General features: G+C 36.0%; 1 protein-coding gene and 1 long non-coding RNA gene across 2 annotated transcripts; one reads left to right on the top strand and one right to left on the bottom strand.

Moving 5' to 3' along the window:
• The first annotated feature begins 125369 nt into the window (after positions 1 to 125369).
• Positions 125370 to 278439, top strand: ANGPT1 (angiopoietin 1). Its single transcript, XM_021546436.4, has 9 exons — positions 125370 to 126139; positions 195327 to 195482; positions 196365 to 196486; positions 205167 to 205399; positions 222599 to 222726; positions 228140 to 228241; positions 242133 to 242299; positions 267895 to 268025; positions 276131 to 278439. The coding sequence occupies exons 1-9, from the start codon at positions 125843 to 125845 to the stop codon at positions 276289 to 276291; spliced, it is 1497 nt and encodes a 498-aa protein (XP_021402111.1). The 5' UTR covers positions 125370 to 125842; the 3' UTR covers positions 276292 to 278439.
• On the bottom strand, positions 160222 to 183480 carry LOC146768448 (uncharacterized). The gene is made up of 3 exons (XR_014953023.1): positions 172991 to 183480; positions 163307 to 163453; positions 160222 to 162924 (listed from the first exon to the last, which is right to left on the bottom strand). It is a non-coding gene; the product is annotated as an uncharacterized LOC146768448 (long non-coding RNA).
• Positions 278440 to 278699: the final 260 nt, after the last annotated feature.

The following is a 278699-nucleotide window of genomic DNA, read 5'->3' as shown; positions in this document are numbered from 1 at the left end:
TTAAAATATGGTCAGCTAGACCAGAGTGCCCAAGACTTAGTCCAGCCAGGTTCTGAGTATTTAAAAACATCTACAATATCTCTATTGGATCAGGTTCTTAAAAGTGTTCAAGAACAATTACAATGAAAAAAAAAAAAAAAACAACCCAAAACCCAAAAACCTTACCCTTTTTTTTAAGTCTAAATGGAATTTATTTATTTCTGTTTGTTCTTGCTGTTTCTTGTTCTTTCACTACATACCCCTCAAGATTCTGGCTACGTAATTTTTAGTCCCTCTTATTGGATGTTTATGTATATTTACAAGATCCTTCTGAGCCTTCTCTTCTACAGGCTAAACAGTACAAGCTCTCTCAGCCTTTCCTTGTACAACAGATACTTCATAGGATCATAGAATATCCTGATAGTCATAGGATCATAGAATATCCTGAGTTTGAAGGGACACAAAAAGATATCAAATCCAACCCCTGGCCTACACAGGACAACTCCCCCAAATCACATATTTATATTCCTATGAATGTCCTTTCACTGGACTCACACCTTTATGTTCATTTGCTCCTTTGCAGGGAAGGCCAGTGCTCAGGACATGCCTCGAGAGTGCTGGTTAGAAGGACAGAGTCACCTCTGGCAATCACTTGTTGATTCTTTTCCTGAGATAGAACATGATGCTGTTGACATCCTTTGGTTCAAAGGTATGTTACTGACTCATGTTCAACAAGTTTACCAGCCTAACTAAAGTCAAGACAAAAAACATCCATTGCTATCCTCTTGTCTATAGAAACATTCTTTGTGGAAAGGTGTCAGGTTGGTCAAGCATGATTTTCACTTCATAAACCCATGTTAACTTCTTCCGTTTATGTCCTTAAAATGTTTGGCAGCAGTTGTAGGGTTTATTTGCTCCATCACCTTCTCAGTAACTGAGGTAAGCCTGAATAAGCTATAAGATACACTTTCTCACTGTTCTTTAAGAGAGGAGTGACATTTACTTTCTTCCAGGGCTGACATGTACTTTATTCAAGTCACCAGGACCCCTATTCCATTCAGAAGTGGGTCTATGTTTCTCCTACTCATATCTTCATTTTGCTACCAATAAATTGGTAGAAGTTTTTCTCTGTGATCTTTACACAGCTCACCAGATTTAACTCTAGAAGTGTTTGTCTTGCCCAGCTCTGCATGTTCAGACTGTTTTTATATTCCTCCAGTTTCATCTGTTCTTGCTTCCACCTCTATAATTTCCTTTTATACTTGTATTTTGTCAGGATGTTCTTGTTCATCCATGCAGGACTCCTGCAAACTGCCTTTTCTTGATTTCCTGCACATGAGAATGATCCATCCTTGAGTTTGGAAGAGGTGATTCTCAAAAATCAACCAGCTCTCCTAGGCTGCTCTTCTCTCCAGGACAGTATCACATGTTATTTCTCCAAGCAGATCCCTGTAGAGGCGAAAGTCTAATCTCTTGAAGTTGAGAGTTGTGATCATAATATATTACATTGTGTAATCCTGCTCTCTACCTTGATCTTTCTCCTATGCAAACAAATATACTTGGAACAGAGTGTAGATGAATCTCATGCTGGTTACTGCATTCATATATGGTATCAAAATAATAATACTTCCTTTTTTTTTTTGGTCAGATTTGTCTGTTTTGAGACCTGTGATTCATCTATGATCCAACTACCTTACTATAACTGAGACTTCTACACTTCTTTAATTAAAAAAAAAATACATACATGTAAATTATGGATTAAGGAAAAGCCTTTTACATAATTTTTACATTCCTCTTACTTAAATATCAATTTCATTTTGAAAAGCATAACCTAAACACAGATGTAAACCAAAAAAATATTGCCTTTCTCCTTAAAGTGCTGAGTGTATTTTTGGCAGTCTGACACTAAGAACTGTCTGCAGAAGGCAGAAACTGATGCTTTTTCTTCGCTTTCTCTCCTCTTAAGTTTTACCACAACTTTGTTCATTCTGGCAACACAGGGTGAATGCACAGGTGACACGTATATACATATATATATATATATCAGAAAAACTTGTCTTCAGGGCAGGGACATTGGCTGCTCTAAGTATTTAACAATAATTGTACCATTAATGTTACACCATTAGGTGTAACAGCAAAAATGAAATTTTAATGCAGAAATGTGCTTGAGAAAATATGAAAGAGCCAGAGGAAAGTTAAATCCCTTTCTTTCCTCTCCCTTTTTCAATGTCAAGGACATATGAAAGTCAACAGGGGGGAAAAAAGTCTAGTATCAAACAATGAAAAAAGCTTTGTTTAAGGATGCTTTTTTCCTGTATTTTCCTTTTCAAAAATCCTAGGCAAAACTGAGGAGACAATATCATTCCTCCTATCCCATGCCAGAAATAATCAAAACCCAGAACCCAGGGAGATAAGGAGTTTCAGAGCACCTTGACAAGGAAATTGTTAAGAGAGTCACAGAAAATCAATGTTTTCCAGAGCTTTTCACAGAGGTGTAAAAGAACAAAAGAGATGGGAAGCAGCAGGCCAGTAACAATGTGAAAAGAAACAGAAAACCTGGTTCTAAGCAAGAGAAAATCTTTGGCAGGCATCAAGAGAAGGACAACAAACTTAAATGTTGTGACTCCAGCCAGGACAAATCAAATATTCAAAATACTCTGTCTACTTCAGGGACAAGCTTAGATATAACCTAGTGAGAGGACACTGTTCAAATCTGGAAATCCTTACAGCTATACAGTTCACGGATAATAATGTTTCCAGAGAGAAACTGTTGGAGGATGGATAGCACCAAGTCGTAAAATCAAAGGACATTTATTATCCTTCTTTTCATCATGAGAGAAAGCATTGTGAAAGATGGAAGGTCTGTTTTCTGCATATTTTGCTCCACATCTCATGTTAAGCAAAACTCTGTAGATGTACTGGCTAGCATCATCTCGAGGAACTGGACTAAGTCAGAGAAGAGCCCTTGACCCGTCTCCCCATTAGAAAGTACAGCTATGACCACCTCTTCACACTTTTTATTATTTCCTGGCGATTGATAAGATAAATGCTTGCTGTCTCAGCTGGAAGTGTGGCTGGGCAGATGAGGGATAGGCTGGACTCTGAAGTACTAACTTTGTATTAGTTAGTGACAGGTGAATGTCTCGGAGCACTGAGCCTGCAGGAGGACATGCATTGCAGGAATCAGACAGGGTCTTTCTTTCCTATGACACTGTTGGGACTACAAGGGACGAACTTCATGGGATAGCCATGGGAAATACAGTCTTATTGTAACTGCTGGAGGTGGACAGAAAGTAAGTGTCCTGCAAACTATTCGTGCTAAAGGCTAAACTTTTGTCCCAAGTCATTAGAAAAAGGAATCAAAAATCTGAAGCTCCTGTTACTCACCAGAATTATGGTATGATCCTAACAGTTTGGGAAGTGAGCCAACTCTCTCTTCCAGACTGGTCATAAAATGACAGACAGGTTGGTAGGCCACTGGGGATTGTGTTTCACCCTGCCTTGCACAGACGGTTCTCCGAGACCCCGCGGAGCAGCCCCACCATGCTCCTGTGCCAGAGCCCCCGGCGCTGTGCGGGGACAAACCCTGCTAGGGACACAAGAACACACTGCTGGAAGGCACCGGGAGAAAGACAAGTCGTGTGGTGAGGTAGGATTATTTAAGGTGGTTGTGAGAGGAACATGAGAAAATTCCAGAGCACAGGTGGCTAGAGAGCCTTCACAACGCCAGGGAAGGAAGGCACCGCTGCAGGCACAGGATCAGTGCCTTGCAGAAATTACCTCATTGCTGGAATACAGCTACTGCTGCTGTGTACTCTGCTGCTAGTACCACATTATACTGGCAAATATTTTATCAATGAGGCAGCTACATGCAGAGGTGACAGCATCCCAACCAAAGGCAGCTGAATCCATCTGCACTTGTTTTGTTTAATTTTGTCTTCAATGATTTCATTCAGCTTTGCAAGTCATTGTTTTAATGTTAAAAGTGTGTCTGGTCTTATAGAATATTATCAAACTGGGCTTTTCTTAAGACAAAAATCAGAAAGAAAAATCTCAGAATAATTTGTGAGAATAGTAGAATTTTATTTTAAACACAAGGTAAGGAAAACTGTGTTGTACCCTCTAATAATAATGAAATATATTTAAAATGTTTTAGGTTGAGTTTAATTACTGGCAACCATATTAGCTTTAGACAAAGAGATAATTAAAGACACTTGGAGTTTTGGCGTGTATAATTAGTAGTTCTGCCAGAACTATCTGTATGAGAAATGAAATAAAATATACTGAATCTTAGCTGTGGTTTCATTAAATGAATTTGGTTTGTGTATTTGCAATAAATCTTCCACAAAGTCTTCAAGGAATAACTTGCTGCTTCTTTCTTTCTTTAAAAAATAATCTGGTTTCATTTGTAACATAAAAGTGATATGCATCCTTTTAATTTCAGCTAATCTGGCAGCTGGCTCTAATTTTTGTGTTTATAGGAGTAAATGAAAAAAACACAAAATATGCTCTTCAATAGTTGTACATGGTACTAAGTGCTACTTTAGTTACATCCTGAGATTAGCACAGTTGTTTAGAGCATGGTGCTAATAACACCAAGGCTGGGGGTTTGTTCCCTGCATTCATTTAAGAGTTGGATTTGTTGATTCTTGTGGGTCCCTTCCAACTCAGATTTTTCTGTGAATTCTTGTTAGAGAAACTGATTTTACATAAAAAATATTGTACTTACAATATAACTGGAGAATTGGTGATGTTAGAGCAGACACTAAATTAACAAAAGCATAACGTGACACTTCTAGTGTTCCAGCCTCAGTGCAAATGCTGTTGATTTAATACAGCTTTTGCATGGCTGATGTAAGATTCATTTCCAGCAGTGTATTCTGACTGCTCCACGTGTGAATATTTGTGAGTCCTTGTTGGTGTGATGACTTTCAGAACTCAAATCTCCTGGTGGTCTGCTGGGATTTTCTTCAGCTCTGGTAATTTTCTCACTTTTTAAATTTTTTTTTTTTTCTCATTTGTAAAAGCCAGCAGAACTTTTCAAGGACATCTCAATTTAATGAGATATTTCTCATAGGAAATCTTTTTTCTTAGGTAATTTGTTCAACAGTGGAAAAAGCTGGAAATATCACAAGTTAAATGGAAAGCATTTTAATTTTTGTGCATTGGTTAAAGGAACAGTTACACTATTTTCCCTCTTATTTCTTCTTGCTAGTTCTAGGAGAAAATATACAAACAGGCTATTATTTTGCTACAAAGGGTTTCTTTGCTGAGTTCTGTGAATGACTTAATGCCCAAATGGGAAAAAGCACATGGTTCAGGCTCCACAAACATTGGCAGTTATAGCATTTGAAACATGAATCAGATGTCACAATGCAATGATCTTCCCCATTACACGAGTAAAAATCTGTTTTGGTGTGGTTTGATTTAGTCAGTTGGTTTTATCAATGTTAGTTATCCTTTATGCTCCCCCATTTGTCCCCTCAGAGTTGGTTTGATTCAAGTTGTTCACCCCAAAAGTTCCTGCCACTTGGCTCCCCAGTTACCTGACAATCTTCTCACCTCTCCCTGTTTTCTCCTTATTTGGTTCCATCAATCTGTATTTGTTCATACCCCTTTGGTTCTCAATCCTGTAACCACCCCCAGTTTCTATAAGAAAGTTCTGTATCAATCACCCCAGTTTAGCTTTTCTATTTGTTCCCTGACCTTGTGCCCACCCCTGTTTTATTTTATCATAGGTTGTTGTAATTGGTGTCATCCCTCTCTGGTTTACCCCCATTGGGCAAGACAGGTTTGTGCACCCCTGTCCACCCACCCCCTTTTTAAGTTGCTGTAATCTTTGATTTCTTTGGCATTTGTTCCTGCAGCCCCTCAGAGAGCACGTTTGTTCTTGCCCCGCCTGGGGAAATGAAGCCTCTTCGGGCTGGCAGCCAAGTGTCCTTCTGCCATCCCTTGCCCTCTCGGCGCAGAGCCGCCGGAGCTGCGCCACGAGCAGCGCTCAGCCCCGCCGGGCGGCGGCGCCGGCGCTGGGGCCGCTCCCGGGGCTCAGCCCGCCTGCCCGCGGCCGTGGCACCGAGACACCGCAAAAATCCATTTGTTAAAAACCAAAAGTATTGTTCTTCTCAAGCCTAATAGGAACACTAGAAAGGAGTCCATAGTTTCAAAACTTAATCCTACAATTCAAACTCATTGTCAGAATTTCATATCAGACAAGAAAGGAAATTAAATACAGATGTTGTCACTTCTCAACTTGCTTAACTAGATTTTTGATATTTCTATCAGAAATTTTTGTTGGAAAACAAATCTTACCTATTCATCCATCCACTCATTCTTCTATCCTTTCATTCATCCCAGGATGGGACTGAACAGTTGGGAAGAGGAAGTCTGCTGGTGAATGCTGGCTGAAATTTTTTTGTTAATTCCCTTTTGCCCTTAAACTGGTACTGAGAGAAAAATTGTTGAAGTTCCTGTCGAGCTCTGGTCTCTCCTCATACACATCCCTCCCTCTATCTTCCCCTTTCCTGTTGGGTCTTTGAAAATAGAGTGGTGATGCTGATGTTCAGCGTTAGGAAACAGCAAAACTTTTTCCAGATTGGACCATATTTTGAAGCAACAGTTGTTGGAGTTGTCTGTGCAGTTTCCTCACTCCCTAAACAACAGCTAATTCTTGTTGTTCCAGGCTCAGATTTACTATTGAAGTAAATGGAAATTTTTAATTAGGAAATGAAACTTTCTCCTTTTCTTACATTACAGTTATAAGCTTCCTAGAGAAAATATAAAAACAAATTTTTATGCAAGTTAAGAATTAAAGGGATCCAGTGCCTTTTAAAGCTTCTTTAATCTTTAATCTTTAGTTGATTATCAGCTGTATGTCTTACACAATCCTTTAAAAAGTATTAATCTTACAAAAGGTAAAAAGAGTTGGGAAACAATGGGGAAAAAAACACTTATGCGCAACACTGACAGCTTTGAATAGCAAGAATTGTTAAACTTCAAGTAACCAGACCATGAAGTCAACTGCAGCATCCCTAGGCTCTTTTAATTACTTTCATGAAGCAACCATATTTTTAATGCAATGTTGTGTGAACAAGACTATCATTTCTCCACATGGTCTCACAAAAAAATGACTGATTAAAGGGATCCCAGATGTACAGAATAAACTGGAGCATGCAAATACTCATTTAAAACACTTACAGAATTTTTAGAAAAGCATATTTTAGAAGACAGATAGTTCTTCCCAGAAAAGCATAAAATTTAGAATACATTTTACATTGACACAGGGGAAGAACTTTTTAGCAGTGCTGTTCACCAATGTATATTCTTTTAATAGCCTTTATGCAATAATAGTAAAAATAAATTTAGAACTAAAGAAGCAAAACACAGCAACATTTTTATCATTACTCATAAAATCACCTAAATGGTTTCAATGTTTAAGCATCTCAGTTTCCAGGGTATAATCTGTCAGCATTTGCCTTGGGATCCCAGTGTAGGTACTTTATAATAGGTACTTGAAAGAGTAAAGTCAACCCTTTTTATGCTTGTATTGGGGCGCCCTTAAAACTTACAATGGATGCTGAACCATACAGCATTTAAGCACGTTCTGGGTCTTATGTTCCTTCATAATATCAGTGAACTTTCACAGAGAGGCAGACAAACATGAATATAGCCACTCCTTAGGGTTTTTGCATGTATTTTCCAGATCAGTGTATTCTGAATTCATAACAGTGCATGAGCATCACATGCACTTGGAAGCTTTTTCCCCTCACACAACTTTCAAAATTTTATATAATTAATAGTTTAATAGGTGCCTGCCTAAATAAATTAGATTTCTACAGCTATATGAATATTTCTGGAAATAAAGATTTCCAGGATTTTCTGTATTCCTGGTCATTGCATTAGCCCCTCACAGGTGTTAACTATTTTGTTAATTAATATTGTGACCTCATCTGACTTTCCAGTAGGTCATTAAAAGTGTTGTTATCTTTCCTCTGTTTGCAGAAGAGCAGGCAAAGATTTTGATTTACTATAACTTTTCAGGACCCAGGGTTTTTGCTAACAAAAAGAATGCAAATGCATAATACTTTGGCCATTTTTCAGCCTAACTTGCTGCTCCGCTCTCACAGGAACCTTTCAATAGAAGAATCAGTATGCTCTTCAGACATTTTAGGGAAAGTATTGTAAAGAGGACTCACAAAAGGACAAGAAAACTCTCAAGTAATTTTGTCAAGATACGGCTAAGCTGTTATATGTTACTGATGAAAACAAATATTTGCTCTTTTACAAATTAAGGGAACTGGGGAGGGAAAAGACACTAGATTTACCACAGGCGTTAATAATACTGGTAATTAGTGTAATTGATATACATAATTAATTGTATATGTTTAACTCCTTGTTAGCTAGTTCTCTGGGAATAAATGTCATGCCTATGTCATGTTTGGGGACAACATATGACAATTTTGAGACATAATGAGTTCAAATGTGAATTAATATAAAAGTTTAATTTGAAAACTCAGTATTTTGGAAAAAAAAATGGTAGTGTTTTTCAACACTTAAAGCCACCTTGGATGGTAAAAAAAAATAAGGAAATCCAGGGCATTTATTTAAAAATTAACAATAAATGGCTTTTTTGAAGCACTTTCCCTTCAGTTCCTGTATGAGATAAGTAATTTTCTTCTTGGCATCAGGAAATCTATGAAATAAAAACTTATCTAGTTCTAGTGCTAATGGCTATTCCATATGGGTGTTCACCAACATGGGAAATGATCAAGAGGAAGGAATTTGTTTCAAAAATTATAAACATGTACAGAGTGGATGGTGCAGCAAGATACCTGTGGCTGTGTCAGAAAACTCCTGCTGCTTCTGGGCTCAGACATTCCAGGAGGAATGGCACCCCAAACTTAATAAACCACTGAAAGCTGGTTAATTGCTCAGGAAATGTCTGTGGCCCACACAGGACAAGGTGGTGATGAATTAATGTCTCACATTCAGTTAGATATGTACAGCATACTCACGCTGCAATATTTAAGATATAGGTTTTGTGTAAACTAGGTGTAAGATCCATACTTCCAATGAAGTAATAGAATTCCAGTCACCAGGCTTTGGAACAGAAAGCACATGTGAAATCACCTACAGTTTTTTTCTGATGTGCATCATGCCACCATATTCTTTGTGATTTACAAGTCCAAAGAGAGTTTTCTTTGTTTATGGATATGTTATTCAGTTTGTTCTGACATAAGAGAGGAGTTAAACTGTCACATTACAGGAACAGAAAAAAGCCCCACATGATTTACAAAACAATCCAAATAAAACAGTATGCCTATTAATCACAGCTCTTAAAAATTGATGTTCTGTACTTCAAAGACTGTTGAAAAAATAGATGAACTTAATAAAATATTTTAAATTTTTGTGACAAATTGTTGGGGAACATCTGTTTTAACATCTTCTAATAGTAATACTTTGCATATTTTGCCAGTAGACTTAACAGATTTAAGATCCTGCTCCAAAATATTTAAATCTGCTTTTCAAATAGCTGCTTAAGTAGTTAATGAGTGTATGTTGCCTAGATTTTCTTTCTGTCTTTGTACTTTTTTTAAAGTTCCATGGTATCTTTAAAAAAATCACCTTTTTTTGTTCAGCATGGGATGATTTCAGAGCCTCAGCTTTCACTTGTTAAAAAAACAAGAAAGTTTGGGGTTTTTGTTGTTAAGGTAGTAGGGCACATGAGATTTAAGTCTATAAATTTTACTGATTTCATTATTTGTGTCTCAACACCTATGCACTTACCAAGTACTTTTGAAATAGTATTTTTCTATGTTAATTTAATACATGTGTTCTTCTCTTAGTCTCACAACTTTTTCCTGATTAGGAAATAAAACATTTTTTATGCTTGTTTTCCATGTATTTATTATTACATTAATATAAAATTCCAAAATAGCTTTATTGTCTCTCAACAGAATGGGCAACTCTGTTCAGTTACTAGTAAAGAAGAGAGATTCCCTTCACATGAACTTCTTTATCTTGCAAATTACCCTTAAGTACCAGATTTTCCTCCTGCTAATTACAGGAATAGACTTCCCTGAAGTGGGATGCTGTTATGGCTCTTTCAGCTAAATGGGTTTTATTTTATTATGAAGGGAAAAATAATAAAATCATAAATATAACTCTAAACTTAAGCTTGGACTTACATCCTATGTGCAAAAGGCCTTTAATGCATAGGCTCCTCTCTATAGTATTCAACATAGGCTGAGTTTTTGACTGTCACTCTCTGGGTTTAAATTTAGTCATTAAAGATGAAATCTAGACAAACTCAGATGGTTCATAAGATAGGTAAACTGCATTGGAATATTGTCTTTTTTTTTTATGTGTATCTATCTGAAGTCTTTCTTATATTCCTCCATAGTTTGTGAATGAGTTGAAAAATATGAAGTGAAAAGTAACATTAAAGATCTGACATACGATTTCATAGAATTTGTGAGCAGAATATTGTAAGTCTTTTGCCCTTGATCCATCCCCAGCCTCATCAGTGAAGGACTTCAAGATGGCAAGATACCTTTTTTTTGTAGTTAAGTTTTCAAATATGCCAGAAGAAAGATACTGAATATTCCTTTTTAGATTGTCTCTTTACCCTGTATATCTGTAGTTTTCATATCAAAATATTTACTGAGTGTTTGTAAATAGATGTTGCTGGGAGACAGAATGGAGTAGAAATTGTAAAATAAGTCATGCTTTGTGGAAATACTGCATAAAAACTGAACTAATGTAAATTTAAAAATGTCTTAAGAATTTATAGCACTAAAGCCTGCCTCAATGAACATCTAATTTAAAATTTAAGAATAATCTGAATTTAAAGCAAAAATAATTATTCTCACAATAAAAATGTTAGTGCTAAAGTCATCTTTTAACATCCCATTTTAATAAAACAGAGCAATTTGCCTGTAAGAACTAGGTCTTCATTAAGTCCATGTACACCCTGGTAGCTTTAGTTTAGAGGGTTCTTTTATTATTGTAATTCCTTATAGCTTCTTATATACTTTTAAATATTTAGAACATTTCCAGATACAGTTTCATTTTTATCTGCAAAATGAAAACCAAAGTTCTTGTTGACAAGTAGAAGTCTTTCTTATTCCCATTGAAACACTAATTTTTCTAGTCTCTCTGTTCAAATGTCCCATAGCAGGCCCTGGTTTGGAGGGCCAGATGGAATGCTGAGGCCATCCAGCAGTTTATAAATGAACATTTAGTGTGTAATAGTGCTTACTTTTATCTTGAATTCCTGGAATTTCCTATGCCTCCAATTCAAACACTTCAGTCCCCTAGTGAACTTAACTAATACAGTTTGTAAATATAGAAAGATTGTCACCAGCTATATACAGTGAGGAAGACAATGTTGAGTGTTAAGTCATGTTGAAAATAAACTTGTGCAATGGGAACTACTTGTATCTATTTGTAGCATTCCCCTCTTTCAGAGGGAAGGAACTGATAAAGTACACGGCAATAATGTGCTTGGGTATTCTCAGCTGTTTTTCAATATAGACATTTTCATTATCAGCTCTAAAACAGAAAAAGCTTTTCATTATCTTCCTAAAAGAAACAGCTTTTGTATGCCTCTGACCAGTTGTACATCATTTCATTAGAGCAGTGATTGTTCTGCCTTCAATAACTCTGTGATTCTCTCCTGTAAGAACAGCACCCACACTCAGATGAAATGCACAGCCTATGTCAGTTCATCTTTCGGCACTCATCTTATTTTTGTGTAGATGCCTTGAACTTGTCACCATGAGTGAAATAAATACACATTCTTTGGCTCTTAACTAAAGATTTTGAGGAATTTCAACTCCTCTGCCTTTGACAACTTTGCTAGCTAGCTGCATGGTTTCAGTGTTTTCACTCTTTTCAGTATTCCTGCATTTTATTTCTTGACTTCCTTTCATATGTTTAGTTCGTTTGTACCTTTCACTTTTTAAAAAATTAATTCAGTGTGTCTGGCAGTGTCAGTATGAACCTTTCTGTTGGCTGCAGTGGGCACTGCACTGGCATCTTTCTAACGTTCACATGGTGTAAGTAGTCTACAGTAGCATTTTCCATTGGTGTAGTATCCTCAGAGTGTTTGACCAGTTTCTTTTAATTCCTAAGGACAGACATGGACAAAGTATAAGCAGAACATAAAAAGGTATTCAATCAGGTTTTCCTGCTTTTTGTATGGGTAAATAGTTTGATAAAAAACTATATCCATGAAAGAAGCTGAGTGTCTAAGAGTCAGTTCAAAAAGGACATTAGGGAACATGTCAGGCCACAATTGATATCCAAATAGCTAAATGTTCCTTTTCGTATACCCTATGTTATTCTCAAGTTGTTATCAGATGTTCGAGAGCTTTTTTGCATGAAAAAAACTGCCAGGGGAATTTCTAGTAAATAAACAATGTGAAGAGTTGCGTTTGTTCCATAATAACAGCTCTCAAACAAAGAAAGTAAATTCATTCATAGAATATTTTGAGTTGGAAGGGCCATAAAAGGGCCACTGAGTCCAAATCCAGTCTCTGTGATGGTCAGTCCTAAGCATGGTAAATGAAATCCAGAACCAACCTACATCCTCATGTAAGGCACTGGAGAATTTAAAATATCTAAAGGCTAGTCAAGAAAACTTGAGTAACCATTGATTTTTAGAACTTGCACAGACTTTTATAAAGGCTGTGTACAGGTATTTTGCCCATTTAGTTACCACAAAGCAAAGGTATCTCCTGGGACTGCACATCACAATAAACAAATTCTTTATTTTCTAGAACAGTAGAGGCTGTGTTTTCTGACTGCAATACTGAAGCAGTTGGAGCTCTTGCTGGAATGTGGGATTCTTAAAATCAATATACTTTTCCAACCTGCTAGGATTCAAATTCACAGAAATATACCAGGTTCTCAGACTATGGCAACAATAGTGGGTGAAGAACATCACCCACTGAATCACACAATTTATGGTGTTAGGGACCTCCAGAGGTCATCCAGTCTGATCCCTTGCTCAAAGCATTTCTAATTAGACCATATTTCTCAGGGCTGTATTCAGAACACCTCCAAGATGGAGATTCTACAATCTTTCTGGATGACCTTTCCCAATATTTAATAGAAATACCAGTTTTCTAATATCTAAGCAGATGTTTTTATGTTCCTAACTTGTGTCTCTTGACTCACTTTCACTGTGCATTTGCAAGAGTTGTCTTCATGGTAGTCCTATCTACTCAGGAACTTGTAGACAGCAATAAGATCTTCCCTTAGCCTTGCTTTAAGGCTGAGCAGACCCAGTTTCTCAGCCTCTGCTCATGGGTTCTGTTGTCTGCCCTATTGGCTCCGTGCCCCCACTGGACTTTCTCCTGAGTGTCACTGTCCTTGTGCTGAGGAGCCTCCCACAAGCCACACTACTCCAGATGTGTTCTCACAACTCTTGGAGTTGGTAAGGACGTGCATTTTAGTCTGTGTTTAGGTATAAAGGTTCCATTTCAGAAGTTGCAACATTTTGAAACTTCATAAATCAATGTATTTTCTCTTATGTGAAGTATAATTTCCCACAGAATTATATCTGAGAGCTACCATTATCACAATATCTGGTTTATTTTCTGAGAGTCGGAAGAGTAACATTTTTAAATGGCTTTAATTAGTTTTTAAATATCTCCAAGGCATGCTTAGAAGCTGCCTCTGTCCTCATCTTGGAAGATAGAAAAGTGGCTGTCTTCTCATTTGTAAAATGATTGGAAATATAGAACATCTGTTGAAATAATGACTCTAATATTTCAAGGATGCTGGTATGACAGAGATAAATACAGTTTAAAGTATTAATGAATGAATCTGAACTACCTTACAGTGTAAGACTATGACCATATACACTTCAAAGAGTTAGAAAAGAAGTTCATAAAGTGGTTATATTTTTGTTACAGATTTCTACTCTATTGGTTTTGCAGGAATTGTCTAAAGTAATTGTTTTCTAATTTTCTTGATAGACTTAAGGAGTATTTGCAGTTCTTCTCAAGAGATCCGTATCAGCTAGTCTATGAGTAATACTAAAGGTGTCAAATACTTATACTTTTACCTTCAGATTTTCCAATAGCCTGAATAAAACCTGGAGATACTGCCACTTCCAATAAACAAGAACTTCTCTATATTTCAATACCTATCTGTATTTCATGTTTTGTAAGTGACAAGGACAATTCAGACAAAATTTAACCATGTTGGAATTTTATTGTGTTAGACTTCTAGAGTGTAAATGAAAAATAATTCACTTTTGCACTGAAACTCACTTAAATAATTGTTTTGCATAGCTGTAGCTATTTAATCCTCCAAGTTTGCCATGACAGAGAACCGAGCTGTATGTTGAAGAGTCCTGAATCCAAGTGTTACACATGTCAGATCTTTTGCCTTAGCCTTTAAAATAAATCACACAATAAAAAGAGAAGAGTTTCCATGTGCCCTCCCTGTTCAGTCTATCAGCAAATATGGATGGGTGAACTTCTCATTTCAGAAAGGCAGCCTTTTGAAGATGTTTAGAAAAGAAAGGGGGAGGCTAAGATCAAAGGACCCTAGAACCTGTTCTGTGTAGTCAGTAAGTACTGTTCTTGTACATCTGGGTCAGTTCAGAATGTTTTTTTAGAGGTAATGAGAGCTTTTTACATACTACATTCTCTTAAATTTATTATGTGAATTCAATGTTATATTGAAGTTAATTGGTAGTGACCTTAAACATACACAGTCTTAGACAAAAACTATGGTAAGCTCAAGTTAAGGTCACAAGATGTAGCTATAATTTGAAGTAATAAAGATATCCAAAGGGCATGCAGAACAAATACAAGAAAAAGAGCTGTGTAAGAAACTCAGATGAGTTTGATGAAGAAAATGCACAAGAGAGACATTCAAGCCTCCTCCTGCCTCCCTATTTTTGTAGTGATGCCATGTGGCAGTAGTTTGATTTTTTTCATAGCAGCCCAAATATAATTGAACTCTTTTAAAGAAATATGTTTCCTTTAGTTATTTCATCCAGCAGATGTGAATCACCTAAAATCATCCAAAGTTTTTTCCCACTAGTGCATCATTGCCAATGAACACTAAACCTTTTCTTGTTACTTTCTCCCTGAATAAAAAACAACCTTTGACAGGTTTACATTTTCACTGATGAAAGAAACAAACAATACAATCAGCAAATCAGCATGTCCAGATAAAGCACTCAAAAAAGCCAGCATTGCATTCTTCTGTGAGCATTACTGAATACAAAACCTCCTTCATTTGGGACCTTCTTCTTCCCAGAAGGAAGGCACTGTAGCATGTTCTGAATGTCCACAGTCACTGAGCTGGGCCAGCAAATGGGTCTATCCCACATCTGGCAGCCCCTGCCAACCAATGGACCTCCCTAGACTTCTGTTCCAGTTAAACAGGGTACATCCAGTCTCTCTTCTTCATTCTGGACCAAATAAATTTGATTTCCCTTGGTTACAATGTTAAAGATCAGTTGATTCTTTGGGCAAGTATAAAACCTCTCTGAATAGATCACTGGATTTTGCTGGGACTCAAGAAGCTCCTGGGTTCAGTTCAGTTATTTAGGTAGTGCAGCCCTTGGATTTTACAAATTGATACATATTGTACCAAATTATAGTACACCTATAAAGCAGATGTAAAAGAAGTCAGTGTTTCTTGTCACCTTCTCAGGTCAAATACTTCTAGCCAGGAATTTCATCTGAGTGTTCAAACTGCCAAGAATTAGATTTGTGGCATTGACTTTGATGGGAAATTGTTCTACAACTTCAGGATTTGTTCCTATAGCTGATGATTCTCCAGGGAGAGTAAAAATTTTTCAATCACTGAAATAAAGTTACATTTTTTAATTTTCTACATTTTCTCCTTCATGAGCCCTTCAGAAGACAGTCAGAATTTGTTTCATATTGGATGGACTTCATAGAAAAGATTCAAATCTTCTGTGCAAGTTTAAGTTTTTCCTGTTCTAGCCCCAGGTCTACCTCCCTACACTAAACTACTTTTTACAGCTCTGTAAACCATGCCTTGTCTTTTTAACCTTAAACAGCAGAGGGCAACCTGAGAATGACTATTCCAACTATTCCTACAGTTTAAGATGCTGGAAATACAGCAGTTTAAAGGCTGTTACCTCTTAATGGCATATTAAATACATGTCAAATAACTACAGTATCCAGTATTGATTGTGAATATGCTAAATTAGTTGTATTTTTCAGAGCAGACTGACATTTCATTCTACATCAGCTGGCTATGTGGTCTCATGCTTAGCATAGTCTGTCATTTGCTGAATAAATTTTTTCAAGTAGGCGGAAGAACTGTGTATAAGAGATGGAGAAATGCCACCATGGAAAGCAAAAAAACCTTACTGAAATATTCTTAAGTTAAAAAAAATAAACCAGTGTAATTTATAAAGCTATTATATATTTTAGTAAACATTTACTGACTTATAATACTGTGTTTAGTTCTACAGACCTGAGTAAAAATTCTGTATTTCTTTTTAATTAAAGTTCTTGAAATACCATACTTGGTTTAAGGGACTTGTACAACCTTTGTCTAAACTTATTTGAAAGTGTTATTAGGCTAGATTAAATTTAGAGACAGTGAGATACTGGAAAACATGAAAAAAGATCCCAAGAGAAAAGAACTTATGTAATGTTAAATATCATGAGTGCTGGACGGCAGTAGTTGTGTTTCTGCTCATAGCCTGATCCAAATACTGTAGAAAATTTCTTTAAAAGCTGTCCTTTAGATCTTGAAAATCATCTTTCCACTATATTTTAGCTTATTTATAGTCATCTGTGTTTCAGTGCATTTCTTTAAGGAAAGCTTTGAATTTTCAAACATGTTACAACAATATGTGCAAAGAACATTTGCTGGTATTGTTTCCCTTGGGACCTTGCATGCCTTCCTCCCAGGCTCTTTACAGGACTCATCCCTTAATCCTACTTCCCCTTCTGTGGATCTTTGCAAAAAAACTCCAGCTAGAAGATGATGTCAATGACTCACAGGTATAGTTCTTCACTCAAAGTTAAATTAAAATTCTTTTCCAGCATTCTCAGTGTTACTCTATACCAGAGCAAGCTCAGAACGCCCAAAACAATTCTTAACCATTCCCCTTTGGTTTTCTTTGTTACATTTGCATGATGTCATCACTGTCCTTCCTGGGCCTGATTCCTGCCAGGAGGAGATTGTGTTAACCTCAACCTTCTTTCTAGAGCTTCAGGTTCCATTTCAGTGAAGAATCATCTCTTTTCATCCATGTGAAAGCAAATCTTGAGTTTTAACTCTCACATCTTTGAAATATTTGGTTTATATCCATTTAAGATGGTGTTGATGTGCAGAACTTGTTCCCTAATACATTCCACACCTTCATATTGTAGAGCTTCCATTTTTCCAAGCAACAAAAGGGAACAAAATGTTCCCTATCTTCCATTGCAGGGAACATTTTGCAACCCTTCCTATCTCTTCAGTAATGCTGAGCTTCTGAACTCATGTCTTTTCTGCCAGTGTCTCCCCTCATCAACCCATTGCTACATATTTTTAAGCCAAGGTTATTTTATGCCCTTTGCTCTAAATATTAGAAGTTAACTCTCCACTTAGAATCATTTGTGGTTGTTAATGCTCATAAAAGTCTTGGAGGAGGTATTAAACCTTCAACTTCATGTAAACCCTGTTTTTTCCCATTCTTTTTCAAAGCATGATTAATTTTCATCAGAATTGGCTTCATCATAAAAATAAAGTCATTATGCCCATGTACTCTGTCCTGAGTGAGGAGTCAGTAGAACATGGAAAAGAGTTGAAGCTCTTCCATTCCTTTGTCTTGGTTTTGAGGCTGAGCCCTCACAGTTTCAAGGGATCCCAAGCTCTGCCATTCACCTGTGTAAGAGACCATCCAAAGTTTCCTTCATTTGCCTCACAACCAAGGACCCTAAAGACACCTGACAGGAATTGTGTCCTGGCCGAGGTGGATGCTGGTGCTTGCCAAGTGCCTGTTAGCAGCTGCACTCGCTCTGCTCCTATAGAACATTACACTTGAACAGGTTGTGACAAGCGGTGGCTTGTACCTGCATGCCTGCACCTGCTTCACAGACCAAGGGGCTCTTCCTAATGGCCCATCAATCTTCCCCACCTTCTGGCCAGATGCCACTCACTTTGGCTAAAGGCTGTATAAACTGTAGCTTTCTGAGAAGACTTTGGTGAACCCCTACAGATGATGACGAATCCATGTGGCTAGACCATCAAGGACCTTGTCTCAGACAGTGGTAGCTATAATCCCCTCTCCCCTGTTTTCTCTCTATCCTTTATTTCCTTTTCTGACCCCTCTATCGCATTTGCTATTAGTACCAAAATAAAGGTGCATCTGTTGTGATTAAACTGACAGTTCCCCTGCCATTTGCCTTTTTGCACTTCTGCGATCGGTTAATGAACCATCATGACACCCTGCTCCTCTAAGTGGATCGTGACAACATTGGCTTGCAAGGCCCTTTTTTTCTGCATGGAGAAATTGAAATTCAGGGATTCATTCTGCATCAGAATTGCCCTACATTTTAGTTCTTTGCTGGCTTGCATTGCCTCTCTCAGTGTGTTGCTGAGAACATCGTAACTGTTTTATGTGTAACAGTCTCTGTTTCTGTTAAACACATGTCAGAACATACTACTTCTAAATTAGAACATGCAACAAACAAGAGAGTAAAGGGAAGGAAAAAGTGATGAACTCACTATGATTACTGACCTGGCTAGTGTTGTAGAATTCAGTATCATCACTCTTTTTTTTCTTCCTTTACTTTTTTTCCGTATGTTCATGTCTCTTTAGTGCTTGTCTTGTAGACTGCTAGGGCTTCATGATAAGGACATCATGAAGACATTATGTGAGGATATTTGGGTGACTGAGAGCAAATAATGATATTTTGTATTCATTATTTCACAGGACAAAAAGCAAGACTCTTTGTCATATGAAATCAGAATATACTCCAGAGGCCTAGTTCTTGGTTTGTTTTCTTTCTTTATCCAGTGGTATGAGATACTGGACAGACATCACTTTTCATAAAAGTCTGCTAAATGTTTGTATTTTTTAGATGTCCTTCTTAATATAATATTGGCAAAACCTATCAATATTTTGTGAAAATATTGGCAAGGCTTCCATTGGTATAAATGTTAAAACAATATTACCTAGAAAGAAAGCAAAACTTAGTGAGGGATTAACATGAGAGATTAAAATAACTTTTTGCTGTCATTTGTGGAAGGTGCAGTCATTATGACCACCAAGAATTTTTCCACCCACCTTAAACTGTATTTAAAACAAGCTATTCCAAAGCTTTTTGGCATAGAGCTATAAAACATCATGGAGTTTGAACTTCTGTAAACCAGCAAAGGTGGTCTGATCACAGCTAATCTCTTGTTGTGCCACTTTGTTTATTCTGAGATTCTAGCACTCTTGTCTAAATTGTGTATTACTGTCACTAATTTTCTGATGGGAAATTACTAGCTGCTCTGTCTGGCTGACTTTAGAACAACTTATTTAATTTCAGCCTGCCTTGCCTGCAGTCAGCTGTGGATGCAGGTCTTGTTTCTACACATATAAACCCTTTTTTGCTCCATTTCCGAGCCATATATCTTAGTGGTGGCTGCTTTGAATTGAGATCCACTGTGACATAAAAAGGCACCATGCTATGTGATAACTTTTTGCACAATCAGCTTCTGCTCCTTGCTCCTATCCCAACCCCCAGTGTTAACAGTGATCTGACTGTCTTTTTCCCCAGTTGCTCCATCTCTCTTGCCTTAAATGTCCATGGGAACTGCTCTGGCTGTAGCCCTGGGAGCTGTGACTGATGGTGACAATGCTTTGCTAGTCTATGATCCAAGCTGGAGCCAGGGGATTCTGCTGTACAGTTCTGGTTGCACCCAAGTTATGCCCTTACCTGTAAAAACTTCTATTTCAGGCTTCGCATTTGTAACCCTGCCATTATCAAAAATCAAATTTGAATTTAAGTTTCATTATTCTTTAAGATCTGTTTTGAAAGAAACAAAATATTTTCAGTACATTTTCAGTACAAGCATTTAAGAGTGGGAATTTTCAAAAAGCAATTACTGTAGCCTTATGTTGGCCAGACAAAGGGTACTGTTAAAGATAGACTTGGATGGATGATGTGCTCTTATTCAGAATGATCATGATTTTCTTCACCAGTTGAATAAAGGCTTTATAGGACAGAAAAAACACAGAAAATTTTAATGAAAACATGCGTGTAGTCTTAATTCACTGGCACCTTCTTGTAAATACTTAGTTTTTGAGGAATATTACAATATAAAAGTTTAATAAAATACAATAATACAAACAGACTAATGCCAAAACCTGAAATTGAATAACTTTTTTCTGAAATTCTAGAAGTTTAGGATATATTAAAAATACTGTTTCCTTCTATATTTCTACATTCATTTACTGAAATGCTCAAATAGTTCTTTTCTTTGTATATGTTCAAGTATAGGTATATGTTTAGATATGTTCAAGGCTCAGATACAATGATCAGCATATTGGGCATAATGTGATCAGTAGCTTATTGCTTGCTTCTTGAAACTGTGCCTTCCTCACAGCTTGGGAGGCTGGACTACTATTGATTCAATTCAGTTTTTATGCTTATTTTGTCCTATATCTTTATTAACTAGAACTGTTTATCACAGTGTATTGTACATCCACTTTTGCAATAAAAACTGAGCTAACAGCATTGATTTCTGGCCTTGGGTCAAACCTGGCTGCAGACAGAGGGGTGAATGAATGGTCAGTGTAGAGAAATCCATACCAACCAGCCAGAAGATTACATGGCAACAAGAGTTGAAGTGAACCATAAAGTAAACCCTTGTACCAAAAGCTTACAGTGTCAGAAAAGAGGATGGCATGTTGGTAGCACACTTTAAAGTGATCAAAAGTAAGTTTTTAAGTACATTTGTTTGTGCTTACTATGCCTTCTGTTTTGTAGCTTTTCCAGAGTTAAAGTTTTCATTTTGTGTATTGGCTCTGGACTTTGGGTTGATAAAGGTTTTTTTTTGCCAGATGCTTCACAATACTTTCTGGTACAGTTAACAAGTGAAAAGCTCCTACAGATGAGAGTGGCAATCCTATTTCACTGAACCTAAGCCTCAGGGTATTGGAACACCAAGCTTGTTGTATCCAGGTGTGTGCTGTACACCTTGTCTGCCCCATACACCCTTGTTTCTGCAGCAGAAAACTCAGGTTGATTATTGGAAAGAAGATGCATTTTTTTCTATGTCCAGATCATTGGTACAGATGTTTAAAAATGGGCTTCATTACTTCTGAGGGGTTTGCTGTGAACAAATTTGCATAGGATTTCTTAGATTATTCTGTAGTTAAGTCTACACATCTCTACTTAAGCTTTTTCAAAGTGTCCCAAATAAAATGAAAAAAGGCTAAATACCATTGGACTAGATAAAAATATGTGTTCTGCACTCTTGTCTTACTGACACATAACAAAGTAACATCAACATGTTGCTGTGTATTGTCAAAATTGTGTTAAAGTTGGGTGAGTGCCTGACATGTGCACGTGCACTAGTCTGGGTCCATGCATGTTATTGTCATTCCTCCAACTTATGAAACCACCTGTCTGAATCATCTCTTCTCTGGAGAACAAAACACTGCAAGTCTAACTTGCCTACCTGGGTCACATTGGTGAAGTCTTCACATTGCATCAATGAATCCACTTGCAGAAAAATGTGGATATTGAATAAGAGAAAACTTTAAACACATCAATGGAAAGAACTTCCACTTACCCACTAGCCTGAAACTGTGAGGAGCCTTTCTGATAATTTCAAAGGGTGTGGAAACAGAACTGTGGTGGCTTATAATCTTAAAATTAGTAAAATAGGCTTAGCTATCATCAACTCTGAGGTCTCCCTGTGTGAAACTTAGTAAAACCATGTGACACTTAAGTCAGAGTATGATCAAATTCTATTGGAAAGACACTTAAATTGATTTAATAGTCTGTGAATAAAGTCTTTCTACTCAATCATTTTCCTAGTCTATGTAACAGAAAATCTTGGAGGAAAAAAAAGAATTTATTTTAATTCGCATTGTTCTTGCTAATCAAGTCCAGATGATAGTGATAATGATTACTGCTTTTACTACTGCTATTATTATGAGTTACTTTTAGCTAGCTGAATTTTTTGCATTGTACTTTGACATAAAAGCTGTAAACTTCCCACTGTACACAATGCAAGCATAATTTCAGGTTGAAGTGGCACAGTGGGCTCTGCACTGGTCTTTGATGTCTGGAGAGTGGAACTCACATTCTGCCTTTGATCTCAAGTGAAAATAAGTTTGGTGAGTCTCATTTTAGCCTCTTCTCTATAGTATAAGTGCTCCCACAGTTCAGTACAATTGGCATTCTCAGTGTAAGAGAGGCCCTAGAGATGGGGTGTTGTGGGGTCAGTGCTGAAATTTGCTGGCAAAGCTGAATGGAGGTGCTTGCATAACAGCTTGTGTGATGCCTGGTTTATATTTAGCACTGCAGTACAAAATACATTTGTGTTGTTAATATAAAATAATATAGTTCCAAAGCAGCTTGCAGATGAACACCTTAGTTATATTTTATTATATTATCTTATTTAAAAACCTTCTTTCTCTTCACTTGACATGCAGGTATTTAAAATCTCTCCATCATATGATCACTCTAACAGTAACCCTTTGGTAAATCCTTTAAAGCTCGTCAAGACCACACATACTCCATAGTTCTACCTAATTACAAACACAGTGAAACAAGATTAATTCTGAATATTCAGTCATTATTTTAGCTTTACTTTTACATCATTTTTTTCAATCAGTTCTTCAAAAGTCACAGTCCAGTCTCCGAACCTAGTTATTCTTCAGCAGGTCACTGAAGATCTGGTATGTATCCAGGAAATCCTCAGATTTAGGAATTGTGAATCTTGTTTTATTGCTCGTCTGTATAAAAGCACCTGGCATAATTTGACCCTGTTTTCATGAGCTATGATGGTATATAAACAAAGAAACAAACAAACAAACCCCCACAAATTAAATATGTAAGTGAATTATAGCACAGATAAAATTAGAAATTCCTTAAGACTCTCATTGTAGAGCTTATTTATCAATACAGACTCTTAAATACGGGGAGAAGTTTTGTGTGTGCATATTTCAGAGTTCATTCTGCTATTTGCTGAGATTCAAAGGAATTAACAAAAAATGAAAGTACAGAAGCAATAATGAAGACCTTATTTTTTTGTTTAATGGGCCAAAATTCAACTTAGCTCAAATTTGTTTATGATTTCCCTCTCATTAAATAAAATCTGTGAGTCACTGTTGCCTTTGTAATCCTTTGTATTGTTCAAAAAATGAACAATATTTGAATATTTCACAATGTGTTTTGAAACAAAGTAATTAACCACAACTTCAATCTGTGCCTCCTCCAATATACTGCTGAGTTTCTTGTCATGCTATTTTATCTGTTTTTTTTCATAAACTCAGAAAGTGGATAAAACTGAGGAACTTCCAGAAAAAAACCTTGAAGTTCATCTTCCCCATTTTCTTAGTTTTAATATGTGCCTAATAATGGTTGCTTACATGGGTTAATGAATAGGGGCTAAAGATAAGGTGAATATGTTCAGGCAACCAGCAGCTGGAACTAGAGGTTCTGCTGGCCATGTTGGCAATGTTGGCTGTGTTGGCCGTGTTGGTCATATTGGTTGTGTTGATGGCTACTTAAAGACCTTTCTTGAGGTCTGCCTGAAGTCCTGGCTCACAGCATCATGGTGTTGACTCAGCCACTTTGGTGGAGAATATACTGCTTTTTGAAATTTTGATGGTATTTTTTTCAGACACAGCAGGATTCCAAGAACAGGGAATTGGTGTTTTGCTAACCTCACAAGATCAGGAACCAGATCCCAGCAAGCTTTCTCAGGACCATGATATCATCACATTGGTGTCTGATACCTTTTTCTCCCATTCTCACTGGGGGTCTCTTCACTTACTTTTGTAGACATATTGTTCTTCACACAAGAACTTCCAACGATTCTTCCAAACTCACCCATCCCTCATGTTACTTGGGCTTTGTGCCATGAGGTTTTCGTCTAGTGGGGCACCTAATTTTTTCATCTCTCTGGTTCCAGGTGGTACCACAGCTGCTCCTGACATGGCCAGATGAAATGCAAATGAAAGTCAGCAATTTTATTCATGATAATAAATTTTAACCCAAAGCTGTAGTATTTGGAACATTTCTATTTGTCGCTTGTGATTATAAAATTATTTGTTTGCACACAGTAAAGCAGCAACCTGCCAGAAGGCAGGAAAATAAACAGCCATGCCTCATCCCTTCATCTTTAACACACAAGCAGCAGGTCAAACAAAGATAAAAATCTAAGGGCTTAACTCTGTCAATAACAGTTTCTGTAAAATTCTTTCCAGGCAGGAACTTTTCCATTCATTATAAACATCTGCTGAGGAAACCACATTCATTTCCTAAGGAAAAAGGTGTGCAAACATTCACCTTTTACACTTGCTAATGTATACATAACTTTCAACCTATTTATATTAATAAAAGGGTTTTAAAAATTAATCACAAAACCAAGTATCATGCTAAGTTCATAACACATGTTTAGAGCAATGTAAATATTTAAGTAATTTAATTAAATCTATTAAACCTTTCCAAATCACGTAGCTACCTATTAGCAGTTAATTATAAACCACTCTGGCTTTTATGTCATTAAAACTAATTTCAAGGAGTTATTGTTATAGAATGGGGAAGGGACCTGTCCAGGTTTAAAGGTTAATCAGCTGTTCAACATATTTTAGAAATATAATCTATGTCTCTGAATATCTAGGACAGGAAATGTATGAACAAATACTCACCAAACCAATACTTGGACTCCAAATAACTGCTTCACTTCAAATAGGTTCAAACCTTTCTCACCTTTGCTGTGTAGACATGCCTGAAATCTGTACACTCTGTGGTTGACACAGAGTCTTTGGATCTTGGTAATTATTTCTTCCTAAGAAACTGCAGCTTCACTTGTCCCCAAAGAGAGGACTGTGAGACAGTATAATAGATCCTTTGACTCTCCTGTGGGCTACTGGCTTTGTGAATCCCAGTGTGAGCACCAGGAAGAATGGCTGTGCCTTCTTTTCCCCTGAATTTCTGGGATCTGTTGGACCTGAACCCTTACCTGAGCCCAGATCCCTTCAGTTCTGCAGGACATCAGGTGGCTGGACTGCCAGAAAGGGAAGACTAGCCCATGGACAGGTGTAAGGTGGTACTGGTGGGTATGGGTAAATGCAGGAAAGTTTTATCTGTCATGCCAAGTTGTACACAAACAGGCTGTTTCAGGATGTGTGAAGCTGTGCCGGTATCGTACCATTATCAGAGGTAACAGATTCTCATCAGAAGATGGACATATTTGTTTATTGAACTATCAGATCTGTTTAGCTTCTAAACCAGAGCTGTCTCATCTGACGGACCATTTGTATCAGTCTTGGGACAGGTCGAGAACTGAGGACTATGGTTAGTCCTCAATTCCCTGCTCTTTCCTCAGAGCAGATAACAGGCTGTCAATTGTACACAAGTGTGAGGTTTGGGAACAATCAAATTATTTATTGGTTGCAGCTCTGAAAACACTGAACAAGCTTTTCTTTATTTTTTTTTTCCTTTTCACCCCCTTTTTCCCCCCTTTTTCCCCCCCCCCCCAATTTGTGAATTTTGCCCACTTTGAAATTTACCTGAATGCTCTTGTCTCAGGTTTTTTATCTGTGGCATTGACATCCCAACATGCTGATGAGTGTTGATTCTTACAGACTGAATTCAGCAAGGAGGATTATGGTGCCAGGGAAGAAAAGAGTAGGAAACAAAGGAGAACCTGTCAGTCTGCTGGCAGGAGACTCTGCTAATCCTCTTTGGGGATATCCATGCTGCTTTTCAAATAACTTGTTTGTGGTAAGAGTGATTTTGTTAAAGATAATATATAAGGCATTTTCTCATAAGCAGTGGGTCCACTGAGACATGGAGACTTAGGAACTAGCCAAATAAATATTAAGGAAGGAGCACTAGGTAGACAAAACTGAGAGATAATGTAGAGGACAGATGACCTGGTAGCTTTAGTGTTGATATAAATTTGCAAAAGTCACTACCCTGCTCTGTCAAAAATTTCCTGTGTGACCACATGCAAACTGCCGAAGCCAGGTATTACAAGGAGATTATGGTTTACAGCTTAACCTTAGGCAAACACAGTCTGTCTGCAAATTTCACAAGAAATTAGGTACCTAATTAGGAGCAGTTGTCTAAATACCTTTGTGAACATTGCCTCCAGCATATTTGTGCTCTACTGCTGAATGCACTTCTATTCTTCTCAGACACATTGGAGGAATGAAGACCTTAAAGTGTAGGCTGACAGGGAAACATGTCAAGACAAAATTATGTACTAGATGCACTTATTTTTGTGGACTATAATGGCAGATTGTAGAGATGTCACACTACAATGTGTATTAAACACATGCCAATGTTATGGCACATAAATACTGCATTTTGTGGTGGAAAAGCTCCTAGAGGTTAGTATTATGACTTTACTTTCAGAAAAAGAGTAGTGAATAAGATCTAGCGGCATATACCCACTCCACTCTGTGGAGTGCAAAGATGTAGCTAACAGATGTCACAAAGAACTTTGTAGAACATCCACATTTTAATAGTATTTCATTCTCCCTTTTTATTGCTTGAGCATTAACCCCAAGTGAATGTGATTAAGGAGAATCCTACCTGCTTTTTTATCATCATAAATTGGATTTTTTTATTTCCTGCTGTTACAAGCAGAGGGTGGCAAAATGTATAGGCTGCAGTTCAATCCAAGTTATAATGAGACTGAGCTGGTGATTTACTAAATTCTTTTTTTTTTAGCTTCTTGTGTGGAAATGGCCTTGTTTTCTATATGCTATATATTGTCTTGACATAAAATGCACACAGTCTACTTCATGATAAACCTGACAAGTCAGATTAAGATGCAAGTTTGTGGCTATTCCAAGGCTGTTATTAGAACATTTATGTTGCCAGAGTGTAGTCTCATTCATATTTAATACCCAGCAGACCTATCTCTGACAGACCCAATTCTACTGGTGTTTTAGATTGGTTTGTACAATAGTCCTCATCATCAGGCCAGGTCCTAGTTCCTTGACACAAATATACATTAAGCTTTGAGAAAAACACACTCCTTATCTGTGAAACGAATGTGAAGAGCCAGAGCAATGGAATAAACAATATTTAAAATATAACAATATTTTAAAATGCTTTTTCTGGGTTTACATGTTTTTAAGTTACCTAGTGGACATGCACTCATCCATTAGTCATGGATGGTTGCCCTCTGACAGGCCCATATGTAGTTGTGCCTATATGAAAGATGGCAGATTAAATTTGCACGCTCACTGTTTCACATTTCTATGGACACCAACAACTTTCTTAAGGGAACAGTGAACTTCTAATTAGCTGATTGACAGGCTTGTATATTCATCCCTGCCTTTAGTAATGAAAGTAAGCTCTGCCTAGTCCACATTATCAGGCTCTGCATTTCAGATTGCCAGCACTTCCTGAGAGTTGCATCAAATACAGAAGATCTGCTAACAGGTTTGGCACTACAACTACCTACACCTCCAGGGCTTATAGACCTATGTCTGCTAAAAACAAGCATATGGAAAGGCCTAATTCAGAAAGGAAAAAGATTTGATAAACAACTAGATGCTGATTAAATCCAAATCACAATGGCACTTCTAAATGAACAGTTCATTCTGAAACCTGGGCTTAAAATCCTAGAGTCTCAAGGTGTTTTGACTAACCCAAGAATTTTTTATCTTTCTATATTTTGTTCTGAACATTGCAATACAAAAATTTCTTAGATTTGGAGACCAAAGCCATCACTAAGGTATATTTGTGGTAACTATTGGAGTGTATCAGGTTTGTCTCATTCGTATAATTTAAAATGTATCTTGAGACAGGCAGCTGATCATTCTCTGCTCTTTCTAAGAAATGAGAAGGTACCAAAACATCTAGAACATTTTGCATTCTCACACGTAAAACTTAACATAGAGTCAGCCACCTGCTAAAAGGTTTTGGAGAGTAGTAAAATGGAAGATGAGAAAGGTCTGGAAAGGCAAGGAAAAAGATTGAAATGGATTAAGTAAAAGCTACTAAGAAATGTACATCAGAAAAACAATGTAAAAACCAAAGTTATCAACCAGTTTTTTAACATGTTATAACCACAGTGCAGCATAAATTTCAGATAAACAATAAACAGCATTAAGATACTTGACTAATCAACTTGGTCACTGCGTAAGGGGAGAAATAAAACATATGAATACTAATGATACCTACTACTTTTAGCCAAATTTCTGTAGTTTTTTTTAATTAAGTCCTTTTACAAAATACTCAATGAAAGAAGTATACCTTATACTAATAATCAGGATGTATTTTGCAAAAAATTCAGGTCTATGAAGCATAAGCAGTTATGAGAGAATTCATTATACTTTCTTTTCCTTGTAAACCTTTGTGGTCAGAGAAGACCTTTGTAGAAACCAGAGGAATTTTACAAAAACCAGACACTTCTATTTCCCTGGTGTCTCACTCTTCAACATGCCAAGAGGTTTTAAAAACATGCATGTATTCTTTGCTTAAAATAACAGTGTTTATTTCACCCTAACAAATATGTGCCAGTTTTATCCTCTAAAAATATTAGAGAAATCTTTAAGTCAGAATCAGCAGAGGTGTGTAGAAACTTGTTTGGATTAAATGCTGCACAGATCTTTTACTTTCTTCTCCTGTCCCTACTTTCTCTCTCCTGTTCTCTTTCAAAAAGGTAGTCCTGCATAAAAATTTTACTAAGAAACATCTCTGTATTAGCAGAAAGTGAGGCAGTTACTCTGATATGTTCTTCTACTGATTGTGCTAGTGATATATTTGCTGTATTTTGGCTGGAAAAAAAATAGACATAGCTGGAAATATTCAAACACTTGACCCATTGCAGTAACAAAATATACACATATGTACAACATACGTGTGCACACACACACATATGCATATGCATATGCATATGCATGTGTTCTCATGTATTTGCACACTGCAATGAGGACCAGGGCTTCTAAATTCTGTAAGGTCTTTGTACAGATTGTAAGTCAACTTATTATGAGCTTTTCTGCTTCAATGTTATGAAATGGAGCCAAAAGTTTTTAACATAATATGATGTGACTTAAGCCAAACATGGAAAAGCATAAAAAGAATGTTCAGCTGGGAGAGAATTCGTGAGGACCAAACAAGAAGTGCTTTTGAAAATCTGCTTGCATGTGTTAAGAGGAAGACAAAATTTTAAGGTCTGTTCAAGTGTAAGGAAGCAATATTTTGCACATGTAAATATGGCATAGTTTCATTGTTAAATGATGATATTAAGGGAGAGAAGTAAACAGTGCAAATAATAAACGTCCCAGAGATGATGAATGCTATCACAGTGGGCTAGAAACAACCTCAGAATAATGCATGCTCTGCTGGACTCTGTCATGGAGGGTGTAGGGCTTGCTTCCATTGGCTGGAGGAAGCTGGAAAAGGAAGGGTTGTGAAGGCTCTGCAGTGAGCAAAGGCAGATGAAGAGTGGCAGCAGGGACGTGCCAAGTGTGAGCATAATGAGCCACCCTTTCCTGCATTACCAAAAACATTCACCTCAAAGCAGGGTCATAATAGATGGGTACTTTAAACCTTCAATGAAGAAAAAATAGAAGTTTAAAGAACTTATTTCCTCAAATCTGACAATAAATCAAGTGGAAGAACCTGGAGCTCCTTACGCTAAACTTACATTTACACTCCTCAAAGATAATACAGAAAACATCTGGATGTTTGCATTCGAAGTGATTCCAAAACTCAGGTTATTCAATGTCAGATTACTTGCATACTGTGTCTAAATTTTGACGTGCAAAGATAGTCCACAGCTAAGCTCATGGCTTATTCTTTCCTTCTTTGCATTTGTTCAGCTTTATACAGAAAATTTCATCAACTTTCAGAGAAAAGCTGAAAGTGGAAAGCAGATTAAAGTATATTTTCAGTGAAGCAGTAGATATAAACCAGAAAACACTGCGTGAAATGCTGAAAATTTGGTGACAAATAATCTGAAAAAGGCAGGAGAAAATACTTCTAGAACATTTTCCAGACATGCTTGCTCATGGTGTGAAGTGCAATAAGTTGCTGAAATCTATTTATTAATCTATTTATTTTATTGAATGGTATATGACTTGCAGGAAAATTTTAACAGTAGTAAAAAATATTTTAGAGACAAGAGTGAGTGGAAGATTATGGTGCTTAAGGAGGAAAGACTGTCTTTAGATCAGTGCTTTCTCTTGCCTTTTGAATATCAAGATACACTCTTGAACTCTCCACAAGATGAAGAGGGATCTTCCTGCAACTTTTTACCTCTTGTAGTAAGAGCAGCCAGCACATGGGCCTGCTGTCACAGTGCAGAGGGAAAAGGAAAAGTAGCTGATATGGGGTATACAGCTGTGTGCTGAAATATGGTAGAGCCAGCACTGCTTAAGGCCATCCTGGATATCAGATATAATGGAGAATTTTGGAAAAGCTCAAAGGTGAAGATATTTTCTGACAAAATAATGATAATGAAGAATAGCAATTGGGCAAAGGGCCACCAACTTAAACTGAAAGGGGGTAAATTTAGTTTGGATATTAGGAGAAATCCTTTACTGTGAGGGTGGTGAGGCACAGGAACAAGTTGCCCGGAGAAGCTGTGGATGCTCCATTCCTGGAAGTGATCAAGGACAGATTGGCTGGAGCTTGAAGCAGCCTGGTCTGATGCAAAATGTCACTGCCCATGGCAGGGGATTTAGAGGTAAGTGATCCTTTCCAACCCAAACTATTCTATGATTCTTAAGAATAGAGAAAGCAACTTACATGAAAGCTTTTCGGAGTGCATTGAAAGATTAGGTTCAAAAATGGGTTCCTGTAACACCTAGAAGTTTGAGAATGCTTGACTGATTTGAATTGTGTAGATTATTTTTTTTTTCTATCAGATTTTTAATATTCATTTGAGGTTAAAAAAAAGGTTAAATGGATTTCCATTGCTTAGTGGTTGCGAGTCTATGGATTGCAATAAATTAAATACACTGGTTTTAAGAAAAGCATATGTATGAATGTATATGTATGAACATATACATACAGGTATACAACATATACATACATATATGAACATATGAATAGCAGCATGTACCCATTTATGGTTGGAAGACAGACACAACATTTTAAAATGTCTTAACTCACACTTAAGGAGTAGGTGCAGAATTATTTCTAAGAACCTGGTTTAGAAAGCAGAGGGTTTCTTTATTTGTGTGCTTATGGCAAATTCCTCTTGGCTTATTTTCATAGTTCTCAAGGTAGATCTTCTACAGAGAAAATGAAGATAGCTCTGTAAAAAGACAAAAGATCATTAATGAGCTTTTATGTTTCAAAGTGTCTGTAACGGATGATGACAGCTTTTTTTTTTTTTTTTTGTGGTTCTGTGCAATAAGAATGGGATTTCACTTAAAAAATAAGGCTTTGTGATGGATCCAGTCAACATTTCTTCTTGTTGTGGTCTTTCAGATGTTCTAGGTTTAATTGTGATGACATAGATTTTTAAAAAATCATATTTGTCACAGCAAACTAGAGGAGACCAAAATGCCCCTCCTGCCTTTAGAATTTAGAAATGAGTAAAAATACTCTCCCTGTCTCCTCTGCTTCCGTGTTCAACAGTCATATCTACATTCTCACACATGTTATCAATCACTCCACATCCATCTTAATAGAGTCAAACTTCACTCTCTTGCCTTTCAGCACCATGCATACTCTACATTTTCCTGTAGGTCATCAACTTTCCTAACTATCTTGCAACTTAAACCTTCAGCTGAAGTCCACTTAATTGTAATTGAATAATGGCCCTAACAACCAAAACCAGGCATAATCTGTTAATGTGTTTCTCTTTTCAGTAGAAAACAATAAATGATGTCAGGGTTGGACATACTTTTTGAAATGACCTGTAGAGATTATACTTTCTGAGGTCCAGAGCTTTTTAACAGTAGTTTTCTTGCCCATTTCTTCATATCTTCATGCCCATATTTCCCCATACATTTAAACAGATTTAAATATAACATTGTGCCTGAAATATTTCAGAAACCTAAGGTCTCTTGTGTAAAATGTTATTATTTTTATTTCATTGTTCACATCACATTACAAGCAACAGTGGCAGATGACATGCTTGAAAGGAAAATCTTTTTAAAAAGATATTAGATAGATACCAAACAGAAAATGTCTTTTTTGTTTGTTTTTAATTGTGAGTTACCATCAGAATATTCCCATGACCCTACCAACGCTCTGTTGCTTATGCTACAAGAGGAAGTGCATTTTCTAGTGTATCCTTTTTGATGCTATTCCTTGGATGAACTATTCTAGACAGACTTGGTTTTGCATGACTGAATCCCCCTTTAAACAAAGTGTACCGGATGTGGGATGTGCAGGCACACACTCAGCTGGATCCCAAGATCTGACTTGCTGTAATCCCAAGATTATACTTGCCTCAAAAATTAAAACCTAAGATTCAGAACGAACTCTTTGTTTTATAAATGTAGCAGCTGTCTGTTCACACCTTTCATGGCCTTCTTGGGCCACCCAGATGAAGCAGCCACAAATCAAAATGGAACTCCCATCATGCTGTTAAACACTCCCCAAAGATAAGAGCAACAGGCCTGTAACATCAATTATCTCACCCGCAAGAGACAGCAGTGGGGTTTCAGAGTATCTTGTTCTTCTGACGTTTCGTGTTAAAATAAAACAGATTGAGGGACAAAGAAGTTCAAAAGTAAAAAAATAGTCAAATCTGTGTGGCTGTTGTACAAAAAATGAGAGTTGTACTTGTGACTCTAGCAAACTCAAATTGAACTGTTTTTACGACTGGTTAATGATGTGGCAAATGCATTTAGCTTTGGTGATGGGCTTCTACTTCAATAGTAAGGAAAACCACTGAATTGTTTTGGGGGAGATTTGGGCTACACATGAGTTTGTTTTATATTCCCATGACTGGTTTTGGAAAAAGGAAAACACCTCTACACTTTTGCTGCGGGTTAGAAGGACTTCTCCTCATCCTTTTCTTTGGAATTTTGTAAGTTAAATCAATCAATTTAATTTACTTAGGAGACAAGCAGGAATGTAAAAAAGAACTTAGATGGGTGGGAGAACTAATACAACTTGCCCATCCTTTCATTAGCTCAATGATGTGATTCTACCTACTTCTCTTGCTATGCATGAGAATGCACAACCAATGTTCCAAAACTCCAATTAAGTCTCAGCTGGGGGTTTAAATTACAGTAATCTTAACCTGTGTTTCCCAGAACAATAGGCTGGACAGTGGCAAGGTTTTCACAAGGCTGCTGTGAACAACATACACTACCCTTCAGGTTTATTTAAAAGCATTTCAAGACAGAAAGTACTAAGTAAGGGAATACTCTATGAGTTTGCCTTTTCTGTCTTTTTTCACTTGTACTGTGTACATCAAATTAGGTGCTGAGAACTGACATATTCACAGTGCTGGTAGTAATGGAGCACATTGTCATTGTAGGACACAATGAGCAAATTTCAAATCATTTGGCAGTAATATTCCTAAACTCACTGCTTTGTATATGTATTTATACCTACAGTGGTGCCAATAATATTTTTTATTTCCTGTTCATGTTGCTACTTTTTACTATGTTTTATAGTCTTCATTAAAGTAGAAACATTGTTATTCAGTAGTAGCAAAAGTAACCAACCTTGACCTGTGGCATAAAGTAGGAGTAGTAATAGATAATACTGCGTATGAAAGAATAAATCCACCAGTGTTGCAAGAAAAATAATTAAGAGGCTATTTCCTTTCTGCTTTTTCCAGATGAGCATAAGCCCATGATGAAGAAAGGTTAGAAAATCAGCATTGCATATTCTATTTCAGCTTTTCTTTAACAAAACCCGAAATCTAAACAAATGAAGCAGAAGTAATTTCTAGTTTTTATCACTAGTGTTTTTGTTATGCCTAAGGTTCAGAGAACAGAAAGCAAATAAAAATAACCAGACATTTTAATTAGAGGAAGGATTTCCTATTTGGAATTTTTTGAATTCTCAACATTTCCAGTGACTCTCCAGAGTAGTAATTAACACCAAAACACTACTTTTAACTGCAACTTGAAGAATTTATTGTACAAGATCTAATGCCTTAATTGCAAGGTTCTTTGATACCTGGAATAGTTTATCTCTTCTTTTTTTACATTTAGCAGGGTAAAATATCCTTTGTATGATCATTGCATGACAATGTGTTAACTTAATCTATTAATAAGAGAATAATAATTATGTCAAAAAATGTGACATTTCTTAAAAAACCTGTTCATTCTTCACTTTTTCCTCATTAACATTTGAAAGATTTTGATCTCAAATAATTATAATTTTTTGTAGCTGGTTCTGACTGTGGCTGTAAGTGGCAACTTTTGTTGGTCTTTGCTTTCGTTCAGCCTTTTCTAACTGCTGTGTTTCCCTTTCCACTCCAGTGTAGCAGTAGTTACGTTTCTTTTAAAAGAAGACAACTTGACACTGCAGATCTGACTAGAAGCCTGCTGCAGAGACCCTCTCTGCATTTGTTCTCACTTGTCAGGGTGATTTTTACCATCCACATTCAAAGCCTCTGCAATCTACATGGCCTCCCATGCCACAGGTCGGTGTTCCCAGGCATGGTTATAAGAATCATACATAAAGAACAACCTTCCCTAGTTTTTATTAAATAATATGATAGCAGCACAATCCTGCTTCTTTTTTTTCCCTCTGGGGAGGATTTAATAAGCTTCCTATCAGTGTTTCTAAGTCTGTATAACACTAGACAGCCGTGTGGCTCTCCACTTTCAATGTGATTTTGAAGGCAGGCTCTGGAAAGCTGATAACGTGTTTCACAACCTTCGTGTCTGGAAGCAGTTTCCCTTGATTGAAGTCATATAAGTTCAGCTAAGTTGGAGTGTGTTGTAAATATTTATCTGGCAGTCTGACATATAAAGTTGTTCTGAAATTACAAACTACATTCCTGGCTTTCATGTATTATTACCACTTTTTTCAATACACTTGTGAGTGATATTATTTAGAGAACTTTCTATAAGTGACTTATCATTGCTTGTTAAAGTTCTCACACTCTGTTGTAGAGTCATTTTTTAGGATGGTAGCACTTGAGTTGTATTACTTCCCTATCTTCTAAAACATAAATGTGTGATTATTCCAGAAGTGCAACAAGAATTTATACAATGAGGTAAGCATGGTTTGCACATCTGATTTTGAAATCTCATTTTGTGGCACCTATTTCCATGTAGGGATACAGATGTTTCCTATTGCTGGCAAATGGATGGCAATGACAACTCTCTAGTTATTAGGTCATTTATCATTACCTGTCAAATAATTATATAAAGTAATGCTTCTGGGTAGAAATTCTTTCCCAGAAACAGAAATAATTCAACTCCAACTTCTGTGATTTCTTGGGATTTTTTAAACTTATATTCAAAAATGAATTTTGTGCTCTACAATGTGCTGTACCTGAAAAGTACAGATTTCCTTACAGAGGTGTAAGGCAGGTTCAATAATGTTAGGATAAATAGCATTAGGATGAACAATACACAGCTGCTGAGCTCTTGTTTGGATCCTTTCAAGTCCAAACATAGTTTTGTTGCAAAGCATATTTTGCAAGTTTTCTTATTGAGTTTAAATGTGAACTGTTTCTCTGAGTTTGTGAATAGCTTTTATGAAAAAAAGGAGAAAGAGAAGTGACAAATGAGCTGATTTCAACAAACATTTATGATTTCTACCTGTTTCAGTTGAAATCAACTGTGATAGATTGAAATAGCTGCAGAACAGCTTCCGTAACACCTTGTTTTCCCAGGCCAGAAGCCATTACTGCCCCTCAAACTCGTCATTCCCAAAGCCTCGTCACTGAGAGCTATTAGGATGGAGTTCCTCACTGTGATGTGCAGTTCCCCTGAATGTTAGCACTGGGGATAGTTCATCCTTGCAATAATTAATGTCAGGAACAAAAAATTGGCTTACATACATTGGAAAAATTTTCACTTATAATACTGAGTTAAGGTTTGTTCTAGTTTTGGTGTTGTGGGGCTTCTTAAACATTTTTCTTAATTTAAAAATTTTAAATTACCTAAAAGCCAGTAATTACTCTTAGAGGCCTACCTCAGGCTGAATTGAAAACATTGCTGCTTCTTCTATCCTGATTGGCAGCAAAATAAAAAATAATCTGGGAACATTAGGAGGAAATATTAACAACTAAATACCCCTCACTTCAATGTTTTAAATTTAGTCATTAAGGCAGATGCAAACTCAAGAAACCTAATGCACAAGAAAAAGTTTTGTTATTAATTTGCAAAAATTAATCCCAACCCGACAATAATTCTTTGTAGATAGGATACAGATTCTCACATTGCATGTTAAAAAACATTTAAAACATAGTCATATAGATCTGACCATTTAAGACCCATGTTACCCATGAAAACAAACTAGTTGTAGTGTGGTAACTGTGTGCAGAAAAATAAAGACTTTCCTTTGGTCTTTTAGTATTTATATGAGACAGCTGAATAGCTGCAGAAGGAAACTAGTTGGATAACAATTATTTGGACCAGCCAAAGAAAAAAATTGCTTTCTGCAGCTTGGGACAGCTGGTCAGACTGATCCCTGAAACTAGAAAAAGTATGAAAACAGTACTGGAAGTAGAAAGAAGTTAAATTATTTTCTTGTTCTATTTAACAGCAGCCAAATAGGCACTTCTGAGACAGTATAATGGTATTCAGTGTTCTAGACTGATGAGCAATAGTGTAATTTGATGTTTTACACTCTGTATCGAGTCTTTCTATTTTTGTAGCAAAAAAACCCATAAAGAAATTACCTGCCAATATATATGTAAACAGATATATAAAGAACACATAAACCCATAAAGAAACTGCCTGCTAATATGTATGTAAAACAAACTTTGTGTTCTCTCAACAACAATCTCTTGTAAATGGTCAAACAAATATTTGACCATTTGCAAGAGATTGTTGTTGAGAGAACACAAAGTTCCATAAAGACTATGCTGTCTCCCTAGCTGACAGAAGTCTTTGTAAATGTACCAGAATATTGTGTTTTGATTTAAAAATATCTGCATTTAATTTTAAAAGTGTAAATGAAAATTGCTGTTTTTTCAACATTTGGACAGATTTTTACTTTGTATTTTAAGTCTGAGTGCAGTAAAGCACTTGAGTCTTTATAAAACCATGATTTCAGAAATGTCACTGTTAAAGTCTTTAAACTCTTCAGTCAAAAAAAAAAAAATGTGTAATTATCTGCTGTATGGGTTTATAAAAACATGTGTGCTGTGAGGCTGGTAACTCACTGATATCTGATTCTGCAAAGGGAATCCCTATTGTGACATCTTTCTTCACCCAGGAATTTTTTAAATTCTGTGGAGCAAAGCACACTTGATAACTTATTTGCATTGGAAGAAACCATGTGTGTGTGTGTGTGTGTGTAACAGACTGCCATTTGATCGAAACCACCAGTATGACCCAGCTAAATATGTGGTCTTATATGAGCAAGAGTTGAAAACCTATCCTCCAGCATATATCTGACAGGAATTCAACAAGATCTTGATTCAGTATGTTATGGTAGTTTCACTTTCCGTGAAGGCATCGCTCAATGACCTGAATATAATCACATTAGCAAGACCACAAGCGGCTTAAAGCAGAATGAATCACATTGACTTTATACCCAAGAGCTGTCATATAGCTAAAGGTATGTGTAAGGAAGGCTTCTTAGAAAGTATTTAAATGTTAAAATTGAAAATTTAAAACTAGGAGCTTGGTGTTCTGTTCTTGGCACTGTTAAGTGTTGATATGGAGTGTTTGGCCAGACACTAAACCTATGTTTTTCCTGCACCTTTCATTAGCAAGTTTGAGTGAAGTTTCATTTTTTTCTCTTATTGTGTTTATGAAGTACTTTGCAACTCATACGAGGGAAAATTAGCATTACAAGTGCAAAGTCGAAAGGTCATTATTGTATTTAAGTAATTATACCAATTTATTTTAATCAATAAGAGCCTTAGAGGGTAGCAATGTATTTCTTTCAGCTGAGGTAGTAGATACAGTGTGACAGGCAGAGCTTGCATGTTACTGTGGTTCGTATCCAGTTTACTGAAATGATCAGATCTTGCTTTTTTTGTCAAAAACTGATTATAGAAAAGATAGAGACAGTTTCATCCAAATGGCTGATTTCTGTATTCCAAAACCTAAGATTTTCACATGGGGGTGGCAAAGACCAATGGATTTGTTGGCTATGTTGGCAGCTGTTTTGCCAAACTACAGTATTTACAGTATTTTGGCTTGAACATTATGCAGAAGTGTAATACAGAAGGTACATCCAATAAGTCTACACTTTGTATTGACACTAGCATGAAATTATTTTACTTACTTCAAGTAGTAATTGAAATACAAATATTTTTCTAGGGAGAGTAAGGCTTGTGTATGGTTCATTACACAATGAGTGTGTAACAGGAAAGCATCTTTGTTTCTGTAACTTAGATCTTTCCACTTTGGCTGGTGCTAAGATTTCAAGCCTTTGGGATTGTCTTGATGTAAGTGAAATACTGCCCAAATTACTCTCGTCCAAAAATTAAATAATTCACTGCTTTATGCAGGTATTCTACTGGTTAAAGGAAAAAGTTATAATTTTTGTATTATCATTTTTGCTTCTGCTAATCTTTTAGTTGAAGAACTATACTGCTAAAGCTGAGGTTATGGAAATCACTAGAACAAAGTTGGCTTGAGTGCTGAAGAAAGAATAAAGTCAAAGTTTTGCCTACATTTCACATGGGATAAATATTTGGATATCTATCTCTCTGTTCCAAGAGAGTTCTCATAATAATACAGACATCTAGAAATACACATTTTTGTACTCTGGGTTTTCCTGTTTTGTTTGTTTTCCTCTCCTACTTTTACTCTTGTTGGTATTGCATTAGCATGCTGTGATTTAACACTTTTCACATCAGACGTGGTGATACACTCCATTCCTGCTGCATGCAGCACAGAACTGACTTATTCCTAAAGGGGAAAAGAAAAAAAAAAAAAAAAGAGACTCAATAATTTAGTCAGTTAAAATATAAAAATCTATTTACATTAGTAATAGGAGAGGTTAAAACATACCTCAGAGATTTGACCACTGTTTTTAAATGTGTGATCTAGTGATTCCTTATGGCTGTAGTACTCTTGTCAACAAAAAGCTCCACTTGCCCAGAGAAAACTTACCTTGCAAACAAATTACATAGCAACATATTAAATAAATACAGCAATATATTTATATTACTCAAATAAAAACCTCTTGATATAAAATATCCTTCACAGAATCTAGTAAAACTAAATTTACACCTATAAGATATTATGTAAATTCTATTTATTTTGGTTCTGTTCCTCAGCATTAACGGGATACTAAGTTAAGAAGAGGTACTGTATGGTACTCTTCATTTCTCAAATCTTTCAAGGCATATTCCACCTTAAAATCAAGTCTTATTACAGTTTGAAATGCCAGAGATATGAGATTTGTGGCAATGTAGGTGAGAAACTCAATTTCAGTAGAAGAAAACATAATCTATCTTCCCTCTGTACTCTTGAGAACCTGTCCCAGCTGGATCTTGGCAGCTTTAAAGATATCCATCACTGTTAACTATGCTTGTCTGGAAGCAGCACACCAATCTGTCTGTTTTAGAAGCCCTAATTTAAACATTTCCAGTTCATCGCCACACCTGAGTCTCCATAATGAAGTCCCAAGCGTTCTCCCAGAGAAGCACTCTGCAATCACATTAGTGCTGAGGCTGGTGGAGGTGGACATGGCTGTGTGCCTCTCCCTCAGCATCTCCAGAGGGCTGGCCTGAGCAGGTTTTGTCAGACACAAGGAATGCTGCTGTGAACTTCACAATTATTAGTCCAAAAAATTACAGACTCTGTAATTTTGGGCCTGTCACCCAAAATACAGCAATTTACTTCTGGTGACTAATGTTCTGGTAGCAAACTGCACATAATCTATTTTGATTTACTGTGATTATGGTATGTCCCCTTCAATGGCTTTTTTCTCATTTTCAATGAGCTTATATGTATGCTTCTCCCTGGATCCCAGAAGTACAGCCATGAGCAGGAGAGACATATGCATGTGATTAATCAGTGCATGATGAAAAATCAGTACCCTGCATTCATTATTTAACGGTGATTAAATCTTCCTAGTTATTAAAGAAAGATGCAAAGAATGGCTTTGAGGTATGTAGAAAATTCAACATCTGAATAACAATGGGCATAGGTGAGTGAAGAGGAGGCTTTCTAAGGGAAAGTTTTATTTAAGTCTTCCTTGAACAGAAAATGAAAGCTGGGGCTATTGTTTGCAACAATAGAAGGCTGTTTGGATCAGATTATCACAATGGCTGGTTCTGTTGTCTCAGCCAAAAATAACTTGGAGGAGTAAAAGAATTAAAATGTTAACCTACCCAGAGAAATAATAATAATCTGCTATCTCTACAAACAGCCTTTCACTGTCTCTCTGCAGCTGCCTCAGCAGTACTCAGTAGGATAAGAAATAGGCTGTAGTTGTTACTGAAGACCATATGAAAACATATGTGGAAGTATCCTCTGAAATATGAGTCTGATTGATTTTCTTTTGTTTTACAAACATAGAGGAATTATACATTACTGCACAGATTTTGAAAGATTCAATGGTGCTATTTACAGATCTTTAGTTATCTTAAAAACACATGAGATGCATAAAGAATATTTTCTTTGGAAATGTTTAAATCTGGAGATGAGGATTTAAGTGCCAAATGCTGAGGTGCTTCTTACCTAATAAGATATAATTATCTGTGTGTTTTAATGTTACTATGTTTGTAATATTTGAACAAGAACAAGAATATTGGTTCTTTTCTTTTGTGAGATGCATATTACTTGCAGCTTGTGCTTGTACATATACACTTGGAGGTATGAATGAATGGGCCTTGGAGCCTGATATGAAATTATGAAGATACATGGCAAAAGTTAAACCTGCAATTAGCAGTGTTCATTTTTTCATCTGCTGCTTCTCTCCTATAATAGAGATAAGTAATGGTTGGGTGAAATATATGGACTGGTTAACCTATTTTCAGATAGAAAGCAATAAGATTACAGGAATTTAGCAAATGTTATTTCAAATGGTTGTTGCATTTTATTTCTAAAAGTTAACTATCTTACTGAAATAAATATATAATAGACTGTGACATTCCATCTGTGAATCTCTCTGTGTCCAGAGTGTTTCCCAGGACCTCTTTAAAAGAAGACTTTTTTATGTCAAGGGTTTACTTGTCATTACATAGCTCTAAATTTTGGAAATATATTCATTAAATGGTTATGGGTCATGGCATCCCATCATTATTAACTAAGAGATGGTTTAGTGAAAAACTGGCTTATTTCTCTCCATCAAATCAAATTATGAACAACAGCTAATGAAAATTAAGTCTTGATTTTCTAATTAGATTGATGTTTAGATAAAATTAATACTGAGGTGGCCAAATATTTTAATGGGGATAAGCAGGGGTTACATAACTCATGCACCAAACTTGGGAGCTTGCTTCTTTCTCTTCCTCTTTTACTGGAGCAGTGGAACCTATTTAACCCACACTTGTATGACCATATTATTGTGATTTAGAGATTATGGCAGACTGAAAACCTTCCAAGAAGACTGCTTTATAGAAACAGTGCTGAACTCAAGGGACGAGGCCTGCAGGGCAGTAAGTGCAGGAGGAAAAAGGAGAGCTTTGGTTAACAACAAGTGATGCTTTTTGCCTAGGAAAAAAATAAGGTGCAGGCATAAAAGATGACATAGTACAGGATGCCACGTCCACAGTGCTCAGTTCTATCATGGCAGTGGAGCCCCCATGTTGCTGTAGATGACAGCCTCATCCTGGCATGAAAAGCTTCTGCAAACACACTAAAAGAAGCCACAATGATATTTTGGTAATTCTGCACTCCCTGATTTGTGAGGTGGGCTACACTGACGTCTCTCCCTGTGGATCAGGGTTTGCTGAAGTCCAACAGCTGTAGTTTTACTGGCTTTTTCAAAGTATTCCTCAAATCTGTATTTTCTTCCCATGAAGACCTGAAATATTGTTCAATTGTTTCCTGTACTAATCACCAGGATCTGGTATCTATGGAATCGGCTTCTATACAATGAATCTGGAGATTAAGGAGTCAAAGAAACATTTCTCCACTTCTCTTAAGCACTATTTTTAGATACCTTTAGTGTTTTAAACTCTGCATTTGGACCCATATCATACTTGAGTTATTCCTGTTTTTTAAAAAATCCTGTAGACTGGACAATCTTGAAAGGTTTTAACCTGTTGGATTTGACTGGCTTCCAGGGAATTATGGCAAGGCATGCTTTAGAGCAAGAAAAAATGTCTTCTGAGGAGGAAATAAATGCTTCAGGGGAAAGAGTGTGTCACTAACCTGTAAAGGAATCATCACTCTTTCCCAGACTATGTAAGAGGCTCTGGAAAACAGGATATTGTATCTAGACTGCTGCACTCAGAATTGGCACAATTTGCAGCAGGGTTTATGGCACCAGAGAGGCATGGAAGGCTTCATTCAAACCAGGACACTAGGTTTAAATGATTCTTCTCAAGACTTTGATGTGGTAAATAAATGACAAATGTTCATCTTTATGAGTAGAAGAAAGAAAAGAGGAACTTAACAGCACTCCAGCTTTATTGGCCCAAAGGCAAAAAAGGTGTTGGGAGGTGGTGTGGCTCAACAGCCTTACTTTTAAAGTCATGATCATTACTCTAGTGACCACAGGCTTAAAACTAGCAGAGTTTAGTATTTCTGCTACAGCTGAGCATGCAGTCATCTCTGACAATACCTTTCCCAAAAATTCTCATATCCTAAGGTAAATTATACATCCCAGCATTTCAGTTATAATTAAAAAAATAGAGCAGGCTGCTCAGAACCTTTACTCTGTTTTAACTTTAGCTCATGAGGTCTGCAGGTGGAAAAGGGATACAGTATTTTTCTAGCTAACTGTAAAAATCATATCTTGCTTAAGTATTTCAAATGAAAGACTAATTTACTTTTTTAAAAAGTCACTTTAATAATTATTTCATTTGAAGGTTTCACACTATTATTATATATTTTATAAATATATATATAAATGCTAACAACCCCTGGACTCCTATAAATGTAATTTCTCAATAATGTAAGGATTTTCTTTTAATAATGTACAGTTATAATGAAATATAGATTTTTTTAAATTGTTAAAATAAACCATTCACTAATCAGAATTTTCTCCCTATTTTATTTCCATTTTTTTAACAAACAATTTGAGTAACACAAGAAATCAGTCTAGTCATAAAAAGTCTTGGACAAAACACCATTATGTGCTTCAAATCCATAACTGCATCTCCAGCTATCTGTTTTTTAAAGATATAAAATTAAATCTTTACATATGCTGAAGAATGGGACTTGTGCTTTGCCAATCAGGGTAGGTCGGCAACATTTCTGAGGACAGATGGGATGTCAGACATTTGCAGTTTACACTTTCTGGCTACAGCTGTACCTGTACATTTGAACAGAAATGTCATTACATGCTTCATGCTCATAGGGGGAAAAAAAATCTTAATAATTAAATACATGAAAAGTTTTTAATTAACATGCATAATGTTCCTGCAATGACCTTCAGTTTATAAAATATTATTGTTATTTTACAGTTAGTTCTTGATTATTCTCTAATCTATCCGGTGTTTCAGAGTTGGTTCATTTCCCTATTATTCAATCTGCTTCTTACGTGCTTCTTTCTAAAGCTACTTTGCAAATAGTAACAATAAATCCCAAAGGAATGATACACACTGAACTGGCATCTTGGTGGCAGACATATGTTTGAAATACACTGTAGACTGAAATAGAAGGTATCTTAATTCGTATCTGCAAAGATATCTCCTTGTTTTTGAGACTGCCAAAGAAAATACATTCTCACAGTGCAGTTATAAAAATCTTCTGATGCTTGCAAAAATAAATGGGCTAAGGCAGAAAAATCCATTGCTACGGGGTTTGACATTTACTTCTATTTGAATTTGAAAGAAAATCTAAAAATTACAAAGGTCTCTGTGGCAAAATGATTTCCTTATGAATTAAATTTCAGACTAACTAAAATATATATTTCAAGAAATGGTGAGTTTTATTTGGAAGCTCAGTAAAAATGCAAATTTTTATAATTAAGAAATATTTTAATACCTAAAAAAATGTTCTTATTACTCTTATATACTCAATTTGTGATTTCATATTAGAAATTATTTTAAATTCATTTACTTAATTACTGTCACTTTTTTGACTTTTTTGAATCCTAATTAAGAAAAATTGCTTTGACATAAAGCTTATGTTATTTTTCTCTTCAGAGTGGTTTTCTTGTAGAAGCTTTAATATAAAGCTTTAAAACTTTGAACTAGAAAATTAGATGAATCCTCATCACACTTTATAGTGACATCTGTTTTTATTACGGCAGTTTGGTTGCATTTTTCTGCAGTAATGAAACAGCTGTTACTGTAACCTGTAGCAAATGATCACCTTATTTTCTTGTTCCAAGTATTTCTTCTCTTATTTGATATTAAAATGGAGCAGTTTTGCCATTGATTCAAGATGTCAAAATTTATTACAAAAAAAGGAGATATATCAAAGTTGAAATTAAAATGGAACATTTAAAATGTTGTTAAGAGCTTCCATTCAGACTTTTCAAGACACATTTTTAAATTAAAAAAATAAAATATACAAGAGCTATGATTTAGAAACTACTGAAACCCAAGGGACCTTGTTGCTGGAGCAGTGTGAAGTATTTTAAGGGCTATGAATTGTGAAAGCCCAGCTGTACTGGGGGGCTGGGATTTCTGTGGCACCCAGCTTTCCAAGCAGGTGGCTTATGATTCCTGAATATGAAGCAGTCCTGCTGCTTCAGGAGCTGGGACAATTGCAGAGAAGGTCTATAAGCTTTCACAAAACAGATTTTCTCTCCTTTCCAAGGGGATGATAATGAAATGGATGCATTCCTACAGCATACACAATTCTTCTAACAATTTGGTGTTTTTTCATGGGAAAACATTGTGTTCCTAACCAGGTCTCACAGGGATGTAGCTGTCTAATCTCTCTGTAACACACAGCAAACTTGTTTCTCTATTCACTGTAGCATAAAGTTTGCCTGTAACTACTACTTGCTCAGGCTATGATTTAATGTGCCTCTCATTACAGCTCACTAGTGTGGACCATCACTACGATTGAAGGCCACACCATTGGCTATCCCACATCACAGCAAGACTGATTCTACAATTAAAAAGAAAATAGAATTCCTGTTTAAAACAAATTTCAAAATTATTTTCTCCAGAGTAAAGTCATAAACATTCCTCTATAAACATTAGAATATTTGCTGTGGGGCTTAGTGTACATTTTTGGCTTGCAGAAATCATAATAGCTCTGTGGTGCTCACCAAGAAAAGATTTCTGATATGCAATGTAAAATATCTACATTTCAACTGAAATTTAATAACAAGATTCAATACCTTGCTCTCAAACTGCAGTGATTTCAACTGTTTTCTTCCAGATGCAGCTCAATTCCAGCTCTGACTTTCAATGTTAAGTTCTTTAGATCGAGAATACACTATTATAACTCTGGAGATCACATTTGGTTCTTGGTGTCAACTGACAAATCATTTGTCACATAAATATTAACCAAAACTTCAATTTCAATTCTTTTATTGTTAGGACTTAGTGTTAACCATTCCTAAATGTAGCTATTGTGGCTTCTTGCTCTTATAAAAATTGGTATTTTATTAAAAGACAGTATTAATATGTAATCAAAAGTCTGGTCTTTGTAGCCAAGAGGCAGTCCTGGTTTTATCACTACATTTGCAAATAACAAACTATTAATTATCAACATGGCAAACAAAACAAAAAAATAAATTGACCAAAAGCCTCACATTACTGATTTTTTGGTGCCCTGATTCTTCAAAGAAAGAAAGTTCTTTAAGATGGCACTATGATGACAATCTCCAAAAACATGACATTTTTAGGAGAGTGTAAATGACAGTCTCTAAAAATCCAGAGAAGGAGGTAGAGTGACTTAATTGGAGAGAATGACTGTCTATTAAAATAAGTTTTACTCCTAAATTACCCTTAATGAGGGCTTGAAAGAGCAGTGAAATCACAAAAGAATATCTACTCTTCATTGTTGTGACACTTCAAGGAAATGTATAACATAATTTCTTCCCAGCAGTCAGCCAATTCTCCAGGCAGTCGTACAAAATGCAACAGAACTCAGCTATGACAAGAGGATAGTAATGTGAGTTCATTAAAATGTAGTGAATGAGTCAGGTTAGGTCCCTATAAATAAAGAAGCTTTTTAAAATGTCATACATATATGTAGGTATAGCCAAAACCTCTGTACATATTATTTATAGCATGTTACACTAGTACGGTGAATCTGACCTCAACTTGTCTGGGGACCACCTTGTACTGGGCCAAAACATTATAACATCCTGTGCCCTATCTAAATAGTCTTCCAAACCTTCTGTGCTTGAAGATCTGCCTCTTTTCAATCAGAGAGAGCTAACAAGCGCTGCTGGTTTATTTCAGATAACTTACTGCTATCATTAACAATTTCCATGCCAATGTTGAACTACTGCCCTATGCTCTACTTACATTTAGCACTCTACATTGTGCTAAAAAAACCTAAACAAATCTAAACTTATTAATTGAAGGTTTTTTCCTATGAATTAATTCAACCTATGTGATGTTTTTTAATTTAGCTTGTTTTCAAGGCTGACATTGAGGTAGCTGTCTTGGACTTTAAATGGGGGGTCCAGTCTAGAGGCAAAGACTCACAGAATGGTTGAGATTGATGAAGAGAACTCTGGAGGTCATCTGGTCCAACACACCTGCTCAGGCAGGGACACTTAGACACAGCTGCCAAGGTTTAAACCCAGACAACTTTTAAAGATCCCAAGGAGGGAGACTCCACAGGCCTCTGAGTGGCCTGTACCAGTGCTTAGTCACTGTCACAGTACAAAAGTATTTCCTGTGTTCAGAGGGAACATTTTGTGCTTCAGTGTGCCCCCACTGCTCTGTTCCTGTCACAGGCACCACCAGAAAGAGCCAGGTTCTGCCCTCTGTACCCTCCCTTCAGACACATGGAGCCCCACTGACTCTTCTCCAGGCCAAACAGTCCTGGATCACTCAGCCTTCTCTTACTGAAGAGATCTTTATGTTAATTGCCTCTTTGGCCCTTTTTTGGACGTAATGAGATTCTTGTCAGCCCATATCTCCACCCAGCTGAAGTCACTCAGGACCCTCTGGCATATCAGCCTCTCTTGCTACTTTTGTGTCGTCAGCAAACTTGCTGAGGATACACTCTACCCCAGAATGCTGATAATTAATGAAGGTGTTAAACAGGACTGGACCCAGTATTCACCCCGGGGTACACCAATTACTAGTGCAAACTAGACTTTGTGCCACTGATCCTCATTATGTGAGCCTGGCTGGTTTGCAATCCACCTCACCTTTTCCCTATCCTGTCCACTCTTTTTTATGATCCTGTAGTTTCCCAGATCCACTTTCTTGCCCTTCTTCATTACATATAATGAAGAAGGGCAAGAAAGTGGATCTGGGAAACTACAGGATCATAAATCAGTGGTGCTTGTTTTCTGCCAGTCCTCAGGCACTTCTAATCATTATTGTTTGAAGATTATATTCCTTGTAATGATATGTGCCAGCTGCTTCCTTCATTACCTGTATTCCATTGGAGTCCATTTGCTCAAGTTTTCTCTGTCCTGATCCTCTTCTACCATGGGTGCATATTCCTTGCTCCAGGCTTTCCCCTGTGTTTCTTGGACCTGGGATTCCTAAAGACTGGTCTTACTAGCAAAGACTGAATTGAAGAAGGGATTCACTACCTTGGATTTTTCTTCAGCAATACCTATATTTTTCCAAGTCTTCCTTTTGTCACCTACATACTCTTAGAAACCCTTTTGGCTGCCTTTGACAATCCAAGCCAAATTGAATTCCATTTGGGCTTTGGCTCTTCTCATTCCTACATGCCCAGACAGAGTGTCTACATTCCTCCAAAGTCCTACATTCCTCACAAAACCTGTATTTATGTTGCTAAATAGAAAACACTGAGACAGACAAATAAACTGTCAGCTATCTGTATTCCTTGTTGTCATGCTTCTACATACTGTCTAGTCACTAATGGTGACTAATTTTCTCTGAGACATAGTCTTGGCATGATTTGTGGCTAAAGCATGAGCCCAGGACCATCCCCAATAGGCAGTATTTTCAAGACTGCAGCAGATATTGAACTTATATTTCCTTGTTTATTCCGAAAGCCTTGTGATCTCAAATGCACTTATATACCTTCCCAACTTACTCCTTGCCATGTAAGACACATTCCAATATTGTGCTGTTAAAAAAAAAACCACTGTAGTAGGCTTCAACACTGCATTTTGAATTAAAAAAACCCAACACATCAAACATAACAACATTTATGTTTGATGTGTTACTCGGAAACAGCAAAGGATTAAGAACAGACATAGGGCCAAGTGCTAGGAGATGTGAATGTAGGTCTGTGCCACTTGGCTCCAAAACTGAAAACAAATTCAGAGTTGAACCATTCAAGAGATGCCTGATGGAGTTGACATCTTCCAAAGACTAGAATGGAATTATTTTAGATATTTGGAGATATTTTGGCATATTTTCCTAAAAAAGAGAGGCTGGCAATAAGAGATTTGTATCAGGTAGAGTTTTCATTAGATTGATTTGATTTTTTACCATAGCTATCTTTGAAGGTTGGAGTTGTAAAAATATTGTTGTGAATGTCTTCTTTCTTTTTCTTTCTGTGTTTCGTGTAAAAGGTGTTTCTTCTTCCACAAAGGAAAGGTCCCAGCCCTGAACTGACAGCACTAGATCAGAGAGTGGACCTCAATTCTACCCATCCCATCTTCCTATTTTAACAGCTAGTAGGTTCAAATCCCCATGTTCTCCACCTGCAACATCTAAGCCATTGCTTCTGAGTGGGATTTGTCAAAAGCTCCATGAAGACTGGGCACCAGCTGGCAATTTATATTAATGTACATAACTGAGAAGTGCATAATGGCAGACATTGCTGACTGCCTGTACTAGCAATAATGGAGAGAAGGAAATTATGAGATTGTGTCAGCTGATGGACTCTGACTTCCTTGCTTTTGGACTCTCAGAATGCCAAAAGTAATTTCCCACTGCTCAAGTTAGTCCTATAAAACAGTGGAATAATACTGGCCCAAAAAGGAAAAAAATCTTTGAATATCTGATCAAGAAAATTGCTTTCACCTTTTACTGAAGAAATACAGCTTCCATTCATAAAAATGATGCAAAGCCTCTGAGCTCTCAATTTGATTCCTCACTGATACTGGATAAGCAGGTAACGTCAGTTTCCAAAAACATTTTTTTTTTTGCCTCTCCAGCTGGCTGGGAAAGTTAATTACCTTCTCTCTAATGAGAATTTTACTAGGGTAGTCTGCAGTTTCTGACTCCCCTAAAGACTTCTTTCACTGTGTGGTTAGAAACAGAATGTGACTGTCATAAGCACGTTCCAGTGGACAAGAAATATGCCTTTCTACCTTCCTTGTTCCAGACACTGAAGAAAAATGAACTTTGTATGGAAGTCCATAATGGTAAGTAACTCCCTCTTTGAGTTTAAGGTCCCCTTTCTGATATCAAAGATCTTGAAGACAATTACCAAACAGAACAGGATTTAAGTTGGCAAATTCTATAACCACACAGAAAATAACAACTTAAAGCTAGGGACAAGAGTTATTTATCAAATGAGGATATGCCAAAGTGAGAGTCTGAACACTTGAAGTGGGCGTCAAGTCTGTCTGTTCTGGTCAACAGATTTTCTTTTCTAGACACATTCTACAATATTTGTAACTTCAAAAAATAATTTTTCCCCAGCCTTCTTATCATGGCTTTCTCTTTTCTTCTAATTCCCAAATGAAATCTTATTTCAAGAGGTTTTTTCTTTCCAAAGAAAGAAGTATTAACCTCTTTTAAAAGTTCACTAATTTCTGCATTACTGTCATTGGTTTTATGGGGAAGGTGAAGAGACATTGACATAAAGTAGAAAATATTTGGTAGAAAGAAATACAAGTGGAGATGAGAAGGATTTTGTTAAGTCAGGCAGAGTACTGTAAAAATATTCAGAGATTGATAACGTACTAAAATAAATTAAGTCAGTGCTATTGCAGTTGGATTTCAATGCTGATAAATATATAATAATACTATAGGGAAAAACTGAAACACACTTTAGAAGAGCCTAAAATGAACAGCACCAGGAATGTTTTGAGAATCTGATGTCATTGCAAATGTTAGTGAAGAGCTTGGTTCAAGACAGTAAGACAGGAATCAGATGAAGGATAACCTAAGTCACTAGAGATTGTAAGATCTGGGAAATTTTATTAAAAAAAGTTATTGCCATTACACAATTCATTGCTATATTTATAATTGTCATTATAGAATTCATTTATAGGTTTGTCTGGGATTCTGGGATACTTTATGTGAAATTGGCCACTCCATCTTAAAGACAAAAAAGAATAATTCAGAACAAAAAGGGAACCAGAATTGCATGAAGAATTTTCAAACATATGGCTATAAAAGCAGTTTATATCAAGAGAAATTCAAAGGCTTTTTTGCTTATCATAGAAGACAGCCTGTTATGGCACTACATAAAAGAATATAAAGAATTAAACAGAAACTGTTTGCAGCTTCTGTTGTCATAGCTCTTAAAAATGTGAAACATGTAAAGAAACTGAAGTCTGAGGAATCTAAAATTCATGAAAGGTAATACTTTTATACATAGTGCATTAAGCACCTTTTTAGACATAGGCTGTGCTTAGCATCCTCAGAGGAAAAGGAAAGGAAAAGATGAGACAAGAAAATAAGATATTTGAATTGGAAAGATTAATTGGATTTGAAAAAACAGCTTCAGAGTAAGTAATAAATATTGTGCTTCAGTGGTTACAATATTTTCTACTACCAGACTCACTTCTGTTTACTCATGTTTTCTTTTAATATTAATGTGAAGTATCAGACATAGTCATTATTGGAAATATATCTGTTTTAATTTTGAAATGCCTATCTTGTATATCATTAATACCAGCACATAATTATTGGTACAGATGGCAAAAAAAAAGATTAGAACTTGCTTTGACACTGATGAGAGATCAAATCTTCTTGAATACAAATCCATCTGTTAGATGCATCTTAATGGTCTGGCATGCAGTGGATAACTTAAAGAAAGAAGAAAAATTTGATAAAATAGTTTAATTTGATTATTTGGTACAATATTCTGAATTTTACCACTTACTTTGTATTTTACACATCAATTATATCTTGCCCTAAATGAGATGGCAGATACAGTGAGATGTCTCCATACTACACATAGAACAATAATTGGTCTTGATTGTCAAAATATAAACAAGCATAGTGAATTACTTTAGTTCTACTTGGAGAACAGAGCATATCTGAATAACAATATTGACTTTGTCTCATGTTATTGCATGTTAAAAGCAAACCTGAACTTTATGTATTACGAATGCTATAATCAGATAAGGAATTTCCCTAAGTCCCATAGCCATATCTGCAGATCCCGTTGAGAGGGCAAGAAGTAAATACCTCAAAACTATTTTTCACTGCTTAATAAAACTGTGATCCAAATCTCCTTGTGTAGGTTTCCAGGGGATACAAGGCTGCCAAATCTTCTTACTTAAGTAAATGATCTTGAAATGGTGGGTCTGTAAATAATCAAAGAGATACTATATTCTTGTCAGTCACTCAGTGAAACAAATGGGGCATTTTAATTACCACGCATAACATTTTTGTAACAGCAAATTCCCCAGCCCTGCCTACTCTGAGATCTATTCAGACCAGTTCAAATGAAAAATGAGATTTCCTACAGTATTTTATTTTAAAGAAATAAGGGACATCAATCCAATAAACCATTTATGCTCCATTCCAGATGTGTAGCATTTAAGACACAATGGGACTGTGTAATGCTGTTAAGGGAATTTGATCAAGAAGCCAGACAAACAAAACATTCAGTGGTAATAACTTGATAATACCCTCCTCCCTCCAAGTCCTGTGAGATTACCTCCCTTAAAGAAGCCAGCTAAATAAGATGGGTATCCCAGGATAGCTATCCTAGAAATGCAGTGAAGAGAAGTTCCTAATCTTTCTTGGTCAGGAAGAAAGAAAATATCTTCTAGAATTTTTTAGAGGTAGGCAGTGTTTTCTCCTGAATCAGAAAGAAAGAAAAAAAAAACAAACCAGAAAAAAGCCATATAGCCATGAAATACTTTCAAAGAAGCCTAAACAACATCACTTAGTGTTTACATGTAAGAATTAGTTTCAGTATTCATCCTGTTACTGAAGGAAAAAAACCTATATCCTAGAATACACCAGATGATGGTAGTATACACAACAAAATTTCCTGAGATTCTGCTGTAATTTAGTTGTAAGTGAACTAACAAAATTTAATATTCAGACAAAACAATATTCTTACCTAATGGTTATAAAAATGACCAGTATGTCATTGGGGCCAAATTCCATTTGAATTGCTCTGGCCATTAACTTTTTTGAAGTCATTTGAACTAACAGTGTAGGTAAGGTAGCTGGGATTTGTTGTCTTTATTACCTCAATGATGTTGTCAATTATTACTTTGAAGAAGAAAGAGAACATAGCTGTTTTATAGTCCCATGGGCAGAAATAAAAGGCATTATTTATTGTAGGAGACACTAATGGCTTTTCATAGGCCAATTAATCTTTTTTATGGAAGGATAACACTAAAGTCAAACTACTGACAAGACCTAAACCCAATGTAATTCTTGAAGGCCATTCCAAATGGTTCTTAAGAGTTGATGAGACAGTCAGCAAAGTAAAAGACACTAAAATGTGTTAAGTGTTTGTAAAGTAAAAGCACAATACATAACAAGATATTTCTTATGGCAGAAATTGGCCTATTGAAATGGATGACAAACCAAACAGAACAAAGAGGCTACAAATAGAACTGAATAAATCTCATTCCAGGATGAGAGCTGTGTCTTTATCCAGGAAGTAAGTAGCAAGTTGCTTTTTTTTTTCAGAAAATGTAAAATTTCATCTGGATGGCTGTGCCCATCTGCTTGCCATGCTATTAGGAATAGTAGATCAACATGAATGAATTGAGAGGGAAAAAAACAAGCATGAAAAGAGGTTTTGAAACAATTAACTGATAGAAAAGGTCAAAAGATTAGAGTTTTTAAAATCCAGAAAACCAAGAATTTAGGGAGGACATATAAGCAAATTCCAGTAAACAACAGATAGTAAAAAGAACAGTGATCAATTTATTCTCCTTGATCACAGGAACTGGACAAATAGAAATAGATATTTGATTCTAGTAAAGGAAATTTCAAATGAAATACCGTGGAATATTGTATTGGAAGTTTTCAGGATCAGCTCAGGCAAACACCTACTGAGAATGGTATTTGTGAGTTCTTCCAAGTAGCAGGGTGAACAGATACTTTTTAGCACCTTCTCTTTTTATTTTGCAATTTACAATGATACTATGTAATAAAAAGTACTATTGACACTATGTTATATGTAAGAACGTGCTGAAAAACACGAAATTGAAATTTCAAAAACTCAAGCACCTGTACATTTCTGCAGATACCACTCTAATGCAGGAAAGTGTCTAGGATCTCCTTAATGTCTATCTCATGTAACTGTTTAAGTGGAAAATTTTAACCACTTGCCTACTGATTTGTGTTACTTCAATGAAAATGACTTTTTATTTCAACTGGTATTTCAAATAGGTATGGCCTTTTTAAGTTTGTATTTTTCATAATTTCTTCAATTGCATTTTTGAATATTTGGTTTTCAACCTCACTTAGAGGAATTAGTTAATGTGATAAATGTAGCCAAAACTCTTTACAAGATTGATTTTCATATTTATATATTAAGGGCAAGCCTACAACACTTTAAGTTTCCTTGAGAAGATATGCAGCCTTGTCTAACAGAGAAATCATGTAGAAATTGTAAAGAAAGCTATTTGATTGAGTGTATGATCATAGAAAGTTTGGGTTGGAAGGGACCTTATAGATCATCTAGCAATCTTCTGACCTCATGTTTGTTGAGTTCAGTTACTGTAAGTATTTTATAAATATTATTCATCACCCATAATTTTTATAGGCTGTCATGTCCCATCCTAAAGGTATGTCCTCAGCTGTGTGAGCTGATAATATATCCTATGTTAATCTTGTCCTTTTAGAATCTTCTGCATGATATAGCGAATCTTCTTAGTACTTATATTTTTGAATGGAAGTTTAAAGGAGATGTAATGTTCTGCTGAAAATAAATGTTTACTGCCTATATAGGAAGACATGAAATACTGAGAACTGCAAGCTGGTCTATTACCTTTGGCAGAAATCTCAGTGTTTTGTATAAAATTTCTTACCTTAAATTCAGTGTTATAATGTTGCATTTTAATTAATAATTTTTAAAAGAGATTTCTCATTTCACAGTAACATTTTTTTTTCAATTCCTTTTCCTTGAGGATGTACATTTGTTTAGTGGGATTAATTTTGATTTAATATAGGCATATAGGCCTTTATAAACACATAGGCATTTATGCTTGGGGATATTTAAAAGATACTAATGAAAGATAATTTTTATTTTGAACCATACTTAAGATTTCTATATTGTTATAAAACTGATTCTTCATACTTTGAAATAATCAGGCTGTTTATTATTGTGTAGCTGATAGATGATCTTAGTAAATTTTGCATTTGCTAAAAGCTAATGCATCTCTGCTGCAGGAGAAATTAATTACTGTCAGAGGAATAATACTGCATTGTCAGAGGAAACTGAACCTTGCAGCTGAAAGTTCCTCCAGTGACTGGGGTGGGAATGTGGAAGAAAACAAGGTCTCATAAATCACTGCACTCAGGTGGGGAGCATAGAGGCAGTGCAGACACGAGTATGCAAGAGATGGTGTCTCTTCACAGCAAAATCTCTCACTGACTCACACCCAGCACTGCAATGAGTTTTTAGTGGCTTTACTTTTTCAAAACTAATACCTTTTTTAAAAAGGGTTTGAAAATTCACATGCAACTCAGGGAGATGTTTGTAGTCTCCTTGTATAACTCAACTGTGAAATGAGAGGGAATGTATGAAAGCTACAGAATATTTGGGCAAGGGAGCAAGGCTGTGTAATGAGCTCCCAAAGGAACACCACACTCATTCCTGCAGCAAGAGAATTCTCAATTAGAGAATATTTACATTAGGAAAATGCTTTCATACCTATCAGTGACCAGGAAGAAGGGGAATATGCTAAATATATGAAACTAAATCTCAGCTCCCAAAACTGATGCTCTTCCACCATGCAAAACATCACATTTAGTACTAATGAAGTTCTTTCTCCATAGCATGAAAAATCTTTTCCAGTTTCTACGTTTCCTTGTAGTTCTGCACCATAGAAAGCAGACTAACAATGAAGTTCTGTGTACAGGACCAGAAAGGAGGATCTGTTTTTTTCTTAGTTACAGTTTACATATTTTTAATTGTGTTGTCTTTATTTGTTAATTTATTTTTACTTTGCCTTCACCTACTAATTTTCAAGCTAACACAACTGCTCTGAGTCAATTTCAGTATTAAAATGAAGGTTTTTATAGGGAAGTTAACTGATAAACTATGGGCAATTTAGTAAAAATGGAACCATATCAGCACAGGCACTTTGTGATTAGCTAGCAGTGATCCCTGGATGGACCAACACTGGGAAAAGCAGTAATATATTCTTTAGTTAATACTTCTGCGCCATTTCCGGTATGAATTTAAAATTCCTTCATGGATTTGAGATATGGGGGACCCTAAATTGTTAGGGAAAATAATTTAGATAAAGTGCCAAATTTTTGTATGTTTATTGGAAGCTTGTTTGGCTTGCTTCATTTTGAGAAATCACAATGGTAATCTTGCAACTGCAGGTATTCTCCTGGGACTATTGATTAAAACAATCTGTCTTTGTTTCTCTGGCTCTTCAGCTTCTAATCCCAGAGAGAAGTGAAGGGAGGAGATAGATTGAAAAGCTACACAAGTCTTTTTCAGTTCAGCTATGTGAGGACACTAGAGTCAGGTCTGTCCTTTGTCTTCATTTGCTGCACATCTGTTTTGACCTTTTTGAGACAAAAAGGATTTCTTTTGTGGTGAGCTTAGGGCCACTGAAGTGGGTAAAAGAAAACTCTTTAAAAGGCAATGGACTGTTGCTGTTTCAGACAGGTCCCAGTCAGGATCCCTTTCTCTCTTCCTTTTGACAGTGCTTGCATTGTCTGTCATATCAATAAAGGCTGGCTGAATCAATCTGAACTGTTGCCAAGGATAGCTGTTGCAAAACAATGTGAAGTCTCCATGAGGACAAATCTAAACAGGCTCCTTCCCAAAGTGGACTAAGCTGAACTGCACAAAGGAGCTCTTGTGAAACACAAGGTTTTCCGTATTCTTTAATTCCCAGCTACTGCCCTGCAGTCTGCCTGGATGTCTTGCCTTGGCTGCTTTCACTACTAAAGGGCTGAATAATCTTGATCTGGCTGCCCTGTGAAATCTTTGTGGATTTATGAAAAGATATGTTTTGATTTCAGCCAAATATACAAACATTAATGACTTCTGCCCACCATTATTAAGCTACCCTGAGAGTTTTAAGGTGAATTGCTAAAATAACTCCTTGAGATATCATTCAAATGTACATGTACACTGAACAGTAGTTAATTAGGCATATTCTTCTAATGACTCTCATTGTCCATTAGTTCCAAATTATTGTGGTGTAAAGCTGGAATCTCATACACTTGTTCCTCTTAGATTTTCTAAAAGGAGGGACTATGATGTTTATGTGACAAGTGACAAATATTTTTGCATTTGTGGATTGTTCAAGTAGAGAGGAAAGAAAATTAAATTTTAGTAACTACACTTTTGAGGGTCAGCTGGCTGTAAATCACCTCGGCAGAAAAGGTCCTGAGGGACCTGGTGGACAACACATTGAACATTAAAGCAAAGGTAAAGGGTATCCTGAGCTGCATAAGGAGAAATGTTTCTAACAGGTTGAGCAAGGTGAACCTTTCCTTCAGCACCACTGATGCCTGTGTGGAGTCCTGTGTCTAATTGTACAATCCCCAGTACAGAAGAGACATGGAGAGACCCCAGTGAAGCGCCACAAAGATGACAAGGGCCCAAAACTTCTATGGAGAAAGGCAGAGAGAGCTGTCACTGTTATGTGTGGAGAAGAGAAAGTTCAGGAAAGATCCCATAAATGTGTGCAAGCCTGAGGGGAGGGAATAAAGAGGATGGAACCAGGCTCTTTTCAGAGGTGCAGTGTGACAGGACTAGAGGCACAAACTGAGGGAGAAGAGGTTCCCTATGAAAATCGAAAACACTTTCCACTATGAAGGTGACTGAGCACTGATAAAGATCGCTGAGAGACCAGTGGATCTTCCTCCTTGGAGATATTCAAAAGCTGTCTGGATATGATTCCAGGCAACTATATCTAGGTGTACAGGCTGGGCACCAAGGGGTATTACACCAGATGACCTCCAGTTTCTTTCCCACCCCATCCATTCTGTTGATCTGTTATGTATATTAGAAATATCACTTGCAAAGGAGTTATAAGGGTTTACACAGGTTATGATGCAAAGCTTCATTTAGAGAAGGAAAAATTACTGTTTTGACTATCTTGGCTCTTGCCAATTCAGTTTATATAAATATATATGAGAATAGATACCTAGTGAAAATTTATTTGAACCAATTATATGATAAAAACCTTATTTTCACTCAGTTTGTTGTTCCTGTCTGAAAAGCATGAGATAGATACTTGAAAAGAGAAAAAAATATTTTGATTGTAGTTCACTTAGCTTTTAACAATTGACATGATTTGAGCTCAGCTTAGCTTTAGAAGGTTCAGTTTTACTCTGAAACTTATTCTATGGCCTGTCTATGCTTCATAGCATATGAAAATGATAACTTACCATATGGTAGAACTTTATTTTATGACTATTGTTGACCTTTTTTTCAACTCCCAGTGTTTGCTGCAGGACAATCCCAGCACTCCTCACCAAGAGAGCAAGTACTGCAAGTTGGACCTGCTTAGTGCACTATGGATGTTTCACCTTAGCGTGCATAAACTATTTACAGCGTGTTTATACAGAGATTATGGAAGCTCTGTGATACAGACCATTCACACATTATGAGCAGATTCCAATGCGTTTCAACCCCAGCAGTTCCTCGGTAGAAACACTCTCACTGAAATCGATGGGGCTCCTCTCGCTGTGATTAGGTGTGACTTGACATAAGGAAAGGCATTTGGAGCTGACCTTGTGACTTTTTATGCTGAAACTAATTATTATTTCTACAGAATCTTTTGTTGTTTTTTATTTTTTGGAAATGATAGTGGTCTCAGTACAACCACAACTGCAATGTATTGAACAAGTACTATAAGTACACCACAAGTACAGAAAAGGCAATTTTCTTCCTGATACTGCCCTTCTACCCCTAGCACAGAGCAGCTTCTATTTATTTCAGTGGAAAACATTCCACTGCTTTAATAGAAACAGAAAACTCTTCATGAGATGAAAATCTTAAACATATTCACAGACATATATGTTGAACTTTAATGAAAGTTTTACAATTAAAAAAATCAATCCATCAATCAATCAATCACATAATTTCAATTCCCCTCTATATCAGCATCTTAGAAAAGAATTTTCCTTCCTTTCAAATTAAATTATGAACAAAGAAGTAAACACTTTAGCTGCATCAGAACTATTTAGTGTTGTGTCCTTCCATTTGAATATTTAATTCATTTATCTTTTTGCTGGAAAGTGATTACTATTGATACCTATCACTACAGAATGTCTATGATGCACTCCCAGTCTTCAGGGGGATTTGAGGAGCCATATAACCTGGAGGGCTTCCCACTCTAAAGCATGCACATTTATCATTCCTCTGTCTCACATAGACAGTTTTTGCACATTATCCAATTTAAACATCCATTTAGAAGCAGTCTAATTTTTATTCCTTGCTAACATCAGCACAGAGACTGTGATGAACTCCAGCAAGATGACTGAAAGAAGGGTTTTCAACAGGAGAGAGACAAAAATGTAACTAGATACCATTGCAGAAATTATTGCAGCAAAATTTGAACACAAGTTTACTGCTTTTTGTTGCCATGACACAAGTTTTATTGTAATGAGTTAAGGATGTCAATATTGCCTTTTAATGCAGTTTTGGGAACTCAAGACTATGAAAGGCTATGCACTAGTTTGTCATTTTAATTTGCCAATAGAAATAAAATCTGGCAAACAAATGTACTATAAAATGAAAAGAAGTCATATTAGAACAAAATTCCACATTGCCATTCAAACCAATGTTGTTTCACCATAAAATTAGAAATAATGCTGCCCTTCAATATCAAACTAACATTTTGTCACTTGGTGTAACTAAGTTTTGATGTCAAAGTAATACATTGTTCTTATAGAGGAAAAATGAAATATTGTCATGGTCAGATTATTGCAGGAATAGAGCTAGAATGACAAATATGTTGTGTCTTTCAAACATAACATTCTCTTGAAAGAATGTGCTTTATTCTGAAATAACTTTATGGTAACTACTTTTGGGACATTAAGTATAAAAGTGGCATATGTATCAGTTTAGGACTTCTTTCAGGTTTTTTAGGGTTTGGACTTAGTGGTTAATTTCTTGCTATTTAACATGCTGAATAAATGATCAGGAAAGTAATTTGAAAAAAGATGAAAGACCCTTTTAGGAGTCATTTAGGAATCTTGGCATCCTGACCTCAGCAGGTCTAGACAACAAAATTTTAGATTTAATTCCATAAGTTGAATTCTCCATGTACCCAAAAGTCAGACTTCATAGAACTTCTTGTAATTATTTTTTAATGCAAAGGTGTTTGTAAGAGATTTTTCAACTAATCCTGTTCTTTTTATTGAATTCGACCTTTAAAAATGGACACCCTCCCCATTCCTGCAGTTACTGGAAAAGTACTTCAGATTTATTTTATTTCTTCAGTTAGGTCTGTTTTCAGTTTCTGAAGTTCTCCCTAGAGAAACCTGAAACTTTCAGAAAGTTTCTGTTTCATTGAGGCAAGCCTGCAATAACTCACATTCATGTTCAAACACACACATACTGTGAGGCACTGCATTTATTAATCACATGGATTTTGAAGGCACTAATCCTAACACACAAAGCTCAGAACAAGTGCAAGTCTCTGCAGGACTGTGGCCACAGCAGCCTTCCATAGTGATTTTCTATTCATCAGAGCTCAGTATTTTCCTTTTGACTAATACACCACTCTTGATAACACATCTGGAGCTGAATAAATTGAGCTTTCTAAGAGATATATCTAAAGAAATGTTTTATTTGTTTATGAGAAATTCATACCAGTGTTGATTATTGAGAAAATGTAAACTATTATATGCCATCCCATCTTCCACAAGTATTTCTGGTCAAAGGCAAAGAAATAGAAGAGAGAACAGAATGTGTCCACACAACAAAGAATGCTGCAATAAATAGGAATATTCAGGGGCAGCTCTGAATTCCTCTTGCTCTTTTCTGAAATACCTGTAGAAGGCACCTGAAGAGTGATCATCTCAGCTCTCAGTTGGAAAGAGAGATAGTGTTTAAATATCAAACAATAGACTGTGTTGTGAAGATTTTTTTTACTTGGTGATTAGTCTTGAACAAGATGATAGAAATTGGGTACTGAAAATGAAGTAAGTTAGGCCCTTTGTGAGGATTTTATGTTCCTAATTTCAGGCATTCAGATGCAAAAATATCTTAAATGGGTGCCTTGTTTACCCAGTCTGTGAGTATGTGTAGACACAGCTGATTTTACATGAAAAGTAATAAAAAATTTGTTTCAAACATGGAAACTACTGCTAAGTATGACATAATTGGTAAATCCATTTATTAGTGTCTAAGACATTAGAATAGTAAAACACATAAAAATACATGTAAGTATATACTGTTTTCTTTTAAAATTTGTGTTTTTAAATAATAAATTAAGTTAACAAAAATAGAAGAACTTGGCAAATTTTGGTATTTTACAAAACTTGTACATCATACAGTTCAGGAATTTTGACACACTGAAGTTTTGTGGGGGTTTTCTGTTTTGTTTGGGTTTTTTTTTTAATACGCAGTCGTAAATGGGGGGAAAAATTGACACATCCATACACAGAGCAAGACTAGAGCAGTTTCACCTTAAGGGGATACTAGAATTTCCACAGTTGTGTGAATTGTATATGTTAATGACATTTTTTAGAAAGGGTTATACATTAAATAATAGTGAACTCTATCTTTTCAGAGTTAAGTGGAATTTAATCACACAACCTTTGGATTTTGTGGGAGTTGAGCACTTAAATTCTATGAAGCTCTGAAAATTTAGGGTTAAAAGGGTCTGGCAAACACAAAAATAAGGAAATTCATAATGATGGGTGACCCCAAAAGACTTGGAATTTGGGTAAGCTGTGGACAAGCGTCTAAAAGTTCAGATGTTTATCTGATCCTCTGGAGCCTACAGAGTTGAGCTGCAAAGACTTTCAGGAGGATGATTACTTTTAAGGTTTCTAGCTCTTCTGCTTCTGGTCATATCTGAGTATAGACCCTAAATAGGTTTTGTTTCTTAGCATATTCTTTTTATTTGCTTCAGGAAAAATGATTTGAAGGGCAAGTACTTTAGTGTAGTGGTCATCTTTCCTAATTTAATCAGCATTTCTTAGGTAAAACTGCAGAAAATAGACCTTACGATATAATCTAAATCATTAATAAATCCAAAGAAAGCGAGTAATAGAGTAATATTAATACTTTGCGTTCTGTCTTGCTAAAAAGCAGACTTCAGGGTATCATGCTGAACAGGGATTTTGGTTGAGCTCTTGAAGGACTAACTTGAGATTAATAATTTTTTCATTTATTGACCTGAACACAGTAGGTAGAAGTTTTATAGTGAAAATTATTCATGTCACAGAGCTGGCATTACTGGTATGATGAATGAAAGAAGAAAATTTCATGGTGATATAAAATAATAGATTGAAAAGGAAGATATAGTCACATATCTAATGTGCTATTTAACTAAAGGACAAAGCAGGAACAAGTGACAATTACATATGGATAAATATAGGAAGGAAATTGGAAAAATGTCCTTAAGTGCCAGAACAAGATTGTGTAACTCTTCTTCAGGAGCAGTGGAGGCAAGAAATAAAACTGCTTTCAAGATGGAGCCAGAGTAAATATTACAGGGAATTATCAACTGCAATTACTTGTGATTGCAAACAGGAAAAAATTATCCAGAAATTTGAGTTACTTTCAATTAAAAAAAAAAAAATCCTGTTGATTAGTATAACACTCACTCTTATGTTTTAATATTTGAAACCTATTGCTAGAGTTTAGATATAGTGGAGCATTAAGAGCAGACAATTAGACAAATAATTAAAAACACTGACCCTGTCTCCCTGATGGTTTGTCTTAACAAGGAAAGAAAATATTACTGACATTTGCTGTAATATGTCACTGTACTGAAAATTCATTAATAATTAAATAATATAGAAATACTATCTGCCTCAGCTTACATGTCCTCTGCTTTTCTCATTGACAATTGCTAAATTTTTTCAGATGTCTTGTGGGACATGATTTGCCTCCTCAGAGCTCCAGCCCTAGGAAATGCAGAACCTAACAGACATAATCTAGGAGAGCATTCAAATTCAATTTTCAAAATATGAATTAATCCCCAGAAACCACACTGAGTCTGGAAGAAAGCCTGTGCATTAGACTTATGCATTAACTGGGCCTATACATTTCCTTGGCATGGGGAAATTCAAGTTGTGACTTTTTTTTGTTTTCCTTTTTTTTTTTTTTTCCCAGATAGATATATTTTGCAGCACTTCTCAACATAGGATCTAAGGATTGGCATGAAAGACAGTTCAAAGCACTGTCAGTTTCAGGTAGGACAACTATTCTTCACGTGAATATTTGTGTCTGTTATTTGATGCTAAATTTTCTCTCCCTGTTATCTGAATAAGCTATCTTTAAAGGTGTGCTAATCAAACATGATGTTATTTATAGTATTGTTACCTGCTTGAAGAAAAACATAAGGAGCCAACACTTATAAAAAGTACTAAAATTCTTTCTCTATTAATTATCACTATCACATAAAAAGAAGATATACTAGAGAAAACAGAATTAATCTTTTTTCAATTTTTAGTGCTTTGAGTCAGCAACATCCACAGATAAGACAGTGATATGTGATAAAAGGTAGAACAGGCTTTTTCCAGCATATGTTACTTTTCCTTTGGGATAAAAATGCACAGCTTCACAACACACTCTGAATTTGACATGCTAGGGCTCTTTCCAAGGCAAAAAATGACACATATAGTCTGTGGATGTTATAACCTTATGGTATCCAATATAACTTTCATCCTTAAGGCTGATCCAGATGATTATACCTATCTTTATTTGCTTATGGTGTAATTTTAAGAAATTCATCACTCCTTGTGTTCCTAGATGGGAAGCAGAATGTCTTTGTTGGAGGAGTAAATCATACCCATACAGATGTCAAGTTCTTGAAAACAACACTTCTTTAAAAGTAGCATCTCTTTCTACCATTTATTTTGGACTTTGTGCATTGCCTCTACAATGTATGAAATGGTCTCAAAATGTCAAGGTATTTTAGATTTTGACCTTAAGTGTCTGAATTACTAGAGACATTTTTGGTTGAGAGAATGGTAGTGTCTTTTAGAGAAGATGAGAGAAAGCCTCAATAAGGTTAGAAAAATTAATTCAGTAGAATATTGCTTATTTATATTTATCATCTTGTGCTTCATGCAATCATCTTTCAGTGAGCTGGAATAATGTGCAGAATAGAAAATAAGATGGAAAAGTGCTATTGAATTAGAAATGTTATGTTTAAAAGACAAATTGGAATATTTTCCTAATTATTTGCAGAATACAAGATTTTTTTCATTGCTCAAAAATCTGATAATTTTTGTTAAAGTATAACTGAGTATTAAGGGACAGATACATTGCGGGAACACATAACATTACCTAAATTTTGACTGCACTCCTCTCCACAACAAGAAATTCATGTGGTTAAAGTTCAAAGCTTTAAAAAGATTTATTTTGATGAGACCTATAGGGTGATAATTATTTAACATTTTATTTGATTCATTAAAGTAGTTATTAATGTACAGATGAACACTGAAAATAGTAAATATTCATTAGAGACAAAATAATATATAACTTTTAATGTACAATTTCTGATAGAAAGTATATCATGAATGATAAATATATTTTTTCTTTTAAATAATGCAATGTAGTTTACAGCCACTGAGACCAAGAACTGGTATCTTAACTAAGAATTCCATTTAGAATTCCAGGCTAAATGGCAAGAAAAATATTCTGTTTAGAGATATACTTTGATTTAATTATTTTTTTAGATGATCATTTATTATTGCTATTATTGTAATAGTTGTTAGTCCCTTTATCAGTTTTTAACTCATTTGGAAGAAATACCATTATTTTCCATCTGAGTTAGGAATGGGTGAACCACCAGATTTGAATATTTGAAAATTAGAGCTGGTTTTGTTTTTCAGCAACAAATAGTACAATCTCAGTAAAATGTACATGGGTCTCCTTTTACTTCTTTCTCTCTGTATAAGGCTTTGTGAATATGACTTACAGTTGGTAGGAAGATTGAATATTGTAACGTTATCTAAAAAGTCTTATGCTGGCTAATACTGTGCAGGTACCAGAAAACTCAAATGGAAAACCATCTTGCCTTCATCAATGTTTTCAGGGTCACCTTAAGAGTCAGATGAGCCTTACAAATAGAAACTCTTTGCCTCTGGGACCCTTTTTGCATTTCAGTTGTGAATAATCTTTCCAAGAGACTACGAAATGTAGTCTTTGGTAGTTGACAGAACCCGAGTGAATAGAGTTCATCTTTGAGGCTGTCAGAAAAATGTCTTCTCCATATGGGCTTTGCATTCTGGAAGATGAGAACATAGAATCTCTTGGCAATCTGTTGTTGCATTTGTGCCAGAAATACAATATTTACCTTAAATTGATGTTTATGTTTTTGTACAGGAAGATTCCTTCCTTGGTATCGCAGAACTCTCTCTCAGACAACAACCAGGGAAAGTTGAAACACATGATTAAATTAATGCATTTTTGCTTACTTACAATGACTTAATGGCGTAACTTGCTGGGTATAATATTGCCTCTTAACCTGGAAACTTTACAACTTTGTGGCCTTAAGCATTTTATACAGCTTTAGTGGTTCTATCAAAATATTTCAATTTTACAAGAAAAACAAGCAACGAACCCAAAATTACACTTGGAAATACCATGAAAAAGGTTTTTTTTGTGTGCTAATGACTATCTTATGTATCAGAAAGTTGTATAAAATTAATCTCAAGAGGATATAATGTTTTATTCAGGCTTCTCCCTTACAAACTGAAACAGAATGGATTAGAAGATAAACATTATCTGCCCCCATGGATGTTTGTATTTTTAATATTTTCTGCGTTCACCTGAATTAAAACAAAATTCTTTCAATGGTTAGTGAAATAATATGATTTTAGTTAGAATATATTCTTTTTCATTAAATGTACAATTTTTGTTATCTCTTTAATTGTTGGAAAAACTGTATTCTGGACTTCAGACAAGATTCTATCAAATACTATCAAAAGTGATGCAATTTAACAAAATATTTCAGTTTTGGCAAAACAACATATTTTAGGAAAACACATTTTGTCATGTTCACCCACCAACTTTAGTGGTGAAAAACATCTGTTTACAAATGATTTCTGGAAAAACCGTATCCTTTCAAATGGCTCAGGACTTTTTTTCAGTTTTTGATGCACTGCCCTTCCATTTGCAACTAAAATCATGTAGAAATAAACAGGCTGAGTTACAAAGAAGGCCCTTGTTGCAGTATATCAGTCTTGGAGCAGGAAGTGCTGGAATTATTGTGAGATAGACAATTCTCAAGATTTCCAGCTTAATTTTCAAGCCCAAGGGGGAATCTCATTGTTTAGATAAGCCATTTAAGGTTTGCCCAAAGCCAGCCTTGGGTCACTTCAGAGTTCAGCAGAAAACTTTTGTTACATGAGCAATTATTGTTGTACTCCTGCAATCTTATCTTTCACACAGAGACTTAACTAGAGTGCTTAAAGATTAAAAATAAAAAATTCTAATGATAACATTTTTACCATGGCTGTACACAGTCTCTACCCTAGAATTAAAGTACCCTTTCAAAAAACCCTGTGAGCCTACAGGACAGAAAGGGGCTAAGAATTGCTGCTATGTGGTAGATAAACAAAATCAGTCATTACCAAAGCCTAGCTCTTAATTTGCTTTCAGAAGTATCTGTACAACGCCTGATATACCCTCCTATTTATGCAGATACTTCTTTTTTAATGTTGCATACTTTAGGGCAGTGTGGCTGTGTGGCTGACCCTTTAAGGCAGAAAGTAGGCATCAGTGAAATACGCTTTCTTTATCTTTTGGGAAATGTGGAGAGGTGATTAGGAAATACCTCTGGAACGGCTTATATTTTGATCAGGTGCATTTGCAGACACATCTCTTATCCTTCCTCAAAATTACAGAAGGATTTACAAGTCTTACTGTGAAAGTGGTGTCAAAGACATCTCTAAGTCAAGAAAGACATTCTTCAGAGCTTCAATCCATATGTTGAGAGCTTTCTTGGCAGGCAGCTCTCATCACAACAAGGTGTTCAAAGAGAGGGATTTGCTCTGAACTGGCAAGTTGCAATGATACTTAACAGGCATCATATGAATTGTATTTAAGTGTGTTGGGATTTAAAGGAAACTGTATTGAATTCTATATAACTGGCTAATTTATGGAATATGCTGTTTTTGAAATGCAACAATATAAATGTCCACAGAGGAGACTTTTGTACATTACAGTAAATATAATAAATTTTTGAATGAACTCAAGCTTACTAAAAAGAGGTTATTTTAACCTACCTGTGTGCTTTGTTATTTTACCATGATGTCATGGTGTTCATAGATAGAACATGCATATAATAGATTTTTGCTGCTCTTACTGCTACTGGTATATAATGGAGAAGTGTAAGAACTAGAACTGGATTATTCAGAGTATATGTTCAACTCTGTTCTTTCTTGTTGTGTAAGGTATAGGAGGGGAAACATCTGAGAGATTTATAGTGGGAACTGTCACAGTGATCCACATCATCATGGAATGATCCAAAATGAAGGAATCTTGTTGTCTGATCCTGATCAACTTTGGAAAGAGGTGGAAAAAATCAAGTTTAATCTGGGTAAAACTTCCTCCTTTTGGTTTCAGCAGTGGATTTGGTCCTAAACCCTCACAGTCCTCCATTCTACAAGAACTACTGGGATGTAAAAGTACAGGATACTCAAAATTCATGCTAGATAGGAGTCAGGATGAATAATGTATGTCCTCAAGGAGTCAGAATTATCCAGATTTAATATTACCCTTGGGTTGTTGCAACCCAAGACAAAATGAAGGGCACATGGCACTTCCATTCCCAGCACAGTGGTTGAGGGTATTTACACTGTTGGCAAGGAAATGGGTTTGGCCTGCCAGCAGGAAACAGATCCAAATTTGGATGAGAGCTACAAAAAAATGTCATTAATTGGAGGTTAAGAGAAGTAACAGATGCCTTGAATTATTGCACTACTCCCCAGAATTGTCAAGACAAATCTGCATAATTCAGAACCACTGTATTTCACCACCCACAGATATTGCATATGTTCAAAAGATTTTACTTCAGCTTTTAAGATTAGTTCCTGAGACATCAATTTTTTATGAACCGTATACATTATGAATTTTAATGACATATTTCATCTTGTTGAATTTGGGGCTGTTTTGCAATAGTTTAATATTTAGCAGGAATAATTTTGTCTTAATTTTAATGAACTAGAGGTATAAGGGAAAAAAATTATGTTGGGAGATTGCCAGGTAACAACAGGTTAATATGCAGATCCATTTTTATCTTGATTTCTTAAGATAGCCATATACACTGAAGTTCTGAAGAGATGGGGTAGGATTCATAGAAATTCTTGAAATCTTAAAGATTATATAATTTTGAAGATTTTTAGAATCCTTCTGAATTCTGAGGGAATTATTTTCTGGTAGTTTTAGAAATGCTTTTGCTATTTTAACACCTAAAACCGTATAAAACAGCTTGTTGACTATCTGTAGATTAAATAAGTATGTTTTTGACAGAAAAGTTAAAAAGGTTTTATGTAATTCCTTTTAATTGTACAAAGCAGTACAAGATTTTTAATAGAGCTTTTGAGTTACACTGACATGTTACCATTGAATTTACTAAGATTGCATTTAGACAAACATTTCCTAGGTGGAACAGACCAGAATTTACTTTTACAGATAAAAATCATGGAGGTAGTCCAATTATTCAAAAATTCATTTTCATATAATTTACACAGTAAGATTTCTTATCTTGCCCCTCTCAAAACAGACTTTTCCCCTATTTTGGTGTGTCATGAAAAAATGTTCATCCAAAGCAAAAATATTTTATAGTAAAATACCATGTCTGGTTCCAATGAACCAAAAAACTAAATCCCCGTACAGAGGTGAGGCTGTGTCTTTTTACTTCAGCCTAATTATTGATGGAAAAGTCTTGGAAAGGATGAGTTTATCAGAACATAGTTAGATTTTTTTTTTTTTTTTAATTTGAAAAAGCTCTGCTATTGAATCCAAAGCACATTGAATAATGTATCAGTTTAAAAGAGTTTCAAAATGGATAGATCTTTAAGTCCAACTTTTTTTCTGGAAAGAAAAAGTTTTAAAATGCTAATTTATATACAAAGGCACTGTTTGCAAATGTGTTTTACAGTCTTTGTTTCATGCAAGTGCAAAGAAAAACCATATTTCACATCCTTGAAGTTTATAATGAAAGGCTTAATATTTTGTCCATCTGTGAAAGAAAATTTAAAACTTACTTTATGAATATCTGCAAAGAGGATAGTCTCCAAATTCCTTGTCTCCTCTTTGAACATACTAGACCTCCTTACCTTTTTAGTAAATATTTTATTAGCAATGTAGAAAAAATTAAAGACTTGTATTTCTCTGTAGAGAATAATTGATCAGATGGGTAGAAATTGACATGAAGAAAAAGATTGTTGCTCAAAACCCACAGCTGCTCTCTTGATGAAGAGCACTGACACACTTTTCTCTACTTTTCCCCTAAAAAGTGCGCAGCCAACATGTAGATACAGTTCTGCAATACACACTGTAATTATGTGGTGCTAAGATATGCACTGTAATTATACTGCTATGGTAAATCCCTCTCGTATACATAACATGTAAGGAGGGTTTTCTATAGCTTTTGAATTTCTATGCTGATTTACCAATTAGGATTTTTTTCCTTTGTAAACTGCAGTATATAAATTTTTTAAGACTATATGTTTTCTGCACTGACTGATCAATTCCAGTTAACAGTTTTTCACATCACTGAGAAAAATCTTAAAACTTATGCTGCTTTGCTATTCTGCTACTTTTCCTGTAAAATTCCTTGATATGTTGCGTTGCAGGTCATTGCTATTTTCCGTATCTCCTTGTCTGCATTCAGCATTCTTTTTTAATAGTTTTAATCTTAGTTTTGGGGCTTTACATTTATTTTCCTTCCAAGTAGTCTGTTTACTTAATGTAAGAGGAGAAGTAGAATCCTGTTTTCATCTTTAAAAATGAAAAGAAACCTACAGGTCCAGTGGAGGTCTAAAGTCACGCAAACTGTGTTACAAAGGACTTTCTCACAGTTGGAGAATCTTTTTTCTGCATTCTTAGTTTTCATCACACCTGTAAACTGACTTTTTGGTACTACTACCAGATACAATATCTGCCTATCAATCACTATTTGCTTTTGTTAATTAAAAGCAGACGGCAAGCACTTTAAAAAAAAATAAAAAAAGTGAAAGATAAAAAAAAGAAAAAAATTCTATCTTGAACAAGTTACATCAAATACATACAAATTTATTGATTAGAGCTTTTTGGAAAATGTCCAATTCTATTTACTAAGAGTTAATGAAATTGTTGTGTCCACAGAACATTTGTATAAAAAAGGCAAAAAAATGTTACTCGTGGTTGAAAATGAAAAGACTTCATTAAGTCAACTGAAAAACCTTTTTGCTTTGGGTTAACTCTGAATAGATTTCTGTAAGATGAATCAGGCCCAGGTAAGACTGAATAGAGTCTATCTGTACCAGGTCAGGCCTCCTTATCACGTTCTCTGTTTGCTCTGCAGCCTGTAGAGTGCCAGTCTGGAGCTTGTGGTGCATTTGGCTGATAATCTCTGATCTTTCAGATATTAGGGAATTTTCTGCAACAATTTTCAGATGATGTTGCACATAATCAGGATAAAATACTCGGACTGCAATCTTCTTCACTTTGGTGTTCCAAATGCTGGATCAGGAGAGACAATTCCCTTAACTGCAGTGGCAGGGCCTCTACAAGCAAGCATGCAGTTCCTTGTTGCACTGTGAAATGATGTTTTCATATAAAAAGAACACTCTTCCAGCAGCCAGACTAGGAATCAAGGTAATCCCTGCTCAAAGGACTCTGCATCAACATCCAAAGCTATGCAGAACTACTTTGTTCAAGCTAGATTCTTAATCATGCAGATGAAATATTCCAGATCACATTTGCCTCTTTTCTGCCTGGCTTTGAGCTTGAAATGCCTTTGGAAGCAACTGGAAATTCTGGTTTTCAGCTGGCATCAGAGCTGAATCATCCACATTTTAAAATCTTTTCTAAAGAAAGTTTCTTCAAGCTTTGAAATTAAAAGTATTTCAGGCTGTTTGTATGAATGTTGATGCTTACCTAAAACCTTTAGATGCTTCTCTTAATTAATTGCAAGCTCTAAAAACATGATAATGGCTCATGCAAATTTTACTACATGAGCAATGTCAGCTTATTTTTTAAGAAATATTTTTCAAGAGAAGGTTTTCAGATTTTTTAGTACTGTACTCTTTTGTTATCCTGGATTAAAAATAAAAGTCGATAACAATAATCTATTCTGTAGGAAGTCAGAAAATTTAGGAATGTCATTGTCATATTATACCTTTTTAAAGTGTAAGTATGTTAATATAAGATGGAAAAGATTGTGAAGATTAAGGAACAGGATAGAATTTCAGGAATAAGAGAAAGGTAGGAAGAACAATCTCTTTGTCTCATGTTATTCCATATTATTCCTGAGTTAATTTTCCTGCCTTGAAAATGTGCTAGCATCATTTAAACTGCCTTAAAGGGATGAGAAAATGTCTTAAATGAACATGGCTATGCAGTAGATGAGCTTAACATTGGGCTTAACATATGACTGGGACATCATAACTTCCTTTAGTGCAGAAAATATGCACGAACATACACTGAAAAGAAATACAGAAAATGCTCTTCTTTGAGAATAGTATCTCCTACTGGAATTGTCAGCCACCTGAAAAAAAATCAGATATTTCATTTATATAAGTTGTTGTCCCTACAGTAGTTCTTGCAGGGTAAAAGAAGGGAAAAAAAAAATCCATCAGTTTAGCTTTCTTTAGGCAGTTATTTTGAGCACATAGGAAATGCAAATGATCCTACCTGCTGCCTAACTTGCTAATTCCAATTCAAAAGAGCTGAGTATCCATTTTGTTTCTCTTGTGCACATTCACAAAGGCATAGCAAAATTACACAAATATGCACTTTATTTGCCTGTTAGTTATACTTTTTAATTAAATAAGTCATCCAGATTGAAAAATTTCTCTTCTCTCCGTGTGGGAAAACTCAAAAACCCTTGCAAAACGCTTTTGGAACACTGGCAGCCATGGACATAAGCCAGAATAGTCAGCTGGCCTTTATTTTTCTTTGAAGGGTGCAAAGATGTGTACAAAGTGCTGCACTGCCTCTTCTCATGCAGGGACTGAATCCCTCAGTGGGCTCAGCAGTATCTGAATTGTCTTGCTGACCCTTACCCTCAGAAATGCTGTGACTACAGCACTTGATATTGATTACTTTCTGAAGAGGGAGTGGGAGTATAGCTGGATTTTGAAGCAAACTCTTTTTCCTTCAAGATCTTGCTGCAGAGATACCAGTGAACTTTCTGGGAAGAAGTGCACTGGCTCTGACAGCAAGTGCTCAAGATGAGGCTGGAATTTTCCCCTGTGCAGGTTCGCCCTGCACCAAAATATTCCAGTCTGGACCCTGTGTCTGAAGTCACCACTCATTCACAGACAAATGACAAGAACACTGGGATCAGTGGCTTTTTGTCTTTCTCCCTGATGCTATTGCAAGTTTCTTGGTTTCTTCCCAGTGGAAGGCGAAAAGCTTTAATGAAACCTCAGTGTTCTCTGGGATGAGAAAAGCATTTCCTCTCTTATTGTAGGCTGAAGATCTTCTGTTACTTTCTAAAGTTCATTTAAGGAACTGTGTACTCAGAGGCTTGGGTTTGAAGATATGCATATATTGTTTCAGGCAACTGGTGCCTCATGTCTCTTTTCAGTTATTGGGTCATTGTGCAGTGTATGACAATATAACAAAATGTTAAATGGTAGTTTGAAAAACATTTAGGTATAAACAATAAGTAGAAGGTACTTGAAGATGGCTTGATTTATTTCCCATATGATATATATTTTCTGTGTGAATACATGATATGAGACAAATGCTCTGTTAGATGTAAAAACTCAAAGCTTTTCGCTGAGTAAAAAAGAAAAAAAAAATGTTCTTTGAGCTGTTCTCCCTCTACAAGGGAAAAAGTCTACTCCAAAGATGAATCTCATGCTTCAGTGAATGCCCTACAGGAATATACACTCAACATTTCATATCCAAGTCTTCCAAATCCACAACTGTGCAGGAATTAAAAAGATATCCACAATAAAAAAGCTGTCTGGATTTTGTTAATGAGAAAGGCAATTAGTTAAAAAGATACTGTTTTTCAGTTTCTTGAAACCCGTGTATTGAGATGCTTGTGAATAACATTTCTTCTCCTTATAAAAACCCTGTAAACTTAAGTCACTCAGAGCCATCAGGGAAAAAAAAGTTTCTGCACATAACGTGATTTCACACCACATTAATCCATGTACAACAAATTTTTCCTTAGGAATTGCTCTTCTGTATATACTTGGTCACTCTCAAGGGATGACCAGGAAGACTCAAGTCTTCTGTAGAGGCATAAAAGGAATTATATTATTAATCTTAGGCTGCCATATGGCATCCTTGCAGGCCTACTGAAGATAAAATGTAATGTTTAAAAAAATGTTGTATTGTCTCTTATTTCCAAGAAAAAGGTTAAATGCTTTAAAGCTGGGCTGAATAGAAATGACCTGTGTTTGAAAACTCTGAGGCTTATCTCAAATAAGGAAGAAAAGCAGCAATTATTTCTATCATGTTTTTATGGAAACATGAAATAGACATGAGCTATGTCTTTTCCATAGACACTGGGAAAGAGTATATGAAAATATGCTTCTTATTATAGATTTATATTAAATTGGGCACTAATTCTATTATTTTATAGGTGAAATTCAGTTATTTTCTACTTGCAGGGAAAATTGATGTGGATTTGATTGCTGATTTATCTAGAATTTCACTGTTCAAATATTTTGTTTTCAGCAGACCAAGCTTATAAAATTAATATTTATTTCTGGAAGGTTAAGAAGTTGTTTTCTACTCTGTCTTTTTCACAGTGTTAGATGATCGCTGTTTTACTCCTCCTCTTATCACTGTACTTGATCCAAGCATCCTCTTGCAAAGGAAAACACTGTCTCTTCAGCCCTTTGGTGGGAATATGCTTCCTCGAGGCCTGTGATTTAAAGTAGCTCATAACTCTGTAAGACTGACTGAAGAAAATTAACTAAGGTGCCAGCTCCTGATTTCTGGCTAAGGTTGAAAGTGGGTGTTTTTAGGAATAAATGGTTCATAGCAGAGTTCTTGCAGAATAGTCAGAGCCATGCTGGATTACTGAGAGGTGGCACAGAGACCGTGGCTCTCGCGGCCATTGGGCTCCCGGGTGGGTGAGCAAACCCCTCAGCCCCCAGGCGTGCAGCGCTGGGTGGGCTCGGCTCAAATCCCTTCAGGATGTCACTGCTCAGTGGGACCTGCTGTGGGAGACAGTGCCTGTGATCCTTGTCAGCAGCACAGAGGGACCTGCCAAATTCACAGCACTGTTCACTTCTCTGGGCTGCAGGCAATTGCTTTTTATCGGGCTAACATACACACCCCGCTGGTGGTGACACTTAATGTCTTCAGCACTTCAGGGGTTTTGTGTAGTTTGCAATGCACATGGCTTTTTGTGAGAGGAGATCTTTGATTATTTTCCATTGCCCACGAACTGAGGCACAGCCACACTTCTGTCTATAATTATGCCTCTAGTAAGAGCTGTTCACTCCTGGCAGATCTTACCTAGGCAGGAGTACATTTTGCTGACTTTGGGCTGTGCAGGATTTAATAGCAAAGGTGAGTCTATGATATTCCATAGCTTACATTATTTTTAGTACTTGTCAAATACTTCTAGACTTACTCTGAAATAAACAGTATTCCTTTAGTAAGGTATATCCCAGACATACGGCATATCAGAGTGATTTATCCATACTGGGGAGAACAGAAGGACATTGGAATTGGACATTGTCAATCTGTAGCATCTTTATAAGCATTATGTAGGAAAAGCAAATTTCTGACAGTAACCACACAGATTTTATCAAAATTTTAGGAAGCTATCTTCAAGGGGCTAATACTGCTGCTTGGACACTGGTGGTAAAATAACTGACCTTCATTTAATGTTAATTTTGAGCCGCAGATGAGCATTTTTGTTTCAGGAAAAGGTTACTGAAATAACAGTAACCACTTAGAGGACACAAATCATATTCAAGGTGAATTAAATGTTGTCAGTGAGTAGTGAAGACAGCCTCCAGAAAGTGCAACAGAAAAGCAGAGGCTGCTCAGTCAGGATACAGAATGCATTCTGTGCCCCATCAAGCTCAGGAGGAAGGAGAAAAAAATAAGTAGCAGATGAAGTGTGGCCCCAAAATGTGGTTATTAACAAAAAAAAAAAAAAAAAAAAAAAAAAAAAAAAAAAAAATCAAAGAATGCAACATTAGTCTTTTGTAGACTGCAAATAACTTAATATTTTTGCCTTTTACGTTCTTTGATGCCTTTTCTTTGTCATTGGTGAGACAAACAAAGCTAAATCTGTTTCAAGTCCTTCTCTACTAATCTATCAGTCATTTTAATTACTTTTTGATCTCATCCTAATCCTGACTCTGACTCCATTTTGTGTATAGGCATGTGCATGTGCATGCTTGAGCACAGGTAAGGCCCAAGAAAACCAGTCCTGACTTTGCCTTTTCCTGGGGTTAGAACAAGGGCCTGAGAGCACAGGCCTGAAACAAGACTGCTCTAGGCCAGCACAGGCTTTGTAGGCTTTACAAGATGTGTACAGAAGTAAAACCTGAAGCATCACATTACTGCAGCTCTCAGCACTTAATTCCTCTGCACTATTTTCACTCATCTGTTCCAGTCACCTTTGCCTGAAATCCAACTCTTTCTACTATATATATCCCAGGCACTTTATTTCTATCACTTTAAATACATGTTGTTCAGGATATTAAAAATAAATATTATTTTAGAAAATGTAAGGATTTCCAATATCTCATTGCAAACCTCAGTCATTTTTGGCTATGCACAGTGTGGATGATTGATTATATTTGCCTACAATAAGTCAGAAATCAACAAATTTTAAGAGTATCTGAAATGTATTTATTTCAAAATACATAATTTTCATCCAAATTAATAACTTGAATATTTAAAAACAAATATTTGGTGCTTTTACATAAGATGCTGAAAGGTCATCTTGGAAATTGTTGTAAGCATGAACTTTTTATGAATAATGTTTGTTGCTTAAGGCAGAAATAATGTCATCAGTGATTGGTATAAATGATATGGTAAATGGGATAGCAACATCAATTGATAGAGGTAAAACCCACCAATTTGTTTTAAGCTTTTAAACTGCTCTTCTAACTTCAATCCAATAAGGGACTTTGGAGAGTCTTTGTTGAAATGATGGACTTGTTTATAATTCAGTTGAATTTATTATATGAAACAAATTTAGATGAATAAACTGACAAATTTTACTTATAATCCATAAGAAAAACTCTGACATAAGAATGGTGAAAAGTGCAACATTAAAAACAATCTAGAGAATGGGAGAATGCTGGATGCTGTGGCTGTGTGTGTTTGAGTTGAGGCAGACTTGGCTGCATGGAACAATCACTAGGAAGGATTTTGTCCAGACACACATTCTGCTGTGCAAGTCACAGTGGTTCAAGAGTTGAGACCAGGTGACAATTACAGTATTTTCTAGTGTAGAAATACTGATGTCCTTAAGGATAGAGGTGCAGGAAGAGGGGAAGGAAGAAGCTGCTGTAGGTGGGAGACTGCAGTGAGGTTTCCAGGGCTGAACTGAAGTCCAAGCAACCTTTAACAGACACACAAAAGTGTAAATGTGATTTTTCAGCTAAATATGCACGTGGAGGCCTGAGTTAATGAAGTTGTAGCCTTAATGTTCTACCAGTCATGTGTAAACCCTTCAGTTTAGTATACCTTTGACTCCTTTGCAGAAAATGCTTCACTGTGAGAAGTTTTTGAGCTGCTTAGCCTAAATCATCCATTCTTCACTTCATCTTCTGACTCCCTAATCAGTTCCTTTTTCACTGTCCATACCTTACTTGTCAATTATATGTGGACTGGTACTAGACTTCATTTTTATTTATCCAAGATAAATAAATTTTGACCTAGTATTTTTACTTATATGCCAGTCATGTTTATTTTTCTTTTCAGTAACCTTTAGTTGCCATAAAGTTCCAGATGATTTGCTGCATCCCAGCTGTCTACAGAAGGCCTGTCCCATCTTTGGTACCTCTTCCCAACTACCATACAAAAAATCCTTTTTTCTTGTAGCTATTCATTCAGCTTCAGAAATGCTACATAGTATTTTGTAGGATACTGTCTTTGTTGCTGTCAAAATACTAATATGCTGTGATAATTTTCCTAGATTTCTTACTTTTTCTATACAGCATGAAATTAATACTTTTTCTCCTGGGATTTACAGTTCTTCAAAGAAAAAAATCCTGCTCCTATTCCTTCACTTTTCAGGTTGTACTGATGCCTTTTCCAATTCAGTGCTCTCTCAGAATTTCATTCATGCTCCCTATACTGCACCTTCCAGATGGAGGCATCCCACAGCGCCAATTGCCAATCATCTTATGTGCTGTCTCTTCCAATGTGTTATTATTTCTGTATTATAATCCTTTATTTGCTCCTTTAGCCAGTTCTAAATCTATGTGTATATCGCTATTAATTCATATTGGTTTGGATAAATATGTCAAGCTAGATTTTTTTACATAGAATATGAAATGTTTTATTAAAATTTAATTCTGAAACACTACATATTATTCTGTGGAGTTCAAATATCTCATAGTCAGTTTATGGAGAAAAGGGTCCTTTTTCTTCATAGCTGATTATTTCTTATCTACTCTCCTTTATCTTTTTTCTTTGTGAAGCATACATTATTTTATTCCTTTTTAATTTATTAGTTGATAAAACCTGCTATTCTTTCCCGTTGTAAATCAGTATACTTACTTTTCCCAGTATTTTTGCAATCTACATAAATTGCAGTATCACTTGAAAATGGAGTTGATAGTTCAGTTTATTTGTTTATTATTTGCCGTTTAAAATAACATAGACAATAAATCAGCAATAAACGGTCATACAAAATTATATGAGAATTGTATAAATATTAATATTCAGCAATACTTTATTAAAAGAGGGCCCCTTGCAGATGTGAAGGAGAAGGGAAGGATATATTGGCTGTGCCTGGTGACTCAATGGAGACAAGATCATGAGCTTGTAATTATCCCATTTGCTCCATCTGGACCATGCTGAGATGTGCATCGTCTTCAGAACACTGTAGCCAAAGTCAATGATCTCTGAGCTATGATGTAGTGACAGACTGAGGTATCTATATATCTTGTGTTCTTAGAACAGATGTTGGGTCTATTTTTCAGGGTCTTTGCAACATGATTGATTAAGTGGTGTCAGCATGTCCAAAATATGCTGCTTTCATTACAATTCTCTGCCAAGATTTAGAAAGATTTAGAAAGGCCTGAAGACAAGAAAGTGAGGAATGAAAAGAGCACATGAAAAATATAATATTATTCAGGAGTGTAGTTGTTAATTTAACTTAGTCAAACAATTTAATCAATTTCTGGTTGCTACTAGGAAAAAAAATGGTCCCTTGAGTTTTTAACAGATTGAGACACACTTGGCAGAACTGCCCATTTTGAAAATATAAGATCTCATTATATACACTCATGAAAGTGTTCAATATTTCAATTAAAAAAAAAAATCAACTGAAGGGTAGGTAGGAAAAGAGAAAATGGAACATATTGGAAAATCTTCTGCTCTAATTTTTTAAAATCAGACCTGGGCTAAGAATTGGCAGTGACAGATACCCACTTAGAGCTGCCACAGTAAAGCGTATTATGGTGACTGCAGGGACAGTGAATGAGTCCCTGCAAGCAAACACTGCCAATGCAGCCATCTCAAATCAGTTCAGCATTTCAGAGACAGGCTGTGTGAAGAACACATGCCTTCATGAGAGAAGATAATGATGGGAAACAATGGCCATTTAAGGGCCTCCAAATCTATGTGTACCTTTAAACATGTGGAGTCCTGCCTACCATATCTTTGTAGGAGTTAGTTGAAAGTTGCAATGATGACTGTTTCACATCTCCAGTCTTCTTCTAACTGGAATCAAACCTGGATAATAAAATTAAAACAATAGATGTTTACATTGGATAAAATGGGACATTAACAATGCCATAGTAAAAAAATAGTAGAGATATATTGCATGCTAAAATATCTGGAGGAAACAGAGCTCTTCAGTAATTTCAAAGTTTAAAATTTTGATTCTATTTTGGGAAAAAACCCCAAATCTTTGGAAAATCTTTCAAAATAAAATTGTGGAGAAATATGAGGTTTTGTTTCAGAACCAGAAATGGTGTTATATGAGAGGGTTCTTTGAACTTCACTATGCATGTGTTTCTCACTCTTGTGATCTGGAATAGATATTTGACTGTCAGAACTGGACTAAGAATTTGAAGCTCTTTGTCCAACATCCCAGCATCTGAACTAATGTAATGTGAGGATTAATCTTATTATTTCTCCTGTTTGCTGCCTGGAATACTCAGAAGGACTTGTATGTTCAAAAGTGTTGTTGAAACAGATATATTTCTGGAAGACATTTGCTTCAATAAAATTTCGCTTAAAAAACATTTGTTCATCTTTAATTATTGTCTCTTTTTCCTCTTCTACTAATGTGGCTATCTGTCATTTACTAGGAGATGTAAGGATCTAATTGTTCAAATGTCATTACAGTGCTAATTATCTAACTCTTTTCAATAGTGTCAGATAGCCTTTCTTTATCAATACAGTTTTTTGTGTGTCCTGTGACTGACAGATTCCTGCTATTTGCCTTTGGTTATCTTGTGTATATACATGTCATAATCATATTATTATTACTGAATTATTATGCACATAAGGAATTAATTGATAGAGCCTAATTTCTGCAGGCAAAGCTGTGCTCAGAGAAAGAAAGGCTTGATTTCAGACTGCCATGTAATTTCACCAACTCCTGATGAGTACTACTCCTTGTTCTTATGTATACTTACTGCTATAACCATCTGCTGTGTGCTACAGACCAGAACAGAACTGAACAAAGCAGAACAGAACCACACAGCATAAAGCAGACTAGAATAGAGTAAAATATTTCAGTTGGAAGGGTACTACAATGATCCAACTGCCTGACCAATGCAGGGTAACCAAGTTAAAGAATATTGGTAAGGGTGTTGTTCAAGTACCTTTTAATCACTGACAGGCTTGGGTCATCACCCACCACTCTAGGGAGCTTGTTCCAGTGTTTTGCCACCCTTTTGGTAAAGAAATGCTTCCTAATGTCCAGTTTGAACCTCCTCTGATGCAGTTTTGAACCACTCCCATGCATCCTGTCACTGAATACCATGGAGAAGAGATCAGCACCTCCCACTCCACTTCCTTAAGTGGCTTATGTTGCAAAGGAAGATATTACAGAAAGCTGTATTTTCTGAAACAAGTTGGCTATTGACATCACAGGAGGAAAAGTAAAATGTAAAAAAATAATCCAACGAGCATGCTTCTCCCAAGAGCAATACATTTATTTGGTGCTATTAACCTTGACCCAGCTATTTTCTGAACCAAGGAAAGACAAGAGGAAAGAAAGGACTCTTCTGAGATGTGGGAAAATTTGCTCAAATTCTCTAAAAGGTCTGCACTTTATTAGGATTGTCCATGGAAGAGTCAAGAGTAACATTTGAAAACCAGTGGTAAAGACTTGGCCCATTAAATAGGAGGAGCACAGGACAAGACCCTTATCCCAAGGGTGACAAGTCTAGACTGACTTTGGTCTCTGGTCTGTCTAGTGACTTTCTTAAGATTAAGAAGGAACTGTATTCACCTCTTCTTGTCCAGAGAGAGGTTTGTCTTGGTCTAGGAATTTAATGAAATGAATTTCGGAAGAAAACCTGTGCTTTTTGTGAGTTACTTGAAACACAAATGTCTTAGGTCTTTGTAAGGCTGCTTTATAGGGAGGCTCACATGGCTTTCCTTACATACAGTTAGAGTCACATAATACAACAGGACACAATCTTTCAAACTGTACCTGTGTTTCTAAAAGATCCTCCATATGCTGTGCATGATGTACAGTGTGACCTCTGAACCCACAGACTTCTATAGAAATAGATTAGAGGGAACTACAAGAAGCATACTGAATCCTCATGTATGAGAGGTTGTGACCAGTGTTTTTTGAAGTCCTAGTGGGAGTTATTTTTCAGATGGGAGTAGCTGTATGGTTTTGTCCCCACAGAGTGACAAAAAAAAAACCAACAAACCAACCCATTTCTTCCCTTTATTGATATTAGTGATATCACAAGAGTTGTCAACATTAAGGTTAAAATTTTGTTTCCATTATAAATCTTGTTTGTAGCAGTTTTCACATCTGGCTTATTTCAAATTACATCAAGCTTCAAGAAATTTGGTGTCTAAACTGTCAGCATAAGTGTGATTCTTTTTAAGCAAAAATGTTTAAATCCATTAAAATATTAGAGCTATGGAGTGGGAAAGTATAGTATGTGTTCCCATGGGATCAATGAGAGTTTTGCCTTTGATTTCAATGGAAACAGGAAGTGGGCTATAATGCATAATCAATCTGAGAGTTCCCCAGCCCCATGCCATGCTCCAAACTTTAGCTAATATTTAAAAGAGGATTCTCAGGTGTTTAGGTGATGTTTCTTTTCTCTTTGCCAACCTTTTAACAACATCTTTGTGGTGTTTTCACCTGAATTCACATCTGGTCACAGAGTCAGTACACCTCTACTGAAATAACACAGTCAGAACAATGGCAAACAAGCCACACAGAAATCTCCAGTGCCTTCAGTGTTAGAGATTGGTATTTTGTTTCAAGTCCCCTGAAATGTGAAGTCACAGAATGAGAGTAAGTAGAGATGAAAAGTTGAGTATTAGGTTGCATGTTACTTTCCCCTGGCAGTTTAAAATTTTTCCCTGCAGTTTGCAATCTAGTTTTAAATGACCTGAGTATTAAGGGGCATCTCCATCTTTTCTCAGGAGTATTTACCAGTTTAACAGGCCTTGCTTTAGGAAACATATTCAGATAGCTACTAGATACTCCCTGAACTCAGTCAAAGCGTAACCTCTTTGACCACACAAAATAATCATATCTTTGACTCCTGCCTTTTTCACTTCTTGCAGACAATGAGGTCTATTACTTCTCACCTCCTTCTTTACCTAGCTATTCACCTAGGGGTCTTTTCATATGGCCTTATACTATTGTCTTTATTTTTTTTTTTTTTTTAACATGGAGGTAATTTCCTTTCAGCAACCATAGATAGTACAGGTATTTCAAAATATGCATGTGTATGTGTGTGTGCTGCAGATTGTTGTACAGCAGAAATATCCACAGCCTCTTTCTGAAACTGGTAACATTTCACAGCCCACAAGAAGTTGTCTTCTGTTTTCTATTTGTTCTTACACAAACACTGGCTGTAAAACTTACTGTCTGAAAATATGCCTGGCAGCTGAAATAACATTCAGCTTTCCCTGTGCTTGGGAATGCATTATATCATTTCAGGCTACATCATGCAGTATCTGATACATGTTACCTGAAATAATACAGCTCAAACAACAAGAGAAATTTGTGCTGACTTTCAATTTTAGCATAAGATAGCTCCACTGATTATAAGATAAAATAATTTACCAGAAACATGTCATTTTGAGTAAGCTTGTTGCTCATGATAGTGTACTGCTGCTCTTAATAATAAATCATATGCGCACAGTATATGTCCCAGATCATCTATTCCCAGATTATGAAACATTCAGCTGGGTACCTGAGACTCATTGAAGACTGGTAGCAAACAAAATGCAGTAAAGTGAACAATCCAAATTTATGTAATCCACAGGGAACTTTTTGGATATTTCCTGTATCACAGAACAATCTACTTCACTTGGAAGTGATTTACAGTGATCATCTAGTCCAACTGCCTGAACAATTCAGGGCTGACCAATGGTAAAACATGTTAGTAAGGACATTGTCCAAATACCTCTTAAATACTGAGAGTCTTGGGGCATCAGCTGCCTTTCTGTGAAATGTGCTCCAGTGTTTGAGCACCCTCATGGTAAAGAAATGTGTTCTAATGTCCAGTCTGAAACCCTTCTTTTTCAGTTTTTAACCATTTCAATGCTTCCTGTCACAGGATATGAGGGAAGAAGAGATCAGCAAGAGCTCAGAGTGAGCTGGGTGAAGCCATGGCCCCACCATGATCGATGAAATTTCTCCCTTGATGTCAATGAGATTAAGATTTCAATGCTTCAGTACAAACTCTGTATTTAGCTGTTTCTGTGGAAGATAAAAATATGCTTAAGATTATTTACAATAAAGCTTAAGCTTATTTACAATAAAGACAACTGCAGAACACAAAATTAATATAAAGGAACAGATCCCAACAATTCCCTCAAGAGCAGTACAGAAAATATACAATAATTCAAACTTGTTTACAGTTATTCCCATTCATATTAGACTGATTGGAAGCTCAGATATTACCCTGTGAACATCTTTATTTCCACAGCTCTGGTCCAAACTTATTTGTTCTTCCAGTCCTCAGCATTCCAGGCCTGTCACCAGTAAAGAGAGTAAAGGAATATTAAATTAAACTGGGAACTATGCATTTATCAGCTTTGCCTCTGTTGTGAAGAGGTCTGATCTGGCACCTCTGGAAGCCTCCTCTTTTTATGTTGTGAAAGCTGAAGTGGCCCATATAACACACAGCCAAATTCTCAGTCTTTTAGTTACTTTCAAACTAAGTTTTAACAGGACTGTCAAGCAGCACATGCAGTATGTCAGTTAACACTGTAGAGTAAAATTGACAAAGAGCACTTTATGTACCTTCAGAACAAGTATATCTTTACCAACACTTTTGAGCTATTTTAGGTTTGTAAGCTGCAAGTATCTCCTGCTCTCAGATTTGATAAGAGGAGAACCAAGACTAGGGATGAGTAGCACCTGGCAATTAATAATCTAGCTAGTCTGCAGTCTTTAATAAGCAGAATGATAAAAGTTTAAATTTTCCTGACTCTGGCAATCGCTTCTCCAAATACTAAGAAGTATTTGTTTCACAGTTGCAGACAGGCTTGCCCCTCTCCTTATTTCTATGTAAAGATCTCTTAGAAGCATGTGAAAAATTAGAGAAGGGTTAATCCTGAGATAAAATACATAAAAGTAACAGAATTATTTACGTCAGTTGCCAAAAATCAAAATTCTCCCACAATTTTTGGAAGTAAATGACTTTCAAAATGCTTTAATTGTTCTTTTCAACTTCTGTGGTTAGCTTTTAAGAACCAGTCACTAAAATGAAAGTGAAATGAGAAAAGGGGCATTCTAAGAATTTTCTAGCTTGTCTTGTAGTGTTTCCATTTAGTAACATCTGCTACTCATAAATCATGAAAGAAACCCCTAACAGCCTGTAATAGCAATACATGTGCGAAAACAAGAGTCTTTCACCTCTTGTAGGTAGGCAAAACTTTAATCTTAAAGTAATAAAAGCAGAATATTTGTCTCTTCCTGCCCATTTGGTGATGCAGTCTGCTCTCAGTGTTCCTGTCACCGCGGGCTGTCAGGTGGCCCACCCTGACTGTGACCACGCTGACCTGCAAGTCAGTTGCTTTCCACAATATGTAAATAAAATGTGCTCTTTTTTGAGCAGCACATAAGAAAGTTCTGCCCATCACCTTTTGTCTGTGGCTGAGTGACTTGCCTTGGCACACAGATCTGTTAGGTAGAAGATACGCTCACCAGCATGGTGATTCCATCAGATTTTGTATATTTAAGTAAATATATAAATATATATATATAAGTGGATATGTATAGATATATATGAAGAATATGAGAGTTGTGTGTTTTAGAGCTTGTTATAACATTACAGAGACCCTAATTATTTATTATATAATAGATTCAGATGTAGATTCAAAAACAATCTTAGACTGTATCACCACAAAAACAATCTTAGACTTTGGGGCATCATCAGAAAAAAAGTGCACAAGAGGTTATAAAATGTGAAAGGGAAGTCAAGTCCATGAAAATCAAGGTATGACAAAAAAAAAAAAAAAAAACAGACAAAGAAGTAATAATGACTTGACTTTCTACATTTTCTTCTTTTTTTTTTTTTTTTTTTTTTAACCAGTACACTAAGTCACCAATTTGACTTAGTTTTTATAAATAAATTTGGGAGGAGCATTATTAGATAATCTGTGACAAACATAGCAGTAGTAGAGAAACCACTTGCAGTATCCTGTACAGTCATGTCACATAACAGCAGCTCAGGCAGGGCTGGTTTCCAGCTGCCCCTCCAAGATTTGCAGCCCTGGGCTGCTGCGTGGGCTCACCCCATCCAGGGTGCCAAAGTGTCAGGCTGCAGCATGGGCCAGGGACAGCAAGGGGGCTGGGGACTGCAGGGACAGGGTCTGGCAGCCTGGGACTGTCCCAGCCAGGCAGAAGCAGGGCAAACAGCGGACACAGGGACAGCCTCAGCCCTGACCTCTCTGGGGACAAGGGCGGGTGAAAGCTGGGACAGAACACCAGCACACTTTTACAGGTCAGTATGAAAATCTTTATTTGTCCGTCTTGAAATTCATGAATTTTCTGTTGGCCTGGTCCTCAAATTCTCAATAGAGTCTGAATTGATGCCATATTGATTGGCAAATTGTTTTGTCTCCTTATTTCAACAAAATCCACAACATTGCTGAGGATGTACTTTGAATCCTCATCCCAAAGATGAAGACACTGAACAACATCACCTTCTGGGATCATCATCACCTTGTGGGATACAGCACTCCTGAGCAGCCACAACATGGATGTCAAATGGCTGTCTTCTGAGCACAATGGTTTCAACCAGTTTTCAACACCTCCAGAGGGTATCCATGCAGCCCTTAACTATTTAACTTCCATATGAGAATGCTCTGGGAGATAGTGTCAAAAGCCCTGTTGAAGTAACGTTATGAGAGATCCGTGTATGTACCACAAATAGATGCTTTCCATCTGTTTTCACATATGGCCATTTCATCACAAAAGGTTATCAAACATGATTTATCCATGATGGATTGACACTAACTGGTCCTAAACACTTTGTCACCCATGTTGACATTAAATTACTAGGAGCATGTTCTATAATCTCTCCAGGAACACAGAGGCAGAGGCAAAGTTGACAGATGCATTCATCCCAAATTCACTCTCTGGCCTGTCCTAAGACAGGAGCAACACTACCGTTTTCCCAGTTATTAATAATTTTACCGTGCATCATGGATTTCATCAATGATTCAGAAAAGACTAAAAATTGCAGCAGCAAACCAATTAAACATCTGGGTGATTCCTGCTCATTCTGGTCTCACTGTATCCAAGCCATATTATTATTATTATTATTATTATTATTATTATTATTATTATTATTATTATTAGAGTCTCAGAGATTGGTATCAGATTTTAATTTTGAATGGAAGTATCTGTCCTCACCATTTGGAGACACATCTAGGCTTCACTGAGTTTTATTTGAAGATCACTGAGGCCATTAGGCATTTTTTTTTATTCTTGACCTAAAATGCCATTCTAAGAGTAGTTTTGTTTCCGTATTTTCAATAGGATTTTCCTTGTTGTTTACTATTTGTCTATATATTTTCCTTCCTCTGAAATTTCATTTGTTGAAGTCTCTAGAGCAGTTGAGATTTTTGTAATATAAGAGCTGCCTTTTTAAAAACACCAGTAGCCTTGGAAGAAAAAACAAGATTGGTTTTCAGAAGAGCATGAAGTTCTTCCCATTGCTAGGGTCCACAAATGCTAATTTATTCTAAGGCATTAAAATTTCTAAGCTTGATGATCAAATTCCTTTTTCCTTTAGGAATTGGATTGACCAAAGTCCACTTTAAAAACTGTGGAATTTAAAAACTGAATTAAAAAATTTTCATTAGAGAATAGTTGTTTTATCAATTACATACCAAGTGTTTAATTGAAGAGAAGCTGGTTGATTTTATTGAAATTCTGGTTTTGGTAAAGTTCTAACCTTTCAAAATTGTTCCTTAAGATTATTCTCCTGTTTTTTACAGAGACATAACTGCTGATTCTTTCCTTTAATATTTGCATGAGGCACAAAGGTTTAAAAAGGGTTTATTCAGCAAGAAAAACAAAAAAGATAAAAGGTACTTGTTTCTCATGCCACAAATAAATTTAAATCAACCCTTGCACAATTATTTAGCCAAATATTTGTGAAATGTTCTATTGATAGAAAACATAATTTATTTTATATGTCTTATGCAACTTTTTTCTTTGAGACTCTGAAATCCATGTCTACCTATGTTCCTACAATACAATTTTCCTCATTAATCTGCAACTGTTAGCAAATTGTACACTCAGTTCTGCAGGAATCCATATAATAATATGTGATATGCTGCCAAGGGACACTGTAATAATGAAAATATTGAATGCAGAGATAGGTCCTGCAAAGATTTTGGAGAAAGAGTGGATAGACTTGGTATCATTTGCCATGGGGCCACAGGCTGCTGGGTGCTAGTGAGTATGAGCTGTAACCTTGGAACTTCCTATCCTAGCAGCCAAGATTATAATAATACAGAATTCTAAAAGCTCTGAAGTTCCTCTTCTTAGAGGTATTCTTTCAGTTCTAGCTGCTTGAGAAACTTCTCCGTTAGTAAAACAAAGGTGGCCAATGTCTGGGCTTGGGCAGAAGCCTGGGGTTGCTGATGCTGTTTAGTTGTTGGCAATTAGCAACTGCTGGACTGGCCCTGGGCCTGGTAACAATCTCTCAAAAACCCTTGACTTTGACCTCTGAGACTGGACAGAAACTCTTCTGGGGGAAATCTGGATGCAACCATCATGTTTTTAGGGGTAGCAGAGTTTGGCTCTAAGTATATAAAATGCCATGCTAGATAGCCCTGGGGCATTAGCTGAATCCTCTTATTAGCATATGGTCTTTCATAACGATTTTATCCAAATTAAGTTTATTAGAGAAATCTCCACCGTGAAGATTCTTTTTAGAGCTGTCATTGATGTCCATGTTGAAGGTCACTGACCCAATATAGCACCCTGTAACGTGCCAGTCCCTGACACTGAGGGCACTCCACTTATACCACTAACCAGAGGAATATGACCAGCAAGGGTTTTTTTTTTCCTCCTAGAGGCTATTTTTTCTGCAGCCCAACATGACCACCAGCCTTGCTCCTTTGCTGTCCAAACTGGACAGTTCATCAATAAGTAGCAAAAGTTTGGTATTTTTCACATTCAAGAACAGATTGACTGAATAATTTTTAATTACTGCCAACTTGATGGAAGACTGAAAATAGTCCAACATGCCTTATCACATATCACAGCCATTGTAGGATCAAATTGCCATTCCTATGAGGGCAGTTCACTTCCAGATGTTAAAGGAGCAACTCAAACTTTCAGGATTATATTGGGATTTTTTCCAAATTAAAAGTGACCTTTTTTGTGTGTGCAGATAGCAGCAAATCATCAGCTTGAGTAAATGTGCAAAGCTCCCTTTAATTTGGTGAACATGTGCTGAATTACACTAGCAAAGATTATGGCTGCAGGAGAGACAGAATAATTTTAAATCAATTTCCACAGTTATAATTTGTTTGTTTTAAAAAGAAAAGCATTACTTCATATTTGATAGAGATAGAATTTGACATTATTACATTTTAACAGTAATGTTTTTCACTGTGACAAGCAGAGATAATTGGAACTATCTTAAATATCCAGCTTGAAATGTCTTCTTGTTTTCCTTTTATGGGAAAAAAATAACGTTTTAGAAGAGAAATAGATAAACAGCTCTTCTTCTTTATAGGGGTATAGAATTAAATAACCCTGTAAGTAAACTAGTTAGATAATCTTTTAGAGCTTAATGAGAATATGGAATCAACTATTATTCTTACAAGCTAAGTAATGTAAAACATATGATATGCCTAATTAAAAACATAGAGAAATAGAGCTATGACTGAAAAAATTAAAGGTAGAAAACCCAGTAAGAATTTTTCTGAAACTTTAGATGAAAACACTGTTTTAACTCACATAAAAGTAGTGCTATATATCTTAAAATGCACTTTATATAATATAAATAATGTTATAAGACTATCTTAAATGTTTTATTATTGATGAATGCTATATTATAAAATATAAAAGTGTGATTTTTTACTTGATTTTATAAACAGAGTTTGCAGTTTCTTAAGCACTGTTGTTTTGTCCCATTTCTGTCTTTATTTTTTTAGTACATCAAATCATATCTTGTGCTTTCAAAACCAGGCATGCCACCAATGTGGTCTTTAAACCTGCATATCATCTCTTTATTTGAAAAATAGGACCAAAGACAATCTCTTATCTGCTGGTGGCAGAATTACATTTTCACTTCACTAGACCTCAAAATTGTCTAAGAATAAAAGAATGGCCATAGTGCTTCTCAATTAAAGCTCTGTGTAGGCCAGCATTCTGCCCATAAGTGAATATTGGGGATAAAGAAGATGCATACAAGCCTCTTGTATAGTAGTTTGTTTTTAATTTTTTTTTTTTTTTGAGGAATTTTTTGTTTTCTGTTTTGGTTATCTCTACATGGACAATTTTACTTCACTGGGGAGCAGTCAGAGCTCCACAGAGCTGAACATATTTTAAAAAACATATGTCTATTTTGATCTTCTGATTATGAAGTTTTGCATGAGTTTGTCAAGACAGTATCTGCCTGTCATGTCTGCTAAATTCCTGTCATGTTGCATCAGATACAGCAAACCTGTGAATATCCATGACTAGTGTGGTCCATAAACAAATCACAACTGAAACTCAGATTGTTTTTTGAGCATAGAAGTGGATGATATAACTTGCAGCACAGATGAAAGTGATATTATTTCTAAATTTTTTTTCCTTATATACATATGTCATTGCACAGTAACATACAGACCACCTCAATTATACCATATCTTCCCTCAGTATTTGTCCATTACAGTTGTGGCTTAAAAGGTAGGTCTTTCACAGTCATGATAAGGAACATCATCTCTGAGGGAGAAAAAAAATTACAGAATCCCTTACTGTGTTTTTTGTGATTGCTCTTTTCAGGGCATTTCACAGAATAAAACTGAATAAAAGTATTGATGATCTCAGGAAAGGGGAGAAAATTATGCTAATATTAGAGCAATGGACATTCTTCAGAACTAGAAGTTAGATTACTTAATTTTTGTAATCTCCAACTCTCTGTTAACCTGCTCTTCTAGTTCCTTTACATTTCATTTCCATGAGCTGAAGTATTGCTGCACTCCAAGGCAGTGTGCAGGGGTGAAGGTAGGGTATGGATTGTGTGAGTCTGTAGAAATAACAACATACCTTGGGGGATTTAAGATTCATAACATCTGCTTAAGGTACTCAGCTGGCAAAGAACAGCAAATCTTAAGGCTAGGCAACAGGAAATGCTAAACAGTTCCTAAACTCTCTTAAAAGCTAGTTTCACTTGTGATCCAGAACCCAGAATCCTGAGCATAAATCCTTGATAGAGGAAGAAGAGAGGAGCTTTTGGGGGAACTTGGGGAGGGTGGTGACTGAAACCAGGGTGGGGCTTGTCCTCACTCTGCTGACCCTCTCTGACCTGGGCTGTGCTGGTCCAAGGGGCTGCCTGGGCTTGACAGGCTCCACACTGAGAGTCTTGTTAACCCCTGCAGTCTGGATTTGACCTCTCAGCTATGACTATAGTTTGGGGCTGTACCCTACAGGTATCAACACTAATTCCTAAATGAAATTTAAAGTGACAAGGAGTAACAAAATTATGGAATCCATAGACAAAAAAAGCCAGTTATTTCAAATTGATTGGACAGCAGTTCAAAAGACAGATGCTTTTTTATTTATGTTTTTAAATCTGGCTTAAACATTTACAAACTATTTTGCTCAGACACTGCACTGTCATTTTCACAAGAGATGATAAATTAGATGATAAATTATGATGATGAGATGATAAATTAGAATCCAGTTCTACAACAGGACCATTTGCTGAATCCTGGGATAGATCAGGCTTAAAAAGTAAATTTCAAATACTGTTTCTTATCCAACTGCATCTGTCATGAAGCAGACCTCATCTGGGTGTGAACCACAAAGAACTGTGAGAGTGAAATAAATTACAGATTTATTTTCATCTGCACTAGCTCTTTAATGTAAAGGAGAGTGATATGAATATAATTAGATAGGACTAATAAAAGTTGGCAAAACAATAAGGGATCTTTGATGAAAAAATCATGACAGCAAGATTTTTCTCTGAATGCTGGGAAAACTAGCTTGTATGTGTTTTTTATCCTTGATTAACAAATATTCTGCCCTAGCCCCTCTGGATTTTCCTAGACACTCCCTGTGTTTCTATGTTTTTGATGTCAAAACTACTCAGGATGCTAAAAGGAAGAGGAGGCAGGCATTTAACTTCTTTCTTGCTATTTCAGACAGAAGTATTACTAAGATGATAAAACTGTGCCTAACAATGAGCTGTAAAACTGCAGATGTTTTGAAGATACAATAATGAAAATTAAGAGAGGCATTCACAACATTGACCAGATATTTTATCTTTTTTTTTTCCTCTCCCATATTCTACATAGAGTAGTCCCCAGTTTTCTGCTGAAATGTTGCCCTATCACCTACTGAACTGCTCTAAAAAATGGAGTAAGTCTGATTTGACCTGGTTTTCTCAGTAATATGTAGTAAAGATATTTAAAAAATATTTTAACTTTTAGTTGATATTAAAAATTTCATCTGTATTCTTGGAACGTTTCTGTGCAAAATTATACTCAGTTTCTTCTTTGACTTCTGTAGAAATATTCCAGATTTACACTCAGCAGATGTGAGATGAGAATCTTGCCGAGTATGTCAACACATCAGGGAAAAGAAACATCTGGACTTGAAGCTGATCTATAAGATCTTTTTCACAATGCCCAAGAAAGTGAGGAAACACTAGTAGCAGACACCCCCAGCCTGCCAAGATTCTGCAAAAAATGATGGAGTATTTGTTTCTTGGTTAAAATGATTATGCAGTGGCTGTAGTGCAAAGTACATATTTTATTATATAAATATGCATTTTCACATTTAAGGAAATAAAAGGAGCATGTGAAAACTGGCGTGCTTTATCTTATAGAGGAACAGATTGCTGTTTTGGCTGACTGCAAATGTAGCATTTCAAATCTCTTTAAAGGCAAAATCATTATCAGTTGATTTGTGGACATAAAAACAAGGGCACCCATACTTTGCTGCAGGCAATTTTTACAACTTTTAAACTAGAAACAACCATGGATATGGCTGCATACCTTCATTTTCTATGCTGAAATTTAGACATTGCAACCTTTTTTCTTCCTTTAAAACAAAACAGGAGACCTCCTGCAGCTCTATTTTGACAAAAGACAGAACAAACAGCAATTTGTCTGAATAAAATTTTAGTCATTTGTTAAATCAGAGTTGATTGAAAAATTTCACTCAATAATTGCTAAAAGAACATTGAGTTCTTGAAGATGTTTCTTGCATGTCAAAAGAACTGAATCAGCTGCAATTTGAATGAGTAAGACCAAAAAAAGGAGGCATCTTTGCAGACAAAATGCTGGCAGCAGAATTTTTCCTGAGTCCTGGTGAAATGGTTCATACTTTACATGAAATTGCCAACCTTACTTGACTAGTTTTGTCAAATGCCTGCATTCCTATTTCAAGTTTATGTAACAAAATCAGGGATGATCAAGTATATTCTATCAAATTTGGGTTTAGTGGGAAATTGAATTTTATCAGAAACATTCACATACTGCTATTGTCTGTTTTCAGTGGAAAACCTGACGTTTTGCCAAAGTTTCCACTCCAAAACCTTTGCTGACAACCCACAATTCTTTTTTTTCAGCCAATAGCTCTCTGAGTTCTGACAAAAAGCTGACATTTTCCAGAGATGTATATTGCTTTTTATTATGAGACTGACTATATTACAATAATTCAATTTCATATCTCCTCTTATCTACCTCTTTTCTGAACAACTCCAAACATTTCAGTCTCCCATCACAGAAGTTTTTCATTGCCCCAGTCTTTCTCAGAATAATGCACTTCTGCAATATGTTGATGGTGAAGGTATGAGCAGCACAGCACACCTCACTGGCGAGGTAAACCAGCCAACTTCTGAAAATTAGAAGTTAAACTTTTCTTTAGCACTCTCCAATGCCGCCTCTTTAAGATTTTAGCATCTCAGCTATCTGTATAACTTATTTTCCACTGAGAGGTATCTCCTGAATACCTACATTCATCTCCTGAATTGACATCAATTCAGTAATATGTGCTGCAAGTAATTTTCCTTCAGTTTGCATTGTTGCACCTGTCAGCACTGCATTGTTGTACATGTCAACGTGCTCATTCACAAAGCACGATTAAGACCAAAGGAGAGTCAAGATTTTTGCTTGGTCTCAGTTTAATTAACTGTCCCCACATATTTTAATATGTGGATGTATATATTCAGTGTAAAAGTGCTTTAGTTTAGATGTCTCCTGTATGCTTGGATTTCTTGCTTGTCATCCAAGACTATAGTGCCTTTAACTATGCTTGTGTAAGACTTTCAGTGTAAAAGAAGCAATCATAGTAAAAGCCTATTTTAAGAAATCTGGAAAGAAATACAGAAAGCAGCAACAGAAATGTTGTAGAGAAAAAAAAATATTCTTTTAATAGTAGGCAATAATTTTTGACAGATCCAATAGGGAATGTTTCTCAGGAATTCTAAATATTGAATAGCCATGACTGGATGTGTAATATTTCAGCCATTAATAATTTAATTGCTATTAATTTATTAATTATTTCTACAACGAAAACTTCCTTAAAGCTAGGAATTGCATAGAAAGTAATAACAGATACAGTTTCTGGATTAAAGAATAAATTATAAAAATAAAGTTTTGAGGTTTTTGTGGCAAGAAGAGAGCGTAAAGATGTTGGTGATTCCTCTAATGGACCCAAGAACATCTCAGAATGTCTGTTCCATTTCACTCAAATACCTAAACTTACAGAGAATTTTTACCATTTTAATTAATACACAGTTAAAAATTTGGTTCCAAATGTCAAAATGCAATACATTTTGTGATATTTTTGGTGTTTTATATATCTTTTTTCATCTTCAAAAGAGTTTGTTTAATAAAATTTGAATTGACATGTATAAGAAAGATATTTATAGGTTTTCCAAAAGTGTTAAACCCACCAAACTACTGATCTTCTCTACGCCACATCTTATAGCATTCAATTCTGTTGTCAGCATCCATTATCATTTTTTTTTAATACTGGGATGCAAAGTTTTACCTTTCAATTGCACATGTCTGTATAATAAAATTATGCTGAATTGTTGTAATATGAATTTGAAATAAAAATCTTTGTTTCTATTCTTTCTGTTCCACGGACAATGTTTTATCCAACACCCTTCTGATTTTCATGGCACAGAAACTATGCCAAAGTCTGCTTTTTCCTTTTTGACTTCAGAAAGAGAGCTCTCTTTTGGTTCAATTGTTATTAAAGAGGTTTGACCATGGCTGTGACTGTGCCAACTGATGGCTTCTATCAGCTAAAACAAAAAAGCGAGAAAGAAGAAGGAGATATCAAAAACCTTGGATCCCAGAACGGTCTGGATTTTTCAATTTTGAGTTATCAACAGTAGGTTTACCAGATTAATTCCAGAATAATACGCGTATACTTTTCATATTTAAAAGCATAAAATGCAACTTTGGCTATCAAAGATATTGCCAACATATATTTCAGTTCAAAGGAAATTCCAGGCTTTTGGGCCCAAATGCACAGAACACTTCTACCTTGTTATCAGAATACATCTATACTGCACATTGCAGTTTGGCTGCCACAATCAATCCAGCTGCTGAGGAGTTGGGCAAATGAGCCTTTGTGGGACACGCCACTAATGCAGCTATCGTATGTCTGATAATCTGTTACACACCACAGTGTGACGTGCAACGTTTATGTTCCCTGGCACTGCAGTGTACAGGTTTTAGGCTCCTGTCATCTCTTGGGAGATCACAAGACATGAATTAGATAAAGACTGTCAAGGGAGCATATGGAAAGAGAGGAGTGCCAGCACTCTACTCAGAAAATAAATAACCTAGGCCAGCCAACAGGAAACATTACACAAAATCCCCTGCTAAGATTTAGACATTTTGGCTTTGCAACAGTGAGAGATTTCACTTCATAGATGATTCATGGATCATTCCTGCTATACAGACCCTTTGCTTGAGGAATGAGTGGAGGATCAAGGTCAAAGGAGGAGTGCAGTTGTAGCTGACTGTTTGCATATAGACTGTATTATAACATTCACTTACCACCAGGAGGCTTGGCTACAGGTTCATATTCTCCCTAAATTGATTTAAACCCACATCACCTGCTTCATGAGAGAGAGTATTTGTCTTATAGCTAGAAGGTACATGGGATAGGTAAGGGACTGTTTGTGTCTTACCACAACTTATAAACACCAGCAACAACATCTGGCCCATGTGGTTCTGTAGCTGATAGAAGTTGAAAGCCAATATCTAGATATGAATTATAAAAGTTTATTCCAAAAAGATCCCATTTTCAGCTTTTTAGTGCACAGGACATTTGTGAGCAGACAAGATATCTATTGAAGTTATTTCTCTTTCTGGGAGTAATTAAGTCCTCATCAGGATGGGACAGAAAAAAACACACATATCTTCAGGGCTTTCTTAACCCACACTCCCTCTTTCTCAGCAAAGTCAGATTGCAGAGTGTATGAAAGACTAAGCTTCTTGTGTGACTGCTAGTGTGGAAGGACTGCTTGTTCCCTGGGAGTAAGTTAATTTGTTTGCTTATCTGTTGAGTAATGGTTTGTTTGATTGCAGTTTGTCAGATTTGTGGTTTGGCTGCAGTTTTGGGTTTGCAGGATCCATTTGGGGCTGTTCAGAGTAGGAAAAACATCCTGAAGCTTGAAGGGTGAAAAAGCCCTTCTGCTTTTAATCACTGCCAACAGTGTTAATATTATGTTAACTGCCAAAGCTCTGTGACAGGGTAAGGTTGACTAAGGTAGATGTTCCAGAATCCAGAATTAGTAGCAATGAAGGTGACATGCACGGGAAGAGCATTGTCCTATCTGTATTGAAGATCAGGGGAAAAGCAAAGAAGAAAAGTTTGAAAAAGTACGACAGAAAAAAAAGTGTGAGTAGAGTTTATATTCTTGTGGCTAGATTTTGAAAATCAAAAATGCGTAACTACTTTTTCCCTTGTTTAAAAAATTGCCATGGTATGTGTGGGGTCACAAAACAGAATTTCACTCCAAGAGGCTATTGTATTTTCTGAAAGCATGTAGTTTGCATGTACCACAGTATGTTTTGGAACACAGATATGATCCAGTTGAAGGCACAGCAATGCACATATAATTCAGTGATTTTCTACCAATAAGAGATTAGGGGTTTATGTCTGAGAATCACAACATGGGGTGCATCCACATGTTTGATTTTATGAACCATGGAATGTGAATCTCAGTACAATGTATTAAGTTCATGGGCAGTTCTCTGTGACAACTCAGCTTTTTTTTTTTTTTATTATTATTATAACAGACACTATTTTTTGGGATGATCTTACTTGTGAGTCTTGCTGAACTAGGCTGCACTTACACCTCTCCTTTCATGACTAAGGTTGTATCTTAGTCATCTTCCAATGTAACTGGTAAAGCAGTTGAAATTTTGGGTGCTGAACACATGACTCAGTCCTGGTCTTGCAGACTTAGGTCCTTTCAGTGCACTTTCCATTGGATATGTGATGATCACCCATCCTGTGTACCTACCAATGCATTCTGGGTGAGCTTTTGAGATAAACTAGCTAGGCCCTCTGGGATTTAGCTCTGAGGAAAATTCCCTTCAGAAACTCATCCCAACAGGCAGTATGTAAGACAGTATATCAGGTTTGCTTCTTTATACATCCCTTCAGCCTTTTGTTCATGTATCTACATGTGTAGCAGTTCAGTTTCATGACATGGAAACAGCTGTCTGTCAAGAATGAGACACAGTGATACAACTTCATTTTCCCTTTTTTTTTTCTTTTTTGCTTTTCCCTATGGTCCCCTTTGTCCTGTAGATTCTACCAGTATAGTTCTCACTACCATCTTTTTAATCCCAAATGAATGGGCTTCTCCATCCCAGCCCTGAGAAGGTTTGGGATGGTGACTATAGAAATAACAATACAGTGTAAGGTTTGTCAAGGGAAAGAGCAGAAAAATTTTAAATGAATGATTTTGGAGAACACATGCTAGAAACAACATGTAACAGGAACTGTACAAAATTTAAAGTATATTTAGCTCTCAGGATCGCAGAACCAGACTTAATCCCAGTAGGCATTGCTTGCAACCTACTTTTTTCCTGCTGGGTTTTGGTGTCTGGAAGCTAATGGAAGTTAAGTGGACTGTTTCCTTAGGAAAGTGTATTAGGTATGGACTAGAGGAACTGTGTTCATGAAGTAGCTGACTGAGTAGTGTGTGATGTGTTTCAGTAAGAACCAGGTACCAGTGAAGATCTCCCACACAGTGTGCTAGGCCTCATAGCCTACCTCTGCTGTCTTTGTCTTGTGTCCTGTTCAGAGCTAGTATGATAGTATAGCTGAGTACAGCTGCAGTTGTTACTTGGCTCTGGGCCAGGACAATAGCAGAGCAACCTCCTCTGAGCCAAACCATGTTTGCTTGAGTACTCTCTTCACAGCTCCCATTCTTTTAATTTCATAGATTACCCTTCCACTTGGCCAAAGATCAGGCCCGTGTGCCCAGGCAGCTGAGTTTGACTGCAGATGCCCAAACTGTTCAAACAGAAAATAGAAATGGGCATTGTAAATATCTCAGCTAAATGAGCAACCTTTGCCCTAGGCTGTTGTGGATCCCAGCTGACACATTCTCTGTCTGCATCAGCCCTGGTAATGATAGGTTCTGTCAGTGGGATCCTGTGCCTGGCTGGTCTCCCAGTGAGAATAGAGGTGGGAAGAGCTAGTAACTGCTGCATGCTTTCCAGACCATTCCATGACTGGGTCCAGTACAAGGAGGACAAAGACTTCATCAGACCCATGGTGAAGCGTGGGGATCATCACATGCAGATATTACCTCTGGCAGACAATCCTCCCTGCTTCATGATGGTAATCACCCATGTGACTGCAGGGGTATGCAAATATTTTTTCAACAGCATGCAACCTTCTTACATAGCACAAAATGCTCCAAAATACAAAAAGTGTGAAAAAAAAAATAGTCCATGGAGAAGCCTGTTATCCCAGGAAACATCTGGCTATACTTACTGCCTACCTCAGGCTGAACTATAGCTCTATAAGTGCTGACACATTAGCTTAAAGGAGAATTGTAAGTGATGATGATGATGATGGGTAGAAGTGACATCAGTCCAATCTCTTTTCCCTTCTCCAGGTACTCTTGATGAGCAGGAAAAATCATTATTCTTGCTTTTCATGTATGTATGTATCTACAGTTTGAATACAATATGTTTTCCTATGCAGCTCCAGTAAAATAAGCCAGTGAGGAATTTTTGCAGAAAGAAACAGGTGTGGGGCTGTGATTGTCATTTTCCCAGGGTGAAACAAATATAGACAGCAGTCAAAATCTCCAAATGTGACAGACACTAGACCCTGGAGTAGGAAAGCTTTTTCTGAGATTGGAAGGATTTAGGTAGCATAAGACCAATTCCCAGTCACTGATAGAAGAGCAGGGACAGAACTGCCAGAAACACCAGACCGTTCTATTAGCAAAATGCCTAGGAGCTGGCTGTATGCTTAGAAAATGATAGGAATAAAGAAAGTGATCTCCAAGGCCTTCAAAAATGATCCAGAGTTTGTCCTTAGATGTTGCCTTGTTTCCTCAAAGAGGGCAACATACAGGAGGCTTGAAATCTCAAACCTCTGCATCTGAGTCCATTGCAGCTGCCAAGCTTTTCATAGCTGCAGAATGTCTTCCATCAACCATGCAGCCATTATTATCCTCAGTCCATATTAGTCCTTCAGAACCTTTGGCTTAATCAAACACAGCTCATTGTTTAGTCCTATACCAATAAACAAAACAAAGCCAGGGCCTCTCTCATGGCCCAAAACACAGGAGGTTTAGATAGCTAAAATTTTCCCCTCTTTACAGGAAAAAAAGGATGGCCTCAAGTGAAGTTCTGGACCAGTCCCTGGCCAACAGTATTCTCACCAGTGGAAGAAGTTCAGCTGGCTCAGGCCAAATCTGCGTCAAGGAGAGTGTGAACTGTTGAACAGCAGGGCAGGACTCAGTGGAACAGTATGGTCCTTCAGGAGCCAAGTAAACAATGCACACCCATAACACAACACACAGCTCCTTTGCATGTGCTGGCAAGAACAGACCTGAGCAGAGTCTCCCTCTACAGTTCTAGCAGCTGTTTTAGATCTACCCACCTTCATTGTGGATTGGGATCAACACAACGGTGGGATTTGGGTTAGTGTAAATGAGGCACACATGGTGTTGATCTGGCATAAATCCTGTCCCTGTCTCTGTGATGATAACCATGGTGTTGTAGCTGACATTCAGCAATGTGGCAGTGGCAAAGTTTGAGGTTGAGGGCCAGCAGAGACCTGCAAAGCGTGGCAGATCCACAGCTAGGGCCATGACTAGAGATGGAAACCAAAGACAAAGAGAAATAAAGGGCCCTGTGCCTGCATATAAGAGATGCAAGGCTGCTTCCAAGGACAATGACCGTGGGCAAGTAGACAGAAACAAAGCAAGAAGGGGCTGTGAGAAGGCTTGCAGCCTATCTATAGGAGGTTCACTAGATGTGGGAGATCTGGCATGGTCAGACAGTCTTGACTTAGCATAAAGTTTGCTGGCACAAAGTCATCTCATCAACATTTTTGAAGTACTATAAACTTGCCTTGCTGGATGAAGTGTAAGTTTATCAGCACTCTGCATCATGTAGGGGGAGTGTTCTTATTCCAGTGGAGTCTGGATTTAATCTACAGCCAAACTATAGACATAGCCAGTGAGAGCTGTAGCAGAACAAGTAAATGGATACATGTACTAATGGTAAAAATTGAGGGAAAAAAGTCATTACAACATGGGGGAGCAAACTGGCAAATATAAGTGCTGAGAAGAGAAATGAAAAGTATCCAAAATACCAAGTGATTATAGAGTCACACAGCATGTACAATTCCTATGGATATCAAGTGCAGAGCACGCTGTGACAAATGTTTTGCAAATGGCCCAGTGGAAGTTGGAATTTACAGCCTTCACAGTAGGAAAGACAAGTGGAAAACACAGTGAATGAGCCTGTGATATGCTCCCTGTGATCCTTAATATTCATGTATCACACCAAAAATTTCCTTAAGGCCAGAGAAATTTCAGTGTTTCTAATTTTACTGGAATTCTCTCCTGCTTTCTTTCACTGTTGCTTCTTAATTACTACTGGGCCATGCAGCTAAGCAGAGAACCTACTTTGGTGCCATCTGAATCTTCTCAAAGGCATTCTGGAGAGGAAAGTGCATGAAAAATTGCTCCATTCCCCAGTTTATAGATTCAGTTTCTCCTGTAGGTAAGGAAAAATTTTATTGCTATTCAGATGTTGCAGACCATGCTGAAATCAAAACAGGCAAAGCCAAGTAGAAATTGCCAGTATTCATAGCATCCCAGACAGACAACACAGTTGCTAGTGTTTATGAAATTTAATGTGAAAAAAAAAAAAAAAAGAAAAAAGGAAAAAATCTATTTCATTTACTCTAACTACATTTATATCAGGAAATTATCTGCCTCATGCAGATAACTCCTGTTTCTGAAAATGTTCCAGGCCCTGGGTACCTGTTACACATCACTTGGAAAGGCAGTTTCAGATGGTTCCCTACAGAAACATCTATCACCTCAGGCCCACCTTGCAGGATTTATCTTCATATAAATCACTGACTACACCATAATTTTTGATGTGTGGAGAATGCTAATGCTAGCAGACAAACTACTTTTAAATTCGCAGAGGGACTCAGACAAGTATTTCATTCTAATATTTGTTCTGTCCCTTTCTTAATTGTGAGATATTTTGATTCTACTGTCTGTTAAATAGAGAATTGTTTCATATTCTTGGACTATTAGACTATTGGTAATCTGGAAAATAAATCAGTCTACACTTTCATCCTGGTACAGTTTGTCCTTGCTTAGTGACTCCCTGACAAGTTGCATTGTGAAAAAGGCCTTATACTGGATCTTCTGTATAAATTTCTGTGTTTAAAAAGACTACATACCATAAATCTCTAATTAATGTAAACACATGTTGGAAGGTATTGGCTGGAATGGGAAATTGTACTTATGTAAAATGGAAGAATACAAAGTAGTTACAAAGCAGATCATACTACACTTTTTCAGTAAAGAAAGAACAACTAGAAATTTATAATCTCCACAATCCTTTTGTACTGACTGATCTTTCTTCACATCCTAGACAATTCCCCTACAAGCAGTCCAGCTGTCATAAAAATTTCAGATCATCTGAGAAAAATAAACTTAATAAATTCTTGGAAAACTTTCTGGATTCAGAAGATTTGTTCCAAGCTATAGTCTCAAACTTGGTCATGCTGCAGAAGACACAGTCATCTGGAGAAGGTTTTCACCTTCCAAAGATTGAAAGTGCTAACAGCAAAAAGTCAATGAGCATAGAGAAGTGAATAGTACAGGAAGAGTAATGTGATGTCAAGGACAAGAGTACTGGAATTGTATAAAAAGCTATAACACAATGTTCAAAAATCAATGACAATTTAGCAAAGGTTGAAGACAAAGTGACTAATTTTAATTTTATCCTAAAAAAATCAAATGGTTGTACAGTAGACCAGGCAGTACTAAATTCAGCTGTCAAGTTGTTAGATGATAAGTAAATAAAGTTTTTAGATTGTTTAAATATTTTTATTGTGGTTTATTTTCCTTTTTTTTTTCCTAGGATATAAAGTTATCTGATATAGTACCATTTTGAATATTCTAAGGAAGACAGATATTAGTTTTATAGCTGTCATGATTTAAATATAAGTAATGCAAAGTTTGGAGAGAAATGTAATACCAGCTGCTAAATCAGCTAAGAGAACTGGGAAAAAAAGCCAATCTTCAGATAGACTGCTTTACTTCAGTCATAAAAAGTATTTGTTTGCCTGAAAACCTATGAATTTTCTATGTCATTTAAGTTTGTTTAAGGGCATGTAGTTGAATGACTGATAAGTAAGCCAAAATGGAAGACTAAGCATAGGGTACCAAATAAATTGCTGAATATTTGGAAAGAAAGAGAAGACAACTGAGATAAAAATAAGGAATCCTTGTAGAAACATGTATTTTTATGGTGCTTTATTTATGGGGTATTATAAGTGTGAAATATAAACAAGCATTTTTAATGGTTTATTGTCACGATATTCCAGGAAAGCATATCCATACTAAGCCAGATTTTTTTATAATGTGACTTATATAAAATGTTTTAAATAATTATTCAAAGACAAAAGTGTTTCAGAAGAGGAAAAGGAGTCAAGAACTATTAAGTTTGTTAAAGAAATTTGATTCAGATTTCATTACATTAAAGTAAAATACTAAAGTAAAATACTAGGCTGGGAAAAACAATATTTACTTTTTCCTGTCATGGAAACAGTTATGAAAATTACCTGCTGTTGCAGGACTCAATGAGGTAATAGAGGAACTTTTTCACAATTATTTTCAGTTGTGATGTCAATCCTCAAGAGTAGACGGATGTTTTCCTGAACAAAATTGTCTCACAAACAATACTAAATTTAATTGAGTTATTGGCATGTTTATTGACACAAGCATCAAATGACTTTGTCTACATGAATTATTGGCTGGTCCAAACATTCCCAACATGTCTGTTTCCCTGAGTGAAAATCTAACACAATTTATCTCGTGTCTAACCTCTACAGTGTTGGACAAAAGTGACAGGAGCCATGATGCTTACAATAATATGCAGATGGCAACTCAGCAGTGGCTGAGTTTGCTCCCAGCTCCTGGCTACGAAGGCCATGGACATGGAGGCCAGCAGCCGAGCCCGGTCCTCCAGCAGGCAGGGCAAGCTTGCTGTGTTGCACTGACTTGCAGATGACCAGAGTTAAGGCCTGGGAGACTAACAGTGCCTGCCATATATTTTAAAATCTCGAGTGGATATACTGGGAGGAAGGAAGGGAAGAGCTGATCACCACTCATGACTGTTGGAGAGGCTGGATGTTCTCTATATGCCTTTCTAGTCAACACCTCAACTGCTTCCAAACTAATAAATACATATAAAAAACCTTATTATAATGTAACTAATTAATGTTTATGACTTAAAATACCTGTAGATGTACAGTGAAGTTAAAACTGGGTGAAATAGACTTGAGCTGTGTGATGACTCCAGAAATATAAACATTGAGGTGTGAGAAAGACTGGAAAAAAACTCCAGCAATGTCCAGGGCTGAATGAGAGCCACCACCTTTTGTGTAACTTACTAAATGTCCTCATCTCTGAATGCCCTATTTTAATTGCTCATGTTACACAGGGAAGGTCTCAGGAAAGGTCTTAGGACAAAAGCTGGAGGTAGGTTTTGCATTATCTCTGTATTGAGCTGTTACAGAACTAAGTAACTGAGATGCAGATCTACCTATGATACTTTAAAACGCTATAATTTACTGATTTGTGAGAAACATCTATCTTCTTATGACCCTGTGATTATTATTTGATCCCCAACTTGCTTGGTGTTTATTACTGCAAAAACAACACCCATGAATACACTCTTGAAAGAAATAGAGAAGCTATTACTTAAAACAGAACATATTATCACAGAATAATTAAGGATATTATTATTTTTTTTAATTTTTTTTTCATCCTGACTAGCCAATACAGTAATTTTAGGCATAAATTACCTCAGTTGAATTATATCCCTAAACTGAAGTCATACAGGGAAGTGGAGGTCCTTTGTCTTCAGAATTCAGGTATTACATAACTGCTAATATTATGGCAGATATCTGCACACACAGTTGTACATTTATACTATGTACATTCATAATTCAAATTTGTACACAAACCCATGGTTCATTGTATAAAATTTCCCTCTGTAGCAGTATTTACCAGAAATCATAAATATCTCCTTTAGCACAATCTAATCCCTATGGATACCTTCAGGAGAGAAGGGATATAGTTTTTTAATATATATATTTCTATTATTTTTATTAGATACATGTTATTTAAATATTTGAAAAATATATCTTTTTACGGAAATATTGCTAGATAGTGTATTGTTCTGATTTTGCAAAATAATGGGAAAATCTGTTCACTCTAGTCTTCATAATAGCTACTTTTCCACCAAGAAATTAGTTCTTTGTTCCTTTGACTTTTCTAAAAGAAACAAAGGCACAAAACCATAGATAATACATACATTTCTAGACAGTTTCAATTTCTAAGCTTTAAATTACCATAAAGCCATTTGATCCATCTGTATTTCAAACACTTATAATTATAGAGATTTATATTTGCATCTGGCACAGAGTTACAGCACTGTAACTAGCCTCTTTTGGATCCTATTGCCTAGACCCCATCACATCTGACTCTGCACTGGTAATGTAGAGGACTGCAGAATGTCATTAGTGACCTCTACTTCACAGACAGACAGCTATAAATGGTAATTAGTATCAGAGTTTAGAAAATACTTGTGTTATGTACTTAACAGATTTCCTAGGACTGTGTGGAAGCAAAAGCCATACATCTGTTGAAGAAAAAGGTTTTCCATTAGGAAAGGTCTACTCTATGTAATAGTTCCTACACCGCATGACAGAACAGAGTTTGAACAGGATTGAAATATTTTTGCATTATCACAATGCAAAATATATAAAGTAATTTTAAATATCCCCACATGCTTTTCTGATTCTACTAGAGTTCCAAACTTATAAAAAACCACATTTAGTATTATACATAATAGCTGCAGTCAAGAAAGTTTGGAAGCAGACCTTCTCAAACCTTGGGGTACAGCTGTGTCTTTCCTGAATAGTGTTTGGACAGAGGAAAAGAGGCTGGGGTCAGCCTGTGTCCTGGGTCAGCCTTGACAGGTTCTGGGAGAACACCTTGTGTTAAAAGTGATTTCTCATTCTCCCTCAACTATCGGCAAATGGAAATGGAAAAAAAAAATATTACAGTGACTTTGAGTTCTCATCTAAAGTTTCCTGTAGGGAACAGCTGTGCAGCACTCAGAAGTGTACATAGTCATCCTCACATAGCTTACAGAGGTTCAGAGTTATCCATGTGCACCTGTAAGCAGTTGGCTCACACTGAATTCAGGTGTAATTTTTTTAAAAAAATATTTTAATAGTTGGCATTTCTTCAGAGAGGCAACCCTAGAAGATTGGCATGTTTTGTGATAGAACACAGGAACACTGCTGGAAAAATACCCCAGGATGTTTGGAATAAAATGAAGTCAGACAGCAGTGATTTTTCTGTTTACTTGAAGTTCTTTTGAAAGACAGCAGGAAGATGCAAAGGACTGACTCTACCAGTAAAGAACTGAAGAAGGGCCTAGGAGGGTTGCAGAAGGAAGTATCAAAGACTGGTTGACATGAGACAAGGTGTTATACTTTATACTTGAAATCTCTGTGTGGTCATGGTCAGTTAAAATTCTGACACTGACTGAATCAAGTATTTATTAGTTTCCATGCTTTTAAGTACTTACTGAGCAATAACTGATGCTCAATAAATCATCTAAGAAAAATAAGGCCTTCAGCTTATACAAAAGAGTCATCCATATGAAGCATCCAAAAATTGTACAAATGCAGTAATTGGAGAAAACACTGCTTTATTCTGTGGACAAAATCAATATTGCAGGCATGTTAGACACAAAAGGGTTTTCTCTAAAAAATGCTTTGTTCTCATACACTTGATTGTTTTCAGCTGCTGTAGTCAGAGAAGGCTGGCTGTAAAATTGCATTACAAAAATGCTGAAGATGTTGCACTCCACATTAATTTTATGATGAAAATCCAGAAATTTTAAAGGGTAAAATGAATGCACAATCAGTCTGAAAGCACAGGGAAAGCTAAATCTAAAGTTGGATATAGTTGTGCAAGACAGTATTATGCCAGAAACTGTAATATTAGCACTGAAAGGAGAGCCACAGGCAGCAGAGGATAAGGTGGTAAACTTCAGCCTTACGATAGGGAACTTATCTCCGCTAAGGGAGTTTGTGAACTAAATTCATAAGGAAAAAACCAACTGGAAAGGATTCAATTTGTAATTGGACCAGAGGAAAATGTATCCATTATGGGATTAGAGAGAGGTCGTGCTATGGCGTTGCTGTGCTGGTTCTCTCACTCCTCTGCTCTGGGTCCCTCCTATGATAACCTCAGAAGTTGGTGAAAGCCACAGGACAGGGGTGGGCAATTGTGCTCCTCTCTCATATAGGATAGCTGCTCTTTTCCTGTGGTTGAGGCTAAGTGAGGGGGTAGATAGGATCTGGGTGTGGGTGTGGGTGTGAGGGGGAATAGCAATTTCCCAAATGTCTTTGTGTACATGTGAGAACTGATCTAGGATGGTTTATCTCAGTGTGAGCGACCTCCTGAGAGTGATTGGGAATGAGAACTTGAAAGCATGCAGATAAAGAGGAGTAATGTACACTTTAATAATTATCACACAGTAGGGTTTTTGCCCATTTGTGTTACTTAGTTAGCAAAAGTAAATATGTAAACAGCAGACACTTTTTATTATTATCTTTCCTGGTTTACCAGTGTTTGAAGGGCAGGCTCCTCATCCTGGTAAATCCACACTTGATTTTAGATTTCTTGTGATATCCAGAATGTGAGAAGTCTTTTCCTTATTTGTGCTAATACAGTACTTCTAGTCCTTAAAACATCATTCTGGTCTGGAACTGCTGCACAGAACAATTTCTCTACTCAGTACAGTCCCCCGAATCCTCCTTTGTGGAGTCCTGGAGCAGCACCTGGTTTGAGAAGTACAGACACCGAAACTCTGTATTCCTATGCACAAGTTTAAAAATAAACTTCAAAATTTTCATGTGTTTGCTCCAAGACCAAAAGCCTTTAAGCACTTAATACTGTAGAGAGAAACTATGTGTGGCTATTGTGTCCTGCTCAAGTTCCTGCTAAGGCTTATGTCTCCCATTAGTTGCACAATAATAACAAAGTTTGTTTCTGAAAGTATATATTTTATCTATTCTAAATACTTCTCCTTGGTTTACTAGAGATTTAATTGTTTTCTTCTAACAAGTAACATTGAAGAAACAAGAAGAAAAAGCCTCCTGATTATTTACTTTCATGAGGCCCTGGCAGAAAAGGCACAGAGTCCTTACTGCTGCTATAATCATAGAATGGCCAGAAGATCATAATAATGTGTCACAAGTAAATGTTTTCAGTGAGACATGAGGCTGAGGTCTGGTATATTTCTAAACTATATGTCAGGCCTTGAAAGTTTTAAATTAATTGACTTCAGGTTTAGTAAAGTGAAAATCTCCCCGGTAAGAGGTTATCACAAATGTACCAAGGCTCTGTAACTCAGAAGAGCAATACTCACACTGAGCACTTACACGCAGACCTCAAAGAACTTTTAATCACTGGATGCTTAACCAATTTGCAGCAGATATCTTAGCTCAATTATAGCCTCCCTTAGCTCCAAAGTATTTGTGGGCAGACTGTAACTTTGTCAAACAATTCAGTCACTCAAAATTTTAAAGAAGTTATCTCTTTAAGGAAAATTTTCAAACTGCTATGTATCAGTCCTTTAAAATAATTCACACATCAATTTATGCATTTATTTTAATATATATAATTTAGTAAGCATTTAGAACTTATTGTGTTATTTTAAAATGTATCTAGTAAGCATTTAGAACTTATTGTGTTATTTTAAAATGTAATGCACATACACAATACTATAACATTATTGGAAAATCCATTTATTAGACACTGTCCATTCACTAAAATAATGTATTGTTAATTGTGTAGAAAAAGTTCAATTTTTAATATTATTATTTGAGATAATGCTATAGGTCTTTGATATTATATATTGAGATGTCATTTTATCTGCTTCTGCAATGGAAAGCCAGATATACTTCATTGACTATGTATACAGTAGATCAGTAGTAACTTAAACAAATTAAAATAGTAAAATAAATTGGTCTGTATGTGAAAAAAATGTTTCTGCCTTCAGTGTATTAAATATTAGTTCTGGAATTCCAACACCAGGAATATCCTTCTTTTACCAAGAGCTTCAATAAAGACAGAAAACAAAAGAGAGCTGAACTGTTGGCTTCTTCTAATGGAACTGCAAACAGGAAAAACAGTGTTTGCAGATTGCTCCAAAATTAAGCAGTTGCATGCCCTAAACTGGGTGCTAGCTTATTTAGGATGCACAGCCTGCAGGTGTTACCAGGTAAACTGAGGGGCTGGGGGGGAAAAAAGGGTTCTGTAGCTCCACTTGAGATTTGGTCTTCAATGAAGGCTGCTTTTGAAATGCATGTGAGAGAGGTGTTCAATAAAGAGCTAAAGAAATCACAAGCAACAGGCTATGAAAAGCCACAGAGATGCAAAGCCAAAGCATTTATATCTACAGCTCCTTTGTATATAGGTTCGTAACCATATATATAAAAAACTATCAAACTATCATACCCTATTTTATTTAGATACATAGATTTGCATATGTATTTGTATATTTTTGAATATATTTATGTTTACATAAATGACAGATACAGATACATATACATATATATATTTATAACCAGTCTGTGTACTAGTTACTTCTCAGACCAAATATGTCTGAAAATATGTAATTAGAGAAGACAATTTTGATGTTTATTTTTGGATGCTTTAAAAAATACATATGGTACTTGCCTCCCTTCTTTCAAATAAAGAAATTGCTGTGATGATCCAGGCACTCAGTTCTACCTTCCTAACAGAGAAACCAAGAAACAAAGTAACTACAGTGACATGCAATTAATCAAAGCTTTTTCTTTAGTAATTCAATCATTCATTTTACAAAATATCCCTGACTAACATACGGGTGAAAATGAAAGCAGAATTATCATTGACCTTTTTTGTTTTGTTCAAGTAATTTCTCAAGGCTACTCTATATATTAATAGAGTTATTTCACAGAAGTCAATTTGTGGTCTTCTGCCAATGTTACATTCAAACACCATGTTAGAAACACATGAAAATCGAAAGTTTACCAATTAAATATTTAAACACGTTATATTATAGTTCCTTCTTTTTTAGAAAATTCAGTTTTATAGAAAAGTTAACTACTCAAATTCTGGTTTTCTATAAATATTTTTCAGATAGCACTATTAAAGAATTAACTTTTAAAGTATGCTACTATATTAAACAATATATAATATAGTCTGGCCTTCATAAAAATATAGATAGTAAAATTTAATGTGTAGTGAAAGTAGTAAATATATATATATTTGATTTTCAAGGCTTATATTAAATGATAAGAAGATATATTTTTAAATCACTATATAATTTTGTTTGGTATTACATCTGAGTCCTACACACACAGCCATGAGGGAATCCATTCTTGCATGGTCATATACAATAGATTTATTTGACATAACTTAAACATGACAATATTGAGGATTCAAGAAATCTTATAAAAATTAGGTATAATTGAATAAAAAAATTATAAATAATTCCTCATATCTTTTGCACTTTTTCTTTCCCTATTTCATACTTATAGTTGGGGCTTTTTGATAGCTTCTATTATTTCTTGAACTTCTAAAAGGTAGATTTGTCCATGTTTGTCACATATGACTGTGCTATTTTAGACTGCAAGAAGTAACCACACATTTAAATTATGATTATCTTCTGGTTATGCTTTTAAAACTCTCTATATGCTGACCATATCACTAAACTAGAGCAAATGCATCCTGTGTTCAGTTTTGGGCACCAGACTATAAGAAAGTCATTAAACTATCAGGGAGCATCCAAAGGAGGTCAACAATGATGAATGAAGGGCTGTGAGAAAAATCTGTAAGAGCAAGAGCTGAGATCACTTGATCCGTTCACGCTGGAGAAGACTGAGGTGAGACCTCATTGCAGTTACACCTTCCTCATGAGGGGAAGGGGAGGGGTAGGTACCGATCTCTCTACTCTTGAGACCAGTGACAAGACTCGAGGCAATGGCAGAAGGCTCAGCATATTCTATCATTCTATGATAAATGCACAGAACTGTGTCAGAACAGCTGTAGCCTACGTTATAGAAGTAGAGCTTCATTCTTCCTTATGTGTCCTTCATACAAGCAAATTGTTGTTTACTTTCTCCTAAATTACTATGAAAGATTTGAAATCACAAATGAACATTGCATGTGGTTTCCTACACTATTAAAAAACAGCTATTTTGTTACTTGTTATGCTTTACATTACAAATCATACTGGCACAGACTGATTCATACCTGTACCCTTCACATATACACTTCCTCTCTCACTCATATTTGTGAAGCTTTTGGTGGTGCCAATTTATATTTGCACCAGCACTGTTGCTTACTTGAGCATTTTAGTTAGTATTAAAACTAAATACTAACTGAAATATCTAGATATCATAAATATCTAAATATATTTTACCCTCTTTCTGCTTTTGCTCTCAGTGACTAATTTTGTCTCATTTTGCACCTGATAGAAAATATAAACCATTGTAGTTAAAAGATTTTTGAATCTTCACGCAAGTTACAAGAATAAAGAAGCCAGAGCAGAATCCTTTACAAATGTGCATGAATGCTACCATTGTAAAACTGTAAGGACATTCAGAGTTCTCTGCTCAACTACTTTCAGGCAGTCTGAAGCAATCTGTCCGTTTGGTTCAGTTCTTGTTCGCAGATATCCCGCACCTCGTTGCCTTCACTGGTGACCTGTGTAGGCGTCTGGTGCCGCAGAACTGGGGCTTGAGACCTTTCTTTCTTTAGGAAGGACTGATGTGCTTGTCACACACCCCACACAGCAGTGTGGGCTCTGAGTTTTGAGCACTCTGAAATGCTAATGTCGCCACACGGAGTTTAAGATTACATATAGGTCAGCGTTATGTGTAAAGGGGAGAATGACATTTCTCCAAGGACAGATAATATTATTTATAACAGATTTCTTGCACTTTTTAGTGATGGTATCAATTGTTTACAGCTGACTGGAACAAGTAGAATTAGTCTGATAAGGGATCGAGGCTTGGGTCCAAGCCCAGATCCTTTTACCAAGGCTGCAGTAAAGTCTGTTGTAAGATTGTACAGTCAGAGAGTTAGTGAATAAGTAGCATAAATATTTTTAGGCAAAATCCTAGTCCCATGGAAAAATTTTCATTAACTTTAATGCCTTCAAGATTTCCCCCCTGCTGTGAAGCTGATTTATCATTTGTACAGGGCATTTTTAACAAAAAAGCCTTTGCTAATGCCAGAAATATGACATTGCCAGGACTGAAGGGTTTAGTTATTTTTTTTTTCCTTCATTTATGAAGAATATGTCTGTTAAGACAGCCTCTAATCATGAAATCACATTCTGGTATAATGATTAATTCCATCTTCTGGAAAATTTTCAGCTTTGAATATTGTGGAGGGAACAGTAGGTGAAATACTTTTAATAATGAAGTATGTAGTAGCGTGAAAATTGAAGTAGGAAACTTTTACAGAATTTCACAGAATCACAGAATGTGTTGAGAAGAAGGGACCTTAAAGATCTTCTTTTCCAAGCTGTCTTCCATGGTCAGTGACACCTTCCACTAGACCAGGTTGGTGAAAGCCCCACGCAGGCTGATCTTGAACAATTTCAGGGTTGGGGCACCTACAGCGTTTGTAGGCATCTTGTTCCAGTGTAACCACTTCATTCAGTAGGATCTTTTAATTGGTGATTACATGTAGAAAACGTCAATGAGCTGCAAGCCAACATGTAGGTTTCACTGGCAACCTGAATCTCTATTCATGTTTTCAACTTTGTTTAGAAAATGAGAGAAAATTAGGGAAAATATGCAGCAAAAGAAAGGATTCATTTCCTGTGCTCTTTGCAGGTCATTGAAAGGATATATTTTTACTAGAGATCTGCCAGCGATCAGGAATTGGCCTGGCGGACCCTGGGGTACACTCGCTCCATTTGCTACAGGAAGGGATGAGCGCGGGACGGGACCTGTGCCCCCTGCCCCGTGCCCAGACCGGCCTGCGCCCCGCGCTCTCGCTCCTTTGCCGCTGCAGCTGCATTTGCGGCGGGCGCGGTTCTCTGCCCTGCCGGAACTGCGGGGTGTGCGGGGCTCAGGCCGCTCCGCTGCGGGCAGCGGCGGCGCTCGCAGCCGGGCCCGCCGCCGCGCCCACGGACACCGCTCCGCGCGGCCGGCAGGGGGCGCGCGCGCTCCGCCGCGGCGGCGCCCGCAGGGAGCGCGGCCCCGGAGCGCCGCGGCGGCCGCGGGGCCGGGCGGCGGCGGGGCCCGAGGGGCTGCCCCCACAGCGACCAGCCGCTGCGGCACTGTCCTGACAGCGCCAAACGACCAGCAAACACCCCCGCCCCCCGGATCAGGGTAGAACAGGAGTTTCAAACACCCCCGCCCCCTGGATCAGGGTAGAACAGGAGTTTCAAACACCCCCGCCCCCTGGATCAGGGTAGAACAGGAGTTTCAAACATCTGCGTCAGGTCTGGTGGGGAGTGGCTGAGGGAGCTGGGGGTGTTCAGCCTGGAGAAAAGCGGACTCAAATGGGATCTTGCTGCTCTCTTCGCCACCTGAACAGAGGTTGGAGAGAGGCGGGGCTCAGTTTCAGAAATAGGATGAGAGGAAATGTTTTCATGTTGCACCAGTGGAGGTGTAGGCTGGATGTTAGGTAAACTTTCTTCACTGAAAGTGCTGTCAAGTCTTGGGACAGACGGACTGCCTCGGGAAGCAGCTGTCACCATCCCCGATGCCTACAAGAGACGTGTGGACAGAGCACTCAGGGACAGTTTAGTGGTGGACTTGACAGTGCGGGATAACTTTATGTTCCTAGAGGGTTTTTCCCAACCTCAACGATTCAATGATTCAAATATTTAGCAAAAACATACTAGTGACAGTGCTGTAGAGGTCAAAGTAAGTTCTGACAATCTAGACTTTGCTTTGCTCCAATGACTGAGACTTCCTTTGGTTTGAAACATATTCCAAAAGCCTGTATAGATAAGTGAACTGAAAATAATGTTTTTTGAAGTAGCCTCTCCTACAAGGATGGATATCCTAGAGGAGATTTCATTTTGAGTATTTTTTTTTCCCCAAAGTAAAATTATAAATATACCTCCACTGCATCCCTTAAATCTTACATGAACATGAAAGATATTGTATGAGTATCTTGTTCAATTTTGTATCTGCTTAAATACAGCTTACCTACCTTTATCTTTTTTAAACTATTTAATAACTTTTTTTACTAATAGTAGAATCTGTGTAAGAGGTCCCATCATGGGTGATCTTTGTCCTTTTCTTTGGTTAGTAGCACAGCAAAATCATCCTTATTAAATCAGAGCAGTGCCTAATATAGAGCAGTAGCATAAAGCTGAAGAGATTTGGATTTTAATAATGATTTTCCCATCATAATCAATTTAGCTCAAAACTTCTATGTTTATTGCTTAGAAAAGAGTTAAAGTACAACAAAACACATAGTTTTTTCTTCAAGGCCGAACTATGCACAAGCAGCATATTCTCACTTCAGTTTTCTTTTACCTTTTTGGAAAAAAAAGGGCAGTAGTGGTTTAACATTAATGAGAACTACTTTGCTATAAGATTCCTTTGCGTATAGACATGCTGATATGCACAGGCAACATACTTCCAAAAACCCTTTTCTCCTGTTATAAATCCCCACCATCAGAAGTCTCCCACCAATGGGACAGTAGACATGAATCTCACCCAAACTTCCCAGTAGCTTCCTAACCTCCAATTTCATCTAACACTTCTATTTTTCACTCATCTGAGGAAATATTTATGTATATGAAAATACACTAGTTAATTATAATAGAACCTATCGCAAAATCACAGCCTAGTTATATTTCCTTTCCCCTAGTTGTTTCTTTCTCATTTCTTATGGCATGTTCCACATAATCAGAGTGTTGTTTAGACTAGGGAATCATAATACTTTTCTCCTGCCTTTGTGACTTATAAGTAGCCTTTGCACAGGACTTTTGACAAATAAGTAGGTTTTAAGGTGTAACAAACAAACAAACAAACAAAAGCACTGAAACAAGAAACAAAAAATCCACAACCCAATGAAAATAAAACCAAAAAACTAAGAAAAAGGCCATGTATTTATGTTGCTTAAATACTTTTTAGAGAAATGTGCTTTCCATCTGGATTTAGAAACATGTAAGGTGCTTTCCATTTAAACACAAGCAACCAGCTTCTTTCCCTGAAAAGATGGTTATTTTCTTTTGAGCTCCATTGCACTTGAAGGCTTTTATCACCCATGATCTTTAGTAGATAATTAGATATCTTGGGCAATGTTCATGCAACACATTAGTCAAGTGGACAAGATCTTGAATTGTCATGAAATTTTGTCAGAGTACAGAGGAAGATCCTATTATTTGCAGCAGCCTGTTGTCAGGGCATTCTAAACCATTTAGTAGAGGCAGCAAAGACTGCACTTTGAAGCTGAAATCTTTCCTTCAGTACTGATCTGTCTACTGAGCTCAAATATTCTTGGTTTTGTTTAATCTCTGATGCAACAGTGAAGCCACTTCTCATCTTTGCATGATATCCTCAGCTAAATGTTTTAATCATGTAATAATTTAAAAAACTGTGATAAAAAGTATTAGGGTAAGTATTTTAGACTTCCTCTAATACTCCTCAGAGTATTTACAGACTCCTTTAAGACTCTGTAAGCAAAGATTCCTGTGCTTCTTCCAGTTTTAGATTCCCCTTTCTTCTGAGGTCCTGCACTTTTAGGAATGATAGACTTCATAGGACCTAATTCTGGAAAATGCTATGGCAGAAAGGTACACTGAGAAAGGCTGAGGAAAAGAAGTTTTAACTTTGAAAGTGTTGCAGAAAACAGAGAATGAGATAATCTTAAGGAGCAATTTAATGAAAATAGTAACTATGATGATGTCTTGTTTCCTTCACATTTATTAATTGAGAGATTGCCTTGCTTTAGAGTATTTAACATCACTTCTGCTCTGAATTATATTTGCTTATATTCCCATTCAAATCTTCAAGACTTTTCTTATGCTGTTGAAAATAGAAAATCTTGACTTGGTAGGATGAAAATGGAAAGCACAAAACAACTTTCAAAATATAAATTGTTAGTCCCTGCTACAGAAATTTTGGAGGAGTCATATGGGTTTTCTTTCTCTCATGAACAGCACAGGGTAGAGAAAGTGGCACCTCCTGATGCTTATACCTCACAAATTGACAAGCCCCAGCATAACATAAATGGTATGTGCAATTTAGTTCAAAAAAACCAAGAAAAACAGTATGATGGCAAAATAATAATGGCACTACAACTTTCCCAGCATTCCTCAGTTCCCATAGACCTTACTGTCTGCTTCTGCTGTACTAGACAAAGCCTGACAGCCTCCCTGCCTCCAGAGGGGTGCACAGAGAGTGCCTTCAGATGAACAACCTTGCTTTGCATGTCCAACTACCTTAAAAGTATATTTGAGGAATGGTGAATTTGTCCTTGCTTATTGCCTATGACAGCATTGAGAGTGATGGTTCCATATTTATAAAAAAAAATATTTAAAAATAGCAAATGAGCAATAGAGAACTTGCAGGAGCAGCTAAATCAAGGGTGGAGTAGGCAGAACCACATCAGATGTCACTGCACTCTGCACTTCATCCCTTATTAGTGGTTCCAGACACTTATAGTGTCATGTCGTGTAGGGCATGAAGGGAGCCTGAGTTCATCTGTCCTAGCTACACACATCCAAGTCTGAGTTCTTCAGACTTGGATGTGTGTAGGTAGGACAGATAAAAAATCTGTGTACAGGATATTTCTTTTATACACTTCAGATTCTAAGGAGCAAAATTGTATCATGCAAAAAAATTCCATAGAGCCTGGTTTGCTTGGATCTGGTTTGCATCTTCAAAGATGTACTCAGAATTTTGATGGCTAAATTTGTCCTCACTTAGCCACTTGTTTTAAAATAATGATTTTCTATATAAAAATATTATTGGCCAGATGGTACTTTTTATAAAGCACAATAACAGTGTTGTATAAATTACTGAAATAACTGAATACAGGACACCTGGGTTTTTTTTTTTATTTTTTTTTTGTTTTTTTCTTTTTTTACCTTTTATACAAGGGATGTAAAGCACTTTACCAATAGTAACACTTGGATACAGACCTATATTGTCTCCTGTTTACTGTGTTTCTTCTCTGCCTCCTGCTCTCTTGTTCCAGCAGTTACAACTCAAATTAACACAGTGCATAAACCTGGCTCTTGCTCTGGGACCTACCTGGTCATGCATGGCTGATAAATGTTCAGTGGGCTGAGCACAGTCTCCAAACAGGAGAGGGATGGTCATCCTTTTAAAAGAAAAAACGTGAATTTCCTCATGTTATTTCCCACTCATTCTTCATCATTTCACCAAAATAATTTTTACCTTTTCCAAAGGATGGGGTTTAATTATTTCACAGGAAATATGCAGAGAAAGTTGCAGTTAGAAAACTCCACATTCTGAGTAAGAAGGCTAATCAAGGATGCTAAAAATAGAATAGTGGTTTTGACATTTTCTTTCTTCTAAGAATTATATATCTCAGTTGCAAACCAGGGGAGAAAACCCTAAACTACCAAGAGTGATCCCTTTCCAGGTCATGAGCCCAACATTCCCCAAGAGCCAAGGTTAATATTTATCTATGCCCTGTGGCAGTAATTTCGAAGGTGTTGATCTTGGGGATTAATTACTGCTTTAAACAGGCAGTTAACAGTTTAAACAACATTTTTATTGGCATACAGTAGTTAAATGCTTAGTAGTGTGCTGATGGCTTTATGATGACCAAAGTGAATTAAGAGTTCATCTTTGAGTTAAATGCTATTGGAGGCGGAGGGTCATTTGAGTACCATGGGTTAATGTATATGAGATGTACAGTACGTATTTTACACAGAGAAAAAAACATTCATTTTAAAATATTGTACTTCAAATCATTCTGTGTTCTATTCATATAATATGAGCTGAAATGAAGCTCTCAGACTACTGGTGCTCCAGTGACCTGGTGCCTAAGCACACATGTTCCTGAGGACACAGTCCAGGCTCTGGTGCTCATTTTCAGAGCTGTTTTTCCAAGGGATACAAAAGCAGAAGAAGTATTGCTGGGGTGTCACACTGTCCTGTGTTCGCAGAAGTGGCTGAAGAACTGGCTGCAAATCTCATTATACTTGTTTGTATTCAATACAGTTGCTACAGCATTTATATAATGATTGGCATTAGATGAAACCAAAGATATTTGTAATTCCATTATCTTCATTTTTATGTGATCATTTATAGTGATTGGGCATTTTGAGATCTTTAGTGTGAGGTGGAAGCATGGGACCTATATTCCAGCCATATGCTACACGTGCCATTCTCAAACAGTGTGTCTCTGACTGCTTTCTACCGGGAACCACAATCCTACAGCATCCTGCGGAGTGAGTTTTACACCCAACGCTGGGCATATGTACCAGAGCAGGTTGTACAAAAGGCTAGAAAAGATCTCTGAAGGAAAGGTAGCACTCCCCTGTGACTGCAGTGTGACATGGGGACATCTGCACCACAGGGCTGGTTAGAGATATGCAGTACAATGCCTGTGCCTCAGTACTAGGAATACCCGAATCCTCAGGACATGGATTCCTATCTGTGTTTTCCAGCTCTGTTCAAAAATACTGTCTCTGACTTCTATTAATGCCTTGAGTCTAACAGGCCAATTAATCAGAGCCAATTTTTGAGAAATGTTTCTCCCACATAAAATTATGACAGCTTGCTGTCTAAGTATAGGATGAGTGCATCCTATATTCCATCCAAGACGTGTGACACATGGATGCAGGGAGGCTATTTAGTGCGGTGCAGCTGGCATGCCTTGCTGCTGCAGTTCCATGGAAAGCTACTCACAAACCATAGCTAGCCTCTTACCTCACTGCTCTTTATTTGCATTGTCTGGCTTCTTGTTTCCTAATTAAAAATGACATGTACAGTTGGGAAGAGGCTGATTGGTCTCTTAAAATAAGTTTTACCAGTTGATTGAGGTTTCTAGTTAGTTAATGATGAATTCTGGTACTATGGGGATGCTGCCAGAATGTTGCTCAGAAAGCCAAGTCTGCCTCACATACACATACGGAATGTGAAACCAGAAGCTGTTTGCAAAAATAAATAATAGGTGTGGGGAGGAAAGTACACTATAAAATATAAGATGTATTTTATTTATAAATAACCTTCTTAAATAAGAAATGCTTGCAATTCCTAATTTCAGACTGTCTCTCTGTGTCTCTCCCTTTCCATGGCTGCACTGCTGTTTATTTACCTCTTATACCTCGGATTCCTTGTGGCTTATTCCTGCCTTTTTCTCTGCTATATCTATCACCCAGTACATAAACTCCTAGTTGCTGGGAATGAGTGAATAAATAAACTGAATGTAAGGAAGCTGCCATGGTTTTAGGGACTGCAAGGATTTAGATGGAAGTCTAATATGGCAGTCTTGCTATCAAAGTATTCTATCAGTATTTGACTTAATTCCTGAAAATGCATGTAGTAATACAAATATATAATCTGTTGGTCCCATAGGAGAAAGAACTGGACATTCTGACTCTCTTTCAGAGAAAACAGTAAGATTTTAAGGATTTATATTTTGCAAAATCTGAGCTTGTCAAACCTGTGATAGGTTGACATAGCCATGGTGAGCTTATATTTCCTATAGTTTCAACTGAAATGCAATTAATTTTATGTTGTCTTTCACCAGGTTTTAGAAAAACATTGGCATTGTTTTTGGGTTTGTTTCATTTACTGCATTTAAAGTGTTTCATCTCAGCAGAGAATGCTGTAGCTTACAAACTAGGTTGCCTATGTTATAAATCTTGCTATTGTCTGTGTCAAAATCATCTCTACTGTTCATGTTCTGCTCTCTGCTTCCTTTCATACTATTTGTCCTCTCTAGAACAAGAACCAGTGAGGTGATTCTGGATGCTGGAAAACTGGGCTGGTTGCATTGGGTAATATCATTACTTATTGGCCTCTTCTTCTCCTGTTATAGTCAAACTTTGGCCAAAAAGTTAAGTTGGATGAATGCTGAAAGAACACATGGAGTTGAATGTTGCCATTCATGAAAAATAAAACATGAATCCAAAAAGATGCTCACTCCTGGGACTCAATTTCACATTTAAAATTAAATACATTTTGGAAACATCATTACATTTGTCACATTCTCCTTTTAAATAGACATCTAAAACAACTGTTCTAAAGTTGGACTCAAACAAGAATAGCAATCTTAAACTGTAAGGATTTAAACTGTAAACTGTTTTCACACTTTACAGCTAAATCAAAATATTGGTATTTCACCAACATAATTAACTATTAGCTTTTTAAAGGATGAGTTTCATCCTTCTTTTGACTGAATGCAGAAGATGTGTTATGATTGTTCTAGAAAAGTGATAATACCAGACTTTTCACAGAAACTTGTAAAATGAAGACTTGCTGAATTCTCTGAAGCTTTTTTGTCTTTGTCCCTTGGTGTATAGATTACATATCTTCCAGACCATTTTTTCATAGTCCCTTTGCTTTGCTGGCTTTTTTCAAAAAGTGTGTAGAAGTTAATCAGAGCTCCACAAAATCTCAAGGGAAAAAGTTGATGTTCATACCTTCTACCACAGCATTATAGCCAATAAAATTCTAGTCCTGTGGATTATTTTATCTAAGTCTGTTCTAGGTAAAAATTTTAGGAAAATCAATCTTAATCAGAAAAACCTATCTACGTTTGAAGTAGTAGGTTTATATTCTTTCTAAATGTACTTTAGCCAAATAGTTAAATTCTTGTTGGACTTAAATACTGCAAACTGACCTGGATTTACTTCCTTTTCTATGTGAAGGAGAATGTTTTACATTTCGATTTTAAATATGTCACAGAACAGCAAAGACTGAATTTTGCAGTTGGTGACATTAAAGTTGATAGGGAGTCTGGCTAATGTGTCTCAACCAGCAGAATAAATCAGAATAAGAACTCATGTTTTGCTATGAATACGCAAACCCAAAAGGACCATGACAGGTCTCTCCACACCAGGCAGTAGAAGGATTTATATCTGGGGCTCACCTCCAAATGCTCTGACCATCCTTGTCAGTGGCATCATCTCCCTCTTTGCTGCAGTTGCTGAAGTGAAAGATCTGGGCTATAAAGAGGCCTATGAGGAAAAAACTTTCTGATACAGATGAAATATTGAGCTCACAGGATTATCCTCCTCAGAAAGAGTGGGTAGATCTCCTATTTCTTCTTTGGATAATGTGAGAGATTTTGCAACCAATATTTTGTTCTGTGTCTCTAACAATTATGTAGCTAATTCTCCTCAGAAACAAGGCTTTTTAAGCACCTGAATCAGAATATTGGTTTCCATTAGGAAAGAAGGCTCTAATCTTAGGAATTTGAGTTAAGACTCCAAAGGAAAGAAAATTTGCTAGTCCATAGAGTTTGAAGAAGCCTCTTGTGACCTCAAGAACATGCATGTAGCACTGCACTTGAGGCTACATGTTAAATTGAGTCAGGAGCTGAAGGTAACACACCAATAGATTGCTGTTTGTCCCCAGTAATTTCCCTGGTGAGCATTATGATGCAGAGATAATTCACAGAATAAATAAATCATTCAACTAAACAACACTGCTGATAAATAATTTCCACTAAACTGCACTTTCAATTAACTTGCAACAGAAGGCACTTTCAGATGATAGGGCTGGAATGCCTGTAGGCATACAAAATGTCTTTCTTTTAAAATCAGGCAGGTTTTTGGTTGTTTCTAGGCTTTACAGGGGAATATTGCTGTTGGTCTTTTCAGCAGGCATTTTGATTAAGACATGTATTTTTAGCCTTTGAAACAGAAATATCATACTCAATGTGTTCCATTACTGTGTAATATATACTGTATCCTCTTTGATAATGTTGGAGTTGGTCTTTGAAAATAACTCAAGTATCCAGAAATTTTGAAAATAAGGGACAAATCTTACCCTAAACAGATAACAAGAGGACGTAACCTTCCCTCCTTTCCCAGGGAGTGAGAGCAAGTTCATCAGAAGTAATCTATGTGCTTTGTCTCTACATGCATAAGCTCACAGATTGCTTATGAATGTAAGAACAGCTTGATTTTCCCACATCAAGAAAATAAGGTTTTAGGAAAAATTTACCTCTCTTATCTGCCATAATACTGGAAAGTCTCCAATAAACCTTCTGTGTGAGACAAAATTCAGACAGGTTGTGCAGCATAAACCATAACTCAGATGTTTCTATAAGCCACCGTCTTCTTCTAAAAGCTATTTTTTTGCCACTCTATTAATGCTCAGAGCTGTTTACTTGTTCTCAGGTGTGAAATCAAATCCTGGGAGAGCTGGGCTGGCCTGTGGCGTGACTCAGCACCCATCACCGTGTTCCTCTGATGGATGAATCTGGCAAGCAGCATGATGTGGGATCATGCCTTAAGTATGTTCATGTGAGTATACAAGCTTTAGTCCTGAGGAAGAATTTATCTGAGATGATTACTTGCTTGTTCCCTGGAGAGCAAGGAAAGAAAGCATACAGGTATTGTATGCTATGAATAAGTGGGGCCATCTCCACAAAGTAACTGGAGAAGCATTAGCACATAACAAGTTAGGGTTATGAGACTCATTTTATTTGCTAGAATTTATATATGTAGAATGAGGTTCTTTGGAATGTGCTACACTAAGAATAAGTAGTTTTAAGCTCTACTATTGGTTTACTGAGATAGAAAATCTTGCTCATTATAGCTATATTCAGAAACCACTCTGCACTGATTTCCCATACACACCAAGGGAGCTGAGTTGGAGTAATTCCAAGTACTGCGTGTGACATGATGCAACCTTAGTGCAACTCATCTGCAGCAATAACATGTATTTCAGCAGAAATGTAAAGAGAGAGAAATAGATTTTGTTTTCCAAGAATTTATAATTGAACTATGATCATGCATATATATTGGTAAAAGCCACTAAATTGCATTAATTCTAGATATGTAGGAACCAATATCATGTGAATGTAACCTTTATCTGGATATTGAATTCTCATTTATTTTGCCTTGTCAGATTGATTACATAGTGAGCTACAGTATTTTGCATAGCTACTAAATAAATGATGCATTTGAGACTTTGCATGGTCTGGGAAGGAAGCCTCTGGATCAATCCCTTCACTGTTACATAGAAGGAAAAGTTCAAGGAACATGAAACTAATAATTGTGATGGAGGAAGTGGTCTTAGGAAAATAAAGAACTTTTTAAACACATCCCTACTCAGTTTCTGGTTGAACAACTGTGCAATCCTGGGCAAATAATCTAGATTTTATCTGTAGGATATAATGTAAGATCCTGCAGAAATACCCACAGTGACTTTGACTGAACTGTGAGAACTATTTTTTCCTCATCTTGCTGAAATTTTCAGCTCTTGCAAAGCTAGGACATGTCACATAGACTACGTGGTACTGGAATAATAAACTGTACATTTATCAAATCAGGTATAAGAATCAAACCACTGAAACTATTTAGCAAGATTTATGAAAAGAAAAGAAGAGCAAAAAGAAAAGCGAGGCTTACGACAAGAAAAAGAAAACACAATAGGAATAGGAACTTTAGATAACGAAAACTCTTCTTATTTCTGAATCTGTTGTCCTTAGATAAAATGGAATTCCTTATAAAATTGCAATGTGGAATTAAATGGAATAATCTGTAGATCTGGAGAAAATATTTTTTTCAGTATTGGTTGTTACACTGCTGCCTATGTAGGCAGGGAACTATGAGTGTGTCAGGGAGGAGTGTGTAAACTGAACCTGGCCTGCTTGCTTCAGTGTGTTTATCAACATGATTTTGCTGTGTGTCTGGGGAAACAGCAAACTGACCTTGCTGGTCCCTGTGTTACAGGACTGGGATGTCTGTGATTCTAGTTAGGGACCCTGGTGAATTGCTCCAACTCTGTGGTCAGCCAGAGCAGCCTAAAGCCAACACAGATGCTGCCACTTCAAGGAGCCCTTGAAAATATTTAAGTGCATCCCATCACAATTCATGAGTCCTTTTCTGTGCCTCCCAGTGGGCTAGAAAGTCTGCAAACGAGGAGTGACAGAATGTTTCCTGGGCTTCCAGCAGACTCCTGCAGCCCCTTCCCTGGCTCTGTGTGAGACCCCACGTGTTTGGACACACAAGATGTCTCAGAGGCACTACTGCTACAGCTCAGATGTGGGCAGTGCATGGCTAGGGGCAGTTGATTCTCTCTGGTAAAGAAGCCTTAGTGCAGAGTGCTGGTAGGAGATGCTCTGGCTGCTGCATGGCTCTGCCACATCTCCCTGCAGTGACACCTGACAATTGCACATTGCCCCTGATCCATTCTTTCAGGGCCTGGGGTAGGGGGTCTGAGGGGCCGGTGCTGTGGTGGGGAGCTAAGCTGGAGGCAAACAAGCAAATGTCAAAGACACCTGGTAACCCTGCATGGTTCTTAAAGGTCTTGATGGCTGTTATCCCTCAGGAAGAATGGGACAGAAGGGGAAGGAGAAGCCACCTCAAGCCAGCAGGAAGGGGCCATGTAACAGCAACAAAGTGAGCCAGCTCTTCTGTGAAATCCTCATCTGAAAAACATCAATTGTAAATTTGCAATCTCATTTTTCCACATTTGCATGTGAATAAATCTGATGCTTAAATGCCCTGAAGAAAATGAATGAGGCATTTGTCTAAATGTGTGTTCATATTTGAAAATATCAACTAAAAATCTAGGAAGCCTTTGTACACCCACCTTTGCTATCCCTCTTTCAGCTGCTCTGAGGCCCTTTCATAAAGTACTCTTTTTTACTTACAAGAAAAGCAAGTATTGTTGCCATGTTTTTGCTCTGGTATTTTTGCTTTGCCTTAGAGAATAGCTGCTTTTTTGCTAGCCCTTCAGTTCAGTGTCTGATCCTACAGTTCTCTTCCTTTTTCATCTCTGATCTTAGATGAGCAAATACCTCAGAAATACATTTCACAATAATTGCAAAGCCAGTTTAAAAAAGCACAGCAGCATTAGTTCTGGTGCTGATGGTGAGTTATGAGAACTCCTGTATGCGAGGAAGAAAACAGACTAAGAAGAGGGTTTTCAGAAGCAGAAAAACAAGCGCTATGTTGGCCTGAACAGTTCAGAGGTGGAAGGATGTTCTGATTTTGCTCAAAGCAACACTAGCATTGATGTTTTGCATTTTGTTTTGTATTCTTCCCTTTTTTCTCTCTATATATATGTTGGATATATAAAAAAATTTAGAGCAACATGAATTTCTCTTTTTTTTTTTCTATTTTATTGTAGGGAATATTACTTATTGGTTCAAATGCAGTGATTGCTTTCCAGATGCAAGATGTTTTGCAGTTTGAGTAGGAGTAGCTTTCATAGGAACAGGACAGATGCCTGGCTAAATATTTCAGGCAGGTCTTTTAGAATGACATGGTAGTTGTGATATAGGTCACAATTACACGAGCACTGAAGTTGTTTGCACTCAGTCACTCAGTATTTGTGCAAGTAGGTTTCCTTGATTTTTTTTTTAGTGATGCACTATCACTGTTTAGAAGATTACTTACTTTTGTGGGAAATATTGTGCAAAGTGCTCTACATTAGTTTTGGCTGATATTTATTTAACAACAACAGATACTAGTGCAGGAACTCAGATCCAAATTCCTCTGAATTTCATGAATATTCCAGTCCTGTTTGTAATCTGTACATTTTTTATTTGTCTACCAAAGATATAGGACAATTTAAGATAGTTTCTTAAGCAATTACCACAGCCTTATTCTGAGGAAGTTGCCCCACAGGAAGTTTCTGCATGTATCATAGGGTGCCTGTATAGACCAGACTTGCAAATTGGTGTTAATGCAAGTGATAACTATGCAGTGGTACAGAAGATAATCTGGAATAGATCAGTCACCATCTCTCACTGTTTTTTAATTAGTTACCTTCATTTAGATACCTAATACAGAAAATTATTATCCTTCTGAACTGCCTTTTGCCATTACTATTTGGCAACTCTAATTTCAATATAAGATGTAAAACAGCTCTCTGAAAACTGTTAAAAAAACACAACAATCTTAGAAAATTAGATAAACCTAGTGAGGGTTAAACTTAACTTTTTTTCCTGTAAGTGTCATAAGCCCAACCTAGAATTCTTTAATAGATACAGTGCAGAGCAGAACTGAAAGTATTTTTAATTTCACTGCTTTGTATATTTACAGAGGGATTACAACAAACTTCTACACTTTATCTACATTTTAATAGGTCAGTGCGAACATATGAAGCCTATTAAGGTGGACTGACTTATTAAACTTACGTGAATTTTCCCAAAGCCCCCAGCAGTTGTGTGCAGCAGGGGCTGGGCAGACATGCATGATTGAGGTCATGCATCCAGCCAGTTTGTAAGATGATCCCTCTGTAGTGAGCCATCAGCCATCCTTAGCATAGGGGCGCACTCATACACGCATTCCTGTCAAGTCATCTTGTGAAAGGCTGCTTGCTTCCAGCTTGGCTTGAAAGTGCAACCTTAATAAAACTCACTGAAGCCTGAGAGAAAATAGCAGTTCTGCAGCAGATAGTGTAGGGGAAAGAGACTGGGATATGCATATGCAGCTGACTAAAGCAAGCTACATGCTGGACTGTAACAGAAAGGAAACAATAAATCTTAGCTACTATGCAATAAATATTCCCAATTTTAACTAAGGAAGCTATCCTCACAGTGAAATTAAAAAAAAAAAAGCAGTTTATCCAAGCTTGATTGTTAAAGTGTGCTGCTCCGCTCTTTTTTCCAAAGACTTTAAGGCAAATTAAGAACAAATTTAAAGAAAGAGGAAGAAAAAGTTTTTCTTAAAGCAGGAAAGGAAAGTAAAAATAACATGTCAGTTTTCTTTTCCTTTGCTTTCCTGGCAATGATTCTTGCTCTTGTAGGCTGTTCTAACCAGCGTCGGGGTTCAGAAGGCAGTGGGAGAAGATTTAACCGGGTTCAGCACGGGCAGTGCACCTATACTTTCATTCTGCCGGAACAGGACGGGAACTGTCGTGAAAGCACAACAGACCAGTACAACACAAATGCTCTTCAGAGAGATGCTCCTCACGTGGAACAGGATTTCTCTTCCCAGAAACTGCAACATCTGGAACATGTGATGGAAAATTACACTCAGTGGCTGCAAAAAGTAAGTGCTTCTTTTTTTGTTTCTCACTAAATGATTTTTTGGGGAATGTTTATGCTGTTCAAAGTTTTTGTTAGTTTCTATGAGAACAGAAGTAATAAGGATTGATACAGTTCTTGGCTGTGTAGGAAAGAAATATTTTAGCCGGAGTGCACCCTTGCTAGTGACATTGCTTTTGGGAGCTGAATTTTCTTCACTTCACTGAAAGATGTGACTTCTTAAGGCTTTTTTTTCAAGAAAGTATGGATGCGTGTGAGTCGGAGGACACAGAAATCCTCCAGAGACTCTACTGACAGAGCATACGAAGTTCTTATAAGCTCTACTTATAGTTCACAGATTCAGCTCAGATGTCATGCAGGATACCTGCTACTGTGACAGCAAAAGGGAGCATTTAAAAAAATCAGCATTTAAGGGCACTGGGTTAAGAATATCATTGTTCCTCCATAAACAGGTCCTGTAGTACTATTCTACCCCTCTGATTCCTAGAAAAAAAAATGGAAAATATATAGACATTCACACTTCTAAAACTTCACAGTAAACATTTTTTGCCATGTTGAATACACTGGTCTTGACAGCCTGCTTCAATTTGTGTTTATCTATGTGCATTCTTTCCTAGAAAGGGGAAAATGGGTTTCAAGGTGTTGCAGTAACTTAATAGAAGTAATTATTTTTATGAAGTTTGGGTCTGAAAGGCTTAAATATGAGCAGTTCTAGTTACCTTAGCATGATTACTTACATGTGTAAAATTACATGTCTTGCACAGATATTGTCCATACCTTTGTAAAGAAAATGGTTTGGAGTAGATGACCAGTTAAAATAAATAAACAGTCTGTATATATAGCTATTTGTGATATTCCCATTCACATGCTGCCATTTTGACCTGGCAAAACTTAGAAAATTGCACGACTGAGTGATGGAACTAGTCATGTAATCTGGTACGAGAAAACTTCTGTATGTACCCATTCAAGAGATGCAGTATTTAACTCCAACTGAGGTTCATACTAAGAATGAACATCAATAAAACTCTAACTCTACTAGGTGGGCTGAAATTTCATATTAGCACAGTTGCTGCTAACCTATCTCATTTACAAGTTTTCTTTCATCCACACAGTGCATATGACATAAATATGTTAAAAAGCTTATACTGGTCCCTCACCCACCTAACTCTACTAGAATTTTTAGAGTTTTTGATAAATTATTTGTTCTCTTGCATATCTGGCCATAGCAAGAGAGAAGAGATTCTGTATAGAAAACATAACCAAGCATTTAATTTTCAGACTACTTCTCTCATTTTTTAATGTCTTGATATGCCTTGGGGGAATATAGGGCTGGAAATAAGCGGATGTTTTATGTAGAGGAAAAGAAACTATTTTATTGTGCCTTGGCAGGCTGAGACAAGCACTAAAAAGAGGAAAGTTGTTTTCTGTTTTTATACACATATGATTTTACTTGAGGAAATTGCCTGCTGAATCATGCTTCTAAGACTTATTCTGTGTTTGTCCACTAGAGACTGAACTAAGATCACTGTTTCAACAGTGATCATGAGGAAATATGAGTCTCTGGAGTGTGGATGTCTGAGGGTTAGTCCTCTCACACTTTGGAGGGAAGTGATTAAACAGGTAGGAAGCCCAGTGAAAGGGATTTATATTAGGCCTGTTTTCTTCTGCAATGGTTGTAAAACCGGCTGAGGGCAGAACTATTCCCCTCCTCCTTTCCCTCCCAGCCCCCAGTGCCTTGCTCCCAGGGGTTAGCATAAAACTGGGATTATGCATGTATCTCCATGTGTCAGCTCTTGGAATGAAAGGACCTGTTTCTCTTGTGAAGGACCATGTCTCACTCTGAACAAATGAGGCTGATGCAGCTCCTTTATAGCATCTCTGAATACTGAATTTGCTTTGTTGCTGTTGCCACTACAAAGCATCTCAGCCATAACTCATTTCCTTTCAAAACCTGCATAATTCTCAAGTGTAATGAATATATAATGTAGGTATCTCACATCTCATTTTTATACTCTGCATTTATTTTTCCCCTAAACTTTCTACACTAGGCAGCATTTTACAATGCACCTGCTGTGAATAAACTAAAGAATAATTAACAGCTGCAGGTCTTTCACTGCAGGTCTTTCACTGGAAGAGAATACTTATACTCAGAAATAATGTTTAAGAATTTTAGAAATAGTCTGACATAGGCAAAGGAGTTATGCTTATTACTTCAGGTCATATATATAGCTTTCAATAAAAAATTACATAGGCAGTGCTTGGCAAAGTGAATTATTTTCTAAGCACAAATGCTCCCCGTGATATTTGAAAAATACTTACTGCAAAATTTTGTAAGAATCATGGCTTGCTTAAATTTTAATTTAAAATTGTTATTTAATATCCAAACTATCAGATTTTTAGAACCAAAACAAATATACTTTTCTGTAAAAAATGTAATTTTTTTTTCTTAATGCAAAATTGCTTCTTTGATGACCTACAAACTTGATTGTGGATAAAAATGCCCTTGCTTGGGAAGCCAATTATAGGCAATTAAGGCCCAGCCTTGTCCATTATAATTTGCATATCTATAATCAGTGTAAGTGGGGTTGGTTGACAAACCAGGGACATGGCAAAATGCTCTGCACAGAAACTTTGCAGAAGAAGATGACTTGGTAAACATTTTTAGAGATTTTCCTAGAACTGTTTATTTTAATACCGGATAGCTTTCCCCATTGTTTAAGCTTGGATTTCATTTCTGCAATATGTTTATACTGATAGTTCAAAACAAACAGTTCATCACATTTTCTTTCTTGCAGTTACTGACTGGCTCACGTGACACTCTTTGGTATTTAGTTGCAGTGTCTAAGTATTGCCAAAGAGGAGTTACATGAAATGTTATCATCATGTCTTGCTTAGGAAGTTGCTGTTGGCTTGCTGAGCTTACAGTATTGGTGGACTCAGTGTACATTCAGGATAGCTCTATAGATGAGTGTTCCATATAGTTTTCCTGACATCTAAATGGTGGTAATAATTGTTATAACAGTAATGAGTGAGTTTTACATGATCTACTGCTTCTTTTCTTCTCTCTCATTATATAAGCAGAGTACCATAAAACCTATAAAAGTATATAATTAGAAGCTAACACATACAAGTATTACAAGAAGGTAGATAGACCAAAAAAAAAAAAAAAGGGCAGCTTCCACTCACTTCCTCTCCCTTCAAAGTGCCCGTGCTGTTATTTATCAGCTACAATCATTAAAGAAAGAAATGATGAACGGTTTTTCTGGGATATCTGTAACCCTTTGATAGTCAAAAGTTCATTCTTAGAATAAATATACTAAATTATTTTTGTGGTCTTTCTTGACTTCCTTATTTTGCAACAGTAACAACACAAGTGCCCACCTAGGTTTTAAACAGGTAAGGGGTCTAGTTTTTGAGGAGGCCATCCATTATGTAGAAACAAATGGAATTTGGAAAGACCAGCGTCTGTCACTGTGTGCTGTGGCTCCACTGAAAGTCTGCCCCTTTGTGCTGTCTTTACTATCAGGGCTTATCTACTGTTTTCTGCAATAAAATATAATAGCTGATTTTTGCCTTGGATTTTATATAGTTTGCTGAAGATGGGAAAATCCCTTTCCTGTCACTCTTGCTGTGAAGCAGAGTGGAATTATGACACAGTAAGCTGAGTGAAAATGTGACAGAGCCTACCCTGAGCAGTACAGATCTAAAGAGCTGTATTCATGTCCTATAAGGCAAATTTATGTTAATATAAAGATGGAGATGGTCACTGTGTGGGTGTGAAAATTTTTTCATATTAAGAAACCAATTTTCAGGAGTTGAACTATCACAAGAAATGTTAAAAGTTCCATTTTATTTATAATTATGTTTCATTTCATATTATGTTGCAATATCACATGTGACCTAAAAGTTCACATAATATTTGGATGTTAAATGCAACCAGGAGATGCAGGATGAACTCCTGAAAACTCTCACAAACAAAAGATGGTCACTGGATTCTGGATTTACAATCTGCAATTCTGCATGTATGAGCATTACTAACAGAGCTGTGTGAAGAATAGCTTTCCAGTAAATCTTTTCTTTCTCAAGGTAGACCAGAGCTAAAAGAAAACAGTGAGAAATTTGCATCCAAAACTGGGCACTATTTGGCATCCAGCTCAAACCTGTATTTATTTTTTAGATACAGAGGCTGCTCATTAATCTGGGTGCTCCCTTCTGCTTTGAAGTCAATGAATTCTCATATCCAAAGGAGAGCCTCATCCTAGTGATATTTGAAATGCAGTTCCCAAAAATGTGAAGCAAAGGGTGGAATACAAAATAGTGGGATTTCTTAGTGTACTACTCAATAAGCAAGTATATATTTATAAAATCAAAATTTAAGGAGTAAAAATGTCTTAATGGAAATAAACTGGCTCCAAGAAAATCAATGTTTGAGTATAAATCCAAAATTGCTTATTTTCCCCGAAAAAAATCTATTGGCCAAAAACATGCCTGCTTTTCAAAGCTTTGTTAATCAAATTGCTCAAGTCGTTGGAATATTGTGATGCACCCACAAGAAAGAGGCCATACTTCAAATGTGGAAATGCCTGAAAGCTTTACATTATTGGAGAATAATTTATTTGGCAATTAAGGTTTGTTTTTTTTTAGAAGCAAAAGAATCAGGGAATTAGACTGAAGGACAGTTTCACATGTTGCCACATTTGGTAGCAAATTACTTAAAAAAATATTTCCCATGCTTGGAGGGAAGGCTTTATCATAATGTTCAGTAGGAACTGAATGTGTTTATTTACAGTGATGACAGCTGTAATTAGGAAATTTCTGGTAACAATAAAATATTACATCTATTAGTCATCAGAATTGTCCAACTGAGATGTCCAGTGGGAGATCTTATTTGGAGCACTGAGAGCTTTTCTAAATGAAACTAATATACAGTAAATATATACAGGGTGCTGAGAACTCATTGTTCCCATTCAACCAAGCAACCTACTCCACAGTGCTGTGTGCCCTGGGGGAAAAAATACAACACTGGGAGAAAAGTAATGAGATTGGGTATGTCAGGCCTGCATCATCCCAAATTTAGAAGTATAGAATCACAGGATCATTAAGGTTGAAAAAGTCTTCCAAGATCAAGTTCAACCTTTGAATCAAACATAACCGTGTTAACTAAATCATTGCACTAAGTGCTACATCCAGTCATTTCTTTTACAACTTCCTGGACAGTGACTCCACCAACTCCCTGGGCAGCCTTTACCCATGCTTAACCACCCTTTAAATGAAGAATTTTTTCCCTGACATCCAACCTGAACCTTCCCTGGCACAGCTTGAGGCCATTTCCTCTGGCCCTGCCCTGATGGGAGAAGAGGCCAACCTCCACCTCACTACAACCTCCTTTCACATAGTTGTAGAGAATGATAAGGTCCCCTTTAGCCTCCTTTTTTCCACACTAAACAACTTCAGTTCCTTCAGCTGCTCCTCATATAACTTGCTTTTAAACTGTTTTTTAAACTTCTCTTTAAACCGGCTTTATTGCCCTTCTCTGGATCTGCTCCAGACACTCACTGTCTTTCTTGAATTGAATGGCCTGAAACTGGACACAGCATTCAAGGTGTGGCTTCACTAGTGCCCTGTACAGTGCCCCTGATTCTGTTTGCCACACTATTTTTGATCCAGGCCAGGATGCCATTGGTGTTCTTGGCCTCCTGGGCATGCACTGTCTCACATTCAGCAGCTGTCAACCAGCACCCCCAGGTCCTTTGGCAGTGGGCAGCTTTCCAGCCACTGTTCCCACTGCAGGGGTTTGTTGTGACCCAAAGGCAGGACCCAGCACTTGGCCTTGTTTAATCTCATACAGCTGGCCTTAGTCCATAGATCCAGCCTGTCCAGATCCCTCTGCAGAAACTTCCTACAGTCCAGCAGATCAACACTCTCACTCAATGAAATCTGTGAACTTAGTGAGGATACCCTCAGTCCTCTCATCCAGTTCATTTAAAAAGTCATTAAATAGGGCTGACCCCAATACTGGACCTTGGGGAACGCAAGAGTGACTGGCCACCAGCTGAAAGTAGCACCATTCACTATCACACCCTGAGCCCAGTCTTAGAGCCAGTTTTTAACCCAGTAAAGACTGCACCTGTCCAAATCACTGGCTGGCAGCTTCTCCAGGAGAATGCCAGTTACCCAAATAGTTTTTTATTTGCTGTGGGGAATCTCATAGTGCTGTGTCAATAGACAGTAGCAAGGCCAGAGGAAGACTCAGCTGTCTAAACTGTTCAGTGGAAGTCCCTGTTTCTCTTCACTGACCCCAGGAAAATCCTGAGCAGCTCACTTCCTGATTTAAATGCCTCAGTTAAGTGTGATGGATTTAAGCTTTACTTCTGTCCATGCCTGTAGTATGGACTTCACTTGTGATTGCTAGGAAATTGTAAACTTTAAGTATTCTAGTTTCCCTTTTCTAATACAGACATAGCACTACTACTCAGTTTCACAAGGCTGTTGGGAGGCTTAATATGTTATTTTTTTTGTGTTGCTTTTGGAGTCTTTCTTGTGGAAAATATTTTGTGCCCTTAACAATGTATTTATTATAATATTGTTTTCAATATTTACAGAAAAGGTGAGATTATAAACCTTTTGGAAGGAAAGTAACTATAAAGTAACTATAAGGAAAGTAACAAAGGAAAGTAACTAAAGTAGTTCATAAAAAATAAGCATATAAATACAATGAATATACATCTTTTAAGCCAAGAATATCAAGGGTTGCAGTTGGCTAAATGGGTTATTTGTGTCCTGTTCACAGTCAGAATAGTCCTCATTCTTGCAGGGTTTTTAAAACCCATCCAGTAGCTGTTGCTCCAATCTGAGTCCATCTGCAAGACACTGAGTCTTGTGCAGATTCTCATGACCACTGAGGAATGCCTTGTTATTCAGTGCTAATGCTTATTTTTGTTAATTAACAAAATGAAATGTTAAATAATTTATGATTATTTTTTTTAATTTCCCAAAATTAACAAAAATTTTGGATTAACTTGTTTTTATCAAAACTGGGGTCATTTGCATGATCTATTGCAAGAAAAATCTGAAAGGTGAAGATACTTAACCATCTACTTGTATTTAACTCAATTTATGGTTTAGCTTAGTTCAGTCTTATTGTCTTTATTTACAACAAGGAAGAGCTAATAAATGAGGACCTTTTAGAACCAGTATCATGGTTTAAGTTTGCTGTGAATGCATCTTTAACACCAGCAGCTCAAGTGTCTTGAATAAACAGCCCTGGTGTAAAAGTCTTCCCAGTAGCATAAGAATTTCCTCTCTTGTTAAGAGGTTGAAGTTTGATCAGGAAAAGGAAATTGAAATAGTTTCATATTTCATAGAAAAACCTTTTTTTTATGAAACAAGCTGTACTTAAGACAAGGTTATTTTTTTGCAACCACATGTGCATATTTTAGACAGTGTTATGAAACACCAGGGTGGTGAATATTTACTTGGAAGGGTAACTTAGAAATGCCATAAATTGTTGCACATTTGCACTGCGTTCTCATTAATATTTCTGCACAAAGATCAAGAGTCACTTTTCATTGCCTTAGTTAGGAATCAGGTTAATCTAAGACAGTGTAAGTCACTACTCAGCTAGGGTAAGAATTCTAATCAGGGACTTGCACCAGTTTAATTAGCCCTGTTTAAAACTGGTGCAAATCAAACTAGCATAACTTTCTTGTCTAAATAAGACCTAACAGTGAGTTACACTCAGCACTGAACACGTATATGATGCAGATGGTCAAAGCAAGACAGGTACAGGGTCAGCTAGAAGGATGTTCAAGTTACACTGTATAAATTATTTGCTTTCAGATTTAAATAGAATAAACCCACAAAAAATTGTTTAAGATAATGCTGTAATTACTCAGAGGAAGTCATATAGAAAGTCTGTATTCAAGGCCATGGAGGTAACTGATTGAAAGAAATTTCTTATACTTCCTTTACTAGCTTCTAGAAGGAGAAATTAGAAAAGAAAAGAAAAGAAAACAATAAGAAAAGGGCAAGAGTAAGAGAATTATGATAGTTTCATGGTGGAATAGGTGTGTCTTTAGGAGAGGTACTTTAAAGGTTTGTTATATGATAGTATGTGAAGGATCATATGATCTGTGTTACTAATCCTTCCTTAAAGAAGAGAGAAATAGACTGAAAGTCCATGTAAAATTTTGCAGTTGAAAAATCTGTGTAGAATATCTATGAGTAAAAATTGGATGATAAAAAACTCTCTAAGAAGTCTGTAGAATTTCTTTCCCTTCAACAACTCAGTCTGGTGTGAGTGTCTGCACACTTAGGCATTTTGATCTTTGGAGTATTTGGTGTTCAAGATACTTAGAAATCTGTTTTTAAGTGTTGTTTGTTAAATCCATTCTCTTGTTTTATCCCAATGTGCCTGCTGTCAATCTGTTGTTCTCCTCTAACTGACCTGTTGGCTTAAAAAAAAAAAATTGGTAGCAAGATGAAATCTTGCTTGTTGTACATGCATTAATTCCGTGTGAACAATTCCCCAGCTGTATTGCTGAGAAAACATTTTACAAAAGCACGTTTCTTTTGTCCCTTCCAGAATGTATATGAAGCAGGAATTTTCATATATTCTGGAAAAAGTATGGACTTTTGTTCTCCCCATCCCAGACATGTTTCTGTCCTTAAATGTGCCTGTGTTGCAAGACAAACCTGTTTCTGCTCTGTACATTGATGACATCTGCTGCTTTAATAGAAAATCAGAGGTGTATAGCTATAATTCTTCATCTCTTCTTCTGGGGATTTGTATTTTTAAATTCTTGCCATTTGTCATGTTGTCTCTAGTTCTCTTGTTGCAAATAGAGGTACCAGGCATTCCTTCTGACATAGGAATGTATGGAAACAACAAAAAAATCACTTGATCCAGTTAGCCTAATTTTCTTCTGATTCTGTTCTGCCTGAGAAATTTAGTACTGGTGTTCTTTCTCCTCCTCTTGTACCAAGGAAGCTTGAGAGATTACAGTAGAGGTAGGATAAACTCTGGGCATTCTTCCCAGGATGAAATCAAAGCAAGACTAGAGAACTGCAGGAGAAAATTTGGAGTATGAGCAGACAACCTTAGAGGGTAATTTGTCTGGTTTTGACAGCATGGCTTCTTTCACACTAGAACACAGATGATCAAATTGGTGCTAATCAGTTTTGAATCTAAAAATGATTTCTGCTGCAGGCTGATGTGCCATTTATAGACTGGACCCTTCCTTCTTTCACATCTGAACTTCCCTTAAACGCTTTCTGTATGCAAGAGATTTTTCTTAAAAGAGCCTATTTAAGTTACAAAATTTAAGTCTTAGGGATAACACTATTATTAGGTCAGAGCAGGTCAGACTTTTAGCTTCCTGATCTGTGATCCACCAACCTAAAGCTGCAGAAGGAACTTGCAAAGTTTCAAAGAGTAAAGCTGTCAGCCTATGTTTATAAAAGTGTATTTTTCTTTTGGAATATATTGCCTGCAAATATGGTTTTGCACAGTGCAGAATTAGGAAAAAATGACTTAGTTGTTGAATGAAATTTTTTGGTTTTACAGTGCTGATTTTCACTTTCATATATTCAGCTTTGAGCAGCTTTAGCAATATTTATTTTCTGGGAATTTTAGTTCTCATGTAGAAGTATTTTGAAAGAAAGAAAACGGTATTAAATAAATCTTTTCTTTAAAACTCTGCCATCAGTTCAGTGTGTGGGTAACAATGAGGGTGAATAATAGGGTCACTTACATGTCTTTCTCTTCTCACTTATGAGTCATGTATTTGTGTCTCAAAAAGGCAAGGAAGGATCTTCAAATAATTATATCACTATCAGACTACTACTCCTAAAAATATATATTTTTTAAAATTTAAAATCCTGTGTAGAAATTACTTAATATTTCTGAGATCTCAGAGAAATGCTTAATACAAAATCTGTTTCCTTTAGTTCTCTTGCAGCACCAAAGAACTCAAAGAAGACTCCTGCAGCCTTTCAAAAATTGGGCATTCATATGCAGATAAAAGTAACTGAAATGAGGATTAAGAATCACTGGCTCTATCATTTAAGTATTAAGTATATTTATGTGTGTCATAGTTACCCTTCCCAGTCTTAATTCATCAGAAAATTCCAGTAGCCTTATAGGCCACATCAGCAGATCAACACAGTAATGGGAAGCCCCCAAACCACAATGCCTTTGGTGCTTTGCCTGGAATTTTGAGGATCTGCTTAGAAAGAAAATTGCTCAAAGTGATGACCTAATCTCTTTCTGAATGAACTATTCCCCTTTGTTCCTTGGCTAAAACTTCATACTTCACTCTGTGTGTGATTTACCACAGTAGAGATAAATGGTCAAGGGCCACCTATCTTTCCTGCGTCACTTCTGTCAATGGGAAAGGCCATCAATGCTCTGCTAGAAGGTTTTTCTGTGTTACTATTTTTGTGTTGAGGAGATATGGACTGCAAAATTCTTTATCACTTTAGCCTGTGAAATACAGAGGCGATGATTAAGGTTGTTTCTCTTCACATTTTTCTTGAATGATCCAGTTTGATCTCTTGGCTTTTCTAAGAATTCTGGCTGATGCAATAAATGTTCTTTTGTATATTCCTCTACCATCATTGACCTCTTAATGGTATGATATACCATAGTTTAACCATTAGAGCCTCTGCTTTCATGTCAGTAGTTAAAAGAACTATTTGTACCTGTTACAATACCAAAGTTTTATGCAGGGAAGCATAAGCAAGACAACTGTATTTGCAGAAACACACAAGAGAAGAGGAGTTTGCTGTGTACCACGAGACTATTGTTAAAGGTAAATGATGATTACAGCAAAATTAATTCAATAATAATTTGGAAAAAAAATGTCTTGATCTTCTTGATGACCCAATTTCTAACTGTGGACCATTAGTCTAGGGAGGGTCAGCTCAGGGAAAGTGTAAGGGACCCAGAGAGAGAAATGGGAGAGGCTAAATATGAGGTGGGAGATGAGGGTGGTGCTTTAGAGCAAGAAGTCTGTTGATTTGAGGCTGATAGAGGATTTGATTAAAAATTACGAGGAAGGGTAAATGATAAAATCCACAAATTTGTGACTGTCAAGGTACCAGCATATCACTAAAGTACACACAATCAGCTACCTTGTTCTGATGTGACAGAAAAGACTGAGAAATTACTTTGGTATACAGCACTGTGTTCAGTAAAATGTCCTGAAAAAATGCAGATGTAAACTGTTTACAGGTATGTGGCTCTAGATATGTCATAATACTGTGTATTTCAGCAGTAGTACAGCTTACTGAAGAAAAACTCATCACAGTCAAAATAAAATCTTTTTTTTAAATGAGAAAATTATTTTTCTAAACTTAAGAATATAGGAGTGAGTAAGAGAAGATGCTCAGCAGCATGTTTTACTGAGGAAACCAGAAATTCTCCAAATTTTGCTGGTTATCAAGGTATATCTAAAATGCATCCTATTCTGAAATGCTGAATGGAGTTCAAATGCCATGTGGGGAATTACAGGTTGTAACTAATGTGTCACTTTGTCACCAGGAATGCCTTTGCAGCTATCAATGATAACCTCAGAAATAGTCTTTATGTTTGCTGCTTATACCATTAAGTGAAGAAACAATGTAGTATCAAGCGAGCACCTTGGACAGTTTATGGTGATGAGCTAGAGGTCAGGAATACTGGAAAGACATTTGCCCAAATTTGCCAGATTTAAATTTTGCAAGATCTAAGAACTGGACCTCAAATGAGCTAAGGGTCCTCAAATGTGGATTATGAATGAGGTATATGAATATTTATGAGGCAAGCTTTAACCTGGTTAAATGAATTGTTTTAACTTCATCATTGGAGTGTTAGCACATTGACAGAAAAGTTAAAAAAAAGGAGAATTCCTTGCACAGATTATCTAAAGAAACATTTGTCATTAAATACCCTTTTTTTTCCAGTGCATGATAACCATTATGGCACATGCTGTACAAGCCACTATACAGAACAGGAATAAATTTAGTATTTAATTGTTTATTCAATGTATTCATATATTGACTTTTAAGGTGTAATTGATGTACCAACAGTAAAAATAGTTATAAAATTAAACACAGACTGAAATAAAAGAACTGCCAAGAATTAAGTTTCTAAAGCTAGGATTAGTGATTGAATTTCTTTAGTGCTAAACCTGTATGTTATATTCTACCTTAATAGCTCCTATGAAAAAACCTGCCTTATGAACCCTAGTAATAAGAGGGAAAAAATGAAAAAGAAAAAAAGTTTATTTGAGCCAGGTTTTAGTATTCCGACACATCTTGGAAACATCTAGTAATTTGGCCACTCACTCCTTGGGGTATTTCCTGGAAGCAGAATTGAGCAAGACTGAAAATATTTTTGTTGCACTGTTATGGACATGAAGAGAAGACATTAATTCTTGATCCATAAAATATGTACCAAGCATGACATCTTTTTTCATGTGAATTTTTGAAGACTACTTCACCATTTTTATTCTTTATTTTCCTACCAAAATCATACAGAGCTCCTGAAATCATGATCAAAACTCTGGTTGTTCATCACTAAAATTTGTCCTGTTTGGTTTTGTCTTTATTTTTTCTCTGGGCTATAACTCATCATGATGGGACACTGAAAATGTTTTTTAGGGAATATGTCCCATTTTCATTATTGTTAAGTTTCAAGATGACAGCTCAATATTAGTTTTACCAGTATGGTTTCGACTGCTGTCATGCTTTCACTTCCATAGTAATATCATTCAGAAAAGCTGAAGCAAGACTATTTTTAGAATACTACTCATAATGCAAGACAAGCTTTATATTTAAGACATCCTAAGTAAGAGTTACTCAGTGTTTTTTCTATCATAATGGATATTAAGTTTGGTTTTTTTTCTCTTAGGCTTAGCCTGGCATTGCTATGATATTTTCCAGGTGTTGTTATCATGAGATCTTACCAAAAAGCCAATTAGAAAAACTAGCAATTTTCTGTGGGAACATAAAATCAAAGGAGGTTTTCAACACAGTCCACAAACCCAAATTATTATCATTAAAGAGACTCAAGAGGATTAGAAACTGAAAAAAGGGTCTTGACTCTCACTTGGAATGTGATGTTAATGTATTCATATGGAGCTTGGCCTGATGCTGCTCACAGTGAGTCAGCAGGAAAAAGCTCAATTTCCCTTCTGAAAAGGGGTTTTCCCAACCTCAGGCCCACCCAGCTTTAGCTGACTCCTTCCTTTCTCCTTCTCCTGTCACTTTCAGAAGTGGCAGAAGTTCCAGGGTTTCTGCCCTAACATAAGGGGATTTCTCTCTAGTAAGAGACAGACAGACCCCAGCACTATCAAGGCAAATCTACTTGGCAGAACAGGAAATTCCCAGATGGTCAGGAGGAATTTTAAAGGGTTGGAGTGGTATGTTGCAAAACACTAGCCTGGCACCCACGGAGACTGAAGTCTGTTATTTATAGAAAATCAGAGGCAAAAAAATGGATTATGTGCTTCCTCACAATATGCTCTACAATCATTGCATTGTGTCAACATGAATTTGTGGGGTACCACATTAAGATATGAAATTATAGCATGGTCTCTATCCCCAAGCAGTTCTTTCCTCCACATGCCTAGAAAGATACCAACAAAATTTGTGAGCAGTGAAAGTTTTATAATAATGAAAAAACCAACCAAACACCTTTAGAAAGCTCTGGTACAACAACATAAATCAGAAATAATCTAGTCACTCACATCAGTGGAACAATCCACTGAATATCCATCTGCAGTAGCTAAAAGAAGAGAATTCAAGTCCAGCCTATGAGAAGCAGTCAAGCTGAGATATTTTTGTTCACTTCAGGATAGGATTCAGTGTCCAACTTTTATATGCATACAGCCTACTCCAAGCACTCTCCAGGCCTGAAAGGGGGATCATGAGGTACATCTCATAAGAATAATTTTATAGAGATATTTTCAGTATTTCCTTTTTATTTCATGTCAAAAAGAACGTAAAAGCAACTTCGCATACATTTTTTCACTATTTTTCTTTTCAGTCCTTTAAAACACCAAAGAGGAACTTAGATAATTGTTGAAACAGAAGTACTCAAAATAAGCAGGCAGATTATCTTAATTTAAACCTAGTCTTGAATTCTATCTGGCATCTAATGGACATTTGAATCATTTTTTGTGTTTCTTTTGCTGAAGCCAATCAGGAAATGGTTTAGGGTGGGGTTTTTTTCAATATACCTTAAAATAGAAAACTCCCCAAACTCTTAAAATAGAGACTCCAATCTGAGGTCTTGAGAACTCAGGTAACAACAGCCTCATGTCACAGAGCAACTGTAAACCAAAATGCTGTGGTTTCCAGCCAAGAATTCCAGGATAGAATTCTTAGTTAAGTAATGTAATTCTTCTATTTTTTTATCTATTTGTTTATATACCAATCTTCATTTTCTTTTAAAAATATGAATTTTTTCAAGAACTGAAAGAAGTGTCACTGTAAAACACTTTCCTACTGATAAAATCAGCAGATTGATTTTTTTTTTTTCCTTTCATATGAGCTAAATTAGCCAGCTAAAAGTTATTTTTCTTAATTAAACCGAAACCAAGGGCATTGGAAGAAAAGTTACAAATAGTTGTCTTTGAACTCAGATGCCTCTAGTTCAGTGGGGACAGTTTGCATGATCTTTTCTACATCAACAACATTCCACATGCATATTCTTTCTATCTTCAAGAAAAAAAAAAAGGAACAGCAGAAGCAACTGTTTCCATATAAACAGGAGGACACCAAAACAGTGCATCCCTTTTCTTGCTAGAAAATACATCTATGTACTGTGGCTGTACACAAATATTACATTTAGGCTTATCCTTCATAAACCAAGATAATACCGGAATCTGATTCTACTCTCACCCAAGTTAGCCCTAAGGCAATCACTTTGTAGAAGTCTGCTGGTTATATCAATTGAACACATGATAATATTCCAGTGTTTTGTTTAGTGATATACTGGAAATGCATATCTGGATTTTAAAATCATAGAATTGTTGGAAAGAACCTTAAACACCATCTATTTCCAGCCCCACAGCCACAGTCACGTACATCTTCCACTAGACCAGTTTGCACAAACCCCCACCCAACCTGGCCTTCCAGGGATGGGGCAGCCACAATTTCTCTGGGCAGAGATGCCCTGAAAACCAGGGGCGCTTTTGTTCCTGAACTTGCTGGAGCCTGTGTATATTGTTTGGTAAGGTTTTATGTCATCTCTCTGGTTTCTTATGACAAAGATGTCTTTTAATTTCATATATCAGTCAGCAAGCCTACATACACTTTAGTTTTGTGCTTCCACACTGCAGCACACTGAGAAAAAAATTCTTACTGTGAAGGTCACCAGATAAAATTTACAAAAAATCATACAGGCTACTTGAGTGCCCCTCCCCATAAAAGACCTCTCTGCTTGAATTTTTACCCTGCTAATATTTTTCAGCTTATATCTTTGATAACAACTCAAGGAAATTAAACTTTGTCATTCTTTTGTGTAGTGCTTTTTGAAAATTTGTTTATCAAAGTTGTAATTTTCAAGCAAAATTTGACCGTTATTGCCATTGCTTGGGATTACTTTGTCCCCGGAATAAAACAGTTTTCCCAGAAATTATTCTATAGTATTACTACATGGAAGCAAGTCATGCAATTTTTGAGTATTTCTTTTAATTACAGAATGTACATAAAAATCACTTGTCCTTCACAATTTATGACAGCTGAATAATATGCATTAAATGCAACATAGTGGAGCAGGAACACCTCTTTTTTTAGCACAGATGAAGTTTCATTGCAGTAAATGTTCACAGGATTTTAAGCTTTAAACAAAGTTTACAAAATTAATTACAAACTTGAGAAGAAAATACTGTAGTGATTATATTTCAGATTACTGGAAATGGTTTACTTACATTTTCTGATATAAATAAAGATTCTAGCTATAGAAACACCAGATGGAGTGATGTTGAAGGCAGAACTCAAGCAATTTCAGTGCCATCAAGACTGCATATCTAGCTGCTGGTTAAATTTCTGGCCCTATGAAAGAAGCAGTGTTACTGCTGTAAGTTCCATGCATATACCTGTTATAGCTCTCTCAATACTGACAGAGGTTCTGTGCTTGCTTTACAGTCTTGCATTCCTTTTTTAAAGAATGGCAACAATTGATCAGACTTCTACAACTTTTTGTGTTCAGGATCCCAAGACATTTTAGAAATGTCAGTGAATAAAGCTTCATAACACCCAGAAAGTTTAGAGATGGCAGAAATTTTCTTATTATTACCCATTGGAAAACCCAAGGCACACAACTTACAAGCTGATGTACCTTTAGGCATTTTGGAAACCTAAGTACAGCCAACAATGAATCAAGACCTGAGGTAGCTCCAGTTTTTATATCATAGCTATCAAAATACTCCATACTAATAATACAGATGGTAAATAACCAACTTCTCTCAGGTTACTCCTTACACTGCTGTCCAAAAAATTTGGGTTTTGTGGGCTAATTTCATAGCTGGTGTAAATTTACGCTGCTCAACTGAGGTTAGTGGAATGGTTTTGATTTAAATCAGGTAGGCTTCTGGATGCTCATATTTACACTAAAACCTCATTTTTAATGCACCTTGATGCCTCCTTGATGAATTTTACTACTTTATTGGAATGAAAATTAAACTGGTCAGACCTCCTGCACACATCCATGCTATCTCCTTTTTTCACTCAACCTCTAATATGGCTGTTTTTTGTATTTCTGAAGAGACAAGCCCTGGTCACACAACCTGATGTGCAAAGGAGAAGTGCTGTGGTCCAGCAATGAATCCTCAGCAACACCCATGCATGGAAACACCAAAACATTTCATATCTATTTCTGTTTGTCAAGTGACACATACAGAAAGACAAGGCTGAACAGAGAGGTTTGGCTGGAACTAAGGAAGGAGGGATTCTGACCTATGGAAGAAGGGCCAGGCCACTCAGGTGTGCTACAATGATGTAATGAGGTTCTCTATGGAGAAAATTAGAAGGGCCAAAGCACAGCTAGAAGTTAATCTGGCTAATGCTGTAAAAGACAATAAAAATATTATTATCACTTTAGTAGTTAGAGCAGTTGGTTTTGGGAAGTGGTTGAGTCACCATCCCTGAAGGTCTTTAAAACTGTAGATGTGGTGCTTAGGGACATGGTTTATTGGTGGACTTCACAGTGCTGGGTTAATCATTGGACTTGATGGTCTTAAAGTTTTTTTCCAACCTAAATGATTTTATGGTTCTATTACTATGAATAAGAGAGATGACTTTGTTGCAAAATGTCTACACAGTATGAACATTTTTAAAAGGGTTAGTCTCTGCACAAAGTTTTGGATCAAATTTTTCAACACTCTTCTACTGTTTTATGATATGTATTTTTTTATCACAGGCAAAGTAGCATTCATTGCAAAACAAATAACTATGGAAATATGGATATTTAATTGATTTTTTAAATGAATGACTCCATGTTGACACTTATTTGCCTAAGCCCACACGGTGTGACTTTTCAGACACACCAACCAAAGCAGTGTGTTTTATATGTTGCTATTATGTGCATATTTCCAAATTTACTATTTTGTGTGCTATTTAACCTGATTCTTTATATATGTTCACATGTCTTCTACTGAAGGTCTTAGAAAAGTTGTTTTCGTATAAATATTTAGAATAGCATACTTTGGTTTGACTTACAGGTTTTCAAATATCCTCTAGGTTAGAAGTTTCAGCCTGTTAGGGCAAGCCAGTGTCATCTCTCTTGCATAGCATGTTAGGGACCAATTTATTAAAATACATAAAATAGCATAAGAACAAGCAGATTTGGTAAAAATGTAAGGAATGTCAGCAGTGAAGACATTATTGAACTGCTGAGTAGAAAACATATCAAATTTTTGGTAGGAAGAAGGAATGATTCAAGAAGAAAGAAAATTTCAAGGAACAATGTTATTATGTCTGAAAAATTGTAGACTACATTTTAACTAAAAAAAATTAACAGGTCTACTAGCAATACGTCAAATATTTCTTGCAACAGTAAAATAATCTTTTCTGTGGACTTGAAGGATTATCTTTATTTATATAGCCTTCTTTATTCTATCAGGCCTATGCAATATTAATATTAGTTTGATTTTTATTATTTTCACTCTTTCTCGTTCTGCTTACTGGAATATTCACTGCTCTTGTTCTGTTTCTGTTTACCGTAGATTTGTACATCATTGCTGAGATCAACAAAATGTAACTAGAAGCAGAATGGGCATTGTTTTCTTTTGCATATGAACACATAATTTTAAACATATGGTTCAAAGCATATTTTCAAATTAAATTGTCACTAACTTAAATGAATGCTTGTTTTTAATTTGTTTTCTACTTTTATGTTTTGCATTTGTTGCCCAAGAGATTCCTAGCCAGCTGCAAGACCCCTTTTTTGGGCAACACCCTAAAGGATGTAAAAAAGGCAGCTAGATTTGAGGGCCTCCAAATATAATTAGGTTCCTTGATACAAAGAGCTATGCTGAGAAGTGCACCTGGGAGAGATAAATACACTTCGAATTAGTGATTCTACTAGCAAAGGAGATTTTTAGAGTTACTAAAATTCAGCTTTCATCTGGAGGTAGTCTAACTTTTGAGGATGTAATTTTTTCTTTCGGATACTCACCATACTTGGGAAAGGCAGAAAAATTTACATTTACTCTTATTTCAACACATGCTCCAAAGAAAGTTTGGCATCATTAACTAATTAACATAAATTGAGCACATTGTCTTGAGGAATATGATGCAAAAAGGGTTTTGTCCCATATAGGAATTCACATGTTCTGTAAATGAACAATATTGAATGAAACTGAAAGCATCTGCAATTTTGACAGAATTAAAAAATATATTTTGGAAGAATAATTTTACCACATTTTGTTTATTATTTATTGTCACAGAATCTCCTTATAGCGACTTCAGAAAGAACATTAGCTAACTGCATTACAAATGTGAAAAGAAATCTCTCTTCAACAAGGCTGGCTTGGTTGAAAGTGGGTATGATGTTAAAGTAATTACAAATAATATGTCAGAGTGTACTGTTCAACTATCCTGTTAGAAAATGTATCTTTATTTTTACCTAGTGATAGTGAAAAATGAGACATAACAATAATTCTGGTGAAAGCAGTAACAATCTACATGTATTCACCTTAGTAATACTAACCTCTTTTGCTTTGAAGGCAAAGTATAGCTCTTAGTAACAAAACTTTAACAGGAGTTTCTTTTGTCATTAAAAATTATTCTCGATCTATCAGATTTGGTGGAAATAATAGAGTGATTTAAATCTTGAATTTTGTAATTTACATATCAAAAGGTTATATAGCAGCAAGAAATGAACACACACTGACCCTAAATGCTTCTGCTTAATATCCTGCAAATTGGTAGTTGAAGAGGAAACTTTTTAAAGATAGGAAGGGAAGTAATTTTACATTGAAAAATTTTGTCTTGATTTTTTTTGCCTACTATTTTCAAAGTAAAATATGCTGGTTGCTTTTAGTTTGTTGTCAATTTAGGACTCTGTACTTTCAATCATCACCAGTAGCACTTTTTGCACTTGTTTACATAGAATGAGAGAAAGATTGTACAGTCCTCTCTCTAATTTTTTAAATTTTTTTAAACTTCAACTAATAAATATGATATTTGATGATGGGACCTTCAATTTCTAGATGCTAAGTAGCCATCTGCCTCCACAATCTTAATACAAAATATTTATGAAAAACTGCAAAAAATGCATTTATTTTTTGAGCCATACATGGATTACCTTTGATTTTCAACATTTACATCACCACCTAATTATCTTGTTTCTTTCTTTCTTGTACTCTTTTTATTTATAAATTGATATTCTATGATCTATGTATTTAAGTGTCTCAGTTATGGCATAGTTTTATTTCCTCATTAATATGTTTTTCCTTTGGTCATTCATTGTAGGTAATTTTTCTGCTATTGCTCAATAATTCAGGTAGTTTCAGGAATGTTCCAAGATTTTAAAATCATGTTTCAGTTTTATCAGGATCTATTATTCACAGTTATCTGTGAAAGGAAATGCAATCCTGGCTCAGAAACAGACAGTCTGATGAGCTGGCTTTGTGCTGCAGATCTTGGATTCCCTGAGACCCCAGGGTGTGGAGGAGCTGGAGTGCCTAGGAATCAAAGCTGACCCAGAAACCTTGGCATCTGGATGTTATGGCTCCCATGAGCTTTGAAACTCCTGGCTTTTTGGCTCTCCAGGATGAAATTCAGCCAAGAGCTTTCTAACCTTGGAGAACCTGGAATCTGTCAATCCCAGAACATTCTGTTTCACAGGTCCCTGCAAATCTGTTCAGTGGATCTTTGCAGAGCTGGGAGCCTGGAAATCGCTTTGTGTTGGGCCACACAGGAGCCTGGTAGTGAAAGTGACAAATCCTGCCTAAAAAGCAGATTTCCACTGCAATTTTTGTATTTGAACTCCTTTCATGAAATATTCTTACAACAATAATTTGGAATTCTTTAAAGGGGAAACAGTTTTGGAACAGTGTTAAACATATTAGATTGAAGAGCCTCTGTTTCTTAATGTTTTTCTCTTGGAAACACTAGTAGGTGGAAAAAGTGCATCTGAGGTATCTCAATAGCTCCAGAACTGATTTCAAGTCTTGCTCCATATTTGCCATAGATAGGAAGATGTGTCCTACGTTATTTATGACCTCAAGGTTATTTCACATAAGGGTATATGCATTTCCCATAAGGGTGTTCATAGTATGTGTTTATGTTGGAATTCCATGATGATCATAATTCTACTTGCCTTAAAACCATCTGAAGTTTGGCAATGAATTTCAGTAAAAACAAATTAGATGTTCATTCAGAAATAAACAGACTCTTTTGGTATGTTGAATTTGTGTCTTTTCATAACGTCTGTGAGGCTTGTTGCTTTTAAAAATTGGAATGGGGTTTGTGTAATTTATGGACGGAAACTGAAACAAAAAAGAATTCCACAGAAAGTGAGAAGGTTGTTTGGGTTCCAGTAATGTGGATACTTACTGGTTTTAGTTAATTATCTTTTTTCTAAAAGACATATATTTCCCAAAGGAAATGCATCTTTCCCTTCTGGCTAAAGATGCAGAATATTACAGTTCCCTAGTACTTTGGATTACCAGAACTTTGTGTGAGTCAAAGTCAATTTTAGTTACAAGATCAGAATTCAAGATCACTTTGGATGAACCTCCAAACATTCAGATGCTTATTTTATCTTAATATTTCAATGCCTATGGGTTAAGAAATGTATCAACTTCTTTATAATAGAAAACCTGGGATAAGAATTCCATAGGAAAATCTGTTTTAATATTTCCAGTACTTTTTGCTAAGGAGACACAAAGTTTGTGAAACAATCTTTATCTTAGACTTTGGTTTTGTTTTATCAGGCTCTGAATTTTCTGAAATATCCAGTGCATGATCTAATATGAGAGGGCAAAAAAAGGCTGTATATTGTCCTGCTTGGTCCAGTTTGTTTGGACTCTTGGGTTTTCTGACCAGCAGTGGTTGTTTGACTAAAACCACATATCTTTACTTTGTATGGCTGTCCTAGCACACAGAGGTCACCCAGAAAGTTTTTGCACTGCCATCCAGTATCTAGGAAGAACTTACTCATCATCTCATTCTTCTGTTTGCTCTCCCAGTCCTGAACTGGGATAAAAGCTACAGCCTTGGTCCCTCAAAGCATCTTCTGTGAAGTAGGAAAAGCTCTTGGAGAGGAAGTCGGTGTTACCAGACAGGACTGTTCTTCAAAAGCATCAACTGCTGCAGTTGGCCTGGGCTCTGCTTTGTTTGACCATGTCAGTTAACCCTTGCCTTGTTAACTGAACTAACGCTTTTGGACAGGACCGTGCAGTGGAAAACAGCCTTTGAAACAAAGTATTTATTTTCAGGCATATGCTCTGGTTTAGGAATGGTATTCTCCAATTTTGTACTCCCACTAAAACTGCTTGCATCCCCTGTGGCAGGATGGAGGGGGGAATTGGAAGCAGGAAAGGCAAAGATCACAGGTTGAGATAAGAAAAATTTACTGTTAACACCAATGAGATAAGAATCTGAACAGTAACAGCAACAATACCAATGACAGAGGGTACAGGAAAAGGAATGATTCACATAGAGCCCCACTCTCACCCATCCTCCCCTCCCTAACAGCGGGTAATATCCAATGGCTCCCTCCAGACTGGAACCTTTCTTCCCTGGAAAAGACTCCCTTCTCATTCCTTTGGCAATGACTTGAGGTGGTATACTTGCTCAATGACTTGAGTAACCTCCAGGTCCCAGACGTGTTCCTTCCAAGGTACTGCAAAATTTAAGCCTGTCTCAGCTGGAACCAGGACAATGTCATTAAAATTCAGCAAGCAGAGAAGCAGTTAAAAATGGTGTGAGTCACAGAAACCTATTCAAAGACACTACCTGATGCTTTAATACAAAGGTAGAAGAATACCTTAAGTTTATTGCAAATTTTTTTAGCTGGCCAAACAAACAATACAGTCCATGTTTTGTATACCAAGGATAGAGGTATATTTACTGCCTAATATATATCTCCAGGACTGAAAGTCAGTGGATGCAATTACTAAGATGAATATGAGAGGTAAACATAAAAATGATATTTTTTTCAAAAGAGAGGGTATTATAGATAGTCAAATGAAGTGTCTCAGAAAGAGCAGAAACTATTACATTTATTACATTTTTTTCCTTAGTCAAGATTCTGTTTATCAATGTTAAAACTTAATGCTAAAAATATGCTTGCGACACATTGTGGTTATCTCTTAAACAAAAGTGTCTGTGGAAGTTAGTTATTAGCTTTAAAGTCACTTGTGATTATAGGACACCTTAAACTACAGATTAACATATAGGGCTTGTTACATGAAGCCAGCAACTATGCCTTCAGTGGTTGTAGTGGATTCAGAATTACATACAAGACTAAAAGGAAGGACCAGTGGTGGTATGAGGGTCCTTCTCCTTTAAAACTAATTCTTAATGTTCTGACTGTGTTTCTCTTTAATTGGGAACTACATTCTTCTAATTAATAAAAAAATACTCCTTAACAGAGATAACATATTTCGGGATTTACTGATCAAAGACATCTACTATTTAGCCATATTTCTATTGATTTAAAAAGATCTATTCAAGAACTTTGCTCAGTCTGACACTATGCTGATAAGGTGAGAGGTAGAAGATGGGGGACCAGATGCTCTCCTGCTGAGAAGGTACTCATAGTACCTTACAGTGCTGTATTCATTAAGCTAATTTCTACAGATCAGAAAGGTGTTAACAAGGTTTTGGTATATGTATAGGATATATAAAGCCTAATCACAGCTTTTTAAGAATGCTTCTGTATGTCTTCGTGAAAATATGTTTGGTCTCCTAATACAGAGAATATAAAAGTGTAACTTTTCAACTCCTGATTCAGACTATGTAAAAACCCCAAAGGAGTGAAACTCTGTATTGTACTATTTCCTGATAAACAATGAGTAAAATGTCTCAAGAGCTAGAACACAGGCTCAGACTCTGAGTTTAAACATTATTGACAAGGTTATGTCTTTATTCCTTCACTACATAGGATGCAGATGCCTAAGTGTCTTAGATGTGAATCTAAATTAACAGCATGCTTCAGGTGAAGCTTCCCAATTAACTGAGAAGTTAGAGAAGAAAGAAACAAATAATGAGTGGAGAAAACAAAAGGAAATGATAGGCAGCATCAGGTAAAGACTTGAAAAAATTATTAATGTTACCACTTTTAAAATATTTTTTGAAAGCTATGTTCATTTGTTCTCCCTTATAAGTGTTATTTTATTCAATTCAGATCTCACTTCTGTCTGCTTTATGGAACATATAATGAGCAAAAGTTATGCAAGCAAAATAACAATTCAAATATTCCTAAAAGTTTACTTTGTGCTGAATGCCTGCATTAATAGACATCAAACAATTCAGTCATCATTAAATGGATTTTAGAAAAGTTTACAATTTCAGAGGACCTGGATAGGAATTTTTCAAATTATTGACACAGTTTGTAGTCTGCTTTCTGTCAATTGAAATAAACAGGTAGAAAATGTGTTTCTCTGCAGCTATTTTCTGTATTATGTTAAAGATTAAAGGGTGATCATTAATTTGAGGTGATTCCTTTATAAACTTTAGTCAGTAAGCCACTGAAGTGAGACATTTAAATCTGATCTTTTATTCTGATTATATTTGTAAAAAAGAATTCTCTAAGAAGTTTAATTTTTATATCATGCTGATACAAATGGGAATTAAGATTATTTGATATAGATGACACATAAGCAACTAAGTCAAATAAGGAAATGGGTAACCATGAACAGATATGGTTGCCACAGAGAATAAATGTAGGAAATTGGGTAAAGCTGTTTGTAGGGTTGTATATAAATAAACAGCAATAACAAACATCTATTTTTCAGAATGACTTAGATAAAAATACTTCTTTTTGTATCAGTGGGAAATATTGTATTACAAAGAAATAGATACCAGCTGAATCTCTCAGAAGCTAATAGAAGTCCATGTTTTTAATAAATGGACTATTTTTAAACATAAAACAACACATTATTATAAAAAGCTTAATCTTTTAAAATTTATTTTGTATCACTCTTGATGGACTTGAACACAGAAATCACATGTTGAATGATATAGGGGAAGAATAGGTCACAGATTGGCTGATATTAATTTGCAGGGCACTAGTCATGACCTGTCACTTAAGGAGTCACATTTTCCATTATAACCCTCCCTTGATGTTTCTCTTTCCTTTTTTGTAAGTCACGTGATAATTCACATGTATCACAGATGTTTATGCATTTTTATGCACATTTTTAAAACATATGTTTTATTTTAGATGACACAATCCCCAGTGGGGAGCATGCTGGGCACAGGGTAGCAGTGTGAATGGTGCTATCCCTGGGCAGGGTGACCTGTGCTCAAAAGACACCTGCAGCTATTTTGTGTCTTCTGGCTCCACATTTGTTGCTGCTGTGACATGACAGAAGTGAAAGGCACAAAACAGATGATGAGTTAGTTCAAGAAATAAAATTGTTCCAACAACTGACTTGTTCTGGCAGGCTAATTGAGTTAAAATTCTAAAGAAGTTGTTTTCTAAAAGGATTTAAAGTCAATAAACCATTATAGTGGCCCTCAAGGGATTGGCTATGTTTGCTTGTTTCTGTGAAAAAAAATATAAAGAATATTATAATGCAATGGCAAACTATTATGCTGTCACTTGTAAATTCAAAAACTAGATTCATTGACTGGGAATTCACCTCGCATTGCTAATGTAAAGATTTATAGAAGATGGTGAGTTTTGGAGATGTTTGTTTAACACTGACTTGGAGAAAATGGAAGAATGTAGTTTTGCCCTGACAACAGAGATTTAAAAGTCAATATTCCTTGCTTTGTAACTAACAGTGGCATAGGCAGTAATGTGACTCATTACCAGAAAATAAAGGAAAAAAGTGAAATGAAATTAATTCATTTGAATAAAATTATAGATCTCTTTAAGTCTCAAAAGTATCAAGGTAGTATGAAATACTAATTCCTTTCATTGTTGTATATACCTCTTGAGTTGGTCAGAGAACACTTCACCTTCGTCTAGCCCAAAAAATAATGTTGTTAGGCCAAAAGGTGGAAAAATCTAGCTAAAAAATAACAAACCCATGAAAAAGTGTGAGACTAATACTTATATTTCAGCTATGAAATTTTAAAACTTATGCACTGGACTGATTTTCCTTCTCACCTAAGGCGTACCACAAGCTTTTACATAGGCTTTGGATAACACAGAAATAATACAAATTCTTCTCACTGGTATCTAATATTCAAATTCATATGAATTTAATGAAACCTGGAAGTAATAATTCATTCTGTACCACTTATGTCGCCTGCTTAGAACTGGGACTGAACATTTTAACAACTAAGAGAAAAAAACTGTTTATATGTTAACAAGTAATCAATGTCTGAATTATTTATCTTGTATTGCAATAAATAAATAATTTTGGCCAGTAACCCAAAATCTATTGCCCTTGAAAATATCAAGGACACACACACTTGCAAACTTCCACAGGATGACATCCATAGGATGTCATATTCAATTGTGCATTTCATTTTTTGAAAAGCAGAAATATGAATCAGTACTTAAAATAATTTTAATAGAAATTACAAAGTATATTCATTATCTCAAATTATTTCATTATATGAATTTTCCAAAATAAAGGAGTGCAAAACTATAAAAAATTCTTAATGTACTGTTGATGATCTAAGTACAAGCAAGAAATACCATTCATAATATCATCTTAATTAATGATCCACACAAAGGCATGTTTTTTTAAGGAATAAAAAAAAAATTCAGTATATAAAAGAAATACTCTTTTCATATGAGAAAACTGCAATCAAATTCTAATGGTTTCGAACTCTGGACAGAGGTAGAGACATATTTAATTATTAATATTTATTTTCTCAGATCAAGATATCAAATATATTATTTCCACAATCTGTCATAAGAATGAAAAAAATAGTAAGATTCAATAACAAATATATCCAGATTTACAATCACACTTGTTAGAATAGAAAACAGTAATTTAAATAAATGTGCCTGTACAAATGTAAAGTTTTACAAGAATTTAGGAGTCTTTAACAGCAGAGGATATTCTAATTTTCTGTGACAGTAGTGAAAGGACATTTATATAAGTATTGTGAAAGTATATATACAACATATAAAAATACATATAAAATAGTAAGAAAAATATAAATACAAGAAAAAAAATCTCACTGTGAAATACTAAGACCTATATACATTTTATTGCCTTGACTGTATTATCTATTTTGTAATTAAAGGATACCCACTAATATTAATTTTTTTAGTGTCCAAGAATTTGCTCATATAGAATCTGTTTTGGATACATGTATGAATATATATATTAATTCATTCATGTGTTTATATATATATATGTTTCTTCTATGTTTCAATCCATTGTTTGTACAGATAAAAATTTGAACCACTTGTTATGATAAATACAAATCTATTAATGTGAGAAAGGAAATATATCAGTTAATATATTTCCTTCCAACTTCACACCATTTTGAAAACCTCCCTGAATGACCTGCTAAGTGTCTAAACTTTTTCTTCTATGGAGATAGTCCTGTTATCCTCTTTCAGGCAAAGTTCTCACTGAAATGAGGAGTTTAGTCTGAGCAAGTGTTTAAGGTTTAAGCTCTTTATCAAGACATAGCTGCCAATAAACCCCATTTCAAAGAACATCTGTGCTCTGACAGAACTTTATTCTGAAAATCTTTTTTAAAACTTACATTTAAAAAGCATTTATGAGCACATGATTTAGAATTAACATCTGGAAGCTCAGAACAGTTGCAGTTTGAGAAAAAGGTAGCTGCAAAAATGCTTCCCATCTACTGGTGCTCAGGGTTATATGGAATTTGCTTCCTGGAGCAGGAATGTGAGGCAGTGCAATGGCTTTCATATGTTTACAAATGGTGCATGACAAGCATCACCGTTCAGCATTGTTTGGGCAAGTCAGACCCACAGGTTGTATACTCAGCATGGATTTTTCCTGTCACAAGAGAGGATAAGCTCATCAGGTCCATTAGGTCAGAGGTTGAATAGGAAAGGCAAGAGACCATGCAAGAGTTCCCACCACTATGCCCGACTTGTAAATAAATAGAAGACTTCAGTCTCCACCACTATCAAGTCTTCTCTTTTCACAAACACTTAATTCAGCAGCACAAATAGACTTTTTCTTTTTTTTTCCCCCTTAAGAGATAAAAAGACACCTACAGATCTTATTCTTTTTGCCTGGTCCTGTCTGCCTTTCTTTACCATTTGTGTTGATTGATTGCTTCTGTGTTTCATCAATTAAAAATGTTTTAGAGTACAAAGTCCTAAGCATGTTTAATAGAGTCTGGTTAAGTAAACATCCTCCACCAAAGCAGCACAAGTAGAGCTTAAAATAAATATTGCTACTGTGCCAAGTTCATAATTACTTGCACATTTAGCACATTACCATATCCTAATCATAGCCATAAAAAAAGGAAAAAGTTTTGTGTACTTACTGTAGTTGTCATGAAACTCTAGCCATTTAAATACTTTGGGGTACTTACATTTTTTAAATACTTGGTTTACTAGATTATTTTATATACAGAACTTGTTTCAAAGAACAAAAAGCTGAACCTGAAGGTGAGAGGTGGTCAGGTTTAGTCAACAAGCTAGACATAAAAGTGCTTTTGTACTAATTTCTTTCAGTCAACAGGATAAATCTTAATAAATAATAAGAAAGGATAGAATGTGACAGGATCCTACGCCTCTGTCACTCCTACCGTTAATCACTTTATTAGAAAGGCAAACTTTAATTTTTTATTTTTACTGCAAGACAGATAAAGCCTATTATAATTGAGTGACAGATACCTGTTACAACCACAAAAACTGACCTCAACAACTGGATTATGAAGAACAATTCATGCATTAAAATCAATATAAATTAAAAAAAATTAAAAAGCAAACCAAAACAAAATATTTGTACTAGAAAAATATATGAACTGTTAATTTTACATGTAATTTCTTCCAAATTTAAGATATTTTAAACTGCTCAGGTGATACAGAAAATCTTGATGGCATATTTGTAGAAAGACATACATATATGAAATATAATTTCTGTAAAATAATTTAATAATAATCTTTAAAAAATAATAAGGAAGCAGGATATAAATCTGATTTGTTGTAATTAACACAGTGTTAGAAAAAAGATAATAGTGTGTAAAATATCAAAAATTATAAGTCCTGTTTTCTAATAACTGCTGGCTCTAAGAGGAAATTATTATCAAGATCTTGAAAAGCCGTTCATGTTTTGTTTGTATCTACTGTTGATAATGATTAATTTGGGCATGATGAGGAGAGCAGGTTTTCAGAGCAGAGATACTCAAGTTTTCCAGATAACTGAGCCTTAACAGCAAAGATAAACTCAGACTTTACATGAGCCTCTACAGGAATCCAAGGTAAACTTGGTGCTGGTCATGAAGTGAATCTTACATTTGTATCTTAAAATGTGGTCTCTTGATCACATCCTCAATAGCTTAACTTTTCTAGGGTGTGTGTTTGACAAGTTGGATTATATTTTATGCATTAATGGTATCTAGTTAAGTTGCATTAGGTCCAAAACTCCAGGTTTGTCTACCTCTAAACCTCCAGGAAATTTGAGGTTGAAAATAGGCATATAGAAATGAAATAGCTGTGTTTACGTTTCTGGAATATCTACCAGGATGGTGCAACATTTATCTTTCATCTGTCACTAACTTATTTTTCCTTAATATTTTTTCACATACTATCTTCTCTATCACTACTGAAAACCTCATTTTCAATCTCATTGTCTAGCGTGAGGATGCATTTTTTTATACAATTGCTGATGAATTTGGTAAAGAAAGTAAGAAGTTCTGAAGAAAACAGTTGAAGCGCTTCCCTTCTAAATTTAGTTTGAGATTAAATTCCAGTTTTTCCATCTACAGCCTGTTCTACTTTCCATGTTTCTTTCATTTTCCCTTCAGCACTCCTTTGGACCCATGAATTTAGACAATATTAAGATAAATAAGTGCTTTACACTGGAATTAATTTTATCCAGTGCTTTACACTGGAATCAAAACACAAGATAATCTACATGTATGATTGAGAAATCAACTATTTAAAGTACAAATTATTTTTAGAATTTCTCCTGATTATATTCATGCCATGTTTGGCCAAACCACTGGCAAGCAGTGCTCTTATTTGAAATCCAAACAAAAAGTTTGCTCTATTAGATGTTCTTTAATATACCTGAAAAGTTAAATTTTAGATTTGTCCAAGCATGTAACAACCATTCATGAAACTTAAAACTAAGTCAGGAAATTTTTTCATATTCCATGAGTCTTTATGTATTTGGTTGAAATAATTTCACAACATTTCCAGGGAATTCTTACAATTTGCATTGCTTAAGTTAATGGAACTTTGTATTGCTAAGAAAAAAAAGATCTTTTAATTGACTACTTCATTTAAGAAAACACATTGGATGCTGCAATTTCATAGCTCTGCACTGATACAGTGCATTTGCTTGAGGACATCACAGCACTAAAACTACCCCAAAAATGAGTATTCCAACAGAGGACGCTATTCATTCAACAGGAGAAACTGAAGCATTACAGAGAAAAAAAAAATATCAAACAGGTTTGCATCACTTAACAGTTCAGTTAATCAACTTACTTTAATAGGAGATTGAAAATTATATTAAATTACATTCCATTTATAGTTCAGGAACATGAGAATGAATACCTGATCAAAAAGGGGAGATTTTTGAAGAAAATGTTATCCTTCTGTAAGAGGATTTATTGAAAAGCATTTTTTTTTAAGGACTCTGGAAAAGACTCATCCATGCTAAGAAAGCAATATCTTAGTGGATTTTTTTCTTTCTGCATTTTTTTTGTTGTTGCTTTGTTTAGTATTCCTTATATTTCTCATCTTCTTTCATTCCAAAATATGCATGAATATATGTTGTGGAATATTTAATAGGCACCTAAAGATGTTTTAGAAATTGTACTATAATATATGGATTCAAAATGGAGTATGTGGCTAAACTGTAGAAACAGGAAAAATTTAGATTACAACATTGAAGACATCTTGAATTCAAAGGTTGATTATTATAAGAATTTCAATTACTTTGTGTAGATGCCGAGATTACATAGTCTTTGCTGCTACCATGGGTCTTCTGCTCTAGTCTGTCTATGGCTTTCTTGTGTTGGGGAACCTAAACTGTGATGAGGGTTCCAGGTATGGTCTTGTGAACTTTAAATATTCAGGGCTGTTTTCAGCAAAATGCCAAGCAGGGAGGGAGCTCTCAGCCTTCAGACTGTGATCCTTTATTGTTTTTGTGGCTGGCCTTCACTACTGCAAGGACACTCTCATGTGGCTCCTCTGGGATCCCCAGGGCCTCCTCTGCAGAGCAGCTCCATGGTCACTTGTCCCCACTCTGCACTGACGCCCTGGGCTGTCCTGTCAGGGTGAATGAGCTTGTGCCCCTCAGTGCTGCACTTTGTCAGGTTTCTGTCAGCCCATTTCTCTGAGCTGCTGGAGTCACTTTGAACAGCAGCCCTGCTCCCTCGTGCACCAACAGCTCCCTGCAGTTCAGGGTCATCTGAGTATTTGCTAATTGAAATGTTTGGACTTATCTGCTGCACACTTTGCCAATATTCAGCGTTAGGAAACAGTGTATGCCACTATCTAGTGTATGCCAGACCAACCATCTACAACATGCCACTCATATTGTTTTGCTTAATTCAAACAGTTCCTTGGAGTTTCATAAAGTTCTTGGTCAAAATCCTCCAACTTTTAGGTCACTTCAGTCTCTAATTTTAAACAGCTCTTCTTGAAACCAAATCCAAACTCAATTCTGCTTCATTTGTTTGTCTAAAGATCTGATACATTAAAATCAGGGGATGAATAGAAATTAGGATTTTTTTTTTTTTTTTTATCTAAGTGAAACTGCCAATAATCAGGGGAATCTGGGGAGATAGGAATGTAAAGGGTATCAGGCCAGAACCTGTATGTCCTGCCATCTGAGTTCCTTCTCAGTGCCAGGATGCTTTTTAGGTACAAAATATGACAGATTATGATGAAGCAGACTGAGGCAAAGCTGCCTTAAAAACCACTTTCACAACTAAAGTAGCTGAGTTAATGGCTGAAGGGTACTTACAGATTTGTTATAACTTTCCACAGATAATTGCACAGACGCAGTTGCAAGTGTGTTGCATTTTTATTAGGTGTTTATTCTGTGTTGAAGGAAATATTCAGAACTTTTAGTGAGTTTTACATAAATGAATTCTGTAATCATTTAATTTCCTCCATGAACAGACAAGATTATCCTTTCTGTCCTTTACAGATGACTTTATGTTACAATGAATGACCCAACTTTATCTCTGAGTTTAAAAGGTTCCATTTTTCTACCTATCAAAATGCCACAGTACCATACATTCTCCTCTGAGAGGGAGCAGAACTGTCTTCCCAACACCCTTGCTCAGGAAGAACAGCATCATTTTCTCTGTGGTATTGAGGGAATAGTAGATTAAGTGACTTTCTCAAGGACACAGGAAATCTGTGGTAAAGCAGAAAAAGGAATCCCAGTATCATGAAACTCTAGACAGCAGTGTTAATCACCAGACCACCAAAGCTCAGGCCTGAGGCACACTCTGCTGAGGGAAAAAAAAATCAAACTAAATGCTTCAAACAGAAACTGGTGGGACTTCCAATCCCTCCTTTACTTTCCAACAGAGCTGCATGAGACATTGTGAATTGTCTGCAAGAACAAATTGTTACTGCAAAAACAAAAGCTCTAAAAGACCCACAATAATGGGTTTTACAGGGGACAGCAAGGAGAGGACTTGGTGGACAGCACAGTGGGCCAGCTTTCACATGTGTTGTCATACAGTGCCTGTGTCAGTGAGAAACCATATAAAAGCCAAAAAAAATACAGCTGCAAATCCCTCTAATTGGGCTTGCAATTCAAGCTGGCAGACCACAAAGACAAAAAAATGAACCTGAAAGTCTAAGATGTCTTTATTTAATAGCCTGTGTTATCTGTGGCTGTGGAGCAGGTGGGAGAGGAGACACCTGGACTCTTGTGCAGTTTCCAGCAGTGACAAGAGAGGCAGTCATGGAGTCACTGAGTACAGCACCAGCCGGGGACTGTGCCTGCACACCACACCTCCCCCTCTCCCATCACACCTGGATGCCTGGGTAGGATGGACAAAGCCCAAGTTATTTTGGTTAGTACCATTAAGTCAGGATAAGGTGGAAACAAAAAATGTAGAAGCTGTTCAGTCCCACTAAGGCACAGGACAAGTGAGAAACAAGAGGCTGTCCTAAGTTTGGTTGGGCAAGATTAGTCCATTTTTGACCAGTCATGTATTGAATGTGGATTTTGGGAAAAGTCATAACAGGAGTTGGGAAAATATGCTCTCATTAGTGCTCCAGTTTCTTCTTTCCTGGAAGATTTGCCCCCATATATGCAGCATCATTCTGGAATTAATTTGTCTAACTGATATTTCAGTGCAAGAACATTTCCAGATGAACCCTGATTAGGATTTCACAACCCCATGCACCACACACACACACACACACACACACACTCCAAACTCCAGCTCTGCCCCCATTCTGTTTTCTTTGAAAATAAACTTCTAAAGTGGACACTCTGATTCAGCAGGACAATGAGTAGTTAAATTGGACATACTCTCTGGAAAGAGAGGATTATACCCTTGGGTGGTCAAACTGATATATTTCAGGGTGAAATTCAACAGTCCTAGGGAAATATAGATAAAAGAAAAAGACAATGCTGAAACACTTAAGTTTGACAGTGTTTTTACTCCTTTACAAGAAAATGAATTAGAGACCAATCCAAATATCAGCAAGTTAAATAATACTATCCCTTTCTCACCAAAAAAGTTTGATGAAATCACAGTGAGAGATATGGTCAAAAGGTTTACTGAAATTCATGTCACTCCTGTAACACTGTCACCTGGAAAATTAAACAGCATTTGTGTTTAAAGTGTTAAAAGGTAATATAATAAAATCTCAAAACTATTCATTTCAGTTTCAGTCACACAATATGAAGTAACAGATTTACCTGTGCTTCAGTGTTTAGCTGTGGCAGGTAAAATCCAAGGGGGAAAAATGCTTTGGTCTCAACGTGGGCAAATACCGTGAAGAAAAGGTTTTACGTCTGATTCCAAATCAAATTTCATAGTTAGATCTTTTCTTTGGTCGTTTTGATCATAAATGTAGGGATAAAAGATCTCAAACTCCATGGATTTATTTGAATTTTTAAGCTTGGCATGGTTTCTGATGGTCAGCTGCCGCGCTCCCGCCCCAGATCCCTGATCTCAGCCCCGGCTAGCTCTCTTCCTGGGGCGAGAGGGGCGATGGAGGCACCCTCCGCCGCTCCCAGCTGGGGTTTGGAGAGTGCCTTTGTGGGTTCCGGGCAGCGCTGGCAAGCCTCGTGGTGATAAATGAAGAGCGGATCCTGCTGGGGGCTAAGTCCAAGTTTATTGTGGCCAACGGGGCCAAATATCCTAGAACGGTGCCAGCCAACAGGAACGAGCACAAGGTGCTTGCACTGGCTTATAAACTGTAAGGGAGGGGAAGACCGGTAACCAATGGGGATAGGGATAGGGGGTGGCCCCGGGATGGGGTGATACAACGTGGTCTAATGGGGGAAGGATATGGGGGGAGCCCCAGGTCCTTGCCCAATCACCCGGTGCCCTGAGTAGAAGCTTCTGGATGGATGGGAAGGAACACCGAGTGACAGACAAGGCACCTGGGAGGGGTAAAGGGAAAGACTGCGCCTCTTCCAGGGTGATGGATAGATACTGGAAAGGCAGGAAGGGAGGCCAAGGCAGGAAAACTGAGGATAAACCAAGTTGTACATGGGGGTACAAAGGAATAAACCAATACCTAATACAGGGATAATAAAACATACAAATAACGCAACTCCACAGTCACCAGCACCAGATGTTCCTGAAGACTGTCTTATTTATTTTTAACTCTGTTGATAGTAGCCATCTGCTTCCAAAATATCTCATCTAAAGAATGACTGTAATGTATATTTAATAAATAACTGGTAATGAGCTGATCAGAACAACTTTATAATTGAGTAAGCATTTATAAATCCTTTCTTTTCTTTTGCTTACATAATAAGATTTTAAATATTTGGGGTTTGCATACCACAGTTTTCTAGTGTGATATGAGGGCCTTTTTGATATGAAGTAAATTTACTTTTCTTTACACTTTTCATCAATCCTTAACAAAAGGTTTTGAACCAAAAAAAAATCAGTTGAATATACCTTAAAAATAGGGTCATAAGTGTATTCTGAACAAAAATTTTGTCCAGTACAGACAAAATGGCAGCTCAATCTTGTAAAAGGCAAAAATGGAGCAGAGAGAAAAAGAATCAAGTTATACTTTGGTATATTTGCTTTCTAATTTTCCCCTGTGCTCATTGATACATTTTTGAGTTTCACTTATTTTATTAATGATAAAGTAAGCCACTCTTAATAACAAATGTTCCTGTTCAAAACAATACTGGAAGTTTGTGAAATTTCTAACATAAATCTTAATCAGGACACCTGATCCCAATTTTCCCTCTTGATTACAAAGATCCTTTTGCCTTTGATGACTTTGATTCTTAGGGATTTTGGCCAGTACACCTCCTGGTTAAAAATCGATAATCTGTGATTTATAGTTGAATGCTAGCACCAATTTTGAAAACATAAATGTTCTTTTCTTCAGGATTGCTCTGAAAAATCCCTTGAGAAGAGAAGAGCTGTCTGGCCCTTCCATTTCCAGCCTGAGCAGGAAGTTCAGGGGTACAAGAAAGCTAGAATAATACCAAAATATTTTTGCAAAGTTAAGAGAGGATCTGGAGTGAAATCAATTTTATGCTGTCTTCTTTTTCTTTTTTTAATTAGGCGTATAATGCTCATGAGCAGATGATTTCATCCCTGTGCTTTGGTCACATCTTAAGGTTTCCACAAAGACCTCCTCTGTAATGAGAACATGACTTAATCTTTTCTGTCTTTATGTTCTGCGGAGCACAGAAATGCCGTGTCGATTTATTGTACCCTGAGAAGACCACCGAGAAGCTGGATTTGGGAGACACAGCCAATGTCTGAACTCCCAAGTGTGCTGGGTTAGCCACCCAAGCCACAGCACCCATGTCAGCTTCTCCTCCTTCTGGGCCCGTCCTCGTCTCTTGGCCCCAGTCCTGCTGCTTTTAGTCATGTGGAGAGTATGGATTTTGCTAGATATGCAATACAGAGGCAGAAAGGCACTTTGTATGTCACAATTATTTTTAAACACCATACTGCTCCATATTTAGCTATGTATGACCATAAGATAGATAAAAAAAACCACAAACAGTGAAACTACTAAGGTGCATAGCATCTCTCTTTTGTCTCTAGAGTAGTCAATGTCTAAGAGCATTGGTTTGTTGGGTTTTTTATTATTTTTCCTCAGAAAGACCTTTCGGCTGACCTCAAATTTAATTTTCTAACTAATTTTGTGGGTTTTATCTTCAGTCTTAAGCAAGGACAAAACCATTCAAACTCCAGTGTTGTCTTTGAATTATGTAGATTGACAGATTTTTCAGGCTGTTTTCCTGCCTCAGCATGAAGGAAAACAGGAGAATGAATAGTGGTGAAGTTGAATTTCGAGGGGCGGGGGTGGGGCTGGGGGCACAACTTACCAGCTCTGTACTGTATGAAGACAGAACAGTATGGAGTGAAATCAAGGGTAGACTTGTACACAAACAGTAGCACAGTGCCAAACAAGGAATTTCTCAATGTGACATTTCTCTTTGCAAAGCTGGCTCTTAGAAGAGCTCTGCATGTGGCTCATTAAAATTACAGTCCAGAAACAGAGTAAGACACACATTGAATAAAGATCTCCACAGACATGGAGTTTCAGGGAAAACCAGGTTGCTTTGTTATAATCTGATGGTTCAATGTTGAAAACCATAGTCTCAGTAGTATTCCTGTGTTTCAATAGCACGATGGAGGCCTCAGGACTGCCTGAAGATGAATCAACTCTGCAGACTCATCGAAAACCTTGCCATTCCAAATATTCACTCCGTCTCCACCCTTTTGCCTCAGTATGGCTAAGCATGCATATTGCTCTCCTTTTTTCCCATGAAAGGGCGTGTGAGGCCAATTGCACATGATACTGTGATTTTTCTGTAAAGAAAAAGGGAGGATTTTTTTACTCGTAACATGACAGTAGAACACTAAATTTTTCAAAAGCTAACAAATTTTAAGATCTGAGAGTAACAGCTAGCCAGACCTCTTTCATAACATAAATAGGTCATCTACAAACTCATGGTCTGCACTTGATCTGGATGATACTTTCTAGGAAGTAATCAAAGGTGAAATCTTGATTCTGACTTCTCATAGACTTGAGCAGCTAGTAGGGAGGGAGAACCGAGTTGCATAAGTTTTTAGTTTGATTTTCTTCAATTCAGTGCAACGTCTATCCTTATAGTTTATGAACATAAATGTGCACAATAAAATAATAAATGCTCTACAACACTGTTCTTTAAAAAAAATAACATTTCCTTACTATTAACATAAAACAGTTGTTCCAAAAAGTCCAGTGTTGTCCTCCCTTCTGCTGTCCTTCTGTCCTCCTTTTTCAGGCAGCAGCCCCCTTCCTTAGCTTCATCTGGATTTTATCTGTGTAAAGAGCAGCACTATCTCCTCCTGTGGACTGAAATAAATATGAAATGGACTGAAATAAATACATCAGGATAACTCATTAAGAAAACAAGTCAAAGGGATTTTTCTCTCTGTAGTGTGAGAGATGTTGACAGCAGCTAACCTTACAGGCAAGCTTGTTGCATCTATGTAAACCTGTTCTCTTTCAGTTTTTTGGGACATGTTGCCAGAGAATTTTGGCAGAGTCCACATTTGCCACTGCTGATCCCTTTTAATGAGGTTTGTGGGTCATTTGAAAGCTGCAAAGTGAGACTTTGCTTTTTGTGTTTTGCCAATTTCATTATGCTTTGGCTGGTAGTTAAGGGTCATTTCCAAAAGTCCAATAGACATTTTTTATTAGGTTTGTATAGAAGTAGAGCTAATATTCTTTTCCTGGAAGATTTCCATATTCTCTGTGACTAATGCAACCTCTATTGTTTTTTTGACAAGAGTAAAAATAGACAATTTTTTTATTCTACGAGGAGTGAAGCTGTCAGCTACCAGAAGAATAGACTTCCAGTGTTTACCTTTCCACTCAGTCCTATGACTACATAGAGGCAACACAGACTTTTAATTGCTAGAATGAAAGAATATGCAAAATAGCATGCATGAACTGAAAAGTAAATAATTTGCATATTTATTCTTGTCAGTACACCTTTTCTTTGGTGGCATTTCACCATGGAAACAAGTAAAGATTACTTTAAGATGGCTATTAGCATGTTAGCCAAACAGTCACTTTTGGCTACTACTTGAAAGGTTGCTATGTCATCTAGATGCCCCTAAAGTGAATGCCAAAGGGATTCAGAGACCCTTGAGTGCCTGACTATTTATTGCTTTTAGGACTGACCTTATCTATGCATGTAGACAAAACTGCCAGTGGAACTAAAAGGGCCTTTTGGATGGGTACAGAATGAGGGATGGTGTTGTCTGGAACCAGTCATCTGCTCAATGCCTGATCTTAGGAACTGGCTTGAATGTCAGACAGATGTATTTGAGTGGGAAATCCCAGCTCCCTGATCCCAATATAGCCCTGCCAGGGGGATACTTTGTCCTTTTCACAGAAAAGGAGGGGGGGATTTTCGGGATACTAGGATCCTTATTTATACTTTAGGGTTTTGTGCCTGGAACTCTCCTTTCTTAGGAGAGGTGCAGACAGAAACAACTTCTTATTTATCTCCTGCATCTCACACCCATCCTCAGACTGTCCCTCACTTTGGCAACAGCACATGCAATGACCCTACCTGCAGGACAGAATACTTTGATTTACCACTCAGCTGGACTAGCTGGGATATACATTTTACTTTTCTTGAAATAAATTGTGGTTTTGCTATGTGTGTCTTTAGTGGACCAGATGCATTATTCATAAGATGAAGCAGGGCAGAAAGAGTGTGATATTCTTTATTTACATGCCAGTGAGAGTAGAATTATTGTAAGGATATGACCCTAGCAATTGCTGAATATGCATGGAAAATGGAGGGTCAGAAGGTTTTCCTTTTCCATTGTTTCCCTACCACAGTAGCACAAATCCAGCATTTATAGTCCTTTCAAGCATCTGTAATGTGGCCCAACCATTTCCTTCTCATTTGGATGGATTGTTGCTAGAAAAGTTTGTGTGGCACGTGCCAACTCATGCCATTACAGACAGACTTTCTCTGCATGCTCTGGACCTCCTGGGGGTTGGTAGCCTCTATTCCTTTTGCCAGCCTCTGCAGTGGTCTGTTTCCACCACTCAAGGTCAGTTCCACAGGAAGAAAAACTTTTCATCAGTTACTTTCACCTTCAGAAAGTTTTTCTCAGTGAAGATTTCTACAATTCTCAAAGATCTTCTATGCTATCCTTCAACTGGAAGGAGGATAGCCTAGAACCTTAGAACCTTGTGCTCCTTACACTATCAACAGCTTTCTGAGGGGTAATTTGCACTATTTTTCCAACTTGGATGATTGATTGAACCAAATTTGTACCATTGTCCTTTTCTTGGTCTTAATCACTTTACATGGAGTCTTCTCCTTCCAGCTCCAGGACATAATATATGTTGCTTAGGAGCTCATTGGTAGCAAGGGGAAGGATCTTTCTGCTCTGAGCAGAGCCAAGAGTCCAGTCTCTCGCTTGTGAATCAGCCAAGCCTGTCAGCTCACGGTTGGATGCTAAATGAACATCCATGTCCAAAGCCTAAGGACAGGACTGTGGCTTTTCACCTATCAGTGTGCAATGCTAAGCACCAGCCCCTGCTCACATTCCTGGATAGCTCACTGCTTGATGAACTCTTCACCAGATTTCTGTGCACAAATCTGCCTTCAGACACAACCCCATGAGCACAGGCTGGGAAGTTTGTCTGACCAGACATACAAACTCTGACAAGACCAGCCTGCCATGCATGAGTGCTGCAGCTGGAATTGCTGCCCTGCACCACTGCCTGCGGCACTGAGCCCCCGCAGTTCATTAGGAGGGAGCATTCTGTCTTCCTCAGGCACTGAAAGAGTAAAGTTGGAGCACATTAGAAGTTTCCAAGGGTCCAAATACAGACTTTGCTGGTGGTTCTTACAAGTATAACATTCCTATATATAGTCTCATATATGCATCCCACATGCTGTGCTTCAGCAATATTATAATTTAATAACAAAACCTCATTATTCCACGATTCATTTAAATGCCTTTAGAATATGTCTTGATTTTTTCAGTTAATAATATTTTTTTCTCAGTGTCAGCAGGTAATATGTGCATTTTTAATAGCTCAAATTAACCACTTTTTAAGATATAAATGTTACTGAACATATTATTTTAGCTCAATAGATCATGTAAAATAGATCTGTAAAATAATTTTTATATTAAAAATTAAGTACATAATTACATTAATTTTTAAAATCTAATTTTTCATAGACATTTGTCCAAAACTAGTGTGTAAATTATTAAACTAGTATTGAATTAAAATGAAAGTTATTTTGTGTATCATTGTCTTAATGTCGATATTGTTACAAAATCTAAAATGTTACAGAAACATTGTTAAAATTTTCTTAAATTGATTGACTTATCAAGGTTAGAAGCTCTCTGTGTCTACCTCATGCTGTTTCAACACTCCAGAAGTTCCAGTACACTGTGAAAGTAAGAAGCAAAACTCTACTGAGCATAGTGGCCTCCTGTGGGGATTAGAAATGTCTTGGTTGTCACCTCTTTTTTTTTACTTCTGACTACCCACCTCTTTTTTTTACTTCTGACTACCCAGCTCTCTGCAATATATTTATAGTATTAAGCTATGACAGTCTCTTGGGTACTCATTTTCAATGTGTCCATGTTTGTTTCTCATATTTTAAAGTGAATACTATTTTGACAACATTTAGTTGTAGCTGGCAGGATAGTTTGACTCCTATGGCAGAATGTGAAATAAGACTTGCCATCAGAGAGTCTGGAATCCAGTGGTTTGATCCTCTGATTATTTGCTTTGTAAACAGAGGAAGCAATGCATCCAGATCCAGATTTTCTTTTTTTTTTTTTTTTTTGTAATAGAACAGAAAAGTGGTGAAAGAATACATTTAATGAACTCAGTGGAAGAGACAGATATCCATGCCAGGTGTTGTGTTAATATTCCATACTTTCTGCTGAGAAATCGTATTTGTATTGGCACATTATTAGTGCACTCTCATCTCTTTGGGACCATTAACTTTCTGTCAACTCTGCAGGATGGACCTGTCCTACCTGCATATGATGAATCAGGGTCCTGTACAAACTTCAGACCTTATGATTCAGGTTTCTCTTCTGCAAAATGAGAATAATGACACTTTTTGCTTCTAAATGGTGTTGCATGGGTAAATAAATTCCAGAATGAGAGATAAGAAAAAAAATGCAGCTATAAGTAGAAAGGGATAAGCTGATTACATAGGTGATGCCTCAGGTTTTAGCTTTTATATTTTTCAAATTCTGTACTGCTTTTGTGTGTAGTTCTGAGCTTCATATTAGGTGATAGTAAGTTCTCTTCACAGAGTAGATAGACAATACAATTCCTTCTCTAGCTGGGGACCAAGGACAAATGATTCAAATTTCAGGCCTAAGAGCATAAACAATGGTGGACTGAAGAGAGAAAAACAAGAAGGATGGGACTTCATAACCTAAATCTATAACTGGAGAATTAACTCCAATATGCAAATGGACCAGAACATATAAAAGTGTGAGGATCCTGTGACCAGTCATAGATTTTATGACCATTTTGGGTTCATCTTAGGTGTAGCCCTGGCTGGGTTCTTGTGCTGCTCAAGGTGTGTCCAGTGAGGCCTTCTTATGAATACCTGCTTTATTCTTTAGCTCTGTCTAGTCTCTGTTCTAGGTCACCCTTCATAAGGCATCATAGGAATAGATGTAGGATATCCATTTGGCTCTAAATAAATATGACAGAGTTTGAATATATTTTAATTTAAATAATACAGTAGTTTGGCTGAAACTTTTTGACAAAATATTAAATAAAATGGTTTTAAAGCAATTCAATTTGCATCAACTTTCCAAAAAAGAACCACACATATTTCAGAGTGGCTGGTTTCACAAAGACATTTATGCACTCACCCTAATATCAGCACAGAGTCCTAGTGTCTTTCAAGAATGTATAGATAGTGCCCCTTACCTGTTTCTATTAAAATGGTTTCTATTAAAAAATCAGCTTTGTTTGTGTCAATGAAAGATTTTATCCTACTTTCAAGTGTATATCTAAAAGGTATTCAAAATATTGAATGGTTAAAACTACATCCAGACCAAAGTTTTTGCAGCATATAAGTCAGAGAAATAAAGAGTTCTCAGAATCATCACTGTAGATCTGATGACTTACTGATGTCAGGGGTTTAAGTAATTACATTATTAACAATGTTTATGTGTGGACCCCATCTCTGAACTGTGCTATGCTCAATACATTACAGCAATGTGTCTTTTTACTTGTCTGAGTAGGAGAAATTTTATTGTGTTTCAGGCACTATCAGAGTTACAACACTGGACTGTCAGCTCACAAGGTCTGTAATGTAGATATGAAATTACACCCCTCTGAGTAAGGAAATAAAAATAATTTTCAGAAAGCAGAGAGCAGAAAGCAGAGATATGTCTACTTCAAGCACCTCTGATTCTTTCATGGCTGTAACACTTAAGTGTCTCTGGACCATTAACACAATTTCTGATTGATTTTATTTGCTAATTTGTGCTCTTAATAGACCAAATCTAACTGTTTAAAAAAATACAGGAAGAAAGGCACTGAAAAATCTGAAATAAAAAGTGGGTTAAAGTTGATCTTGCCAGCCTTCACTAGTTAGAAAAATGTTATTGCTTTAAGTTGAAACATATCCCATTGGTTTTAGAACATTTTTATGAATGACCACAAGTGTAGTTTGAGCTTTTTATGAGAACTGATGACTCATTTATAAGTCTTTTCTGTTTTCTAGATCTATTGAATTTTTGAGAGCTTGTTCTGTAACAATAATTATTTTTAGATGCTTGTTCTACTAGATGCTTACTTCATTGTCCTTGGTTGTTAGAAATGTTTTAATAAGAAAGCTAAATAAAAAATCCCTATTGGGAACACTTAGAGCTCAGGATTTATTTTATTCACAAGTAAATGTGAGATAATCCTCTTTTTTGCAAAGAAAACTAAAGCATAGGGATGGCAAATGAAGATAGTGGCACAGTAAGATCTAGACCACAGGAGTTTCTAATTTGTACTGTGTCTATTCAACTTGGCACTATAAAATGAACTTTTCCATTATTCCTGTTTATCTCAGAAAATCACATGCTATTTTTTCAGTTTCCTTTCAAGGATCAGTGTCATGCAGTGATTGCTATTGACATGGGTAGCCCCATGTCCAGGTTAACACCACAGGATCACAATTTATAACAGCTTCAATTAGAAGCTACTTAAAATCAAGTCTATTTAAAATGAGAAAGGGTCTAGCAAATCAAGCCAAAAATAAGCTGCAACTACCTCAACTGTTATTATTTGATGGGGCATAGAGAATAGGAAAAGGAACAATACTATGTTTACTGTTCAGCTCTGGGCACTTGAGCTGCTTAGATATATGAGGAGTGTAGAACATTTACATAAGCAGTGAAGAAAGAAGGGACCTGCGTAAGGCAGAAGAGTAAGACAGATCAGCAATACTGTGGGTCAGCCTTTACAGATTCCAGTGTGCTCTGCCTCAGGCAGAATAATAATAGTGGTCTGAATAATAGCTAGATTTGTTCTCTTTGAGCCTGTCATATATGCCATGTGCCCCTTCTGGCCTTAATGTTAACACACATTTACCAATATCCTACTGCATGCTAAAACTTGAAACTGAAGACGAGATGCTATCTACTATTCTTCAAATACATTAGAAGAAATACTGCAGAGATAGGGAAGTTAAAGAATGTCCCACTTCCTACATTTATAATTTTTCCATACCACCTAAAGAGATTTCTGTTATCCAGTTACCTTAAAATAATACTTATTTTAAGTTAGCTTAAGGTAACAGTTAAATGAAGTCATTGTGTTCAAAATAGATTACACATTTATAGGAGCTTGTTGAATACATATGTGAATGGTAAAGAAAGGACAGTAAACTGTGTTTTGAGAGGATGTACTGGTTGGTACTTCTTCCCTGTGTCTAGCTAAAGTGCTTCCAGGAAGGTGATAATGATGACACAATTTTTTAAGCAGGAGACATAACCTGGAGCAGTGTCAGTTGGAAGGTCTCTGTTGGAAAACCCTGAGAACTTCTCATTAGGGCAGCCTTTCAGGAGTTTGTCCTTTGAATATTGGCTGTGCAATGGTGATGGAAGTTAACTTTGCAGCATTGGCCCCCTGAAGTCTTTGAAGTCCAAGCTTTGAAACCTCATCTTCAGACTAATCTTTTGCCTTTCTAACCAAATGTTACCCTCACTATGCTCCCAGCTGAAGTAAGGATACCTTCACTTTGCCGAGTGTCCTTTTTGTTTGATTAACTGCTATCAAGTGGTCTAGGCTAAGTAATAAATATCTCCTTATATTTGTAAGGAATAAACTTTCTTTTTTTTTTCTTCACACCAGCATATTAGCATTTTTTTGCATGTTTTAATTTGAAAGTTTTGTCTTTTATTGTACTTTGTATTTGCTTAGCTGCTCTAGTGAATTTCCTTTTTGAATTAGGTGACATGAAAATTTTCTCTTCACTTTCATGCATAATAATAAATTCAGTAAGTGTTGTCAACAAACAAGTTTTGGCATCTATCTATACATAGATACATAACATAATAATAGCCTATTTAAAGACTATACAGAATAATATAATAAGCAGTAAAAAATTAAAGTATCTTTTCTAATTCCTTATTTGGGGTTTAATATATTAAAATTTGGTATGCTATATTTCTTCCATACATATCTCTGGATTCCTTTTGGCTGTCAAGAAGAACTCTGAATTGATAAGTAATTTATGTGAAATGTCATTATTATATTCTAGTTCATAAAACATTAATAAGCATAGAAAGATATGGTACCAACTCTATGTAAACACCTTTGTTTGTTACTTTATTCTCCCTTTTACCACCACTGTTTTGTTCAGGGAATGCCTGGTAATACTTGTTTTTAAGGTAATGTAAGACACTAGAATCCAAAGGTGGTCTGAGCTACTTGAAATACTGTAAAAAATAAAATAATGACAAAATGCAACTGGCTAATGCATATTCCTAAACACCAAAGATCTTCAGCTGCACTTATTTGCAACTATTTCATGCTTTCCAGGTGCTCAGTTTCCTAAAATTACTTAAAGAAGTAGCCATTCATTGGAAACTTCCTTGCTTAATCAATAAATAGCAGTACCCGTATCTATTATTTACTGGAAGCTTGACATGAAGCCAAAATCTGCAAAGCCAGTTATTTTTCACCTCATACTGTAGTCATCCTTCCCAAGCCTGAGAAAAGCCTCAAGAATCTCAGCCCCAGCCCCACTAGGTAATTTAGGAAACACTATTTACTTTTAAAGAAAAATAGTGCTTATAGATTATAGCTTATATTTGAAAAGTGCTGCCCCTGCCTTCAGTCCTTAGTAGTGAAATCCGTAGCTGTGAAGCCATATTTTCTGTCTAAAAATGCAGAATACTTTCCAGTTCAGCAATAACAATTTTCAAAGTGTGTGGTTAGCAGTTTTATAGTGTGACATTTTAATCGTTTGTGCATTGAAAAAATAAGTACAATACATTGCTTGGTATTTGATTAACAAAAGAAATGTGGGAATAAGCTGAGCAGAAGTGTTCGGTTTTTGCTTTCTGTCTCTAGAAAGGGACAAGGGTAAGGGTGTCAGAGGCTGTAATGTCCATTAAGCAAGTCACACTCTGCAAAGTGGAAATTCACTACCAGAAGACTTACATGAATGTTTACCACCTAAATGTGGATATTTTCAGCTCATTACATGACCACTTCGAAAAGGACAAACCACAGAATATGAAAACATGCAGCTCACCGCACCGCAGGCTGTACTCTGGGCTGCCCTTAGGATCCATATAATTTCCTGTTCATGTATTTCTATAGCAGGCTGGGGCTGTTCAGTGGAGTGTACAGGAGATAAAACCTTATTTCCAGTCTTTTCATTTTACACTAGATATGTGCAGATAAACATCTGGCACTGGTTTGTGGCACACAGATATCCAGGACTCAAAAGAGCATTGACAAAATGAGAAACTCATGGCACACTACAAGCAAGGACTTCTCTGCTTTCTCCTGCTGCAGAATTTCAGCTCAGTTATTGGACTGTGCTGTGACTGCCCCTTTCTCTCCTGCCTGCAGAGCCTTGGCCACAATCAGCACCCTCTTGTGTAGCTCTGCAAATATCTGCAAATGTCACTGGTTACTGGGTAAATACAGCCCCTTTTCATTTGTCCCTGGTTCCCTTAGGGACAAACAAACAAAAAGAAGAGTACTTTTTCTCATGATGCATAATAAAATTATGGAACTTTGCCACAGGATGTTGTGGGGACTAAAATTAGAATTTTTTTTAAAATTCTATTAGATAAATGCATGAGGCAAGAGTACAGAAGTGACCATTAAGCAGAATTGTCTACATAAGAATTTACCTCACAAAGTTCCTAAGCTGAGGATATCTTGGAGAATATATTGCCCTCGGCCTCAAGTATTCATTGTTTTCGGAAACAGGATTCTGAACAAGATAAACCTTTGGCATAAATCTGTATAGTATTTATGTTTTTCTGCTTTTGTCATTTTTAATGTCTTAAGAAAATAGTTTAACTAGTGCCAGTGTTAAAGTATGTACAGTCTCTCAGTATGTTTCTTATTTACTTTCTCCTTTAACCCACAGACTTATTTCCCAAGGTAATGAAGCAATAGAAAATGTAACTAAAATGTCAACTTGTTTCATAAAATTGTTCTCAGATTACCACAGTGGATGTTTTTAGTCTAACAGAAGATGGAAGCCATTTTGCTGAACCAGAACAGTTTCACAGGGTGTGTAACAAGAGCACAGCTTGCAACACCTTTTAACCAAAATAAATACTCCATTGCTCTTTAGGAAAAATCACTGCTTTTTAAAAATTGCTAAATATTGAACTGTTTTATACTTACACCACCTCATTCCATCAAGAATCTACAGGAACTGATCTGGGACTTGTTTGCACAGACTGCCCAGAGAAGGTTGTCCATAGTGCAATTGGCTAAAGACTTATGAACTGTGGTTAAAGGTGTAGATCCTTATTCAGCACTAATCAACTTCACTATCTCCAGCTGGGTCAGATGGCTGAAGATAAGATCTGAAATTTAAATGAAAACAGAGGCATTGAAGTTATATATTTTAAACATTTCTTATTTGTCAATTGCTTGCTTTCAAAGGTCATGTTTTTCCCTCTTTAAATTAACTGCTGCTCTTGATCTTGGAAATTCTTAGTAACTTAACTGCTTGTGACGAAAGCTGGAATGAAGTCATAGAAATCCAAATGAAGGTAATGAAAGTAGAATCAGGCCTGTAACTTCATTCTTATGTTGTATTTGAATATTTTATTTCTTCCTACTCTCTCTTTAAGTGCCCTGCACTAGCCTTTTTCCATACAAATATTGTATTCCCTCTAACATCAGTAGAAATTGTGCATATGACCTATGGAAGTTAACTATGTAATTTCAACTGGCAGTATTTGCACAGTAGAGCTGTATTCACAGATGGGAAAATAGTTCTTTTGTTAAGTACTTAATTCATCTAGAAAACACCTAATCCAAATCACCCCCAGGAGGCATATACAGTATGTACTGTCTACTCTGTGACTATGCATTTCAAAAAAAGCTTCTCAAAGTAGTTCTTCCATTAAATATGATCTCTCTCAATTTCACAGCATTAAAGTAAACTGCTTTTGAAGGAAATAAGTTAGGGTTTTGCTAAAACACGGCTAAGAGAGTTCTATGTATAAAGATAATGATGTGCTGAGAGAATGTGCTGAATGCTTTTGCTTGAACATGTAGACATAAGATAAATGGTCAGATGGCCACAGAGAAAAGGAAAGCTGTAAACAAAGTGTGAAAAGGAAAGTAAATTCTGTGATGTAAATAAGGTAAAGCAAACTATGCAGGACTAGTTTATTCAGAGAAATTGCAAAATAGAGCTGGAATCAATGTGGGTGGGTGTATTTTTCGGGCAAATCTCCATAAACCTGTAAACTTTCATCATCACTTGTTAACAAAATGTCTTGTCAGCCAACAGCAGAGGAGAAACAACCTCCATCTTATCAATGCCTACCACCTCTTTCAAATAAATAGTTGTTGAAGATATCTTGAATGTCTTGAGCTGAACCACACTACCTCAAGCCAAAGTCTACCAATGGCGCATTCATTAAAATGTTTAAGCTCTCTAAATCCTCCTGCAGTTAAAACCAGGAAGGTATATTTGCAGTCACAGCCTGAGAAGAGGGTTGTAAATGCTCCTAAATCTTCTAAGAACTAACTAACATCTAAGTACCAACTAAAAAGCTAAGTACCTTCTCTGTACAGCATCCTGTGTCCTTTAAACTTCTGGAAAACCTGAAATTTTGGTAAGTGAAGGCAGAAATTTAGTGTATTTTGGATCATGTCTTCACAAAAGAAAGAAAAGGCTAAGAAAATAAGCTCATAAGATGAATACTATAAAATTCACAATAAAACCACTAGATAATGAAGACAATAGATACAACTTTCATGTTAAATATGAAAACAGGAAAGACACAGGGAATGACACATTTCAGTTTCTGAGTTATTCTTGCAGCAATTCAGTTGTTGTCAGTTTGAGGGATCTGATATGATTGTGCCAGCCCTGAATTTTCAATTTTTTTTTCTTTAGCCTAATAAATATTTTGTCAGTGCCTTTTGATTTTTTGAATTGTGCTTACACTAAAGAGACCAATTTATATGTTTACATACTGCACTGATAGCTGGAAGAAGATGGTAGTCCTGGGAGTTCCTTTTCACCTGTCATGAAAGACAAAGAAATATCTAGCCCTACCTAATATCATGAAGAGAAGGAGAAAGCCAGAAAAGAATAACAGGAGGGGAAGGGGAAAGGAGAAAATTAAAGGGAGTGGGTAGGGGAATGAAAAATTCTACAGTTGCTTTAAAGCCAGGTGATTACTGACACTAATAAATTACCTCATCTATGAAAATTACGTATGTTTTAGAAGAAGGTGATTATATATTCATGGGTTCCTTTGAAACTTGGAGATCCCCAACTTATGAATAATTACCCTGATCCTTGGCAGCAAATTCACAGAGCTCTGTGGTGCTGTATAACACTTGAGGATGTGGTCCTCTATCACCAAATCATAACAGCCATGCATTAAAGCCTAGATGAGCATATTCAGTGGTAATCAAGCTGAAGGTGAGGTCATTAATTGCATTCTTGAAATGTAATAGTTTGATACTCCTATATCCGTTGTTCCTTATCTGAATCACAGGAAACAAAAATCCTGTTACACAATCAACAGGAACCATTACAAAGAACTAAATGGATTCTCTGGAAAAAAAAATGTTTTGCATGTGAAATGTAGACTCTCATCAGTTTTACTTCCACAGTCATAACCCATGTAGGTAGTCACAAACTGATAACAGTACTTTCAAGTGGACATAATATCAGAGACCACATTATTTGGGAAAAAAGAAAGTAAGAAGCTCTATTTCATTTAAGTGATGACTGATAAAAAGCAGTTCATTTGAAACCTGTTTTTACTGGCTGTGTCATGCTATTTCTTTCAATGCCATTTTCGTCTGTAAAAATATTTTCTCAACCATAGCAGCTGGCTGTCTTGTAAGTATTAAACATGTCCACAGCACAAAATTGAATGGTTTTGAGCATTTTAGGGTTGTTGTGTGTAGACATCCACATAATAGGTAAACAGTTTCAAAGAAATCTTATAGGGTCCAAGTCCTGTAAATCCTTAATTTTTGTAAGGATCACTAGTTTTGTCTCTAAAAAACATCACAGGCTGGATGTCCAGTGTGTGTGTGTGTATAGCTGTCTATTCTGATTTCTTTAGAAGAGTCCTGTCAGAGTTGAATGCAGTGCAATTGTTGTGCATGTGGGGTGTGACAATTCCTGGAATGAAAAAGTTTCAAGGCAAAGGTTTGTTTATGCAGAAAATTGTTACAGTAATTTTTTGAATATTTTTCTACTTTTCAAATAAGAAATCAGTGGGAATTTAGTACAGGAATACGATATAGGCCTAAGCCAAATATTAAAAAAATCAGATGCCTACAGCAAACTCTTAATGATATGGAGGCACACAAATTTAAGCATTTTGCTAATTTACAATGGATTTGGCTATGATCACCCAATGTGAGAACCCTCAGGCCAGTATGTTTTCACAAGTATATTCAAAAAATGTCTTCAGAAACTCTGCATACTACTTCATATTTGAAATCTTAAACTCACCATGAAGTACAATGACATTCTTTCTATAATTTAACAGCTTAATTATGAATAGAAATTAAATTTTATATTTATTTAATAATCCCTGTAAAATTCATAGACAGTATTCGGAGAAGAGACAAGTTCTTAGACCTGACACATGTATTGATGGGTTGTCAGAGCACAGTTGTATTTGAGCACTTCCTCTTTAGCATTATGAGTCTTGTGCTCTTCAAGGCATAATGGTCCTGCTTTAGCCATTATGGAATAGAAAATAAGGAATAAAAACACATTTGACCCATCTTAGCCAATATTTCTGTGAACTAAACTTTTACTTTGAAGAGGATTTGTAGGCTTGTAATCCTGCAGACTGAGGAGGGAATAGAAGCCCTGTTTTCTAGTCTCATGTGATGGTGTTCCAAAGAAAATTAAACCCAGGTAAATCAGTTTCCTATAACTAAGTGTCAGCTAATTCATGAGGAAATATCTAACAGAGTGAGAAACACCTGAACTGCTTACTGTGTTTGTGGCCATGAATCATATTATCTTTCTTCCTGATTTCCTTTTATAGATTTAAACTTTGGCATCTTTGAGATTCTTGTCCTAAAAGACTATTATTAAAAATATCCCTTTACTTCATTTATATAAGAGATACAATCTTGAGACACAATGAATAGCTTTTATACTATAGAGGAATATCTTGTAGAAATAAAACAGTAAACCTTTTGTAGCTTGACAAATACAATCTATAGGAAGGCAAGGTCAACGTTCTGTAGTCAATATTATGTATACAGTTTAGTTTGGCACTGCTAGTTCTCTGTGCAAATGGCAAGATTTGGCTGAAAAGTACTTTTTTTTTTTTTGGTTTTAGGTTGGCTACTTTAACAGTAGTTAGGATTTCAACAATCATCTGTAAAATCATTAATCATATAACAGCTCCTGCCATGGCCTATTGGGAAATATTAGTGAAATGACAGTATTAATGCCATTAATACAGAATTGTTCTAGTGCCCAGGGTAAAGGAAATAGTAAACCACAGTAGGAAAGCTGTACCCGCAACTTGTAAACCTAGAGTAATATCCTTGTAGAAGAGGTGAACTGAGAGGGCTAATTCTGGCAAATTTATTTGAGTGACTCACATTCTTTCCTTGTTAAGAAAAGCAAACAAAGAAAAAAAAAATTCTACCTTTTATAAATGCAGTAAAACAGGGTTAAGAGCTGCTCCTCCATATCTCCCATGGTACTAAGGTATACAATGACCCATCTATGAGATATCTTAAAATCAGAAATTCCTTCATATTAGCAATATTTTTCTGTTTTCCCAGAGTATAAAAGTAGAGAGATGAATTATGCCAAATCACACAGAATGTCATTATTTTTAGCTCTGATTCAACAGAAGATTTACAGAGAGATTAGTGGTCACCAAAGAAGTATTTGCATCTGTTGTTTATGTTATGACATCTGAGATCAAAGTTAGGCTTTAAACTTTAACTTTCTATTTTGCAAGTGGATAATGAAACTGGAAATAAAGCTGAAGATGTAAGGAGGGAAAAGTGATGGAGCATTAAAAACACTGTAGTGAGTTTTGAAATGAAGGGGATGTGTAGGATGAAGCCCAGAGGTTACATCCACCAGCCTTCTGAGCACTCTGTTCCTCATTGCCCAGATTAAGTATACATCATGTGTGTGCCTGTGAATCATCCCAGGGATTGTGGAAACACTCCCTGTTTAAACCGAGGCTGGATTGGCCTCAGGCTTTGCTGAATGTCCAGCCTTTGCAGCACCATGTCCAGTGTGCTTAATTCTGCGTAGCCATGGTGATAAAACATTTCTGTGGCTGAAACTAACAAAGTTAATACTGAGTTGCAGTGGCAGAAACAAATCCAGTGAAAACACAGCAGTGGAACTAAGCCTCAATAGGGATTCTTTCCAAGAGGATGCTAAGATTTTTTAAGTAAATATAAACCTTTGAGTAGCTGATTTTAAGTAAATTGAGGGTCTCTGAAGAGATAATTGATGTGCATACCTAAAGTCAAAGAAAGAACTACTAACTACCTTGTGAAAGGGTAGATTACCAACAGGCAGAAAACCAGGACAAAACCTCTACTTGAGCCACTTCCATTAATGAGATCATGATTAGGCCTTTTATACAGGTAGCTAAGAAAGAAAAAGAAGAAATATTACTATGGTTTAACTGCACAACTAAGAAAAGTATTAATGGTCAGGACATGCCGTCATAATCAGCTCGCTTGTAAAATACTGCACAGGTCAGTGCAGTAAAAGGCATTTCCATTTTTTCAGATTTTGGAGAGTTTAATGAAGTAATTTACTGGTTTCTCTTCAGTTCATATGGCCTGATCCTGTACTGAGATCTCTGTGAGAGCAGACCATGTAATAACAAATTCTCACAATTTCAACCATTTTACACATGTACCAATACAGTCATATATGCACTTGATAATATTGGTCTATACATGTTTGCAAAGGCTGGAAATGAGAAGTCCTTCCTCTTCTTCAAAGAACAGAAGTCATAAATTATATCAGTTTGTCTCTCTGAAGTTCCCTGTCTATGGTCTAAGTGTTGGGTTTATGTGTAGACTGACATTGTCATCTTGACATTATTTATGGCCCTTCTTGGGTACAGTTAAGTGAGTAGAAATTGAACAGAGACAAAATGTCATTAACTATGAAAACCAAACAAACTTACCAGAAGTGTTTTCTTTTTCTCAGCACTCATATACATATTACTGTTCGTATTACTTGGAAAGAGTGTAAATAAGGTAAAAAAGGTCTAAAGAAAAGGTTGACTTTAAGTTGGCATTGTCTTATAAAAATATTTCTAGTCACTGTGTGATTTTAGATTATTACAGAATGTTCTGTTCTCTTAACTGAACATCACATTAGATTTGTCTGGATAAAAATATTTGGATTATTTATTTATGTTGGAAAAACTGTATGAATTTAAATTTAATTTAACGAGCTAACTAATTTGTCCTTTAATGGTCTTAAAGTTCCATTAAATCTTAGAAGCAAATGCAATATTAAACAAAATTAGGAGGGCAGTTGAAATATTTAATTTAATCTGATTTTGGAAGTTAGCATAAAAAAATTATAGCTGTTATGTTGTATCATCAGTTCTGAGGTTCTGTTACAGGTCATTTTTATGGGAAATGACCTATTTCTAGCAGAAAGGCTGGCCTGCATTTTGAAATTCAATGTATTTATCTCACACAATTTTCTGAATAGAAACCATACTGTTTTATTTTTAAATAAGCCATAACTTCAAAACAATTTAAAATCATTCAAGAAACAATAAAACATTTTTTTGTGATTATATCTTATTTTGCATAAAACTATTCTGGAAGTTTATTTATAACAATTAAAATTTACTCAATTTTTAATTAAATTATCATAATTAAATAATAAATCCCTCCAGCACATGAAGGTGGTCTACAAGGGAGCTGGAGGGGGTTCTTCATAAGGAACTGTATTGATAGGACGAGGAATGGCTTTAAATTGGAAAAGGGATAGATTAGGTTGAATCTTAGGAAGAAATTCTTTATTGTGAGGGTGGTGAAGCTCTGGGACAGGTTGCCCAGAGAAGCTGTGGGTGCCCCATCTGTCTAAGTGTTCAAGGACAAGGATGGATGGAGCTCTGAGCAACCTGGCCTATTGAGAGGTGTCCCTGCCCATGGCAGCAGGGGTGGAACTGGATGGTCTTTAAGGTCCCTTCAAACCCAAAGCATTCTATGTTTCTGTGATTTGTTATTAAGCAATCCTTTTGCTCAGTTACTAAAGGGCAACTATTCACAGCACCCCAGGAATTATTAAGTTAATAAAACTCTTTGGTCATCTATTTCCTTCCTTGAAAGCTCAGGATTATTTCCTAAAGTATATCACTCCAACTGCTAAGTCTGCCATAGCTAATTATATACTGTATGTTCCATTTTTAGCATTCAGCTCACTCTTCTCAATAAAAGCTTTACAGTTCATGCACAAGTAGAACAGTCTTTAAGCATAAAAGAAATAAAATTAAATACCAATCTGATTAACTTTTCAGGTCTCAGAAAGCCAGTTTATATTAAAAATCCTTCTTACCACACTGGCTTTGTGAAGCATGTGCTAAAAGATGGGGATTATGAAGATCCATTGCAGCAAAAGATTCAAACATTCCTCAGCAGGTTCAGCTGATGTGCAATACAGTTTGTGCCAAGACTCTCTGCTGTTCTTAAACATGTCAGTGAAACACATCCACCACTGAGCTGTTCTTCATATTTGTGACTGGTCATTTCAGTCTTTTACATGTTACTAATAATTTTTCTGAAGCATCTTGACAATGAAAGGGCAAATGAGGCTGGTGTCATGTTTTAATCAGGCATGGAAGAATTCCATTCACATTTATGACAATATTTGTTTATTAACCAATACAAAACAGCACTGAAGTAAAAAACAACTGGTAGAAAATCTTTTTTTCTATCAGGAATTATGTGACACATAACTGCAGCTTTCTGATTTTGATAGTTCACACAGTGCTACATCCAGAAATGCGGTCTTAACATACTGTTTTCAGAAAGAAATTAAAGCTGCCTTATGAAGGAAAATTACTGGGACAGCCCATGTTTTAGTTTATTATTTCACAGGTGTATCAGAGACTTCTTGTCAGACAAGTTAGCAGCCTTGTGGAAAGCTCACAGAAGCCAGGAAACTGGAAGTTCAAACACCACTTGTTTTTTAGCCACTCCTTGTATTTCAATATACTTTATAGTTAGTTACTAAACAGGGACTCACACTCTTAATTTTAGCAGTGGATGAGTTATCAGTGTGAGCCTTCTTTTTACCTGATAAATTCATGGACCCATCTGTTGAACACAATTTTTTCTGGCAGGATGGAAACAGAAGCTACTTCTTAGGTATTACAGAGTTAACTGTCACATAACGTGAGTACACTGTCAGCACCAGGAAAGTGGGGAATGGATTAAACCCTTGTTTTGAGCTGTCTCAGGAATAATCAGCTCCAACCACCAGTAATCCCGAGTCCACATCCCTTCTGGATAACATAAGTAGAAGCAGGATTTTGTATGCATCATATTCACATATGATCTGATCTGCACTGAATGTCTCGGAGGTCAGACAAGATTAAAAAGTTAGTCTACTTTTCTCGTACATTTTTTTTAAATATTGAAAAATATATCTTTTAGGAATTTTGGTAGTCCAATTAGAGATATTTCTTTATACTTTCTGGAAAATCTGCTTTCACTCACAAAGGCAGGCAGTTCACCAGTGAAAAGCTGTGCAACCATCTTGGGTAAAGAGGGACATTGCAGTAACAAAGACTAAAACAGAATATGTTACCTTGCAGTAACAAAGACACACAAGAGTGTGCAGGAAAGGAAATAGAATCACATTTTCTAAACACTCAGCTGCCTGTTTAGATAAGGGATTTTCATCTAGAGCAGAGTTTTGTCGTACATTTGAGATTTTTTTATCTATTTCTTTCTGGTATGTAGAAGTACTAACTCTAAAAGTCATACAGATTAGTCAAGCTATAGCAGCTTGACTCACAATTGAGATCTATTCACAATTGCAACGGATTTGGGGATGACAATGAGGAAGCTGCTTTTATGCCATGACCTTCTCTCGTGTATAGCAATGGACTGCATGTCTGCTTGGAATATCACCTATTTGGGATGCCATGAAAGCAGAGATCTTGCTTCTGCCCAGCTGTGAAAGACCTGCTCTTGAATGGCAAAGAGTCAAAAAAGATAAGCTTCAAACAAACCCTCAACACCTGACCTTTCAGGAAGTTCAGTTCTCAACTGGAACTCTGCAGCTCATTTTACATAACCCTTTCTGTATTTTTCTTTTTAAGGAAAACATCTTTGTGGTGGCCTTGCAGTCCACTTGCAAAGAAAGAAATGAAGTCCTTTTTTCCTGATATTTGTCTTTACACTGATGAAAAGAAGAGTGATACTATTTCCACTGTTATCACACAGAAATCCATTAAACATTCTACACATTGTGAAGAAATTTATATCTCACCTTCCTTTTTCCTGCTGGGAATTTGTGGTAGCAGGGTAATTTATTTCAAGTGGAACAGAGGTATTTCTGTTTTAGTTTTCTTTTCATGTCTAGAAGTTATAAATTTAGTCCAAATATAATAATGGTTCAATAATCCCTATGCCAAACTTGCACTAATGTCAGCAGCATACTTTTCACAAGCAAATAATCTTGAATAGCATGTTAATAGGTTTACAGTAAGGAAAAGCCCCAATGTTTGGTTTTAGAGAAGATTAGAACTAGCCAGAAAAATAAAAAATAGAATAAAAGCATTCCTATGGCTTTGAGAAGACATTTTTACCTGTTCTGGAACTGAAAGTCAAAAAAGAAAGCCTCAAGAATGAAACCCTGGCCAGATTGTATGTACCTCCAACAAAACCTCCTTGACTTTAATATGTCAGAATTCCAGATTTCTGGTACCATCCTCTCCCCCTCAAAAAAGCTTACTTTGCCATCCCAAAACTGTTCTAAGCCTATATTATTTGACTTAATGGAAATTGAGAGCATGACATTACCTGAATGCATTTAATAGGATGCAGATGAGACAGGGATGCATTGGGGAATCAGGAGTTTCCTGACCTGTTGCCCCCAGGTCTCTTGTATGGCTCAGTTGGCTTTGGCACTCTTGGCCTCCCCTCATCTGATCAAACCTTCAGGCACAGCACAGAGCTAACCTGTTTCTCTCAGCATCAGTACCAGGTGTGGAAAACATTTGTCCTTAAAAAGAGAATGCCTGTTTCAGAACATTTATTTTTCAATTATTTGATATGGCTTATATTTAGATTTTCTGTGCTCTGGGCACAGGAGTTTGCCCAGAGGGCAAACTGAACCATTGGGGTTCAGTAACCAATACAGTTTCCATGGGTCCTCAAGGAGCAGCAGATATGACTTTGCCAGAGTCATAGTTACAGCATTTCTTTAATACCTGATAGGATTTTTTCTCTCTTTCCAGTACTGAAGAATTTGAATGTGCTGTAAAGTTTTGACTACAGGGCAGAAACATTATTGCCAGCTATTGGGCAGAATGTACAACTGTTAACGTTATTGCAATCTACAGCTCACTTAAACAGCTGCCAAGCTTTCCCTGGGATTCACAAACACTTTGTTCTCTACTATTATACTACAAAGTGTGATAGATATGGGCATTATTGATGTCAATTCTTCTTTAGATCAAATAGCTGTAGTCATGGGAAATGTTATCCTAATTCCTATATGTTCTGCACATGTGGTTAAACTAATGACTTAAAAGTCTGCATTTATATAGAGCAACTGCAAAGTCAGTAGAACAGATATTTTTTCTTATCCATGAGGGAGAAGAACAGTACCACATGGCTATCATTATGGAAATGAGATTGAAGTAAAATCCTGACTTGGAATACTTGAAAGTTTAAGAATATCTATATTAGATTTTGAGCCCTGATCATCTCTGATCCTGAAGAGTTACAGCATGTTTGAAAGGCCGAGGATATTTTCCTTTTATTTAATAGTCCTGTTATTCTGATATGTTGGTTTATTCAATGTATTTTTTATTACATTGTAAATACTTCTGAGTTATTACTAAACCACCCTTCTGACTGTGGTTTTACTTGGCAAGAAAGCATTAGTCTTATTGTTATGCATGACCTACTTGGGATTTATTGTAAAATTAAAAGTATTTTAGAAGGAAGAGCAAGAGAGAAAAGCCAGTGATAAATGCTAAGAATTCATGTAAGATCTGAATGAAGTTCAGACTAGAAATAACTGGTGTGTCTCATCTTTGACTCATGGCTCAGTGTTTTCACTACATTAATCATGCCAGAAGGGTTGTCACTTCATATTTGTGAACTGTGAAGGTCCGTCAGGGCAAGGTTCTTATGTGTTCCTGGATTACAAATCGGAAATGACTGTGATCACTATCACTTTGGGCACAGGGATGCTGTGTAGAAATTTGCAAACAAAAGTAGCAACTTAATCAGTGACAGAGAGCCTGACAGCTACCCTGCCACTTCACTGGGAATGTGGGAACAGCATGGGTGCCAAGACTCCTGGATCACCAGAAATATATTCATATTTAGATTATATGAAGGACACATCAAAGATGTGTGAACTTGCTACTAAAACAATAATTTAAAGCATTACTCTTCACTATTAGTGTAATGAATTTGTATTGAACTAGCATGAGTCTTAAACAATTAAAATCTAATTGGGGCCATTAAGTATAACGTTTGCAAAAATATGCTTGCTGGCTTCTGTTTTCCCTTGTAAAACCAGATGTATTTTCAAATTTCTGCATCCAAACTGCCCTTCTCTTTGTCTGCCAATCCATTTCTAATATATGTCACTTTTCCTCTATAGTTTATTATGTCTGTACTGCATGAGTGCTCATGGACAGACTTAGTAGTTCATCTATGCATTTATTTGTCCTATCTTTGTTAAGAACAACAATAGAAACTCTACATCAGCCATAAAAAGAGAATGACAATGAGTTAGCAGACATGTAATTGAAGGCTGAAAGCTTCCCCACTTCAGCTCATGATTTCATGCTCACAAAAGAATGTATCACAATAACATTGTCTTCCAGGAAGAGCCGTGATTATGATAAACTGAAGTAGCAGGGAATATTCTTGCCAGGTCCTAGAAAAATAAATGGGGCAGAAATGCTTCTCCTAAAGTAAGGCTTTAGGACAGAGACTCTTCCATCATTCCTTCTCATTTGTTTCCTCTTTACAGTGACTTAAGTGCAGGAATACCTCCAAAAGATTTTTATTTTCAGATTTTCCCTAAATTTAAACATTTGAAATGGCTTTTATTCTTCAGAGCTACATTAAAATAGAGATTTTAAATCCAGTTTTATTATTATCACTGCTGCATTTGTACTCAGTGCTAAGTACAGAACAGCCCAATTCTGCTCCTCATTATTGCAATTTCAGAATGGTTATTCCTTTAACAGGTAATGGAAATAAAAATGCTTATTTCCACTATATGGGACCTCTAGAGAAAGCCACAGTTCTACATTTTTCATATAGAGGTTGTGGCATTCAAGAGGTAAACTCAGGGCAAGGATTTGATTTCTGTAATCATACCCTGAATCTCACTCCAACAGCTGGGGATGAAGAAGATTGTATTAACACACATTTACTAAAAGGAAATGTGATTGCTCTCTTTCAAAATCTCAAGAGGAATGTAATGAAAAGAGAGACCAGAATTGTCTTTGTATGCTTTGGCTGCTCTCATATTTCCTATAAAAGAGGGTCTTATCTTTCTATACAATTATTAAAGTCATATCTCGAACTATATAATTTCAGATAAACCAAGGTAGTTTTATCTTACTAAATTTCCCAGTATTTTATACAGGCTAATTTAAATACATGATATTTCATTATATTGTTTCATGACTTTCTGTTATTTCCAGTGCTAGTTGTAAAACAGTTTTTATAATCTCTTTGGTAGAATTAACTCATCCTTATTTTATGTATAGATACCTGTATTTCCATATGTAAATATATACAGATGTGTACTGAATATGTGACAGTTTCCCTCTGAGATTTTTATGCATTTTTCTGATTTTGATAGTTATTGGAAGGAAGTATTTGGCAATACTTTAGTTATACATTTTAATACACTGTTTGACATGTATGAAGGCAATCATATCCATTGGCATAGGAAGAAACCAAATGCTTGTGGACTGCACATATTTTGGCGGGACCATCTCCCTGGTATGCAGTTACACATTCATTATAATGCTGAGAATTATAGGTATGTCTGGAGGCTTAGAGATTAATGGGTACATATATATAGACTTTCAAGAATGGGAAGAAAAGGTGTTGGAGTTTGTACTAGCAGTTAACTTTTTTATAGTGCTGTGGGAAATTGAAGCTGTTAGTTTACAACTACAGATATTTCTGGAAATTTAATTTATTTATATTTCTTATATATATTTCTTAAAATTATGAAGTGATTCCAGTGAAGATGTATCAATTTTTTTAATGTCTGTATTAAAACTAAGGTAAACATTGCCACTTATCCAAAACACCTATCATTAAAGTGCTTGTGCCCAGATTATTGTAATAAAAGTTGAGAACCATAAATATAGCCAAAATTTATAGGACACAAAAAAACATTGCTGCCCACATAGATTAAACCCCATAATTTAAGAGATACTACATATACACTCATGTAAATCTGCACATAAATACTGTGTGTGAGAATATATAAACTCTTGTCTAGATATTAATTCCTTATTGACTGAAGAAGTACAGCAGCTTTTGGGTTTCAGCCTCCCTGGGCTCTGCAGGAGAATGGATTTTACAACACAGAGGTTTTGCTCTTTGCTATATTAGGTACCAATGGACAAGAACATCTTTCTTCAATATTAACTAGAATCATGTTGTTGGAGCCAAATGCTAAATGCAAGACATAAAGCATAACAAAATAATGCTTGCCATTATTAGGTAGGGGAAAGAAGAAAAGGACAGTGTTCTTGATTAAAATATTATTATTATTTGTAGTCTAGATAGGATTTTTATAAACTTTTTTTGTTAAATAAGATATGTTGAGCTGAGGAATCTCATTTGCTTACAAATACCTTGTCCACTCAGCTGCTCTAGCTTGTCAGAGGTTTCAAGTCAAAAGTTTGTAGTGGGATTCTCTGCTCTCAAGCAGACCGTGAACCATTTTGTCCATGCAGATTTGTTCTGTTTCTATTTCTCCATGTGTTTTGAAGTAAAGTTAGTTGCATTAACACTAACTGTGGACACACAGTGTTCCTGCACTTTATCAGTTTGTTTTTTTTTTTTAACAAAGCAAAATCCTACCATGATTCAGTCCTTACCAGGTGCCAATGAGACATCAGAGGAGAGGGAGTGCATAGTAAGATTTACATTTCCTGAAACAATCAAACTTGAGGAAGCTTTCATTACTCCCTATCACCTAGGAAAAGATCTCAGATAGGTTTCAGTTCTCCTAACCAGTGGGTGATGTGTGATAGAAGCACACACACAGAGGATGTGAACATGTAGTGTGCAGATCATGACTTCTGGTTAGTGTTACAAGATTGATGGGATGCCTAGAGTGGATGTTTTGTCAACTTCTCTGGGATTAAGGTAAAAATAGGTAGTTGCCTGGAAGAGTGAGGAAGTTGTTTTATGGACCAGGGGATGCCCTTGACTTCCTGTAGGCCCAAGTGTACTGAAATTGCAGTCGTTTCAGTGGTTTCAGTGCATCTAAACTTATTATTTATTCCACCTAAACTTCCAATTTAAGCTTTCAAAAAGGATTAAAAATTAAGACTTTTTTGGCAATTGATAAAATGTACTGCATCTTCAGTTGACTTTGAGACTTCATATCAGGTTAATGATAGGCAGAATGATAATCTGCAACCTGCACAGGAAAAAAAGTGGTAATAAAAAAGAATTTGTGATCTTTTAATCAGGAAGATCCTAAGACAGAACTGAAGAGCTGAAAGCAGAGCACATGGCAATGAATAGATTCAGCTTCTGTGAGATATGTATCTATCTATATATATATAAATATGAAAAAAGGAAATTTGGTGAAAGACTAGAGCATAAAACCATTGACTCTTAATTTCACAACCTTTCTCAGAAAAGTATGCCCCTATGTCATAGTGGTGAATGTCAGAAACTAAGCAGAATTAAAAACAGATTAAGTAGTACAATGTTAAAGCATTATACTATCTCCTATAACACATACAGATTCCAAACTATATTCTGGCTTCCCAGGTTCAATGAAAGTTTAGATATAAGCTGGCAAAGAATATAGCAACCAGAACTATTTATGCAGTTTAAGATTACATTTTTCAAGAACTGTATTCAATGCAGTATGGAGATATTTCAGTGGAACTAGTTTTGATTATGTGATATGTGCATAAGCTAGGAAAGAGCCAAAAGCTGTTTAAATATTCTTCTACACAGAAGTTGTTCCAAATGCACTGTTTCTGAAAATTAGACCTCACCAAAAGTATATTTTCTAAAGAAAATTAATTAGTTCCACATTTTAACAGAAAATTATTTTTTAAAAAAATCCCTGCAGGTGTTAATGTGCTTAGGGTGATATGACAGATGTTGCATTTTTCACAACTATGTCTTCCCTTTTCAGTGTATATTGAGGATGGTTCATATTTTCAGTCAACTGTAAAAGCAAACGAATTTAGTTTATAAAACTAAGTGGTTTAGAAAATCATCAAGACATAAAAATATCATCCATACAGTAACAAAATTTATAAATAACATTCAACAAGATAATTCTTTGAACCAGAAATATTACTAATCAGTAGAAAATGAGAACATATTGTTATGATTAAATGTTATCAAAAGCCTCCTTGTGGGACCCATTTAATCATGCTTGATGTGATTCTCAGTTATGCTGCTTATTCACTTTATTAAACCTTAAGGTTAAAAAATGAGTTGTATTAACTAACATTCATACTAATTTAATTGAAATTTATTCCTAAATGTTTTGTATTCTTTTGTAGGAGAGCTAACTACTGGCATTTCAAGTGACAAATTTTATTCATACTTATTTTGGGGTTTTAGGTCTAGAAATGGCTAAGCTTTTAAAATGACATAAAGCTTAAAAAAATTGGAAATATTTCTTGCTACATAATGAGGAAGTGAAATTCATATTTGCATATTACATTATTGGGTAAACCTATCTGGGGATGTCCTTAAATATCTTGAAACAAAGAGCTATGTGTTGCCCATATCTTGTATTTCTATTCATAATAAAGTACAGTAATTTATAAAAAAGTACTTCCCTTTTGAATTTCCTAAGATTTTAGTGGGATGCACACAGCATATTCTTCCACCATCATTGTCAGTTACTACCTGTTACATTTTATGTACTTTACTGAGTAATATAAAATAGTACAAAGATGTCAAGATACCACTTACATAAGCTTGGATACCTGCAAATTAATTGATTTTTAAGACACTGCAGTTTCAAAAGCAGCCTAATAAAAGTAACTTGATTTTAAGAAATTTCTGCCAGTTTATAATTGCAGAGGTAATTAATGAAATAATTTCTTAGATGGTTCTGCAGAGTGCCACCCTAAGGAAGAATATTCATACATTCAGAAACTTCCTCAATGAATGTCCTAATTTGATTGATTTGGTCTATCCAGAACAGTTCCTTTTATTTATATCATTATGTGTGGTTTGTTTTTCTTTGTTTGATTTTCTGTTTGTTTGATTGTTGTTTTTTTAATTTTTGTTGTTTTAATTCACAGGACTCCACTGTTTTCTTGACTTCCTTCAAAAAATCTCATTAGGAGATGTGTCTTCCAAATCTCTTCTCAATTTAATGGAGATTTTACTAGTTTCATGCCAAATATTGAGCCTGCAACCTTAGGTCTGAAGCATAGTAATAGAAAAACCTATGATTAATAAAATCAATATAACTAGAAAGAACATGACATAATTTGTCTGATCTTTACCTGAAATATTCTCCACAGCAATGGACTTTTCACAGTTTGCTCACAGAAGAATCCCTACCAATATTTTGTTGCCTGTACTGTTAGAATACTTTTCTGTGAATGTGTAAAAATTAAATCTCCAATACTGAAGCTTCATGGATGTGGGAAACAAGTTATTCACGTTCCCTTTACATTTTTATCTTAGTCCAGTAATTATTTTCTTGTTAGCCTTCCTATCAAGCTAAGCTTTTCTAAGTCTTTCAATTTTTTAAATTTATGACAACTCTTGGTCTTCTATACACTTTTCCAAATAATGTACATCTTTCTTGAATTGCAACACACAAAACTGAAACCAAAACTGCTGCAGACCCTATACTGATGCTGAATGCAGCAGAAAGATTATTTCACCTGTTTTGGAATAATCTCATACATGTGTTACCCCTAATTTCTTCTGACAAAAACATGTCCTGTCTTTATCTGAAGAGGAAAACCTGCTTGATTTGGGGTTTTGGTTTGTTTTTTTTTTAGCTAGTGGAGAGATTCTTCTACATTTATAGCATACTTTTATTTTACTGAAGGTGATATGAACCCAAGCTCAACTTCCATGAGGACAAGTGTCATTAGTATATTGGAAATCAACCAGACAAAAAAAATCTCACTATCACTTGGTTGGGGCTGAATCAAACAGTGTTCAGTCATTGTGTGAGGAGAATGCAGCTGTGGTTTCACTGGTCACAGAGGAATTGCATCTATTGAATTATGCCTTATAGCCAGACAATAAATATATGATATGTCAAAGATTCAGACATTCAAGGAATCAAGGATTTAAGGAAAAGTATTGTTTATGTGTTTGGAACATTTGGTTTGGAAAAAACAGTCCAATGTTTCAGTTCAGAAATGAACATACATTCCCTGCAAGTCATTGTTTGTTTCTCTGTCAGGAACAGAATTTGGAAACCCCACTATTGTGATTGAGGGTTGAAATACAAAAAAATATCTGAGCAAGAACTCAAAATGATGAGTTGCAATATTACAGGAACTTATGAAAATGCAAAAACAAGTACAGAATAATTGTGCAAGTATCATGCTAATATTTACTTTTATTAATATGCAACTGAAAAACTAACAGGCCTATTTTCTCGTTGCTTTAAGGCAAGAAATCTGGGTACATTACATTAAAAAAAAAAAAAGGAAAGGAAATATAGTTTTTACAGTCAGCTTTCCTCATAAGTGTTTGTTTGACTACGTATGGATTTGGTGGATTAGTTTTCTAGTTCTTCTGAGAATTGAAATATATTTCATAACCAATATATTTCATAACCAGTATATTTCATAACCAATGATTTTGTGAAAGCCCCATATACCACATATCCCAACATGCCTTTCTATGAGACAATTTTTGTAGCAGTCACTTAAAGTTTTAATTTCAGCTTTTGCTTTCATAAATTTACTGAAGTTATTAGTATGATCCTGCATCATCTTAATGTAGGTAATGTTGTTTCAAAAGTGGTACAGATTAGATTTTTAGCATTTGTGCATTATTCATTGCCTTTATTTGCCATCCATGTTCATTGTCCTTGATTCACAGTAATCATATACCAACAGAATTTGTGCAAGAATTGTTGTTCTCTATTCGTTGTAATTGTAATACATGAAGGGAATAATTGTAAATTAACCATTTTATCATTTTTCCCTCATTGACAAATAGCCTATAGAATGTGTTTTTAAATAAATGCAGTATTGGCTTTTTCAATACATGAATAAAATAACTTTTCTCATTGATAAAGTCTTTCCTAGCTCCTTTCTACTTCCAATCACAAAGAAATTCTAAGGTACTCTATGTATTTCTACTTCCAGCTTATTCCCACTAAGGCTGTTTATGTATTTATGAAACAAAATTCACATCAAATGTCATTTTTCTATCTCACTCCTGAGGCAGTTTGTCACTGTGGAGAGGTATGACCTTCCCTCAAACAGAAAAATAAAGAAAGAAAAATTGATTGGTAGGGTTGTGGAGTAGCATTACTAATACTTATTCATGTTTTCAAAGCAAGACAACAAAAAACAACTTTTACAAAATAACACTGGTCATTTTCTTTCTATATTTCCAAATTATGTGCAGTCTATGCTAGGAGAACAGTCTATGGTTACTTTACCTTGTAATCTTGTTGTAAGGCACTGCATGAAAACATCTTCTGGGAATCATACTGATTCTTAATATATCGCTGTTACCTGGGACCAGCATTATTTGATCAAAGTAAAAGCTCTTATTTTATTTATAAGCCATCTGCCACAAACCTTTATCATTACACAGACCCTAAGTTACCATTTCCATTTTAATAGTTCTATTAGTGCTTTGGTGGTTTCTATGACGGTTATTCAATAGACATTGTCCAGAAAAGGCTAGATACTTTTAATATATAATCCTCTGGAATGTTTATTAACCAATAATATTGGATCTTCTGACAGTTTTATTTCTGAGAATGTTACAATGTTCTTATACATCCCACTGGTAATTCAGCATTACCCATAACTCCTCTGCAATGTAATGAGTCTTACTGAAAGCAGATGCAGCCAAATTAATAACAAGGACATCAATTTACTGTGGAAACCCATATAGTTGGAGGGATGGGATGAGGGGAAAAGAATGCAGAATATAATTCTGCTTCACTTTTGAAAAAAAAGGTAGCTGAAATAAGTAGATACAGTAATTTAAGGACTTGTTTAATTCAGCATGTCTGGAGGAATTTAATTTAACTTAATTATAGGATGAAGAAGTTCTAGAAGATTACATAAACCCCTAAATGTTCTTTAATTTGCTTCTGTGAATAGGTTTCCATGTGTCAAATCTTTGGTGAGGCCACCCTGCAAGGATCCTTTTATCGCCTAGTAAATAGATGCTATTTCTCTTAACTAACCACAAAGAAAGCTCAGTTCGTATGCTTAATACAAGGCCTCCAGAGAAGGCAAGGCTTCAGATGAAATTCCATGCTTGGCCATAATGAACCTGGTAAATTGTTGGCTTCCTGCAATAAAAATAATAGGTGAATTCTTGGCCTATTGAAGCCAATGGAAATTTTGGCATTGATTTTAGCAGGGCCAATATTGCAACCTATAAATCTACAGAGCAAACTAAAAGAAGTAAGTAAAGAGAGGAAGGAAGGGGAATTAATGTAACAAAATCCCTATATTATTTCATTTTTTGTTCAACCCCCCCTTTGCCTGAGTGAATAGCTCTTGATACTCCAGAGATGGGCTCATAGAAATTATTGCAGTGGTATTCTTAACAACAAATATTTACAAAAACATTTAATGAGTAATTCTGAAACAGGAAAGACAGCTTTGTTGTTATAAGGAGTCAGTCTCAGATTCAATTTGAAGCTGTTTTAGGGGTGAGTAATGGAGGGCAATTGCCAAAGACTGGATACCATGGGGACAGTGTTAGACTGGAATAATTAAAAGTACGAGTTATACAATTTGCCTCAATCTGTGGTTGTGTTTTTGCTAGTCAAATCTGCTGTAGTTCCACACAGATGCAATCAAAATCACAATCCTCTCTGTGACTAAAGTAACAGGCAAAGAAAATTACTTAAAATATACATTTCTTTCTATATTTATTTCCCTATCTGTGGGCATTTTATGTGAAAAAATCTAATTTCTGATGTGTAATAAATGCTGTTACCATTTTTGCAGTGGTTTTAAGAGGCATCCATTACACATATGTATGTCACTCCTTATGCACAGCAAGGCAGTTTCAGAAAGCTCCAGGCTAGCAAATCAAGTATTGTACAGCTACAGCAGAGACATGCTATGCTCCTACCTGCAAACAAAAGACATTGGATGTGAGGAAATGTGTGTGTTGATAACCTGTCATGAGCAGTACCATGATTGGAGAGCCCTGTATTTCATTAGGAAGCAAAATCCATCAGAGAAATTGAACTTCTTGTTCAAATGTTCCAGAATCAGTCTCCATATGCTGGACATGAATATGGAAAAGGACAATCACCCAGTTTATGGGACTCATTCACAGGGACTATTTGCAATCAACAGATAGTTTGGGGGAAGAAACCAAAACTGTTTAGAAAAAAAAGAAGCAAAGGGTGACTAAAAATGAATTATCTTATGAGAAAGAGTTAGACAGGCAAAATACTTCTGAGAATAAAATAATGTTACAGAAATGCAATAAATCAATAAACTCTCCTTTGAACCAACTTAATGTCTGTAAAATGTCTCACAGTAATAAACTAAATCAAAGCATTAAACTTATGCTTTTCCCCACTGGGAGGGGAAAATGGTGACATCCATTGTAGACATTACTTTGCAATACACGATTTGCTTTGGCGGTGAAATCTCATTTAAATACTTATTAAACTATTCAAAAATAACTGTTACTAACCACTTAAAAAACTCTCCAGATTTTCAGTCCAGAGAGGTTACCTGGCAATTCAAGCAAATTTTTTGTTTTCTGAAATTGTAAGACATCCACTTTAATTTTGACCATGATGGTTATTGTTTCTTCAGACTGGGATAAACAAACAAACAAACAAATCATCAACAACTGTCTTATGCAGAAAATATTTTACATTGTGGCAGTGTCCTGTTTCTGTAGTCATGTTCATAAAACTAGTAGGTCCACATAAATGATCAAACTTGTAATAATTTTCAGTCAGCTGAAGTGAGTCACTAGAATATCTAACAGTCATGGCCCCTAGGCACAGGTATACCTATAGAAAAAAATGAAAGCAGCCATTCTTATTAATCACACTCTATATCTGACTACCACTCCTTTTTTTCAGTATTTAAAACAACTCCATCTGGCTCTTACTATTTAGTTGTGCAACTTACCTGTCACAGTGACTAACTACTAAGGATTAAATCTTCACTTGGTTTCAACCAACTCCAACTGGTTATTTCAGTGGAAGGTATTGAAAATTATGTTCTGGGCCACCTATCTTTATGTTAAAGCTTTATGGAGGACATCAAGCCAGAACAATGCATATGTAAGTAAGAAAGAATCTCATCATACTATAGACTAGGCCTGGGTTTATGGCCTGCTGTGGCAGGGCAAGGACACTGTCAACTAGAAGGGAATGATTCTGTCTACACAGACTGAAACAAACTGCAATAAAAAGCACCCCTCTCTGAGGTACTCAATTTATTTACAGGGTTTTAGTTCAGATTCTATTCAACAATTTGCCAAGTCAACCCAAATATCAAGATGAATAAAGCAAAGGAGCAACTTTATATGTTTTTTGGCCAACAACTTCCTTTTTTATTGGTATGATAGTGTTACCATTCCTTTAGAATTTTTTTTTTATCTCAATTAAACTAAGCTGTGTTTATTGCTGAGTTTCATTTTGAAGCTGCTATCTCCATAACAAGTGCTCACTGCAATCTTGACACAGATCAGATAGTTGGAAAAAAATCTCAGGACTCTAACTGAAAGGGGAAAATAGTCAGATCCCCCCTGAAAATATAAAAATTTCTGCTTTTGACTGCCAGCTATGCACCCTTTATGACACCAGAATACCTAAACAGGTAAACATACTACAGCTACAACCTTTTCTCTTTTACAGCTTGAGAACTACATTGTGGAAAACATGAAATCGGAGATGGTGCAGCTGCAGCAGAATGCTGTGCAGAACCACACTGCTACCATGCTCGAGATAGGGACCAGCCTCCTCAGCCAGACAGCAGAGCAGACAAGAAAACTCACGGATGTTGAAACCCAGGTATGTTCCCAGCATGTTTTTCAAACAGCTGTTAATTGCAGAGAACATTTCCCAAACTCTTTCCTTTCTAATGCATTACCGCACAAAACATTTCAACACGAGGTCCAGGAAACACACTTTGTTTCTTGGTAATAACAACATTGATGATTGACCCTTGTTATGTGTCTTCCTTTTGTTTCCATTTGGTTAGTATATTTAGCTCTGTGTGTGCAACAAAGATAGGACTGCCCAGGAAACTAGATCAGCATTTGACTTTCAATAAACAGCTACCTATTGTCAATGATAAAAGTATCAGGCTAAATAATGAGTAACAAGATAAATCACAGCTTTTGATCTTCATTGTTGTTGTGTACCAATCATTTCCCAATTTTTCAAGCTCTGTAGGACAATGGACAATGGGCAATTCAGATTGCTCTGTGAATGTCAATGATTTCAAACAAAAATAAGGCACTGAACTGCTAACACCACAAAAGAGAGAATGCAGAGGAAAGCTAAAGTAGGAGCTCTATTTACAAAATAGCAGATGCAACACTTTGACTTCATTCCAAGTACTCTTGCACTTTTCTGGTTTAAGCACACTTTGTAGGAGTGCATGACTGAGGCACGTCTCTTGTTTTTCTATTGAAATGATAGTTATTTGGCAGTCACCTTACCTCTTTCTGCTGATCTACTACTATCCTACAGTTTTAGAGTGCCAGAATATCAGCTGGTACATATCAGTGTAGTTTGATTGAGTTCATCTGTACCAGCTGAGCAGATGGGGTTAAAAAAGGATTTAGAAACAATTTTTGACAAATCATCAGATCAGAATTAAATTATTATATTATGCTGCTAAAATAAAATATCCAGGACAAACATTAATGTTTTTAATTTATCCTTAAGGTGCTAAATCAAACATCCAGACTTGAAATTCAGCTACTGGAAAATTCCCTGTCAACATACAAGCTAGAAAAACAGCTGCTACAACAGACACATGAAATCCTAAAAATTCATGAGAAAAACAGGTAAGCGTGAGTAATTGGTCTCTTTCTCTGTTCATTACAAAGTGGTCTGTGTATACTTTGTTTTAAGCAACTGATGAAAGGAGCAAATATGGTGAGTGGACAGCATAGGTAATAGTTATGAACTCACTAAAACACCTGGGGTGTGAACTTACATTATATTATATCCTGTATGATAAATATAAACTGATTTTTACCACTTTTCATGTTAACTGTAAATTTACATCTTACTCTGTTTCATGACAACTTAGTCATATGACCACAGTTCCTGCAACCTAAAAGCATAGGGATAACTTTCAAGAGCATTTTCAAGTAGAAAAATATTAAATTATGAGATTTTCAACTATGTTAAAATACATCAGAAACAGAAAATATTCATTAGTTCATCTTTATAATTTTAATGGATTCAAAGATAAGGCATGTAGAAGGATCTCCCCCTCTTTCTGTATTCTATTGCATACTAGCCATGCTCCATTTTAAGAAGTCAATGGCAAACATTTGGGATTTATGTTTAAGGTGATGAAAAAAAGTATTAACCAACACAACATTTTAAGCAGCAAATTGAGAGCTGGGAAGCAGTTTCAGTGCTCCCTTTCTGTGCCACAGGGACCCAGCACCTGAAGTCACTGGGCAGTTCAGTATGTCAGAGTGTGTGTGGCATGGTGAGCTGACCTTGTCTGGGATGCCAGACGCCCACCCAGACATTCTCTCACTCCCCCTCATCATCAGAACAGGGAGAAAATATGATGAAAACTTGTTGTTGAGATAAAGACAGGGAGATCACTCATCAGTTACTGTCATGGGCAAAACAGCCTTATTTACTACCAATTAATAACAGTGTAGGATGGTGAGAAACAGAAACAAACCCAAAAAGACCTTTCACCTCTACCTCCCCTTCCTCCCAGGGTGAGCTTCAGTCCTAATTCTTCTAGATGCCCTCTGAGCTGTACCAAGGGTCGAGGAATTGGGGCTGTAGACAGCAGACAAAGCACAGCACTTTGCCTTGCCTTCTTCCTCATGTTTTTGCCCTTCTCCATCATGGCTCTTTCCCACAGGCTTATGTACTTCAGGGTAAAAATGCTCCACATGGGCTCTGCACAGGTGTCAGCATCCTTCTGGACATATCTGCTCCACTACAGGGTCCTCCATGGGAAATATCTGCTCCACCATGGCCTCTCCCACAGGCTGCAGGGCTGTGTCTGCTCTGCTGCCTCCTTCCTTCCCCTTCTCTGACCTTGGTGTCTGCAGGATTGTTTCATTTTCCCCTCACTCCTCACACTGTGCAGCTGACTGGTACCAGCTGTGCCCAGCACAGGGCAGTTCTGGCCTTTCCCCACAGCAGCTGCCCCTGGGCACTGCAGCCAGGACAGTGGAAAGCTGCTGCCCTCCCAACACGCTGCTGCCTCTGCGATGGGCAGGTGTGAGCAGGGAGGACAGGGAGTGCTCTGACCCGCAGCCTCACTCAGCTCCCTTCTAGAAAGTACAACTCTGAGGTCAGTCTGACTAGGACTAAGGTTTCTATTGCCTCTGTCTACATTGATATTGAAATGAGGCAAATAGCTTTTAAGATGAGGCAGACACTGAGGCATGTGATAGAACCTGTAGAGGACTCTTTTAATTGAGATCAGTCATGCTTCCGAAGACAGCAGCGTGGCCCCGTGCTGCTGGACAGGAATTGGCAGCTGAGGCAGAAAAACCTTACCCAGGGTTATGCATAAGGCAGACTAGCACCATAGTGGGCAAGAGGCTACAGGGTAAAGAAGGCAAAATACATGTAATGATGAAAAATAAAAAATATTGGTATGAAGAAATGTTTTTGTAAAATGTGTCAAGTTGCAAAGCTTGTTAAATAATATATCATTATTGCTACTGATTATGAATACCAATTTAATGTGTTTAATCTAAAAACTTTGCAACTAGTAATTCCAGCAAATGTTTTTCTGAAGAAATTGGATTACACCGAAAACCCTTGAACTCCAGAGATGTCCCTTAACCAAATAGAAATGTGAATAAATTAGTGTGGGATTAAATTTGTCTTCAGCAATCTCAAAAATAGGTAATTCACCTAAACTACTTGTGTGGGCTTTCCCTGTAATCCACAGACAGATTGGTAGGGAGCGGTTCATTCTACATATTTTACAAATTTATTTCAAAATGGATGTATTTAAATTGTTAGTTAAGTATATAGATACTTGTAGTTTTATCTGCTGAATATGGTTAGCAACAAAATTTTGTTGGCTGCTTAAGAGACTGTATCTTGTATCATTTGGATTTATTTATTTACCTTAAGAATGAATCAGAGTAAAAAGCCTTCATGTCAGCAAACAAATAAGCCCTACTTGAATTGACCTTTGACTTGGCTGACATTATGATAAAATGGATTTTGAAAAGTCAGAAGAAAAGAAAGGCTATTTTTAAAAGCTCATTTTTGTTGCTTGACTCCAAAGTATAGGTATTTGTGGATAGATGGAGAATCGTGCAGAATTTCATCTTGTAGCAAAGCAAGGACCTGGCGTGCTTTGTGTGGGTCCTTTTAAAGTCTTCTCGGGACTGACAAAACTAGGGAGAAAGCAGTCCTATAATTACATTAAAATATGGATCGTCCACTCTATCATCATTTTCTCCTTAAAGAGAGCTGTGTAGTCTTGGCCTTGTTCTAAACTTGAAATCAATTATGTGTGTGTCAGGTGGACTGTGGGACAAATCTTAGTGACCTCAGCAGATATTGGGCTTCTGGACATGCCAACGATTTTAGCTTGCTTAAATTTAAACAATATTTGCAGATTACTCATCAGGCTGTGTTTAGTAGCTATTTGCAGTTAGGTACTCATAATCCCTCTCCATATCACTTACACACCAATAAATAGAGAAAATTCCTTTTATCCTCATTATGTAGGTGGACTGTAAGCTATTTTGGAAAGGATCTTTCTTTTGCAGTAGGTTTACAGCACAGTGGGAACTAGTGTAGGAGCTATTGTCTTTGCAGAAACAATCAAAAGAGATATTGTAGTGTGAGCTAATAATTTCTTTCTTTATAAAATAAAAATTAAGATACTAATCACATTCAGAGAACTGAATTTTGGATGAAAGTAATGCAAAATTTTAGAGTAAGAATAACTGACCATTGATGTACTACAGTAACTTGCATATTATCCTTAAATAAAATTAACACTGTGTATCAACAAGGGAGCAATGTATGTTCTTTAGACTAGAAATATGTCTATTCTTGGCCTTTCTCCTTACTGCCTGTCTCTGCTCGGAAGAGGAGCCAATTTTCTTTTTTTTTTATTCCACTGAAAAGGAAGATATTCTATGGCATGAGTAAAGTCACATTTGCCTTAGAATCATGTGTCTATTGAGTGTTCTCATGCCATAAATAATTTGGTTTTGTGGGTTCCCACCCACTATAATGTAAACGGTGGTTTCTTCCATTGCCATTTTTTCCCACAAGAGCTTTCTAAATGCTATTTTGATTTATTCTTGAAAGATTTCCCTTCTTAAGTGCCTGATGAGCTCCCCTTTTTTCTTCCCCTGGAGGGTACCAGCTGCATTTAATTTATAGTGTGCCATTTGTTTCAATTTGCAAGTGTAAAAAAGCTTTCTATTTGCTAAAATGAAACAAATGAGGAAAAATATAATGGAATTCTGGATTTTTCATTGACAAATCATGCAAGTGAAATTTTAAAATAAAATATTTCTTGAATTTGCAGAAAATAATACTGGGTTAACATGTTCAGCACAAGAATTGTTGTGTGCTATAAAAATCAAGGACTCAAGAACAGTTCTTGAATGTCTGTCTGACTGTGTGAAAGATGAGGAAACACAATATGTCTGTCAAGATTTATTTGAAGGTTGTGCATATACTAAAATATAAATCCCAATTTTACACTTCACTTAGTGATTTCAATGGAATTATCTTGTCATTGGTATAAAAAGTAGGCTTCCTGGTGCTAAGTGACTTGTTACTTTACTGGCCCTGAGAAATAAGGGCATATTTTCATATTTCCTTAAACTGAGCAGACAGTATCACACTCCCAAGGTGGTATGAGTGGTCAGCATCTAACAACACAGGGAAATTTTTACTTACCTAAAAGGAAGTACAAAGAAACTGTCTTCGGTTTTCTTTGGTAAAATAATGTTCTTGCACCCAAAAGTAAGCATTGAAATCCTCTACCCATTTGTCTTCCTATACATATATAATAAAAGAAACCTAGATATATATGGCCAAATAACTTCTTTCTAGTGTGACTTTACTTGTCTTTAATTAGTGAGTACCTCAACAAAGTAAAAGTTTTATCTGTATATTTAATAAATCATATTTTTTTAATATTATTTTAATGCAAAAGATGTCCATCTCCAAGGTCTGGTCTATATCCTGTTATCACATGGCTAAACTGAAGATTCTGAAAACAAAGATTTAAAAAAAAATTCTTAAACTTCTCTGGTCTGGAATGAATTAGTGGTTAAACTACCTTATAAGGCAGATTGTCTAAAGCAGACTTTCCTTCTCCCTTGGACAGTTGCCAGTTTTCCTATATGTTCTACTTCATCACCTTTCAAAATGACAACAGCTTTCACTAGAAGCCATTCTTTGACTTCTGTATGGGTACTCTACTCTCTCCAGCATTAGTAGAGGTTTTTTCTGAATCAGTTGGACATATCATATATGAATCTGTTGCACTGAGGTGCTGCACTGAGTCATTCCACGGGCTTATATTGTGACAAAGTCAAGATATCATTTGTACCATTGAAAATAGGTTCCTAGCCCCATTGAAACCACTACATTAGACATTGAGACATAGCTAACCCTTAGAAATATTTGATTTGTCTGGGTTTGGGATTTGCATGTGTGTGTATTTGGTTTTTAATTAATATTCTCCTAGATAATGATTCCAATAATTCATTATCCAATGGGTAATATTGGTATTTATTAATGTTAACAACACTTGTTTTTTCACAACTTTATTCTTCAAATTCTTCTTTATTATTCAACTTTGTTCCCCAAATGCCTGATTTATTTCCTCAAATTGAAGGCTTCAATTATAAATAACATATATTTGTGTGCAACTTTAGAAACAAATATATGTATATTTATATAATGCTTCTGGTGAATGATGATTTCTTTTTATTGTGTTGTAGTTTCCATGAATGTTTCATGTGTCTGGATTAGTAGTATTTTCAAAAATTCAGAAATTTCAAGCATATAGGAATTATATAGGAATTTAAAATGTATAGGAAATTAATAGAGGAAACCTACTGTAAGAAAGAGCCATAACATATTATTGGAAAGTGTTATAAAATAATGTTTCAGCCTTTTGAGAATGTTGGACTGATTCATATAGAGACAGACTTCTTTCCACTTTCATTAATATTTTGTGTCAGCAATAGCAATTAATGAAAATCGTATTTTAGTTTTAACACTGTCTTCATAATGCTTCTTTAACAATTTGAGCAAATATTGTTACCAAGCACTCAGCAAATTTATTTCTTAATGGTATTTGTCTGTTAGATGCTATCTGATATTACAAAAAAGAAGCAACGGAGTGGTCTTGCCACAGTTAAAGAAACCCTAAATACCTGTTAAATTGCTTTCAATGGGTTTCAAGATTTTTTTTAACTTCCTAGCACTTCTTTTTTTAATTTATTTAAATGATCTACAGAAAATATTAATATAACATACAAATGAATAATTCTGGCCATATCTGTTGTCAAAAGCCATAAGAGCAGCTTTTCTCACGCTGTTGAAGGATTTCTTCCTCTTGGAACAGTCCAGTTCAGAAATCCCCAATCTGTGTGAAGACTTTGCTTTTGTTCATTTGGAGATTTGACCAAAGTTTTCTCATTGTTCATAGTAAAACAAAAATGAATGTTTTGGACTTCTCCCAGAAATTCAGGGAGTTGTCCTATCCTCAGGACTTACTTTTATCTGATATAGATTTATGGATATGCAGCCAATTACATAAATATATATGCATTCCTGAAAATAGCACAGTTTTGCAGTTTATAATTACAGAACTTTTAATCTATATAGAAAATTAAAGGAAGCAAGTGCTATGACACTTCCATCTTTCCACCACATGTTGACACACCACTCAGAAGTATTATTATTAAAGCCATAAAACATCTGCTTCCTGTCTGTCTCTGTAGATACCAAACTGTGGAGCTCTAAACATTGTCAGCTCCTCTTTTTCTTGCTTGACATGGCCAGTGGTAACACAAATAAGATTGGATCCATCCCTCTGGATTAATTTACTATGGCCTTAGGAAGGCCACAGTGGGAAACAAACAATGCAAAGCATAAATTGTGGTTGTCAAAGGCTCTTTCTTTGACATGAAATGGTTCAGATATGGAAATCATTTAGTTGTGGACATGCAGATAGGATACTGTGTAATTAAGGATCTACATTGTACTATATGGATAAGGATAAAGAGAACTTTCTTTTCTTTACTTACTATATAACTATAAAGCTATATTCTATCTTCCTGAATGACATCTTGTCTTGCATTGAAAATACACATTTTGGGGGACTGTAAGATGTCAGACTGGGACTTGGCCCCACCTAGTACCCATTCTATTACAGACTATGACTAGGCTGCCTTTTTCCTATCCCAAGTGCTTTGATGTAACTAGTCTATTTGAAAAGTTAAAATCTAGAGTCGCAATTAGGACTTCAATAATTTCTGTGAAAAACTGTCAGTGAATAGGATTATGCTGTGGATAGAACTAATAAATTTCAAAAAGAAGTGGGTTTCTGTGACAATATTTTATGACTAGAACCAAAACTATCTGAAGATTTTTCAACCGTTTCTGCCAACCTAAATTATATCTAACTTTCTGCATAAGAAAGTTCAAAGGCTACCACATACATATTCTCAAAAAAATCCATGTGAGTCTAGACCATGATGTGAATCTAAACATGATGTTTAATGTTAATGTTCAAGTGATGAAAAATCAGCAACAACTCTGAAAAGGTGCTAAAATAATTTATAGTTCTTTGGCTTCAAAATCCATATTTTTTTCAGGGTGTAACTTTCTACCATCTTATTTCAGTCCACTAAATCTTGTTATTGTGTTTCTAATTAATGAGTCTTTTAAATATTCTCCTTTGTGTTTGGGACCCTATGAAAATGTATTTTCTCTCACATCTTTTCTTTTTTGCTCCCTTTACCCAGATGCTTTTGGTTTTCACAGAACTAGACATGTTGGTATTACAAAGTACGTTTTCTTCAGGATCTTTGTAAATTCCACATTTATATTTCAGAAAAAATTTGCTGCTTTAAAAAAAAATTGATCTCATTCTAGCTTGCACAGCAAATTTTGGTGCCTGAATTTAATCTTTGCATTGTTATCATCTCTAACAGCTCATATTAAGGCTCAATGATATAGTGTAGAAACAACTCCATATGGATTTTATTACATTCCTCTGTTAGGTTAAATGACCTAAAATTACGCAGTCATTTTGCCACTGATCTGTTATTCAGAAGTGAAACCAAAGGTAGAGGGAGAGTGCAAATAAGTAAAACCTAAGACTGACTTGAGCAGGAAGCAGTTTGTTGGCAAGTTTTTAACCACCACTTGGGTTTTGGGCATGAGAAAGACAGCTTTTGGTGTATACAACAGAAACCCCTAAGAGAAAGTAGCGGTGAGATTGAATGAATTTCTTTTTCTAATACTATTACAGTCTTTCTGTTAAATTGCCACCACATCATCAAAGCACTGTTCTGGAAATGCTTCTTGTTCATGGTTGACAGATATTAGCTGTTCTTTAAGTCTACAACAACACTATTTTTCTAGATGTACTCTGTTATGCCTTTAATCTTGGTAAATTGAACACTTACAGCACAGGACAGAAAGGGTACCAGAAAAAGAATATTAATCCAGAGAAAGTGTCTCTATAATGTGCAAAATTCATTAAAGAAATTGATGTAAGTTGGTCACATAGCATGATGCCAAACAATTTTCCATCTGAGGAGCCTTTTGTGGAACAACCAAACATGCCTGTGGAGCATTAGTGGGGTATGTATGTAGACTCAAGGAAAAAGGGAATCCCACATTAAAATGCCGTTGCATATTTACCTTTTGGGAAAATAGTACTATTCTTGATGTGAAGGCAGGTACTGCTTATCTGGTATGAAATTCTTATCCCAGCTTCACAAGTCACATCAAAAAGTACTTTTATTATGGGTTCCACATACCTCAATGGTCCTCCATGACTTACAATATTTGTCTTCCACTCAGTGACAAGGCCCTTCACAAGCTCTTTTGCAGTTTGCCCTGATTTTTGTCTCATCATATTAAGCCATTCATGTTACCAACTCTTCAGTGGTTACCATCTCTTCAGTGCCCTGCTTTTCTCCCTCTTCTGCCTCAAGTTTTATGCCTGAGCTTTTACATTCAAAAGTTTTACTGGCCCTATGTTTGTGCACAGGGACATTTGTAAATCAGAGTAATACCTACAAATACAGTTCCATGCCCTTTAAGCACTACAGCATGCAAACATCAAAAAAATGCAGTCTTAGAGATCAGTTATGTTTGACTCAGTGGGCTGAATTAATAGATGTGACATAATTTAGAATTATTGATTTAGGTAGTTATTTATACACTGAAAAAATGTTCTGGTTTCTGAATTATTAACTGTGTTGGCATGAAATAATATTTACTAATAGTTTTATTTCATTTTAGTGTACTTGAGCACAGAATTCTAGAAATGGAAGAAAGGCACAAAGAGGAGCTGGCCACTTTGAAGGAGGAAAAAGAAAATCTACAAAGTTTAGTCACACGACAAAGCTACATAATCCAGGAGTTAGAGAAGCAGTTAAACAAGGCAACAAGCAATAACAGTGTCCTGCAGAAACAGCAGCTTGAACTGATGGATACAGTTCACACCCTGATCACCCTCTGCTCCAAGGAAGGAGGTAAGAAAGTGGGATTATAAAGCATTAGAAGTACTAGGAAATTTCATGTGAATTAAGGCCTGAATTTTTGGAAAAGCAAAACTGAATGGTCTTATTCCAAGAAAGAAAAAGACATTATAATTGAGGAGAAAAGAGCTGATGAGGACCCACAAATCAAATAAAGTTCAGACAATGCCGAGGCTGACCCTTGTACCGACAGCCATATTATTATATTTAATATTTAATAATTTAATTTAATAACAGCGAGTTTTTTAATCTTGACCATAGCAGATATAGGCCAAAATTACATTGCCTTTCAGTAACAATACTGATTTGTCCCTTTGTGTATCTGTCTCCTTCTGCTAGAAGTATGCCAACCAACCATTGGATCTTAATTTTATAGATGTCTGTATCTCATCTACTCTTGACTTCCTTTTCAGTCAATGGAGAGAGCAGGTAACTAACCAAAGGAAAATAATTCAGAGTTTTTTACATGCATATGGGTTACAATATTGATGATTTTGTATATAGAATCTTATAGTGCTATAGGTAGACATCCAATAGATGAATCTCTTCTATTGAACTAGATTTTATGTATAATAACGGATAATTTTTCTTTCTTTTGTCTTGCTGTATTTTGTTGGTTTCTGGGTGCTCCAAATGAAAAAGGTAGAAATAACATGCTTTGAAAGAAGGGCTCAGCAAGGTATCTATAGGACAATTTTCCTCCAGTATGTCCTTTTTAGCAAACAGCTTTATTACAGAAACAGGGACAGAAATTCAGATAGAATTTCCATTTTCAAATGCCAAAGACACTGCAAAATGTCTTCAGAAATTCATTTCACCAGAACTGGTCAAGGCAGGGATAGAAAGCACTGTGCAAAATGGAAATGGTGCACTTGGAAGAATATATTATTATCTATGAAAAACAAGGCAAAGTCATACAGAAATGACAACACAAAAATCCTTCTGAGAAAGGTACAGGATAAACACAGAGAGAAACTGTAGATGAGTGAGTTGTGATAGACTTTTAGCAATTGTGTAAGCATGGATCAAGGAGCTCTTTGAGAGGTATCAGAAGTCCAAAGAGCCCAGCATAACAGATTTTTGTCATTCTTGAGCTCTAGTGCCACAGACTAAAAACAAACAAACAAACAAACAACAAATTAAAAAAACAAACACAAAATACTAAAATGAAACCAGCAAACAACTACCCCACCGCCCTAACTGAAAACTTATCACCTGTATCATTAGTCAGTGCTCTCTCTAAGAGGCAGAACACATACTAGATCAATCAAACTATTCAGCTCAAGGCAATGTGGGTTTTCTTTCTGCTATATATTCCCATGCAACTTGTGTGGCTTAAATATAAACTGCTCCAGTCATGAGGATTACATCTCTTACTTTGGAAGTGTTGCATGCTTGGGCCAGTGTTGATAGACCATTTTTTTTAAATGTTTTCCTCCTCTCATGTTCATTCTAAATGTTCCCTTCTGCTCTTTCTGTTATATAGTTCTCTAGCATTTGGAATTAAATAACATGTTTCATAGAAGACTGTTCTCATATCAGTAGAGAAACATTGTGATGCAATGAAAATCCTTTATTATGTTTTATGGCCTTTTGGCAAAGAAACCTGGCAAGGCTGCATCCAGAGTGTTCTAATAAAGCTCAGGAGTATTTTAAAATCAATATCAAAATGAAAGATATATTATTCTCATACAGAGATATATAGCAAGTTCTTTAAAGCTTAAAAAGGTTTTCTAACAGTCTTGAATATGATTCAAAGAAAAAAAATAACAAACAAACCAACATTTTTCCTAAACTTAGTTTCCTCAGCTGCTTCTTATAAAAACTTTGAATGAGGAATACAGAAGTGAGTGTTTCAAATTGGGCTCCTGGGTACAAATTCAGGTGCCTGAAAACCTGAGTTTTCAACAGTCTTTTTATCTTCTGAGGAACTGAGGAAGTAAATGATGCTTAACACAGTTAAATGCCTAAATATAACCTTAATCGCCTAACTAAGCCCTTGATTTTGTACTCCATTACCTTTTGTGTATTATCATATTCATAATTTTCCTTGTATGCTTTTGTTCTTTGAGGAGAATAACTTAACAAGAAATGTTCAAGTGAAGAAATGTTTCTTTCTTATTGTCTGATTAAGTCTAATTTACCAATGTTTTTTTGGTGGGTACATTCACAGCTGAAGAAGTAGACAGATAGCTTAAGTTAAAATAATATTTTCCTGGAGGACAAAACTACTTTAATGAAGACTAAGTACTGAAGGTTATGCCAAAAATTAATGCCAACTTCATTCTGTGAAAATATATGTTGAAGGTAGAAATGTATGCAATATTAGGAAGTACCACTGGAGCTACTCTAAATTTACACCAAATGATGAAGTTTGGGTAGTCTTACACAAATCTTGATGCATGCAATAATGATCAAAACAAAAAATGCTCTGTGAGAACTGGTGTTTCTTGGGAAATGGAGAATAACAAGAAGTGATACATAAATCAGTGACACCTCTTCTGTCTTATACTTCGATAAATATCAGTCATCTAATTTCATAAGGGATATAGCAGAAATGGAAATGGTCCAGAAAAGAATAGGACAATGGAAAAATTAGAGTCCTGGAACAATTTTCATATGAGGAGACAGAGCTGTAACATACAGATCTATTAGGTGGGAAAGAAGATACGTGGAATACTGTTATGGAAATGCACAAAATAATTGATGATAGGGAGAAAAGGAACAGCCAGTAACACTGGGAAGTATTTTCCATTGATGAAAGACGAGACTTAAGTAATTTAGGTAATAGTTATTAGATATCATAGAGATTGATATTTTTTTTTTATTATTAGAAAGCTGTAGAGATGGAAAAGGATGGGTCCTATTAAGAACTTTGGGTCTTTAATAGGGGCACTCATTTTTGACAGAAAGCACAACCTAAGTGAGGCATCAAGTCTGGAAAGCCAGATTGTAACTTTATAAGTATGAACAACAAAGTTGAGAGGAATTGCAAAGTATATCTATATCCTGTGATATCTTGAGAATGGATGTAAGTATCTCTGTCAGATTTTCCTAAATTAAAAATGCAAGTCACTATATTTTATCTTACATTTATGCCATGATATTTTAATAATTATCTCTATCTATCTATCTGTCCATCTGTCCATCCATCCATGTGTAAAATCTCTCCCAGGAGAAGTCACAGATAGGAAAATTATTTTCTTTCTCTCATAAGTTTTAGTATTTAGTAGAGGATTTTCCCATTTGTGAAAGTGAAAAATATAATATAGCTAAATCAATAAATTTTAAACCAATCTTGTGATAATCGCTGTTTTTTTGATTACAGAAAATGAGATACATTTACTCCAGTAATGACATAATCCTATCAGCAGACTTATTTTTAGATTAATTTAAATAAATTGGTACACTATCTGAAATTTTCCTCCTAGGAGCCTATGAATAATATAGATGGGTAGTATAAAGATGCAGGGCTGCACAGAAACTGTTTTTGTTCATTTAAACAGTCTAAGGATCTAACAAAGTCCCTAGAATTGGAAATTTGAAAATAAGAAATTTGCTTTGGTGCTTCCACTGTGCCTAGGCATATATTAGGAGAATTCCTGAAGAATATAAAGGCAAATGTGAAAGAGAAAAAATAAATAAAACCAACCAGACCAAATCAACCAAAAAAAAAAAACCCCAAAAAAACTAAAAAAAAAAATCAACCAAAAAAAAAAAAGTGAAAAGGAAAAAGCAATACAAATTAAATTTTTTTAAAAATATAGGTGGACCTAAATAGAAAATCCAGATCCCATTTTCAGTGTCAGTTTTGGTACAGACAAGTTTTAGGATGCGGGCCACCTGTAAAACTTGGAATTGTTGTGAGTTCGGTTTCCAAAATACCACCCACCTCTCTCCCAGTGTGAGTGATTCTAGAGTTTCAGTTGCATGTAATCCTTCAAACAGACACTCTAACAGGTCACAAAGCCTACAGACACAGATAAATGCAGGGTACCATGGGGACTCACATGTGTCTATTTTGGCCTGTGTCTGTGGCTAAACAAACTTGTCACATTGTGTATATTGGTATATTTTAGGCAGGGGCAAAAACCTTGGCAACATCTGCCAGTAAAGTTCTACAAAAGAATTTCTAAAATAGAAGCACCTTCAGACACTAGCCTTCAAAGGAAATGGTTGTTCATTATGGTGAATATTAAAACAAATATTTAAAGATGAAGTAATCTCAAAATTAAAATGTAGGTAAATGCATGAAACTTTTACTTTTCCCCAACAAATTATGAGGAAATAAAAACATATCAGTGAAGGCTTGATTAATCACAGAGATATTGCATGATTATCTCCAAGACTGTAAAAGTGCTTCACCTGTAGCAAATAACAAATAGAGACCAAATTATTCTTAGAAAAGGACTTAAAATGTTTTGTGCTTATTGTTTTCTTTAAACTGGTCTTTTCTCATGCTACTTAGACTATTATTTGTCTCAGAGTATTATTTATAAAACACATTGCTGTCTATGTCAACCACATCTGTAACATGGTAAATACTACTGTGCACAGTACTTTCTAAGCTGCCACATGAGAAAAATTATTTATGGAGAAGATATGCAGTGCTAAAGTAGATATTCCATGAGTATTACTCAAAAAACTCCTCAACCCCAAAACATGGCATATACTACAAATTAGTTTAAGCAGTAGATAATACAATCAAAGATATGTATGCAGGTTCAAACCAATTACTTTAGAAAGTATATTGGTCCACTGGGAAATTATGGTTCAAGTCAAATGTCACAAAAGGTGCCTTATCAAAAACACATTGTCTTTTATTCCAGCATAAGAAAATGTATTAAATTTCTACTGTGTAAAAATAATTTGCATAACTTGTGGTAACTGCCTCGGTAGTCCTACCTATAGGATAAAGGACTGTAAAATTCAGTGGGAAAGCATATTTAACCATACATTAGTTTTTTTCTTTGGCTGTTTTCCAGACTGCATAATAATATACCTTTTTAAAATGTTTGGCCTAAACTTACTTACCTCAGAAAACTAATGGAACAGAAGAGAAAGTTTTGCCATGAATATCTGTTTTGTGACCCCTTAGTAAAAGAGAAATGAAGAATTATCTTCCTCTTGAATGCTGACAAGATGCTAAGATTAATTCTCAAAATAATACATGTATATGCTAAGAATTTACCTCCCCAGAAGTACCTATTGACTTCATAAAGTAAATAATATGGTTAGTGGGTCTGGCATTTCAGAAAAGGTATAAGTCTCCTAGTGTATAGATAGAAAAAGTAAATAGGTCCAAAAGTTCATTTGAATGCAATTCATGCTTTTTAAAGGCATAGTAATTAATTTATTTTTAAAATAATTAAAAAGTAATCAATCTGTTCCACTTGGTCTAAAGTTGATGTGATGTAAAGATTTATTCTGAAGTGAAAAGAGTGAGAATAGACTGAGAACTTCAAAGAAATGACCTGAAGGTTATGGGCTCAGGGGAAACTCCATTGACAGAAGCAGAATTGCCTCAGGAGTGCTGCTGGCCTTCTTCATTAGACAGACTTCAAAGACACCTTTTATTATACAGGCTAGTATTTTAAAAAAACCAACCCAAAATTAAAAAAAAAAAACACCCCCCCCAAAAAAACCCCAAAAAAAACAGAAACCAAAAAACCAACAAGAACCACTAAAAGCTGACACCAAACCAATTAAAAAGTCCTGATGGGAACACAGGACAGAAAAAGAGAGAAGTAGTTTTAAATATTAGGATTTTTACAGTGTTCAATAAGACAAATTTTCTCTATTATATTGATTCAGCCATACACCGGAATACAATAATGAGAATATTAAAATCCACTAGATTTTAACAGTGTAGAAGAGCAAGGTTTTATGGTATAGGTCTTGATTATTTAATTCTGTTCATGGAAAGAATAATATCAGTACTCACCTGAGACATATTTTGAGGTGACAGCTTGTTTTTTCTGTACTGTTTGTCTATAAATATTTCATTCTTTAAGCCCATGCCTCCTCTTGGTACCTCATCCTTGACTTTATTAAGGTTTTTTTCAACATGATGAGACATAGCTGGTGAGGCAGAACCTTAGAGCAATGACTTTATTATTTTTCTTTCAAAACATAGAATTTTTCGTTCCAGGTGCACCGAAGATTCTGTACAGCTTTGGCTGAAGGCTGTAGGTCTGAGGTGGATCAGGATTGTGCTTGAAACATTTTTAAAGGAACAAGTTTATGTATGAAATGACATTTTTTAATACCACATATTGAATTTTAATTATCAATGTGTTCTAATATACTGCAGTGTAAGAGTAAAGCATGATGCTTTTGATACACTAATTAATTTTTAAAAATTTTATTTATTAAAAATTAATTAAAAACCTCAGACATGTAAAAGTTAGAATGCCTACACCAAAGCTTTAAACAAAATCCAGTTTTAAGCACTGAAATCATCTGATGTTCCCACACTTTTTGACTTCCCCAAAGATGTCAAAGCAGATAACTTCAGCTGAGGTTGACATTATGTGGTCAAGATTATGGAAAAAATCAATTTTCTCAGTTTCTCTTTACCTCCTTCAACTTTAGAGATTTTATGAGCATGAGGTTTTCATTTTTATTAAGATATTCTAAAGCATAACAGAAGTCCTTTTAGTTTAAAAAAAAAGATCAGAAGATCACTATCAGAAAATGTTTGCCAGCATTTCACAAAACTCACTATTTCAAAGATACATTCCATTGTGTGATCTGCTCTTATTTATATTTTGAAAGCTGGAGGAAAGCTAAATCTTTCTTTTGCCCTCAGTGTCGGGGAAGAGGGGTCCCCTTACTCTTATGGCTGGATCCTGTTGAGCAAATGAACTGGAGATTTCTGCAGGGCTGCACCCAGAGGCTGCTCAGGTTCTGTGCAGTTGTGGAGATGTTCAGTTATTAAACACACACACCAGCACCAGCTTTTGTGTTTCCTGTTTTTTCTGCTCAGGTGCTACATAATTCCTACTTTCATTGAAGACTGTCTTTATTGATATGTAATTTTTAGAGATGTTCAGAAAGTTCTATTGGAGAGTTTTTTGGGGTCATTCTTAACTGACTCCCATAACATTTTCAGAGTTTGGGTCTGGATTTCTTTTAGATCAACAAAGTCACTTCTCTCCAAGTGAGTGTTTCATGATGAGGTGACTTAGAACTACAAGTACCCTTTTTTCTCCATACCTGTTAAAAGGTAATGATGTTAATACTGATATTTATATGATCACTATCTGTGTTGTTTTTTTCTAAAACAAAAAATCAATTCCAAATCATAATATTTTAAAAATAAAAATATTTCTGTACCATGCTTAGGCAAAAATACAAAAATACCTTAATTTCAAAGTTATGCTTTATAATAAAGTACAACAAATTAGGTAGTATTATTATTAGGTAGTAGCAACTTAGGCTGTAATTTAATAGAGATTCAATTCTGAAATAAGTAAATTTGAATGTACAGCATTTCAAATTTATGTCAGTTGAAAAAATATTTAAATTCTTCAAAATAGAATTGTGAAATTTGATATTTTATCCCTATTAACTTGCTGATGATCACAGCAGGACCTCAATATTTATTTGTAGTGAAAACTTAATACTGGAAGTGTACATAAATTCTTGATTGTTGATATTAAAATCAATTACCCACCCTCATTCCTACAGTATAGGTCAGTGCCAAATCCCTCTTCATTCAGTTTTGTGAAACTAGCATTTTTCACTCACACCAAAGATATTGCAGAGAATATCAGCATATATAAACCAACTAACAGCACTGTTGGTGTTGCCCAAACGACTTGTTAGTCAAACATTTCTTTGTATGCATACCATTGCTCAGATGGAAACACCAAATGCACATTAGGATGTCTGTGTGGAAAAAATAAATCAATTAAAGAAATATGGACACTAGAAGTATTAAACAATGCCAGCAACTTAATCTCTTTGTACAGTTAGTGAAAGACTTTAATTCTCCTCTGAGTGAATAGCTAGTTATTCACAAAATTGCTGTCTCAAGCAGAAACTCTTAAGGAACTATATTGCAGCTGGATAATTAAGTGTCTTTATCTCTTTGTAAATGGGCCATAAGGCATTCTATTGCAGCTCACTAATGAGGACCATTTTATGGTACTCTTAAGTGATTCTTTCAAATGCACAGTGATTTGAAGTATTATTGTTCTTGCCAGTCACTAAGGGTGGATTTATTGGGAAACAAACTTGATAAGTGTAGATAATTTATTAGGTATTAAATAATTATGCCCTGGAGAGGGTGAAAGCTCTCTACATTAATGTCGTTTTCCAAGACGGAGTTAATTCCTGCAGCCCTACAGGAGGGAAATTCTGCTGTAAATGATTTATTTAATAAGTAGTTGGATAGCTTGAGTGGTCTCACTATGCAATTGTTTTCCTTTCTTACTGCAGGCTCTTAGAGGCTGTGTGGGAGGGCAAAGTAATGTTCTATTAGCTGCTAAAACATTTCTCTAAATGTTAACCTGAGACATCTAATTGACTACACCTTTTCTCTTTCCTCCCCATGTTAAAAGTATTGATCTCAAATTCTTCTATGTGATGAACCTTAGTGCTCCTAATAAATCTGGTACTGGACTAATGCCTAGGCTGGTATAATCACTGTAGTCCTGCTAATTGCATTTCAGCATGGCCTGGTAGTTGCTCTGGATTGTACTTAAGCAAGGTTCACACACCTCTTTCGGCCTCCCACATTCAGTGAGGATGGTGCATGTGGCCATTAAGATCTAGAGTTTGAGAGCAAAGGAACTATTTTTGCTGTTGTCATTTTTTCTTGGAAACAAAATCCTTCCACTTCTCCATCAAGTCCAGGGACTGTAGGGTCGCGTAGGGGTGAATCAAGATCATCGTGCTGCTATGGCAGAAAAAACAACTAGCATAACCAACAAAGAAGCAAAACAACCAAGCAACCAAACAAAATCCCTAACCTTTGCCTCCCCTTTTTCCCCTACAACAAATCCAAACCCTTTCTGCAAGATCTCCTATTATCTGATTCATTCTGTGGCTATGGAACCAGTCCACAGCCAACAGTTATAGCCAGACTAGCACTGCTCCTGTAAGTGACATTCTGTCATTGCACCAGAATTGGAGCAAGTTTGGGATTAGGACTAAGTGCTCCCTTAGACATTCAAAATGTGCATGTGTATTATACACATGCTTATACTGTCACAGAGTCTGAATAGTTTAATGAAGGCCAGCATTTTCTATTGTCATCATTCAGCAAATGAATGTACCTAAGGAAGAAATTCTAGAGTTTTATTTTCTTTCACCTTCTAAAACACCTGTTTGAACTGAAGGTAAGCTCCCAGGGAGACCTTGAGTGAAAGATGCAGGAGGTGTTACTCACTACTTGATGGCCCAAATGTAAATATTATTTTTAAAATTGTTACAAAGAAATAGACAGGAAGTCTGAAAAAAATATACCACATAATCCATGGTGTGTTCAAATACTGCATAAAGTGTTGGAACACACATTGCACAAAAAAATCTACAAAGACAGATGACAACATGTGAAATACCATTAATTAAACCTATGACAAATACTTTAGGTGGTGCAAAAGATTATAGAAGGAGATTGCAGTAGAAATTGTAGGTGGCTTGTAGAGCATGGGTGCAGACTTACTGACACTTTCAGCTAAGAATGCAGTGTCACCAGCTGGAACACTCATTAAAAGCTGACAAAGGGAAATTGTCCTTCCCACAGTATGTCTATAGAGTTCCTTAGTATGGGATGCTGAATGATGAAAATTAACACGGCTTCAAAAACATTAACTGGAGAAATGAATGGAAAAGAATGCTTTCAAAACCTATTAAAGATGCAGATATTGCATCTGGTGGGGGAAGTACTTATACTGTAAATTCCTAAATATGCTTTCCTGTGCTTATGCTGCTCTCCAGTCCTCTGCTTTGAACATCTGTTCATATTGAAGACTCTTTTTTCAGGCCAGTTGTTAGCCAAGCTCTTGCAAAATCTTAGGGCCCTCCCGAGGAGAAAAGTCCTAAAGGAAAATAAAATAAAAAATAAAATAAGTAATAATGTATAAGATAAGTATAAGTATAAGATAAGAAACCCAAAGATGGTGGCTGAATGTAGTGAGGAAGCCCCATGACTTCTAGGGTCCTGATGCTGGAGATGGGACACTGGAGAGGCTGAAGCAGCAAAGTAACTTGGGATATCTAGTCTTATAACTTCATTTGGGAAAAATGGAGCCCTTGACAAAGTAGCTTTATACAGTAGAATCTGCAAATTTATAATCTATTAACTTGATAATGGAGCAATAGTTCCCAGAACAGAAATATTTTATTCCAGTACGTCAAAATGAACTTTCCAAGTTGCCAATGGCCTGCTCTTTTTGTCAGATTCAGAGCAATGTCACAAAGAAATATTAGCTTTAAAACCATTTTGGTGAATGCATATTTTGTTGAAAGGAAAATGCCTGTCCAGACTCCAGTCATAAACTTCCTTTCACCTCCCTAGTAAACAAATATGAGTACACAAGCATACACAAAGATGTATCCAAGAAGACTGCTGGACTCCAAGACATACAGAAGCAGCTTTCATACTAATATCCTCCCATTTTGTTTTGTTTTTTTTGAGGTTTTCAGACTTCATGGAGATAAAGATAAAGCATAGAATTAATGAAGTAGGGAAAAAATTTGACATTGGAGAAAGTTTTGAATCATGTGGAGATAGTTTGTCTTTATAACAATTAGAATTTGGTAGTAACTATGTATAAATTCACATTTAAAACTTTTAGTTGACTAGCTAGATACATTAAAAGCTAAAAAGCTCCTGATATTTTATCAAGAATAAGTAACTGTAATATGTTTTTATTACATAAATTTCAATGGGTTTTATTTTTCTAATTATTATTTTGCATTGGTTATACTGAGTGGCAGTGGTAGCTTTAACAATCCAGAAACATGTTTTGTGGAAGAAAAACAGATAGTGTGTAATATGTACTTGGATGAAAATATGCTTTCAAGTCCATTTTAAGAGGGACCCAAGTGTGCTCTTACATCGCTATCATTTCAGTTTGTAGGCATCCCTGTAGCTATCTGGAGAGCATATCTGAATTGAAATCAGCCTTCAGGTTTGTTCTTTTTCTTATGGTTTGTGTAACATTTGCTGCACAATGGTTTTGTCACAGGGTTTTCTTATTGCAGGAAATATCAGGTATCACAGTCAGCTATTAGGTTGCAGTTTAATATTTGTTCTCAGGTGGAGGTTGGTATATGCAAGATGAGGACACTGAAACAGCAGACTATACTTCTGGCTGTAAGTCAGCAAAAACTGTAAGACTTTGCATATTTTTCCTTCTCAAAACAAAACAAAAAAATCTTCACCTTATTTTGTCAGATTTGTGTTTGGTTGCTGCTGTTGAGTTGGGGAGAATATATCCATGTGTGGGCAGTGTTCCAGGCCTCCTCACTGGGTAACAGTTTGAGTAACATTCTTTGGATAACATTAACTGTTCTGGATTTGATTCTTCACGAGCCAGGCATTATTTGCCATTATAACTGGAATTTTGTTGGTGCACAGCAGCTGCACCCAAATGGCTGGGTAAGAGGTCAGAGACACAGGGTCACCTACAGAAATGCAGGATTCCCCACAATATGTCTGGAACAATGACAAGATCAAGGTAAGATTTATTTTCAGTCAGGATCTAGACAGAAACCATCATTTGGCAGTCCTTATATGACCCTATCCTGGAATGTAGCAGCTTTAGGTAAAAGCAATCAATTTACAACCTTCTCCTTTTTGATTTTTTTGGAGTTGCTCAACAGGGGACATAATTTTAACCTCAGATGCTTTTCATAGCACATCTAAAATTTAGATCAATTATATATGCCAATAAGATGTGGAGAAAGGCTTTTTCTTTCTGAATTTGAAAGTATAGATGATTTAAAAATGCCTTTTTGGTATTTCTAGTCTATAAGAAAATTATATTTATGTAAATAGATAGATTTTTATGTAAAATAAAATCATTCACTCAGACACCAAAGAAATCTCTGCAAATCTGTCCAAATAAGTCACTATCATGCAGAAAAACAAGCAGCTGTTTTTCATTTGTTGTCAGTATCATGAAAGGACATAAAAGTCTAGTGATTAACTCAGTCTGAACTGATTTCACAAACATAGCAGTTCAGATCTCAGGTAATTTAGGAAGTATGATTGTGATTTATTGATTCAGTCAACATAATGAACTGCATTTTAACATTTGTTATTGCTTATAGACAAGCTGTGTTATTCACCAGGTATCTGATGGAGACCTGAAAAGCAGTGAGACAATTTTCTCAAAAACAACCAGAAATCTCAGTTTTAAAAAATCAAGTAGATTTTTTATTTTTTTCCTAGTTGAGAAGAAATTAGATAATTTTCATACAGCTAGGAAAAGCAGATATTGTATGCTTTCCATTTCATATTCCTAGAGGACAATACTAGATGGGTAATGTCTAGGTTCGACAAGACAGGAATCTGCGAAGGAGGGCTAAAGCCTCCTGTGCAATGGAGAAGGTAAACCCCCTCCCTCCGAATTACTAGGAGTTTTAAATCAAAAGGCTCTCAGGCAAAGATATGGGAATGGGAGTAACAATTCTTTACTAGGAGAAAACTAGACAACAATTTTAAAAAAAGGCAAATGCAATCGGTACAAACAAAACCAGTGAAAAAGTCCAGAACCTGAGGATTCGGGGTGCCAGTAGCAGTCCTGCTGGGACGGTTGCTCCCCTTGCAGTGATTGATGAACTGCAGCTGCAGTGGTGATCTTTTGAAGGGTATAGTTTTCCTCTGAAGATCTGGTGGCAGTGGGGCTGGTCTTCCTCTGCGCCGGGGTTGCCTCCGAGCTCCGCCGCCGTCGCCTCAGCGCGCGCCGGCTGCTTCGCTGCGAGTGCTGCCGAAGAGAGCTGCTTCTCCGGGAATCCCCCAAAGTAAAGAGCTGCTCTGTCCCCAAAAAGGTACCCCCTTATATCCAATAAAAGAGTGCTTGGCTTCCCCCTCTGGGTGGAACATCTCACAATAGGATGGTGTTATGTTACCAGCCCTGCATTGAATCAGTCAATGGCCCACTAACAAACCATTACCTCTTAGGAGCAAAACCGGTTCTTGGAAAAGATAATAAAACCTGCCCAACAGGTTTGCCTTCAACAGATGGCAAATAGAATACAAGCTTATCTTACAACCCAGGACAAGTAAATATTTCAGAAGTTACTTATTCTTAGTAATCAGTATTTATTTAAACCTGGGCAAAGAATAAAACATTCTCCATTTGTAATCGCTATTAGGAAATAAAGTAATTATTTATTGATTTAATTTTACAGCTAATAGCAGAAAAATAGTCTCACTCTATACTGGGCACACATAACTATCAATCAGTAAATTTCCCTGACTACTGATCTGGGAAAACGCCCTCTATACCTGAGCTCTCTCACTTGCAAGCACAGGTCAATAAATAAAACTGGAGGGGCTGCAGCCTCAGGGGCTGACCCTGGCTGAGGGATGCTATCCTGGGAGCAGGTGCAGCAGAACCCTGCTCTGCCCTGGTGCTGCACAGCCCATGGGTTAACAGAGACCTCACTGATTTGGGTTCCTGTCCATCCACAGGGCCTGGGCACTTATGGATGGCATTTCATGTACTCTGTGGGCTCCAGTCATCATCCAGGGTGCTGAGGGAAAGGAACACTGAAGGACTGATAACTGAAAGAAATAATTCCCATCAAGTAAGGGAAAACAGATAGCTCAAGGAGAAAGTTACTGGGCTAAAAATTACCCAGAAGACTTTTGGAAGTGCAGTGAAAAACTTGTTATTGATTCCCCTTCTTTCCACACAGGCACCATTGCTTTAAAGGAGCATGACCAGTTTATTCATCCAGAGAAGGCAATCAGAAAACATTCCTCTGTTCCAAATCTTGGAACATTCCGTTTTAGAAAATGATAATATTATTTTGCTTGACAGAGACTTATCTTCTTCTTTAGGTACATAAAACTCTGTCATAAGCATTGTATATGAAAACAGCTAAACTAACATTAAAAGTTGTGTAAAGTCAATATCTTGAAGCTGACTAAGGAATTTAGTGGTTGCATATTTGGTTTTAGAGCTAATTTACTTGAACTTACTTACTTGTAAAAAAAAAAAAATACTTACACATCTACCATATGTGAGCCAATACATCATTCAGGGACTTGATGTATAAAGGATTCAAGGTCTATGTAATGTTGTAGAAAAAAATAGTCCAGAGTTATAGTACGTAGTTTGGAAACTGTATGGAATATTAAGTTAGAAAAGTAGCTTGGAAACTATATGGAATATTAAGTAAGAAAAACAATAGCAAACTTTAGAGAAAACATATTTTATGCTAAAAGCACATTACCAGTAACATTCCTGAGTATTAATTTTCTGTCAAGTTTGGGCTGTTCTTGCAAATTACAGTATGATGTATTAAGGAAACCTAAACTTTGACTAGTCATGCTTAATATACTGTGTTGCAATGTAATAGTATAGGCCCTTGTGAAGGAGCTGGGCTTTTCTTCCAGTGGGAGCACCAACTCCTGAGAGAAGGGTGAGAGGCACCCAAGGAAAGCCTGGCTACAGTGGAATAAAACCCCTGGTGCAGAAAACTCTGAACGCATATTGGATTGCTTGGCTTTTGGGAAATTGCACATTTGCTCTCGGTGTGATCTCAGCTACTTGAGCTGTCTGAATCTAAGAGGAAAGGTGGTCATATCTATGACATTTATCTGTCTTTTTCAACTTCATCTCTCTCATAAAAATCCCTTTTATTGTCTTTCTTTTCATTTTTAAGATAATTTATTTCTAAGGACGATTTCTAGAGATCAATCTCTTTAGAAAATTACCAAAGCTGTTTGATCTGATATTAAAATCTTACCTTGCTTAAAATTTTAATGATATAAACTTTAGAACATACTCATTAATCTTTTGTCTAAGTTTCAGTTAGATAGGACCCAAATTCAAATTTCCTTTATTGAGTCTTAATAGTTATTTCCAAGTGGTTTTCAATGTGTGCATAACACCCATGTAAAAGGTAAGATAATGCTGCATACAGCTAATAAAATATAAGTATTTTAAGTCTGAAGGAAATGAGTGGTGCCTCTGCAACACTAAATAATTTTGATGCAGGAGAGACTGATGTCTCCAGTTGAAACAAGAGCATTAGAGTAATTCAGGCCAGAAAGAATGGATCTATTCTAAAGCACTCTGAAATCAATGAGAGGCTTTGCTTTAACTCCTCTAGGCTTTGGCTCCAGCCCCAAGTAATTATTCAGGTTGGACTTTGGCCACAGATACTAACACCATCTGCTTACAGAAAGTACCATGAAGTCTTTAATTAACACAAGTCACGAGGGCTTCAGTTCTATGTCTTATCTAAAAAATGTCACTTTTGAGAGAGTGCACAATTGATGTGCACCTTGCTAAGAATCTCACTCCCTGCCATCTCACAGGAAAGAGTGTAATCTACAGCACTGCCAGTACTAGATTTTCCAAATACAGCTAAGTTTCAAAGCCATCGATTTCCTAATCGAATTTCATATGCAAATATATTAGGTTTTATTTTTGTTGATGGTGTTGAATAAAAATAACAAACATGAAGCAAATACATGGAAGGGGAGAAGTGATTTTTTTTTCTTAAAATAAAATTTTAAAATAATAATATAAAAGTCATAAAAAGGAAAGAATAATATGATTTTTGTGCTAAATGCCTACCTAGAGAGCAATATAGTTGTACAATCAGGATTGGATTTCTAACTAGTTTTCTATTTTCGCCTTTTCATGGAATGACTGAGGTAAAATGTTTAAACTTTTTTTACCTCAATTTCCCCATCTGTGAAATGGCATTAATACCAAGTGCTCTAGAAGGAATTTGCCATCCTAAAATACTTCTTGGAGGTGTTCAAAGGGAAGATAGTACTTCCAGCTGCATGGCCTTGGCATTATTCTCACCACCTATGCCCCGTGCAGTCCCACATGCTGCACAAGGCCATTGCTTTGTTGCACATCAGCGTCAGATTTGCAGCGGAGGCCATTTCACTCAGAGTGAATATGATGTAGTCCCTTTTGTATCTATAACTCACACTTTCAAGCCAAAAATGAAAAAGAAGTGTCTTTCACCAGAGGATGAGTGTGTCTGGAAGACTTAAGTAGTGTATCCTTATGTAGGAATTAATGAAGTGCTGGCCTGAACCCTGCACATCACTTAAGGACATGTTTAACTTTAGGAATCTGAGTAGACAGATGGATTTCCATGGGAATACTGATGTGCTTAAAATATGTGTTGTTGGAATAAAATCATATCCTTCACTATTGTGTGGGGTCATGCTACTTTTGTTTGTGAAAGTGAAGAGCACTCTCAGATGTTACTCCTTCTACAGGGAATTTCCTGGTTGTTCAAGACTGGGATTCTCAACATTTTGCACTCGTAATTTCTCAGCCCAGACTCATATATATATGGTCTGTCTCTAACATACAGGATCAAGATCTGCACTGGTGTTATAACATTAACAGTTGCCCTGTGCTGAGAGAAAATGAGTTCTATAAATCTTGCCTCTAGACACTTGACCTCAGTAGCACTGCTTTTTCTTTTATTGTATTTAGCAACTTTTATGAATGTAGTTATGAAAATAATTAAATTATTCTCTACAAAAAAATAAATTTAAGCAAGCAGCTGTACTGCTCCAAGCTCCTGTGCTGCTCAAAACTTATTACTTCATGAACAGCACAAACTCTCTCCTTCCATCATTGCTGTCTTAGGTGAACATCTGTGTCAGATCACAACACTGAACACATTTTCCACCTTCATGTGCCATCTCTGGGGCATTCTTTGGCAACCTCCCAGGGACAGCTTTAGTGAGAGGCAACACCTGCAGGGTACAGAGTTTTGCACACAGGATGGTGTGTTTAGCTATTTGTATCATTACTTCTTCTGATGCCTACTTCTACCATCTGTCCAAAAGCTTCATACTAGTTCTTTACTAGAATTTGCCAAATGCATGAACTGTGTAAGAAACAGTACAATTATTACTGTGCATTTTTAGAAGGGATGCAGTGTGCAAAAGTGGACTTCCTAGATACAGAAATGCTTAAGACTGTTGTTGTAACTTCTATTATCATGTCTTTTGTTTTGCAGTTTTACTAAAGAATGCAAAAAAGGAAGAAGAAAAGCTATTCAGAGACTGTGCAGATGTATACCAATCTGGTGTCAACAAAAGTGGGGTCTACACTATTTACATTAACAATGTGTCAGATCCTAAAAAGGTAATGACTGGATTTATTTTCTTGTTAATACAATATTGCTCTGAACTGAAAGGAGTGTTTTGAACCTTTACTGAATTTATCATTCCACAAAATATTGTACTGGTATATAAAGCTTGTCTACTATTTAGTATTGTGCTTTAAAAAGTACAATAGACTGAAAAAAATTATTAACTGTATTATTCCAGACATTCTTCTTTCCTGCTGACAGAAAATCCTTCCTAAGTTCCAACGTACACGCAATAGTTGATTCACTTCCTCCCACTTGGCAAGCTCAGTTGAATCATACTACGGCTGCAAATAAATCTGCAATAAAATTTAGAAGTGAATTTGTAAAGTGTGATAATGAGGAAGCTGATCTTGGGGATTCTCTGGTAGCATGAGGAAAGAAATAGCAGAATGAGTAGTTTTTAAAGATAAAGATTTTAAAAAAATCAGTTTCTCTTGTAGGGGAGAGGGAAAAGCAGTTTTGGCTGTAAAGAACACAACATGCTGAGTGCCAGCACTGCTTGAAATTATGAAGAATTTATAATCCCATCCTTCTCAAAAAAGAGATTTGGGAGGGGGGGTCTTTTATGCAAATGAAACATTAATTTGTATAAGAGATTATTTTTTTTGCAGGGCTTTTGTTGCTAAGGTACCTGAGTAAGGAACTAAGGTTAGGAACATGAGAGAATGATCTAAACCCAGCTTGTCTGCAGAGGAATGTTGTCTGTCCGTCTGACAGGGCAGTGTTGGGAAGAGCCACCAAGACTAAGGGCTGAGTACCTGGGAAATACAGTGGTGACCATAAAGTGGGCTAGACAGGAGGGAGGGAACCGCTTCTGTCAAGTGAATTTATTCCTACTGCAGTAAAATAGTGACCCTGCAAACATAAAAAGACTGTAAAATAATTTTACCAATATTACTGTTTATAGTAATATTATTATCATATTAAGATATGCTAACCTTTTTCCTAAGTGGAGTTTGGTATTACAAAAGGCCTTTAGAAGCCTGTAAACATCAAAATGTTACAGTTTAGAAAGGAATTAGAGTTCATTAATCCATGAGTAGAATTGAGGTAGGAGAGCTTTATGGGCTAAGATCAACATAATTCTGGTAAATGTGAATGGGAAAATAATTAACATGACATAAAATGCAGATATCCCTGAAAGCATTACTGAGCAGGACAAGAATATTAAAAGAAATTCTGTAGATGCTGTTGCACTCAAAAAGAGATGTAACACCTATGTCCAAATCGCATATACCAATTGGCAGTATCTTTGTTAGCCTTACTGAAGCTCATTAACCATAATCAGAAGCTGGACTGCAGTTAAAAACAATGGTTCCCTGGAAACACTCATGCTTCTGGTATATTTACCTCAAACCCACTTCACTGGAGGTATAAGGACAGTGACACAATGAAGCCATCCTGTGTTTCCACTATATCCCTGATCACAGACACTGCTATCAATCAACACAGGTATCATGACTCAGATAGTGCCATTGCATTAAGTTGTCCTGGAGTGCTCCTGTTTTAGCAAGAAAAGGCAGGAGTGTTTGTTTCTGTGTGTTGAGGGCATTTCTGATACACCCGTTTCTGTCTTGCCCTAGCAGCAACACAGCAAGAGCTGACTCCAGGCATGTCCATGTTAGTCAAGTGAGGAGTGTGATTGCTTTAACAGGTGTTTTTTTAGACATTATGGTCGTTTAAACAAGCTGTAAGGTAGTGCTGTGCAAAGAGCTGAACTAACTCCAGCTGAGATAGCTTCAAAATCACATCAATGCAGCACTGTGCCAGCACTAATTAGCCCAGAGGTAGCACCATGCAGACACAGTCAGATTGCTCTGATATCCTGATAGGTACTCCATGGAGACAGACTTCTTTGTTTAAAGACAGCTTTTTTTATCTGGATTACCACAATGCAATGCAGAGTTCTGGCATGTCTTAGGAACCCTAATGTATTATTTTCTACTGTATTACTCATAGTCACAGTCAACTATCTCATTCATAACAATTTTATACATCAGGCTACAAAATATGCCTTCATTTCATTTTATATTTTTGAAGGGATACTTACTAGAATGCTGATATTCAATGGAAAATACATCTGTCATATATACAAATGTTACTCTCAGTTTTGGTGTCTTGTTGGTTTCACATTCATATATTCATAAAAGAATTATCCTTCATGCCATTTACATACCTCATTTTTATATTCTCACACATGCTTTAGACTGCAATTTTTGTCTCTTGTTCCTAGCTCCAACAGTTCATTAATATACTTCATTAGCCTTCAAGCCCTTGATCAAAATTAGTGCTTCGTATCTGTTTAAAAGGTTCTTAAAAATATTCCATATTTTTAAATAGAAAGAGAAAAAGATTAATTGGCTTACTCTGACATGTATATGTGCAGTGCCTGATAATGTGGACAATGATGAGAGAAGGAAAAGGCAAGAAGAATCCTTTCAGTCCCCCAGCAAAGTCAGGGTGAACTACAGGGAAAGCAAGGCTTCTGATGAGCAAGGGAGCAGTGAAAGTGAGGTTGTACCCATTTTGGAGTTGAAAGAACCAAGTCACCTTAGGGTAGGCCAGGTGTGATTGCTCTGACTGCAGGCAGGACCTCTGTGTGTGCCCTTGGACCAATGCATTGACTTACCCACTGCCTCCCCCAATGCCCCCACAAACGTGGCTGTTACCAACCTCTGGGTGCTCTACCCTGAAAATGTAATGTTATCCAGCCCTGCTGCTGGGCTCCCTGTGTCTGTGTCCTTATGGTTCTGCAAAAACTATTGCTATGGCTGTGGTCTTCACTCCTCCCCCTTTACATTTCTCTTGTGGACTTCCCACTAAATTGGTGCTGATGCTCTCTCTGAGCACATCTGGTGGAATTTTAACCCATTATATGTAGGCTATTTCTCTGTACTGTGCAAACTGTCCTCCAACATGGTGGTCATCAGACTGTTTCTGCATAGCAAAGACACATTCCCTGAATCTCAAAGGCTGGTCTTGAGCTCGTTGCTCCATGCCAGTGAGGTAGATTTGTGGGATTTTAGTGTGCATGCACTTAAAATGCAATTTATAGAAATCTCACATCCTCCATTTACTTTAAAATTGAGCTTATCTCTGAATGCTAATTACAAAATTTTTAATAGTTTAGTCTATAAAAATAAAAGAGGTAGAAATAATCCCATATTTGCCTTTTAGGAGCTTGAGAATTTTTACCCATGCATTTAAGGAAGAGCAAGAGTGCAATATTTTGGATGGTCTTTTATTCTAATTCAGGCTATTTTATTAATTATAAAATCAGAAACTATAATGCATACAAATTCAGTCACTTTTTTTCATCCTTTTCTTTTCTAATAGAGGGCTGAGTGTCAGAACACGTTAAGTGGTCTTAAATGGCTGAGTGCCTTGATCTTTTCTGGGGCAGACAAGGCTAAAGCTATGCCCAGCAACATCTACAATCACTGTGGAACTCCTGTTGATATGGGCAGGTGTTTGTGTCTATCACTGTGGAAAGTGTCATAAAATGATGGCAAGTGAAAACTGTCCTGCTGGCAAATCTTTTTTTCTTGTTTTCCCTGTGCAATTTTCTCTTTCAATTTGATATATTATTCAGAAAACTTCAGTCTTTTTATAGGTATTTCATTATATTGTAGTATGAAAATCCCAAAATTTGCATGCATGTTTAAAATGAGTAATCTTAATACAGTCGAGGATTTACTTCTTTAAAAATTGGCAATGGATTCATGGGAGCTTGAAATTACTTATAAGGAAAGTAAATCCATCTTTTAGAAATTCTCACCGTAAATCAGACTAAAGATATTACATCCTGTAGATAAATGTTTTGACTCACAGTGGCTTCCCTAAAGAAAAAATAGGGCCAAAATATTTGTCTAGAAAATGGTGAGTTTTCTTGTGGTTACCCTGAATCAAGTTCATGTTTGTCCTAGTATTCTGTTTCCTTCCTGCACTTTCACAGGGACTTCACTTGGCATGCCTGGTGCAAATTAAAACAAAAACACTTGCATATTGTTACTATGACAGTTCTTAAGAGTAGGAGAAATTTAGAATGGCTTTTCCTGAGTGTAGATTATGGTCTTCTACTCAACTGCAGAACAAATTTTTATTTGACTGTGTTGGATAGTAATGTCCAATTTGTCAAAGCAATATAAAGCTTTAAATTGCCAGCCAGTGCTTAATGGATTGACTCTTGCTGATGTGACTGCCAAAAGGTAAACCTCTTCAACACTCTCACATACTGAGTTTTTACTTAAAGGGAAGAATACAGCTTTTAAAAGTGCAGACAAATGAAATTTAAGATAGATGCAGTGTCAATATGAAATGGATGAGTACAGGGGAATAGAATCAGTAAAATTTGCTTGAATCGGTAGCCCTTAGAGATTTAGATCTTAAAATTGTGTCCTACAAAACTAGAAACAAAAATTGTTTGTCACATACCAAGAAAAGCAAATTCACAAGCAGTAGTTTAATTTTTTCATAGTTTATCATCTGAATTTTTGGAAGGATAATGAAAAGGAGTGAAGAGAATAAAAGTTAATATCCATTTTTATTATTATATGGATTATTTATGATTAGTAACAGATTTCAGTTTACACAATATTATAATATCAAGGCTCAACAAAATTGTCAAATTGTTTCATTATCCTTTACACACAGAATATTTAGTATCTAGGTTAAAATTTCCTTTTAGTATCTAGGTTAAAATTTCCTTAGTGCAGTGGTGACAGGATATGATATTACATATTGAGTATAGATCTTAACTTCTGACCTTGTATCACAGATCTCATCTCTTGAGCCTGTTTCTGCCTGCATTCTCTGTCATATAAGACAGCTTGCTCTGAAGTCACCTGTCCCATTTTTGGACACTGTCTGGAACACTGTAGGTAATATTACACTTCAAAGGAAAACAGAATAACCTCATCTGTGCTACATTTCAGACTCCTAGAATGAGTGTTTTCTGCATGAATGGTCTCTCTCTGAGACCAAATGACACCCTACTAAAAGCTACATGAATCATTATTAGCACTGGAAGAATTACTCTTATTTATTAAGAGGAAGGGCATGGTTCCAGGGGCACTGCAAAGGAAATAGAAAAATAGAGCATGGAGGAATGTGAAAGGGAAAGCTGAAGAAGCAGAAGGGGATGGTTGAGAGATATTCTTGGTAATGTACTGAAAGGAGACATTGCTGGGAGAATTACAGTAAACATAACGAGAGAGCTGTTTGTTGCCAAATGTCTGAGGATGTCATTGAGGGAATAGGGCATGAAGACATAGGAAAACACACTTCCTTGACAGAATTTTATTATTCACAAATACTTTTCACCCCTAAGATGACAGAATTTCAATGCAAACTTGTTTTATTTTTTGTTTGGGTTTTAATTTTATTCTTTTTTATTAACTGTTGTAGGTCTTTTGTAATATGGAAATTGCTGGAGGAGGATGGACAGTTATACAACACCGAGAAGATGGAAGTCTGGATTTTCAGAAAAGCTGGAAAGAATACAAAATGGTAAGGTGAAAACTGTGCAATAGCTGTACAATTCATACAAGTGTCAGATTTCAAATACTACTTCTTATTGACCTAAATAGATAATTACTCCTATAGTGATGTGGTATGGTCCTACAGTCTTTCATGAAATACCTTTCTTCACGTCTGTTACTTTTGAAAATAATTTTTACTCAGTTAGTTGAGTATTATTTCCCCTGATTTAGAGTTTCTCTCAGATCTGTTACTGAGATTAAAATGAGATGAGACCAGAATGCTGCTGTCTGTCTCTCTGAAATTTTCACTTGATGTGATGTTAAGAGGTAAAAGGCATGTGATGATGTTTCTAAGGCATGGATGCTTCCAGCTGAGAGGAACTCATTCAGAATTTGGAGCAGATAGAAAAAAAAATTTACTGGGGTTTATCCCAAGTCATACAGCACCTCTGCCAATCAAGTTAATGTACTGGAAATGTTGATACTTCAAATAGGATTACAAGAAAATAAATAACTTACCAAATTAAAGATGACATGACTTCAAGCAGGCTATTTTCCCTTTGCCAACTCAAAAAAAATTTTACTCCAATCTAAATAACGTGTCACTTTTTTCCATTATCTGCCTGATCAAACTTTCTTATGGAGCTCAATTCTCTAAGTCCCTGAGGACTGGTTTGGATTTCAATGACATTCCTAGTGAAGTTTTCAGCACTGTGTTATCAGTCTGGCAGAGGAAAGGGTTTTTTTACAGTTTTCAAAAATACTAATGAAAAGAGAATTTTAAATGTTTCAAAATAAAAACAAGTTCTGTTCTGTAAAAATTTAAATGGGAAAAATTTCTGTAGTAGAACTTACAATTTCATAAATAAACATAATATCATATTACTGAAACAAAATCTGATTTTGGATCCTATTGATGTTTTATTTTCAATATTGCTTGAAAATATAATTAATTATCTGGGTCAGACTACTACTACTATGGATAACTAGAGGATATAATCTATTTTGTAATATATATTAACTAAAGTGATGTTAAAGTGACAAAAATATTTTTAATAGAGTTAAATAATTGGAAATTTATTTTCAAATTCATATTGTTTTAATTTAGCAGAAAACTTGAAAACTCTTTTACTTGATTTGGTTCAGAATCAAATAAAATATAAAGTATCAGATTATTTTGGGGAACAAAATTTGGAGATTCTACCAGGTTTACTAGTGAAGAAATTAGAATTTGTATGTGCAACTTACGTATGGACTTTTTAAAATGTATACATATCACACTAATGATTTTCTCAGCTTTTATCTCCTGAGATTTTCTTAGGCAGTGTAATAAATACAGCCTTTTGTAAAGTTTTCCCATGTGGCCTGTTTTTATATATATCCCTTCACTTAGTCATTTCCCCCCACTTTTCCTTCACATTCTTAGCTGTTCAGAGAGGGTGTGTGGTATCTGTTAGACCACAACTCCTCTTCTACCTGGCACATCTACCTGGTGTTTCTTCCAGTGGAAGCTGGGTAGAATGGTGTAGGAATGCAATGGCACTTAGGCTTACTCGGAGCATGTGAACTTCATGTGTGTTTCCTCAGCCCATCATTCAGATAGAGATTTCCAATTTTGTTAAGATATTCTTCTCATGCTTGTAACTCATTGGAGTCCTAAAGCTGACAGAAATAATATCATCATATAATAACAACAACCATAGGTCTCTGGGGCTTCATTTTTTTTTCAGTGAATGTAGTTCTTATTGGAAAGAAATCTGTAAAACTGTTGAAGTTTATAAGCTATAAGCAAGTACTTGGCAGCTTCTGAGCTGGGCAGGCATTCAGGCCACCAGCCTGCACTGCTGGTGCAGGCCTCACAAGTTACAGTGTTAGGAGGCCACTGCACATATGCTCTGACTCTAAACAGATCCTTACAGAGCCTTACTGCATGGAGCAGTCTCTGCAAGGATGACAGCACTGCTGGGTTACAGGAGTCACCCAAAAGCAACTGGGCACTCCTTGTCTTTGATGCAGGTTCACACTGGTTCTTTCGGCTTATGTGGAAGCACTTCAGTTCTGTTCTGGACACCAATACAGTAAACAGGTTAAGTGAAAGGTAGGGTAGACATAAATATTTTGAGTAGGGAGTATACTATTCCATTCATACATAACTTGCCACACAGTCAGTGGTAGTGCAATGGTAGTACTGATTTTCCTCCTGTCTTTTTTCCTCCGTGTCCACTTGCATTCAGCCTCCACTCTGGAAAATGAAGTAACACTTTCTTTGGTATCTAAACCAACAACTAATGAGTGCAAAACCTTTTCTGCAGATTCACTGTTATGCAAGGTTGGTTACGTATCTTCTTGTTTAGGGGCATATGTTCTCTATATCCTTCAATTTTCTTTTTAGTCTTATGGTGTGCAGTGTAATTTTTGCCTTTGCCTCTAAGAATTAATTTCTGACTAAGAAATTTCTTGGGCCATTTGAGTTTTGTACATTCAATAGTAATTGAAATAGATTCAGAGAAAACCCCATAAATTCATTTTTCCATCCTTTCCTTATCAGTATCTACTATATTTGTTCTTTTGCATTTTGCAATGGATTTTCTGTTATACTATTTTATCAGATAAAATTGAAGTGGAATAATTAATTTTTTAACAGCAGGTGAGATCACCCTGAAGCAAATTTCAGGCATTTTTCATATTTTCTTGCCTGAGTAAATGTAAATACAAAGCACTATTAAGAGTTTTGATCTCTAGAGAGGAATATTGCTTAAAAATTTATTTCTTGCCATCTGCAAACCCAAGACATTTTAAAAGGTGGTTTTCCACAAACTTACCATCCAAGACATGGTTTTTGGCATTTATTAGGCAGTTATTAGCAATAATCAAATCTGAGTAAATGGATAGCTCATGTGCTAACTTGGCTGTCGAGACTTCTTGATAATTTTCCAGTTTTCAGTTCTTGGATGAATGCACCTTTCCCAGTGACTGTCTCCATTTTTGCCAAATTAGGTGATGGAGTATTGGATTCCTTATTCTCTAGCCTTCTAGCATGTCTAATTTAATAATTCCCATGAAATTCTCTAAATTTATTCCATACTTGATAGCCTAATATTTACTATGAGTTTCCTAGGAGGCCTTCCTCAGGGTCGAGTCTGTTGGGAGTTTCCTCAGACATTTAAATTTTCTTGCTTTCTCTTGTTTGAGAAAAACTCTCACTAGGTATTTGAAACTGTGTGCCTTAGCCAGCTCACAGCAACCTTTTTCCTAGCCAGTTTTTTTCTTGCATGTCAGTGTTTAATTGTACTCTATGCCTTAATTGCTACTTTCCACTCTCCGATGAAAAAACCCTATCACTTCTTTTAATCATTCAAAATGTCATGAGCTAGATTAGGATGACTTGTATATAGTACACACAAAGATGAATCTCAAAGCTTTATGGCAACCACTTCCTACCTTCCTGACCAGCAGCTGTTTTTTCTTTTGATTTCTTTGAGGCAAGAATTATGTTCAGCGCTAATTTCCACATTCCTTCAATTTCATGTTCCTGATTAATATCTAAGAGTCCAACAACAGTTCAGTGCTTAAAACATCTGCAGCCAATTGTTTCAGAAGTCATCAGTAGCATTTATGTGTGCCTGAAGAGCACATCTACAAAACAACTTCCATTTCTTTTGCAGTTTCTTCTTTTTCTTTTCTCAGTAAAGCTGTTGGGTCAAATTGATGGCTATCTCCATAGTGCATGCATGGTATGACACCAGAGCAGGATAATTTATGTTCTTCTGTGGCTTAAATTCTTCACACACTGAGAGCCAGACCACGGAGGTAGTCACCAGAACTTTCTCAGGATGTGTTTTTGGATGCAATCCTAGTGGGAATTTACATTGTGTTATCTGGAATAGACTGAGCCTAGTAAATTTAAGCTCTTATAACAAGTCTCGTGATCTGTGTCTTCTGCTTACTTAAAGGACAGCTGAACACATCTTTGGACTCTAATTATCTGATTTCCTTCTAGACATGATGGTTTTTATGCATTTTTGTATACTTCCCACAGTCCACCTCTGTGAGTAAGCCCTAGTTTGGACAGAGGGCCTGCCTGTTCCCTGGAAGACCTTCTTGTTTGTGACAGTAAGGTTGATGGTCACCTCATGTTTTCATCTTGCTAGTGTTTGCAAGTCCTACAAGCCTGAATTATAATTAAGAGCTACCATTCCAATAAAGACTTTACTTTTCAGTGTCTTTGTTCAGTTCATTCTGAAAACTTCCAGATGTTGCTTACATTCAATTTGTATTTGCAAACTGTTCATCTCCTGTTTTAGAATGCAGTGTCCTAATACCTTTTATGGTCTCCACCTGTTGTAAGGCTTTAAGAATAAAAATTTTAATTTCTCTTTTGAAAGTCTTAGTTCAAGTTTCAAATTCTGTTATAATTCTCCCTGCCCACCTTTCTTGCTTTTAAACTCTGACATTTCTTTTTTTTTTCCATATTGCTTCAGTAGTAATGTCAACTCGCACATTTTTCTCATTCAAAATAGGTATTCACCACCATTTATATTGTATTTGTCTTGAACAAAGAGACAAAAACTCAAGCTGGTGTAGTTTCCTCTTGGAGCATTAAGATGGCTGATTCTCTGTTGTAGTTGTATCCATTTACAAATAGTGTTCAGGTATATTTTATTGCCAAACACTAAATAATTACAGACAGACGCTCCAATCCCTTTCAATAATTAGAACATTATGTTCTTCACTTTCCTTTCCAAGTGAGACAATGATTACATAAAAATGCATAAAGCACCTTTTAGAATTGTTTGTGTAAGCTTATTGATTATGGTTCCACTATCTTAGTGCAAAATAACTTCAGATGTGGGTGGGATTTTAAGCAAAAATTACATAAACCATATGGTTTGGCTGAGGAGAATGTTCTTGATGGAAAAAAAAAAATACTCATAATCTGAAAGCCCATATTGTGGGAACAATCTCAATTTTTAAAGCTAGATATTCTGAATGAATTTTAATCCTTTTTCCAGGATTACAACTATTTAAGGTATGTTATGCATTGTTATGGTCATGAAATCTTCATACTTCTTGCACTGATAGATGCAAGAGGACTCAAATATGTCTTGTGACAAAAAAATCATCACTAAATTTAAGTCATCACTCTGATTCAAGTGACATGCACAGAAAATGCCCAAGCAGTGGCAGGAAACGGGCTGATCTCAAATGACAGCTGGCGTAGGGCTGCTTTGGTGTTAGATCTGAGACGGTTTCACTTTTAGCACAGGAAATGTTCAGAGCACTTTTCACAGATTCTTCTCCCTGTGTCTTGTTGAAACACTCAGGAGGGAAAGAATTACTGGATCAAAAAAAACAGGCAAGGTTCTGGGCAAGCATTTTGTAGATAACCTTGGAGTAGGAAAGGAATACAAAAAATTTCTGGAAGGAAGAGAGCCTTCATAAAGCTATCTGTACTACATCTATCCATCTAGCTACTAGGTGGAGATGAATCCCATAATTTCTTCAGCAGAGATGGCTTTGTGTTTTTTTTTCCCCTGTCAGTAGTGTGACATAGTTAATAAAATGTTTTGTAATAGCAGCATAGTCCCTTTTGCAAAATGAAGGATTTGAGAACAGGATGGATCTGTGAGAAAAGCAAAAACTAGGGAATGCATGACCTTGGGAAAGACAGAAGTTACGTTTCTATAGTGTAAACAAACCAGACAGGTTGGGAGTAGTGGTGGTCTTGAATTAATATGTTGAATGAATGGCTTATAAGACTGAGTTATGATTACAAGGCACTCAAACTGTGAATAATTTTGTAGCATATAGCAACAAGTTCATTACTTATGATAGTATACTTCAAAGCCATATGTTTCTTATATCTGAAAATAGACAATTTTCTTAAAGGGACTGGGATAGATAACATGGAAGTAATTTGTTTCTTTCACACACATTTTCAAAGTAAGTTGGATATAAGGAAATGATTCTTGGTGAGTGGAATGTGTATTAAGATATTATGTGAGTAACGCCTTTCACAGAGACCCACCCCTCTGTGATAAATAATAGCATGTCATGCTGGTGTAATAAAATGTCAGTTCTAACTGCAACAGTTACTCAGATAATTGTTATTTTCATCAGTGCTATGAAAAGAGGGCATTTTCTCTGCTTCTCCTGAGATCTAAATCCAGTATGTCCAGTAGAAATATGATATTGAAGTGGTGAGAGGCCATATTTTGTTTTATGAAAACATGCTCATTAAACTCTTCTGGTCCTGACCAAAGCTTAATCTACAGTGTAAGCTTCAACAGAATTATGTAAGGGAACAAGAATGAAACAATATTTTCTCAGAGAGGGTTGGATCACTATATTGGGCACCAGAGATGTTACTACAAAAGGAAGCATCCTCTTTATTTTGGAGAATACTTTTGGATGTGAAATAAAATACAATTTTTTGTTGGCACACAGTTGTGTTTTAAATGTGTTATACTCAGCATAGTCTTTCCTAAGCAAACATTACTGGATAACATCAATTTCAAGAGTTGTATTGACACATGGAGGTACACTTGTTCTGCTTTGCCACTAGTGCTTCAATTTAGCAGCATTAATTTATATTGATAAGACTCATATGATATTCCAAAGACTTTTAATTAATAATTTTTATATAATGATAACAAGATTTAGCTGAATTATGCTAACAGCCTCTTGTAGAGCACCATGAGAAAGATTAAAGTCATTAAAGAACTGTGCTAGCCACAAGATGAAAATGCTATATTAGAAGAGCCAGGTGAGATTGCTTTTAAAATCTGTGACTTGAAAATATAGTAGAATTGTATCAGAGATCTTCCCAATTAGTAGTTGTGTGCTCTCATGGTGGATCAGCATTTCTCTTCAGGGAAGAGCAGGGTGTGATCTGCTCCATTTGGGACTTAGAGGAGCAGCTCTTTGCTTTGTGGCTCGTGTCAAATTAGAAGTACAACTTTTTACTCTGATATCAGTCAACTTCTATTCTTGTTCAGCTATTTAGACTAGCAGCTGAGTCCAAGCATGAGATTCAAAAACAATCCATAATTCATACATTTATTTAGACAGATTATGTGGCTGAAACTCAAGTTCCTTCCCAAACTCACAATCTTTTGGTCTTTGATGTAGCATCTATGCTCCTAGCCATGCTCACTTTTGCTTCTTGGGATTAATCAGTGTATTTGGAGAAGAGAATTAAGTCCTACATCCAAAAAGTTTTTCCTTTTGCCTGAAATGGCCAAAAATTCCTTTCCTAGATTTTTTTTCTTACATTTTGCATATTTAGCCCTAAAACTTACAATTTATTTCTTTGCAAATAATGAATCAGAAAGTTATCAGAAAGCTCAAAGTTCATTTTTCTTAGGGCACAAAAAAATAATTTTGTTTTCTTTAATACATAGCCATGTCCCTTTGATGCTCTTACTAGAAGCCACACTAAGTGTCTGTGCATTCCTAGGATCCACTGGTCCTGGAGTGAAAAAGGTGGTTTGGGATAGAGGCTCTCAATGTAATTTGTCTCAATGAGAAATACTCTCCTATTTTCAGTTACATGGTAAGGAAGTTAGATTGAAATCCAGGCCTGAAGAAGATGTATTGGTTGATTTATTTGTAGGAAATATATGTAGGCAACTGAGCTGTTTTGGGCCCCTTGCCCAGCCAGAGGTAACCTTTGTGTAAGGTTTGCAGTTCATTATGTCACTGTGATTTTTATTCATTGGGAATTTTGCTGCTACGGATACTGTGTGTGTTTGAGAAGGAAAAAGTAAAAAGTGAACCTAATTTCTGTATTTCTACTAATATATCAAGTCTAGAACGAAGTGCAACAGACTGAATTGCTGCAGATTACGAACAAGATTTTCAGGAAGATTATATAGATATTTAATTCCTTATTTAAACTGACAATAGCTTTGTTTTCTTTCTAGTCTTTTGAGAAGGTATCAGGCTTCAATCTAAATATATTTTTAAAACTTGCCAACAAACGTGTGTTAGTACTTCTTGGACAAAAATCTAAATATTTAGAATTGTTTTCCAATATTCTTTTATGTTGACATTAATTAACACATATATTGTCTGAGGAAATTGAAGTAATTTCTAGAAACTAAATCTTTATTTAAAATAAAATAATGAGTAATATCATGTGATGGGAATGAAAATATACAAGTATACAAAAAAGGTGTGCAAACTTTTTTTGGAAATCACCTTCTTAAACAATATCTATTCCACATTCTCAGCTAAGGCAAAAGGAGCTGAATATTCTTTATGGCTTCTAGGAAGTCACTGCTGCTGTAAAACACTGAATTATTATCTGCTTTATTCACTGAATTTTCTGACAGAAGATGAACCATAGGATATATTGGCCGTGTCTGGTTTCAATTTGTTTTGTCTATAAAATGTCAAAGCTTCCTGTGAGCATTATCAGACAAAATAAATAAAGTAAGAGAGATAATTGTTTAATGAACTTGGAGCAACATGATTCAGGCAGAATACCCTCACAGATTTTGCCAAAGCTAATAAAATTCTTTTGCACCCTACTTATTATTTTTGAATAAGTATCAACTTTGTAAATTCTTAAGGGCATTTTTAAAACCAATACTGAATTTTGTTTCTTTGTACTTAGGGCTGCTTTAGTAGTTTGGACTCTGTTAATAACCAAACTGAAATTGAAAATGAGCTAATGTAGAACTCAGATGTCATCTAGAATAAATATTATACAATCATGTGTTTTTGTCTTTGACTCCTAGTTCTAAGTACTTCAATTAATACAAAAGAACACTAAAATCTTTATTTTTGCATAGCAGTTGAGCATTATGTCAGAATTTGCAGAATTTATGATATAGTTATATAGAAACAGAAAACCCCTTTGATTACAATTACAATCAGATTACAAATCTGATTACAAAAGTGGATTTTAACTTGTCAATAAGGTTCTGTATTGTTTTATTTTTTTCTCTGAAATCAAAATCTATCACATTGACAAGAACAATCTTCTCTAATGTAGTATAAAACACTAGTTTATTATTCCTCAATGACAAAACCTGGATAAAAGAATTTACTCATTGTTTGTGATTTTTATTTCTTATTTCAGATCAGCTTTTGCCAAAGTGCAATCTTAATGCAATTTTCAGGAGCAAAAATATATTTTTATTTCTGTTTGTGAAGAAAAAAATGAAACATTATAATAATCTATGCTGGGTCAGTGCAAACATTTGTGTATCCTTTTTGTGACTAATAGTGGAGAGATAAGAAAGCATATTATGAAAATGTAAGCACATTTCCCTGCTATATTCTCCCAGCTTCCATAAAGTGCTAGTGAGGAAAATAAAGGCGAACTCTGAGAACATTTGGGAATTACTGACCATTTCCTATTACATTAAACACTATTTTGGGAACTTAAAGCCTCTGATTTGCCAGCCATCCCAAATTATTATGCAAATTTCTAGGGAAAAGAAAATTTGAGTATTTTTTGAATAAAATGTAGGGTTTAAAGAATTAAGATCTTTATTTGGAAACATATAATGAACAAAATATAGAAAGATAATGACAAAATAGTCTCTTAGTAATTTTAAAATGCAATTTTGGAACAGTGTTTAAGACCCACTGGGTTTCAGAGAGTATTAAAATGTAGTTAACTGCAAACACATTCATGAAATACAGATGTTTCTTTTCCTAGTGGATTGATAGCTGAGGATGACTTGGATCACCTCATGTTATTCCTTGAGTTAAGGCACTAAACTTTAACACAGATAATTCTGGAAGCATCTGCTATAGCTATTTGAATGCAAAAACCAAAGTGTTTGTTGACAATGTATATATGTACTGGGAAACAAATATGTTTAATAACTATGTGCCTGAAATAGATCACTCCTAATGTTAACTTTTAACACTGCCCTAAGGCATTCTCAAAACCAAATTTCTTGTCCTAAATCTTAGGCATCAGTCCATAAATGACAAGCGTGGTCTTAGGCAAGGCTTTAGGCACCTTATCACTTGGGGCCCCACAGATTTGAGCAGCAGTATAAACACAAATGGTCTGCTAACTAAAATGCTTATTTTTCATTACTGAATTTTAATTACTGAACAATTACTGAATTCTCTCATGAACATCAAAATTAATGAGGTCTGCTTTTCTGTGGACTTTTGTCCTGTGTCCCACATAGAAGTCCCATTCTTATTATTAATAATCTTCTGAAACCCTATTATTTTCTAGGATTGTCTGTGGTAAAAGCTCAAGTTCCCCTTTTACATCCCTCAATCTCTCCCAGATGTCTGAGAGCCTCTGAGGCAATATTTGCTCAGCATCTGTGCTTGGCTGGCTGCTCTGTGTCTGCTCATAGCAATTGGAATAGGCAACTACTGAGCTTCTCCTTCAGCCTTTCTGCCAGCAGCAACTCATCACAGACACCAGTTCTCTGAAACCTTGTTGAACTGCAAGTTTGTGTGATTCTTAACCAAACCTCAAAAGTGTTCAAAAAGTATTTCACAAATATATAGGACAGGTTGGTGTAACAATTGCATTAGTCTATTTTCCTAAGTTTTCTAACATAAAAAAAAAAAATATTTTGTACTTGAAGACAAAATTCTGAAATATTCTTTGAAAGATAAGGATTCTGAAGGTAAATCAAAAGAATCAGGCACAACCATTTTCCTTGACAGCCTCAGGGTTAGGAATGGAAATACAAAATTAAATCATGTTTTTAAGGGCTTTTTTTGGCTAATATGTAATTTTCTTCTGCACAAAAAAGTTTACATATCTCATCAAAGTAGTGGTGTTCTTGTGGTAGAGACAGTCTAAGTAAGATATAAACAAGGAGAGCTGTGTAGTTATTAAGTCAGACAAAGTATCTGGGACAAACAGGATGCATGCAAGTCTTCAGCTCTGAACTATAGGCAGTAAACTGCAGATTAAATACAGGTTGGAAACAGTTGAGTTGGCATAATAAAATTATACTTGAAGAAATTGCTGCCAACTCTGTGCTTAACAGAAATGTACTGGTCTTCTCTGGTTTACATCTGTGAAAGCTTTGAGTGCCTGTTTGTTTGTTTATATCTTTCTAGCCATATTAGGTGTTTAATAAAGTACAGTACTTCTACTTTGGAACATTCCTTGCTTCAGAGAGATATTTTATATCCCACTTACTTTCTTGGTTTTCTTTTCATAAAAGCAAGTAGTTTGTTTAAAAATAAGTTACTTCTGTCAAGGAAAAAATCTTGTTCTAGGAATTTCTAATCTGAGTTTTAGTATTGTAGCCCCTGTTAGTAGGATTCCCTTTTTCATAAACAGTGTGATGAATTTCCAGATAATTTTTAATATTTCTTTTTATATTTCTTTTGTTCCCTGTTGTTGTAGCTTCATTTCCTCTGGTCAAGAGAGCAAAGCACTTTGTGATAGATTTTTCATCTTTGTGCAATAATACATATAAAAAGGGAGGAGGAGGTGAAAATTTGAAGGATAATAATCATTACTTCAGAAAAATTATATATAGTGTCTGGAGCTTCTATAAAACACATAAGGGATCATATAATGTTAAAACACTACATATATTCCATCCTGAATAGCCTATAATCTAAATGAGATAAGATAAATATAATTCAATAGACAACAGTTTAAAAAAGAGTCCCCTCAGCTTTCCTGCACTGGGAAAAAGGGAGAAAGAATTTCTTGATAATCTTCAGGAGGAAGATATTTTCTGATAACCTTCAGTTAAAGATAGACAAATAATATTAATAATAATATTAGTACTTTTGTAAATAAAAAAACATGTAAACTCCAAGAAAACATAATTTAACTGATATCGGAACAACTATTCTCCACTTCTTTCTGGATTTTAGGGAGACAAACCTCCTGGTAAATAGTCAATGCAGAGCATATTTTGCCTTACTCTGAGATGAGTGACAGTGACCAGTGGTGAGAGATGTCAGAGACAAACCATGAACTGCTCTGGTATGACACTGCCAAGGCTACTAGGACAGGAGACACCAGGTGGGACAGTAAAGGGTAGAAAGACAAGGCAAGAAGATGATAATTAATCAAAGGCACAGCCAGAAAACAGTGATAACTACAGAATGGTGTTCCAGCTGTAGGCAGGGCTCATGTAGTGATGAACAAGTATTTTTGTGTTTTAGGAGCAATATATGAAGCCAAATATGAATATGAATGCCATCAAAGCAGCAAGTGAAAAGTAACAGAAAGCATCATAATGGGAAAACTTGAGGAGCAGCAGCTCACACTGCAAGACAGATGAGCTCAAAGCAGGGTATCACCAGTATTACCTACAAAAAGTATTTACAGAGACTTCTATAGGAAATAATGTACTGGAAAAAGATGATATAATTAAATAACATGCAGGAAAGGAAAAGCCAGCTAATAGTATGCTCCCACATTTCAGTCTGAGACTTTTTAGAGACTTGCCACAGACTACTGAATTTCAGCTCTTGCAGATGAAACACTTAGTCCATGGGTATCTCTTGATGATCTCTGAACCAAAAGGCAGACATGCTAATTCCAAATATAAATTAGTGCAATCAGTTCAGCATACCCAAAAATGGCATGTCCTCTCAGCCTCTACTATCAGTGAGTCACCAAATATATGCTTAGTTGGGGTGGTGTGAACAAAAATATGTCCTGAGTAAAGTACTTTCAATAATAATTCTCTCTAGGAACAACAAAAATAATTTCTCTATTTTTATTTTTTGGGACAAACCTTTAAGATTCTAAATTTTTAAAATGAATTTGCTTCAAAAGTTTGCAGCTAATATACCTATACATTGCCTGAGTGAGCATTACCTGTGCTACCACATGGCCTCTGGGGAGGCAGGATTTCATCCTCCAGAGACACAACTAATCAGGGCTGGAGCCACAGCAATACAATAAAGAAAAAAGAGAGAGAGCTCTGCTTTCAGTGTTTTCATCTCATGTTAGGAGTGACTGAAACATTATATAGATCAATGTCTTGCCAATGTGTCTCACAGACATATTTCTCATTATCTAACCTTTAGTCCCAGAGAAGTCTCTTGATTCTAAGCCCTTTAAAAAATATGTGCTTTCTGGAAATATGCCAATCTTGCATTTAATTTGACTAGGAAATTTTCACAGGATCTTCTAAAACGCCCCCAGTATGCCACTGTAAGCAAATCGGAAAATTTTCCCATCTTAAGAAATATGAATAAGCACAGTCATGTTGGAATAGTTCTTCACAAGTAAATAGTATAGTTGAAAATAATTTTTACTGTTTAAATTAAAAAAAAAAAAGAAAAATGTAAAATAGACTGAAGAGTTCTCAGGTATGAACTAATAGTTTAAAAAGAACAATAATTCTAATATATAGTAAATAAGGTAATGACATTGAATAAAACTTTACATTTTATGTAGTAAAATATTCACTACAATTTAAACAACTTTCAAACCTGGAAGATGCATAAAAACATATGTATAGGAACTGGTTTTGAAAATTATTTAAACTTTTTCTTTCATTATTATTTTTTCATGTTTGAAAATGATATTGTTTGCTTAACCAGAAATAAGATCATCTGACCATATGAAATGTGAGGAGAGAAAGGTGACTAGGAGAAGAACTAGATAACAAGGTTTAACACCATAATTAATTAAATGACTTGTAGAATATTGTTATGTCAAGTATTCTCACCAAATCACGTGCAAATACAGTATCATGCTATTAATATGTAAAATGATTTTCAGCTGATAACCTCAGCTGCCCTTGCAAACACCAGTTGAACTGCATGACATTCCTACATCATATATATTAGTAGAATCATTTTATAGATGGTCAAAGTGGAGCTAAGAAAGCTCTGACCAGTAATTAGAATGTGCAGGTAAAATATAATGATGGTTTTATTATTGTATATAGGTTCTACCAATTATAATAATTACATCTAGTTATTTTGCCAATTTTTTCTAGGGTTTTGGTAGCCCATCAGGTGAACATTGGCTGGGAAATGAATTTATCTTTGCATTAACAAGTCAGAGGCAATATTCTCTAAGAATTGAATTAATGGACTGGGAAGGAAACCGAGCTTATTCACAATATGACAGATTTCACATAGGAAATGAAAAACAGAATTACAGGTAAGAATCTATTGAAATTCTTTTAACTCTGCTGAGTGCTAAATATTGTTCATTGTTCACTTGTCAAATATGAGAAAGGACAATAATATGATGCTGATTTTCATCAAAAGTGGATAAAAATCATAAAAATAAAACAGAAATCAGATTTCTCAGTGATGGAAGGATAGAGTAAACCTAACATATCTGAGAACAAGGGATCTATAAATTGTATTATCTGGTAGAACTGCTAAAAATTGCATAACTTTTATATTGAGAACTCAAAATTGATTGAATAGAGAAAAGATTTGGATTCTTCATTAAAACCTGAAAGATATCTACCTCAGAAGCAGAAGACTGAAACAATGGACATGGGAAAAAAAAGACCAAAAATGCTGTTAAACCATCTGATATTTCCAAACTAAAAATTTAATGTAAATGAAGGGGAAAACCAGAATGCTGTATCTGATATTGAGGAAATGAAACACAAGAATGTTCTTAATAATATTTTTCTCCCATACTTTGTTCTAAGATAAAAGCTTATTAAAAAAAAAAGTAACAGCTTGAAGACACAAGAAATATGGATAATCTAAGTCATCATTTATACTATTATTTAATCATTGCTTTATCTGAGCAGACAGTACAATGCTAGAAAAAGAAAATGAAACCCATAAATTATCCAATTATTTATTACAGCACATCTAATCAGCATAAGACTCAGAAGAGAAACAGATAGATTGTAAACTCAAACATTCAAGGCATGTGAAACTAGGCTGGTATTCAGATCTTCAAATTCAAGTAATATGATTCTCAAAAATGCTGACTGCCGTGCTCCCCCTGGGTCCCCAGTGAAATGAAGGTGAGAGCAGTTTGCTCTTTGTGCTGACAGGGCTGTGCCCAGGTGGGACACGGAGCAGTGCCCCTGCCCTCGGGGGCACAGCAGGGAACGGTGCACAGGAGCAGGGCACCTCTAGAAGCAATCAGTGCGAGTTTAGCTCCTGCAGAACGCGGGCATCGTCCCCCTGCACACAAAGGACAGCCCTATCCCCTACTGCCTCCAGCACTGCTGTGCCGGGCACTGCCCATGGAAAGCCATTTTCCCAAACTGGGAAAGGTGAAGAACCTATTCCAAGGTAGTTTTAGGCAAAGTATAAATATAAGTAAAGGAAATTTTTCAAAAGAGAGGCTAGAAAGATTTATACAAAACAGAAGAGCAGTGTGAAAGTGGGATCTCAAACATTAGTAGAAGTAGTTCAGAAGGAAAAGATGAGACAAATCCCTGTCAAATGAAAAAAAATGTTGAAGGGCAGTTATACATAGCTCAAAACTTTATGATGAAGCAGTGGAAAGGAGTATTACTAAGAGGATGAATTAAAATGACTAAATTTCCTAACAAAAACAGGGTCTTTTTTGCTTATATTTATTCTGTACTAAGGACAACATGTATGGTTGAGGAATTGGAAGGCTGTTGAAAATTTTACATGTTAAAGCTCATGTTTAGAGAGGATTTATTTTTCAGGACATTTCTGTGTACATTCATAGCAAAACAGCAAGATAATGTCTTATGTTTCAAAATGGGAAGGGAAGGGAAGGGAAGGGAAGGGAAGGGAAGGGAAGGGAAGGGAAGGGAAGGGAACCCACTTTCATTACAAAAAGGTAGATCTTTTGCAATATAAATAATATTTTCTGAACATGTAAAAAATTGTAAAAAAAGATCCATGTAAATTCTTCTTGCTGATCAAGAAAACCAAAAGAGATATAATTCAAACCTGTAGAAATTAAATCAGAGAGGGCATACAGGCCTCAAAGAGTATAATGCTGAGTAACAGGCACAAATTCTGCTAACATGTCCAAGCCACTTTTCCACAAAAATCAAAGGAGGAGGCTGTTGACCTCACTTTTGGCTCCTCTCCTATTCCATAGTGTAAATGAATAACAGAATGAGATCTGCTCACACTCTGTGATCTCCTTATAGTGCAATTGAAGCTCTTCTGTTGAGGAAATGGGAAATCAGTTTCATTAATACTTTTCTGTTGGCCCTTTGGGTTTCAAATAAATTCTTCTATTATTTTTACTCAGGTATATTTGAATATTTAAAGAAAATAGCTGAGTAACATGGTGACAGTTCAGGAAATAATGACATGTAAGCCACATGCAAGTCTAAACTGTTTTTCATGCTTGACAAATGCACTAGTGCCTAGTCCAGACAAATATATGCCCAACAGATATTTTGCAAAGCAAAATTATGTTGGGGTATTTTATACATTTTTTACAGGAATGCATTCTATGACATAAAAACTCTTTATTTTGCTTGCCAGCATCACTATCTGTAAGAGCAGGAATTCCAGAAGGCTGACTGAATAAAAACCTAATTATTGAGTGCTAAACAGCTGGCCACCCTTCAGAGAATGCTGTTTTCCCTTTATCTGAGCAGCTGCCATTAAGGGTTTAAATGATTCCTCTGAAGCTGAAAACCACAATTCCCAAATTCCTGCTCCCAGTACCTTCCCTTTCCAACTTTCAGGCATTTGCCATGTTTGCTTTCAATACCTCAAACACAGAACAACACACCTTTTCAAAACTTTACTTACTGTTATTTGAAATAATTTTGCCAAACAAAACAGATGCTGTCTTATTTTGGAAGCTTGTTTCTTATAGTGACCCACATTAAATGTTGTTTTTGTTAACAAAAATATGTAATTATACACTGCCTACATTCACATTAGTTTCAAATAACCTAAGTTCACTAAGTAATAGTAACCAGTAAAAAGACAAGTTTCTAAGCTGGGATGGGAAGTGGATCAAGAAAATCTGAAATTGAAAAAGGACACTGAAATGAAAATCGCAAGAAGTGGAACATCTTTAATTTTGCTATGGCAGTACATGTATATTTGGAAGACTTGGGAAAAAAGGGTTCAAAGTCTTATGCTCAAATAGAGTTAAAAAAGAGAGAGGAGAGGAGAGGAGAGGAGAGGAGAGGAGAGGAGAGGAGAGGAGAGGAGAGGAGAGGAGAGGAGAGGAGAGGAGAGGAGAGGAGAGGAGAGGAGAGGAGAGGAGAGGAGAGGAGAGGAGAGGAGAGGAGAGGAGAGGAGAGGAGAGGAGAGGAGAGGAGAGGAGAGGAGAGGAGAGGAGAGGAGAGGAGAGGAGAGGAGAGGAGAGGAGAGGAGAGGAGAGGAGAGGAGAGGAGAGGAGAGGAGAGGAGAGGAGAGGAGAGGAGAGGAGAGGAGAGGAGAGGAGAGGAGAGGAGAGGAGAGGAGAGGAGAGAAAAAGAAAAGAAAAGAAAAGAAAAGAAAAGAAAAGAAAAGAAAAGAAAAGAAAAGAAAAGAAAAGAAAAGAAAAGAAAAGAAAAGAAAAGAAAAGAAAAGAAAAGAAAAGAAAAAAAGAAAAGAAAAGAAAAGAGAGAAAAGAAAAGAAGAAAAGAAGGAGAAGAGGCCATGAAGTTATAAAATCTGCTTGACAAAATATCAAAAGTAATTTTCATGTTGCTCTTCCAAAATCCAGCCTCAACATTACGCAAAGTTCAATTCAGTCTGGATAACTCCCAGTTGGTGATTTCAGAAGGGTTCTGTTTTTTCTCTGGGCTTTTTGTATTCTCTTTACTACTTTTTATTAGTCTGAAGAATCTATTATTAAAGAGAGTAATGCTGAACACATGTAAGTTCAAATATACTTGCTTCTCTTTCAAAATGAGACAGCTCCAAGAGGTTTTCTGGGAAATCAGAATAAAATCTATTTATCCCAGATGATGAGTGGGAAAAAGGTTGAGATGAGAAGGTGGTTACTGAATCAGTAAATGTATAATGATAAATGATAACTGAAACAGAAAATCAAATGTTGCACCACATGTGAAATATTTTATTAAAGTGTCTAAGTGATTTACATATTTTAGAACATCCTTAGGTTTCTTATTTACACAAGATGATTATACAGTATGATTATATATATATATCTGTAAATATGATGAAATTATCTCTGTCAGACTCTTTGCAACATAGACTGTGGCAAGTAAAATCTCCATGCAGTAAGAAGAGACAGATCTTGCAGATCTTCCATTTAGTGCAGTGTTTCTTAATGTAATTAGGAATTATTTATAGAACTATAAAAACATGAGTTGAAAGAGAATCCTAAAAGACACATGACCTCTACTCTTTTCCTGTGTATACTCTGCCTAGCCCACTTGACATTTGTTTGATGTTTTTTGGAGATGTACAGCTATGATACACTGCTGCTCTGACCCATGTTCTCAGATCCTCCAAAACTGAACAGGAAAAGTAATCATGTGTTGGGATTTCAGGCACCACAATTCATAATCCTACATATGAGTTTATGAAAACAGATATATTGATGCTGAATTTTGAACAGTTATAATGTCAGCCTGCAGATACATCTGTTTTTTTCTATTCATGATACAGGAGAAGCACTTCCAAGCAAAGCAAGGGATGAAGAATGGGGGAATTACACTTTTTAGTTGTCTGAGCTATTTTTACTTCCGAACTGTTAGAGAAGTTTCATAGATACTCATCCCCCTTTGACAATATACTCTGGTATTTAATCATTCTTTTAATGAGAAAAGTTTGCTATTGCTGCAATGATTCACTAAGTTTGGTCCAATCCATGGAGAAATGTGATTAAATCATCAGACACCTTTACTCGAGTGAGCAATACTTTGGGATTGATGCAGGCATAGGTGAAAAGTGATGATGGACAGAGAACATCCTAACTTCCCTGAATCAGTTTGGACTTAAGGTGGTGGATGACCTTAAGTGGTAGTTAAAATGAAGAAGAGACTTTATATTGGAACAAGCATGAGAAAGTGATTACAGAATCTCATGAGAGAAAGTGAAAGAGAGCATAGATCCATTAGGAACACCAGAGACTTTTTGACAGGGCAATGATAGGCATGTAAGGAAGAGTCAGGTGTGTGGGTCCTCAGAGGAACAAGTTGATGAAATTTGTTGAAAACAGGAGAGGTAGTTATTAAAGTTATTCAAATCACTTCAAACTGCTGACATGATCTTCCAAGCCCTGTGAATCTAGATGTTTCCAAGCTTTCCAATATCCTGTGTCTTTCCAGGCTTTGCTTTAGGAAACAAGATCAGTTGTTGAAAGTAAGCCAAGACTTTATGGTACCTGGTAGCAGAGAGTTTTCAATTCACTGAGTAGAATGTTGTACTTTTAGCTCTTCTTTGATTAAAAGTTTGTATATTTAGTTACAGCAATAGTATTATTTTTCTCTGTTTTCATAGACAAATCAGGTAGGTAGCCTGCTGTTCATCTTAGACTTTTTTTTTAAGGTTGAGACTATTTATATCATCACCATTGTTGAACTAATGATGGAATTTCTTGCAAAATTCCTCATTTATCTTTCTGTAAAATAGAGAAAAATATATTTATCTATATAGTCTTTTAAATTTTACTGCTGAAAATTCTGTAATATGTATTATTTGAGAGTACAAATTTTTGGGGACAGATGGTTTTATGTATCTTTAACTAAGAAACATATTCCATATAGTATTTTTTTCAGAAGACAAATAGACCATTCTCACGTTCTTGGTGTACCAAATCCCATTTTTCAATATTGGTGTGATTCTTTTCAGTGATACAACTGCATAAGTAATATTTTCTTGTATCGCTTGAGTTTTTTAGGTAAAATAGGGGATCAGTCTGACTTGTAAATTTTTTCAGCCATCTACTTAGCTTCTTCTGCATGATTTGTATCACAGTAAAACTTTCTCTAAAGGATCTATTCAGTTTTTTATCAAATGGGGAAGGAAAAGTACAGTGGAAGATATATATGAAATCTGTAGAAAAGTGAAAAAATAAACACATAACCTCTTGGGACCCAGTTCCATGTCCAGTACTTTTCTTGCCAAATTTGAAAATTACAGAATAATTTAAAAAATAGCCATGTTACAAAAATGCAAAAAGCACTTTTCTTTGGAAGCTGAAATTCAGTTTGCAAGTCTACTTCAGAGGGAATATCCATGTAAAAACCTATTAACAGACAGAATGGTATCTGTGATATGCATAATTTCTGATTTGAAAATATTTTTACCAAACAGTGGTTTAAAATCAATAATATGGATACAAATATTTAACATATTTATGTATATATATATAAATATCTGTCTTAAATAATTTGGTTTTATTTAACAATACTGTCAGTCCAATAGTATTCTATGAAGCCTAAATACTGGAAGTGCAAGGATTCAATCCAATGCCCATTAACCAGAGGTCTTTCTGGAAACATGCCAATGTTGCTATATCATATCAGTGACTAAAATCCACTGGCAGTTCATGCAGTATCTCCAAATGTAAGCAGAAATTAAATATAACAATTTCTCTGGCTGAAAGTTGATGTAAATATGCTCACAGAATTTATGAATTTAAAAAATTATCTTAATCCACATAAATCCCAATATATACTATCCATCCACAGCTAATAATTTCCCACTTCTAGCTTCATTAAAGTCATTTATAGTTCAGTATACAATAGCTGTGACTACTGTGGAGCAGGAACAGAGGTTTCCTTCTTCTCTGTTATGGAATCTAATGAGAATGCATTGAGACATCCTGGCTACACTGCAGTGCAGCTGAAGTCTTCAAAAGATGAGCTGGGGCTCCTGAGGTAACAGGAGCCAAGAGAGAAACACCACTGACATATCTCAAAGGAATCAAGGGTTATTCCTCTAACAATGTAAGTCACATTAAGAAGGTGACACCCCAGTGCACACAGCATGGGCAACAAACAGGAGCTGGAAGCCACTGTGCCACTCGAAAACCAGGACCTGCTTGCCAAAACTGAAACTTGGTGGGATGAATCCCCTGACTAGAGTGTGGCTATCAGGCAGTTCAGAAGGGACAGGCAAGGTAGGAGGGGTGGAGGCATTGCCATCTACATCAATAAATGGACACACCGCAAAGAGTTTTTTTCTGAGAAACAGCCACAAACAGGTTGGAAGTTTACAGTTAAGAACTGGAGACTGAGGCAACAAAGGGAGCCTGGTTGTTGGTGTCTGCTCCAGGCTGCTTGATCAAAGAAAGCCTAATGACAAAGTCTTCTTGCTCTAGCTGTGGGAGACATTGCACTTACAGGCTGTTGTCCTGCTAAGGGACTTCAGTCACTCCAGCATCTCCTGAAAACTTATAGCAAGCTGTAGATAATCCAGGAGGCTCCTGAAGTCCATGGAGGATAACTTCTTAAGCCAGGTAATAAGCAGCCCTACCAAAGAGAATGGAATGCTGGATCTGATGGTCACCAACAATAGTGAGCTAGATAATCACTGACCTCAAGATTGGAAGCAGCCTGCACTTCAGTGGTCATAGAATCACAGAATCATAGAATGGTTTGGGTTAAAAGAAACCTTAAAGATCACCTAGTTCCAACCCCCTGTCAAAGACAGGGAAACTTCCCACGAGGCCAGGTTGTTCATGCATTGGTGGAGTTTGCAGTCCTGATATAGGTCAGGCAAAGAGTAAAGTTGGATTGTGAATTTTAGGAAAGAAACTTCCAGTCAGAGGATTAATTAATAGAAGCCCCTGAGAATGTGTCCTCAGGGACAAGGGAGCAGAACAGAGTGATAGATCTTTCAGGACACTTCCCATAAAATTCAAGATCTAACAATCCACAGGTGTGAGATCAGTAAAAAAGGCAAGAGAACACCATGGCTAAATTGAGACCTGCTGGTCAAACTAAAGGGCATGAGGGAAATGTACAGGGAGTGGAATCACAGCCAGGCATCCTGGAAAAAGTGTAGGTACACTGCGTGGTTATATAGGGATGAAATCAGGAAAATGAAGATGCAGCTGGAGCTGAACTTGGCAAGGGGTGCAATGAATCAAAAGAATGGTTTCTACAGATGTATCAGGAAGAGAAAGAAAGTAAAATAAAATATAGACTCCTCCATGAGACTGACAAAACTGGTAACAAGAGATGAAAAGAAGGCTGAGGTACTCAAAAAAATTTTTTGGCCTCGGTCTTCACCGTCAATATTTGTTCCCACGGCTCTTGGGCAGATGTACCACAAAATGAGGGCTGGGGAAATAAAGTCCTTCTGACTGTAAGAGAAGATCAGTTTTGTGGCCATCTGAAAAAACTGAACATATATAGGTCTGTGGGACCTGACAAGATGCATCCCAGAGTCCTGAGGGAATGGGCTGGTGGAGTTGCCAAGCTACTCTGTGATAATTGAAAAGTCATTGTAGGCAAGTGAAGATCCTGAACTGGAAGCAAGGTGCTGGACATGGATCAGGGCAGCACCCAGTATGAACACAGGTTGGGGGATGAACAGATCAGGAGCAGCCCACAAGACAAGGCTTTGGGGGTTCTGGTGGGTGAGAAGCTGGACATGGCCCAGCAATGTGTACTCACAGCCCAGAGAGCCAAATGTGTCCTGGGCTGCATCCAGAGCAGCGTGGGCAGCAGGGCAAGGGAGGAGATTTTGCTCTTCTGCTCTGCTGAGGCCTCATCTGATATACTTTATTAATCTCTGGATCCCTCGGAGCACAAGACATGGACCTGTTGGAGCAGTTCCAGAGGAGGGCCATGAAAAATATCACTGAAACTTCTTCCTTGTGAAGAAAGTCTGAGAGAATTGGGGTTGTTCAGCCTGGAGAAGAGAAGGGTCTGGGGAAACCTTAGAGAAGTTGTTCAGTACTTAGAAGGGGTTCATAAGAAAGTTTGGGACAGTGTTTTTATAGGGCCTGTTGCCATAAGACAAGGGATAATGTTTTTAAACTGAAAGAGGATATATTTAGACTAGGCATAAAGAAGAAATATTTTGCAATGAGATGGGGAAATACTGGAACAGGTTTCTCAAATTAGTGGTAGATGCCCTCTGGAAAAATTCCAGGTGAGGTGGGACAGAGCTCTGAGCAATCTGATTTGATTGAAGATGTTCCTGCTCACTGGAATGGAAGATTTGACTAGATGACCTTCAAAGTTTCTTCCAACCCAGACTGTTCTATGATTCTATTATTTTATTCTTTACTAAATACTTGAAAGGATTTTTTAATATCCAAAGGCAGCTCAGAAATTATACAATTTATCAGACACTATCTATTTAAAAATGTTTTATTTTGGTCAAAATGAATGCTAGAGCTCCTTAATGAACCAGTATCTAGGACATGGAGGGAAATCAACTTTGGTGTTCAATAAACACAAGGAAATTATTTTCCTAAGATTTTACAAAAGCACTGGTGTGCAAGTTTTACTAGATATATACTGTTGGTGGTACAGCAGCTTTGTTTCCAAGGCAAAGCTTCCAGTGTAAGTCACATTCAGAATTTGATGCAACAATAGCCTAACCATTATTCATCAATAATAGGTAGATATCTGTTGTCTATTTTCATTATTAGATCTTCCAAGCTGTCTCTAAACTGATGATGTCTTCAGTCTTGATTTTCTCTATCCTTTACCCTTAACAGCTTAGTTTTCAATTCCCTTCTCCAAACTGATCTATTTCCTTCAGCAATACTAGATAATTCTCCATATATTCATCTTCATGTGCCTGCAGAACACACCTTCCAGTAGTTTTTATAGGATATTTGTATGAGACTTTCAGTAACTAAGTTTGATTTTGCTCTTATGATTCTAGAATATATTCTGTCCTTTGGCATTTTAGGGCTTTTCAGCCACTTAACTGAAAGAGGATCTTGTTTTCCAATATGTTCCAACACAGCTATCACTATGGAACATAGTGGGCATGACATTATCTCCTCCTCCAGACTCCTAAACTTTTTTAAGAAATGGAAAATATATGAGCAAGAACAAAAGTATCTTATTTTCCCATAAAGATTATCTACAATAAAATAAACATAAATTCAAACTTCAGGCAAAGAAAAAAAGAATATTTTGTAACAATTTTTTGTCCTACAGATCATCCTAGATTTAATGAATTTAAGTGATTATTCACGTTTTCCTACAGGTAGGTGAGATAAAGATTTTTTAGTGTTAAAGCTGTTGAGCCCTAGGAACAGACTGCAGGACCCTATCTGAGACACTCGATTCTCTGTGCATGCCTGTGGAGAGATAAGCAGCTTAGACAGAAGCCAAATCAGGCAACATGCAGAGCACAGAGCAGCCTAGAATTAACCATCAGGAAATTCTGAAAATAGCAAGGCATCCATTTATATCCCCTGACAGTTCACAGCCCACAGCCTGAAGGTAGGAGACAATGTCTTGTCTGACTCAGGAAAGAAATGAAAGGCCTTGGGTTAATGCATTCATTTGCCAGAGGGTGTCCAGACCATAGCTATTGCTTCCCAAGAGAAAGCAGCAATCCTTGCTGCCAGGGAACAGGCTCCTCGATGGGTCCCTGACACTGTGCAGGGATGAGTTCACTGCCAGTGGATGAATAGGTACCAGGTCACTTGTCAATGAAGTGCAAGAGGGATTTCTAAGATTATGCTCCCTGTTCCGTGTCCTATTTTGAATTCAATAAGTTTTTATTAAATTATGTAATTATGTTATAAAGCAGTATATACTATTCTGTACACACATTTGTACTCAGTAAATCATGAGTAATTTATTTGAAGCAGGACACATGTTGCTGGTTATGGCATGCTGAGGGAAATTTTGTGGTTTTAAACCTTTGTCTTGCCGAGTCCATAAAAACCTAACTCCTACATGGTGAGTAGTAGTCATTCAGATCAGTAAATTTTTATATGAAATGATGAGAGCAACACTGACTAGTATCTCAGTATCTCAACCACTTACTACCCAGTGAAGAATTATTTTTTTTTTTTAAGTATGTTTATGTGAGAATAATGTAACTCTAGACAGGATAGTGTTATGAAATCCTTGCTGAGGGCTACTGTGGAGGTACACAAGTCTGAGGTCTAAGAAAACTCTTTAATGAATGTAAGTATTGACAGAAAATTATAATTTGAAACTCAGTAGGGATCTCCTTTTTGCATATTGTAGTTCAGTGGAGATTCCACAAGGTCTGTCCCAGCTAACAGGGGAAGACACTTTCCTTTTGTTTTTATTGTCTTTGCTATCTACATTGGCAGCCTTCTTGCACAGTATTACTCTCTGTTAAGCCTTTTACTCTCACTTTATGCCACCTCTACATTTACATTATGAAATAATTTCAAACAAGTATTTTAACAAAATTTATCAAATCCTGTGCTGAATGGACTCCACTGTCCACAAGAGCTCTCACTTCTACCAGTAACAACACCAAAGAGGGCTACATTTCTTTAAACTGCTTGCATCAAAGTATCTACCAAGAGCTAAAACGTACTGGTTTTGCTGGTGTATATTTTGATACAGAAGTCATTAACATTGTTTCTTCATCTCCACTGGGCTTTGACATGAAACAGCTCTTGAATAAAAGGATCTTGTGTAGCTGAGACTTCTGGATATTTGCCACCCATGAGGAATTTTTTAATGTCAAAACTGTTCTTCATAGAATATTCAGACATCTCCAAGGTCATGTAGCTTTTAAATTCAGACTATCCATCACAAAGACTTAAGTGATGTGCTATTTGCTTCAATTTCTATAAAAATGAATAATATAATAATTTTTATTGTTACAATAATTTACTTAATTAAAAGTTGTGTGCTCTTGAAATTTTTCACTGTTTTAATCCACTAAATTCTTGTATAATGTGAGTGTTAAAACCCTCTCCGACCTATAATAATTTTCAGAATGTAGATTAGTGTAGTGAAAATTTGTTTACAAAGTGTAATGTAAGAACATGTCAAATGTTACAGATAGATATAGCATCACTGTGAAAATTTAAAGTTTCATTAGTGTTTGTTAGTCAGAAAATTTATGCAGAAAAGAATATGCAGAAAAATTAGAATTGCAGCATAATGCATCTATCTTAAGTGTGCAAGTAGAAAAACAAATGCAAAAGGAAAATTCAGAATGAGGAAAAAATCTCACAGTAAAATTTACAATTGGAAAACATTTCTGTATTGGAAAAATTTCTTTAATGAAAATTCCCTGGCTGCATAATTCACTTCAGTATTATCTGTGCAAGTGTATAGTGCAGTACATTTTCAGGATCAAATTTAGGTCCAGCTCAAAATATTTAATCTAGACATTATTCTCCCCATAACTTTGATCAAAACAGAATAAAATGACACTTCCAAATGCCACTCCTGAAAGGTAGAAAATCTGAGTACAAAAAATGGGATGTGACTCTGATTTCAATGAGAAAACTTATATTCTTCCTGTGGATGACCAAGGTCTCCATCAAAGCGGGGTTGACCACTAAGTGCTTACAAGATGAGGATGAATTTATTTAGTATTAGTGACAATATCTCCAGATTAAAAAAAAAAAAAAAAAAAAAAGCTGCTTGCAAAGTTTTCTGAAATTTTCACCATGAGCCAAGCATTCAAACTTAGATCTCCACAAAGCAGAAGCAAAGAATGGGACCTGGAGACCCCCTCAGAGAGTGCAGGCTCTGTGTCTCTGTGTGCCCCCGACACTCTGCCCACTCTCTGAGCAAAGCAAAGCCTGGAGACCTGTCCCCGTGGCTTTGAGCCCAAGCTAAAACACCCTCCTGTGAGTAGGCTCAGTGTCGCGCTTACTGCGACAGTTCAGCTTCCAGCCAGGACAGAGTGTGGGCAGAATGAGCTCATGTCTGCCCAGAGAACTGACAGAGCAAGCTTTCATCTGCTTGAAAAACACAAGCAGAAAGTCTGAGTGACCCCTGTTTAATCTAGAATGTACATGGTTAAAGTCTTTGAAATCTATTACCAGCTTCCCAGCCAACCAATGCCAGTGGTTTTTCCCCATCCTTTTTTATCATTAATAGCTCGACTGGCAAGGTTTCTAGAGCTTGATCCTGAGAACACTTTCTGTGAACAGTGATTCACTATATTTTCAGCAAATGCCAGCAAAGTGGTATGGTATTTTTTGTGTGTTTCCTTCTTTCATGAGTCAAAAAGTAAAGTGTACCTGTAGGGCCTGAAGAGAATCTGGCAAAGGGATCATCCCAGATTTTTCAGCAGTCATTTGTTGCACCAGTCTTTAGGTTTCTCATTCTCTTGGGTTTGAGTTTTGGGATTTTTTTCCTATCAAATGAGTACTTGATTCAGCTGTCTCTATCTCTAAGGTAAGGGTAATAAAAAGTTATATCATTAATTATTTGGTCCACATCAGCAATGCAGCAGATGAGTTAGACCACAAAGCAGAGATATACACCACGTCTTAAGAACTGCTAATTTACATAAACCTACCAACAGATAACAACTTGGAATGTCAGAGCACGAACTTATTGTGGTATCCAATACAATGAAGTTTTCATTCTTTGGTTGGTCTGCAAAGATCTGCAAGAGGTACTCAATAGCAATGAAAGTCTAATTAGAAAAAGAAAGAAAATAAAGAAAAATGCCTGGTACCATACAGAGTTTGGTCTCCAGTCTTCTGTTTCATCAGATCCCAAAGGCTGAATTCTTTTTGATTTTAAATCAGTGCTGGAACAGTTCAGCATGCTTGACCCAAGTGCATGTGCACTGCTCATGTTTTGTTTTCTTTTATTTAGAATTATAATTCAGTTGCACTGAAGTAAAACCTCTTTGCACCTACCTCAATGCCTTTTGAACCAAAGGAGTAATTATTGTGGATCACAGCTCTTATTAGGCCATGACCTGGGTTTTTAGGGTGAAAAAGGCATGTAAAACATGCTGAGCACTGTTAGCCTGGTCAGTGTGGCACCAGGAAAGGACTTGGACCATAAATGGGTGACAGTCAGTTAAGCTTTCACTCACAGATGACTGTTGGCCACAAATGACGCCAAGGGAGTTGAAATATGTTTTAATAGTCTGTTTATATTTTTCTACCAAGGTCTTAGTGCCACATAACTCATTTTGGCATTTTTTAAACTTAATTTTGCATTAAGAAAACCAAGGAAACAGTGAAGCCAATATTTATTTTTCAAATAGCTATAAACATTTCACAGAAACTCTCTATGCATCAGTCACTTATAAAATTTGTTGCCTTTTCCTAGATACTTGCCCTTATACTGAAAGCATAACCTTAGTGTGATAATGGAGATGAAAGCCAGAGGATGAGTGTAGCGTGTTGTGCAATACAGGCACTAATGAGTGAAGGGATCAAGCCAGACCTGTTGCACACTATTCAGACTGAAAGTGGGATGTGCTTGTGTACATAAGTACTTTTATTCTACATCCTTTTTCCAATTTAATAAATCTTCCATCAAAAATGAATAATGCTGGTGTGAATGATACTATATGACTAAGACAAGCCTTGGCTTCTCTTTCCTACCTTTTTTTCCTTCTTCTCCTTCCCTTCCTCCATTTTAATTTTTTTTTTTTTTTTTTTTTGCACAGACTTATTTTTACTCATTCTGCTATGTACTCAAGTACTTTTTTTTTTTCTTTTAAGCACATAGTCAGTACTTTGTTGAGGGAGGATGACCAGAGCTTTCACTGAAGGATAAGTCACTCTTTTTTCATTATGATAGCACACTCTTTAAGATGACATAAAACCACAAAAACTTTTTAAAATATAAGGGTCAGAAAGAGATCATGACAATAATTTTGTCTTTAATACTACCTTATATTGTTTCCATATTTGGAAATCATTGCTTCTCCTGTCACCTCCACAAAGTGATTCTTCATTATCTCTTGCTGTTTACTGATGTCATGAGTCTGAGTACATAGCACCAGATAAAGCCCTTTAATCTGACTAGAGGAAATTCATAAACTGTGAAATGGCTTATCCATTAGGACTGAACAAGTTCGAACACAGGTAAGGGAAAATTCTGATTAAGTTTTTGCTTTGAAAATAATATTCCCCAAAACATCCTTGCATTTTCCTCTGGGATCCATGCAGTGGGAAGAACACATTTCTTGACATGAATCCCAGCATAAATCTTGAAAATCTCATGCAGAACCCAAAATATTTATTTTAATGTGTTATTCATTAAGTTATTTCTTTACATTGTTGTCTGTTGGCAGCTGCAAACTCATTACATTCCATCTACATTAAACCAATGCTGTAGTAAGATTTGATAGGGTTATTAGGTCATTAACAACTGGAAAAATTTATAAAACAGAATCTGCAAATGCTGAAAGGGGCACAATTATAAAAGAAGATTTCAGTGCTAGCACAGAATAAAGAATAAATAAGAAAAAAAATTGATGAAAAATTAATTGCAGACTATTTCCAGCTTTCTCAATAATTATTCATTTCCTTATATCCAAGCTCTTCACAAGGGAACAAAACCCACCCAACAAGCTGCCTAAAGATTTCTAAAGCATGTCCTGGTGAAGGCAACAGAGCTGGGGAAGTGCCTGGAGCACAAGACTCATGGGGAGAAGCTGAGGGAGCTTAATCTGAAGAAAAGGAGGCTTGGGGAGACCTTATCACTCTCTACAACTATCTGAGAAGAGGTTGTAGCCAGATGGGGGTCAGCCTCTTCTCCCATGTAACAAGTGACAAGAAGAAACATGAGAGGACTTTTAGATTGGATATTAGGAAAAAAATTTTCTCAGAAAGAATTGCCAAGCATTAGAACAGGCTGCCCAGGGAGGTGGTTGAGTCAGTATCCCTGGAGGTATTATAACTTGTGGAGCTGTGGTGCTTAGCAACATGGTTTAGTGTGGGCTTGGCAGTACTGGATTAATGATTGAACTTGATGATCCTAAAGGTTTTTTCCAACATAATTTTTTTATCATTCTGTGATATTTGAAAAAAACCTTTCACAGTTTCAATTAACTGTTGTGCCGGTGGAAACATGAGGAAAAAATATTATTACACCTAGATGTTTTGTCCAATTCAGTATTTAAATAATTTCTTAGTGGTGATTACATGTTGCACCTTATTCAGCATCCAATTTGATTTTAAAAAGTAAGTTCAGTAGTCATATTTCAGTCAGGAATTCTGTTAGCTACTGTGCCTCTCACTGCTTTTTTAGCCACCAGCTTGGATTCTACACACAACTTCAAGCAATACAAGCCTGTGGGAAGGGGGCATGATTCTTGAACAGAATGACAGTATCCTACTTTCACTGCATAGAGGGGTGAATATTTCCCTAAAGTGAATCACAACAGCTGACTCATCACAGGAGATACTTAAACCTCTGACATTTTTGGAGCAGTTTTTTCAAGGACACTGCCTCATTTTGGTTTGTGCAAAATATTTGGAATCTAAAGACATAATCTAAATGCCAGTCCTTAGGTTTGTTCTTTTTTTGTTTTTTTTCTGCTCCTCACTTACCTGATTCTTACCACTTGCTCTCATAGAAAAGTGAATATTTTTTGGCACTAGTTGTAGGTCTTGATCTGTTTCTCCTACAGGGCAGCGTGCTTAAGGCTCAATTTTCTCACTGCATTGTTTGTGACCTGAGATAATATAATAATAATAATATAATAATACATACCATGGAACTTTAGGGAAATAGTCTAATATTAAGGAGGGGCCAATATAAATTAAACTAAAACTTCAATTTCTTCCCTGCAATGTACTCTGAATCTTTGGGGTAGTAGCTTGTTGCAGGTAGACTGCAGTTCCCTGCCGCACTGTAGAAATATTTAATTGGACCTTCACAATTAGGAAAAAAGCAAGGATCCAGTATCCAGGTAAAATAAAAGACCATGTTCATCCAGAAAGTTACTAATATATTTTTGTTTTTTTTTAAAAGTAAAGGAAATATAAAAACTATGGAACATCAAGAACTAGGCATGTACATATATATATATATATATATATATATATATATATATATATATATATATATATATATTTGTATCTTTGTAAATAGAAATCACACATTCAAATGTCATCTTCATAGATTTCTTCTTCTAATTGCAAAAACAACATAGCAAAGTTTTAATTAACATAATTGATCAATAGAGATGGACTTAGGGTACTTAACATTCTTAGACCACAACTATAGATAATTTCAGGAATAATTCCAGCACACTCTTTATAAAGAAAAAAATAAGCAACAAAAAACCCCACAAGAAACCCAAATCAAAACACTAGCACCCCTCCCCACAACCCACATTGACTATATACTCTTTAGACACATTAGTTTCCAAACGCCAACTTATCTCAGTAAGATTAATATAAATTTTTAACATAAGTCTGTCTATGATATTAGTAACTTTTGTAGTTACTTATGATTAATGACTTTCAATTAAGTGAATTGTGTGGTAAATATTTTACTGTGTCCTGTAAATGACATTTCTCAATGACTGGTAAGAAAAACCCAGTATCTCTACAGTAGCCATCAGGGTAAAAGTAAGCATGAACAGCATGATGATACATGAGTTTTCTATTTCCATTTTATCTAAAACAGTTAATTAGGATAATGTATAACCTATGTGGATGACAGTATATAATTAATGTCACACTCAGGACAACTAAAAGATAGATTTATTAAATCCACTATTACAATATATCTGCATGGATTTCAACAAACTATATTTACGAGACTTTTGGAACTTCCAAGATATTTTGGAAGAAGTACTAAGTTTAAATATTACTGTAGTTGTGTGGGTCTCTTTTACTGGATTTTCAAACATGATTAATCAATTTGAAGATAAGTCAAATTTCCAACAAATGTTCACTGAACTTTTCCACTAACTTCAATGTCTGTAAAACAGATCCTTAAATAAAGATATACAAACACTACAAGTTTCAGCAATTCAGTAAAGATAAGCATCAGAAGGTCTGATTACTTATATAAACCTTAAAAACTTTTAAAATATTGCTTTCTCTATAGAGTCCCTATATTTCTGTACTGAAAAAATCCCTTAAGAATCAGTTTTGGCATTTCTGCTGTTGGCTTCAGTCAAACCCAGGAAGTATGTTTGAGTAGGGAGAAAAAGGTTTTTTTTATTTTAGGTCACATTTTGAATTAAGCAAATTTCTCTAACCTTGGCCTTGTCCATATGCCAGGAAAAAGTTCAGATAACTTCCAATTTTGTATTTTATTTTTTAAGATGTTCATCAATCTTCAATGATATAAAAATAATTTGCATTATCATTTAGCATAGTTTAGTGTTTATATCTCCATTTAGAACATCGATCATCTCTAGTTATTTCAAGCTTGAAATTAATTCAGCTCCTACATTTTATAAATTAATGTTATGTTTTAAAGAGCTGTGAATCAGAACAAAAGCAATAGTTTCTGCAGCAACAGGAAATCTTAGCATTTATATAGCTGGTGAGAGTGAAATTTTTTCTGTAGCAAGAATTTAACTTTCATTTAATAAAAATCTTATAAATCTAATAACTGAAAAGTTTCATTTCGGATTTCCACAAGAAAAAAGCATTGGGGGGTGATTTTGTTTCAATAAGTATTGTGTTGAAAAATAGTTTTAACAGAAAATGGTAGTAGCAGATTAATGTATGTCTTCTGTGCTGTGTTTGGTGAGAGATGAGGGTAGAGGGAATTATTTCTGTTCAACACATCATTGTGATAGCAGCCTTAAATATGTTTCTGTTTCTGTTAGCAGTAAAACCCAGCATTACCGTATGTTTCCTCTCCATCACCACTGTGCTACTGACATCAGCTGCAAACCTAGCGGCTCACACTGCCAGGGACTTTTTGTGGCTTCTGTAGCATGTATTTAAAGTAGGAGAAGCATATGTTTGCCCATTCACTGTCCAGAATAAACATATTTTTAAACACTTGTTGCAAACCGTGACAAAGCACCACTTGTCTGCACACAGCAGTATGAAAGGCTGTGTGCTGTGCATTAGGAAAAATGATCCTGATGTATTTTAATCATCCCTACCCAATATAGTTTTACTCAATAGGTACAGTGATTTTCTCAATTATTAATCTATTAATCAAATTTAAAATAGAAAAAACAAATTTGTTAATTTTATATAAAAACTCACAATCAGTACTACATCCAGGTTTACTAGACTATTTATATTTTCTGTAATGTGTAGATGTGTTTCTTACTCACAGCTGGGTTGTTTGCTTCTTCACTGTCCAAAAGAAACATATTTTTCTCCTTTGACCTGTCAGGGCTGAAGTTCAAACACAAGCTAAACTTCCCGTGGGCTTTTAGAGAGAAAACAAGTTTTTTCAGTTACCAGTGTGCAATTCCAGGGAAGGATTCCTCTACTATAAAGCATTTGTTGTCCCTTAGACTGAAACAATTCCAAAGGAAAAACTGATCATATTCATTTATAGCTGTATTTTATATTCACATTTTATCTTTAAAATTGGCAGATATATGTTGTTATTTTGGATATATTGAATTAATATTTTATTGGCTGGCACATTTCACTTGTCTTAACAGGAGAATGGGCAAGGAGCTGCAGTGATGTCAAACAATAATTACTGCAGGGAGTCGTTGCTTCAGAGCAACTGAGGAGAAATACAGAGCTTATTTTGTCTTACACTTTTCTAAAGGAAATGTAGAAGGAAATTATTTTTTATGTGCAGGCAGCACAAATATTAAGAGACAAATTAAAAATCTGTTAAAGTTGTCAGAGTTACTTACTGCATTATTCAAGTTTTCAACAATTGGAAGAGCCATCCTGCCTACTATTTGCTGTTACAAACTCCATTAGGAATATAATAAAGTTAAATAAAAAGTCCATTAATTTACCAAGTACACTATTTCTCAAGTTTGTACTAAAGATAAGAGCGGGAAAAATTTAGTATTAGGTATTATGGTTTATATTTCTGGTTTTCTCCAATCAGACACCAACTGTGATATTCCCTTTCTGCTTCTCTTTGGTACTTTTACATCAGTTATTCCAAGACAGGAAGAGATCAAGGTGGTGAATTTTTCTTGCAATTCGATTAAATGAGTTAGCAAGAGCTCAACATTTCATGAGTGGTGATGTTTTTGTCATCTTCCTTATTTGTTTCTTCAATTTCTCCAAAGTATTTTCCTTTCTTTTGGGGTAGCTTTTAGTTTACTTCTAATAATTATTTACCTCATCCTGTGCTGCATTCTTGCTAGCTAGTTCATCTTGATTCAAGATTAAAAATTGTGTGTCAATATAATTTAATTTGTTTTCATAAAGAGAATATGCACTACCCTAATGAAATCAAAATGTTTAAGAAGAAGTTTTATTTCCAAAAGAAGAAAAAGGATCAAAATGGGCGCCCAGGCAATCTATGTGTAATCTGGGCAAGGGCACTGGCTAAGATGCCTCTTACTCTACAGTCTGACAGAGTTCAAACTCTCAGGGATCTCCCTGGTCACCACAGATGGCTCATGCCATTCATCATTTCCAGCCAGGAGATGATCTTTCCACTGATTTTAAAAACTAGCAGGCACAGGGGTAATTTCCCTTCATCGTTTAGTGGGAATATTAAATTATGAAAAAGTTAGGGTGTATAGGTAAAATAACAGGGTTAGGATTCCCAGATAGTTCCCACATTATATTTTGTTCCATGTCTAGCCAGCTTTTGGCAGACATTTTAGTTTCAACCCCAGTGACAGCAGTATTTCTCCAGAGTGATTATTTAGATTTTTTTTTTCTCTTGTTCATAACATGTCATCATTGAATATTCATAAGATGTTCTTATTACAGAGGTGATTTTGCTATTAATGGACAACTGCTACCATTGGGAGGCTTGGTGAGATTTTGCAATATGTTCAGGAAAAGGCGCATTGGCAAGAATTCTAACTAACAATATTTAATGTAGATGTGATGTCTTATTAATTGGTAAAAAAAAAGGGGGTTTAATTAACAAATTTTAATTAAAAATAATAAATTAAAACATTTTTGGTGGAAAATAACCCCAAAACATGTACTTAAAGTGAAGCTGCTCTCTGGTTTTGTTTTCTTTTATTTCTTACTTATTATTATTACAATTAATGTCTAGACTTAGGATACTCTTAAGTATTATCTCATACTGGGTCCCCCTAAGTGGTTGCAGTCCAGTGGGCTTTGGTTCACAAAGGGACTTAATCACCTAAATTCCATTATGAATGGAATTGTTTTACTAACACAGCATTTCATGAAACTCTACCAACTTCAGCATCTTTACAAGTGGGTTTAGTTTCAGAAACTTAAGCTATCTAAAATTTAGATGCAGCTGTGAACCAGATGGAAGATGCAAGTTAAATCCTTCCTCAACCTCAAACATTTCTAAACTAGAGGGCAAAGTAATGTCAATCACGTGGGTTTTAAAAACAAAGATGTCTTTCACATGCCTAACATGCAGAACATACCTAAGTGGTGACCAGCAGATTAGAAGGAATGAGATGTAAGTGCCCTCTGTTCCTGTCAAAGTTAGGAAAAAATAAAAACCCAGCAAGGAGAGAGATCAGAAAAGGGAAATCTGGGTGCAGGATTCTGATCCCCACGCAACTATTTTTTTTTTCCATGACCATTTCCATCAAAATTAACAACCCCTCCTTTGAGAATGGATCAGAATCTGGGATTGTCTCCTGCCATGTGGGATGAGCAGGCTGGAGAAAGGACATTTTAGGCTGCAGAGACAAAACTGAGGTGGGAATTTGGAGGCATCCCTTTAAAGTATTTCCCAAAGGCAAGTTTTGTTGTGTCCTCTCCATTTATCTGCTGAATCTTTTAAATCCTACTTCAAGACTCTTGGTTCTCCATATTTAGCTGTTAAGGATATTAGGCCATTACTCATGTTTATGAATTCCACTCAAGGAGATCTCTGCTAAGATTTTTAGCATCATTTGTGGCAATGATGAAATTTGCTCTTAACTCAGCATATTCAAGAGATGCACACTGAGGTGGTTGAGATGGTTCTCTACATCTCTTAATCATGGTTGTTCATGTTTGCAGTAAGCTATTATCTTGTTTGTTTACAAAGTATTTCTCACCAACAAAGATGGATATGACTTTTTAGCGGTTTCATTGAGAGACTGCTAGAAGTAAAGGACTGAGTGATCTCTAGCAACTCTAATGGAAAAAAAATTAGAGAAAACTAGCTAATATTAAATTCTGGGAGTACTACTGAACTCTCACTCATTCTAGTAAAAATAAATAAATAAATACAAAGTTTAAGGTTAGATGTTTGATATGTAAAGCACTTCATCAGAAACTATTTCCTGCACTTTTTGTGATATTTAGCACACAACTTTTTCACATGGATTTATGATTCCATTTTGTTCTTCAGAATTTTTTATATATCATTCCGTATGTTGTAATTTTCACAGCTGTATGTTGCAGAACTATACAATTTTAATATTTATTTGTTATTTATTGGAAATCATTGCAAGTTTATCTGTTAAAGTCTTTAAACATAGTATGAAGATAGTTAAGCTGTATATATTTGAATGAATGTGAGATCATCTAATCACTGCAAAAGCAAAAATTTCTTATGTAAATTTAAAATGTCTTTTCAAGCTGCCCTCCAGTTTATGTAATATTTTTAGATCTACTCTTTGCACACAATATACCTTACTTTTGTTTCAAGGGACTACAGATAGTCAAGTTGTGTCACACAGTAAGAATAGTGAAAAGCAAAACATCCTTAAGAATTCTCCTTCCCTATCTGAGAAATGAGATCCCAAGCTGCCTTTTCTATAATATCACCAGAAAAAATTCAGAATGCTCCTAACATCCATGGTAGATAAGATGTAACGTTTGCAATTTTTTTTAAAATTTGTTGTTTCTTCTTAAGTACATCAACTATGAAAGTTGCTAGTTTCTAAATGAGGGCTGCTCTTTTCCTTGTAGTAAATTTAAAATTTCATTTAAAAAGTCATCAGAATTCCTCAAAATTTAATAATAAAATGAAGTATTTCTCTCATTCCTATTTGCTTATTATTTAATTGCTATTGCTTATTTGTATATTTTTCAGTTTCATTGTATGCAGATAAAATAGATTTGTTCTTGCTTATATGAGTGTGAATTTACTTTCCCCGCATTTTGAGCAGCATTTCCCCTACTTTTCTTGATCAGAATTTTCTGGCTGTGAGCAAGTGGAAAGACTGGAGATATACTCTTAAAAACGTTCTTTGACTTTTAACCAGTAATGAGTAGCTTTTTATTCTTAATTTCCTTTCTTTTATCTCCAAGAACAACCAAGAGGAACTCTACCTTGAATTGCCATTTTTTATAAGGGAGGGAAATTGTGTCCTTGTAGTTATCTGAAGTTTATTTTAAAGGTTCATTCCTACAAATCTGAATCTGAGAATATTGAATAACTAGCTAGGTCCACGTAGTAAGATGTCCTGGGAGCTGGCGGGTTGGTCAGTTGCCTTGCTGCTGTGCAGACTGGCAGTCTCAAGCCAGGCTGGTTTGCACCTGTATGGCTTGAACTGAAGCTCCTGATTGCTTCAGGACCAGTTCTGGGGTTTGGCTGAGATCTGATTTTGGGGTAAAGTAGTGCCAACTTTGCAGTGGCATTTTTTCCCTAACTGCTGGGCAATGCCAATTCAGGGAGAAAGCCCAAAGAAGCAGAATTGCTGTTTCAACTGTGGTTCATCTGCACATGGCTGCAGTATAAGCACATTAGAGTTCAGAGCCAAGTTAAGCTTTATTCTTTTAAAGTCACCGGAGACCTACTAGACAAATTATGTTGAAGAATAGTCAAACATAACTGACAAGATCTAAATCTGTGATGAGTGGAATATTTGTAAAATATCAGGGAAGGTAAAGAGATTGTAAATAATCCTGATGCCCTCACCCTTTGGGGAAAACATTGTAATTTTTTTCAAGTAATAAGTAACAAATAATATTTTTTCATTATGCTTTATGTTTTCTTAGATTGTACTTTTCTTTTTTTTTAATTGGACTAAGTGCATTTTATAGTGCTGATTGCTAATTAAAATGTCTGGCTAGCCTTCTCTTTCTTATTTAAGTAAACAGCATTTGCTTTTTATTCTAACTTTATGAGACTTCTGTGAGCTTTGGTGTGGCTGATATAATGAGGATGTATGGCTGTTTAAACTCAGATCATAGATATCATGTGACAAAATAATTTTTCTATCAGCACAACCTCAAGAAAGTTTATTTTGATCTGCAAAATATTAGGTACAGCCCAAAAAACAAGGCAAAAGTCCAATGAATGAAGATGGGATCAATTCCAGCCTTTCATTTGTATTAAACAAGGAAATGGACAAGTGCAAAGACAGATCTTAGATTAATCTTGTCTAAAATAAACATCCTTTGATAGATTAACATGGTCATTACAGGCTAATTTCCACAATGATTGGGCAATAGCATAATGCAACAACCTTCCTGAATTCCTGTTCCTGGGTTGCTTCTTGTTAAATTACAAAGGATTTTCAGGTTTTTTTGAGGCTTGTACTTGGCCTTATCTATTTTTGTGCTATCAGAAGGTATTTAACTGTGCATGATATTTGTATTTAATCCAAAATGTTTTGAATGTTTATGTGTGTGTAGTTATCTATATCTATATATACAAAATCTGCTCTAAAGATTGAGTCCAAAGGTATTTAATCATCAGCCTCAGCAATGTAACATTCAAAATTAAAATCAAATTAAGATAGGCAGTGTAACTACTTTAAAAGGATAAACCTGACAAATCCTTTTTATTACTAATCTTTTTATTTTTAAATATTCATGCTGATCATCTACTGTCTCAATTTTTAGAGTTGAACAAAGGACACATAGGAAGAAACTCATTGAAAATTAGGTGAAGTTCACATCAGTCTACAAGTGTGAAACTCTGTAGGTTGCTAAATTCTGGTTCTATGCTTTCGCATTTTTTGTAACCTCATCAGATACATTGACAAGGCTTTTCTGTAATGAATTTCTGTGACAAGCCAATCAGATTGGCTTTGTTTGGACCTAATATCCACAGATGCATACAAAACAACAAAAAAACCCCAAAACTAAACCAACAAAACCCAGCAGCCATGCACTTGATTAAGGAAAGCTATCATATGGTGCCCTTGCTCTCATAAGCAGAATTCAGCTACAAAGTTCTGTAGGAGAACCTGGTTTTATTTAAATCTCACTCTTGGGACAGACTCTCCTCATCCTAGAAAAATGCCAATGGCTTAACTACTGCTACTACTGTAGACTAGCAAGGTTAGGAATGTTTTTTACTCCTGCTGTTACTCTCCTCTCCTCTCCTCATTGTTGCAGCTGAGCTCTGGCTCCTGATTGTGGTTTCAACTAGTTGAATTCTCCTTAAAAAAAAGTAATGTTTTGCATTGCAAATTATGAGGACTTTTGTGGCTTGAACTCTAAGTTATTCTTAATTTGTTACTCAGAGACAGCTTTGGCATTATTGGGTTGTTGGCTTGTGCTGTAAATGGTGGAATTAAAATTTCTAAGGCTGCTAAAATCCTCTTCCAAGCCCAGGCATTAATAACATGACTCCTGTAAACTGGGGTTGCTGTTTCTGTTCTGCAGGAAAGAAACAATAAAAAAAACAGCTACTCAAGTACTCAGTTATTCTGCCAATGTATTCCAGATAACTGGGCACCTCTTCTCACTCCTCTCTCACTCTACGTTTTAGTCTTTCAAGTTCTGATACCTTGAGCTTGGTTTTACTGTGGAGGAAGGACTATGTTCTACTACAGATACTCTGAAAAACCCTAAATGTCCCCTTTTAACACCCAAAAAAATATTGAGCTAAAACACAAGAGATTCATGAGATTTCTGGGTGCAGTTCATACAAAGCCAAGTTGATATGGAAAAAATCTGCATTTCTTATCTTTCTTTTCTATTTTGGTGACCCTGATTGTTTTTTCTTGTTTCAGACTCTATTTAAAAGGTCACAGTGGAACTGCTGGAAAACAGAGTAGTCTGATCTTACATGGTGCTGAATTCAGTACAAAAGATGCTGACAATGACAACTGCATGTGTAAATGTGCTCTCATGTTGACTGGAGGTGAGTACAACTGACTCTGAAAATATGTTGCATTAATAGGAATCTACAGTGTTTTCCTAAAGCAACCATAGATTAAGTTGTTTTATGGATGCATAAGTCCTGAGTGAAAATTTATTTTGTTATTATTACTGCTACTTTTTTCTATACATATATTGTCATAATGTCAATACCTCTAGATTCCTATCAGCCGAGAAAGAATCCTTCAGAGATTCTTCAGAGTGTACTTCAGCACTGAAGCTGTTGCAACAATGTCAAAGAGGAAAGCATAAGTTAGTGTAATTGTTTAGGCAAGAAAGGCAAAATAAAAAAGATAAAGATAAAAGATTTAAAAGGTGGAAAGAAGTTTGTCAGACATTGGAAAACAACCAGCAAATAAAGAGTGACATGGTAAAGTTTAGAAACAATCAAAATCTAGACTTGTAATACATTATCTATTTCACTTAGGGATGTGATCCTGTTATTAAGATATTTATAATTGTTAAACTTTCTCTGTTAGGTTAGCATAATGCATAAAGACACTAAACAACTAGTCCTCTCTCCTGTGAAAGACTAGACCTGCAACCACCTGTTTAAATATGGAAGGTTTAAGCTGATGTCCTTTGTGAGCTCAGTCAAACTAGAGAAAGAAAGAAGAGCTGAGGTGGGGAAGAGCACAGACAAGTTTCACTGGGACAGTTTAAAGACCCAAGTCAATTTGACTCCCAGCAAGTATAGTTTACACTGTATAGAGTATAGTATATGATTGGTACATTTTCCCTCCAGCACAGAGAATGAATATCTGATATTATCTCTCCATTCAGACTCCTAATGCTCCAAAGAGTGAGAATTTTCTCTGGAAAATGATAATTAATCCTAGTCCCTATATGGTCTAGTTCATTTTTGTCTCTAAAATACCACATTATTGCAGAAAGCTTAAATTAGGATTCTTTGGTTTACTGACTGTATGACCAAGAAAGGCCCTTTCTCATCTTCACATCTGATCTTGTCTGGAGACTCTCTTTCAGTGATTTCTAACTCCCCTGGAAAAAAATTCTGTAGTATGTACATTTTTAAATATTTTGGATCAGACTGTTAAACCTGTATTATTTGTGGTTACTGGCACTCACTCTGAATTCAGCTGAGGTCACATTCAGGTACATAAAAGCCTCTAAAACAATCATCTGCTAACAGAAGATGGTTTTGTATCATTGAGAATTTATATCACATGCACAACCCAACTCCTCATTCTCTTTCTCCAATTAGAAGTGACCCAGTTGGGAAAGTCTTAGGGATATCATAGTAGAGTTATCATGGGAAGCTTCTTCCAGTAGACAGGTGATAAGACACTACGTTTTCATTTCTATAAAAAAAATAGAACCTAACCAGATAGATCTGGAGACAGAGAGTGGATAAGAAGTCGGTAGATTATTTTAATTAAAGCTGTTGTCCTTTCCCTTTGGAGAACATACTAAATTAAAGTGTGTTACTTCCAGGGCAGACCAGAGTCTAGGGAGAAGCTCTGAGTGTGGGTTGTGTCTGTGCTGAAGTGCAGACTCACTCACATGTCTGAGCTGCCTGGAAACACCCCTACTCCTGTCAGCTGCTTCTGGGAGCTGGGGCTTTGTTTATTTTCCTGCCCTGAGTTCCATGACAGGTCAATGCCCTGCTAAGGTCAGTCTGCTGTTGAACAACCATTCCACAAGGTTCACATATATTGCTGCAGCATTCCTGTAAATCAACAGCATAGCCACATATTGGAATTTACTGGTACCAAATGAAATGAATAGGGAGGAAGAGAGTGAGGAAACCACAAGTTTAGCAAATCACCACACAGTAAAAGGAGATGCAATTAGTCTTTGGAGACAGATGAATCTACTCTTTTGGCCTAGACTCTGCGTACTGTTCCTTTGGAGACAGGTTGTACAGCACTGTAATTTGTAGTTCCTCAGGAAAGACTTTAATCATGCTAGAGTTCTCCTCAAACACTCTGCTATGCTTTTCTCCTTGAAACAGCTTTCTTATTCTTGAGAAATATCAGAATTTAATTAAATACCAAAACATCTTTTTAGGGAGTATATTTCAGTTTTCTACCAGACAAAGACTAATTTAGAAAAGTAGCAATGATAACAGGTTTTGGAAAACCTCTTTTTCTTTCCCCAAAAAGATATCAGAATGTTAGTTTTGGCAACATCACAGAGAGCTCTTTAATGATGAATGGTATGAAATCTGCAGGCAAGTTTCTAGCTATCTTGACAGTTTGGTTGAGTCTGTTATCTCTATGAGGTGAAATGAATATATTTATGTCAGGAATAAAGGCTGAGATAAGCCAAAGCTCAAGACTGTGATATGGTTATAATCAAGGCTGAAAAAAAAATATAAGGAAAATACACATTTGTCTCTGTGATCTTGCTAGTTGTCAGTTTTATTTGGTCTATATCATAACTATTATTCTCTCCTCCTCTCATCCTTCTTCCCTAGAATGAGAAATTAAATACTAGGAGAATAATAGAGAAGTACCAACAGTGTATTTTGTGTGTGTCTTTCTTTGCTTCTAAAGAGCCCTGCCATGCTACTTGACTCTACCTTTACATGGATTTTAGGGAATGCCTTCAAAATTATATGCATGAGCTGGATTCTTAACCCCTCTAAACTGTCATCCTTTTTAAATGTTTTAGCTGCTTTTTTTGACTTGGAAAATTTAATCTAAGCATGTTTGCTTTATTTTAAAGGAAGACAAATTTTTCATTCAAATAAGTTCTTAATTTTTTTCAATATCTTAGGCCAGTAAACTAAAAAAAAAAAGTTATATATATGCATATCCCCATATTATTTTAAGCCTTAGTCTGAAGAGTGCCCCAATGAGTTACATACACAGCTTTTTTGCAAGAAATGACACTAAAAATACAAAAAATTGTCACCAGAATAAGTCTATGAGTAGAAGTTCAAAATACTTGGATTTCCAATAGAGCCCTTAACATTTAACATATCTGGATCAGATTCCTGGGCCAAATTCCCATCTGTTTTGCCAGATGCCACCTGTCAGCTGAGCCCCAAATTGTTTGTGAAGTTGTTTTCCGTCACTGGAAAGTGACTTATGGTATCTTGGCTCACCAAGAAAGAGTTTTAAGGTGATTTTCTTTGCCTGGAATTCACTGCAGTCTGAGGTGTTCACAAAGTTTACCTTGCTTCAAATGAGAAGTGAGAATATTGCTAAAGTTCTGATCCCTAAAGTAATTTGACAAAGACAGGGAGACTTTCTAAATTTCTTGCCAGGTGTGAAGCAGCATAGATGACTGAAATAAATTGTTTTATTTTACTGGAAGCAGATGTCCATCCAGCTGGAGTCTCCTGTCTCTGACAACAGTCAGAGGCATCAGAACATGATAAATACAGGCATAAGAACAATGAAAATAAATTATACCTCTCTTGAGAATTTTCTCAGTATCTTTTGAATCTCAGGAGCTTCCTGAGTCAGAGAAATACGTATTTAGTAAACACATATTTATTGAGCCTCAATAGATTTCTCATCTATTAAGTCAGAGGTTGCTCAATGACTCGAAAACCACGTTGCATTCACTACCTGTTGTTTCACTGCTTTTTTCTCTAAGTGGTGAATTGTATAAATATCTGCCAAGAAGAGTATGGAAGATTTATGTCATGACTTGGAGGGAAGTTCTTGCCAAAATACAGAAATCTGTTCATACACTCCAATCAGAAAAGCCACGGTTTTTCTTATCTTCTCCTTGAAACAAAATATTTGAAAGAAACAATGGCAGGACACTTAAGAATATCCAACCTGAACTCCCAGATATGCACATAATTACATAAAAAAGCACAATTTTAAAATTTTTATTCATATTCCTGCTTTCATAAAGTAGTTGCTCAGAAAACATAATTAATGAACTACCATTTATACTGCCAAATATTTTTATGAAAAAATATAATAAAATGGTTAGAATAGTATTTGTTTTCTTGTTTTAAATAATAAAATATTTAATTATACATATGATTATGCAGAACTTCAAATAAAAATATTACTATATTTGTATGTTTATCAGGGTTAAATATGGGCAACTGTAATACAGTGTTAGAAGATCTTCAGGAAGTGACCAACTTTTGATGTATTAGAACATAGTCACCAGTCTGCAAGTTTCATGTTATTTTTACCTCATAAAAAGGTCCCTATAAAAGGGTCTGCATTATCCAGTGGATATGAAAAGCTGATGCCTTTTCATCTTATATCCTGACAACTAATTTCTAATTTAATCTTCAGATTGTCAAGTGGTAGTCTGGTCAATCCAATACTCTAAGGAATAAAATAATATACTTTGCATCTTATTGAATGGCCTGCACTGATCCTGCTGCATTTAGAGACATTCAGTGTTCTCAGGAGGGAGAATTGAGGTGTAAGAGGAAAGCATCTGCCATCAAACGTGCAGTGTTTAGACATTCTATTATTTTAGAATGTAAAAGTCAACTAAGAACCTCCCATCAAACCTGAGCAATCATTGCAGTTCCCAGTGAGCACCAGCCTGAGAGTGCACTCATGAATTGATGAGCATTAGGTCACTAAAAAAGAATTTTACAAGCATACATGCTTAATTGCAGTTTATACAAGCCAAAAAAGCAAATCTGTTAGCTTTGGCATACAAAAGGCCTTTTTTAATATTGCTTTGACAAAGAAGATTCTATCATGTAAAAATTATATTTGTCACTTCAGAAAACCATTATAAAAGATGCTTGTGGTTTTTTTCTTTTAATATTGTTACTCATTTAAGAAAAGCCCCTTTATTAGGTATTTCTGCAAGAATTTGTGGAAATTATTTTAATATACATTAATATTCAGTCAAAGATATTGTACAGTTTAGCTATAGTATAGTCTGAGATAGGTAGTTTAAGCATAAAAAATATATTTATTAATGAAAAGAGCTGACATGAAATTTAATAAATTCCCTTTGGTTATAGCAACATGAATTAAAGACCAAAGAACAACAATATACAATATGTCAACCTACTTTAACTGTTCCAGAAGAACAGCCATCTACAGTGAGGATTCATTTCTATTCGTATAGCTGAACTTTCAAACAACTTATCTATGCATTATTTAATTTATATTTTGTCTGGAAAATATCTTTTATGACCTAAGGATTTTTCTTACAAACAGAGATGGTAGTGCTGCTTGTACTATACAAGATATTTGAGGTGGGCTAACTTAAAAAATTGAATTTGCCTTCTGTTCAAATATGTATTTAGTGACTCTGTGATCACAACATCTTGAAGAAACTACCTCTCTTTCTGAATAAAAGCTCTCTTAAATGTCTCATGAAAGCCTTCTTTTTACCACTTCACTTTAAATTCTTGCTTATATTATTATTTCTTACAATGCCCACTCTTCATCATTTTCATGCCTGATTCAAATATCCCATGGAAATTGTTGCCAAAAGTAATCTCCAAAGTTAAAATCTTACTGCGGTTCAAAGATGGCTTTATAATTATTTGGGAAAGCCATTACCTTGCAGAGAAATATAAACAAGATTATTCATAAGAAAATCCTGGCTACTGAGGGTCTTTCCTTGGGTCAGGCTGTCTCACATCTCTGGAGGTGTTTAATTTGATGTTTTCTGCAATGGCAGTGCTGCAGGTATATCTTTCAGAAACCTCTGGTTTACGTTCCCTCATTTCATCATAGCTACCAGGAAAATCACTGCTTGCGTTCCTCTTTCCCTCAACACACAAAGCATCTGCAAAAAATTTTTCCTTTGCATCCCCTCAAAGATGCGAGTTTCGGTGTTGACACATGCAGTAGGAAGCCTTGTGATAATCTGAGGCCCTAAGGGGAGTGAAGGCCTTTCAGAGGACTGCAGGGGAGCATGGAGAGAAATAACTATATGGAGAAAAAAAAAGCCACCAGGAATCAAAACAAAACAAAATTTAAAAAAAAAAGACAGTGAGAAAGTAAACCCAAAGTTTTACTGCAATATTAGGAAACATCTTTAAAACATTCATTCTCACTAACAAGAACAGTACAATAGAAAAAAATATCATTAAAACATGTTTTGAAATAAGTGCTTATTTAGAAGAAATCTATGATGAGAGGTTGGAGCAAGTCCTCATAAATGTTTTATAAAATTATTTGTTTCTTTGGCTTATTCCAATTTTTACATTGATTTTATATGGCATCACTGAAAACCGTCACCCCAAAAAAGACCATTTATGCCTCTATTCCTTTAAGATGAAATGGTAACTAGGTCAGCTTGCCATGTCTTCATCCCAACACCATAAACAGAACCCAGCTGCATCTGAGTTCCAGCTTTGAAAAATGAGGATTAGGATTTCTCTGTTTCATTTTGTCTTAAATTTCTACAAGATTATACTCTGGTTACAGTAAAACATCAGCTGTACAGCTTTCCCTTTCTTTGGTTATTGCCCCCTTAGGCATAACATTGAAATCAAAGGGAGGACAGCTGTACCAAAATAGAAAATTTTCAGAATTTATCTGGCATAAATTCATCCCTCAAGATTTCATTATGAAGTGTTACTTAAAAAAAAAATACAAAACACTAAGTACTTTCCAAAATCTTAAAAATTACAAGAATAGAAGCATAAAGTATGCAAATCTGAATAGAAATAACAGAGTTAGCACTGGTTCTGAACGCTAAGCACAATCAATATCATATCGGTCATAGTAGTAGTAAACCATAGATTAAAATACTTTCATATAATGCATTCATTATAGGCAAATAAAAGTCTAACCCCTAAATATGATGGAATTGGGGAATTCCCTGGGACATTGAACATTGTCTAAAAGGAGTTTGTCACAGTTTAATTCCTTTTCCAGAAGTCAAAGTAGAAAACACACAGAAAATTTTAAATTCTGCATTCTAGTGCACTGTGACACCTGCAGAATTCAGTATGCACTCATTGGATGATCAGTTTGCCATTACCAGTATTAATAGCAAATGCTTCACAAGGGGTCCTAGGAAGTTTACAATACTGTGATGTGCAGGCTGAAATACCATTTTTTAAAATTAAAGTAGCATTTAACTAAAAAAAGCAAAAGATCACTATCTGATCTTTATGATCTTATGTGCCTCATGACACAAATGTTCAATACAACAATTTTCCATGGAAAGATGCATAAAAACTGTGCTAAAGATTTACAAAATTATAGGTCTCATTATGAAAAAAGTCCCAACAGAAATCTTTCTGACAAATAGAACTCCTAGCCACAGATGTTAATACATTTTTGATATTGGGGATATTTGCTTTTTGCAGTCTGGGAATTCATTCTGCTTTTCTCAGTCTGAACTAAGCATCTTTCTCTTACTATACACAGATACTCTGCAAGGTGTTGGAGAGAAAATTCTATTTCCATCAAGGTATCCAGCAAAACTCCCACTACTTTCAGTAGAATTAGCATGTCACCTAGTTTATATTTGTTGATTTGTGTTCTGTAGTCTGGTGTTGCCAGGTTTCATGTTATTTGGAATTTTTCTTAAAACTCTAGGTCTCATGGCAATCTAAAAATCACCTAAACAAGAAAAGATCTTGGCAAGATAAACAAGAGTGCTCACTGATTAATTTCATCTTAAAGCAACAATTTAAAATAGGGCAATGGAGCTCCACAATTCTCATCATTCAGGTGTTGACAACATCTATTCTGGAAACGAAAGTAACTGAGCAGTGAATAATCATAGTTAAAGCAGTAGAAAAGGGCTGGTAAATAAAATAAAATCATGTTTATACTCAAAATAATAGGTGAAATGATTCAAAATACTTTTGAATTATGGTCTTTTTCTGCAGTTTAAATGAAAAATACAATACTGTCCAAATATGAAAACCACTTCATTTGTTTTTCATGTTCTTGCTTTTACTTCACATACTGGATATAAAACTAGAACGTGTTGGGATGTAATTACTTTTTCAATTCTGTAAATACATGTGTGCATTCTCCAGCACTGCTGACTATAGAATAGCACAAAAGAGCAAAAAAGGAAAATATGGAAATACTACACCAGCACTATTAATGAGCCATTTGCCAGAATTTCCTAATCAGATAAACCTAATACTTCAAAGTAAAATATTTAGTGCTCTTTCAGTTTAATATTTTGCCTTACCTGTTTCAGGGTGGTGGTTTGATGCCTGTGGCCCCTCCAATCTCAATGGGATGTTCTACACGGCGGGACAAAACCACGGGAAGCTCAATGGCATCAAATGGCATTACTTCAAGGGCCCCAGCTACTCCTTGCGCTCCACCACCATGATGATCCGGCCTTTGGACTTCTGAAGGAATTCCGCAGTGGGTCCTGGAGAAGCCAGGCTGGCACCGCCCTCAGCAGCAGCACTGTCCCAGTCGGAAGGTAAAAGCGAGGGGCTCCGAAAGCAGCGCGTAGGGATGGTGGAAAGCCGCTTCGCTGTCACTCCATAGCCTGCAAACACTTCCCAACAGCCACCCCATCTTCTGATTACTGCGGGGAGCTTGGTTTAGAAGAAGGTGGCTGAAATGATTTTCCAAAAAACTGGATTTGGCTATTCTGCACAAACTTGGTGCTTGCCAGCGGATGTCATTTTTTTTCTTTTTTTTTAATTCAACAACAGGATCAGAATTTTAAGAACTGGAACATATCAACCATGGCCTATTGAGTAGAATGTTATTCAGCAGTGAAATGCCAACATTATACCCATGAAAATGGATTACAGAGACACTTTTATTAAAACAAAGCATCCAAGTTGACCACTCCAAATATTGTTTTTCTTAGTGAACTGAATTTGAGCAGTGGATGGATTTATGTGAATCCCAGAATCAAATTATTTGTGCAAATAAAATTTTTTATTAAATAATTTAAGGACAGGTTTCTAATAAACTGAGTCAAACATATGAAAAATAGTAAGGATAATAAGCATAAATTCCTCAGTTGCTCTGTAGAGGTAAATCAGGTAATTGTCATAATCCTTGAGCTAGGATTTATAGTGTGATAACAAAAGTAGCTGTGTTTTTAGGTTTTTCCTTTCTTTCATTAAAAGCAGTCTGAATGTCATGTAGAATAATTAATGAAAGGTTTAAAGAATGTGAAATATTATCCAAGAGAAAATACAGGATTTTGCATGGAATTTTTCCATCAAAAGAACATAGGAAGGCAAAATGTTAGGGTATAAAAAAGTTACATAACTGCAATAGCTTAAGGCAAATGGATTAATTTTGCAGTATCCTTGCATGTGCGCAATTATCCTTAATTATTTTACTTTTTTTATTACATTTTTGTGAATATCAGAAGCATGCCAGTTCTACACAGTGCTTAGGCTACAACTATAAAAAATACTCATCAGAACTGTATAAAAAATAATGGATTGTGAACTTGTAAATATCATATATTTCCTGCAACAGTCATTTATTTTCTACAGGCAACCCTGAACCCACACAAAGGGTGAAAAGCCTCAAAGGATATAAATATTAAAGAACTTTAGATGACTGCTTACAGGTTGCTATCAAGTAATTTTGTTCTATTAAAATGCCGCAGAAGTGTGAGACTATTGGAAAAGATAAAAGTCTTCTAATTACAAGTAATAAAGTAATGGCTGGCCTATGAAGGTACAGACAACTCTTTCCATTTGCAGCCCTTTTGATTAACTCATATGAATAAAGTCCATTTGGGAAAGTAGTTCACAGTCATTCTAACATCTACTAGAAATGAAATGAAAAAGTTTACCCTACTCCCACTAAAATCAAAAGCAATGGTCTTATCAATTAAATTGGGACCAACACGGCACACAGAATCTGCACGTGGTGAGGTGTTTACTCATCTCTTTGTTGCTTTCTTCCATTTATTAATTTTCTAAGCGTAATGATAAATCTTTTTTCCCCTTACTTTTTTCACCTTTTTTTTTTTTAATTTAGCAGTTTATTTCTATGGAATAGAGAAAAACATACTTAGACATTTTTAAACATCTCTTCCTAAAAATCACAAGGTTATAGTACCACTGAGGGCTATTGCAGCCCCTAAGGGTTCTCTGATTTGGTTACAATTTGATTTTTGTTTCATTTTAAGTGGGATGATATATTTTTTTTTTGTGTAGTTGTATATATTTATATATATATTTGAAATAATCTTGACTAAGGGTTAATTTGAAATTTTCTGCTGAATAAGTTACCAAACTACTCTTTACATAGCACTTTCTTCACAGACATGTTTTGTCCCAGTTTCAGCAGGTTTTGTTAATGGTCTTCATTAATGTGCAAAATATGCAGTCTATCTTCCACCCCAAAAAACAGAGTTTTGCAGGTCTCCAACTTAAGAATACCATTTTTGCAGATCCTATTGCAAAAGGCAAAACACATTTAAAATTAAAAGCATGATAATTACTGTTTATTTATCTGGGTTTGAAAAAAAAATGTGGATTTGTTTTCCTATCCTTTATAATAAAATGTTTTACAAAATTGTGGAGTATGTGATTTTGCTTTGCTCTAAGTATAACTTTCTGTGACAGGCTGGTAACATTTCAAAAGTCACTATCTCTCTGTGTAAGAAATAGTACTAAGCTTGGAGAGACTGTAAGAAGGGAGGAACTCTAATTCAAGTTTATCCAGTAATTATTATTTCTAACTTTTCATAGCCATACTTCAATATTTTTCATTAAATTTCCTGGATTAAAATCATGTGACTATATTTCTTATCTTTGGTTCAAGTTGTACAACTC

This window comes from Lonchura striata, chromosome 2 (genome assembly GCF_050655825.1).
Source record: "Lonchura striata isolate lonStrDom1 chromosome 2, ASM5065582v1, whole genome shotgun sequence".
Classification (NCBI taxonomy): Eukaryota; Metazoa; Chordata; class Aves; order Passeriformes; family Estrildidae; genus Lonchura; species Lonchura striata.
The sequence above is the reverse complement of the archived record's forward strand: the minus strand, read 5'-3'. Positions and strand labels throughout refer to the sequence as shown.

Coding starts and splice junctions, on each gene's coding strand:
- ANGPT1 (XM_021546436.4), top strand. CDS start 125,843: ATGTCAGTTTTCTTTTCCTTTGCTTTCCTGGCAATGATTCTTGCTCTT. Junction 196,487..205,166: donor AAAATTCATGAGAAAAACAG/GTAAGCGTGAGT, acceptor ATTTCATTTTAG/TGTACTTGAGCACAGAATTC. Junction 268,026..276,130: donor TGCTCTCATGTTGACTGGAG/GTGAGTACAACT, acceptor TACCTGTTTCAG/GGTGGTGGTTTGATGCCTGT.